Source organism: Eubalaena glacialis, chromosome 5 (assembly GCF_028564815.1).
Source record: "Eubalaena glacialis isolate mEubGla1 chromosome 5, mEubGla1.1.hap2.+ XY, whole genome shotgun sequence".
Lineage (NCBI taxonomy): Eukaryota > Metazoa > Chordata > Mammalia > Artiodactyla > Balaenidae > Eubalaena > Eubalaena glacialis.
The window spans coordinates 36,335,084-36,623,441 of NC_083720.1; the positions used below are offsets into that span (position 1 = coordinate 36,335,084).

Here is a 288,358-nt window from a genome sequence, read left to right on the forward strand (position 1 = left end):
AATCTGACTGATAGAACCTGGCCATCCCCTAAAGAAAAGTAACTTTTCAATTACCAACCTGCTTTTTTGCCCAGTATAACTTCCTGTCCCCTTGTGCCTATAGAAGTCTTTCATTTTATACTGGTCTTTGGAGCTCCTTTCTGTTAGACTGGATGCTGCCTGATTCAAATCAGCTTTTGATCAAATAAACTCTTAAAATTTTTAATATGCCCTTGTTTATCTTTAACAAATTTCTTTGCCCTCCCTAACCACTTAATTTAAATTAAAACATAGCTTCTTTAACTCTGTTATCTTATTAGATATACCCAGCATCTTCACAATTTAGCTGTGAGAAAAGTAGTCTATACTAGCTCACATTTAGTTAACCAAAGCAATATTGAATAGACTACAAAAGAGTAGACTATTTTATTTACAGTTTTTATCTACTAACTAATTTCTTAAATTTGGGAGAAAGTAATATTCACTAAGATATTAATAATTATGAAATAGTATACAATGAAAGGTAGGTTTGTTTTCTCAGTCCTCCCCTTCAAAGGAAATTAAGTGTATTCCATGTATCTTTTCAGAAATTATGTCAATATTATTGAGCAATTGAATATTTTAATTTATAGGCAATATTATTGAGTAATAAATATATCAATTTACTGAGTAATTGAATAAGCAATTTTTTTAACTGAATGTTTACTAAACTGCAAGTATCTTTCTAGGTCAGGGTATAAGGAGTAAGTAAAAACATAGTTGCTAGGCTTCCCTGGTGGTGCAGTGGTTAAGAATCCAGCTGTCAATGCCGGGGACACGGGTTCGAGCCCTGGTCCAGGAAGATCCCACATGCTGCGGAGGAACTAAGCCCGTGCACCACAACTACTGAGCCTGTGCTCTAGAGCCCGTGAGCCACAACTACTGAGCCCACGCTCTAGAGCCCGAAGCCACCGCAATGAGAAGCCCGCGCACCGCAACGAAGAGTAGCCTCCCGGCTCACCGCAACTAGAGAAAGCCCACGCACAGCAACGAAGACCCAACGCCGCCAAAAATAAATAAATAAAATAAATTTATTAAAAAAAAAGAACAAAAAACTAAGTTGCTGACCTCACAGAGTTGACACTCTGGTGGGAGAAGACAGATAACATAGACATAAATTAATACATATATATTATATCAGAAAGACATAAGTAATATTTTAAAAGAAGAGTAAAGAAACAGAAGTAGTAGACAAGAGAGTTGTTATTTTATACAGACAGAGTTCTGAGAAGGTGACATCTGAGCAGATGCCAGAATTAAATGGAAGAAGAAAACATGGAAATCTGCGGTAAGAGCCCACCAGGCAGAGTAGCCAGTGCAAAGGCCTTAAGAGGGAGCCAGTCCAGTATTCAAAAAACTACCAAGAGGCTGCTGTGGCTAGAGGGGAGAGAGCAAAAGGGAGAGTGGTAGCAGGGAAGGCCAGAGGGGCCACAAGGGGCAAGATCACGTAAGGCTTGGGACACAGCTGAGACTATAGGTTTTATTCTGAAAAAAATCAGGGTGAGAGTGGCACTGGGGGTCTTGAGAGAGGATTAACACGACCTAACTTACATTTTTAAAAGATCACTCAATTTGCTAGGTTGAGAATAGACCAGGGTTGGAGGGTGGCAGGGGGCAACACAAACATAGAACATGAAGACCAGGAAGAGATGGTATTTTGGACCAGGCAGATAGCAGAAGTTGGGATAAATGCTCATATTCTGGAATATTCTCTAGGTAGCCCCAACAGACATTCAGACACATTGAATGTAAACTCTGAGAGAAAAGAAGTCAAGCATGATGATTCCATAGTTTATGACCTGGGTAACTGAAAGGGTGGATTTGCTGCAAACTAACCTGCAGAAAACGGTGGATCAAGCAGGTTATGAGGGGAAAATTTGATATTAGAAAGTTTTGATATTAGCAGGTTTTGATATTAGAAAGTTTGTAGTATTTATTAAATATCCAAGATGGGAGAAATAAAGGCATATGTTTGCTGATGAGACCGGTTTATTAAAGCGGGGGAAATGACTATGCGAGACAGACAAGAGTAAGAGAAAAGGGGTAGGATCTAGGGCCCACGTGGAGAGATTTTCAGAGTGGAGGACAGACAGTTCTTCATCTATCTAAAATCTGGAAGATGAGGTAAATGGGCACAGACGTTACATGGGTAGACAGGTTGGCAGGAATCAGTGCAAGGTTTCTTCTGGCTGCTTCTATTTTCATAATGAAATAGAAAAGAAAATCTTGTTTGAAGGAATTAGTGAATCCCTTTTCACTCCCTTGCATAAAACCTTCTATAGGTTTCACCTCACCATTAGAATAACATTTTAACATGACAAGATCCCACAGGACCTTTCTCCATTGCCTCAAATGCTCAAGCCATGGGGGCCTTCCTTCTGTGCCTCAGTCACATGACAAACTTATACAAGCCTTGGGTCCTTTGACTTACTTGTCACTCCATCTGGTAAGCCCTCTCTCCCACCCTCCCAAGTCTGGCTAATTCTTATCATACAAGGCCTCAACCATCCCCCCTAGGCCTTTCTTGAGTACCCTATCTACAGTGGCCCATGCTCTCCTCATAAGTTACTTACACATTTATTATGCATTGTCTGCTTCTTCCCACAAGAACGTTTCATAAGAAACTGGCACCCCCTATCCCCCACCTTATTACTCCCTCTCTCCCCAGATCTGGCTTTACTTTTCTTCTCAGCCTTCATCACTACTTGATAGATATATAGGTATAGATATAGATATAGATATGACATGGATATGGGTATATATATGGATACAGATATATAGACATAGATTTGTGAATTATCCATCTCCCCTGAGAGAATAATAGCTCTACAAAAGCAGGTACTTTTCTAGTCTATTCACTCTGTGCCTCATAAGCCTAGAACCATGTCTGGTACATAGTAGGTGCTCAATGAAAATTTCTTAATGACATATTTGAAAAAGTAAATGAAAAAAATGCATGTAGGGCATATAAGAGAGCCCCTGGCAATAGTAAATCTTCAATAAACATCAGCTGTTATGATGATAACAAAAACAGTCATGGCATCAGTCATGAGTACAAATATGAAAGGCTAATCCTCCTCTGTGCTCTTGAATCAATTCCCCTTTTGTTGTTACAGACTTTCTTTCATTAATTATATGTCCCTTCCTCCTCTTCGCAGGCTCCTTCCCCTTAGCTAAAAATGTGTAATATTTGCCCACCGTTTTTTAAAAATCAGTTAAAACACACTTTTCTTAACTCTGTATTATCTTATTAGACACAGCCAAGTATTTTCACAATTCAGCCGCAAAAAAAGGGTAGTATTTTGGTTAGGCTACTCTTGGTTAACCAAAACAAATCTTGAATGAACAAACTCATTTTGTTTACTTTTTTTTCTACCAGCTAGTTTCTTTAAGTTGAATGAAACTACTTAATATTTGCATGCTTAAAATATTAATAATCACAGAATAGTATACAATGAAAAATAGGTATTTTATCTAACTTAGTCCTCCCTCTCTAAGGAAACTAGGTATATTCTGTGTATCTTTCCAGAAATTATGTATGCATATGCAGACATATAAATATCCTTTGAAAATATCAAATAGCACCATACTGTGCACACAATTCTGCATCTTGGGTTTCTTCCAGCTAATGAAACATCTTGGATGCCTTTCTAAAGTACACATAAAGAGCTGTATCATTCTTTTTACTCGCCACATAATGTTTCATTGTAGTGATAAAATGTCATCCATTTCCTATTAATTGACACAACGTGTTTCCTGTCATTTGCTACTATACGTGATGCTGCAACTACAGTAATAGCTATATGGCTATATAGCAAGATTCTTCATATATCTATAAATAAATCCTTAAAAGCAGAATTGCTGGTATAAAGGACAGCAATTCATTTTTTTTATTGATATTGCCAGATTACCTTCCAACATAGTTTTACTAAATCAGTAGTTTTCTAATCCTCTAAATAATGAACAATTATTAGTAACTGCAGGTCATATTTTTGGTGAGGGAAAAGGGGATGATTCTTGATCCTTCTTAAATCAACTAAAACTGAAATTACTCCTAAAGAAAATGTTAATACTTTACTATGACACATATTTAAAACAAAGGAAACCAAGCACTATTTCTGGGAAAGAATTACTTAGAATCACTTTCCCATTTCTGCTAAAAAAAAGTTTCACCTCACTATTAAACGAGTTTTTCCAGTCTTTAATAATTCTCTTCCTAAGTCAACCTCTTAGGAACTCACAGAAAATGGAAAAAAGGAGTTTAAAGGAAAAACTTAAACTCAAGAGTTTCCAAGGAGCACAAGATTCTTCTGTTTCTGGGCTGGGCAGTAACTTTCAACTCTTGGCATTTGAGGTATCTTTTTGTTTTGTTTTGTTTTAAATTTTAAAAAAATAACAAAAAACAGTGTAATTCTTTAAAGGTCCTAATTCTCTTTTGTTAGTGAAGAAAAAATTCTCGGCTTTGTTTTTCCACAGATTGCAAACTCTTTAAGGGTGGGATGGAGGATTGCGTTTGTAAACGGCTGCCAGCACTTCAACGGCGTTTAGCAAACAATAGTTACCTCTGCTATTACCTTGAGAGCCTCTTGCCACGAGCTTCCCGGACCCTCTCTCTGCGACCCCCAAGCTTCCTTTTCCTCCAGACCCTTAAAACTGCTCCCCCAACCCTTATCCGTGGACCCGCCGCCGGCCTGGCGTCCCCCGCGCCGCGACGCAGATGGAACGGCCTATGACGTCACGAGGCCGCGGCTCAATCAGACGCGGCGTTTGGGAAATTTTAAATTTAAAGGCGGGGTGGTTCTTACGCTCAGAAGCGCCGGGCGCGGAGGTTTTTGTACAGTTTCCTGGGATCCAGCCCGGCAGGATGGCCGATGAAGGAGCCGTCGCCGTCTGCGTGCGGGTTCGGCCGCTCAACAGCAGGTACGTGGGCCAGACCTTGCTCAGGTTCCCGTTGCGGCCTCCGGCCCGGGCCTGAGCCGGAGGAGTGAGTCCTCGCTGCTCCTTCCTGCTCCGCTGCCTAGAAACTCGGCCATTGACCCGCTTTGTGCCTTGGTTTCTTATGTGTAAAGTGACGGGCCAGGATCGGAGGATCTAGAGGATACTTTCCGGCTGCGGGATTCTGTTAAGTCTATAACTCAGGCTCGCCGACATTAAAGACCCTACTCCCTGCGCTGCACTGCCGTCCCCCCATCTGCGCTCCCCATCCCTCCCCCAGGAAAGTCGAATTGGAAGAATCCTTACTGGCACTCTTCACAGCTAGTCATTTTACATTTAACTGACTCTCTCTCCCCCTTTACTGTACACTCCTTGAGCGCAAGATCTAGTCAGTCTTGTTGCATTGTATTCGGTAGACACTCAACACTTCAATCAGTGACTGAACTCCACGTTCAGAATGTTGAATGACCGATATTCATCAAAATTGATTGTTTTTTTTAGTACAGTGTACTGTACTAAACACACACTACCATCGTTGCCCAGTGGATCTTACGTTCTAAAGGGGTAGACAGAAAATAAAGTGAAAAATATAGACTATTAAGTGATGATACTGGAGTAATAAATGCTATAGAGAAAAAGCAGGAAGGGGAAGAAATGAAAATGACGTCTGTTTGCTTTGCCTGTCTCGGGCCCTTGCCCCAGAATGCTGACACATTTTGTTTGAGAAACATTTGTTAACCATTACTGGGTGTTTAATAAATAAGAATAGCAAAATGAGGAATTTCCTATTTTTAAGAAGCTCATTAATGCATTAGAAGAAAGCTACATAAAGAAAGCATTATAATACATCATGACAGGTGTTATGATAGACAGGTGGAGAATGTTTGCTAGAGGAGTCTTCAGTCCTTAAGTGAGATGACAGTTTAGGGGAGGGACAGGGCTGTGTAGGAAACTCCTGATACTTTTCATGAATGAAGGAACAGTTAAGTTAGTTAATGGAAACATAAGTCAGGGTATTCCAGGCAGAGAGGGTTCGAATCTTATTTTGGAGTGACCTTCAGGCAGTTGATTTGTATGGAGTTAGGGTGTATATAGGAATTTAGAGGAAGATGTGGGTCGAAGAGAGAAATTACAATGATCCAGGTGTCATGTGCCAAATTAAGGATTTCAGATGGTTTTTAAAGGCTTTAAGCAAGAGAGACATAATCAGAGTTGCATTTTCAACATATCTTTTCAGCCGCCAGTACTGGGTTGGAAGGTGGAAGTGAAGAGCTTCACAAAGAAACTCCCATGAAAGTTCAGGAGTTCACGAAGCCCCATTTAAAATCCACCTTTGACCCCTCAAAGGTGGATTTTCTACATTTATCCTATTTATGGTATACGTCATTACCATCTTTTAAAATATTCATCAGAAGATGAGGTCTTTTCAGTTATCTTTCATGTAACACAACTTCTGTGAACAGTTATTCTAAAATGCAGTTTTTTTATTCTTTTAGAGAAGAGGCGCTTGGAAAAGATACTCAAGTTTACTGGAAAACTGACAATAATACAATTTATCAAGTTGATGGGAGTAAATCCTTCAATTTTGGTAAGTTTATAACAGCATCAAAAGTTAACCTGGTATCATTTTTCTATTATGAGTACAAAAGCCTTATGAATAACACTGGATTTGTCACTAAAGATCAAACTAAGCCTTCAGTAAACTGCTTCAGTGGAAACTTTGAAAAATTGTTCCTACATTCATGTATGCTAAGTAAGATAATAAACTGACACTTAAAACATAACAATAATTAAAAAAATAAGTAAATAAACAAACAGTTATAGTCATAGTGCCTTTTAACTGAAATTAACATTTTTCCTCTTATTCGTCAACGTACTTGTGGCGTAAAACTCTGTAAGCCCAAAATATGTTATTTAATGTCAAGTCATCTTTAAGATCTTCCAGTTTGGTTTCTTTGTTGTTGTTGTTTCTTTTTTTGTTGTTGTTTGTTTCTTTTCTTTTCTTTTTTTTCAGTTGTTTTTCAAAACTTTTTAAAGAATAAATAGTGAAGATATTCCTTCTTTGTCTGGTAGAATACAGCAGGGACCTACCTCTGCTTTTGTGGATCTTATTTGGTGGAAAGAAAGGCTTTAAACAAGTATTTACACTTATGATGACATAAGCTTTGTGGGAGTTTATAGCAGGGATCTAACTAATCTAGGTGTCTGAAATGGTACCACTTACACTGGGACCTGCAGGATGAGTGAGAGCTAGCTAGGACAAAGGGACTTGGAGAACCTAACGGTTGACTAGGTTGATTTGTGTATTGATTTAGCATGTATATAGTGCTGACAATGTGCCAGGCACTGTTCTAAGCACTTCATATATATTAACTCATTTAATCCTCCTAACAAGCCTATATATTTGGTACCTTCCCATTTTAATGAGGAAGCAGAGAGGCCTGGAGTCACACAGCCAGCAAATGAAAGAGTCAGGCTCCAGATCTGTGTTCCAGCCACACTACCATGCTGCCACTTAGGCACCATAGAGCAGCAGTGACGTCCTGTCAGCAACCTCAGGAGTAAGTGATTAAGTTGTCAAATTAGTGTTTAACTAGAAAGCCACAAAGATACGTAGAAGAGAAAATGATTGCTGGTAAAGGAATGTTTGGTGGTATTAACATAATTTTTAAAAGGTAATATGTGCCAGAGATTATAAAACCTAAGTACCACAGATTCTCAGTAGCCATATACGCCCATGAAGGTTTTGGACTCATCCAGCTGTCTGAAACAGATAACATTAAAGTTTGAATCATCCTGCCATGTCTCCTTGCTCTAAAATCATGACCCTTAAGCAGCCTTCAGATGGCACTTTGGTTTTCCATATTGTCCTGCCGATAGGGCAGATGTGTGGTCATGGTGCAAGCAGTGTGATCACTGAATTTCTCATTGTAGGTCAGTACATTTCTCTCCTGATTTACAAATCCATTTCTTGTGAGCTTTTTAATGTGAGGGCACCGCTAAAAGAGTGGTCTATTTTTAATGTGCTAACAAAAGCAGAGAACCACATCCTGGACTTGTGAATTCATCAGTGCAAATGCTACTCTAAACCCAGCCTTTAGCAGCACTTCAGCTTTGGTCAGTACTTTTCTTCCAAATATCTGCATTTTTTGGTTTCGTTTGAGCTAGACCTTCTTGCTAGGTATGTTAAAAACATTAACATTTCTCAAAGAATAGTAATAGTCTATATTTCCTAAGTATTAACATATGTTCACAATAATTCTATGAGGAAGATAATATATATCCATTTTACACATTAGGGAACTGAGGCACGGAGACATCAACCACTTTGGCCAAAATCACACTGTAAATGGCAGAACCAAGATTTGCAGGCAGTCTGATTCTGGACCCCCATATTCAGCCACCATGCCCTACTGCCTCTTGAAAGCACATAGGGTAACAGACTTGTATTTTTTCTGTGTGAGGACCAACACATTTTACCTAAAGAGAAGAGTATTTTCAGAGGACCAATAAGTTGAAGGAAATATTGTGTCTTAAATCTTTTATCATACCGTATCCTGACAATTTTATTTCTGTGGGCAACTACTAATTCAGAATGAAAACAGTTAATTTGTTTGATTTAACTTTTATGTTTTGTTTTTTAGATCGTGTCTTTCATAGTAATGAAACTACTAAAAATGTGTATGAAGAAATAGCAGTACCAATCATAGATTCTGCCATACAAGGCTACAATGGTGTGTATTCACTGCAAAAACATTTCAGTCTTGGGTGTCTGTTTAGCAAATATTGATCGTTTTATACACTATAGATTCATTTTTAATCTTTGCATGTGTGTGTTTTGTTTTTGCAGGTACTATATTTGCCTACGGGCAGACTGCATCAGGAAAAACATATACTATGTTAGGGTCACAAGATTATTTGGGAGTAATACCCAGGGCAATTCATGACATTTTCCAAAAAATTAAGAAGGTAAATAATTTAGCTAAATTTCTAGTACATGCAGGTAAAAGTGGTGATAATAGGATAGCAACCTTAGTGTTCTCTTGTAATGATGAAGTATGCTTATAGTTATCTCTTGATTATCCATGAGGAAAGAAGGAAGGCATAGCATAAATTCATTTTTTTCCCACAAACTTACTAACTTACAAAGCTTAAAGTTCTTTCATTCTTTCCTTTGAATCATGAAACAGTACTCCCACCAAAAAGTGGGCATTAAGGAACAGGAAAATCTTATCACAATGATTAGGTCCTCATTGCCTTTGTTTAGCTACCAGTGGTTATTAAGGAGCAGTAAAAAGTAGGCTAGATAAAAGACAAGGGAATCAGAAGGTCAGAATAGGCAAGCTAATTAGTTGAGTTGGCTTTAAATTAGTTTTTTCATCATTATTTTAATTATTTTTAATTTCTTGAATATATGTAGGTTTTATTTTGAGGTTAGAGAATTGGACTGGGTACTTTCCTGTTATAATTCTATGATACTATACTTTTCATTATTTCTGAAACAATGCTTTGCTGTTGTTGTTGCTTGTTATTATCAATATAGAAGCACAGGGGAAGTTTTGTTTTTTGTTTGTTTTACAAAAATAATTTCCTGAAAGGCAAATACCACATGACTTCACTTATATGTGGAATCTAAAAAACAAAACAAATGAAAAAACAAAACAGAAACAGACTCATAGTTACAGAGAACAAACAGGTGGTTGTCAGAGGGGAGGGAAATGGGAGGAATGAGAGAAATAGGTGAGGGAGATTAAAGGGTACAAATGTCCAGTTAGAAAATAAATGAGTCACAGGGATGAAATGTGCAGCATGGGGAATATTGTCACTAATATTGTAACATCTTTGTATGGTGAGAGATGGTAACTAGACTTATCATGTGATCATTTTGATATGTATGGAAATAATTGAATCACTATGTTGTGTGCCAGGAACTAACATAGTGGAATAGGTCAACTACACATCAACTAAAAAATAAATAAAAATTTTTAAAAGATAGTTTCTCAAAGAATATTTTAATATTTAATATTAGCACATAAGCATTCATTATTAGGTTTTCATAATTGGATGATCTCTGATGTTTTCTGATATGTTTTCACATATCTTTTTCTTCTAGTTTCCTGATAGGGAATTTCTTTTACGTGTGTCTTACATGGAGATATACAATGAAACCATTACAGACTTACTCTGTGGCACTGAAAAAATGAAGCCTTTAATAATTCGGGAAGACTTCAATGTGAGTAACAGAGTTAACAGAGTGGCTCAAAAAATAGAGTTACTCATTGGGATTATTTTTCTTGAACATTTGCCTTTAATTTCTATATATTTTAAAGTGTCTCCTGTTACTATGGTTTGTTTTTTATTTTCTTTCTTAAACATTTATAGAGATTATCTCTTAAGTAACATGTATAGTTTTTAAATATTGACAGCTATAATATTGTGGCATAAGTGCCTAAAAAGAGCAAGCTGGAAGTATCAGGTTAGAATTCGGTGTATTTTGGTACAGGAAATAAATTGTAAATAGCATAGATTTAGTTGTTATTTTTGTACAGAATAAAAGTACCCATTTTCTACTCAACTTCCACAAATGAATTCTATAATAGTTTGCACTTTCTTTTTGAAATGCAAAATTTTAAGTGACTTATATTTCTCTACTTTTCCCATAATTAAACTTGTTTCAGAGGAATGTGTATGTGGCTGATCTCACAGAAGAAGTTGTTTATACATCAGAAATGGCTTTGAAGTGGATCACAAAGGGAGAAAGTAAGACTTTATACTGTATTTCTTCAAAACACGTGTAAAAACTATTTAATTGAATGTATTTAGGCTTTAAATCACACTTTTCACTTCTAAACTTAAATACAAGTTAGTGTTTTTCTTTGGATTTTAATATACGCAGCTGAAATATGACTCTTTTACAGAGAACAGGCATTATGGAATTACAAAAATGAATCAAAGAAGTAGTCGTTCTCATACCATTTTTAGGATGGTAGGTAATTCTCTCTATATTTGGTCTTTCTAATTAAAAATACACTAATTTTTCTACAAGTTGCCTTTTCTTTCTAGATTTTGGAAAGTAGAGAGAAAGGTGAACCTTCTAATTTTGAAGGCTCTGTCAAGGTATCCCATTTGGTGAGTATTGATGAACCGTGATAATGTACTAAATGAGCCGAACCAAAATTTAATTTAGCTGCTGGATGTTTGGTTTCATGAGAACTGTTAACTAATTGGCAAAAGCATCTATAAATTGGTAGTTTAGTCTCATCACTAACATGAGGTTACTAGCGGATATGTAGGAAGAGTTCAGAGAATCTTACTTCCTGTGATCTTATAGCTGCCATTTCCTGAACTTTAGATGTAAGAACTGTAGGAGTTGAGGCTTTCCCTAACTAGTAATTGAGGAAGGGTTGATTCCATGCACATTTAAGAGTTAAAATAATCTTGGAATTTGGTGATTTTTTTGTGTGTTTGTGGTTTTGGGGTTTTGAGGGTTTTTTTGGTCTCTGCCAATGGTATTGAGACTTATGAGATGAACAAAAACCTGGGTGAGATAGTTAAAAAATAAATCAGATTATTCAAGTTCATAGTTAAGTACAATAAGAAAATAAGCTTTGTATTATAAACAGTGTTTTAGACTATAAATCCCTTGAAGGGAACAGTGATATCTCCTTCATCTTTGTAACTCCAACACATTGTACATAGTTTATATTCAATACCTGTTTGTTGATAAGTGAATATAAGCATTATGCAAACATTCCTCCTTGCTGCACTGTATCATTTCTCTTTTTTTGTGCTTCCTTTCTATTCCTTACCATTATTGCTTTATTCTCTGTCTTCAAGGCCTAAATTCTTTAGTTTGATGTGGGATATGATGTAAGATTTCTCGATTTGATTTGAAAACTTCGGGGGAAAAAGTAATAAATCTATGATATGTTTGTTTTTCAGATTTTGAAAAATCAGAGTCTTAATTAAGTATCTAATTCTAGTTCACCTCAGTTATTTTACTATACAAGTATATCATTTATTTTAGTAGACTAGTCTTTAACAACAACGAAAAACATAAAACCTAACTTCTGTTTTGTTTTCCAAACCTGGCCTGTGATATATCACTACAATTTTAACTTTTCTCTTATAGTTTAGCTTTAATTGTAAATTAAGTTTAATTATAATTAAATTTAATTATAATTTAGCTGGACATATTCAGTGATCTGTTTGGTGTCTTTTCTTATTATTATTTGATGCTCCATCATCTAGGGACCATAGATACCATCTGGTCCAACACTCCAGACTTCCCGCTTACTCTAAGTATCTTCTTCGAAGAAGTCTTCCCCAAAGAGTCTTTTTCTGGCTCTTTGGAGGTGGTCTTTTTATGAGTGTCTCCTGGCCTTTCTGGAATAATAACATCCAGGTGCTCTTAGCTCTGCTCCTTTATTCCCTTTTGTGGCTTCTTTCCTCCTATGCTCCTAATCAAAGCACAGGAGTGTTCTGTGGCTTTTCTTCCCTTGTTTGCCCTTGTTACCATTTCTGTGTTGACGATGGTCAAATATTTATTGTTTCTAAAGTCTCTGAGTTCTATTTTATTTATTTTTTTATACAGCAAGTTCTTATTAGTTATCCATTTTATACATATTAGTGTATACATGTCAATCCCAATCTCCCAATTCATCCCACCACCACCACCCCACCACCACTTTCCTCCCTTTGTGTCCATACGTTTGTTCTCTACATCTGTGTCTCAGTTTCTGCCCTGCAAACCGGTTCATCTGTACCATTTTTCTAGGTTCCACAAATATGCGTTAATATACGATATTTATTTTTCTCTTTCTGACTTACTTCACTCTGTATGACAGTCTCTAGATCCATCCATGTCTCTACAAATGACCCAATTTCATTCTTTTTTATGGCTGAGTAATATTCCGTTGTATATATGTACCACATCTTCTTTATCCATTCGTCTGTCGATGGGCATTTAGGTTGCTTCCATGTCCTGGCTATTGTAAATAGTGCTGCAATGAACATCAGGGTGCATGTGTCTTTTTGAATTATGGTTTTCTCTGGGTATATGCCCAGTAGTGGAATTGCTGGGTCATATGGTAATTCTATTTTTATTTTTTTAAGGAACCTCCATCCTGTTCTCCATAGTGGCTGTATCAATTTACATTCCCACCAACAGTGCAAGAGGGTTCCCTTTTCTCCACACCCTCTCCAGCATTTGTTGTATGTAGATTTTCTGATGGTGCCTATTCTAACTGGTGTGAGGTGATACCTCATTGTAGTTTTGATTTGCATTTCTCTAATAATTAGTGATGTTGAGCAGCTTTTCATATGCTTCTTGGCCATCTGTATGTCTTCTTTGGAGAAATGTCTATTTAGGTCTTCTGCCCATTTTTGGATTGTGTTCTTTGTTTTTTTAATATTGAGCTGCATGAGCTGTTTACATATTTTGGAGATTAATCCTTTGTTCGTTGATTCGTTTGCAAATATTTTCTCGCATTCTGAGGGTTGTCTTTTCGTCTTGTTTGTAGTTTCCTTTGCTGTGCAAAAACTTTTAAGTTTCATTAAGTCCCATTTGTTTATTTTTGTTTTTATTTCCATTACTCTAGGAGGTGGATCAAAAAAGATCTTGCTGTGATTTATGTCAGAGTGTTCTTCCTATGTTTTCCTCTAAGAGTTTTATAGTGTCCGGTCTTACATTTAGGTCTCTAATCCATTTTGAGTTTATTTTTGAGTATGGTGTTAGGGAGTGTTCTAATTTCATTCTTTTACATGTAGCTGTCCAGTTTTCCCAGCACCACTTATTGAAGAGACTGTCTTTTCTCCATTGTATATCCTTGCCTCCTTTGTCATAGATTAGTTGACCATAGGTGCATGGGTTTATCTCTGGGCTTTCTATCCTGTTCCATTGATCTATATTTCTGTTTTTGTGCCAGTACCATATTGTCTTGATTACTGTAGCTTTGTAGTATAGTCTGAAGTCAGGGAGTCTGATTCCTCCAGCTCCATTTTTTTCCCTCCAGACTGCTTTGGCTATTCGGGGTCTTCTGTGTCTCCATACAGATTTTAAGATTTTTTGTTCTAGTTCTGTAAAAAAATGTCATTGGTAATTTGATAGGGATTGCATTGAATCTGCAGATTGCTTTGGGTAGTAGAGTCATTTTCACAATATTGATTCTTCCAATCCAAGAACATGGTATATCTCTCCATCTGTTTGTATCATCTTTAATTTCTTTCATCAGTGTCTTATAGTTTTCTGCATACAGGTCTTTTGTCTCCCTAGGTAGGTTTATTCCTAGGTATTTTATTCTTTTTGTTGCAGTGGTAACTGGGAGTGTTTCCTTAATTTCTCCTTCAGATTTTTCATCATAAGTGTATAGGAATGCAAGAGATTTCTGTGCATTAATTTTGTATCCTGCAACTTTACCAGATTCATTGATTAGCTCTAGTAGTTTTCTGGTGGCATCTTTAGGATTCTCTATGTATAGTATCATGTCATCTGCAAACAGTGACCGTTTTACTTCTTTTCCAATTTGTATTCATTTTATTTCTTTTTCTTCTCTGATTGCCGTGTCTAGGAATTCCAAAACTATGTTGAATAATAGTGGTGAGAGTGGACATCCTTGTCTTGTTCCTGATCTTAGAGGAAATGCTTTCAGTTTTTCACCATTGAGTCTCTGAGATCTAATTCATGTCTTTCTAAACATTGTCCCACTGTTATCTCAAACTTCAGTGGGTCTAAAACCAAATTAATTTCCTATTATAATGAATATTCCTTTTTCCAGTAATACTAGCATTATCCTGGTCACCTAGGCTGGAAACCCAAGTCAATTTTGGCTCATTTTTTCCTGCTTTCCCTTTTCTCCAGTCATCACCATTTCTTCCTGATTCTACCTGTCATCATTCCATTGGGTGTCATACTCATTTAGGTTCTCATCTGTCTTGAATTACTCTATCATTCTCCTGAACCTGGCCTCTAGGACTCTGGTCTTCCTTTCTTTGGTCTGTTATGTGGATTTCTAATGTCACTAAGCACTACTTTTGTTGTGGCATTTCCTTGGACAAGATCTGGCTTAACCAGTCTTGCTTTGCTTCCTTCTGGTCCACATAAGCTCCTCTCTTATAGGTAGACTGAGCTTCTTAGTGCCTTTGAACACTAATGCTTGTTCTCATCTTTTTGCCTTAATTCATGCTTTCATCACCACTTTTCCCCTTTATTATGTATCTAGATCACTTGTAGTAGATACTATATAACAACGATTAGACTTCTTTGAGTATTTTAGATAAAGCAGTATCTGAGACAGGACTGTAAAGCAGGAGTACATAATTACCTGCCTACTCCTCAAAGAGAGAGGTAACTTAAATCTCTGACTTTCTTTTAATGCATTAAGAATATTTACTGGGCTCTCAGATTAAAAAATGAAGAGGACATCCCTCCACTACTTACTGTCTCCACTATGACATCCCTAGCCCAAGCCACCATCATCTCTCACTTAGATTCCTGCACTAACCTCCTAACTGGGCTAACTGCTGCCGCTTCTGCCCCTCTCCAGTTCATTCTCCATCTAGGGTGCCACGGTTGATCTTTCAGAAAGTTAAATCAAGATACGTCACTCTTTTGCTTAAAGCCCTCTCTTGGCTTCCCATTGTGCTTGGAAAATCCAACGTTCTTACCCCTACTTACAAAGCTCTGCATAATCTGACTCCTACCTCCTTCTCTTATGCTATGTTGGCCCATCACCACTTCACCAACTCTGCCATGTTGCCCTTTTTATTTTTTGAGCATACCAAGTTCACTTCTGTTTTGTGACTGTGGCTGCTCTTTTAATCTGCACTGTGCTTCCCTTGGTGTTGCATGGCTGCCTCCCTCTGTCATTCCAGATCTTAGCTTAATGGGAAGCCTACCCCTACCACTCAGTCCAGAGAATCTACTCTGTCCCTTTTTTCCTCTTCCAGGTCTCTCTTTAAATTATCTGTATTACATTTACCAGATTATGTTTCCTATCTGTTTTCTTCTGTCTTCTCACCAACTTCCTCCTCTCCTCTTACCACTCCATATACAATATAAGCTCTATAAGGACAGGGACCTTACTTGTCGAATTCACTGCCGTATCCCTAGTACCTAACATACTGCCTGAAGCATGACAGTCACTTTTTTTTTTTTAATTTTTATTTATTTATTTATTTATTTATTTATTTATGGCTGTGTTAGGTCTTCGTTTCTGTGCGAGGGCTTTTTCTAGTTGCGGCAAGTGGGGGCCACTCTTCATCGTGGTGCGCGGGCCTCTCACTATTGCGGCCTCTCTTGTTGCGGAGCACAGGCTCAAGATGCGCAGGCTCAGCAATTGTGGCTCACGGGCCTAGTCGCTCCGTGGCATGTGGGATCTTCCCAGACCAGGGCTCGAACCCATGTCCCCTGCATTGGCAGGCAGATTCTCAACCACTGTGCCACCAAGGAAGCCCGACAGTCACTTTTTTCCAACAATATTTGTGAAATGAAAGAGGTCCGTGCTTTTAAAGATGCTACAGTATAGTCAGAGACAAATGACTAGCTCCACACAATAAGTGCTGTAAGAATGAGTCATATCTATAATGACCTCTGGGTACAGTTAAAAGAGCAACTCATTCAAGGTACGGGAGGAGGAAGGATAAAATCAGCAAAGCTACATTGAGCAGGTAACATTTGCCTTTGGTCCTGAATAAAGACTAGGGGCGGTCTAGAACTTTAGAAGTAACAAAGAGAATGGCAAAAGGTAGCACTTGGGAGTGTAGAAGTACATGAGGCGTTTAGGGTGTAGTGAGTAGTTCAGCTAGAGTTAGGAGTAAGTAATGAATAGATATAATGCTAGGGCCACACAAGTGCCAGATTGCAAAGAATCACATTCATATGATAAGGTTTTGAACTTTGTGTAGGAAATAGAAAACCTATTCTGGCGGCATTATGGAGGATGTATTACAAAGAAGGAACAAGGGTTACAGATCAGTTTGACAAGGGAAGGCCTGAACAGTGGGGTGAAAGATGAGGCTACAGATGGGGTGTCCACGTAAACTATGTGTTTTAAATGTTCTTTCAGTAGTTTGGGTTTTATCTCATTATGCTTCCTAAAGGTTTATTGTCATCTATCTTACAGAATTTGGTTGATCTTGCCGGCAGTGAAAGAGCTGCTCAAACAGGTGCTGAAGGTAATGAAAACTTATGAAATATGTTGGTCTGAGTGTCTTCCTGTTCTTTCACAGAATAAAAGTGCTACCATGCATTTTAGAAACTAATAATGACAGTAATAATTTTGCGATAAAAGTCCTTCATGTAAAAAGCAACTTATGTATCTAGCTAATTATCTAATTTGGGCTACTATAGCATCAATTAAAAAACTAGAACTGTACAGTTGATAGGATTGTATAGCTGAAAAGCTCATGAGAGTACCATGAAAACCATCTAAATTTCCGTATCAGTAAGAAAATTCAGAAGGGAAGTGGGGCACAAAATTAATATACAGACATTAATAATTCTATAATACAAATAACCAGTTAGAATATTTAGTGTACAAAAAGACTCAATTTACAGGGATGGCTTAAAAGATGTAATACCTAGGAAGAAACTCAACAAAAATTGCACAGGGCCAAAATAAAGAAAACTTCAAAACAGACCTGAAGGACATAACCAAATACTTAAAAAAATGGAAAAGCATACGTAGATGGGAAGGTGCAAAATCATAAAGATGTCAAGCCTCTCTCTGTGTTCATTTCCTGCAGCCTGACATAAAGACACCCAGCTGAGCGTGGCCTATATCCACCAAACCAGACCCATGAACAGGAAATAAATGCTTGTTGTTTTAAGGTGGCTTGTTAAGCAGCAATTTTATAGCAATAGCTGAATAATGCACCTGTGAAATAACAGCTATTCTGAGTTATTTGTTGCAGTATTTTTTGTATACATGGTAGATTGAAAACCTACATATCCCTCAACAGGGTTCTAGGTAAATAATTCTGATACATCCATACAATGGAATTCTATGCTATGAAAAAGAATGAAAAAGACCAGTGTTTACTGATATGATGCACAATATACTGCCAAGTGAAAAAAGCAAAGTGCAAAATAGTGTGTATAGTATGCTACTATTTGTCTGAAAAAGAAAGGGGAGAAATGAATATATATGAACTTGTATTTCTAAAAATCTAGAAGAATAAATAATAAACATGGTTAACTGGTTGGGGCATAAAACTCTAATAGAGATTTTTCTGGGTACTTTTTTTTAATGTTAGAGTCATGTGAGCATATTCACAATATTAAAATGAGAACTTTTTTTGGTTTTGAGCCTATAGTTGCCTATATTTGAAGGTTTGGAAAAAATAGATTTGAATGGAGGAATTAGAGGAGCTCTTTTAGGCAATGGGCTTTCCCTCCCTCTTATTCTTTTCTTAGTCATCTTTTTCATTTTGCCATTTCTCTCAGGTGATAACCTTTCTGATTCACCTAATAGGGGGGAGGATTAGGGAGAGAGCTCCTCCATCAGTGGTATTAAAGGTGGGCTCAGATCTAGTCCAAAGCATAGACTTCAACATCTGTCCCTTTAATTTCTACTTTCTCTCATAATTTACTGATAAGTTCATCATCCAGTACAGGGCTCAATTTTAGTTTTTATATTTGTTTAATAAATGCAGGTTTGCGACTCAAAGAAGGCTGTAATATAAATCGAAGCTTATTTATTTTGGGACAAGTGATCAAGAAACTTAGTGATGGACAAGTTGGGTATGTTTATCTCACTGTACTCTACCTGTTAATGCTTATGTTTTCATTAGGTCGAAAATTGTGATATTTTAGTGACAGTCAAATAAATGTTCTTAATTCATATATTCAAAAGCTTTCATGACTCTGTGATCATGCGTGGCTTCTTATACATATGATTGTGTCCTACTAAATTTACTTTCTATATTTTAAATATTTTTTAGTTAGTAGTTTTGATCTGCCTCTTGTAACCTGTAAATAATTTTTTTTTTTTAACTGTAGCTATTTTAAGGTTCTACATTAAGAACCAACCACTTTTGTTATATAAAAATTCTTACTCTTTTTCTTCCCAAACTCATTTCTCACTAAGTGGTTTCATAAATTATCGAGATAGCAAATTAACACGAATTCTCCAGAATTCCTTGGGAGGAAATGCAAAAACACGTATTATCTGCACAATTACTCCGGTGTCTTTTGATGAAACTCTTACTACTCTCCAGGTGAGTGTGATTTTTATCTCAACTTAATAGGAGGGGATATCATCTTTAAGAAGGAAAAATTACCTACTAAAAGTAGGTAGTTTTTTTAATTCACATAACATACCTGTTAAAATAAAATTGATGTGTTGTCTACTAAATAGCATTTTTTAATTTCCCCAAAATTCAATCATTCATATCCCACCTCCACAATTTTTGCCACATCCAACACTATTTTACTGAAATTGACTTGATATTTTTCTTTTACAAACTCACTTTTTTACTTAATTGATTATGAAAGGAAACATTATGTCAGTTCCATAAATGAAAAACTAGTATCACTTTCAACAAATAGAAGGTGACCCAAAAAACATGTGTATGTGTTTATAATAAAATAATTCCTAAATTCCTGCTAGCTAATTGTTGCCTGCCTTTGCACTGAGCCTAAGGCCTGCATTTTATGTTTAAAAAAAAAAAAAAAAGGAGAGGGGCGAGTAGGGGGAAATTGAATTGTCAGTAGAATAGCTGTCTCAATGAAGGATTCAATGTTATATATAATGGATACCTTCATGTACCCACTTAAAGTTACTTCTGATACTCATACTCTAAGAAACATTGCTTTAAATAGCTACAGAGCACTGGGTCGAGGTACTGTCAAAGAAAAAAGATAGAAAATAGAGTCCCTGGCTTCACAGAATGTATAGTCTTATAGGGAAGATAAGACCTGTCTTCCAACACGATTGCCTTGGATTAATACTTAAGTAGCTAGTAAGTAGGATAGTGTTCAAAGGAAGGAGAGAGGCTTTTGACTGGAGCATTACAGGCATTGTTACAGGGACATAAAATGCACTCTGTACTCAAAAGTATTAAACTACCTGGGAAGAGTACTGATTTTTTTTTACAAAACTTAATTACAAGAAGACCAAATATTATTAATTTAATTAATTTTTGTGTGTGGAGCACATAAGACTCTTGTATTTTTTCCCAGTTTGCCAGCACTGCTAAATATATGAAGAATACTCCTTATGTTAACGAGGTATCAAGTGATGAAGCTCTCCTGAAAAGATACAGAAAAGAAATAATGGATCTTAAAAAGCAATTAGAGGAGGTATGTGTGAACCACGTATTTCAGTAAAGAGTAGGGACAGATTTAGAATTCAGATCTACCTAATTGTCCAGAGATTCTTAAGTCATCAATATCTGAGTTTTGCAACCTAAATTTAAAACAGTTTTCAACCAAGAAGAAAGCAACTCATAAAAATTTTAGTTTAATTTACTATAAACTGAAAGATTTGGTTTCTTGAAGTTATTTTAGATTTTGTTTTTCATTTTCAAAGGGGAAAATTTGATATTTTCAAATGGGCCAAGTGGAGATAATTTTTTTTTTTAATTGTCACAAATTATACATAGGGAATTAGGTTAAAAAAGAGAGACCATGTATAGTTACCTAAAACTACTTTCTCTAGTTTCACGTTAACTTGAATTTTTCTTCCAACTCTGAGATAGCAATCTAATAAGATAACAATCACTTGTCATTGTTTGTTTTAACTATTATGGTCCTCTATTTTATATAAATCTTGTATTTTAGTGATCTTTTTAGGAATAAGCTAAAATATCAAATGGTAGTCTTATGAAAACATCTCTTCCTTTGCTGTAGGTATTCAAGTCTCTGCTTTTATGACTGCCTACTATTTATATACTTTTAGGCAACTAATAGAATTGCTTTAACAGCATTATAATGGCATATAGAATAGTGACATAGAAGAAATGTATATTTTACTTTATTTGTAGTTTGAGAAATTACTGATTATGGTAACTGTATTGGTGTTCTGCAGGTAGGGTATATTTTATTTCAATAAAATTAAAATTCTCTTAGTTCACATACAAATGTCTATTCTGTTCTTTTAAGCTACTTTCGAGGTTTTAAAATCTAGCTACATTTGTTATTAACATAACCCAATATTACATTCTGTAGGTTTCTTTAGAGACTCGGGCCCAGGCAATGGAAAAAGACCAAATGGCACAACTTTTGGAAGAAAAAGATCTACTTCAAAAAGTGCAGATTGAGAAAATTCAAAACTTAACACGGATGCTGGTGACCTCTTCTTCCCTCACATCACAACAGGAATTAAAGGTAAAATTTAGAAGATGACAACTTGAACTTGGTATACAGAGAATAGAACGGGTATTCCTATGTGTTTATTACATAGTTATGCATTTCTTATCTTTTGATACAGTGTATTCAAGAAACCCAGAACTTTTGTGTTGCTATTTACCTATATAGCAACAAAACACCTAAGAGAAGAGGTTCATTAAAAAATACTGATCCCTAATGTAGAGGTCCTAATTCAAGGATTCAAGCTTACCACCTATGTTTCCTTCTAGGAGTTTTATGGTTTCAGGTGTTAACATTCAAGTCTTTAATCAGTTTGAGTTGATTTTTTTGTATAGTGTAAGATAGTGGCCCAGTTTCGTTCTTTTGCATATGGCTGTCCAGTTTTTCCAACATCATTTACTGAACAGACTGTCCTTTCCCTATTGTATCTTCCTGGTTCCTTTGTTGTAAATTAATTGATCATATATGTGTAGGGTTTATTTCTGGGCTCTCTATTCTGTTCCATTTATCTATGTGTCTGTTTTTATGGCACTATCATACATATTGTTTTGATTGCTATAGCTTTGTAATACAGTTTGAAATCAGGAAGCATGATGCCTCCAGCTTTGCTCTTCTTTCTCAAGATTGTTTTGGCTATTTGGAGTCTTTCATGGTTCAGAGTCTAGAGTATATTCAAAGAATCTATTTGCAATATGCTTCTTAAGAAATTCAAATAAAATTAATTAGGGATTGGAAACCACAGATGTCTAGAGTATGTGGGAATATTTTTTGTTTAAAGAAACAGAAATATTAATATCAGGAAATTGATCTAGAATATAGATCAACATACTGATCAAAATTCTGGCTTCCAGTTTTTGTGGTTTTTGTTTTTACTAGAGTAGGGGTTTATTTATCCAACAGGTATTTTTTTAAGAGGATAGCCTCTGGATTTGAACTACCTGGGTTTGAATCCCCATTCTATCAATTCCTAACACTTGACCTTGGGCAATTTCTCTCAACATACTGATCAAAATCTGGCTTCCAGTTTTTGTGGTTTTTGTTTGTACTAGAGTAGGGATTTATTTATCCAACAGATATTTTTTTAAGAGGATAGCCTCTGGATTTGAACTACCTGGGTTTGAATCCCCGTTCTATCAATTCCTAACACTTGACCTTGGGCAATTTCTCAAATAGACTTTGCTGCAGTTTCCTTATCTGTGATATATAGCTTGATCCCCACCTCATAGGATTGTTGTGAGAATTAAGTGAAGTAACATACAGTACATGCTTAACACTATACTTTCTGCTCAGCAAATCCTCAATAAATATATACTATTAAGATAATTATTAATAGACATTATGTTCAGGTCACCATTCTAAGTATATAGAAGATGCTCTAGATCAATTTGTTGACTGAGTGATGAATAGGAAATAGCCCAGTGGAAGGTGTAAGGAATAGTGTTTCAGAAGACACTTACATGTACAGAAGCTTAAAATTGTGGAAAAACAGTATATTTCTTGGACTTTCTGGTGGCAGGGGCATTTTAAAACCTCAGTGAAGGATTTGAATGTTGCATTATGCTAAGGACAAGGAAAAACCTTATATGGAACATAATCGGAATTGCATTTTGGAAAGGTGCGGCTGCTATGTGCATCAGATTGATTGGGCCTCTGCAATGATTGTGGCTCTGGAGATGGAAGAAATTAGATAAATTGGAGAGCTATTTGGGAGGTAGACTCAACAGGATTTTGTGATTATGTAGACACAGCGGCAGGGAAAGGGAGAAGGAGGGATCCAAGATGACTTGCTGGCATTACTAGGCTCTCTGGGTAGCTGGTAGCGTATTCACTGAGTTGAGGAGCACTGAATGAAGAGCAGTGGAGCTGCTCAGTGTTCGATTCAGGGCATCTCCATTTTAAGATGTCAGGCAGTCGAAAATGTGAAAGGTCTGAGATGGAGGTATCAATTTGGCATTAACTACTGCAGATCCAATTTAGAGTCCTGGGAATGGATGAGCTTGCTCTGGAAGCATGTTGAAAATGGAAAAAACAGAGGGTCAACCACAAAACCCCAAGAAACAACAACTTTTTAGGTAAAGGCAGTAAAGAAGAATCCCTGAAGGAACCCATGTTTAGCTCAGAATTTAGAAGGAAACCAGCTGAATGTGGTAACCAAGGGAACAGAGTATTTCAGAGAGGTAGTGGTCAGCAGTGTCACATTCTGCTGAGAAGTTAAATAAGATACACATAGACAAAAATGCTTTGGATTTAGAAATAAGAAGCTCATTTGCAAAAGCAATTTTGAGTTATGTGTTGGTAGTGAAAGCCACCTTGCAGTGGGTTGAGATGACCCAAAGGGATGGGATCTTGAATACAGTAGAAGGGTCTGGCCTTAGATAGAAGGAGAAACATCTATTCATTATAACAAGGACAGAGGAAAGGATAGGCATCAGTGCAAGTAATGCTTTTGTAAGTTTAGGCTTATATTGTCTTTCTGAAGTAGTAAGTTTAATTTTTCTGCTGTGATAGCAGGAGATGGTGGAGACACAAGTTCATAGACAATGCTAAGAGTTTGAAATAGTATAGCCTTTATAGGGAATAGAAAAGAAAGCCAACAAGGAGGAAAGGAGTCTTACCAGGAAGCATTAAGGACCCAGGTGATGGTGGCAGCCGGTCTTCTGACTGTATGCCCTGGCAGTGTTCAGGAGGCTGATAAAGTCTTAAAAGACAGTGTAATTCATCTGAGTGTACACTGTGTTGGGATAGGTTTGGGGAACAGAGACTGGGTCAAATAATTCGAGGCAGTTGACCCAAAAACATGGTTGAAGTGATGATCTATGGAATCTAAGATGATAGGAAGAGAAAAACAGGAATAAAGCAAGGTGCCTCATAAGCTAAATAACTATGATGGGATTAACTGGATCAAGAAAGTGGAGGATAGCCACTGTACTAAGAGCAGGTCTGGGTTTATGAGTTTGAGATAATGACAAGGTCCAGGAGTGGCTTTGGGAGCATGTGGAGTTGAGGTGAAGGTCATTGGAGTCAAACATGTATATACAACTAGGTTTTTGCAGAGCAGGCTGTGGAAAGGGCTGGCTATTTCAAGCAGAAGGGTAGTATGTGGTAGAGGCATGAAAGCATGCAGAATATTCTGGGGACAGCAGATAATCTTGACAGGCAATGCGGTAGAATGGTTGGTGGATAGGCTCTGAAGTTAACAGGCATGGGCTGAGCTTCCAGTTGGCTGTATGACTCTACTCAGCTTCTCCAAACTTTCTGGACACCCAGCTCATCTATAAAATGGATGTAGTAATAGAGGATTGTTGAGAGGATCAAATAAGATGAGATAATGCTTGTACTAGTAGAGACACAAGAGAAGAATGCTAGCTGTGAAATATGGAAAGACACAAACACTTAGGAAGTGGGCAGGGGAAGAGAAACCAGCAAAGCAGAGTGAGAGATGAAGACAGCTAGCTGTGTGGGATAAGAATCAGGAGACAGAAATGCCCCTGAAGGGATGAGGAAGATGTAGATAGCTGATGAGGAAGAAGACAATGTAGAAACTAAAAGAAAATGGTAGCTAGAGAGAAGTGAGGAGGCAAGGGATTGTTTTTTTTAAAAATCAAAAGCAGATAAATAGGCTTGAGCATTCGTAAAGCTGAGAGGAAGGAGCTAGGGAAGATGACAGATGAACAGATAACTGAGGGGAGCAGAACTGGGTACCCAAAAGTGCTTTTGGTAGCTATAAGAGGGCAGCAACAGCTGTCCCTTCCATGTAACACCAGATTACTTGAAGAGTTGAGAGTCAACCGATTCCTTTCAGTTACATTCCAGAAAAGCGTATAAGTAAACCTTCTAATAAAATACGTAGTTTAAATAGTAGTTTCATCAAATTTATTATGGGATTAAATACTGATTTGAAAAGTTTGAATATGTTTTCTTATCTCAGGTTATCCTTAAACTGGTAAGATATTAAAGTAGACTTAGTAAAAATTCTGCCTAGTCAATGGGTTCCTTTTGTTTGTTTTGGGGTTTTTTTGTTTTTATTTATTTATTTTGGCTGCATCGGGTCTTAGTTGCGGCACACAGGATCTTCACGGAGGCATGCAGGGTCTTTTGTTGCCGCACGTGGGCTCTTCGTTGCGGTGCGCAGGCTTCTCTCTAGTGGCACACAGGTTTTCTCTCTCTAGTTGTGGCGTGTGGGCTCCAGAGCACATGGGATCTGTAGTTTGCAGTGTGGGAGCTCTCTAGTTGAGGCGCAGGAGCTCAGTAGTTGTGGCGCAGGCGTAGTTGCCCTGCGGCATGTGGGATCTTAGTTTCCCGACCAGCGATCGAACCTGCGTCCCCTGCATTGGAAGGTGGATTCTTTACCACTGGACCACCAGGGAAGTCCCAATGGTTTTTTAAAATGGAAACTAGTTCCCTTGTTTTACAATGTTTGAGCCCAGATCTATGTGAGGTAATTTTGATTTCTTTCTCTTCAGGCTAAAAAAAAACGAAGAGTCACTTGGTGCCTTGGCAAAATTAACAAAATGAAGGACTCAAACTATGTAAATGAATTTAATATGCCAGTGAATGTAACAACAAAAACACATAAGGCTGCTGTAACTTTAGGAGAAATTGATGAATGTGAGTACTTTTTCAATTACTTTTAATTATAAAAGCATCCCTATAAAGAGAGACTTTATTTATAACTCAGTTAATGTGATAAACACATTTAAATAAAATGTATGTATTTTAGGTGTAATTACAATGGAGATAATGATAAAAATAAGTAATTTTAAGAAAGTGAATGTTCATGAAGTTCTCTATTTCTAGATTTCTTAAGAATAATGCATTATAGTTGAAACACACGTTTTTATTCTAATCATTATCCAGTTAAATTAGTATCCATATAACAAACATCAGCCTTAAACTCTGCTAACCTTGAAAGGATGGTGTTTACACAGGAATCCGTTTCAAAATTATGTCTCCAACATAGTTATAAATATTTTTAGGGACATTTTTAAATCTACTTAAAATAATCAAATCTCAAATTTAGAATTTGTCCTTTTTATCTATATTGTATTAAGGACCCCTGTATGTTATCACTCATTCTAACCAGTGATCTTAATTGACACAATAATATAAATGATCACATCTGTTGTTAATGTATTCTGGCTATGATCATACTGTGAGCACATATTAGCTAATTTGAGTTTATTACCTCTGATCAGATTTTTTTTTTTATCTTTGAGTTTTAAGAAAATAACAAGTTTATGGATAAATTTCTTTTCTCTCTAATTATAGCTCTCTGTTCAGAGTCTGATATTTTCAGTAACACTCTTGATACATTAACTGAGATTGAGTGGAATCCAGCAACAAAGCTACTAAGTCAGGTAACTTAAATGTATTTTACAGAGCATTATCCTTTTACTCTTTTTTAAATTCATTTGTTATCAGGGTTTATTGTTGTTGTTGTAACACATTTCTAGCTCGGACTTAATTTCAGTAACAGTTTTGGTTCTAATTAAGGCCACTAGAGTTTTAAAGGTCAATAAATAATCCCTCAGTTTCACTTCCTAAATTGAGAGCTACCTGAGAAATAAGATAGCAGTCAGACAGGTGGAGAGTTAAATTATCAGCATTATTACTAAGGAGCTTAAGGATCTGTATCCCATTATGAACCCTACCTCCTACTTCTGATTCGACTTTTCCAGTCAGGCACAGACAGAATTTGTTTATATGATTTTTTTTTTTTTTTTTAATTTTAACCCTTTCAAAATAGTCGTCTTCTATTCTAAGTTAGCCAGTTTACCAAAATGCAGATCCTTTATCTTACTCTGGATCAAGCTAGACCATTAAAAAGTTATTGAAGAAGAAAATGGTCTAAACCACCAAATGATTCAAGGTTAAATTAATTATTTGGTTAATCCAAATTTTGTTAAGGAAACAAACAATATATGATTGGAATTCTCTCTGACTTGAAAATTTGGTTTTGTTTGCAATAGGAAAACTTAGAAAGTGAATTGAGTTCACTTCGTGCTAACTATGATAATCTGGTGTTAGACTATGAACAACTAAGAAGAGAAAATGAAGAAATGGAATTGAAATTAAAAGAAAAAAATGATTTGGATGAATTTGAGGCTCTAGAAAGAAAAACAAAGAAAGATCAAGAGGTAAAGGATGTGGAAATACGAAACTAAACTAAAACCACACGTTTAAATGAAGTGTCATTCTCTTAAAGGTATTTCTAAGGTTGAGATATTGGGGATCCAACCATTTTCCATATGTATACACAATTTAGAGAATTTGAGAAATAATTAATTCATTTCTATTTTTAAAAGCGTTGAATCATATTTGTTTCACTTGTGCTTATGCCCAAGAAGAAGAAATTAAGAATATCTTTAGGAAGGTTTGGTGAATGTGCCTATTGATGGATTTGTCTTGAAGAAGTTATTTCCTTATAATTTGTATATTAAAATATTTAATTTATTAGCATATCAGAAGTCCTGCCTAGAACGTAGCCATTTCCTACTGAGACCGACATGAATTTTAATATCTTGATGAATGTTTTATATATGGATACTACCTATTAATGGATTTTGTTTTCTTTAGAAAATATTTTCCTAAATAACTAGAACATTAGAATAGCTAGGGAAGCTAATTTTGCACATTTCTTTTTCCATATAAGAAAGTTACTGTGAAAATTAGTATAATTAATACTAAATAGTTTTAATGGAATTTTTAGAAATGAAATGGATCACTTAAATTTTTCAAGTGTGTAGTATTAGGCTACATGTTAAGAGAACGTAATCCATAAACCATCAGACTATGGGGACTTGGTAACTGTCCAGAAGATTCAAGCAATTTCTTAGTGTAGAGAGTCTTTAACCTAAAGTTCATAGACCCTATGAAATTATTCTATAGAATTTTGGAGTGCATATTCAGTTTTGTGGAGTAAGAATCCATAGCTGTTATCAGACTTGTGACGTGGTCCACGAATCCCCTCAAAAATAAGAGCTGGTGTTTTGATGTAGGTAAAACATGAGTTAATTTGCAGCTACTTATTTCTGTATGGAGAGCCCAAAGGGACACAGTTCCTTTTCCTCAGTATCATAGTTTGTCACCTGCTTTTCTTTTTTAAAAAGAAAAAAAAATTCTCTGCCAAAACTATTATTTCTGTTCTACCTACAAATTACATTTACTCCTACATTTCATAGGTATTATATCCTGAGAGGCAAAAGTCTGTAACTTCTCTACAGAGTTTCATTTAATTTGTTTTAAAATTTGTGAATTCACAGAATGTAAAACTTCATGAAAAGAACAGTGGACTTCATAAACGGTTTTATTGAGAGGGGGTGCTCTAGTGTTGTGGTTAAGAGCACGGTCTCTGGAGCAAACTACCTGGAATGAAGCCCTAGTTCTGCTGTTAATTAGCTCACCACCGATTTGAGCCTGTCACGAATTATTGGCAAGGCTTTGAGCAAGTCATCACATCTCTCAGGGCTTACTTTTTTGTGTATCTTCCTCCTTGAAGTTAGATCGGGAGCTTGCCAAGTCCCCTTCTAACTCCAAAATCTCACCTAATTTTTTGTATGTATCTTATAAATAATACGGTATAAAATTACCTTTGGGCATATGTGTAGCAGTAATTTCTCTAATTTTTCTTACATCACTTATACATTCAATTAATTATTAAAAGCAAAGCTCACTGAATTGACTCACACACGAAAAGATTACAAAATAACACAGAATATATGCCTTGAATCTCACATCTCGAGGTTTTTTTTCCTTTTTACAGTTAAGGGGGGAAATAATCCTATTCTCTTTACTTTTACTTGGACACACATTGAAATTCTAGGTTCTGTGAGGTAATCTAAAAGTTTAAGTAATTTAAACTTACTCTGTTCAAAGACAGTTTTACAATATCCATTTCATGTTAAACTACAAATACAAGTGTAGATGTATGCAACAAAATATGTTCTGAAACCTACATTTTGGGGAAAAGTTTAACCAAAACGGAGTAAAGGTCAAATTGCAGCCTTAGGACATGTGGCCATTGCCCTGGTTTCCTAAGGGTTTTGTCAAAAATCACTAAAGCTGTGGATAATTTTCAAGTGGTGATATAGTAATATAAGATGTTTAAATAGTAATTTTAAAGAAAGGAATAAACAAGGTCAAGTATTATCACGATCAGGGAACAAGAGAAATTTCATCTCTCTACCTATTTTAACTTGATTTAATTTTATAATTTTCACAACTTGGAGATGTTTAAGAAGTGAATTAATTATTTCATTTCACCTGCTGAAAATTACAGTTGAAATATGCAATATTTTCTTTGTAACAGTGGATTAACTTGATCATATCGTGTACTTTCTCTATGCTCTGCATCTTAAACAATACATCATTGGGAGAGTATACTCAGCTCTTTTCAAAAGTGACTTAATCTTTTTCTGTTTATGTGAACCAGTACTTAAAATGAAGAGTGATTTCAAATGAGAAGTGGGGGAACTTTCCTTTCTAGATGTTTTCAAAGATTAAGGTTGATTATTTAGTTCTTCATTTCTGACAAATGTGGTTTCCTTGCACAAAAGTTAGAAACAGAAGAAAAGGTAAAAGGTAGAGCCAATTTAAATTATAATCAATACAGATGTCTAAAACTTTGCTGAACAATGGTAACCACTCATCACATATGGCAATTGAGCACTTGAAATGGGGCCAGTCTCAAGTGACTTAAGTATGAAAAAAAGAATATGCAATATTACATTAATTTTTTAATACTGATTACATGAAGAAATAATATTTTGCATATATTAGGTTAGATAAATTATATTAAAATTAATTCTGCCTGCTTCTTTTTACTTTTTTTAAAGATGGCTACTAGAAAAATTTTAATTATAAATTTGGCTCACATTATATTTCTGTTGACTCATGCTGACCTAAAATACGAATGTCAAACCAGCACTAGTCTAAAATCTAAAACTAGTCAGGACTGAATTAGACATCCAGAAAATATTATTTAAACAAGGTGCTATTTTTGTAAGTCCCTTACATTTGACTAGAATTTGCTTTTACTTTTTAAGGACTCATCTGATTATGATTAAATAATTCTCAGGGAAATTATGTTTACCTTTGTTAAACTGTAGTTTACTTCGTTTGAACACAGAAGTTTCTGGTACTCAAATATTTAATGCTACAGATATTTCGATAAAAAGGAAACTTTAATAGAAATACTTGTATCTTTAAGTATTCTTTATACTTTTAGACAGTTGAACAATATAAAGCAATAGCATCATCTTTCCAATATTTCCTGTAGAATAAACCGCAAGGTAATAGTTGATAATGCCATACATATGTCTTTAGCTTTGGTGAACAGTAATAATATTATAAAGGTACCACATGAAACTGTCATAATCCAAACCTAAATTCCAAGTCACAACTCATTAAATAGTATGCCAGTATAAAGCTAGGTGGATAATTTATGGGAAGAGAAAAAAATCTTATAGAATAAATACATTTCTGCACTTCACTTACCCAAAACAAAAATCTATTTAAAGTATGTTTTTTTTAAAAGTTTGATTACCACTCTGTCTTATACAGTGGTGGGTACTAATTTGCTTTTGACATTATTGTAGCTTTATTAACATGACGTAACTGTTTTGGGGGTCATGCTTAGGCTTTTTTCTTATTTGCTTGTTTTGTGGGGTTTGGGGATTTTTTTCGTTTGGTTGGTTGAGTTTGGGTTTTATTTATTTATTTATTTTTAAATAACGAGGTGCTTCATTGCAGTAGCTTGAACAGTTGATCTCTGGTAGTTGAACTAGACTGATCTCCCAGTCTTTCTTATTGTGTTGGGTGATTCTAAAGCGGTGAATGAATGCTATCTTTTTTTTTTTTTTTTTTTTTGCTTTATTAACTATTGGTTTGCTCTGTTGCCTGTTCACATGCTCTTACAGATGCAACTAATTCATGAAATTTCCAACTTAAAGAATTTAGTTAAGCATGCAGAAGTGTATAATCAAGATCTTGAGGTGAGCATTTATGTTGGTATTTCTATTGATAAGGAACAAAAACTATAAAACGTACATCATATGTAATTGAACATGATTTCAGAAAATAGAAGGAATTATATTCTTTAAATATCAACTTTTTGAATTTTACTATCTACCAATTTAAACTATTAAATGTAATTTCTTTTTAATTTCTTAGAATTCAAACCCAATTAAATTGTTTCATTCTCCTTTAATTGTTTTAGGATGAACTAAGTTCAAAAGTAGAGCTGCTTAGAGAAAAGGAAGACCAGATTAAGAAGCTACAGAAATACATAGACTCTCAGAAGTCAGGAAGTATGGAAATGGACTTGTCATACTCATCGGTAAAAATCAGGTTTATTTTATTGTGTCGTCATTTTGGCATTTGTAGTATACTATCATCATCATCATCGCAAATGTTTATATTGAGCCTACTGTGTGCCAGGCATTGTTCTAATTGTTCTAAATATAGTATTTTATTTAATCCTGTCAGTAACCCTATGAGAGAGGCACTATTAGTATCATTGCCATTTTATGGATAAAGAATCATAGAGAGTTAAGGATATTATCCTTTGATTGAATGTAAGTAAGTTAGAGATGAGCTTCCATTAAAAATCAGTAATTCAAAAAATTTTAATGTTTTTCAATTGTTTTATACAAATGCAGAAGTGTATAGTCAATATATTCAGGTAAGCACTTAACATTGATTAGTACCTAGAACTGTAAAACATGTAATTGAGCATGATTTCATAAATTTCATTAATTTCATTAATAGATATTAATGCATTCTCGTTATAATTATGTAACTATTTTAACAGTTTGATATTTTTCAGAACTATAGCTGTAGGTGATTTTAGTTGGTATAAGATCATGGCATTAAATAGTATTGAATGTCATGGTGAAATTAACTTTTTTTTTCTATTTGCTTTCAATCCACCTGATTACTTCAAGAAACTATCAGTTGGATTCTAGTTTTTAACACTTTTTTAAAAAGGCAACAGTTACTAGCTGGAAAGTTTAGAATATTAGTTTCTATTGTTCTTCTTTTGTTTTCATTTGAGTTTTTCAGAGTACTTTTTGTTACCTTCTATTAGTACTCTATTAATGACAAGTGATTCTTTTTAAAAGTGTTCTCATTGTTCTGAGGCCCTGGGAAGAAAGGCACTTTCATATCATCCTGGAGTATCTGTTGATAGAATGGCAAATAGAATTGCCCGTTTTTTTAAATTGTTGTTTATTTCTTTCTCTTTATTCATCCAATTTATTTATTCATTCATGCATGCATGTTTGCATTAATATTTTGCCAAGGACATATGGTTGAATTCATGTAAGTGCAAGTCATGTTGAAATGCCACTTCTTTCTAAAAATGAGACTGTGGATTTTTTTTCATGTATTTATCAGTCATTTGCATTTTCTCCTCTGTGAGTTGCCTGTTCATATCTTTTCTCTATTTTACTATTGGATTATTTATCTTTTTCTTTTTAATTTGTGATTTAACATCCTTAATTTTAACTATTAGCGAGTCACCTGTCATGTTTTGCAGAGAGTAACTTAAAATAAAAATACATAGGAAACTTTAACAGGCTAGCTGAGCAACAATTGTGTTAACCTTTTTAAACAATAACAGAATTATTATAGTACTTCTATACAATGCTTTTATCCTTTTGAAAAATATAGCCAGAATTTTTAAAATATTTTTTTTTTGGCCACGCTGTGCAGGATCTTAGTTCCCCGACCAGGGATCGAACGCAGGCCCCAGCAGTGAAAGCACCGAGTCCTAACCACTAGAATGCAGGGAATTCCCTGAAATATTTTTATTATTGGAAATGTTAATTTTTTTAATCTATTCTAAAAATACATTTGGCAATTCGCATATTTTAACCATTTTTGATTTGTTAGGAATAACATACATGTACGTGTTAAGTCTTTTCCAACTCTAACAAAGTTAGATTTCACTAAATCCTTTTTGTCATGTGTATAGGAAAACACTGAAGACTTAAAACAAATGAAACAGACTCTGCTTGATGCTGAAACTGTAGCTCTTGATGCCAAGAGAGAATCAGCCTTTCTTAGAAGTGAAAATCTAAAGCTGAAAGAAAAAATGGTAAGTTATTTTTGTAATATTTGTAAAAACAATTGCAATGATCAGTACATTTCTGTGAATCTGCAGTGTTTCTCTCAATAGAAAGAACTTGCAAGTACATGCAAGCAAATGGAAAATGATATTGAGTTATATCAAAGCCAGTTGGAGGCGAAAAAGAAAATGCAAGCTGATCTGGAGAAAGAATTACAATCTTCTTTTAATGAAATAACAAAACTCAGCTCCCTTATAGATGGCAAAGTTCCAAAAGGTATTTTATCATTTCATACTTACCTCTTTGCAAATCTGACTTTATACAGAAATGTACCTAAAAGATTTTGCAACTATATTGCAATAAATAATTAAAAATCCATTATTCTCTGGTGTTTTTTAATAGCTTAATGTGAAGTTTTAATGTCATTTGGTATCAGTATTTATAAATGTTTCCTTGGACCTCAAACCATAAGGGTTTAAAAGTTATTTTTCAAATAAATTGAACCCAATCTTGGACAAGGTGATTAACAATTGGATGAGTTGTTTACCAACACTGGCTCTTTCTTTAATAAATTTTATATAATCTGGTTAAATAATCTAACTATGTATGTAATTTAGATTTACCCAACAACTGCAAGCTGTTTTATTTAACTTACTAAAAATTTCCTAGATTTGCTCTCTAATATGGAATTGGAAAGGAAAATTACCCATCTCCAGAAAGAACTGAATAAGGAAGTCGAAGAAAATGAAGCTTTGCGCAAAGAAGTTAATTTGCTCTCAGAATTGAAATCTTTACCTTCAGAAGTAGAAATGCTAAGGAAGGAGGTAAACACTTTTTTAAGCAAACAACTCTTACCTTGAAATAAAAACCTTTGCAATAGTGCCTTAAATATTTTGCCATGTTTTATTTTAAAGTACCAGCCAAGAGACTGTAAATGCCTGACTCAGTTTGTTAGCAATAGAAATATGTCAAATTCTAAGAAAAACCATGAAATGCCTGCTACACCAGAAAGTTAGAAAACACTTTAAAATGATAGATGAGGAATTAAAGGCACATGCTGACTGTGTTTCTACTGAGTGTCCTCCATGCAATCCTTACTAGAACCAGAGATTAGACATCAAAACTTTGAAGGTAAAGTTAAACAGGATAATATATTGTTAAAGAGATGTCACAATAAAAATATTGCCTTTCTTCAGTCAAACCTTTGCTTAATTTCAATGTCTTGAAATTGAGGTGAGGCAGAGAAAGCTTTTTTCCTGAAAATTGCTTAAGTAGATCATATATTGCTAACATAGCTAAGTTTGCTTTCTTTTCCATAGATACATGATAAATCCGAAGAGCTCTGTATAATAACCTCAGAAAAAGATAAATTGTTTTCTGAAGTAGCTCATAAGGAAAGTAGAATTCAAGATTTACTTGAAGAAATTGGGGAAACTAAGAATGACCTAGCAACTTCCCAGTTTAATTATGAAAGCACTGATCAAGAATTCCGAGATGTTAAAAATCATCATATTGAATTTGAGCAAAAGTATAAGATGGTCCTTGAAGAGAATGCAAAATTGAAACAGGAAATAGGAAATCTCTCTAAAGAAGCTCAAGAACTTGGTTTAAATTTGGATGCTTTGAAGACAGAGGTTGGTACAAGACGCCCTCTAGGGAAATGATCTTTAGTCTTAATGGGGTTTGGCTTCCATGTGTACCTCGCAGAATGCTCTGCTTTTCACATTTACTTTTTCTTATCTTAAAGCTCTCTCACAAAACCCAAGAACTTCAGCAGAAAACAACTGAGAATCAAAAAAGGTTAAAAGAAGTGGAAGAGCTGAAGGAACAATTAGAAAGTAGAGATTCTAGGCTGCACACTGTAGAAAAGGAGAAAACACTGCTTACCGAGAAACTTCAACAAACCTTAGTAGAAGTAAAAACCTTAACCCAAGAAAAGGATGATCAAAAACAACTCCAAGAGAGCCTGCAAATTGAGAGGGACCAACTCAAAAATGACATTCAGGATACTATAAACATGGTAAGGTTTTGCCTGATTAAACTTTGAAATCTCAGAGCCTCTTTAAAAACATTACAGGAGCCATCATTTATTATGATCAAGCAATAGCTATAAAATTATTTTCATTGTTTCACATTCTAATGGAAATTATTTTCTATTTCTCTGACAAAGAATATAGACACCCAGGAACAACTACGAAATGCTCTTGAGTCTTTGAAACAACACCAAGAAACGATTAACACACTAAAAATGAAAATTTCTGAGGAAACTTCCAAGAATTTGCATATAGAGGAAAACTTAGGAGAAACTAAGGATGAATTTCAGGAGAAGGTAAGGGGTGTTTCTGTTCAAAGTTTTTATATGCTTGTATATGAGCTTTCTCCTTAACCTCAAACACTTAAGTGCAGAATAGTAATCTCAATCTTATTTATTATTCACAGTGGTAATAACTCAGAATAATTTACACGCTTAAGTCTAATGTCTTTGAAATAACTTCAAATATAACTGCTTACAATCAATTTGAAAAGGAAAAGACAAAAAAATACTAGTTCGGACTTTGAGCTGATATTTTTCTGAGGCCTATTGTAATTTACACATCTTTAAAAGCCCCTCTGAATTCTAAGAATGTAAGAAAGATTCAGTGCTTATTATTAATTATGGCTAAAATATTTGTTTTATGTTGGATTTTGTATACTATATTTGTTTAGAGTTTGCTATAGAATCAATGTATGTATCGTATTTGTGTCTATCTTTAGGGTTTGGACCATAATTTTACTATTAGGTGCTTAAATCTTGCCTTAATAATTCATTCTAGGTAAAATGGTTCATTTTGTCCTGAGACCTTAGGAGAATAACTGCTTAACTAGTTATTCAATTATATATAAGAAAAACTAGGATGCTAATGGTGACTTTTAAAGTGAGGTATATTAGTCTGCTAGGGCTGCCATAACAAAATATCACAGACTGCTTGTAAGCTATATGTTTATCTTCTTTGCAGAAATGTCTGTTCAAGTTTTTCCCATTTTTAAATTGTTTTTTTGTTGTTGTTGAGTTGTAAGAGTTCTTTGTATTTTTCTGGTTATTAACCCTTTATCAGTTATACGATTTGCCAGTATTTTCTCCCATTTCATAGGTTGCCTTTTCACTCTGTTGATTTTGTCCTTTTTTGCACAGAAGCTTTAAATTTTGATATAGTCTAATTAACTTCTTTTTTCCCCCTTTACCCTGGCACACAATATTCCTGCCTTGGAAAATGAGCTTTCTCTTCTCTCTCCCTATTCTTGAGTCCTTCTCTCTTAGAAAAGCATTTTCACTTCCACTATTATCTTGTGTTCTCAGCTTATCTATAATTTGGATCAACCATGGGCCAAAGGTTCTTGACCTTGATTTGAAATTTATAACTTCTACTTTCACAAGGGGAAGGTTTTTTGAATAGTTTTTTTAGAATAAGATACAACGATGTATAACTGCTTTTAAACAAATGAAAAATGCAATCATAGGGCCCCATGAGAAGGAGGCAGTAGAGGAGAAGTGAGGGAAAGGAAGAGTTATACTCACTGGGACCAACTGGCTCCTGTAGTATTATGTTCAGGCTAGAAGCGTCCATGTTGATAAAAGAGTCTGATGGGATTCTCTGGGGCCATTCTGTTCATTAGAGATCTTGAAACCTGGGCTGGAAGTCTGAGATCACCTTGTCCTTGTGATAACCTTGTTCATGCTGGAATCACCCATGTAGATAAAAGAGTGGGTCTGGGAATTTCCAGGGGCCCCTCTGTTCATCTGGGTACCACAGAACTCCATTAAGTAGGTCTATCAGGAATCCCTTGGAGTACCCGTTTTCAGTCCTGCTTGATGTGTCTCTTTGGAAATGCAATTTCTCTAGTGTGTCTCAACAGAAATTAGATTTTACTCATAACCACGGTAGCTGAAATACTTCCTAGGCTGAGTTCAGTTTTGAAATGTACCTTGGGTATCATTATAGAATACTTCCTCTCCATCTGCTTTGTCTTTGTGTATATTCCTTTGTTTAGGAGTAAAGATGCAGGCTTCTGAATTATAATATCTGACAAACTGCTCCCAAAGACTATATGTTCCCCACCTCGTGTATTGGGTTGGCCAAAAAGTTCGTTTGATTTTAAGTAAAAATAAAAGACACATTTTTCATTTTCACCAAGAAATGTATTGAACAACGTCTTCATTGACCAAACGAACTTTTTGGCCAACCCAGTAGTTAGCTCTGTGTGCACCATTGTCAGAAGCTCATGAATATTGCCAACACTAAGAGGTTAACTAAACAAAGTATGGTTTGTCTCTATCCACTTTAGAGAATAGAGCAACTACTAAAAATACTAATTTGAAGATTACGTAGCAGTATGGGAAAATGCATAGGATCTAAGTGAAAAAGAAAAGCTAAAATGAATCCTATATATGTAAATTAATTATGATGGCTATGTTTTAAAAAAAGGTAATGGAAAAAACTGGAATGAAATATTTTAGAACTCTAATAGCGGTTGTGTTGGTGACACTGGATGACATTTTTTTCTCTTTATTTTTCAAATTTTTTTCTAATGTTAATTATAGATTACTATAAAAACTTTTTAAAACATATGTGGCCAGTATGGAACTGAATGTATTTATTGGGCTAGTATAAGGTTATATAGTGACACTCTAATTTCATGCCAACAATTGTAATGTCAGTCTTTATCTCCTTTTACCAAGGAGTTCACGTTTTAAGTTACCTTTGGTTAAGACTTATTTATGGATAACTGAATTTATATAACATGCTTTTCTTAAGCAGTAAATGAAAATTGTATATTAAGAAAAGATGAATTATGCTATTATAATGTGAGATATATTTCTACCAAAATTATTTTGCCCTCTACATGTAATAAAACTCCAGCTTTGGTGAGTATGACTACCTCTGAAAATAAAGATTAATTGGGAATAGGGGGTAGGGAATGATTTCCAGCTTTTAAGGAAAAAAATAAAGTGATAGAGTTCAAGGCGGCTTACTTTTTCATAAAGTCAGGTTAACCCATCATACATGAAGATAATTGTTAATTATCTATAGCTGTCCAGGTAGTTCATGTCAGTGAACAAGCACAAGAGCACACACTCTGGAGCCAGACCACTGGATTCAAAACCTGGTTATTCTTCCCTGGGTGACCTTGGGCAAGTGACCTATGCTCCCTGGTATTGTTTCCTCATCTGTCAAATGGAGATAATACTAGTACCTACCTCATAAGGTTATAGTGATGATTAAAGGTGTCAATATATGAAAATAGTGCCTAGTACATAATAAGTAATATATGTTGGCTATTATTATTATTAACTAAGAAATTCTTCTTTAATGTATTTATATTTTAGATGGTTGGCATAGATAAAAAACAAAATTTGGAAGCCAAAAAAACCCAAGCACTGATTGCAGATGTTGAGGATAATGAGCTAATTGAGCAACAGAGAAAGATATTTTCTTTAATACAGGAGAAAAATGAACTGCAACAAATGTTAGAGAGTATTACAGCAGAAAAGGAACAACTGAAGACTGACCTAAAGGAAAGCATTGAAATGGTAGGATTTGGCACCGTATACTTAGCAATACAGTTTTGTCTTTGTACATTTTAGATTTTTCCAACTTTATTGAGGTATAATTTACATGCAATAAATGTATCTGATGTAAGAGTACAGTCTGATGACTTTTGACAAATGTCTCTACTTGTGTACCCTCCACCTCAGTCAAGATGTGGAATATTCCCATCACCCCAAAAAGTCCCCTTGAGTTCTGATCTATTTGATCCTAATCTTACCCTCTGCCCCATATAGTCACTGTCCTTATTTTTTTTTTACCTTAATCACTTAATCACATTGTTTTCACTTGCCTTTCCCTTCTAGAACGTCATACAAATAGAATCACACAGCATACACCCTTTTGTGTCTTCTTTCTACTCTCCTGCTTATTGCTGGGTAGTGTTCCATCGTATGAACAGGCCACAATTTGTTTAGACTTTATCCTATTGGTAGAAATTTAAGTTATCTCCACTATTTGGCTATTTTGAATAAAGATGCCGTAAACATTCATATACAGATCTTTTTATGAACATTTTTTTTTTAATTTCTCTAGGGTAACTATCTAAATGGAATAGCTGGCTCATAGGTAGATGTATATTTAACTTGATGAAAATTTCCTAGACTGATTTCCAAAGTAGTTGGTACCATTTTACATTCCCATCAGCAAACTAAGAGAATACTGAGGGCTCCACATCCTCACCAACACTTCATAGTATCGGTGTTTTTAATTTTGGCCATTCTATTGGGTGTGTACCTCATTGTTTTCACTTGCCTTTCCCTAATGACTAAAGATATTGAGCATCTTTTCATGCTTATTAGCATGAAATGGCTTATTGGCCATTGTGTATCTTTCTATAAATTATCTGTTGTCTCAGTGATGTGTTATAGATTTCAGTGTATAGGTCTTTTCCATATTTTGTTAAAGTTCTTCCTAAATGTTTCTCTTCTATTTACGCTGTTGTAATTTTTTTATTTCACTTTTAATTATTTGTTGTTAATGTTTGCCAATATTTTCAAACCTACTTTATTTTTTGTTTCTAAATTTAGGGACAATGTAATATGTCTAGATTGAAATTAATATTTTGAGAAGTTTGCTATGGATCATAGTAGAACCTGACCTTTTGTGTAGTTTTCCATGTTTCTTGGGATTGTCTGTTTGGTTAAAATTGCTGAATGTAAATAAGAATACAGACAAAAGTCATATTTGTTTCTCAGTCTCTGGCTTGTGATGTTTTTGTGATCTTGATACTTGAGAAAGTCACTGTTTAAGCTTAATAACTAGGATTAACCCACTTTATGCTAGCAAAGGATGCTGCCATTTTGAGCTTGCTATTAAGCAATGTATAAAACCAAAGTCATTCCAGCATATGAAAAGCCCATAACCATATATATATATGTCTCATATATCATCTGTTGTCAACAAAAGCTTAGAAAGTCTCTTTTGGCTTAGGAGTAGAAAATGAGCAAACCTCTCATGATAGAATACAAAATCCAGTCCTAATTCTCATGATAAGAATGTAAGATGAGCAATAAAGAAACAGTATTAAAAAAGCAGATTCTTGACCTTTATATGATTAAGACTCTCTTTTTTTAATTAGTCTTTTCCAATGTAGTTTGCCATGATTTCTTCATTTTCAGGCTAAGGTAAATGCTGATTTTTACCTGATTTCATAAATGTAAGCTAGTATTTTAGTCTCAGCGTTTTTTTTAATTCTAGACCATTGAAAACCAGGAAGAATTAAGAATTCTTGGAAATGAACTTAAAAAGCAACAAGAGATAGTTGCACAAGAAAAGAGCCATACCATAAAGAAAGAAGAAGAGCTTTCTAGGACCTGTGAAAAACTGGCAGAAGTTGAAGAAAAGCTGAAGGAAAAGGTGACTTTTTAAAGTTATCTTCCTGGTCATTTTTTGTGACTAAACTTTTTCTTTTTTTTTTTTCTTTTTGTAATAAATTTGATTCCAGCAGACCTAAATTCCAGAAATAATACATACCTCGCCAATGAACAGATCTTAATGCTAATATTTTGGATAATTTCAACTCCTACTGAGATGTTAACTAACATCCTTTGTGAGGATTATATTTTTTTAGTCTTTAAATGAGAGAGGGGGCCTTCATTCATCTAAACGAATCATTTGATATATTCATTCATCAAGTACTGTACATTCATAGAGTACCACCATGGGCCAGGCACTGTTCTGGGCTCTTGAGATACATTAGTGAACAAAACAAAGATTCTGCCCTTATAGAGATGTATTAGTTATTCTCTAAAATGTAAGATTTATCACTACAGTCGGCCCTCCATATCTGCACATTCTGCCTCCATGGATTCAACCAACCACTGATCAAAAATATTCAGGGGAAGAAAATTCCAGAAAATTCCAAAAAGTGAAACTTGAATTTTGCCATACACAGGCAACTATTTACATAGTATTTACAACTATTTATGTAGCATTTATATTGTATTCAGTATTATAAGTAATCTAGAGATGAGTTAAAGTATACTGGAGGGTGTGCTTAGGTTATATGCAAATACTATGTCATTTTATATAAGGGATTTGAACATCCACCGATTTTGGTATCCACAGGGATCCATGGATACCAAGGGATGACTGTATTACCATCTCTTAGATATTTACAATAAGGTGCTACTGTAAAATTTATAGAAGAGCTAAGACCCTTGTAACAATTGTACTCCCCAAGTAATTCTAAAATGCACCCACCGAGATCTTTCTGTATATTCTAGGAGTAGTGCCACATGCATTATAGATAATATATTGTGATTTCCATTGTGCTTCTGTATTTTTTTTCCTAATATGGGTTCTCTTAATTCTCATCCTTTTTACTGTAACTTAACTGAATATATTAAAACCTTACATCTATTTCATATTCCTCCTAAATAAGTGAAATCAGTAAGTTTATGTAAAAGTTAATGCCTCATTGTTTGTTTGGGCCACCCCATATGAACCTTATTGGGAATGAAAGTAAATTATCCAAGTTTTTAAGAGAAGTGGAATTATAGTTATTTGGCAGTTATATCTGCATATTTAGTCTCTTTTTTAATTTTTCTCATTTTCACTTTACTTCTTTGATTAACCTAGTGGCACTATATTAGTTTCCTAGGGCTTCTGTATCAAATTACCATAAACTTGATGGCTTTAAACAACAGAAATTTATTTTTTCACAATTCTGGCTCTTAGAAGTTCAAAATCAGGATGCTGGCGACCAAGCTCCCTCTGAAGGCTCTAAGGAAGAATCCTTTCTTGCCTCTTCCTGTCCTTGACTCCCAGCTGTCCTTGGTACCCTTGGCTTGTAGCTGCATCTCTCCAATCTCTGCCTCCGTCTACATATGACCTTCTCTGTGTCTCTGTGTGTCCTTTTCTGTCTCTTAGAAGGACCCTCTCATTGGATTTAGGGCCCACCTTAACCCAGGAATATTTCTTCTCAGTCCTTAAGTAATTACATCTGCAAAAACCCTATTTTCAAAGAAGATCACATTCTCAGAGTATGGGCAGACTTGAATTTGGGGTGGGACACTATTTGACCCACTGTAGGCACTATCTAAAAGGTTACTTTACTTTTAGTGTTACTTGTCTGTTTATACTGGAGTAGTAGGCAGGGCTATGATAATGATTATTTCAGTTTGGCAAAGTACATTTTACATAAGAATTTTAAGAGGATATAGACAAAATGGTAATTATAAAAACTATATTTCTTAAGAGCCAACAACTCCAAGAAAAACAGCAACAACTTCTTAGAGTACAAGAAGAGATGACCGAGATTCAGAAAAAGACGAATGAAATGGAAAATTTAAAGAATGAACTAAAGAACCAAGAATTAACATTGGAACGTATAAAAATTGAGAGGCTAGAGTTGGTTCAGAAACTTCATGAAAATTATGAGGAAATGAAATTCATAACCAAAGAAAGAAATGATCTAAAGGAATTACAGGAGTCATTTGAAATAGAGAGAAATAAGCTTAAAGGACACATAAGAGAAATTGAAGCTACAGTAAGTCATACCCTTTTCTTTCATCTATTAAATGTTTCTTTAAAAACTGAGTCAGTTGGAAAGGGGGAGGCAATGTTGGGATGATGTTGTTACAATTATTCTTTCAATTTAACTTGCCAATAAAGGGTCTAGAAACAAAAGAAGAACTAAAAGTGGCCCACTTGCTTCTAAAAGAGCACCAAGAAACTGTTGAAGAACTAAGAAGAAACATTTGTGAGAAGACAGCTCAAATAATAAATATTCAGAAGAACTTAGAAAAATCCAATACTGAATTGCAAGAAAAGGTTTGTCTTTTCTTCCTTTGCTCCTTGTCCCCTCTTCCTTTCTTTCTCTGAAAGAAAAATAAGCAGTAGGTAGTGACTGAGTTATGGTTCATTCATTTATTGGGTAGTATTTGTTGAGTGTCTAATGTAGCAGGTACAGTCCTGGATTATAGAAATAAAATGGGAACAAGGTGGACAAAACCTCTGTGATCATAGAACTTACTTTGTAGTGGAAAGAGGTTCTCAATAAATAAGCAATCAAATGAACAGGATAATTTTAGATAATAGCAAATGCTATGGAGAAAATGAAACATTGGGGTAACTGGACCAACCTATGTTAAAAGCCTACTATGTGCCAAGCATTGAGACTGTGGCTATGAATAAGACATTGTTCTTTTTCCCCAATATAGGCATATACAAAAATCTCTCAATTCCAGTATGATACATGCAGAAATATGCTGTGCAAAGCTACATGGTACCACTAGTGATCATGGAAAGGGGGAATCAATCTGTACACATAACAAATTTGTGAAGTAGCATTAGAATTCATCTGAGAATGGGGGCCATTCATTTATTGAGATATAATTGCTCAATTCTGATTTTTCTCCTGTTGCATTTGGGAACTGGTATAGAAATGAAGCATGCAACTGACTGGATTGATAATTTGTTGGTAAAGTGTACTTTGGATGTAAGCTGGAGAAAAAAACAATTATGACAGACTATTACTAGCAGAAAAGTCATGAATAATAGCTTGAGTAGGAATCAAGAGAAAATGAATAAATAGGAGTTTGTGCTCCATGGTAGGCCATGAAGGTTCAAAATCACTTTCATTGCTATGGAAAGTAGCCTCATCTTTTCCCTTTAAAAAATTATGATAACACTCTCTAGATAGTAACCTTGGTATTTTATGAATATCACAAGATCCCAGTGCTTCATGAGGAACAGGAGCTACTTCCTAATGTGAAAGAAGTCAGTGATATTCAGGAAACAGTGGATGAACCAGAACTATTGAAAGAACAATCCAAAACCAAGGATTCAAAAACACTGGCAAGTGTAGAAATGGAAAGTCTCAGGTTGACTGAAAAACTTCAAGAAAGTCACGAAGAAATAAAATCTCTGACTAAGGAAAGAGACGATCTTAAAATGACAAAAGAAGCATTTCAGGTTGAATGTGACCAACTGAAAGAAGAAATTAGAGAAACTTTGACTAAAGTAAGTTTCATCCTTTCCTCCCATTTCAATAAGTGTTTTATAAATAAGTCTTTGGGAAAAGGGTCATTTATAATGTTCCTACCAATTTTCTTTAAATGTCTCTTAATTATGAAGTGATTGGAAACAGAACAACTAAAAATTGCTCATAAATACTAAGAAACTATGGAAAATGAGTTGTTTTCTTAAATATTCAAAATGATTTAGAAAAAGCAGTGTTAAATTACAGGAAAGGATAAAGTCCAAAACACTGTTTTCTTCCCTTGTTTAAACCTATTTCCCCAGCATCCCATAACGCGTTACCATCTTCCTCACTGATCCAGTCAGAAATCTGGGAATCGTTCCTACTACTATCCCTTCCTCCCCACTCACTCTATAATCCAAGAACCAAACCTTGTGGATTTTAAGGTGTGTGCCTGTGTGTGAAATCCTCCCACTCTTCTCTCCACATTGCTGATACCCTAATCCAAGTCACGATTATTTCTCTCTGGCTTTGTGCAATAGCGTCCTACCTGGTCTCCCCATTCATATCATACTTCTCTAATTCATTCCCCTTTCTGAGCCCAAGTGATCTTTTCTTCTTAAAACCTTTCAATAACTTCTCATTGCTCTTGAAATACATACCAGCGTGCTGCTTCACATGAGCTTTGAGACCCTAGATCGCAGACCTTGCTGGTTTCTAGCCCTGTTTCATCTCACTCTTCCTCCTGCTCACTGTGCTCCAGCAACTCTAGTCTGTTGCTCTTCTGCATCTCATGGCTTTCAGATGTTCTGGTCTCCTTTCCTGTAGTATTTCCATAGTCCTCTTTGCCTCACAAGTGCTCTCATCTTTTAGATCTCCACTGAAGCTTTCCATCCCCTAGGAAGCCCTTCCTAAGCACTCACAATAGGTTAGGTTTGCCACTGGTAGCCTGAAAGAACCCAGCACCTCTGTTTGGTAAGATCTGGTATAATATGTATCTTTCCTTCTAAAGTGTGTAAGTCTCAAAAAGGCAGATCATGTAAAGTGTCATTTCCTGTTTCATCTCCAACCTCTAATAGGATACTGACAACACAATGAGTACTCAATAAATGTGTTAAATATCTGAATAATGGAAGAGTGGGTGAGTGGAAATATTGTTCTGTAAATGAGCTGTTGAATCCCTGACTTAATTGTTTTAGAAAGTATCCTTGTTTCTTTTCCCCTAAAATAAAGTATCTCTGGATACCAACTGTATTGTTTTATGATCCTCTTAAGATTCAAGCATCTCAAGACAAACAGGAACAGTCCTTCAATATGAAAGAAAAAGACAATGAGACTAAGAAAATAATGAGTGAGATGGAGCAATTGAAGGAGCAATTCAAAGTCAAAGATTCAGCACTACTAAGACTAGAAATGGAAAAGCTTGAGTGGTCTGAGAGACTTCAAGAAAGTCATGATGAAGTGAAATCTATAGCTAAGGAGAGAGATGACCTACAGAGGCTACAAGAAGTTCTTCAATCTGAAAGGAGCCAACTCCAAGAAAACATAAGAGAAATGGTAGCTAAAGTAGGTTTCATCCTTTTTCTTGTGTGTGTGTGCTTAGTATTCTGTAAGCAAATATCTTGGTAAAAACTAAACCTTTGGGGAAAGAAATTAGTTACAGTGTAATGGTTATAACGTTTTCATAAATTTCTTGCAATTTCCTTTAATAATGAAGCACCTAGAAACCAAAGAGGAACTTGAAGTTGCTCATTGTCACCTAAAAGAACAGGAGGAAACTATTGGTAAATTGAGAGTGGATCTTTCAGAGAGGGAAACTGAAATATCAAGCATTCAACAGGAATTAGAAACAACAAATGATGAATTACAGAAAAAGGTAAATTGGGAGTAAAGGAACAGTGGGAGAAAACTTAAGGGAGGTAGCTAACTGGATTACAAAGACTACTATTTACCTCCTAAATTGTTTTAGAAAGCATACTGGATTTTTTTCCTTAAAAAATATACATACACATATATATACATATATAAACACACATTTTTATGTGTGTGCACACATAAGTATATTTTTGGCTATTATCTTATTTTATTATTATTTTTAAGACCCAAGAGCTTCATGAGAAACAGAAACAATTTATTACCATTAAAGAAATCAGTGAAACTCAGGAAAAAGTGAGTTGGAATGAACTGGAACAGTTAAAGGAACATCTCAAAGCCAAAGATTCATCACTACAAAGAATAGAAAGCGAGAGGCTCAAGTTGACTGAGAAACTTCAGGCAAGTCAAGAAGAAATAAAAACCATAATTAAGGAAAGAGATGATCTGGAAAGGGTGCAGGAAGTCCTTCAAAAGGAAAGAGACCAACTCAAAGAAAACATTAAAGAAATTGTAGCTGAAGTAAGTTTCCCTCTTATAATGTTTTTGGATATAAAAATAGTGTTAAAGTGATAATGATGATGTTCACTACTAAGTTTGATTAATTTTCCTCCAATCATAAAGGGACAGAAAATCAAAGAGGAACTAAAAGCTACTTACATTCTTCTGAAGGAGTACCCAGAAACCATTAATACAAGGAATAGTTCAGAGAAGACAGATCAAGGAGCAAATATTCAGAGAGACTTAGAAATTTCAGATGCTGAATTACAGGCAAAGGTAGGTCTTGTTTTGTTAAGTTGGAAAATGACATCTGATTATTGTGTTCATCATATCCCTTACGGAAGAAAATAATACATACGTTAGACTAAAATGTAAAGATGATTACCTTAATTTTAGAGACAGTTCTTTTTCCTAAAATTTTCTGTCTATGTCATAACTTGTTTTATGATTTTCTCAGATTCAAGAACTTCAAGAAGAACATCAACTTCTTAAGATGAAAGATGTCAGTGAGACTCAGGAAAAAATATGTGAAATGGGAAACTTGAAGAAGCAACTTGAGGCCCAAAAGTCAACCCTGGAAAATACAGAATTGGAGAACATAAGGTTAACTCAGAGACTCCATGAAAATCTTGAAGAAATAAGATCTGTTACAAAAGAAAGAGATGACCTTAGGAGTGTGGAGGAGACTCTCAAAGTAGAGATAGACCAGCTCAAGGAAAACCTAAGAGAAACCACAATTAGAGTGAGTTACCATCTTTCCCCCAACTAGTAAATATGACATCGTGTCCTAAAAGAGCCATGGTTGATAGAGTTGGTGAGGTTGTAAAATTGGTCCAATCTTGGGGAAGGCTGGAGGGATGGATATATGATAATATCTTCCAAAGTTTTCAATAAGTGTATGCATTGACCCAAAAAGTCCAGTTATTGCTGTTTATCCTGCACACATTAGCACAACTGTGCAAAGATATTTGTACAAGTTGCAATAACAAAATAAAGCAAACCCCAAAACAGGAAAAATTCTAACTGTCCATTAGTAGAGACTGGTTGAATCAATACAGCACATTCAGACCATGGAATACCAACCCACAGGTAAAGAACGAGATAGAGCTGATTTGGAAGTATCCTGATAGAGAAAAGGGTTACATTACAGAGTAGTGTATCTAGAATATATTGACATCTAAAAGTCATTTAGAGGATGAGAACTGGGAGGCCTAAGGAGAGAGGGGAATTTTTACTTCTTACCCTGTACCTTTCTACACACGGTTGAATTGTATTATTCTGAACATATTATTTTTCTTTCTCTAATAATAAAGGACTTGGAAAAACAGGAGGAACTAAGAATTGCCCAAATGAATCTGAAAGAGCACCAAGAAACTATCGATAAACTCAGAGGAATTGTTTCAGAGAAGACAGATGAAATATCAAATATTCAAAAGGCTTTAGAAAACACAAATACTGCCTTAAATGCACAGGTATTTCTACTAATATCTAAGTAACTGAGAGTTTGAATCAAGTCTTTTGTATTATGAAATAGGACATCAGTTAGCCTAATATACATAGAGACTTACCTATTCAATTTAGAAACTATTAGCTTTTTCTCTACATCTATCTATATCCTAACTTATTGTATGATTATCTCAAGATCCAAGAACTTCAGGAGAAGGAACGTCAACTTCTTAAGGTAAAAAATGATCTCAGGGAAAATACATATCAAACAGAGCAGTTGAAGAAGCAATTAGAGGCCCAGAATTCAACCCTGGAAAGCATAGAAACAGAGAAGTTAAGGTTGACTCAGAAACTTCAAGAAAACCTTGAAGAAATAAAATCTGTTACTAAGGAAAGAGATGACTTAAGAAGAATAGAGGGAACCCTCAAAATGGAGCAAGACCAGCTCAGTGAAATCCTCAGAGAAACAAAAGCTAAAGTAAGTTACACTCGTTCCTCTTCCCAGCGAGTTAATGTGATGTTTTCCTTACATCAATGAACCCTTCTTTGAGATGAGTGGTACTTTTGGTGAGAAGTAACAGGATACAACCTTTTAGGCAGGTAATTTGGTATTATTTTTGAAAATTTGAAATTCTGTAACCAGCATTTTCGTCATGGACTTTACCCTACATGTACACTTACTCAATTTTTAAGGTAAAGAAAAATATATATGTGTGTGTATATTCATAACACGCACACACACATATACCATAAGGTTGTTCATTATAGCAATTTGTGATAAAAAATAGGAAATAACCTAAATGTCTATCACAAGGAAACTGGGTAGATACAAGCAATATGTTAGGATACGTGCAACCCTTAAAAAAATGAAATAGATTTGAATGTTCTAATTTGGAAGCTCAAAATAATGCTTAGGGGGAAAAGCAAGTTGTAGAATAGTATGTGTATAGCATGTTTACCTCTGAAAAATATGAGTACATTGTGGGGAGGTGAGGACAGGGGAAGGGAAAGCCACTAACTTTCTAACAACATCAAAGATGTGGAGTAAGAAATAAGAAATGTATTATTTTTACTAAGAAAATGTATCACTTTCATTAAAAAGAAAATACTAGTTAACATTAAGCTGTGTCATTGTTTTTTAATTTTTTCTAATAATAAAGGACCTTGGAAAACAAGAGGAACTAAGAATTGCTCACGTGCATCTGAAAGAGCACCAGGAAATTGTTGATAAACTCAGAAGGATCGTTTGTGAGAAGACAGAAGAAATATCAAATATGCAAATGGATTTAGAAAATTCAAATGCTAAATTACAAGAAAAGGTATTGAGGGGGTCATGGCGCTTATATGTTTGGATACCTGATTTAGTCCTAGAATAAAAAGTAATGCCTAAAATCCCTGAGGGATGTAAAATGCTTTAGCCACATTAGAAAACAGCTTGGTAGCTTTTACTAGCACCGAACCATATACCTGCCTGTGGCCCAGCATTTCCACTCCTTGGCTATGTACCTAAGAGAAGAAAGTGCACACTTCCACGTAAAGACATACAAGAGTGTTCACAGCAACTTCAGTCATAATTGCAAAAAACTGAAAACAACCCAAATACCTATCAACAGGAGAATGGATAAATACATTGTGATTTATAAGTTTAAAAGCAAGCAAACTGATCTGGGATGAAAAAGGTCAGAATAGTGGTTTGTTCTAGGAAGGGGCACATAGGAACCTTATGGTGAGGTATGTAAATGTTCTGTATTAATTCTAAGTTGTATTTTAATCTGAGTTGTAGTTACATAGCTGTATACATATGTCAAGAATAGTTGAGCCATATACACATAAGATTAGTGTGTAGTTATATAAATTATACCACAAAAAAAAGTAAATCCTGTATGGAATTACACAGAATATTAATGAGTGACATGGGAAAACTGTCTTAATCAGCTTAGAAACTATTCTTTATCCCTCCCTAAGAAACTATCTAATCCTAACGTTACGATTATCTTAAGGTCCAAGAACTTAAAGCAAATGAACATCAACTTTTTAAGTTAAAAGAAGAGGTTAGTGAGACACAGAAAAAAATGTGTGACATAGAGCGACTGAAGAAAGAATTCAAGGCCCAAAGTTTAACTCTGGATAAAATAGAAATGGAGAACTTAAATTTGGCTCAGAAACTTCATGAAAACCTTGAAGAAATGAAATCTGTAATGACAGAAAGAGATAACCTAAGGAGAGTAGAAGAGACTCTGAAACTGGAGAGAGACCTACTCAAGGCAGACCTGCAAGAAGCCATAGCTAGAGTGAGTTGTGCTCTTTCTTCCTGTCAAGTAAACATGTTTTTACTGCAAGAAGTTTGAAAATAAGTGATACTGTTGGTGAAAATTTGAATGTTATAACCTTTTAGGGAAGCAGTTTGACAATAGCATTTTAAAAATTATCAACATATACATTTGCTACAGCAGTTTTGTAGAAATTCATCCTACCAATATATTCACATATCTGGACAGAAATACAGCAGCATTCACTACAACATTGTTTGTGATGAACAAAATCAGAAACAATCCAAGTGTCTACCAGTAAGGCACTGGCTAAGTGGTGTTTGTCTGTATAGTGGAAAACTAAGCATAAGAATGGGACACTCTTTATGTGATACTGATTTAGAAAGATGTCCAAGTGGTATGAAATTTGAAAAATAAGTGGCAGAGTTCAGCATGTGACAGGACTGCGATGGGTGAGGCTAGGGACAGGGACTTGGACTTTATGTCCTTCTGTACTGTTCTAATTTGGGGGTGGCATGGAGGTTGTTTTTAACTATGAACATGGGTTTTTTAAGCTTTTGTTTAACTAGTTCATTGTTAAGAAAATGTAATGTGCCTTTATATCATATTTCTCAATTTCTTCTAATAACAAAGGATCTGGAAGCACAAGAGCAACTAAAAATTGCCCATATGCATTTGAAAGAACACCAAGAAACTATTGATAAATTCAGAGAGAGAGTTTCAGAAAAAACATCTCAGATTTCAAATATTCAGAAGGATTTAAATACATCAAAAGACGAATTACTGAGAAAGGTATGTGTTGTTCTGTTCTTTGGGGGAATAACTGTGCCCAGAATTACTTATGGAATGAGAAAGGGCATAGATACAGATATGTCAATATAGATATATATGTACATGTACTATACTATATGTACATATACATAGACACTATTTTCCTTTCTTTAAGGAATTCTGTTTGCATTCTAACTTGTTTTATAATTATGTCAAGATACCAGAACTTCAGAGAAAAGAGCTTCAACTTCTTAGAATGGAAGAAGACGTCAATAAAACTCATAAAAAAGTGAATGAAATGGAACAATTGAAGAAGCAATTTGAGACCCAAAATTTATCTGTGCAAAATGTGGCAATGGATAACTTACACTTGACCAAGAAACTGTATGAAAGCCTTGAAGAAATAAGAATTGTAGCTAAGGAAAGAGATGAGCTAAAGAGAATAAAAGAGTCTCTCACAATGGAAAGAGACCAATTCAGAGAAACATTGAGAGAAATGATAGCTAGAGTGAGTTCAGAATCTTCCCCTATCTAGTAACTATTTACAAGAATCAAGCTTTCTTGGAAAGGGTAACAGTGTTTTTTGTATTTCCTGGAAACGTCTACAAACAGTGAAGGATAATGAGGGAAACTATTAATTATAATTTTTCACACAAATAGAAAATACAGTTTTAAAAGAAGCCAAAATGATGTTATTCAGATATTACCACTTTTTTTTTTTTTTTGGTAAGAACATTTTTTTCAACTGAAGTATAGTTGATGTACAATATTATATGTTACAGGTATGCAATATAGTGATCCACGATTTTTAAAGGTTATACTCCATTTATAGTTATTATAAAATATTGTCTATTCCCCATGTTGTACAGTATATCCGGGTAGCTTATTTCATACATAATAGTTTGTACCTCTTAATCCCCTACCCCTATATTGTCCCTTCCCCCTTCCCTCTCCCCACTGGTAACCACTGGCTTGTTCTCTATATCTGTGAGTCTGCTTCTTGTTTGTTATATTCATTAGTTTGTTATATTTTTTAGATTCCACATGTAAGTGGTATCATACAGTATTTGTCTTTCTCTGTCTGACTTATTTCACTTAGCATATTCCCCTAGAAGTCCATCCATGTTGTTGCAAATGGGAAATTTTCGTTCTTTTCTATGGCTGAGTAGTATTCCATTGTGTATGTGTATGTGTATATATATATACCACATCTTCTTTATCCGTTCATCTGTTGATGGACACTTAGGTTGCTTCCATATCTGGGCAATTGTAAATAATGCTGCTATAAACATTAGGGTGCATGTATCTTTTCGAATTAATGTTTTTGTTTTTTAGAAAATACCTTTTTTTTTTTTTAACTTTTTATTTTCTATTGGAGTATAGCTGATTAACAATGTTATACTTTCAGGTGCACAGCAAAGGGACTCAGCCATACATATGCATGTATCCATTCTCCCCCAAACTCCCCTGCCAATTTTTTAGTTTTAAGGAAAAAATTGTTAAATAAAGCAGACTATTTTCTTCAGTGTAATTTTTAAAAGGGTTTTTAAACCAGGAAATAACATTATTCTCAGTGGAGAAATATTTGTAAAAGATTAAATATCTCATTTCTCTACCTCTACACGATAGAGTTTTAAACATAGGCTCTTGTTAGTGAAGTTAGAAGGAAGAAAAGCAAGATGAGTATAAAAAAGGAAGTTCTACTAATATGTCTATAGATATTCAGAATCACATATCTTAAAGAACTGAACTGAATCCCTCTATAAAATTCAGACAAATAAGAAATTGTATGAAATCTATAAAAATCTTATTTTCATATTTCATTCTCATGTTCATCATTATCTCATAGTAAAGAAATAATAAAATGGAAAGCAATACCATTTGTAATCTCAGTAGAAATTTCAGACAGTTGGAAATCATCTTTATGTGGGCTCTAACTAAATTTATAGACTTAATTCATTCAACAAATATTTATTGAACAATGTTTTATTTTGCACTTTTAATCAGAAATACAAAATATAAACAGGATATGAATTTTCTGTTCCAAGGTGCTGGAAAGAATATATGAACAGGGCTTGGAACACCATAGGTAGTATACTTGGTTTTGCTAGCATATATGAGTTGGCAGCAGTGATTCTAAGACAGAGATTTGGAAGAGTGGGAACCAGAGATATATCTAAAATCCAATTTGCAACTATAGATAGTAAAGCAACAAATCCTATCTTCAAAAAATATGTGGTTTTCCCACTTTTTCCAATGAGTTGAGGTCACTCAGCATAAGACTTAGTGTTACTGTTATTCATTTTCTGAGCATTTTTAACATTGCTTTTGAGTTGCATGTGTGATATTTAATTCCATTATTGAAAAGATATAAAAATGTAATCAAAGTATATGATTAGACATTATATGTTAATATAGTTACAGCTGAAGCCTTGCTTATTTCTTTGTATCAAAGCAGAAGCAACAGAACCACGAAGAGGTAGTAAAATATGAAAAAAAATTACTGTGTGTTGGAAACCAACACCTTATAGAAAGCCTGAGAGAAAAGTGCTTCAGGATAAAAGTAAGTGCTCTCCTGTTAATATTACAAATGATTATTTGTAGTACCCTTCCAAAGGCCTAATGTGGAATGAACAGATAATGCTCAATATTTTTCTAAACTTTATAATCTAGTACAAGTATGTATATGTGTACATATATACGTGCATACACCACACACAGAAAACAGAGGAGTTTGTGATTTTAAGGCCTCACTGGAAAGGTGATGTTTGAGCAAATACCTGAAAAAGGTAAAGAATCAAGCCACACAGGTATACAGGGAAAGGGCAGTATAAGCAGAGGGAACAGCAAGTAGAAAGCTTGTGAGACAGAAGCCTGCCTGGCGGGTTCCAGGAACGTCAAGAAGGAGGATAGCAAGTTAGAAATGAGGTCAGGAGTTAACGGGGAAGAGGCAGGCTGTGGGGCCTTCAGCGGACTTTGGGTTTTACTGTGAGTAAGATGGAGAATCCCTTGGACAATTTTGAGTTGACAAAATTCATGAGAGAGACATGATCTGAGTTACATTTTAAAGGAATGTTATTGAAAATGAGTGGAAGCAGGAGGACCATGTGAAAGACTAATTTCAGTCATCCAGGCAAAGGTGATGGTGGCTCAGCCCAAAGAGGTAGCAGCGGAACTGGTGAGAAGTGTTCGGACTCTGAATACATATTGAGGGTAACGCCAACAGGGTTTATTTACTCTCACCCCTGTTAGAATGCAAAGTCCCTAAAAACTTTTTTGTGTTGGTTATGGCTGTATCACTTAGAAAAATTCTGGACAGAAATCAGCATTCAGTATGTATTTCTTAAAAGTACAAATGAATGACTCTACAGTGCTGCTCCATACCATAATGTGATTCATTCTGAGACTAAAGGAAGAATCCCCCCCCTCCAACATCCCACATTAATGAACATCTATCTAGCTTTTCCTTAAATTATAAAAAAGAGAGCTCGTTGTTGTCAGAAGCCCCTTCTATAATTTAACACCCTGAACTAAACATGTTATTTATTACATGACTGTAGCAACTTGAACTTAATGTGTTCTTCCACCTATACTCTGACCAAGGGGTCACTTGCCTAGCCTCTCGTCATTTGTGTTGATGGGCCTAGGCTCATTGAGTGTCTTCCACGTGCAGGCACTGTACTGGGTACTTTACCTCATGAGATGGGTTTTATTGTTCCATTTATAAACAAACAAACTGAGGCTCAGAGAGGAAGTTTAGTGGTTACCCAAGGTCACATAGGTAGTAAATTAGTAGAATCAGGGTTTGAAACCAGGTCTGACAAAGTAAAACTTGGGCATAGAAGCACTTTTACAAATATAATTTTATTTCCTTTAAACTATAATGTCTATATATTTTATAGATTGCATAGATATAGATATTATTTAATATTTGATCCCCTAGAAAACTTTGTGGCAATTATTGTGGTCTTCATTTTGTAGTGGTGAAAATGACTCAATGTTTCCCCAGTCAGCAAGTGGCAGAGCTAGAACCTGAACTCAAACTCTGATAAAAGGTCAGAAAACTTGGATTCTAGGCAGATAATAAAAATGTGTGAAGAGGCTCCACCAAGTTGACAAATAACTAGTTTGATTCTTAGTCACCTATCTACTCACTTACACTGCCTTCTGTAAATAGAAGCCAGCATTCAGCCTTGAGCTACAATACATACTAGATTGAATTCACTCACATTTCTCTTCAGACTTTGTAAATAAATGCTCCTTCAAATCATGGATATTCAAAAGACCAAAAGAAAATGCAGCAAAATGATAACAATGTTTGCTTCTGGTTTTCTTTGTTATATTTGTTTAAATTCTTTTAAATTTCCACAATAATTTCTATAATCCAAAATCAACAATAAGAGTTCGCTTTTGTTTATAAACAGAAAGGTCGTAATTTATTTTTCTCCTACAAAAAGTATTAAAGAATTAAGTTTTGTTGCAATTCTAGGGCTGAGACTATTTCTTGTTAAATTAGAATGAATTGGTAAATTGAATAAATTCTAATTTTCTTTAGGAGCTTCTTAAGAGATACTCAGAGATGGATAATCATTATGAGTGCTTAAATAGATTGTCTCTTGACTTGAAGAAGGAAATCGAAACACAAAAAGAGCTTTCAATTAGAGTAAAAGCAAACCTCTCACTTCCATGTCCACAAAGCAAGCAAATTCAAAAACTTCTCACTGCAAACCAAAGATGTTCCATGGAATTTCATAGAGTCATGAAGAAACTTCAGGTACCATCTTTTTTAGTAATATCTTTGTAAATATCACTATAAATTTCCATTACAAACTTTAGTGTTTAAGTCCTGCTTTGAGAATTGACATATTTGTTATTTAGTGTATTTACTACTGAATTAAAGATTATGTGGGTCTAAGAACAGTGTGTGCAAGATCCTCAATGCACCTAGGACCTGTTTATTCAACAAAACCTGAGCTTTGCCTATGGGCCTAGACACTGTCCAGGTGTTCAGGAGACAAGTATGAATAACATCTCAAGGATCTCATAGTGAGTTAGGCAGACATATAAACAGGTAATAAGTGTAGCAATAGAAGTACGTTTAGATTATATGACATACCAGATAAAAAGTTAAAGAAGATAAGACTGTAGTAGAAGACAGACTCAAACGATAAAGCTTGGAGTTCATTTTGTAAATGAGACAGAGCCATTGGACAGTTATTTTAAGGGGGTGGCAGTAGCATGATCAGATTATCATTTTAGATAACTTCACTGCAGACAAAGAAGAAATGAGTTTGTGGAGGATAAGCCTAGTGGCAGAGAGAAGAAATAAGAGACAGTTACAGTGGTCCAGATGAGCTATTATGAGCGACTGTACTGCTAGGGAAGGATTCATAGGAATGGAGAGGACAGACGAGATTAAAGAAACATTTGGCAGCTTAAGATAGTAGTTCGTGTGATTGGTGGTGGAGGTACGGGAGAGAAGTTTAGATTGAGTCCCAGGATTTGGGCTTAGCCAGGTTTGTGGAGAGTGGTACCATTAACTGAGATAGAGAGGGAAAAGAGATTAGGTGTTTAGTTTGAGAAGTTTTGAGGTAGAGAGAGATACCTAAGACAGAGCATCTAAGAAGGGAGACCAAGCAGGCATTTAGTCGAGAGTCTGAGGCTTGTCAGGAGAAAAGTCAGGACTAGAGATAAAGATTTGGGATTCATATAGGTGATAAATTGCACAACATGTGTAAGGTCGCCCAGAAAACATAATAGAGGAATAAGAGTTTGGGGATAAGTTTGGATAAGATCCGAACTCCAGAAAAGATAGTTCTCCAAGAGACAGTAGCAGAAAAGAGCAACTCATGGGTTCAAGGTTAGAAAAGTCAAAGTGACAGAAAAGAACCAAGCAACAGTGCTATTACTTAAGTCAGTGGAGGAGAGTATGTCAAAGATGAAGTAGTCAAGAGTGGCAGATGCTTCAGTCAGCTAGAATGTGGACCGAAGAGATCTCCTCAGTTTGTTGATAATAGAGCTCACTGGTGACATCTGTCAGAGCAGTTTTAGTTGAGTAGTTAAGGAAAAGGCCAAATTATAAGACTTAAGGAATGGTGGATGTTAAGGAAGTAGGGAGCTGGTATCTGCCCTTCCTAGGTGAATTGCCCCTCATGCCCTGATATTCTTCCACAAACCCTGGCAATAAGATATCCAGAACTTATTGAGGAGATCCGTGAAGCATATGGCATTCAAATTATTGTCACCTTAAAGCCAAACGTCTAAATATGCTTGACAAGTAAATCTTGGGATATGTCATACCCATTTTGGTTACCCAATCAAGGTAGACAGAAGATGTTGAAAATGAATCTCAGGTATCTAGCTGGGAACTGGGTGATTGATGACATAATTAACCAAAAGGGGGGTAATAGGCAAAGGTGGGTTTCTAGGGAAAGGAATCATGTGCATTTTATTTATTTTTTATTATTTTTTTTTCATTTTAAATCTATTGAATTTGAGGTAACTGTAGGACATCCATGAGGTATATCCAGGGGCAAGTCAGAAATATGGAACTAGATGGAGGCCTGGAAGTTATTCTCCCAAGTTGCTGAGAAGAGAAAATTGGGAATAGAGAGAGGCTCTTTCCTTCTCCCTCAGCAGGAATCCCTACTTTCTTTTCTTTTCCTTTTTATTGAAGTAGGTTTATCTTACCAGAGGATATAGATAATAAGAGATGCCATCCTGCCTCATAGTCTCAGGGGTTTAAAACTTCATCTCAATGTGGTACAAGTTTCATTTCCCAATTTGTTTAATGTTTTTCTGCAAGTATGTGTTAAGCCATGTTACAAAGATAAAGGAAGAACAACATGAATCCATCAATAAACTTGAAGTGGCTTTTATTGATGAAGTGGAAAAGCAAAATGAACTGCTAATTAAAATACAGCACCTTCAACAAGATTATGATGTACCGCCCAAAGAATTAAGGGACCTCAAATTGAGCCAGAGTATGGATCTGCATATTGAGGTACAATTTGTTTAAAATGGGTTTAATTAGATTTCAAGCCTTTTTATCAAGTAGAAAAGTACCTTTTCATATGTTCAGAGTCATTTTTATTTACCAAAAATTAAAAATCAGTTGCAGAATGACAGCTGGCCAGATGTAAAGAGTGCCAAGTAATAGTCTAGCCTCCTTTCAGAACCCCAAAGATACAGAAAATACATGTAATATCATCAAGTGGGAATTCATGGAACCCCAGAATAAGTTTCCGAATGCCTTCTAAAACTTCCTAGATCTGTGACTGGGAGTCAGAAACATTTTTATTACAACAACTCTGCATGAAGTGTCCTGCTCCCTCTCAGCAGTATGAGGCTGGCATTCAATTCCCAAAACCATGTACAGCCTGTTTTATGCACAGAAAACTACATCCAGGAACAATTCATATTTTGTGAATATTAGTCACAGTTTTATAGTTTTGAGGGATTTTAATTCTAACATGCAGATTTGTAGACGTGCCTCCGTTATAGGCTATACACCAAAATTTTATTATCAAATAACTAAAGTTTTAAATTAGAATTATATTTACAGTACTTCAAAATATTAAGAATAAGAGTTCCATAAGGTGTTTTCCCCTTTTTATGATATTTAGATTAAAACTTTTCTAATGTTCATGTGATTCAATGCTCATTTTTCTCAGGAAATTCTCAAGGATTTTTCAGAAAGTGATTGCCATAGCATAGAGACTGAATTTCAGCAAGTACTAAGCAATAGAAAAGAAATGACCCGGTTTTTGGAAGAATGGTTGAATGCTCATTTTGATATAGAAAAGCTTAAAAATGGCATCCAGAAAGAAACTGATAGTATTTTTCAAGTGAATAACTTCTATAATAACAAAATAATTGTAAGTAGTAATTTTCTTGTGCTACCTCATTCTTTTTGTTGTTGTCTGCTTTAATTTTTATACCTCATTTGTAAAAAGACTTAGAGCAACTTAATTTTAAGTATTTTCTTAAAATTTATTTGTATATGCTTTGTGAAAAAAAACTGTGTAAAACATCTTCTGCCTCTAATGTATTATGCTTCCTTAGGATAATTAAATATATATTTATACTTGTAAAGAAGATAACAAAATCTTGGTGTGTAGTAATCAATTTGTTACACACAGATTTGGAATCTGTGGAATCCGGAATCCTCTTGCAATTCTCCTCTTTCTTTTCTCACTTCTCACTGCTTCTGTAGGAATTGAACCTTTTCCCCAAGTAGGCTCAGACAAGGTGAGACATGAGCCTGTTTCAGGGTTACAGGCAGCAGCTGTAGGAAAGCCCTGGACAAGCCTAGCCAGCTGCTTTATTAATAAGGCCTCACATGCTTTTTGTCTCAGCGGTGTCACTGTCACATGCCCTGATCCTTCAACTTTGATGTTCAAAAATGTGGTTTGTCATCATTGTTCCCAAGGTGATCAGCCCTAGTGGACAGATTCATAAGAAGCAACATTGCTTACGACCAGTTTATTAATTTGTTTTACTTCCCACTGCTCAGAATATTCATTCTACTTTCTGAAGTAATCCCTATCTCATATACTTAGTAAAATATGCAGTAATCAGAAAGTTGCTTGTTATTATATGTAATTGGAACAAAGGGACCTGGATTAATATTACAGCTTTTAATATTGGTTTTATATTCCTATGTTTGGGTAGTTATTTCCAGACAAAGACTTTAACTTCATCTAGAAACTAAAATCACATTGAAATATAGATAATGTTTAAAAAAAAATGTTTTCCTGTGGCTGGATTGTTCATCCATTTGTTGAATACCCCAAGCAAAATAGTAAATGAGCTGTTTTAAAAAAAAAAAAAAAAAAAGTCCACAGTCAATGGAGAAAAGCATAACTGATGTTTGGATAAGATAATTTCCATATGATTCCGTGTTGTTCTGTAATGTTGAGGGCCCAGTTGTGATTAGAAAGTAGGGATTCCTTCAACAAGGTCCTACTGTTTAGCACAGGGAACTATACTCAATATTTTGTAATAACCTATAAGGGAAAAGAATATGAAAAAAAAGATACGTATGTATGTGTAACTGAATCACTTTGTTGTACACCTGAAACTAACACAACATTGTAAATCAATTATACTTCAATAAAAAGGAAAAGAAAAGAAAGTAGGGATTCCTGCTGTGGGGATCAGCATGGATATGTGGCTTCTTCCAGCACCCTGAAAGAAGGAACTGGTAATTCTGTATGGTGGGAGGTCCATAGTCTAGAGCCATGGAGGGTCCAGGATGCCAGCAAGAACACAGCTAATTTAGGATCCAAGTCTAACAGAATTGCCGTAAAACCACAAAGAAATTTATAGGTAAGACCAATAAGGCATCCATGATGAGAGCAAAAAAGTACATCCCTTAGGAATTAGGAAGTAAAAAGATGATATGAGTAATTTCAGAGTTAGTTAGGCTTTGATGTAAAAGAAGACATTGGTTGATCATTATTCCCTGCACAAGGTTTTCAGATTAATTACCAAAAGTCAGTGAATGATTTTCCCTGGAACTACTGAGGTTTGGAATGAAAATAGCTTGTTGTTAAGTTTATTGGTTATGCTCTGCTATTAGATGTCAGTTAATGTTTATATATGACATGATATGTGTCATAACATACATAATAACTTTAACCTGCACAATTCTTCAGATTCTTCTTCATACATTAGTACTGATCTAATAAGGTAAGATTATCATCTTGCAAATCAATACGAATGCTCTCCAGCCTTTATTCTTTTATTCTCATCACCAACATCCAACATCGTTTGAAATTTCAGGAACTGACACAAACCACAAAGAGTGTTCACATTCTTTTAAAGTGCTGTTCTGGAATATTCTGAATAATTTCGGCATATGCCTTGTCCTAGAAATCTATTATTTTCATAGTGGGTTTTTTTTTAATGTAATTCATCTTAGAGCTATAATGGTGTTTTTACTATCCAATAGGCTATAATGAATGAATCAACAGAATTCGAAGAAAGAAATGCCACCATAGCCAAAGAATGGGAACATGATCTGAAATCAATGAAAGAGAACAATGAAAAACTGTTTAAAAACTACCGAACTTTGAAGATCTCCCTGACCTCTGGTGCCCTTGTTAATCCTACTACACAAGACAATAAGAATCTTCATGTTACATCAAGAGCTACACAACAAGCCATAGAGGTATGTACTTTCTTATGTTTTTCAATTTGCAGCTTCATCAAAGACTTAAAAATGCATTTAATATCTTATATAACATTTCAGAGCAAAATTATAGTATTGAATGTGTTAAGGAACATGGACCATCTTTGTGTCCATGTGATGGGCTTGTTTTTTAAATATAGTTCTATCGTGGCTATCACTCAACTAAATATGAAGCTAGACATTATAAAAGAACTTCCCTTTGGATTATAAAACAGAAGTAACTCATAGTTTAATTTGATTACTAGATACAGACACTTAAAGTATTATTACCATACAGTGTAAGTTTCCTAAATCATGTGACTTTCTATTAAAATATAATCTGTGTCTGTATACAGAACTAGTTTAGGGGGAAAGAGCAATTTAGTTTTTCTCTAATTATCATCAGTGTCTTTCATACTGGTTAATGTTATAATCAAGATCAAAATGGAAGAGGCCAAAAATATAACAGATTTCTTAAGCGGATTAACCTGTATCCAAGAATCAGTATGTTATTTGAATAGTTCAATTACTTCGTTAACTACCCTTACGTGGGACTCTGTAAAGAGAACATGCTATTTTATTTTGTTAGCACACAAAATGACTTAGTAGGGCACCCAAGGGTGTATATAATTTATACACTTATATACTTATATAACTTATAACTTATCATTTTTACCAAAATAAATACTTATAATAAAACATCAACCACTAGTTTAATCATTACCAGTGGAAACTAGAAGGTCACTAGTATACTATTGATTGATCTGCTGCACTACACTACCTCAGTCAGCTGGCAGAGATAAAATAGCATAAATTTGAAACCCATCTACCAAAGCAATAAGATAAAGAAGCAGAGGGAGATTACATCCTTAGTGACCCAGGAAGTGCCCTATCAGATAAGAAATAATATGCTATTAGTTTGGTAATTATGCCAAATTAGAGTAGTTTGGTGATGATACAGGAACAGATAACTAGAGTAGTTTGGTAACGACGCAGAAATAGGTAAACAGAGCATTGGAGCAGAACAGAGTTCAGCATCATACTCAGATAAGTATGAGAATTTAGTATATGATGATGGTAACAGCCAGCTCAGTGGGGAAAAGACGATTTACTTAATGTTTGATTCAGAGCAACCATCTAGCTATCTGGAAAAAAAGTCTGGATTTCTACCCCACTCATGAAACAAAAATAAATTCTGAGTAGGTCAAAAAATACATTTTCCAGGAAAACCTGCATATATATATGTATGTGAATAATCTTATAAATATGAACAAATTCAGGTATTTAAATTCCAGTATTTTTGTACTTGGAAAAAACTGGAAATAACCTAAGTGTTCATTAGTGGATGATCTCCGTGAAACAGGATGTATGTATCCATGAAAACAAATATGAGAGATCTATGTGTATCGATGATGGAAAGATCTGGAAAATATATTATTAGATTTTTTTTTAAATGCAGAACTATATATTTAGTATACTATATATTTAGTAACTATATATTTATTTCCTACTGTGTGTATGACCGTTTTTATGAACTGAATATTCACTTACGCTTAGATACACATAGAAAACTTCTGGAAGGATACACCTGAAAGAGTTTAGTCATTGCTTCATTCAGGGTCAGCTAGGGTTCTGAGGTGGGGAAACTTACTCTTCATCAAATGCCTCTGAATTTTTCCATATGCTTGTATTTTTCAAGTTAAAAAGTAGGTAATAAAAATAAAGGAAAAGACATGTATTACTTTAAAGAGCTAATTATCAAATGTACTTTCTCTAAGTGGTATTAATTTAAAATGTGAGTACCTATTTAATATGCTTGGCACCATGCTAACTAGTAAATAAATGCTAAACCTTATAATGTAAAATGTGGGCATTTTTTAATCCAAAAGACATCAGCTTATAAATAAAAAAAAATACGTGTGTAAATTGAGTGACATTGGCTTCTCTTCTTTTCTATCCTTTGTTAGTGAAATCTGTGAAAATTAATTCCTATATATGATTATTTTTGTCTTAAACTTATATACTATGACTCTGTCTATATGGCAGACCTTAAACATGTGTACTTTTTCTAATAGAAAACTCAAGAGCTGGAAATGTCACTCCATGAAGCTAAAGAAAGCGCTATGCATAAGGAAGGCAAGATTATAAAGATGCAGAAAGAACTTGAGATGACTAATGACATAATAGCAAAACTTCAAGGGCAAGTTAATGAATCAAATGATTGCCTTGAAAAAACAAAAGAAATGATCCAAGTACTTCAGGTAATTTAACAAACTCATTTTATAAATAAAAGGGTTTGGTTTTTTAATTTTCTTTTACTGTTGAATTTGACAGATAATCTAGGACTCAACTTTTACTTCAACTTCCTGTTATCTATGAATATCTGAAGTTCAGTACTCAAACTTTTAAAAAGCAAGTGACAACTTAGAAATGAAATGCAAGAGTATATTTTCATTCAAGATAATGATTTTCATCTTCCTAGAAAAATTATTTTTAAGAGATATAAGTATTATTCTTTATAGTTTAAAATGTATATTTTTTTATTTTTCAAAAAAAGGCTTCCTATCTAAATATTTAACATTCTTTATTAGATAAGTGCATTTTAAAATTCTCTTTTCTTCTGCTTAATCCCTTGTTATTGAGTCCCAGCCTTTCGGCTGACTCTGACCTATTTTCTTTATAAAGAGCAGTAGTATAAATCTTTTTGACCATGAATGCCATTACACAGTTTGCACCCTCATTCATCATATCCTTACCACTCCCTTTTGTTTTAGCCCAGACACTTCTCACACTTCTGCTACTTGAGTCCAGCCCTAATAAGTATTTGTGCTATTCCTGCTCCAGTGTCTCTTCATTGCAGTTAAAATTAGGAATAAGTCAAGGATGTCTGTTCTTTCCGTTATTTAACATTCTGGTTCATTCAGTGAGACATGAAACCGAGAGGCAAGAGAAAATAATCTCAGTTTTGTTTTTCAACAATTGTTGGTATAGCTAAAAACCAAGAAAATCAACTGTGAGGCTTTAGAATTTTTGATAGTAATTTTTTAATATTTCAAATAATTAAATGACCACATTTTTATTCTTTCAACAAATATTTTTGGGTACCTGCTGTGTGTTGGTCATTGTTCTAGATGCCATGTATACAGCAATGGGGAAAAAAAAATAGAAGTTTCTCCCTTCCTTCAAGGAGTTTATGTTCTTGTTCAGGAAGACAGAAAATAATGAAGTATATATGTGTGTCAAATGGTGAAAAGTGCAATGGAAAAAAATTAAGCCAGACAAGGGTACATGGATACTGAGTGAGAGTTGGGGTATAAGGGAAAGAGATGTGACTTTATAAAGGGCATTGAGGAGAGCCACACCTTTAAGGTGGCATGAAGTGATGGGGTGAGTGATGTAGTAGGGAAAGGGCCTTCTAGGCAAAGGAAATAGCAAACACAAAGGCTTCAACACAGAAACAGTCTAGACATGTTTAAGAAACCACAAGAAAGCCATTGTCTCCTGAGCAGAGTGAGCAAGAGAATAGAGGTGGGAAATGAGGTGAGAAGTAGCAGAGAATCAACTCATAAAGGGTCTTGCAGACTACTTTGGTTTTTATTCTGGGTGAGATGGGAAATCATCAGAGGATTTTGGCTAAAGGATATTATGGTCTTACTTAATTTTTTTTAAATCGCCCTTTGAAGATAGAATACAGAAGGGTGTGTTCGTGTGACATGCTAGCTGCTACAGCAAAGGGAACCAAAAATGCAATGGCTCAAATAAGATGGAAGGTTATTTCTCTAACTCATATAGAAGCCTGAGTTCCAGGTTGGGGGGTGGCTTCATTCCACATGATCAATCAGAGGCCCACATTTCTCCCATCTTGTTTCTCTACCACGCCCTTGGATGCTGTTTTCATCTTAGTGGTTAAAGCCAGGTTGTAAGCTGTCCATGCTTGGGCTCACAGGAAAGGGACAAGATGGAGAAGCTAAAATATCTTAAAATCTCTACTCTCAAAGGCTCTGGCCCAGAAGTGGCACACATCTCTTCCTCTCATATTTCTTGGAGTCAGAGATGATTTCCCTAGTTTTTGGCCTGAGCAACTGGAAGAAGGACTTGCCATTTATGGAGATAGAAAAGACTGCCAGAAGAGCAAGTTTGAAAACATGGGAGCAGACTTAGAGTTCAGTTTTGAGCACGTTGAATTTGAAATGCCTATTGGGGACACCCAAGCTGAGATATGTCTTAGGCAGTTGGATATGTGACTCTGAGAGAGAGAGAGAGAGAGAGATCTAAACTTGAGGTGTAAGTTTGGGGAATTGTCAGCATATAAAAGTCATGAGACTAGATGGGAGCATGAACATACGGAGAAGAGATGTGGAGTAACTAAAAGATACTGCGATGGAGCAGGCGTGAGTAAAAAAGAAAGGGGCAGGTGGGGGGCAAGAGAGAGTGGTTCTAATTTTCTCATATAAGTGAAGAAAGGGTATAAAGAAAGAGGGAGTGAGCAGCAAACTTCACATTCAGTATAGATTGATACCTATATTATGGAGAGACAAGTATCTTTCCTGCATACCAGAAGTAACCATTTAGATAATATAGCGGGGTCTGGAGGGTCTTGTACAGCACCCTTGGGGAAAGAAAGCAAAATACAGGGTATCCATAAAAATCTTTGTACAGTTTAAATTTTTGAAAAATGTGTTTCTGTGTATTATATAAATATTCTATAAAATGCAGTCTTTTGCATGTAACTCAAGAGTTGGCAAAATAAAAAAATAAAAAAACTATTTACCACTATTTGAAAATACCTACCCAATATAATGTAGGGTTTATTAATGGAATATGGAAGAAAGTAGTTTGAACAAATGAATCATTAACAATTTCATTTAAATCTTTATATTTTTCCTCTGTTGTATCTTTACAAATTGTTTATGTCAAATAGCAGTGAATTTGTTAAAAATTTAAACTGCACTAGAACTTTATGGACATCCTACACAATAGGAAAAAAATCTTATAATGGCCACAGAATCTAAAATAAAGTGTTTGAAGACTAAACAAAAGATGAGGAAAACATATATGAAAGGCACAACAAAACTTCAAAGAGTAATATAGGAGAACGTGTGGTTTAAGATTTGAAACTTGCCATTTCCTGTTTTGGAACCTAAATACTGTACATCCATCAGTTTTTCCCAAATTAATTTCTAAATTTGATGTAATTTAATTCATACTCTCAAAGGAATTCTTTTTCTGGTAGAACAAGGAAAGTTTCTTAAGAGAATCCATCTAAAATATAGATGATCGGGCTTCCCTGGTGGCGCAGTGGTTGAGAGTCTGCCTGCCAATGCAGGGGACACGGGTTCGAGCCCTGGTCTGGGAAGATCCCACATGCCGCGGAGCAACTGGGCCCGTGAGCCACAATTACTGAGCCTGCGCGTCTGGAGCCTGTGCTCCGCAACAAGAGAGGCCGCGATAGTGAGAGGCCCGCGCACCGCGATGAAGAGTGGTCCCCGCTTGCCACAACTAGAGAAAGCCCTCGCACAGAAACAAAGACCCAACGCAGCCATAAATTAATTAATTAATTAATTAAAAAAAAAAAAAAACAGGCCACAAATCTGAATAGACACCCCACCAGAGAAGACAGACACATGGCAAATAAACATCAGAAAAGATGCTCAACATCATGTCATTACAGAATTGAAAATCAAAATGACAAGAATAACACTACACACCTATGGTATCTCTAAATACCGTAACAGCCAAAATTCAAAACACTGACAACACTTGATGCTGATGAGGATGTGGAGCAACAGGAACACTCAGTCATTATGGCAGAATGCAAATAGTACAGCTACTTTGCAGGAAAGTTTGGCAGTTTCTTAGGAAACTGACACCACTTCAGCCAGACACATGCCCAGGGAGTCCCTGATATCAGTGTCTGGTCCAGAAGGCCTGGGTATTGAACTGGTGCTCTGACGGAGCAAACAGTGGGTTCCTCTGACCCAGTCATCAGCCTCCTTAAGCTAAGCATCTGTCATTTTTAGAAGCTTTGCATCTTTTTAGTCTTTGCTAGTCATTGTGTGTGTACAGATGTTTTTATGGGGGTTGGAGTGGGAAAGCCTAGAGGAATAGAGAGCTCTCTGTGTTCCTATTTAGATGGGTTTATTTTTGTATTCAATATCTAATAGTATTCCACTGTGTGGCTGTGGTACAGCAATAAAAAGAGCAATTTATTCAGCAGTAATAAGAAGTGAGCTCTCAAGCCACAGAAAGACGTGGAGGAATCTTAAATGCGTATTGTTAATTAAAATAAACCAATCCGAAAAGGCTACATACTGGATGATTCCAGCCATATGACATTCTGGAAAAGGCAAAACTAGGGAAACAGTAAAAAGATCAGTAATTGCCAACAGTTTAAGGGGAGGGAGGGAAGAAGGATGGATAGGTGGAGTGCAGGGGGTTTTTAGGGCAGTGAAACTATTCTGTGTGATAGAGTAACGATGAACACACATCATTATACAAGTGTTAAAACCCATAGAATATACAATACAAAAAATAAACCCTAATGTAAACTATGAACTTTAGTTAATAGTAATGTATCAGTATTGGCTCATCATTTGTAACAAATATACCACATTAACATGTTATGTTATAACAGGAAAGTTGGGGCAGGGGGAGGGCACAGTATATGAGAACTCTGTGTACTCTCTGCTCAATTTTTCCGTAAGCCTAAAATTACTTTGAAAATGAAATCTATTCATTAAAAAAAAAAAGATTTATATATGGATTTTTATTTCTCTGAGTAGAAAGTAGATATATCACTGGATTGAACCATCTTTGACTACAAAATATCCTCAGCAATGCTACATAATACTTTGTGCCTTAAATTCAGTTCTAGTGTGATATTTATATTGCTGTTCTGACATCTTTTTCTTTCATTTTCCTGATTAACCTTCGTCTGCCCATTTCATTGTTTTCAACCTTTGTTTCATTTGTTTAGGTAGATTGTTTTTAAATTGGGAAAAAAATTGTTCTAAGAAACAAAAGTCATATGTTCTTTAAGTACGTATTAGCTTCCAAGAGCTTCAAATTATACTTCACATCATACATCTATTTGTTATTCATTTCAGTGTTAAAATGTGTGCCTTCCCTGCTTTTCATATATTTGAAGATTGCTGTTTTAAAATGTTTCTACCAGATCAAGGCAGTTAACAACTCTTCAGAACTGCTCTAAAATTATTTTATTTTTCTTTTCACTAAAAAATTTAGGACAAAGTTGCTTTAGGAGCTAAGCCCTATAAAGAAGAAATTGAAGAGCTCAAAACGAAGCTGGTGAAAATAGACCTAGAAAAGATGAAAAATGCCAAGGATTTTGAAAAGGAGTATGTCTTTGCCTTAATTGAACATGACTTTAAAAGCTTAAATTTCCTTTCAAAACTATATAAATTTCTTTGCATTAGTTAACTTCTTAAAATATATGAAAATATTGTTATTGCTTTTTAAAAAAATAAATACAAACATTCACAGATTTTAAATCTATTAAATTCTCATTACATATGCAAAGTTTTTAAAATAAGCACAATTCTGATTACTAACACACTATGTCTTTGGATGCTTCTTTCTCAATCATATATATATAGCTTTAAAATATCCTTTTTATGCTTGAAAGTAAATGTTAAGAACCTGTGGTGTATTTAGCAGTTTGACTAAGGTCTCTGTTGGTTCTCTTAACTTTATTTGTTCTTCCCATTGTGTTTTTATGAAAAAGTTGTATTTCCTTTTAAATTATAATACCTAATGCCCAACAGCATATCCTCTTTTTATTGATTTATTTATATATAGTACTATATACCTAATAGCATGCCTCAAGTTCTTTGTGGTATAGCATAATGAAAAGAACATTAGCCAGTGTCAGGGAAACTAAATTAGAAATATGTTGCCTCTAATGAATATATCACCTTACACAAGCTGTTAAATCTCTCTGGGCCTCACATTCATAATCAATAAAAGGATAGGTTTATATTAAAGGATTTTTTAAGATACCTTCTGGCTCCTAACACTTTTAATTCTTCCTATAAATCTTTAATAAATATTTAATGATGATATCTAATTTTGCCTAAAATGTAGCACTCTGAATCTTCATTCGTTCTAACCAGGCTTCCGGTGATAAGAAGTGAAACTTAGGTCTATTAAGATCTTCATTATAAAAAGCAATTTTACTTATAGAATCGAATTGGCAGATACTGTCAGCCTCTAAGAAAAGCAGAGTATCATTGCTGATTTATCATTGCTGATTAATGCTTAAGCAAACAGTTCACAAAATGTCTCTACCAGGGAACAATGAGTAGAATTTGACCTTTGACTGTATCACCTTAGACTAGAGCTGCAGCCAGGGTTTGCTTTCCTGACAATGTAGAAAGGAAGCTGCTTTTTGCTTTCATGCTCTGGTCATTGTTGTACCTTCAAGGTATTTCTAGGACCTCATGGTAACAGACCAATTATTTATTTTATGGTGCCCCCAGATATAATTTTACACAATATCCGGTTCATAGCTATTGGGCTTCCAGAAATTTAAAAAGAATTGATTTCTCAATGTTAAAAAAAATTGCTGCTGCAACCAAACAGAATACTTCCAATTTGGTGGTGTTATAGCTGTGAGGTGCATGATACCAGGAGGGTATCATGAGGGCTCATCTACTGCTACCAGGACATTGTGTTTATGTGATGTGTCTTATTAGAAAATTGTTGACAGCAGTTGTGTTTATTCCTTCATTAAAAATTCATTTCTGGGCTTTTACATATTTCTATTGTTCTTAATAGAATCGCTTCGACAAAAACCACTGTGGAGTATCAAAAAGAAGTTATAAGGCTATTGAGAGAAAATCTTAGAAGAAATCAACAGGCCCAAGATACCTCAAGTAAGTAGAAAATGCTGATATTTCCCGATCTTTCCATTTTACTTCAATACACTTACATATCTTGAAGACTGCTATTACAGGTATGATTGTCAAAAATAAAGCTAAGTTAATCACTGATTTAGAAAGAACTATTTTTATTTTTTTATTTTTTTGGCTGCGTTGGGTCTTTGTTGCTGCATGCAGGTTTTTCTCTGGTTGCAGCGCGCGGGCTTCTCATTGCGGTGGTTTCTCTTGTTGTGGAGCACGGGCTGTAGGCGCGGGCTTCAGTAGTTGTGGCACGTGGGCTCAGTAGCTGAGGCTCACAGGCTCTAGAGCGCAGGCTCAGTAGTTGTGGTGCACAGGCTTAGTTGCTCCGCGGCATGTGGGATCTTCCCAGACCAGGTCTCGAACCCGTGTCCCGTGCATTGGCAGGCGGATTCTTAACCAGTGTGCCGCCAGGGAAGCCCCAAGAAAAAACTATTTTTAAAATGAATTCATTGGGGTCATATTTATCCTGTGGCATCTCCTTAGTTTACTGTAATCTTAACTGTCTATCCATTATAGATTTTTAGAAAATACAAATTTTACTTTTGCATAATCAGATCTTTACCTATTAGTGAAGATATCTTCAGCACTGTAAAAGAATGACTTAACTATCAGGGTAGAAGTACACTTCCCAATAAAAATACAAGCACATGTCTTAATAGATTGTAACCATGTGCACAGTAAAAATATTATCAGTTCACAGTAAAATTAACTAAATATTATCCTACTTGTTCTTAATACTGAAAATATAAAGTTGATGCATACTTGCAAACTTTTTGAAATTTATCTTAGGAACAGTCTTCAAGTTTAATGATCAAATTTCTGCATATATATCTCTCAAACTATACCTTTTTCTGTATTTCTATCTCTTATATTTCATTTGAAAAGAGAAAATGCTGAACAGTACTTGGGGCAGCTTTGTATAGTAAGACAAGCATTGAACTAGCAGTCAGGGACAGGTCTCTGAACTGATTGCCCTCACTTAACGGCTGTGTGAAATCCTGGAGACAATGTATATAATAAGGATCAAACTAAAAGTTGTGTGTGCAAGCACACTGAAAGTTCTAAAGGTCAAGCAAATGTAAGATGATATTTGTGTGTATTATTGTCCACTCATCTAAAAAAAAGAATTAGAGATAGTGTTAAAGATGATCACAGCTCCTATCTGGAAAACTTCAAGGGATAAAAATAGAACTGAGGATTCCTTGTTGTTACAGAAGGGTCAGGATAATTACTCTTGATTTGTAAGTGACTTTCAGGTACATATTGTCCCTGAATTCAGAATAATTCAAAAGGAAATGGACATTGAGTATCTTCCCCACACACACCTTACCCCCCTTTTATAAATCGTCAGTGATCCAGTGGATTATTCTATTTCATAAGCACCTCACATTTGTATGCAGTTTTATCTAAAATTTACAGAACAGTTCCTTACATTACTTTTACACACACAGTGTAGAATACTGAATAATATATGCTCTAATATCATTCTAAGGTTTATCTAGTGAACAGGTATGTGTTGAATACTTGTGATGCACTGAATGACGGGGGTAGACCCCACACACACTGTAGGAAGAAGCCCGCTAGGTGATTCTACTGCTATAGAAGATAGATCAATGGAGGACAGCTCTGGGGAGGATTGTTACTACTACAGTGATGGTGAACGATCTCCGCAGGATTATGAGAGTGGAATTGGTGGGTGGAGAGAAGCAGGAGGATTCGAGAGCTGTTTAGAATTGATGACCAAATAGCCGTGTGAGGTTAAGGGAGAAGGAGGTGGGCAAGGATGACTTCCAGGGAGATGGTGGTGTGTTGGTTTTTATAGTGACTTACTACCTTTCATAATGTTTTCTTTATTTCTTTATTTGGAACTACTAAAATTATCACCTGTCTGTATTTTTGCCTCCCACAGTGGTATCAGAACACGCTGATCCTCAGCCTTCAAATAAACCCTTCACCTGTGGAGGTGGCAGTGGCATTGTACAAAGCACGAAAGCTCTTATCCTGAAGAGTGAGTATATACGGCTGGAAAAGGAAGTTTCCAAGTTAAAGCAGCAAAATGAACAGCTAATAAAGCAAAAGAATGAGCTGTTAAGGTAAGATCTGCTCACATGATATAGAAATTATACTTACGTCTTACATGTGGGGGAGGATGATATAGACACATACATAAATAGCTTTTGCAGTTGGCAATCCTTCACACATACGGAGAAAGTAATTTTTAAGTTTCATAAAATATGTCTTTTTTAAAAGGCATAAGAATATGGTAGCACCATTCCAGATGTTGGCTATCTATCAATTGACCTATTTTTAACTAAGCCGAGAACTAGGAAGTAAATAAAGATCTTTGAGGGAACAGCTTAAATATACCACAAGTCCATATACCCAAGTCAATGAGGCTCTTACTCAAGGAGGAACCCCTTAGGTCCATTATCGTAGCCTACTTAGTTTTACTTTATAAACAGTTCTGACAAATTTAATTATTTGGCTTCTACCAAAGACTAGAATCTTGTGCTAACCTCTACCAATGAGACAATAGGAGAAAAATAGGCATTAAATAAATAATTCCACAAATAACTAATCCTTTGTAATGAGTGCTATCAAGCAAACAGCAACAACAAAAAATAGGACATTATGAAAGGGTATATCACAGAGGGATCCAACCTTATCTAGGTATGGGGAGAGGTGGTGATCAAGAGACTAATCTTTAAGACTGGATGTGAAAAATGAGTAGAAATTAGGCCAGGTGAAAGGAGAGGTGGGTAAGCCTTCTAGGCTGAGGGAACAGCATGTGCACAGGCTTTGAGTCAGGAAGAGTGACCAGCTGGTGGAACTGAAAGACATCCACTGTGGCCAGGGCATAGAGACTGAGACAGTGAGGTGCAAGACAAGATGCCAGAGGTAACTGGTCCAGGTTACACAGGCCCCAGAGGTCATTGGGAGGACGTTTGGGTGGTATCCTAAATGTAATGGAAGGATTAACTCCACTGGAGGATTTTAAGCCAAGGCCTGCTGAGATCAGATAGCATCACAGTATAGGAGGCCCCAATTTAGGAATCTGTTTATTGTTGTCCAAGCAAAAGATAATTTTGGCATGGGCTGGAATGGTGCCAATGCAGATAAAAATAAGGAAACGAATTTGAGAAATAAGTATGAGGTTGTATCAACAGACTTGGCTCACGTAAAGGAGAGAAGGGCCCCTAGGATGGTTGCCCAGGTTTCTCTCTGGAGAAACTGGATAAATGCTGGTGGCATTTCCTGTGAGAAGCAAGACTGTAACTAATCCAGAAAAGCACCATGAATTATTTATTTTAAAATAACAAAGGTACATTAGAATCATCTACCCAGACTGATTTATCAAATTATGGCCACAAATTATCAACAGATAAACCTCTGGACGATATCACTGATTTGTTTAAAAACCTGATGTCATGCTCTGAGCTTTCTTTTCAAAACTCCATGATTATGGAGGTTTATTACAATTACTTAAATTATACTGACCTCATTTCATTTTCTGAACTGTGGAAACAGTCCAAACAGGAAGCATTATGTTGAAACTTAACTGTAAATATGATAAAATGGTAAATTATAGGTTATGTATATTTTACCACAATTTAAAGCAATTTTTTTTAACTTAAACGTGAGTACGTTGCAGGAATTGCAGTCTTATGGTCTCCTTTTTTCTCCACCTCCACCCCGCTGCCCCACCCTGACCCCTCACATTTAAGCAATAATCATCATCTTTCCAATGAGGTCAACACGTGGAAGGAGAGAACCCTTAAAAGAGAGGCTCACAAAGAAGTAACTTGTGAGAATTCTCCAAAGTCTCCTAAAGTGACTGGAACAGCCTCTAAAAAGAGACAATATATGTCATCTCAGTGCAAGGAACGGAATTTACAAGATCCTGTGCCAAAGGAATCGCCAAAATCTTGGTTTTTTGATAGCCGATCAAAGTCTTTGCCAGTACCTCCTCCAGTTCACTATTTTGATAACTCAAGTTTAGGCCTTTGCCCAGGTAGGTAAATATACTGGTTGCTTGGAAATGGGGCAGGGATGGGGGGCAGATAACTGTTGGAACCTCTCTTTAATATGTGGTCCCCACAGGGCAGGTGTAGACAGAGGATGGCGTTGATCAGGCTCACAGTGCCCAGACTTCATTGCTATTTCTGTGGGAGAGAGTTTCTCCAAAGCACAGCTCTGAAGTGCAGTAGTCACTTTTTACCCCAAGTGAAGCCTTTTTTTTTTTTCTTTCCTTTGGTATGTAAAAATTCTATTTGTGAGTCATTGCTTAGCGAATCAAATGTGAAAATAAGATATTATTTCTTTAGAGATACAAGAAAACAACCCCAAGTGAAGTTTGCCTCTTAAACCCTCAGCTTTTCCCTGGAATGGACAAGCAACTGTCCCAAGGACATAAAGATACTACCTTATAAACAAAACCAGTTTTACTGAAAAAGACTTTCTTATCAATTCAATAGGCCAGTATTTCCTATAGGATTATATTCATTTTACACAAGCCAGATCATAGACTCGTATCATTTACTTATTCATTTAATCAACAGAATTTTTTTATTTCAACTCGGTGTCACATATTAGACCCTAATGGTACATTAATAAGCAAAACCAGATATGGTCCCTGCCCTCTTAGAGCTTACAGTCTAACAGGTATAGACAGCAATCAAGTGACCAAAAAAGGTAAAATTCTAGAGTGCAAAAGGCTATGAGACTTATAATAGGTTGTTGTTTTTTAAATATTACAGAAGTCTTCCTTGAAAAAGGGAACTGAGATCTAGGAGGTTAATGTGAGTTAGCTTAACAAAAAGGGGAGGGAAAAGCGTTTCAGGCAGATGGAACAGTGACAGCCGCAGTCAGGGTAGGAGGGACCACAGTCAGGGGAAGGATTGAAAGAAATATGCAGTGGCCAGAGCACAAGGAACACAGGCTTCTGTGGACGTAGTCAGTGAAGCCAAAGAGAGAGCTCAGAGCCAGACATGCAGGACTTTGTAGATCGTGTAAAGGAATTTAAACTTGATCCTGTAGGCATATAGAGGAAGCCGTTGGAAGACTTTAAACAATAGCAGGGGAACGTGATGACTTGTAAACTTTGAAAACATTACCTCAGCTGTTAGATAACCAACAAATCATAGGAGCAAGAGTTTGACAGTTGCCTGGGCAAGGGTGACAGCATGAACCTGGGCAGGTGCAATGGAGATGGAGAGACGTGGACAGATGGGAGAGATTTGGGGGCAAAATGAGCAGTGCTAGGTGCCTGATCGGATGGCCTGGGGTGGAGTCAGGGATCGCCCCCAGCTCTGCGGAGGTGCTATACACAGAGGTGGGGAACATGTCAGGAGAAGCTCTGTAATATGGCGTTTCTCAGTCTTTCTCACCACATAGCATTTATCATGTGCCCACGTGTGTATGGCCACAGCCCTTTGTGACAGTGTATCTGCCTCTCAGAAACACGCTTTTATGCACTTGTAGAAACCTAAAGCAACAAAACTGTACATTAAGAGAGGCAGCTGCCAGAGATCATTTAAAGCTCTGAGCAAAGGTTACCGGGGTTTATGAGAACTCTACTTTGTGACAAAGAAGGAATCAGTCCGTTCTCATCAACTACACGTCAGAATTGGATCACGTCAGCACTCTGACAGTGCTGTTAGAGATATAGGAAGGAACAACGCAATTTGGAAAAAATCTTGAACTATTCACTTCATTGAACAGTATGTAACAAACATTTGAGGACCTTCCATTAGCTAACACTTCCGCAGAACTTTTGCTGTATACACACACACACACTATTTTAGAAGGGTCTATTCAAAAACTGATAAAGTTTTATAATCACCTTTTGATTTTTATCTGACAATGCCAAAGGCACATGCATAATATGAAGTAATCCAACCTCAAATAAAAATGCTTAAGTCTTTTTATCAATACGTGGATCTCTCTGGTACAATTTTTAAGTAAAATAAAAGAGTAGTCCGGAGGGATATATAAATCAAAAACTGACCAATTCTGAATTAAAGGACATAGTCTCAGCTTGAATTAGTAAAATATCAGTCTAAAAAAATTTTAATTATAAAAGGAAATTTATATTATCTCAACACCTAAGATAATTTCCAAGACCAGTTATTCTAGATTTACTTTCATGAGTATAATAATTTGACAATAAATATTGTTTATAAACAAATAGATGCAGTTGAAGTGCTTTTTAAAGGCTCAAAGAAAACTTTTTAAAGATGGCTAAATATTCTCTAAAATACATAGTATTTGTACAGCTCACCATTTTTTTTCCCTAAAAATAGGACAAAAGAAAATCTAACTGAGTTAATCTGTGTTTGGTTCACTTTGAATCTCAAATTGATGAATTCCAAATAAGACTTTATTACTTCTTGGTTTTATGTACAATATGGTTTTTCTAACAATTCATCTTATGAGAAAATGGGAAATAAACTTCTTCAACTTCTGAAACTAACACACTATTGTGAAGCAATCATACTCCAATAAAGATCTATTAAAAAAAAAAAAACTTCAACTCTGCTGAAGTGAAATATAGTTTTTTAACAAGGAAAATAATGAACCATGTTTAAGTGCTTTATTTCATTCGTCTTAAATCTCTTCTTATATCTACTCCAAACATCCTTTTCACTTTAGCTGTATTTGGGATTTGTGTATGTTTTTACTAAGATTACTTTTGTTGTTGATTTTTTTTTCTTTTTTTTTTTTCCTCTCAGAAGAACAAATTGCTGGAGCAGAGACTGTGGATCCCCAGCCAGGTCCTTGGCATGCCTCCTCTGGAAAAGATGTGCCCGAGTGCAAGACTCAGTAGATTCCTCTCTGTCACTTTTCTGGGGGCCCAGCGTTCCATGTTTGGAAATGCCTGTGTTTATCACTGGCGATGATGTCACAGTCCAACTTAATTTCAGTTCAGTTTTCACTTTGCCGGTAGAATTGGAAGGTGAAGGAACGGGATTCATTCCCGTAATTTAGAATGGTGATAGCAATACCTTCTTCTTGAATGTGGTAATCCTTTAGAAGTTGAATAGTTTTATTTATTTATATGTTTTGTAAAGAATAAAGTTATTGAAGGAAATTTCCAATCTTTCCATGTATACATAAAATGTATACTTTTTTATTAATGTAAAGTTATCCACATATGACTTAGAGAATTCCAAAGCATGATTCATAAATTAATATGAAACATCATTTAATTAACAAAATTACAGACTCCTTTTTTTAGTACCTTAAACATTCAATAAACGTTTGCTTAGTTCTGAATGACAGCACCATGTAATATTAACTGATGGTTTCTCGGTGGGGTACTCAGGGTATATTTGGCTCTCTTCTCTTCTGGTTTGTTGACTTTCAGAAGTTTGCTCTAAAAATACACACATGCATTCCACACTTAGGTTGTTAAGGAATAGCAAGTGATACGACCTCTTCATTCTCTAGTTTTAATCTTCCTTTTGCTGTAATAAGCTACAAAAGTCGTTTCTCACTTTTCAGTGTTTTACCAACCACCCCACTCCCTATACAAGCACCCTAAATTGGTTGGTTTGTTATTAGACTTTGTACTCGATTGCACATTTATTCCCAACTGGAAGAACCACATAGATTTATTCTACCCTTTCACTTTAGACATGGGGAAACAGCAACCAGAGTTTCCATCAAAGTTTTCTAAACCTGGGGTCCCCACAGATAACGTAAGGCATTCTAAGGTGGACCTCATGTAGGCTGTAAAACCTCTGAAATTTAATGTTAACTTTTGTGTGCGGATTCATTTTTCTAGAGTACTAAGGTCCATACTTGCTTTTATCATACTCCCAGAGGGGTCTCTGACCCTACAAGAGGTTATGAACTACGTTTTAGAGAGTATTTGATATTTTATAGCATATAACTTTGAAAAACCACATAGAACAGCAAGATGCTTAAGGTTCAGAACAGAGTTAGTGATTTCAAGGCATTCTTGGCTCTTTGGTAAGAATATTTATTCAAAGGAAGAGATTATGAATTGCATCATAGCCATCATTCTAAAGTCTGGATTGGATATTTTCCCTTATCTTAACATACTGTCACAGGAATTCACTAGGGCTGAGGGGAAAGTGTCCCCTCCTATAATCTTCTGCCCGGGACCTGTTTCTCCTTTTCACCCTTACCCAAACAGAACACTATAACAGCACTGCAGGTTTGATTCTTTACGACGTCTAGTAGGTACATTCACCTGAATAATAAAACTAGTTTAAAGGCCATTAAAAATATAATCAGTCATCAGGTTTCCAGTCTAGCAGAATGTCGCTTAACTCTCTGAATTTGGATGTCCATTTCCTTCCTTGGATTTGGGAAATTTGGGGCCATTATTGATTTCTTCAGATCAGCTCTTTGTCCCCGTCTCTCTTCTTCTGGTCTACTTGCTAGTGTCCCATAAGTACCTTAGGCTCTCCTCACCTTTTTCTTTCTTTTTGCTTCTCTGACTGGATAATTTCAAATGACCTGTCTTCCACTTTGTTGATTCTTCTGCTTGATCAAGTCTGCTACTGAACCCCTCTAATGAATTTTTCAATTTGGTTATTATATTCTTCAGTGCCAGATTTTGTTTGGTTCTTTTTAATAGTTTCTATTTATTTGTTAATATTTTCATTTTGCTCGTGCATCATTTTCCTGATTTCATTTAGTTGTCTGCATTCTCTTGTAGATCATTGAGCTTGTTTAAAACTATTATTTTTAATTCTTTGATAGGTAATTCTTAGATTGCCATTTCTTTGGAGCTGGTTTCTGGAGATTTATTTTGTTCCTTTGAATGGGCCATGTTTCTTTGTGTGCCTCCTGACTTTTTGCTGGGTTTTATGCATTTGAAAAAACAGCCACCTCTTCTAGCTTCGTACAGGGGAGCGCCATCAATGAGCTCATGTATAGATGCTGGGGTCGTCTGAAACCTTTTGGTGGGATTGCAACTTCTCTGGGCTTGTGTGTGTGACTTGCCTACTCGAGAGGGTTGCCAGTGCCTTTTTCAGGAGCTCATAACCTCTCCCTCCTTCTGGTGTCTGTCTGCAGTACTGCAGGTTCTTTGTTGCTACAGCAGGAAGCCACCCCACTGTCCATTTTTCTCATTGGCCCTCAGGCAACCAAAGTACATCAGCACCCCAAGTCAGGCGAAACACAAACCAGTCACTTGTGCAGCCATCCAAAAAGCTGGAACGCCAGACACACACTCTACTCTTCTTCCTCCCTCTCAAGGATGAAGCTTCGAGCTGGGCACCTTGTCCTGATTGGGCAGAGCCACACCAGCCTCTGATGGCACGGCAGGCTCTCTGGTGCCAAACCGTGCCGGTTGCATCAGCACTCCAAGTAGGGGAGCGTGGCCAGTCACTCAAGCAACCCTCAAAAAGCTGGAACTTTGGATGAATCTTCCACTCTCTTCTTTCACCCTAGTCCCCATGATGGGGAAACTGAGCCAGGGGCTAAGCTGTGCTAGCCTGGGAGAGGCGTAGTAGCAGGTCAAAAACAGCTCTTCTCACCCGCTTCAGTGTGGCTGTCCTCAGCTTTGCCCTCACCTAGGGTACTGCAATTTCTTAATGGGCTTCTGAAGTTCTCACAAAAGTATTTCGGTCCATATATTGTTGTTAAGTCGGTGTCTGTCGGGGAAAGAGAGCTGGCACTTCTGTTCCTCCATCAATGTTGGAATGTTGCTAACCTCTAATGATCTGAGTTTCAATATTGTGATGAGTGTTTGTGAAGGAATGGTAATGAAAATCAGCAATGGAAACTTGCAAGAAGGTTAAAAAGCAGTAATATGGTCAGACAATACTAAAATGATCTGAAAAGCAAAATTAGGACCAGAGAAGACAAAATATATTTATTGTTCATAAGAAACATGTTCTTGAGCCTGGCAGAATTATTACTGAGAGCCTACCATTCATATTCAGCGAATATTAAAAGACCATCTACTATGAACTTATCATTGGTCTAGGCACCAAAAGGTACTGCCTTTGTGGAACTCATATTGTATTTGGAAAACAAATAACTCATATACTTTTAATATGAGCTGATCACAGGGTGAAAAAGATACAGTCCCTAGCCTTGAAGAAATTTAGTCCACTGACAATACAGATGGTTAAGCAAATATTTGCATTACCATGTGACAGGCTGTTGGAAAGTAACCATTACTGTTGAACATCAGTGGTTGAAGAAGGGAGGCTGAAGAAAGTTGCATCAAGGAAGATGCAGCTCTGGAGCTTCCCTGGTGTCGCAGTGGTTGAGAATCTGCCTGCCAATGCAGGGCACACGGGTTCGAGCCCTGGTCTGGGAGGATCCCACATGCTGCGGAGCGACTGGGCCCGTGAGCCACAATTACTGAGCCTGCGCGTCTGGAGCCTGTACTCCGCAATGGGAGAGGCCGCAATAGTGAGAGGCCCGCGCACCGCGATGAAGAGTGGCCCCCGCTTGCCACAACTAGAGAAAGCCCTCGCACAGAAACGAAGACCCAACACAGCCATAAATAAATAAAAATAAATAAATTTAAAAAACAAACAAAAAAAAACAAAACAAAACACAGAGGCCCCCCATCACTGCTCATGAAACCATTGTTAAGAAAAAAAAAAGAAAGATGCAGCTCTGAAAGTATCAGAGTTGGCCTTGATTAGAGAACTTTCATGTTCATAAAATGTGTATTCCAAAATCCTCAAAAGTCAAAGGAAAGGGATTGTTACTAAAGCAAGGAGCACAGCTGGATGTGGTTACAGATCATTAGACCCAACATTAGAAGCTAGAGTAGGGCAATGAGGTTCAGTTACCAAAGACATGCAGAAACTAGGTCAGGGTTTTGGGGGGTTTTTTGTTTTTAATTTTTAAAGGGCAGTATTTGCTATCCATTATAATTGAATTTGTAATAATCATTAAGTACAAATGTAACATATTGTACTGATGGTTTTACATGCCGAGTCCTTCCTCACAACATCCCTGAGGTAACTGCTATGACTATTTTAAAGATGAGAAAACTGAGATTTATAGTTAAGTAACTTAGCTAGTGAGGGAAAGATGTGGGACTTACCTTTATCCTTCTGACTTCACAGTCTTTGTTCTGAGCCACTGTGACTACTATAAATACACTTAGCTCCAAGAGCAAAAAAGTGACCTAAAGAAGTTTATTTTTCTAACATAAGGAATCCAGAGGAGTTAGTCTAGGGCTGTTGTCTTGAGGCTGTCTTCAAGGAACCAGATCCCTTCTCTCACCCTGCTGTCTTTATGCGTCTGACCTCACCCCAAGTCACAACATGGCTGCCATGTCCCTAGGCATCATAGATGCATTCCAGGAGAAAAGAAGGGAAGGAGCAAAAGTCAAAAGCCTTTCAGAGAGGCGTCATCGTTTTATCCAAGAAGGAAGCCCTCAGAGATTTCAGCCTATGTTTCATTGGCCAGCTCTAGTAGCAAAGAAGGCTAGGAATTTGATAGCTGTTTTCCAGCCTTTATAAAGTAAAAGGAAGGGGAAGTCGGGTGGGTGTTGAGTGAGCCCTATTTGAATAGCACATGCACAAAATAGCCTAAACAGTCTCAGCTCAGTTACACACCTGATAAAGTGATGAGTTACTAAGCCTCTAGAGAGGGCTCACAGGATCTAGTCCATCCTTTTTGATCTGATATTTCTGTTCTCTTCAGCCAAACCTGATTTTTTGCTCTTACCCAACAATGCACCTTGAAGTTCCCCAGACTCAACCCTGTCAGTGTACTCAGGGTGCCTGCATTCTGCCACTAAGTATATATTAGTGTTAGAATAGACTGCGTGTGCCAAAATAACTGTACCTATACCTTAAAAAGCACAAGAGAATTTTTATTTCCCTCCCTCTAAACTATCTTGGTCAGGGTCCGGGAAGGAAGGCTCCAGTATCTTCAATGACCTGGGTTCCTTCTATTTTGTTGCTAACTTCCACATGCAATTCCTGGCTCATTCAATCTTTGAGTGCTCCCAGAGCAGCACATAGTAGGTGCTAATAAAAGAGAAGGACTTAGGTTAAATTAGTGAAGGAAATGATTTCAACATTCTAAGTAAGATGCTTTTCTGCTTTTCACCTTCTACGTAACTGGAGTTAACAGTTCTACCTGAGTTCCACTAGATGGCAGCACATTACATATAAAGTATGTGAATGTGCGAATCATTTTCTAAAAACGAGGAAACTGAACTACAAATCCCGACATGCATTAGGCACCTGACCTGTTTTTGCACAAAGGTCTTAAGTTTGTTGCCCGCGCAGTGATCTGGAGGACGCCATCAACTTGCTGCTCTAAAGTAAGATTTCCCAATATATTTTATTTATTTAATTTTTTAATAGATTTATTTATTTATTTTTGGCTGCGTTGGGTCTTCGTTGCTGCCCGCGGGCTTTCTCTAGTTGCGGCGAGCTGGGGCTGCTCTTCGTTGCGGTGCGCGGGCTTCTCATTGCGGTGGCCTCTCTTGTTGCGGAGCACGGGCTCTAGGCGCGCGGGCTTCAATAGTTGTGGTGCGTGGGCTCAGTAGTTGTGGCTCGTGGGCTCTAGAGCGCAGGCTCAGTAGTTGTGGCGCACGGGCTTAGTTGCTCCGCGGCATGTGGGATCTTCCCCGACCAGGGCTCGAACCTGTGTCCCCTACATTGGCAGGCGGATTCTTAACCCCTGCGCCACCAGGGAAGCCCTCCCAATATATTTTAAATGAAACTTTGGCCGGGGAAAAGGAGAGGTTTTCTTTTCAGATGTTAGTTTTGCACATTACCTTTTTTCAGGATTAAACTTAGCAGTTAGTTCAGGATAAGGATGGGTTTTTAACAAGTTTGAAACTCCCGTAGGTTTTTCAAAATAACCAAAGGAGAGGATTTTACAGTGGCAAAGTGGACATTGTTTTCCTGGCTCATGAAGAAAGAGTTCCTGAAAATGCTCTGTGTCTCTGCTAATCAAAAATTAACACTTTGAGGGAACTCCCTGGTGGTCCAGTGGTTAGGACTTGGTGCTTTCACTGCTGGGGCCCGGGTTCAATCCTTGGTGGGGGAAATAAGAGCACATAAGGCCTACGGCGCGGCAAAAAAGAAATTAACACTTTGATTCCAATATTTAGAGTAAGAAATCCATCATGTCTGGTTTTCACGTTGGATTTATTGAAAGTTGCCTCATTTCACCATTTCAGCCTATGTTTGCACTCATTTTTCCAAACAAATCCGTTTTAATATAATAGTGCAATTGTATCTAGTAGTAAGGCTTTGGTTCGAAAATCTGGTCCCAGAAAATAGGGAGGACAGCTCAGGGGAGGTTTTCATAGTGAGCAAAACGGCTGCCCTGTGCTTCAGCAGTTGTTTAGTAAGTGCTTCTCTGGGTGTCAGAGCCTCCTAGGGAAACATTTGCAATGTGCCTTCACAGTGCCGTGGGCCAAAAGTCACTAATGGCAATAGTGTAAAATAGCAGCCTTTTAATACATCATGCTCAAGATTGGGGGAGGGTAAAGATTATTGGAGTTTCGACTCTTAACCATGTTTTAAGTAAAAACGTATCACTCATGTAAGAAGAAAACTAAAGCTGAAAATTCATTGCATCAGAGTAGGTCAGGCATTGTAAAAGCCCAGCTCTCCGTCAATCAGAGACCATCAGTGAAGTCGTAAGCTAGTCCCTGGAGTAAGCTCTCATAAAAACGCGCTGCTAGTCTGGCCCTCCGAGAAGCTGACTCCGAGAGTTAACCACGCACGGGATTTATTAAGGAAAATGCTGGTGCGAGAGAAAATGAGTAGGGAACTAGGTAAGGCTGGGAGAGCCAGCAGACCACGACGGCAGTCTGCCCGCAAGGGAGGGAGCGAGGGACGCTGGGATGGGCGGTGTGGGCGCATCCTTCACGGCGCGGGAGGGGCCGCAAGGCCGGCGGGAGGAGCTCGATGCGTCCCAGAAATGGGCCTGCCTTAGCGTTCGTGCCGCACCCAGGCACCGGCTGGGAAAGGCCAGGGGGAGGTGGTCTCTGCACAAACTCACCGATGGGTTTCAGAGCGCAGCGCCGGCCTCGTGGTAAGTTACCGGGCACCTGTTCCGCAGGCCCCTGGCGCCGCGTCGGGATTTAGAACCACAAGGTCTTCTCTTGGACCCTCAATCAGGAGGCCTGGGTTTGAATTCATAGCCGTGAAACACTGGGCAAGCCACGTAATCTCTTTGAAGTCTGTGCACTGGTGACCAGGCCCTATGTCAACTCTTAAACACTTCCCTCATCCACCCCTGCTCTCCATTCCTGCTGTTTCTCCACCGTCTCTGCACCACTGCCGCCACCTCCGAAGGAAACCCCCTGCTCTCGCCTGCTCACTGCCTCCCCAGGTCTGTTCTCCACTGTGAGCTTTCTAGAATACACATCTGATCATGTCATGCTCTTAAAAACCTCATTGCCCATTGCCCACAGGAGTAACTAGCCCTCAGAAAGGAGAGCTTGCACAAAGGGTGGAGGCTTGAAATCGAATGAGTGCATACTGGGTACAGCAGAAAGCCAAGTTTGGCTGAAGAGAACAGAGATAAGTTCAAAAAGAAATGACTGGATCATGTGAGCCCTCCAGGCAAGACTAGCTAGCTACCTGTACTCTTTATCAGGCAGGTAATTGAGCAGACTGATTGTGGACGTTATTTTGTGCATGTGCTGTTTCAGTTAGTTCACTCAACATCCACCCAACTCACGCGCTCACCCCCACCCTTTTACTTTGTAAAGCCTGGAAAACAAACTCAGATTCTTAGCCTCCACTGCTAGAGCTGGCCAATAAAACACAGGCTGGAATTTCTGAGGAAGGCTTACTCCTTGAGTAGAAAGGTGAGGCCTCTGAAAGACTTTTGGCTTTTGCTCCTTTCCTTCTTTCTGCCTGGAATGCAGATACGATGTCTTGGGAGAAAGCAGCCATTTTGTGGTTGGTGTGTGGTCAGAGGCACACGCTAAGAACAGCAGGGTAAGAGAAGGGGCTTGGTTCCTTGCAGACAGCCTCATTTAATCATCATTTGACTCTTCACTACCCCCAGCCTCATCACTAGCCACTCCTCTCACCCTGAGATCTACAATCCAAGCACTGACCAAATATCTTCTGCACATCATATTTCCCCTATATCAGAATTTCTCAGTCCTCCCTTTTAAAAATTACTGATTGCATCTGTTAAAGTGTTACTGCTGAATGCTTAAACTTTAAAACAGGATCAGCAGCGTTGTGGGGTAGAATGTTCACATAGCAAAAGAGTCAGGAGACGCTGAGTTTGGTTCTGGCTCTGCCGTTGACCAGTTCTATGACCTTGAGCAGGTCAAATCAGTTCCCTCATCTGTAAAATGGGGGTAATGGACATGATCTGATTTTCCAACTCTTTTTTTGCAATGACTCTCTGAGGCCAACTGTGAAATCTTCCCAAGGGACATGGAAAAAACACAGATGGTTAATAGTGCAGACCCCAAGAAAAGTCTACAAGAGAGGAAGCAAGAAGCAGCCCCAAGTAGTAAGGACCCATCCAGTGCCATAGCAGTGTGTGCAGGGAGGGCCAGCGGGGAAGGTGGGTGGTAGTGAGGGGATGCTGCTGTATCAGCATTAGAGGCTGACTTCTCCGGGTACTGAAAAAACCTGAACATGGGTCAAAGTCCGATGTCTGTCTGTCACCAGTTATCACTTAAGTGGTTTTTGCTAAATGTTTTTCATATGCAAAGCTAGGTATTTAGAGTAATCATTCTTGGAGAATGATGGGAATATTCTCAAGTGGTAGGAGTATTTGTACAGAGGTGCTGTCGTCAGGTTCTTAAAGGAGTACATTGAACCGTTCCTTCCAGACATTACTGCACAAGGCCATGTGCTACAGTGTAAGCCATTAAGTACACATGTCTTTAGATTAAACCACAGGTTCCATTATGGGTCGACTTGATGGGAAGGTCATCGTCCTGACAGCAGCTGCTCAGGGGATTGGCCGGGCAGCTACCTTAGTAAGTTATTGTCTTTTGTTGTTTGCTTACTAACTTTTGAGGTATTGAATTATGTGGGCGGGTTCCATGGGTATTTAATTCTGCTCTTTTTTTTTTTTCTTTAGTGCTTCTGTTGTCTTAAGTTACAAAAAGAAAAGTGGCTACTCCTAACTCCAGGCAGATAAAGGAATGAATACCTCTCATGTTTATTATGTGACATCACTGATAACCTTTGACCTGAGAAACTTCTCTCTCTGCCTCAGTTCCTCTGCACCGTAATAAATTTACTACAGGGACCCTACAGAAGTGCATGGCTTTCTGAAATTATGTCAGTCCAGATATAGGACTCCAGAGTTATGAGACTATCAAGTTACCTTTGCCTTCTAATTTATATCAACTTCTCACACATGAAACCCCCCACCAGAGCTAATAATGCACTATTAGGAGGAAAAGTGTTGATATAACCCATTTTTCTCTTACTATTTGGAGTTTACTCACCTGCTCAGAAATAGAATGCATGCTATCAAATCAAAAACTAATAGTATTTTGAGAGGTGTTTAATAACAGAATCCTAGTTTTTTTTTAAAAAAACGTTTTATTTGGTATTAAAGGGACAAAGTCGGCTGACAAGCACCACGTATGTCACGTTGTTCTAATTAATGATAAAAATAGTAACAATGGGAGGGATGAGGTGAGACTAGATAGTTTGAAATTCCACCCATTTTATAAGGAAAACAACAGTGAAAATAAGATAAAAGAGAAAGGCTAAATGACTTTCAGTTCATGAGAGCAGTTTAACCATGTAAACAAAGGATGTATTTGTGCATTGTGTCTACCAGGCTTTTGCAAGAGAAGGTGCCAAAGTCATAGCCACAGATATCAATGAATCCAAAGTTCAGGAACTGGAAAAGTACCCAGGTAAGCAACTCCGCAGCTTGAATCTGGGATTCAGAGTCTACAAGGGATTATAAAGCATTAGTACTTACATGTTGAAAGAAAATTCCTTAGCTGTTCAGCTCCACTGGCCTTCTTTTTAGAGCCTGATTCTCTGATATCAAATTTGTATTCTGTGAACCTAGAGACAAAAATCTGTACACTTAAATGTAAACAAAGTATTTAAGCTGTATACTTAAAATTTTTAATTTATCCAACATGTCCAAGGATTCAGTAGCTAATTACAAAATCATATGTGAACATTTAACTGTCGTTATGTTAACTTTTGATGACAACTGTGCCCCCCTCCTCTGAGGGCAGCGCTATCCAAGAGAAACATGATGTGAGCCATGTGCATAATTTTAAATTATCTAGTAAAATTTACATTTAAACTTGACATTTAAAATGTTAAAAGAAACAGGCAAAAATTAAGTTTAAGAATATTGGTTTCAGTATCATGACCAGAAACCCTAAGATTACCCAGATTATTTAGGTGTATATTACCCCTTACAGCACCACGCTGAACCTAACTCCAACACCAGAGGACTTCAGTTTGAGTTACTCTGAAAGAAAGCAGAACAGAGAACTCACCTGGAAGTCGACTATTCCAGCAAAATAGAACAGGTTCCATGATCAAACACAAATCATTTCACTGACCTAGTTAACTGCATTAGACTTACACTGAATTATAATTCCTATAAGTCAAAGTCAAACTGTTGGAATAGAAAAGCATAGAAGAAAAGAAGTCTTTCTGAAACTCAATTTCAGTCTTGTCTTTCTTTGTTTATAACCTTTTCTTTCTATATCCAAAAGAGAATAATAAACTATATATTATTTTTTTTAAAGTATAAAAATAATAACTGCTGCTTTCATTAGAGAATGTTCAGGGGTTTTCTGTAGGTAGTGCAGTATGTATCTCTCAGACCCCATGCCAGATCTCTTATGTCTGGCTTTCAAGTATTTCATCCCCTCTTCTGGCCTCTCATTTCTTCTACTTGTAATTTTGTCCAGAAGTAAGTGATGGTACCCTTGGCCAACAGAGTCATTTCTAAAAAATAATAGAATTAACATAAAGGTAAAGTGTGCAAGTAGAAACAATCCCTTATCCACCGCCCCTGCCCTTCCCCTTCACACAGACAGAATTCAGCACTACTGTAGCACTGACTCAACCTCTGGGGGAAAGAATGGGCTAAAATGAGCCAACTCTCAGCTTTTACTCCTGGCTTACTAAGAAGCATCTGCTGTAGATCGTTCGTACTTCACTGTGAAGTCTTTACTCAGAAAAGGCCTGTATCATTCGTTTCAGAGAATAGAGAGAGAGAGAGGGAGAAAGAGATGTGTTATTGGGTGGTCAAAGTGGGGAAGACTTCAAGATTTTTACTGAGAGTCTTCAGATTGTGAAGACCCTACGAATGGTCAGCAATCCTACAAAGCCCAACTGGACAGATATTGCCGTCTTCACACGTCGAAACAGCTAAATCTTCAAGGCTAACCATTCTTTATGAGTATAGGCTAATAGTGTCCTTTGTTTTTTTTTTTCAGGTATTCAGACTCGGGTCCTTGATGTCACAAAGAAGAAACAAATTGATCAGTTCGCCAATGACATTGAGAGACTTGATGTTCTCTTTAATGTTGCTGGGTAATTCATAACTTTTTAATTTCACTCTCCTTACAGAAAGCTTTCTGCAACTTTCACTAAAAGAATTTTGATAATATGGCAAAATTATTCACTGTGAACCATAATATATTCCTTGGGGAATATGGCTAGATTTTGGACAGAATTTTTATTACAAGTAAGACAGCCATAGGCATTGACATGGGCTTGGGGCCTAAAGGCAGTTAAGGTCACGCAAGGCAACTAGTACTAACGCTATTGCTCTACCAGGGCTGGTAACAGGTTCATGCCAATGGACTTGTTGCTCTACCAATGGACTTGTTGCTCTACCAGGACTTATAAAATAAGAAGAAAAACTGTTTTCCAGTAGAGTGCCTTTAAAATGAAGTATATATACCAGAAGCCAAGTACTCAGTTTATTGAAATGACGATGTTGCCAATTTTTTGGCATATTCTAGTAAGTCCTTTATACCTCCCAAGCTCGGTGTTTCTTACTGGGACAATCAATCCCAGCAAAAGAAGGTTCACGTTGTACCTTTATACACGGCACAAAGAGAATGGCTTAATTAAACTTATTAGGGTGGTACCAAGCTTGCTGAACCGTGCATGAATGATGAAAAGCTGGACCTGGAGCTGCTACATGTAGATGCAGCGAGTGTTGGTACCCACTGTCCCTTCTCAGGCATGACAGTAGATGTGAGGAACCAGGAACTCAGTAGATAACTCCGATATCCCACTTTTCTTGTGTAGTGTTACATTTGTACTGCTGCATTGGTAGAAAAATTCTAGAGCCTTCTAATATATTTCTGTGGTTCTTCCCAATCATGACTCAGAGTAAAAAAAAAAAAAAATCTCAGTTTATCCATAGTTTATCATATGTTACAATGTTTGGAAATTAAAGTAACGATTGTGATGATCTAGTTTATAAATAACCTGCTCATTCCTCATATGAGAATATACCCAGAGCCATGGAAAAATACAACTAGCAAAATTAGTTTTTGAGCATCTGTTAAATTTTCAGCAAGGTAAGGGATACAGAAATAGAGCATGTGGTTCTTTCTGTCATTCAGTTGAACTAGAAATATAGTGGTGCATAGGGATCACAACTGACATTATTTTATAATTAATTACATAATTTTGGTCTAGGGGACAGTGAAATCAGGACTCCAGTGTTTAGAAAGCTTCCTTGAGGAAGTGTGACTTCAAAAAGAAGGAAGGTTATTTTAAAGGTTTTGTCCTGTTCTACGTTGTTTACTCCGTATGTTAGAACTGTACAGTAGGGGTATTACTTTGCTACCCTGAGATGTTGAGACACTTGTTTTCCTTGCAGTTTTGATTTCCCTTGAGAATGTTAAATCTGTGCCACCTGAGGGCACTCTTGCTCTTGAAATAGGAGTTAAGACAAGCGCCCTGTTCTCATTTGTTTGTTTTTAATGGCAGTGATGTTTCTTGCGCAGTAGGTATAGAGTTTCTTATGTTTGGTGGCTTCTAACTCCTGCCTTCTTTTAAAAGAAGGATGTTGTCTTCAAATAAATTTTTTTAGCTTATGTTGCTGGGATACTTCCTCACCTAATGTACTCAGTGATACTATGTTTGAACTGTTAATCTTGCTAAGGGAAAGGACAATGGTCTAAGCCAATAAATGACAAGAAAAAGGATAAGGAAATTGAAGTAGAAATTTTTTTAAATGATCATCTTTTTCCCCACTGTTTAATCACACTTCCAGTTTCGTCCATCATGGAACCATCCTGGACTGTGAGGAAAAAGACTGGGACTTCTCAGTGAATCTCAACATCCGCAGCATGTACCTGATGATCAAGGCGTTTCTTCCCAAAGTAAGGTGACCACCACCGCTAGGATAAGTACCACTGGATAAGTAGGTCTCCATACTGGACATCCAGAGAGGATCCCTCCTCTGAAGAGTGATAATAGCTAACATAATGACTAACCTGTATTGAACATTTATATCAAAGCATTTACTAGAAATTAACTCACTTAACTTTCCACTTCATTCATTCAAGGAATATTAAGCACCATGTGCCAGGCTGCTTTCCAGGTGCAGAAGGCACATCAGAGAACTACACAAAGTCCTTTCTATAAGGGAGATCCTATTTTGAGGGGCGAGATACGATAATGTGTAATCAAATAAACTCTAACGTGTGTGGTGGTTATAAGTACAGTGAATTTAAAAGAAGCTAGGTTAGGGAATTCCCTGGCAGTCCAGTGGTTAGGACTTAGCACTTTCACTGCGGTGGCCCAGGTTCAATCCCTGGTTGGGAAACTTAAGATCTAAGATCCCTGGTTGGGAAACTAAGCCGCGCAGCATGGCCCCAAAAAAAAAAAAAAAGAAGAAGCTAGGCTATCAGTGAGGTCTAGCAAGAGGGCCTCATTAATAAGGTGAAATTTTCATAGAGGTCCCGATGAAGTGAGCAAGCTGACCATTCAGGTATCTGGGAAGAGGGTTCCAGGGATTGGAACAGCAAGGGGGCATGTGGGACCAAAGCAGTCCGATGAGGTAGGTACTATCACAGCCACTGTGCAGAAGGATGAAACTGGGAGGTTAGATAACTCGCCCAAGGTCATATAACTAGCAAGTGGTTAGAGCCAGGATTTGAACCCTTGAAGTTGGGCCCCTTCTTGAATGTCAGCATCTAGGCCCCCCCATCTCAAGGTGGATGTACCCTATTGCTTTTCTGTACCCCGAGTATTCTCCTTGCACTCCTGCTTTTAGCTGAGCCACAGAGGTACCAGAGAGGTGAGAGACAGCGTGTGCTAAGGAGACAGTATTCCTCCTGAGTCTGCTACCCTTGAATTTGCCAACCTTCACACAGCTCCTGACTGTTTTTCATTTTATTTTACAAACAAGCATTAAGTGCCTTTTGATGGAAAGCACCACACTAGGTTCTCTGGGGGAGGGGGGGTATAAGTATGAAGAACATTGACTTCAAATGAGCTTATAAGCCAGTAGTAGCAGACAACACAGGCTCAGACAATGAATGAGGTTGACTTTGTACAGAACCAGCTCAGTTCAAGGTTGTAAGTTGAACCCTAGTGAAATGCAGAAGAGCCATGCTTCTCTTCCATTCCAGCTGGATTAGATAGCTGACATACTGAATGCTGCCCAACCCAGGGCAGGAGAAGAGTTTTTTGATGGCAAGGCAGGGCAGATACTTTGCTCTGGACATTCAGCCTAATGTCAAGAAGGATACAGATGAATGCTAAAAGGAAAATTAGAGAAATTGACCTAGTAACTAAAAAAAACTAAATTTTTTTTAATCTACTTGTTTAGCCCCTAGAAGGAATCTTTGGGTTGGCTCATGGAATGTTGAACTAGCAAATTTTTAAAAAATATAAATTGCCTTTTTTTTGCTTATTTGGAGTTCATGAGAATCTGTTATTTGGAACTTGAATGTATTTTTTGAGGACTAATCCTTAGCATAGGATATGAGGAAAAGCAGAGGCTGTGGTAAAAGAGGAAAGCTCAGGTCAAATGAGTAAGACTGTTACACATATATGAGACTCATTTGTAGTACTGAATGCTTGACAAATATCAGGGAAGGACATAGGTGTGAGATACAGTGGAGCTGAAATTTAAACTTGTTAAGTGTTAACTTTTAAAATATCAAACATTAACTTGCAAATTAGTGAGTTTGTCTATGATTTAAAGCATCTTAACAATAATCCATATGAGCCAATGAAACTCATTTGTAAGAAATCCTAAGAGTTATTAATGACGGGGATGAGGAGTCAGAATGCGTTGGTGCCACTTGTTAAAATGACCCTAACCGACCTCACCTGGGATTTTGGAATCTGGCATTGGAAGACCTTAGGAACAGCCTGAGCTCTGCCCCTAGGTTCGCCACAGGACCTGGGAGATGGCACCTGTGCTCTCTCAGTGTCTATTTCTTCTATTTAAAATGAGGGTGATAGATTACACAATCCTTTCCAGCCCTAATTATGTTCATTAACCATGACGCACATATACCAGATAGAACTTTCCAGGGGAAGCCAGGATGTAGAGTCTAGGCAGATTTGAAAGGTCAGATGGTCAAAACATAGGAACACTTGTAGGAAATTTTTGTTCATGGATAAGCATACAGAAAACCATTCCAAGACTGGAAGAGCAGTCAGAAGGCAGAGAACAAATTAAAAATACTGTGAAAAGAGGTCAGTGTAGAATCCAAGGTCCACCAGAAGAGAGGATCCATTACAAGAAGGGTTCGGGGAGGTCTTGGATATTTGGGTGTTCTCCCCCTTTGCTATATCTTAGAAGAGTCTCTCGCACGTAGAGCTGCTTAGCAAACATTTGCTGGATGAAGAAATGAATCTAGGTTGTCAGTCCAGGTGGAGGTCAGGCATGGAATCACTGAAGACCCAAGAAGCCAAGGTCTGCCAGGTTTAGGAGCTGGGCTCTGGTCAGTGGGGGCAGAAGAGCTGCGTCACAGTAGGACTAACTAGATGCAGCTAGAGGGAATCTTCAGAGCTCTTTGTAGCATCCGCCTGAGCTTCTGGGAGATCAATCCTAGACAGCATTACTACATCCAGGCACTTCACTTTATTGTTGTACCTGCCAGAGAGGGCTGTTGCATGCAGAGCCAAGAAGAACATTCACACTATGACAGCAGGTGCTGAGCTGGTGTTGAGAAGGCAGCACAGAAGGATGCAAGGACTGTGGGCTCTAGAATCAGCGGCTAAACCTGGGCTGAATGGACAGTCCAAGTGTTAGGGGGCAGCACTAGCACCTCCCAGGTGACTGTTTTCTAAAGTTCTGCCTGAGGATTTTATTGCATTTCAGAAGATCGGAGACTGAACTTATTTAATAGCCCATCTTTATATATTAAATTGGGCTACATGTATTCCATATGTATTAAAAATGGGTTGTATATATTATCAATTATACCTCAGTGAAACTGGGAAAATAAATTAATTAAAATGGGTTATGTTATTTGCTAAACTGGATAAGAAAGAATAATTTTAAGGCTTAGTTTTCAACACTGTTATGTTTTACTAATTTTCCTGGTCTTTTTTTATGAGGACCCCATTTCATTATGATCCTCTTTATTATATAGACAAACAGGTTGGGTTCAATATCTTCTTTCCCTGCCATCTTCTGGATTTCACTGGGTCACCTCAGCCTCTCCTTTTATCCTTTTAATCCATTCAACATAATACCTTAGGGTTGTTTTAGACTTTCTGCTCTTAGGTACGATTAGTAGCTAAGTATCAAAACAGAAAGTAAGAATACTATAAGGAAAAATAGAATCTTGGCAAACTCATCCCTGGATCATCCAGTTATTCACCTTCTCCATTCCTACACCTCCTTGAAAGCTGCTGGATAAACTCACCCCAGCAGAAGTGATTTTTTTCTTGGACCCTTTACACTGCCTACTGAAACTCCTCCCTCTTAGAAGCTCTTTCTTTACTTGATTTTCATGACAGAGCATATCCTGGTTCTCCTTCCTCTGTTCTCCATCTCCCCCGGCACTTATTTCAACTCTTCACCACCTCCTCCTTGTTCTTTATGGTCGTCCCCGCAGCCTCTGATTTTAGTAAGTTAGTGCCCACGAGGCAGGAATTCTCTCCAACTCTTGCTTCTTCCCCCGAAACATTGATGGGTGGATACCCATGCCCTTGCATATACCTATATCATCTTGAAAACATACATACATCTTTTAATTAAATATAAGTTCATCCGAAAACATTTTTTAATTCCTAGCAGCTTTTTTCAGTGATACATTTGTTTAGGTCTGGGGCAGAGCTCAGCAATCTGCACTTTAACCTAGCACCTCAAGAGGTTTTGATTCCCTGAAATGTATTGACTGGCTGCTGTGTACCCTGTCTAGGAGGGCAGAACAGCCACAGACCCTCCTCTTAAGACTTTCACACTTTCCGTGCGGGATTCTGAAGGACGTATTCTTAGGAAACGCTGCCCTAGACGGGGAGCAGCCCTCACTGCGTGTAACCATGTACCAAGTCCTGCTCATGTACCTCAGCTGTCTCCGCCCCTGTTACCCACAGACATTTCTGCTCTCTGCTTTCATTACTCCTTTCCTGAATCCCTGCATCAGCTTCCAGTGCTCTCCTCTACAAGATGCCAGAGTGATCTGTAATCTTCAAATCTGAACATGCCACTCCCCCTCTGCATTAAACCCCTCATTGTCTCCACCGCATTGCCTTCAGGGTAAAGCCAAAATTCCTGAATTTAGCCCCGCTGGCCTCTGCAGCTTTATTCCTCCCACATTCTGTCTTCCAGCCAGACCCATCCCTTCTTCCCACTTCTGTGGGAAGAAAATACCCTTCTCTTTTATTTTTCTGATTAACGCTCTAGCTTTCAAAACATCAGCCCTCCTCTGAGTGCCCTGCAGCCTGGTCCCTTCTTTCCACGTCCGCCCCCTCCCCAGTGACTGTCTTTCCTGTTGCTGGATGCAGGTTATATCAGCCACTTCAATCAGACTGGCAGCTCTATAGGCAGGCAGGGACTGAGTCATTTCTCTTTGAATCTCCTGGACCTACCACTGTACCTGACCACAGTAGGTATTCAACTATATGTTGAATATGTGATGAATGGAGACAGAGTTTTCCATCAGGAACATACAGTAACATTAACGTTCTTTAGCCTTTCATTCAGCTCAGAGTTCCTTCTTGGTCTTGCTGATGCTTTTGTGCCACAGGAAGGCAGTAAACCCCTGGGAAATGTTCCTGCCAATGTGTACACAAGCCACCAATTCCCAGCAATGATTGGGTGAGACCATTAAGACTGCTTAACAGGGAATTCCCTGGTGGTCCAGTGGTTGGGACTCTGTGATTTTACTGCCAAAGGCCCGGGTTCAATCCCTGGTCAAGGAACTAAGATCTCACAAGCTGCGTAGCATGACCAAAAAAAGAAAAAATAAAATAAAATCCGTTAAAAAAAAAAAAAAAAGACTGCTTAACATGCTTAACAGTGCTTAATGTTAATAGCTAATAAGATGGTCCTGCAAACCATAAGTAAATGCACATCTTTTAAAGAGGTAGTATTTTTAGCCTGCAGAATAGCATCTTTTTTTGGTCTTGGTTTTGTTTTGGCAGATGCTTGCTCAGAAATCTGGCAACATTATCAACATGTCCTCTGTGGCATCGAGCATCAAAGGTAGGTGTGTCTTCCTCTGGGCATGATGACACACGTACTCACACACCTTCAAGAGCTAAGGGTTTGGGGAACAAGCATAGCAGAGATCATAAAACCCACACATAACTTCAAAACTGCTTTTTTTAAAATTGCTCTAAAGTTTCTTAAGTACCAGTCCTTTTGCCTTAGATGTGAACCAGTCATAAAGTTAAATACAAGTTGGTTTGCTTTGCTCTCCCTTTTATTCCTTCTAATGGATATGGAAATGAAGATCAAACTGGGAGAAGGAAACATTTATACATTTAATTAATCAAAAAAGATGTATTAAACACCCACTAGATGTCCCTGACCCCAAAGAATTCACAGTCTAAAAGGGGGAGAGAGTCAGGCAAATGCACGTCTTCTACAGTGTGATAGGATTATAACAGAGCTTTGTACAAAGTGCTGTTACAATAGCAGGGACATAACTCTGCCTGTGGATTGGGGGAGTGCTTCACAAAGACATTTGATCCAGCCCTAAATGAGAAGTCAAGCTGAAGGGCCAGATTGCAGTGCAAAAGTGGAGATGATGGACAATGGCACAGTCTGGCACAGATGGATTCCGAGTTGAAAATGAAGTAGTTACTGCTGAGATAACATTCCTTCTCTTAGCAAGGATGTACACAGTAAGCCTGCACAGGAGAGGAATGCAAAGAAATGCCTAAGCCTCTGGGTTTGTTTGGCTTGTGTTTTGTTTTGCTTTGCTTTACGCTAAATTTCTTTTTTCTACCAACTGATGATGAAAAACTAAAGCCACTGCTGTCACTTACGTGCAGCATCTCAACACCGAAGTCTCAACTGAATTGTGCCAATAATGATATTATTTTCCCAGATTCAGAAACTAGCTCTATTAAAGGAGAAAATCTGATATCGATTTTTAGAAAGGGTGCAGGGACTTCCCTGGTGGTCCAATGGTTAAGACTTCGCCGTCCAATGCAGGGGGTGCGGGTTCGATCCCTGGTTGGGGAGCTCAGATCCCACATGCCTCGAGGCCAAACTACCAAAACACAAAACAGAAGCAATATTGTAACAAATTCAATAAAGACTCTTTAAAATGGTCCACATCAAAAAAAAAAATCTTAAAAATGGTGGAGTGTGAGGAAGCATGACAATGGTCTCCTGCTTCCTAAAGTTGACTGTGTTTTTTTATTCCTTCAACGGTTGAACTTCCCTTCATTCTCAGGAGTTGTGAACAGGTGTGTGTACAGCACAACCAAGGCGGCTGTGATTGGTCTCACAAAGTCTGTTGCTGCAGACTTCATCCAGCAGGGTATCCGGTGCAACTGTGTGTGTCCAGGTGAGTTGGGCACTGTGGGACTATGAACTTGTCCTTTCTGACCTCCCGGCTGCCACTGTGAAAAGTATCTATGTAAGCTTGTTTACCACATGTTGTATTGTCATTGGGAAAAGCTCCAAAGAAAAAAGAGTCCAGGCTTATTAAGATAACAGTCCAACGGTAAGTTGGGAAAAAGATCCTAAGTCATTAGGAATAACCCACAGATGTGTTAAAAGACAAAATTCAACCAAGTAAATTTGAAGATCTAATTGGCTTTATTCAACGATTCATGAATCAAGTGGCATCCCATCTAGCAACTAGAAGGATGCTCCAGGGAGTCATATACAAAAATGGAAGGTTTTTGGGCTTCCCTGGTGGCGCAGTGGTTGAGAATCTGCCTGCCAATGCAGGGGACACAGGTTCGAGCCCTGGTCTGGGAAGATCCCACATGCCGCGGGGCAACTAGGCCCGTGAGCCACAACTACTGAGCTTGTGCGTCTGGAGCCTGTGCACCACAAGAGAGGCAGCAATAGTGAGAGGCCCGCGCACCGCGATGAAGAGTGGCCCCCGCTTGCCGCAACTAGAGAAAGCCCTCGCACAGAAACGAAGACCCAACACAGCCAAAAATAAATAAATTAAAAAAAAAAAAATGGAAGGTTTTCATAGAAAGAAGGGTGGGGCAAGGAGGTCATTGGCAAAAGAAAAGAAAAGGTTATTCTGGGCTGGGACTCCTTTTTTAAGGGGGAGGGGATGGCACAGGTTTTATACTACAGGTTGCCTCTTCTTCCTCTAGGGGGATAGAGAGGGCCCACGGGGGCCCAATTACCTCATTGGTGCTGACCAGAAAATTCCAGACTGGTTGATTAAGATTACATTTCTGGTAAAGGTTGAAACTGCAATTAGGTTAGGCATTAAATGTAGGTTTTGTATCATGGGCTTTAGCACAAGTGATGCCATTTTGATTTAACAGATGCAAAAGGTTTAAATGCTACTTGTGTGGATGGGGACAATTCCAAACCCTGTCGTTGAGAGACATAACTGGCCAGGGCTTGGTGTTTTGGAAGCAAGCCCAGGATGGCCTCGTCAGGGGAAAGTTGAAACGTAGACCATGCTCACAGGACGGCAGGAAGAAAGAGGAGCCTCCCAGACACAGGGAGCCACTGAGTCATGTCCATCACCTGGGGTGGCCCATAAACAAAAAGGAGGGATTAATACCTTCCTTTATGCTGTAAACAGGGGGTCAGCAAACTATGACCTGCAGGCCAGATCCGGCCTCCCACCTGTTTTGTAAACACAGTTTTATTGGAGTACATCCATACCCAGTTTGCTTTTATATTGGTTAAGTTTGCTTTCATGCTAGTCAGAGTTGAGTAGTTATAACAGACCAAATGGTTCTCAAAGCTAAAAATATTTCCTGTCTGGCTTTTGACCAAAAAGTATGCTGACCCCTCATATAAAGGAAAGGAGAAAAGCAGAACTTATTATGAGTAGAAAGGACATTTATGTTTACACTATACTGTAGTCTATTAAGTGTGCAATAGCATTGTGTCTAAAAAAACAATGTACATACCTTAATTCAAAAATATTTTATTGCTAAAAAATGCTAACCATCATCTGAGCCTTCAGGGAGTCATAGTCCTTTTGCAGTAGTACCATCAAAGATCACTGATCACAGATCCCCATAACAAATATAATAATAATGAAAAAGTTTGAAATATTGCGAGAATTACCAAATGTGACACAGAGACATGAAGTGAGCAAATAAATGCTGTTGGAAAAATGGTGCCGATAGACTTGCTCGAAGAAGCATTGCACAGCCCTGAAATTTGTAAAACAAATGTAGTATCTGTGAAGCTCAGCAAGGCAAAGTAGAGTAAAATGAGGTCTGCCTAAGAAGAATTATCAACTTCCTCTCTGAAAAGAAATTCAATACTTCATGTCCAGCATCAAGGTTTCTCTTAGTAGTTCACAACTGGTATTGTGGGTTTGGGGAGGAGAAGCAATTCACAGTTACCTGTGGGACCTTTCAAAACCTGTGGGTTTGGGGAGGAGAAGCAATTCACAGTTACCTGTGGGACCTTTCAAAACCTGAGGGGCATGCCAGCATTTGGAGAAGGAGTTGATGGGGAACACTGTGTGTAGTTTGGAAAGTGCCACTGGAAATTCTGATGTAATTCATCATGGTCTCCCCTCAGGTTGAAAACCACTGACTTATTAAAGGGGGACACTACTAAATAACCTTCAAGGGACAGAATTTCCATGATTGAGGTGTTCTGTTTAATTTTTCTTGGACTAGAAAGGTAAACATAGGTAACACCAAGAAAGAGGAGGTTACAGGAGAGAGAGTTTCACTGGGTTTTAACATACACATTGGTGATACTTGAGTCTAGCTATTCTTGGTGCCATTTTCCCAGTGGAATAAATGGCAAAATGATTTGGAAAATGTGGTTGTTTTGAAGCTGGACTTTTCAGAAGATTGGAAAATATATTCTCCCACTCTCTGGAACAAGGAACTATCTGTGACTCACTGAGCCAGTCACAGAAGAAAATGTGACAAGGAATGAGTGTGTCTGGGATGGTGCTGATAGTATAGTCACAACACTTCAACACCAGACTGGTGTGGACAGTGGCATGGTGTGTCAGTCTGTGCCAGGGACACAGCAGAGTCAGGTGACAGTGGAATTAAGTGCGAGGCATAGGCTTGCTACACAGTTTTCATGTAATAGTCATTAATACCAGCCATATGTAAGATTCGGTGAGCATTTGCCTCAGCGGGAGGAAGCTGTTAAAGATTTAAGGATTTTGAGGAGGGCATTAAGTGAATGCTTAAGGTGCCTTGAACACACTGTTGGTAGAATTGTGGACTTTAAGGAGGCTATTGATGAGGCAAGGGAGGAAAATATCACCAGAAATTGGATACAAAGAGATTTTTGCTTTGTGGTTTAAGAAATCTCATCAACACTATTGCCTGCGGTAACTGTGGAGGGTAGAAAACGTTCCTGATGAACCAGGTGATGTAGCCAAGGCAACTCCCACCCGGCCTGTTGAAAGTGCCGCCTACTTACAGTGAAATGTGAGAGCACAGAGACAAGCTAAGGAAAGGGCTGTTAAACAAAAAGGAGCCAGGATTTGCAGATTTCGAAGATTCCCAGTCTCTCCAGAGAAATGGCAAATGATGATAAAATTAAGAAATGGTTTCCAAGGCGGGGAGGATAATAAATTGGAAGATTGGGACTGACATATACACACTGCTATATATAAAATAGATAACTAATAAGGACCTACTGTATAGCACAGGGAACTCTACTCAATACTCTGTAATGGCCTATATGGGAAAAGAATCTAAAAAAGAGTAGGTATATGTATATGTGTAAAGACTTACTTTGCTGTACACCTGAAACTAACACAGCATTGTAAATCAACTCTACCCCAATAAAAAATTTTTTAAAAAAAGAAAGAAATGATTTCCAAGCAAACATCAAATCTATGGCACACCCAGGAGCATGGTCTAAGGATGGAGCTGAGAGTATGACTGTGAAATCACTTGCTATGACCTTAGGTCTCCGGGAGTACGGTCAGCAGAAGAAAGCCCTCTGAAGAGAATTTGCAGATCACAGAAGTTAACAGAAATGTATGGGAAATTGCTCTGTAAGGAATGTGAACTAAGTGGGATTTAAAAATTTTTAGTGTCATTATTATTTTTCTTGTTTTTAAGTAAAATAAAGTTATATTTTTTTGATGAGAAATATGAAACAATGGTTAAAACAGGAATTTAAAACCAATGAAAAGAGGCAAGATAATGAGGAAAATTAAGAGCCACCTAAGTTATCGAGGACTATGATGGGCGTGGAGTTGTCCCTGAGAATCCCCCCGGAGTGAACCTGACGGCAGAGAATGTTTTTGAGATCATTAGGTAGTCTGGGTCCTTATACTGATATAGTGCTTGTATGATGTTATCTATAATACATCTCAGGGTTGTTGCAAGGATTAACTGAGATAATACCTATAACAGTGCTTAAGATCCATAAAGTATCATGTCAATGTGATGTGACTAAAGTATGTCCTGGGAATGCTGGGTGTCATTTTTTGCCTAATATACTTCACAAAGAAGTATAGTCTGTGTTTTTGAAAATCATAGAAATTTATTAAAGAATTTATGAGCCTATTAAATAAAAAGCAGGCAGGTAGAGGTGAAATTGTCACTCCAAGTCATGGAAAAGGCTTTCACTGATCGTTGTATCATATGCAAAGGAAGTTTAAAATTTAATCATCAATTTCTTTTTCAGTCTAAGTAAGTAACCAAGCTGAATGCCCTCCTTTGATTTAGGAACGGTTGATACCCCATCTCTGCAGGAAAGAATACAAGCCAGACCAAATCCTGAAGAGGTATATCTGCTATTTTAAATGTGTTTAAATCCTCTGGTTAAAAAAAAAAAAAAATGCCCCTTCCTTACCTAGAGTAGACAAATCCATAGAGACAGAAAGTAGAAGGGTGGTTGCCAGGGGCTGGGGGAGAGGGAGTGGGGAGTTATTGTTTAATGGGTATAGAGTTTCAGTTTTTCGAGATGAAAAGAATTGTGGAGATTTGTTGCACAATAATATGAATGGACTTAACACTGCTGAACTGTACACTTCAAATTGGTTAAGATGGTAAATTTTATATTATGTGCATTTTACCACATTTTCAAAACATATGAAAATGCCCTCTTCTTTAATATTATCTTTCTGGTCTGTCACAGTCTCTGTAGGTTTTAGTATAAAACAAATAGTTTGACTAGATTGGGAGTCACCATAGTCCTGTTTGGTCCACAGTTAATGATATTAATGATATTCTCCTGTATCTTGTATCATGTATAATTAATCAAGGCAACAAGCCAGTGGTACCTTTGTAGATTCCTCTTGCCTTTGACCTTCTGAAGGTGTTGCAGGTGAGTTACTTCAGCTCACATCACTGATGTCCGGTATGGTTTCCGGTTACAGGCACTGAGCGATTTCCTAAAGAGACAGAAAACAGGAAGATTTGCAACTGCAGAAGAAATAGCCCTGCTCTGCGTATACCTGGCCTCTGATGAAGTAAGCACTGTTCTTCCCAGGGGGTTCATTATCCTCAATCACATTTGGCCACAATTTGCTCATCAAAATAGTATGATTTAGGGAGTGATGGCATGTAGGTGCTAAGATGCTGCTTTTACAAGATAGGAATAAGTTCTGATTTAATTTGCTCATAGAAAGGCCACTTTGATCTGAGCCACCAACTCTTCCTCATTCAGCTTTACATGTCACTGAATCTGATAGCAAATGAAGTGGTGGAGGATTGAAAAAAATTAAATTGCTCAATTTTATAATTACTTTCAAAAATTACAATTTGGGAAACCATTTGTAAATTTGATTTGTAAATCAAACCAGTGAACCTCCAAAATTATGAGCGCTTCAGGTGAAATGGGGAAAGGGTTAACCAGATTTGCGTCCAGGAGACACAGAATTAGCATCTGGTGTTTTCAGTTTTACTGGTGACTTGTTTAGAACAATACCAGTACCTCTTTTTTTTCCCTATGAATTTTTACCTATTTATCATCATGTATGGAAATTCCTAATTCTGTCTCTTTCCACTTTGCACCTATTTAGTAATCAGTTTTTTCCTTAATGGCTACTGTATACTTTTTAATGGCAAACAGCTGTGAAAGCAGAAACTCTTTCATAAGAAATATTTCTTATAAGGTATAAAGCACGAGGACATCCCCTCTGTTTTATGTCTGTGAATAGTACACGACCAGGGAACTAACTGTAAGAGAGAAGAGAGAAGGAAAGGGGAGTTGGGGGGAGTGAGGAGGTGTGTTACTGATCAGTTAGCTCCTCTTCAGTATAACTTGGTGCACACCAGGTGGTGGTGAATGTGACAGATACAGAGGTTGAAATGTTTTAGTGACAGAGCAGTTACTACTTCTCAGAACTATTAACAACAGTTGTTCATAGCTGAGGAAATGACTAGGCAGATTATGAATGACTGAGTACATTAACCTTTCTGATTTCTTTGAATCTTTATCTTCACAAGAGCTCATTTGATTTGTGGGTACTGCTGATAAGCTAAATGGCCCTGGTTTAGCCAGAGCTTAGGTTACCAAATACTTGGGAATGTTCTGGCTTGAAATGTGCAACAAAAGGACCTTTGTCCTTTTAGAAAGATCCAGAAGAGTCCATATGTAAAACAGAAAGCTTGCCTTCTTAAAAAAACTTGGAGAAATTGGTGGTGTTTCTTGGTAGAGTGTCTAGTAACCCCCTAGTTTATCTACTTTATATGATCAGTCTTCATATATTGAATTTTATTTTTTTTAATTTTTATTGGAGTATAGTTGATTTACAATGTTGTGTTAGTTTCAGGTGTACAGCAAAGTGAATCAGTTATACGTATACATATATCCACTCTTTTTTAGATTCTTTTCCCATATAGGCCATTACAGAGTATTGAGTAGAGTTCCCTGTGCTATACAATATATATTGAACTTTAAAACACTCTGTACTCCTGTTATGATGTCTTTCCTTCCAGCCTCTTCCATTGTCGCAGGCTTTAGGTGAATTTAAAACTAGGAACACGAATTTGAGTCTATTATCCATGTTTAAGTTAAAACATTTTTAAACCTCTACCACAAGAATCACTTCAGCTTTCTTTGGAAAATGAAAAATTCTATGGGGAAAAAAATCAGTAATTTTTAAACTCCTTTAGTTTTGTACAGATTTGTATGTCTGAAACTAGTATAGAATTTTTTTTTGGTTAATAGATTATAATAATTATTACTCATATAAATTTTAAAAAGACATTTAGTGTGCTTCAGTTCCTGGAATTACCCATGTATATTGATTAACTAAATATACATCTTTTTAAAAAAATACTGTTTGGTAATTGACATTACCACTTTGTTACTGACACACTTGATTATGTTCAAAGGTTTATTAGTGGCATAAAACTCAGCTAGTTAGAATACTTCTGAGTTTCAAAATGAAAATGTACTGTTTTAGCCTATACTTTATCCTAATTCGGGGAATGGCTCTATATCACAAAATTTCTTAATTTTCTGATTCTGAGTCCAGACACTCTTAGAATGATGTGACATGTGCTCAAAACCAGCCAGAGGCCAGTCAGATCCAGATCACAAGAACACTCAGCAGTTTTAAATCATCTGAAATTTAATTCAGATTTTCCTAATTTCTATTTGTTAAAAGTGTGGTTTGCTGGTACTATGAGGATAAACTGTTTAGCTATCTCAGTCAGGAAAATTGAAGAAACACAACCTGGTTAATTGTTCTATCTCCTTGTGTTTATCACTGCAGTCTGCCTATGTAACAGGCAATCCTATTATCATTGATGGAGGCTGGAGCTTGTGATTTCAGGATCTCCTTGCTGGGAAGGCAGGCCGTTCCTGTCTGCAGTGAACCTGCTTATGAAGAAAACTCACCCATCCTCTCTTTCCTATTAATGGCATATTAATGAAAACAAGACCTTTTTGATGATGTCATTGTTCACAAGAGTCTGATTCTTTAAATATATTCATCTCTTTCTAATCTCTTCTGAAATCATTGTAGATAGGTGAGATAATGACTCACTGCAAAAAGAACATTTTAAGAATAAATCTCAATTTCTAAGTATATAAAATTAAAATGTGAATATGAAGAAAAAAGGAAGTTGTTTTTTTTTTAAAAAAAGCTATTCATTTCTATTTTACTTCTGTTTTGCAGTATTCAAATATTTTTGTACGATTCTGCATTGGTCTGTATGTGGGTACTAATTTTAAAATTTTACACGGTTATAAGTGAACACCAAAGGTATAAAGGAGTTTGGCTTCAGTAACTTACACTTAAAGGAGTTTAGGTTCAGGACTATATATTGGTGATCTGTTATGTAAAAGAAAAATAATCATCAGATGTTTATACTTAATGGATGTCATCACTTATAAGTAAATACTTTTTTTTAGTCTAACTAAAAAGTCTTTATTAAAATAAGCAATATTTGACATGGACATAAGAAACATATAGTTAACTACCTTACAGTATTGTCAGTTTGAAGAATATTTTTTAGATTAAGTATAGATTTCCTCACCAAATTCTGAGATAACAGACAAGAGAACATGAAACTTAGAAATAGTCTCTGGATGAAAAATCAGAAATAAATCATGTAACAGGAAACAAATAAAATTAAAGAAAATAAAAGTTTCAATAAGAAATTTAAATTCATGGAAAATAATTCCATAACAGATTACTAGGGAGAAGTTTTTTCTTGTTCTTTTAGTTTCAGGGTTTTATGTTTGTGTTTTATTTGTTGTTACCTCAAAAGACCAAATGGTATGATGCACATGTAGATACTCAGTAAATGAGCAGTTAATCTTTCATCTTAGAACTGTAATATTAAAAAGGAAAATTTTGAAATGGACAATGAAAGTTTAAAATTTTATGTATGAGGAAGAACATGCAGTTGATGAAGGTAAGTTAAAACCGACAGCAAAAAATAAAATAAAATAAAATCTGACAGCAAAGGATATTTTGACTAACATTCCTGAAGAGTCCATTGATTTTAAGATTTGCTTTAGGGTTCTGGACCAGGTATTCCACTACTGGACCACATGTAGCTTGGTTGGTTACCTAGAACCTAAGTCATCCAATTTCTCTTCCATTTTAGCTTCTTGCTTTGTAAAATTAGGGAGTTGGGCCAAATGACTTGGGTTTCTTTTGATGTATCATTATCAAAATGCTGTAACTTCTTATCAAGTGAAGTAATGAACACTGAAGCTTTTAAGCTTTTATGAAGTACTTCATGCTCTGAGCCATTATACATGTATATGTAAGCTATGAAAAAATGAATTCTAAATAAACACATGATGGGACTTCCCTGGTGGTCCAGTGGCTGAGACTCGGCGCTCACAATGCAGTGGGCCTGGGTTTGATTCCTGGTCAGGGAACTAGATCCTGCGTGCCGCAGCTAAAGATCCCACATGTCCCAAGGAAGATGGAAGATCTCTCATGCAGCAACCAAGACCTGGCGCAGCCAAATACATAAATAAACACATGATGAATACTGCAAAATGGATTCTAAATATTAACAAATGCTCCCTCAGAGTTAGTTCTCTCAGAGATAACTATAAACTATAAAACATTATAAACAATAAAAAAGTAAAAGCTGGCCAAAAAGTTCAGTGTTCTCCAAAGTCGTGTTGATCAAATCATGTGATGTATCAATGATCATATGACTGAAAGAAATGGAAAAATATATTTGATTCCTGTTATAAGAGGAAGCTGGATGTCACTAGAAACTTTTGCGAGCTTTACGAGAGGAAGAGTTCCGTTTAGGAAAATAATCATTTTAGATGCTCTGAAGAAGCTTAATAGACGGAGCCTAGGTTCATCCATTCTCTCCATAAGGGACGACCTAAGAGGGAAGAATGAGTGGTTTCTGCCTGGTGGAGACATTTACGTGACATTGTACCTCTTGCCTGCAAAACGGCGATTAAAATTGGCACTTGCTTAAAGGAGTGAAAAACAGGTAAGAAAATTTTTATTTCTGTAGGAAATGAAAATTACCCCGAAAGGGGCACACGCGCATATACACACACTTAGGTGAAAGGGGAGGGGGAGGGAAATATAGAGGAAAGGAAGACACGGAAATGGAAGGCAGAATTAAATGAATGCTGATGGAAAAGTTAAAATCTGAAACGCAAGAAGGGCAAGTGTTAAGCGATAAAAGGGAGAAGAATAAGTCTTTTAACCCACTTAATTGGTCACCTGAAGAGAGGTCTTCCCGCCCCACCTGAGAAGACACTTCTAAAAAGCACAACTAAAAAGGTGGAGTGAAAATCCAGAATGTAGAAGGGAGCGATAAAGCCAGCAATTGGCTGCCCGGGCCACACTCGTGGCTCCGCAAGAGGCAGTGCTGCGCGTCCTCGCCCAGGAGCTCGTCATCGCCGGCCGAGACGTCGCCAGGGTCGGCGCGCGCTGGGCAACCATCCCTGTAGCTTCCCGGGGAGACACGCTCGTCCGGTCCCCAGGGGCCGGCGAGGCCTCCCACCGCGCGGCGCCGCCCCGAGGTCCCGGGAAGTGGACCCGCGGTTCTCCGGGCCCCCAGTCAAGCCGCGCGCCCGCCCCCTGAGGCCCCAAACCCGCGGAGAGCGCGTGGGGTGGCCGCTACGGGGTCCCAACCCGCCCGGGCTCCCTGAGCCGTCCACACAGCCCGCGCGCGGCCGCCTTGCCGGAACCGCCCACGCCGCGGGGAAGGCGGGGCCGCGGACACCCGGCGGCGCGCCCAGCCCCCCGCTATCTGCAATAATTGCAGCATCCGCCGCCGCCTGGGGCGATGCGCCACCCGGAAACCGGCTCCGCCAGGCTACACCGCAGGCCTTTGAGCCCCTTTTCGCATCCGTGGGGCTGAGCTGGCTGCCTGAGCCGGAGAGCGTTAGGTGAGTAGCCTCCGGAGAGCACTGAGCGTAAATTAAACCGGCGGCCGTGGCGGCAATCCTCTAGTGCCGGGCCAGTGGTGTGTGTGTGTGTGTGTGTGTGTGTGTGTGTGTGTGTGTGTGTGTGTGTGTGTCTCCTGTCGTTAGTTGTTATTGCTACCGTGGCCTGGGTAATCCTCTAGTGCCGGGCCAGTGGTGTGTGTGTGTGTGTGTGTGTGTGTGTGTGTGTGTGTGTGTGTCTCCTGTCGTTAGTTGTTATTGCTACCGTGGCCTGGGTAATCCTCTAGTGCCGGGCCAGTGGTGTGTGTGTGTGTGTGTGTGTGTGTGTGTGTGTCTCCTGTCGTTAGTTGTTATTGCTACCGTGGCCTGGGTAATCCTCTAGTGCCGGGCCAGTGGGGTGTGTGTGTGTGTGTGTGTGTGTGTGTGTGTGTGTGTGTGTGTGTGTGTGTGTCTCCTGTCGTTAGTTGTTATTGCTACCGTGGCCTGGGTTAGCACCCCTGATGTGCTAAGACTAATCAGTTCCTCCTGATTGGGGAATATAAATAAGCCCCTGCTCAAAGCGCACGCTGAGTCTGTGGCTTTATTTTACTTACCAGGCATCAGCTTATGTCAGCCTTGTTATCTCACCCTGGATTCTGGTGTGTTTTGTTGCCCAAAAGATCAATAGCAGGAAGACACCACTAACTTTAGCCTTCCATCAAGAAATCCAGGACACCAGTGGCTAGAGACAGAGCAGGTGCTTTACTTTGCCAGATCTACCTCTGTTTTCTCTGAAAGGCTAAAACCCCCTTTCCCCATTCGTCTATAATGAGCCCTCCACCTGATATTATTGCTGCTATACAGTATCTCATGAAATTCTGGTTTACTGTTTCTCTCTAAGTCAAGAGTGAAACGTTTCAATTCAGCAAATACCTGTGCATCGTCTGTGGGCCAAGCAGGCCTGGGGACAGGAGATACAAATAAGAATGGAATACAATTCAGGAGCTCAAAATCCAATGGATCGGAATATACCTAACGATTAATTAGGTAGTGTGATTTACCCTATACTAATGATGTGAGCAAAATGACCGGTTCACATATTTTCTAGCATATTAAGGGCTTTAGAATTACAGTCCTATTGACTAGATTTTTGCTTTTTTAGGGTTTCCATAGAAGGCATGATAGAATAAGTAGGGAAAATCAGTGATGTAGGTCTGAATCGTGGGGCCTACACAGAAAGCTGCTGTGCTGGATATGGAAGTTTGGCACTCACACTCATTCCTACCTGTGGCTAGTGTGCCTTCTTGTACAGGAGAAACAGGAAAGCTAAAAACATTTCCCAGACTCCCTTCCAGTCAGAGTTCTGGGTGTAAATTAGAGTTCTGGATGACTTGCCTGAGATTTCAAAGGCAGAGATAAGGCAGAAGCCTCCCTGCTCCTCCCTGATATTTTTGACTCTTTTCTGTTAGCACGGAAGGTGCACAAGGTGCCAGTGTCCAGGCTCCGGAACTGTGGGTGTTGGGAGGGACTTACAGCAACCAGACTCAGCATGCCGTGTTGAATCACCAGCTCTCTGGCTGGCAAGAGGCAGCTGAGGGAGGTAGTGAACATACTCTGAGTTCCCTGTCCAAACAACTTCCGGATCCCAGCTTCTCAGGGTCACAGGTACAGTATGTTCTTGAACTCTTTGGTTCCTGTAGGCCTCCTGATTGTGGCAAAAATAGTATATTCCCTGGTGGCTCATCTAGTAGTGTTCTAGAAGTCATTCCTAGAGGCCCAGCCAAGACCCTGCACTTGTAGCCCTTGCAACAATCTCTAGCCTTTCAACAATTCACTTAATTCTCTGTATAAAATCTCTTTCTGCTTAAAATATTTGGCATCGTGTCTGTTTTCTGCATTGACTCTGAGTAATATGTTTGCTGTATAGCCTCTAAAAGCCACCTAAACCTAATCTCTTCAGTTTATTTAGATGGGAAATGAAACCGTGAGATTAGATCCAGGGCCTGGCAGTGATTTGAATGCCTTCATTTGGGCTCTGCCCTCTCTAGTTGCTATAGACTCCTACATTTGAGTTGGCCCCTGAAGGTATTTGAGTTTGTTACCCATACACTAGATTATCTCTGAAGTCTCTTGCTCTACAAGTATAATGTAAAACATTTCTTCATTTAAAACGTTCTCAGAGTATATCACAAGAGATTGTTGACTATCTGGTTCATGACTTAACTGTTCACGAGTCCTGTTGATAATTGGGAGGCCACTGACTCTTGGTTGGCACACAAACCCTAATGATAGAACAGATTTTTCCTCTGGGGAAAAGGAATTTACATCTTTTTCACACAAAGCCTAGGAAATTAGTATGTGGGGAGATGGAGCTCCCTGTATATGCACTTGTGTAATGAGGGAGCATTGTTTGTAGTCTTGGGTTATACATGTTAAGGAAAGTGCAATGATGATAAGTTCAAAAGAGTTTTGAACAGCCTTATAAAGTTATTAAGTATACCTTGCCAATACAGTAAAAGCTCTTTATGTGTTTTTTTTTAGGAATCTATTATTTATGTTTCTGTGGTTCATAAGGAGGAATGAAAGGTTTGAGTTTACCAGTGTCCCTTATCTGTGCTCTTCAGTACAGTACATGTATGCTTCTTTCTCAAGGAAAATCTCGTGAAAGGAAGATAAAGCACTGGGGGGACTTTTTTGGGACTCCATGATGTACTTAGTACTAGTTTAAGGTTTTCTGTGACATAGGCATTATCACCATTTTGCTGTTGAAGAAAATTGTCCAGACTGGCTAAGTAACTTGCCCCAAATGGCCCAATTAGGAGGCAATGACACAAGAAGGATTTACACTCAGGGTTTCCATGTCCTTTTTCCTCTGATCGCTCCACATAGCTTGCATATGATGCTCATTATGATCTCATTGACATGGATGTGCACAAAATTCCCTACCTGCACTTTCCTTTTCACCCCTTACCCTTTAATCATGTGGTTCCTCTGCCTGTAATGGTCTTTATTTTCTTTTCGAGACTAAGTCATCTTTCAAGGCTTGATTCAAGTATCAGCCACGTAGGCATTATCTGCTCTCCCCTGTTTAACTCTATGCCTGCACTTCTCACATTATAATTAAGTTACCTTAAGGTGGCACTAGCTGCTGTAACAGATAATCTCCAAAACCTCAGTAACTTAACACAATAGAAGCTTATTTCTCATTCATATAAAGTCCAACCAGGTGTTCAGCTGGTGGCCTTCTCCTCAGTGATTCAGGAACGCTAACTCTTTTTATATTATGGCTTTGCCATCCCCTAAGACCTTGGAGTCCTTAGTTTCCAGGCAATGGACAGGAAAAGAGAGAACATAATGTAAAACATGGGAGCTTTCTTACAGCAATGGAAGTACAACACATCATTTATGCCGACATCCCTTTGCCAGACTCAGGGACTTGCCATACTGACCTGCAAGGGAGGCTGGGAAATGTCAACTATCTGTGTGTCTAGGCAGCAGAGGAAACTGGTTTGGTGAACACATAGCAATCTCTGTCCCTTTCTTAAAGAGCAGAGACTGCATCTCAGTCATCTTTCTGTCTCTTGTGTTTACACACCATAGAAACCCAGTAAAAGGCTGATGAACTTCAATGATGGTGCAAAGATGGGGTTGCTTATCTCATGTGCCTTAAATTAAAACTTAACCACACTTCATTATGGTTACCTAGGGAATGATCTGTCATTCTCTGACTAGGTTGCAACCTTTGAGTATAGGAACTGTGTCAGACTGTTCACATTCAAATCCCTAACACAAGGGCTAGAACATGGTAAGAGCTTAATAGAGGTTTGTTGAATGAATGAGTCCTTAGAGAGAAAAAAGAGGGACAGAGTTAGTCTACATGGAGTTAGGAAATACTAACTGAGATGGTGACATTTGGATTAGATCTTGAATGACTCGTAGAACTTTACCAAGTAGAGAAGTAAAACATGAAACCCCAGGCAGTGATGGTAGTTGTGTTTTGTTGTTCTTGTTGTTTTGTTTCATGAGTAGAAAGTAACAATCATATGTTTATAAGCCCAACTTTTAAAAATTCAATATTCAAATATTACAACTAAACTTCAGGGATAGGGCAGAAAAAATACATAACCTTACAAGCTATACAATCTCTAGAGACTAAAAGAATGGTGCTAAAAACCTTGGCACTGATTTTTAGCTACTGAAATGTTATTTTCTGGACATTTTTGAGAAATTTTGATACGAAGGCAGTGTTCTACCAATATTTGTTCATCCTCTGTGAAGGTTTTGCACCATGTCAAGAAGCTAGGGAGACATGTAAGCCAAAGGTTCCTCATCACTGCTCCTTATCAGAGCTTCTCAGAGACAGCTCTGCATCAGAGTCACCTGTTGTATTGGTTAGGATGCTTTTGGCTATAAGTAACAGGATATTCAGCCAAAACTGCCTTCAAAAATATAAGCTTCTTTTCTCATACGACGAAATATCTAAGGTAAGTAGATCCAGGGTTTGTTCAGTAGCACGTTGATATCAAGGTCCAGGTTGCTTTCCATTAGCTAATCTTGACTTCTTCTTCATGGATAAATGATGGCTGCTAGAATTCCAAGAAACACAATCCCCATCCACAGCTTCATCCTCCCCTGCTAACACACGCGCGCACACACACACACACACACACAAACACACACACAGACAAAAAGAGAAGAGGGTTCTCCTCTTGCCTCTCTGTCTTTATATTAGGAAGGAAAATCTTACCCAGTGGTCTGCAGTAACCTTGCCCGCAAATTTCATTGGCAAGAAATGAATCATGCTCATCCTTAAACCAACAGCTGGCAAAGAGGAATGATGTTACAGAGATTGACTTAGACCAGTCATGATTTATTCCTAGGGGTGGCGAAGGGACCCACTGGCATACCTGAGCAATGGCTCTTAGGTAGGTAATAAGTCACATTGCCACACTTGGGGAGATTCAGTCTCCGGAGATTCTGAGTTTAGTAAGCCTAAAAGTAATATTTTAAACTTTCAATTAAACATATTTGCCTTTGGGTGGGGGGAGAGATTTTTTATAAAGAGAAGCAAGTATTGGGTCCCTTCTTACCTAGGGATAATTTCCTTTTATTCCTATCTCATTGCATAGTGTTTTACTTCATGATGATTCAATCAAATCACTATATTAATTAACCAAATAGAATAGTGGTTGTTTTCTTTTGGTAACTTGATTGCATGCAGTTGGAACACTTAATACTTTCCGATAAGGTAGTTCTCATTCAAGGAGACATTCTTAGTCATTTCAGTAATTAATTGTCAAGGAAATTTTAAGCCCTACTCTTCACTTAATCTGAATTCCTCACTGACGGAATAGGGCTTCTTCTGGGAAATGAGCATTAGATCAGAGTTGATTAGCAGAATCCAGAAATTGGAAAGTTTCAATATGTTCTACATAGAAATACCGTATGATATGGAGACCCTACACTTTTAACACATAAATGGATGAACACCAAAGATAGGAGATTTTTATTATAATTGTTATAGAGTGCTTAATGAACAGTCATGGAGATGCTTTTTCAAATGCATGACTACAGTGCATAGAGTACTCCAGCAGTATATGTAAATTCTCAGTACAGTCACCCCATTAAATGTCAGCCTGTCCTACCAAAGACAGAAAATAACACAGACAACCAGTCTTTATCCATGTAATGATCTTTCAGCAGTAATTCAGTTGATAGCAGTAAGTGTATTTTACTTGCCCAAGAGCCTGTGGACATTTGCAAGTTGATAATTCTTTCATTTCCTCTGGAATATTACAGAAAGCACTTTTAAACACTTAGATTAATAAGATAACCTGAAAAAGAGAAGGCTGATTTAACAAACCCCTTTCTGTATATGAAAGCATATTTACGGAAGTGGTTTTCAAAGTGTGCTTCACTTGCCAGGAGGAACGGGGGTGAGTGGACAGGGCTTCTGCAGCCCCACCTTTATCTGTCCCATTTGTTGGATTTCAGGATAAGGTTTCATTTAACAAGAGATCTCTGGCTTAAAAAAATATTTGAAAATTGCTGTAGAAGATTCTAGGCAGTTCCCCCATCTTCTTTGAAAACCGCAAAAACAAAAAAATGACTTAAATTGTGGCAGGTGGAATTAAGTTACCTAAAATCAAATTACCAGAGTCTATCTATGAAAAATATTATTACCAAGGAAAGCTGTATCATTATCTTTTCTCTAAAGCTCTAAGAATTGCATAAATTCTTTTTAAATGTATTTTAAATTGCATTTAAAATTTTTTTTTTAATTTATTTATTTTTGGCTGCGTTGGGTCTTCTTTGTTGCACACAGGCTTTCTCTAGTTGCGGTGAGTTACTCTTTGTTGCGGTGTGAGGGCTTCTTATTGCAGTGGCTTCTCTTGTTGCAGAGCACGGGCTCTAGGCGCGCGGGCTTCAGTAGTTGTGGTGCACGGGCTTAGATGCTCCATGGCATGTGGGATCTTCCCAGACCAGAGCTCGAACCCGTGTCCCCTGCATTGGCAGATGGATTCTTAACCACTGCGCCACCAGGGAAGCCCTTGAAAATCTTCTTATTGTAAAAATACTAACAATAAAGAAACATAGAGAATAAAAATGAAATTCCAAAAAAAAAAAAAAAAAAAAAAAATGAAATTCCAACAACTCCATTTCCCTCCCTAAAGGCAACTACTGTTAACAGACTTTTTCCTATTTATTTACGTATGTATACATACCAGAACTGCTCATATTCTTGATCTGTTATTCTTGATCTGCAGTTTTCTCTCAAGTTTTGAGGAAAGACAAAGGAGACTGTTCCTTTGAAGTCCACAGCTCCATGATTTTGGTGGCATATGTGCCTAATACTGGAAAATAAAGCTCAAATTAAGTCAAGATAGTTTCTAAGTATGTGTATCAGTCCTGTAGGAAATTCCGTATACTGGGAATGCTAAAGAGAGGCATGATTGGCCAATAGCCTTTGCATTTGTTTTTAGAATATACTTGACCTACTAACTTATAAGCAACTGGGCAGTCACAACAGTCATAACAGCCATGTCCCTGGGCTTACGTCAAGCCTCATTCTTCTATTGAAATCTGTATTTGAGTCAGAGAACTTTGATTAAACTCACATTATTTACTGAATTTATGAAGTCTATAAAATTTCACCATTTGAAAAAAATACATTTTTTTCTAATATGGTTTACAGGTCGTGTATCAGTCTGAATAAAGCAATATCCTGATTGAGAGGCAGGAAAAAAAACTTGAAAAAACTTGGTTCCGTGTATAGGCCCTTTTACTGTTTATTTAAAATGTACCTTGCCTTCCTAGTTCTCAGTATAATTTTCTGATATACAAAAATCTCTCAAACCATCTAAGTTTAACTGGATTTTTTTTTAATGAAAAGCTTCTTAATTCTTAGAATCTTAAGTCATATTTAAGTGGCAAGCTGTCACCTAGCCTGTTAACTGATAATTCAGAATATGTAAACAATATTTGTCAAGAGAATAGAATAAAAGTTCTTATTTCATTCATTTTGTTACCAATGTTGTGCAACTTAAATGGATTAGTAAAAATTTTTTGTTTGTAATAAACTCTATAACATTGATAACAATGGAAAAAAGTAGAGCTGAACAAAAGATAGAAAATTTTAATATTTATATTTGCTTGTGGAATGTGTTTTCAAACTTATAATTAACTATGGGTATATACAAGTAGAATTTTAAGCAAAATATAACAAAAATGTAAAATTATAATGCAGTGACTTGATAGAAAGGACATGAAGTCAAAGATATAGATTAAAGAACTATCTCATTTCACAAGTTTTTATAGTTTTACTATGGGGCTTGGCTGATATTGGCTGTGTTCACTGAGAAAAGTTATTTAGCTTCTCTAAGTTTTAGTTTTCTTATTTAAATATGAAAGAGATTGGACAAGGTAATTTCTGAAGGCCTTTCCAACTTTTATTATTCCATTAAACTATGAGTGATTTTTAGCTGCTTAGAAGCCATCTAGTTTCTCCATATTTCCTCACTTCTTAACTTTTCCATCTCAGACACCTAGCGTCTCACATCGATTCTTAACTCTGTTGAACCTTCACTGGACCCAAAGACTTTTAAAGACTTCCATGAACACAATAAAAAAATTAATTAGGGTCCGTTAACTATAGTATATCATTTAACTAGCATTGTTGAAAAACAAAGCATTTCACTTAAATTAATTTTATTGGTAACTGACACCTATTTTACTGAATACAACATTTTTGTTTAACATTCGCTTTAAAGAAAAGCTCTACAAATTTGCCAACACAGAATGCTAGGTTTGAATATTTATGAACCGTCCAGGCAACTTGAAAAGAATTAAAGTGATCTTGTTAAGGAGTATAGTTTTTGAGTTCACATTTTGATGCATATATAAATAAACAAATTCTAGAGAGAAAAAAAAAAAGAAAAGCTCTAAACTGTACTGTATATTTTAATGCCTTTTAAAACAAAATATTTCCACCTAATTTTTTCCTTTTCATTTTCTTAAAGATGTAGAATCACCTTTCTAAACATCTGTTATTATACAGGGGCTCCTTCAGGGCCAATTCAGGTATGAAAATTCTTACTAAGGATTTATTTGGTGGCAAGTGACAGAAACCCAGCTCAAACTGGTAAGAAATTTATTGGCTCACCTAACTGAAAAGGAGCTGCTTTCAGGGGTACCAGCAATGTGATTATTAATTTAGAGCTTTCTCTTTCTGTCTTTCCATATTAAGACTCTGCTTTGTTCTGTGGTTAGTTACCTCATTCTTTAGAAGGCTTTTCTTGTATGTTACAACGATTGTCAACAGCAAGTCTGGGCTTAGCAACCCCGACAGAAAGAAAACTCTGTCTTAATGGTTCCAGTAAACACCCTAAACCTGACTCTCATTGGCCAGCTGTGGGTCACATGCTCATGCCTGAACTGGTCAAGGTGACCAGGGGAGGAGTTCCCTCGCTGGCCAAGCGTGTCCTCATCTCTGGAGCATTGGTGGAACATGGGGATTAGAGAGGGAAGGATAAGAGTCTCACCTGAACCATGTGTATGGGGAATAGAGGAGGCATGGATTCCACAAAAGAAAATTAGTGTGCTATCACCAAAAAAAAAGGGGGAGAAAGATGCTTGGCCAGCCAAAACTATAAATATCCCCTATGAAAAAGACACTTATTCCCACATTTTGTAGCATTAGATTGCAGTCTTTTCCATCTCTTTCATTGTCAGCTGTCACTCACACTGCTCTCAATTTGTCTCTATCACAATCTCTTCCTACATTTTAATGTATAACATCATAAGAGGGTTTGGAAGTCAGATGAGCAAAATCATTAGAATTGTTTTCAAAATAAGAGTTAATGCGCTCTGAGAACTTGAGAGCCTCTCTATGAGTAAGGAGTATAAACTTTCTACTTTTTAATGGACTTCATGATATTTCTTACGGTCCTTAAAAAGCTCATTTTTCCATATTTTCTGATTTCTTTACCTTCTTCTGCCTTCTTAATGGGGGATATACTATTGTAAATTTGTAAATATTGTAAGTTTCAAGACCCAGTGACTGTGAACAATAAATGCCATGAACATGGTTGCTTTAAGTTACATTTTTGTGATTTTTCTAAATTTAAGTTGGGTTTTGAAATGAGACTGGTGGTTTAAGTATTCTTTTGGAAATGGAAACATAGCAGAGTATAAACAAACAGAGCTGACCAGTTGTAAGTTGTTTTACTGGACTTATTAAAATACTGGTATTTTATTTTACCTTTTCTCTCTTCAATACCTCTCTGATCTCAAACAGTACTTTGGTATCCATGGTGGAGACTATGGGAGAATAGGGACATTTTTTTAAACACAAAACTATGTGAATTCTAGAAAATAGCATATATTGTGCAACATGCCCAATTTTGATTTTTTATGTTAAAAAGGACCAGAATAACATTAATAAAATGAATTCTCAAATTCATTTTAGCCAGTAGTGTTACGTCCCCTAATCAAGAAGTTTGCCTTGAAAGGAAGAGCTTAAAAGCATGATCAAAGAAAATGAATGGAATTATGTAGTAAATTCTTCAAGACTGGGGAGACCTCGTCCTGCTTTAAGAGGAAAAGCAAAAAGAATCTCAGAGATTTATGATAATTAGGGAGGAGGAGTATGAATGGCTAATAACCAACACTAGTGAATGCCTACCATATCCATGGTTGGACCTACTCTTGTCTCCATTGTACAGATGGAGAATTACTTACAAACAGCCTAAGAAATTTGGTATATGATGGAGCTGAACTTTAGACCCAGGTTTGTCCAAATCCAGAGCCAATAGACTTTGTCACCTACTATATTAGGGGGTCAGTCTCTACAGAGGGTGAAGGCCAAGTGCCATGGTTTGGGATACAATGTCCTAACTCTCCAGCCTCGTCTCTCATTATCCATAGCCTCCCACCACAGGCTCTAACAGAGTTTTCCCTTGCACCGCACTGGCTTTCATGCCTCGATGACTTTAAGGCAAGGGTTCTCTGAACCCAGCATTTTCCTGTCAAAATGCCATTCTTTCTCATGAGTCTAAAGTTTGAAGTATTTACATTTTAAGAACTATATATAGACATATACATAAACACATACACATATGTAATGTATCATTCTATATACTTGTATTTATTTTATATAATATATAATAAAAATCAAACTGAAGGCTTTTTGAGATGCCACTCTGGCCAACATTGTATTCTGCAAGGAAGAAAAATGATGATGGGGGTGGTGGAAAGGATATCATTTTCGTTGAAATTTTAAATGCAAACATCTTGGCATTTTGTTAAACAGAAAATGATGCCTTGAGGCAGAGGTCCTAGCTAATTTATCCCGGTCTTTATGGTCTAGCATAGTGTCTGGCACATATTAGGCACTCAAATGTGTATTGAATTAGATTTTCCCTTCTCTCACATAATTTCTCTTTGGTTCTGCCAATGCTTATAGTTTGTACCTCTATTACAATACTCATCGTACTTGTTGCATTAGGAATAAGTTTGGTTACTAATAAAAAGCAAACTTGGCTAATAGTGGTTTATACAATTACTCCAAACCTTGGCAGTCCAAGACTGACGCAGCAACTCATGATGTCGTCAAGGAACCAGTCCTCCTTCTTACTTGTCTACTGTCCTTGCATAGGGATTTTTATTTTCATGGTTAAAAGATGACTGTTGGCCCTCCAGGAGGTATATGTACATTCTAGGAAGGAGAAAGAAATGTGAGAGGGCAAAGAGTAAACAGTATGATCCTTGAAAGGTCTTGCCTTATTGTTTGGGAATGAAAGCCCTCCCCAGGGACTCCCACTTATATCTCATTGCATAGAACTATGACACATGGCCACCTCTAGCTGCAGAAGTAGCTAGGAATTAGAATATTTGGCTTTTCAGCCCATATAGCATGGGAAGCCAAGGGAGAAGAGATTGAAGTGGGTGTTTATGAAGGCAACCTACAGGTCTGCCCTACAGGTTTTTAAGTTACTTCATACAAATTTATTTTTCTTGGTGTACCGTAAGTCTGTAGAGGACAAAGGATGTGCTTTGGTAATCTTTGAATTACCCACAGTGACTACCAAGAGTCTGTCACAGCACTTATCATAGTGTCTAAGACATTGTGGCTGCTCCATCATTGTTGTTGTATTTTTTTTAACTTCAATTTTGAAATAAGAACTAGGCAGGAATTAGTGACTCTGGTTTCTCTGAATATGATGGAATCCATAGATTTCTCTTTGGTGACTCATTTCCTCATATCAACATTGGAAAATTACCTGGGGCTTTCCTGCTTCAAGTTGGCCCATTAGGGAGGACAATTGAACTGTAATATTGCTGGGATTATTTGCAGTATAACTCAGAAAACAGGGTGGGAAAGAAATCATATAAAAATATGGTAAACAAGGGCTTTTTCAAGAAAGGTAAAAAGGTAGGTAAGAATTAGGATTATATATTGTAATCAAAGAAAAGATTAGCAATTGAAAGTTAAGAACAGTCTAATTTAAAATATTTTAGCCACTAAGGGGAAAAATAAGTACAGTTCATTCATTTAAATCTCAAATTGCTGTTCTATATCTATACTCTTTCTCCTTCAAAACAGATCCTGTTCTTCTTCCCTCTATCATATTCTTAATTATAAATCATGGAGAATCAAGATAAAACAATTAACCATGAAGATTCAGAACCATCCACAGAGGTGAATCACACAGCCTCCAGGTGTCAAGAAAAACAGGTATGATCAAATGTAGAACATCCCAACCATTTCCTTAAGGAGGGGACTACGTTTCCAAATCTATGACAGAATTGTGTTCTCTTCATTCTCTATCACTCAATTAACAATTCTCCCCATTCTTAAATCCCCAAACTAGTGTAGTAGGTGTGACTGCCAGTTTTCCTAGATAGTCATTAGCAGCTGGCCCTACATGGAGAGCCTGTGAAGTGCTTTGTGTTCCCAGCCTAACCCCTAGAATGATTCTGGTTTCCTCCCTGTTTATTGCTTAAGTTAAAGTAAATGAATGAATGTGAATTTGTTTTTGCCACAGATGATTATCGCTTTCTGAATCACTCTGACGTATTTACCAACTATTGCCTTGAATCATATTTTAAATAGGCTAATTTTTAAACCCAGTATTGAAAATCATAATGAAATTTTATGTGACTCAAGCATTTATAATGCTACAAATAGTGACTCAGTGGTAAATACTCCTCCCATAGTTTGTTCTTATTCTGAGCATTCTCCAATTAGCTAGTAATAAAGCTGTGCTTTTCCTCTGTAAAGTGTTAGCCTTGATTCTAGCAACAGAAATTTGATTTGTGATGTGATGGCTCAGTAACTATAAAAATGTACAGCAAATATATAGTTTTAAGGATTTTTTAATTGCTTTAAACACAGGAGGAAACAGTTATGAACCCCAGAGGTAAAGATGGAAATGAACCAACAGAAGGAAGTAACCTACTGAATAGCAATGAAAAAATGCAAGAAACACCAGCTGAACCAAATCATTTGCAAAGACTAAGACAAACATTTGCTTGCCCTCCACGTGGTTTACTGGATAGAGTAATAACAAATGGTATGTAAATGATAAGGATGAATTCAGAACAAGAGGGTAAAAGATGAAGTTGTTATAATGAGAGATTCCAAAGTAATATGGTTTAAAGGACAAAAAAACGTTCACTTCTCTCTCACATAAAAACTGCAAGGTGAACAATTCATAACGGTATGTAGCTCTGCTCCATAGTCATTCAGGGTCCCAGGCTGACAGGGCTCCACCATTTTCAACACAGGGCTACCAAGAGCAGTGTTGTTACCACCATTCCCGCTAGCAGGAAGAGGGGGAGAGCAGAGGTCAAGGGCATTTTCCTTTTCTGTATCTGAGTAATTTCACAGGATAACGTTAGGCCTCCAATGAGAAAAATGACTGAGAAATTACTTATAAACAGAAAAGCACCAAATAAATGTTGGTTGTTATTACTGTTAAGTCATGCCACTAATGTTTGAGCAAACACAGCTCAATTTATACTTCCAAACAAATCCATCATTTTGTAAGTAAAGATCCTGGTTTCCAATTCAACTTATTGCTGCTATTACTTAAAATTGGGGGGTTATGGAGGGGGAATTTATCTCTGCACTATTTTGATGTGTTAGGGTTGGGATATATTTGTCTTTTAGGAATGGATTTGGTCTTTGGAGGCATCCCAACATTATTCTGATATCAATTTGATGAATAAATGGACATTCAATTTCAGTAATGTTGTTTTTGTTCAAAAAGGAAGTGTGTGTGTGCATGTATACTGCATGTATATTGGAGGATGTGTAATATAGTAAGAAAAAGGAGAATGGCGTTGAAACTTCTCTATAAAGGCACATTTAAAGACAGTTTCAAAAATTGTGTTGAGGAATGACAGCATCATTAAATATATGGCCTCCCCCAGTAAATATGTTGTAGAATGTAACATGTTTGATCTAGAAGTTATATTTACTGAAAAATCAGGCTCACTTCTTTATACGTATACTTCATTTGTGAGCTCTGAAAAACATTTTTATCATTTGCCACTGGGACAATGGAAGCCAAGTATGATACGTTATATTATACTTCAGGCTCTAGATATGTTTTTAATGAAAATAGGTAAGTTTCTAAACTAGCATGAGAAAAAAATCTCAAACTTTATTTAAAACATGTAGAGAAAACCAGGTTCCAGAATATACACTAGTTGAGAAGGCAACAGATAATTTAATACCTTTTCTGTTCTTTTTATTTTTTTAAACTTTCACCGTTCAAGTTATGGCACATTTCTAGTTAAAACATATACACTACAACGGATATGGATTGCATTAAGGAAAGGGGTATAAAAGAATGATGTGATTTGGAGACTAGTTTTATAAAATTCTATAATCATTGTCCTTAAAGCTGCCTGAGAAATGGGGACTCACGATACATAAACACCTCTCACTTGTTTTCTTATACTTCTGTTTCCGAGACTTACAAGACTGCTTTTTTTCCCTGTACTCCTTCCTGTGACCATTCATCATGCAAAGTATTCTTCTTAAGAAGTAAATCTTACATGTGAAAATATTATTTTTCAAAATTGTAGATAAGAAATAAATTATTAACTGAATTAAACATGATTTAGAGAAACCTTATACATGTACACTCACTATGTATTTAGAATTACACTCACTATGTATTTAGAATTTCATTTTGAATATGAGGAAGGAAAAGGAAAGTTAGAGGTTTTTTTTTAAAAAGTAGTGTAAACGTATGGGCACCAAGGGGGGAAAGTGGCAGGGGTGGCGTGGTGGTGGGAGGAATTGGGAGATTGGGATTGACATATATACACTAATATGTATAAAATAGATAACTAATAAGAACCTGCCGTATAAAAAAATAAATAAAATTCAAAAAAAAAAAGTAATGTTGAAGTAGAAAACCCTTAATTCTACCTTTCTGAATTAGTATAAAACTAGGTTTATGCTGTGATAAGATACAAGTTAGTAGCTGGCAATTCCTGATTTCCCATTATATTTCAGCCCCTGTTAGAAATTTCAGCCCCTATAGCCAATTGGGAAATACTGAAGGCCCCTTTGTTATTTTGTTGTAATAGCATCATAAGCCTAGAAAACCTGGAACAATTCTGTAAGGGTTTAAAAAACGGGACATTGGACATGATCTCTAGCAATATGTAGAGGAGACTCAATGAATAATCCTTTCACTTATGCCAGTGAAAACATGTGAAAATAGTTTAAGTCTTTTTAAATATACCTTTTATCTGTCAAGAAAACAGGAAGTCATTGGACACCAAAAACAAATTATAAGTAGGAGAGATAAACACTCAAGCTGGCCTTCTCTCCAGAGGCTTCTGCAAAACACCAATGAACTTGAGATTTATTTTGAGAACCAAGAGAGTATAGGAGGCTTTGCTAGAGCCGCCCAGGTTGGGAGAAGTATCATAGGAGAAATTATTCTCCCTCACCCACACAAAGTCGGAACCCAATGTGATGGTGGATTTGAGGTAAACCTGCCCTGCAGAGGGGCCCAGTAACTAAACCTGTCTGTCTGAACTGTGGTGCTGGCTGGAGGAGGGGAGAGTCTCCACTAAAAATGGGTAACTTCATTCTGATTTGTGCTCCAAATTCACAGAAAAATAACTCAAACTGAAAGTATATCTAAAAGTGGTCCCAGTTTGTAAGCATCTAAACACATGGTAGAAGCAAATCCTATCTGGAAAAACTCAGACTCAACCTAAGGCTCCAGCAATTCCCAGAGATACAGTTGCAAGGAAGAGCTCCCTGTCGCAAGAAAACAAACAAAAAATCACAAATTAATGCACAAGGAAACATTGCAACATTTTCCATTATCAGAAAATAGAATATAAAATATTTTTGATATCTGTAAAGAAGCTAAAGAGGAAATAGCAAGTATGAGTACAAAACAACTCTTTATAAAAATGAACAGATTTTAATAAGAACCAAACTGAAGTTCTAGAGATGAAAAATAAAGTACAGTAATTGAAATTTAAAACAGTGGATAGACAGCAGAGTAAGTGGAAAGAAACTTGGTAAACTAGCAAATAGATCTGAAGAGATTATGTACAATGCAATACACAAAGACAAAGATGGGAAATATGAAACTAGGGTTAGCAACGCGGAGAGGCGAGTGTGACTGTTTAATCATAGTTCCAGAAAAAAAAGAATAGGAAGAATGGGGGAGATAAAATATTTGAAGAAATACAGAATTTATAAAAAACATAAATCCTAAGCAAACCAAAAGGAAGCCATTCCTAAACATATACTGAATTTGCAGAAAGCTGAAGGAAAAGAAAGATCTTAAAACCAACCAAAGAAAAAGAATTCCCTAAAAGAGCTGAAATTAGACTTACAAAACAGTAACGAAAGACAGAAAACCAAGGAATAATATTTTCAAGGAACTGAAAGTAACTCTCAACTTAGAATTGTATACATAGATAAGCTATCTTTTAAGAATGAGAATAAAGATGATTCCAGATAAATAAAACTAAAAATTTGCTACCAGCAGATCTTCATGAGAAATATAGCATGCTCTGCTACAGAGTGTTTCTGTACCATGAATTAGTTTATATGCGATGGTAAATAGGGAACTGTGTCAGTGTAATATGGAGTTTGCATTTTTGTACATAATTTTTCCTGGCATATTAATATTTAACATCATCGAACAATAGCAGATAAGTACAAAGTGAATTGAACCCTCCCCCCAAAAAAGATCAGGTATATACTTTATTACAACTAAAGATAAAGACTTACTAACTTTAAAGATAAAGCCTTTTAAAAAGCTGAGCACCCTGTGTAAGTACCTTCTTTTCAGGCGGTTAGTTGTTCTCTTAGGGACGTCAAAGACAAACTTTCCACGACATGAAGCTAATGAAGCCACATGTGATGAAGAAGCTGCCAACACTGACCTCAGATAAAAAACAAACAAAACAAAACAAAACATTAACAACAACAAACCATTTGATTGATGGAGAAGGCTACAGTCTAGATAGGATTTGCTGGAACTACTCTCTGTTTAGAGCAAATGCTCTCAAGTTTCTGCATCTTGAAATAGTAAGTGCGGTCCCAGTGTTTTAAGTCTGCAAAGAAGAGGTTGACTATGGGAGATACAAATATTAGTGGAGATTTAACTGTGCTGGTACTTTTATTAGGATCGTTGTTGTTCCTGTTAGTGCTTTGGTCACAAGTTTTGAGTTGTGAGTAGTCTGCCCAACTCTCTTTTTGCCATGTGCCTTTCTATTGTCAGTGTACAATTTTGTAGAACACAAGGTTTTCAAACAGGGAAACATATTTCACATTCTAACAGACATGCCTCTCCTAAAGGAAATACTTCAGGCAACAAAATAATTGTCCAGATGAAAGGTTTGAGATGCCATAATGAATGATGATCAAAAAAAAAGGTAAGTATGTGGGTAATTCTAAACAAACATCAACAATAGAAAAGAAGCAATAGTTAAACAATAAATTAAACAATAATGCTTAATTCAAGGCAGAACTAAAATACTGGAGTGTGATTGTTAAAGTGTTCTCATGTTTCTGCGAAGAGGATATAGATAGTGACTGTTTCTCTTTTTATTAACTAAGGAATATTTATGGTAAAATTATAAGGAAAAATAAGGGAATAGTTAAAAAAAAATCCAAGATACTAGTTTCTTCTGGCAGTGTGAAAGGAGATGGGCGATGGGATTAGGAGGGGCACACAGGTAGATTCAAAGGCACTGGTAATATCCTACTTTTTAAGGTGGTTGGAAATTACCCAGTTTTTTATATTACTGCTGTTCTTTAAAACTTACACATGATTATAAATATTTGTATGTGTATTCATTTTTTTTAATGTTTAGATTATATTAAAACCTGCAGATGACCACTTGTTGGTAGAAACTAGTTTTCCTCGTTTATTTCAGTTACCATGGTGGTTCTTCTGTGGGCTATAGTTTGGTCAATTACCGGCCCTGAATGTCTTCCTGGAGGAAACCTGTTTGGAATTATAATCCTATTCTATTGTGCTGTCATTGGAGGTAAACTTTTGGGGCTCATTAAGTTACCTACATTACCTCCACTGCCTCCCCTTCTGGGTAAGTGCTAAACACACCCTGTTTTCTTCAGAGTAAGTCATATTTAAGTCATATTATGGAAATAATATATAATGGTGTGCCTCTCATGCTCTCTTCCTAAATCCACATTCTTTGACACCATGTTGGTAGCTTAACATCAGCCATGGTGGAAGTATCTTTAAGACAGAAATCAGCAAGTGCTACAAATCAGAGCTTACTATATCGTTAGTCATTCACATCACTGACAAGTGAAGTTCCAACATGCATTTTCATTGGTTCATTTTCATGTTACTCATTAACATAAACAAAATTATCAACCAATATTCATGGTGACACTATACTCGCTCGTCATAATGTGAATGACTTCTTTGCTAAGCCAGATAGTAGTCAAGCATTTATTTGTAATCTGATTTTGTCAATTCATTGTTGAACTGCAACCATAGTTGGTTATGGATATGGAGTTCAACAGTGAAACACAATGAAAGCATTGTATGAGAATCAATTGGCTATATAGAATTTACAGCGATGATTGTTGCATATTTATAAACTGTATTCTGCAGATCCTTTATATCAGTAAAATTTATAATAAATATGTAAATATATAAATATAAATACACACACTTTTTTGGACAGCTACTTATTAAGCATTTACCAGCACACCATTGGGTGTATTGTATTATCATGCTTATTAAAATAATTTAGCCAAAAATATTCTTCCAGAGGCCATGAGAACTGCCCAAACATGAAACACATGAAAATTAGTCTTAACACTGGACATTATATCTTTAATGTTTCTTCAAAGAATTCCATATTACAAAATTTTAATTTACCACTTTCATTATACCACAAAAGGCATCTTGTGTCCATTTCTAACAGATTTATAAATCACTAAGTTTTATTTAAAAATCACATATCTTTTACACATATATATTTGCACACATTTCCTGAGTAAAAATTTTTCCTGTTATTTTATGTTAGTGAAGACAATCAATATTGGCTAACAAAGACCAAAATTACTTGCTTTTAAATTTGTGGTCAGCAGTTGAAGCTAAATATAAAAAGAAGTAGCGTTATTTACATTTGACCATGCACTATTTCTCAATATACTTTTCAATTTTAGGTGAAAATAAAGTTATTTTGCTTAATTCATATTATTTATCATGAGTGCTTTTTGTTTTCTAAAATTATTAATTGAATTATTGTTAAAATGAGTTTCTAAATATGCCTGTATGTTGTGATAAAGGGTTGGCAATCCACCTCTTCTGTAAATAAGATATTATTGGAACACACCCATGCTCATTCATTCACATATTGTCTGTGGCTGCTTTCACACTACAATGGCAGAGTTGAGAAGTTGTGAAAGAGACCCTGTGGCCCACAAAGCCTAAAATATCTCTTATCTGACCCTTGACAGAAAATGTTTGCCTACTCATGCATCTAAATCAGTGCTTCTCAAACTTTCTCATGCAGAAAAATGACCCTGGGACCTTGTTAAAATGCAGATTCTAATTAAACAGATCTGGGGGTGGGGCCTGAGATTCTGCATTTTTAATAAGCTAATCATAAGTTTTCAAACATGGTTGTGCATAGGAATCACCTCGTGAAGTCTTTTAAAAGCTGATGCCCAGAGATTCTGAATTAATTGATGTGGCATATGCCCTGGGCATCAGAATTTTTAAAAGTTCCCCAAGTGATTCTAATATGCAACCTAAGTTGAGACTGCTGTTCTAGACTCCATGAAAATACCCTTTATACCTCATCTTTTTTTTTTTCCATTCTATGCCTAATATTACAACAAACTAAGTATACCACATTGCCAAGTGGTACAGACTTGGGCTTTGAGATCACATGAAATCTCCTGGGGTAACTGAAATTATTCTGAAAGATCACATACGTTATGTATCTTAGCATCCCTTTTTGTAGTGTTACACTTGTGATAGAAAAAAGTTTACCACTTTTTATTGTAGTAGGACCAGTAACCAAAACTGAAACGTTATTTGAATCCATAAAGACTTGTTAAGACAGAATATGTGTGATGATTGCCTGTTCTATATTTTCATAAGCTCATTGAAATAATTGCTAGAGATAGAGGACGAAGGAGAATTTATTTATTCCCAAAATGAACGGGAAAACAATTGCCCTGGAACACTTTCCTTTGCCCATGGTCTGGGCTGATGTGGCCACCTGATTTTGATTTGGATGTTCCCTTCTTGCCTCTGAGCCCACATGGGCCTCTCCTTTCGTTGTGGGGAGAAGAACACCTTTCCTAATAGAGGGGTATTATTCTTTTTTCTCTTAATTTGTATTATGGAAATCTTCTTAAATATGCAAAAGTTATCAATACATGACCAATCTTATTTCATCTACTCCCAAGTTTTTTTTAAGCAAATTATAATAGAAAAAAATTTCCATAATACAAATTAAGAAAAAAATAAGAATAGTCGTCTATCAAAGGAGGTGTTCTTTCCTCCACAACCTATGTGAGAGGGAGAGGCCAACGTGGGCTCTGAGGCAAGAAGAAGATGCCTGCCAAGTCCATATCAGGTGGCCAGAGCAACCCAGACCACTGGCAAAGGAAACTGGGTCCCAGGGAAATTTTCACATTCATTTAGGGAACAAAAAAATGCTCCCTTCCCCCCTAAAACTCCAAAAAAAAGCCCTCTTAACATATTTTTGAATTCTTGTTAGATTATTATTCTTTTTGATTCCAGGTAGTTATATGCTATAATTAATTTAGGACTGGTTTAGATCCACATTTTAAGTTTCAGTAAGGAACTATTGACGTATTAATGAAATACAAGGTTAGTGCAGCATTTTGGGCTTGGTAATTCATCAATATCTATGAGAATGAAATATGCCTGTACCCTAGGGCTTAACATTTCCACTGCTAGGGATTATCCTGTGGATATACTTACACAAACCTACAAACATGTAAGCTCCATATGGACAAGGACCATGTTGGTCTAGCTGATATCTGTATTAGCAGGGTATCATAAGGGTCTGGCATGTAGTGGGCACTTAATAAATACTTGATGTATGAACTGTGCTCATTTCAGCACTGTTTGTAATGAAAAATCTTAAAGTCCATTAATTGGTTCCAAAATTATGGTACTTCCAAACAATGAGATACTATTCCAACTATTATAAAATAAGGCAAATATATATATCAATGGGAATATATCCAGGATATATTGTTAAATGGGGAAATATTATACAATGGTATATAAACATGCTTTCATTTGTGTCTAGCACACACACACAAATACACACACACACACAAAAGCACACACACACACAGGCATGCTTAAATAGGTATAGAAACTTTCTGGAAGGGCACAAATAATCCTTAACAATGAAAACCTTTGGGGAATGAAGATCAAAAGTTGCCCTTGGGGTTGGGCATACACTTGTCACTTTACACTTGTCAGTAATTTTTAATTTTACCATAAGCATATATTATTCTTCTCATTATTCTTTTAAAAATAGTTATTGTAGGCTAGTTTATATTTTCACAAATTCTAGAAAGACCATGAATGCAGAATTCAGAGCTTAGAGACCTTCTTCCAGATTAAATGGCAGTGATGAAAGATGCCTGGGAGTGACGCTCCTTTACCTGACGGTGTCTGGAGCAAGTCACAAAAAAGCCACACCGGTAATTCTTTTCTATTCTCAAAGCTTACATTCAGAACATCCCAACACTAGTAAATTTGTCCAGTCATATAACGGGTGGTGCTTATAAGGACACGGTGAGAAGAGGGTAGTGCTGGAGAACGGAGGGTAGAAGCCTCACAGTATCTGCTGGAGAAGTCTTTCCCTTTGCATGGGCATGTGGTATTATCACTGAGGGCAGGATTCCCTCACAAACTACTCAGTTTCCTCAGTCACACTCAGCTACTTGCAGCTCCTAGAAGGTCACACTTCTTTTTCATACCTTGGAAGAAGCTGCTTTCTCTTTCAGAAACTTTTCAACTCCCCGGCCTCTTTACCCCTTTTCTCCTTCTTTGCACCCCTCTGACTCACCCCTCCCGTCGCAGCTCATACAATACCTCCTCGTGCTTCCATAAAATTCAGATTGTCAATTTGTCTCGCTCCCCTAGAGGCTGAAAGCTTATTGGGGTGTAGTACCCAATTTTTGTCCATTATTATATCTCTAGTGCCTATTATAGTATCTAAAATACTGAAGGCATTTGGTGAATGTTGAATGGCTGAATGAAAAAAGAGTCACCAGCTGACATGACAGAGCAATGTCCATTTCATCATAACTCACCTTAAGCCTTTGCAGAGCAGGTTATGTGGGGGTTTTTTTTCTTAAATTATCCTGTTTGAAGGTAAAAATGGAATCCATATAGGTATTTATTGACGTTTCAGGTAATCTGACATAGCCAATAATGTCAGGAGCTCTTTGCTAGTTGCACACAAAGGGATGACTAAATTGGACATTGTATTTTTTTTAATATTTATTGTATTTATTTTTGGCTGCATTGGGTCTTAGCTGTGGCACGCGGGATCTTCATTGTGGTGCGCGGGCTGCAGAGCGCGTGAGCTCAGTAGTTGCGGCACGTGGACTTAGTTGCCCTGCGGCATGTGGGATCTTAGTTCCCCGACCAGGGATCGAACCCACGTCCCCTGCGTTGCAAGGCGGATTCTTAACCACTGCACCACCAGGGAAGTCCCTGGACATTGTATTACAACATTTTATATTTAGAATTTGATCACACTTTCTATCCAAATACTGCATCCTGTTTCTCCCTTTCAGGTTCAGTTATTTAGGAATAATTAATTATTCTAATCTGTTGTTTTTATCTTCATATTAAAGCCTTGTCTTAGTTCCTCTAATTTATTATATTATTTTAATTAAAAGCTTAACCTAATTTCACCTAACGAATAAGCAAAAATGAAGTATTTCCTAGGATTATAGGGTAGTCTCTTTCACAGCTAAAGTGCCAAAACCTATTGCCTGTATTTGAAAACTAACTAAAGAGTTGTTTGACTTTTCCATTCTAGGCATGCTGCTTGCTGGGTTTCTCATCAGAAATATCCCTGTCATCAGTGATAACGTACAGATCAAGCACAAGTGGTCTTCTGCTTTGAGAAGCATAGCCCTGGCTGTCATATTGGTTCGCGCTGGCCTTGGGCTTGATTCAAATGTATGAAGTACAAATTTCTAATTATTCACTAGGAATTTTGTTCCTTCACCATTGCCAGTGTTTAGAATCACTGAGCTTTGGGAAATGGAAGTGGGCATTGTGCATGACATTCTCAAGAAGAGAAGAGAATCTGTTTCATGCAGAACTCTCCCCAGAAGATGTTCCCATACTCTTTCTTGGAGAAAGGTGGAGTTACTGTGCGGGGACAGCACCAAGAATAAAGGCCCCCCCCTTTTCTCTGACAGAGATATGGGCCACAGTTATAAATTATGGTCATGAGAGAGAAGACATCATATTTTTGGCATGCGAAGCCCTATGTAAGAGTTTAGGGCTAACTGTACTGTCTCAGGAAACTGCCTCCTATATAGAATGAGTCTCAAGTATGAGTTTTTTTAAATGCTTTTTTTCATTAGGAATGAATTTTTGGAATGTTTTGATTTAGAAATGCATGTTTTGGGGGACGGAGGTTTTCACCCAAGCCTCATTTGAGGACCATAAATTATAAATAAAGCTAACACTGAGAGGGTTAAATCAGCTAGCGTGGGGATTATGAGCACAGACTCTGGAAGCAGCCTGCCTGGGTGCAAACCTAGCTCCACAACTCACCAATGTCATGATCATAGGCAAATCACTTTAACTTGAGCCTTTTTAGATGAGGACATCTACAAAATGGGCATAATATTACCTATATCATAGGGCTGCTATGAGGAATAAATAAGCTATCTCTAAACACTTAGAACACTAGATGTTCTAAGTGGAACATTCCTGGAAGATTTGTGATGATCCAGATATGGGCTGAATATTGAAGCAAAAGCATTTAATGTCATAATCTCTGCATGTCTTTAGAGAATTATTTTAGTATGTCTATGTTTCTATTTCAGGCCCTGAAGAAGTTGAAGAGTGTTTGTGTAAGATTATCCTTGGGTCCTTGTCTTGTGGAGGCATGTGCATCTGCTCTTCTTGCCCACTTCCTCATGGGTTTACCGTGGCAATGGGGATTTATGCTGGGGTAATGGTTTTTCTTTATTGTATGAAAATATGCACAGACATTTAGGGCTTTCACTGATTCCTTACAAGAGAACACGTTATAGCATTTTCTTAAGGACATCAAAAAATACATCGGTATCAGCATAAACTAAATATTATAACTTCAAATTATAGTATATGTGTATAGTGTATGTCTAGCTTTTGCAGTGATTATAATAATTTAAACTATTGAAGAAGTAATGATCTTTTACCTATACGTGATTCCAGACTGGTGAGAGAGATGCCAGATCTCACCTCAGAGTCTGTATAAAGGATAATAAATATATCAACAGTCATCAACACCCAGAAGTGTTTTCCTCCTTCTTTTGTCACCAGACTGTTTGATTAGATAGCTCTGCTATCTCTTCCATCCACTGTCAGTTCTTATTTCTAATGGTTAAAAGCCATGAGAATTAAATAGATATGAAAGTACTTAGAATTTAGTACTAGTGAGTATGCAACAAGTAAGAAGTTCTTATTTCTCAGGGTTAGGACCCTGGAGCTATACTGCTTGGATTCAAATCCCAGCTCTATGACTTTGCGTTATGCAATCTTTGGCCAGTTATTTAATCTCTCTGTGCCTCAGTTTACTCATTTGCAAAACAAAGATAATGATTGTAGCTTTTTCATGGCATTATTGTGAGGATTAAATTAATATATGTAAAGTGCTTAAAATGGTGTTTGGCACGTAGTCAGCACTATAAAATGCTTTCTGGTGTTACTACTGCTGCCATTATGAATGTCACTGTCAATGTCATTATGGCCTTTTCCTTCTAATCTGTTGTCTTATTTTACATACTCAATCCTGGTAAAAGGCCTAATGTCACTGGGTTCCAATCCAAAAAGTCTATGGCCATGTTTTTCAAACCTCATACCATGAATGTTTCGTTTTTAAAAAAAGGCAGATTCCTGGGGCCTAACCCCATTAGGTCTTCTATACCACCCATAAATATAACTTTTTAGGCAGCCTAAGTAGTTCTAATACAGGTTATCCATGGCCATACTTTGAAAAAAGTGTTCTATAGAACTTGCATATATGTATATGTTTCTGGGTTGGTGCTTTGCTCCCATCTGAAAGACTTTAGTTGTCCAAAGTGTAACCTCTAAAAGAGTAGAGGTTATTATACTTTCAACAACAATAATAATAATAATGAGTAAGATACTGTCATAAATGCCTAAAGCGCTGCCTGCTTAGTTTTGTTTTAGGTGCTGTATCTCCAGCTGTCGTGGTGCCTTCAATGCTCCTTCTGCAGGAAGGAGGCTATGGTGTTGAAAAAGGCGTCCCGACCTTACTTATGGCTGCTGGCAGCTTCGATGATATTCTGGCCATCACTGGCTTCAACACCTGCCTGGGCATGGCCTTTTCCACAGGTACAGGGATCCGTTCACAACGTGCTGTTCTCTTGCACTCTAGAAACATAGATTATGGTGTTACAAGCATGGCATAGTTGCTTGATAATTAATTAAGGCGAATTAAAATAGAAAAAGTCACCTCCCAAGATTTAGTTCCATACTAGGAAGCGACCAGTAGCTTCACCCTCTGGACATAGCCTGCTCAAGCAGTTTGGTAAGTGCAGTAAGGGGCCTAGATTCAAAGAAGGACTTAAAGAAGATTTAGAGAAGGACTAAAACAGCTTCTACATGGAACCTCTGGGAAAGTTTAATCTTGGAGACTTCACACAAGGGATGAGTAGATTTTCAATGAGCACAATGACAGCAGGCCAAGTGGGAACAGCACTCTTCTAAAATGGGAACAGTTTTAACATTTGGTGGGTAGTAGCAGCAATGATTTTAATGGGCATCTTCTTCATACTTACCAGGTGTTTGAAATGGATGCGTTATGTTTTAAGTAGTAATGAAAAAGAACTTAAGGCATTTTTTTCTCTCCCGCTATTATTCAGTACCTTTACTCTCCTTTGACACAGCATAAATTTAAGTTCATTTTTTAATCCATGTCCAAGAGTGGGAAATAAGATTTGCAATTTCATATTATTGACAAAATGTAATTGTAGCTTAAATTTAGCTTCAGGTTATTTAGTGGGAACACACCTTCATAGAAAGTCATGTATTTTTAGTCTCTCCACCCCGCTGTAGTTATTGGCCCATTTGGGGGGGTTATATATGATTTGTGCTGAGTACCTAGAACTTCGCCTCTTCCTGTTGCCCCAAAGTTGCCTTACATCCAGTCCCTGCCATATGTCACTGGTTAAATTAATCTTATCAAAAACATGGCTTTCGTAAGGTTACCTTCTTGTTCAAGAACCAGTAAGGATTCCCTCTTATCTATTAAGTCAGATCTACACTTTTTCTTCTTTTAACTCTGCTCTACCTATCCAGAAGTATGTTTGCACTGTTTTCCTAGTATACACCTTTTAAACAATAGCTCTCAGCCTCAGCTGCATACTAGAATTACCTGGGGAGTTTTTTAAAATACTCTTGTAGGCACTGCCTTAGGCCAATTAAATGAGAACTTCTGGGAATGGAAACCAAGGCTTTAGAGCAACAGTTTGCATTAGAATCACAAGGGATGGGGAAGAGCAGGGAAGGGAGGGCAATGAGGAGGGTCTGCAGGGCTGCCGGCTGTAGACTGTCTGAAGAACCTTCCCAGTCCGCAATGCTGTATTCCCTCTGCCCTGCCCCACTAAACGTGGTCCTGAGGCCTTTTGGATGGGAACTACTTGGAGCTTCTTTAAAATGTGGATCCCAAGCCCTGCCAGATTTACTGAATCAGAATTTTCAAAGGTAGGGCCCAAGAAGTCTTTTTTTTTTTTAAACAACCTTACTATATCAGAGACTGAAACTAATTGGCTCCTTTCTACACATTTATAGTAAATTATTTACCATATTCGCTCAAGACATAGGATACTATCACAGCTAGATGCTTTTGACAGTCACACCATTACCTAACAGAGAGCTATCCTAGCTAAGTAAAATTACTACAGAGGTAATTATTTTTTTAAATAAGAGAGATGATGGAAACCGTAGGGGAGGAAAAGCTATTTCCCCTCTACCCACCTTAGGTTCATTGACTGGGACCCTGTAAATCAGACTGACCAAAGACAGACTAACAAGAGAAAAAGTTTATTAGCATGTACGTGCGTCGTGCTTACACACTGGAGTACGCAGTGGTGAGTAACTCAAGGGGTGGTTAGAATTGGGGCTTATAAAGCATCTTAGCAAAGAACAATAATTTTGTAGAGAAGTGCAAGACAAAGGAAAAGGACTTTGAGCTTTTAGAGGCAACAAATTGTGGAAAGGCAAATATATGAGCAAACTATTGTTAGATAAGGGCTGGTTTCAGCACTTTGTTATGTAGATTCCTCTGGTGCTGTCCCTGGGCTGATTAGGGTTCCACGTTGCCTCAGTGGTTAACTTCTGTCATTCCTGATGGAGAGGGGAGAGGGACAGCTTTACAAATTTATGTCCTTCTTTTAAAAGCAAATAGGGAGCCGGCAGAGAGCTTATCTTGTATATGTTTCTTCTCAATTGCCTTCAGCTCAAAATAATCCTTATGCCAAAGTGGCATACCTTGGGGGTGGCATATGCTGTACCCGAAATTATAATAACAAGAAACCACATAACTGGTTAGTACATATTTTCTTAGAACAGTTTGTGAGGAAGGCTTTATATATTGAGCAATTTTAATATAATTTTCTGCACAATGTGCTAGCAAAGATTTTTTTAAATTAAAGTTTCCTAAATCCTGTTTGCTATGGGGGAAAATATAGTTTACTTACCTCTATATTGTGATATTTCAAAGAAGCTAAGCAACAAATAAAGACTCTTCCAAGAGCAATTTCAAAAATAATTTATTTTCAGATTTAATCTTAGAAATAACATTTGAGAAGGAGTAAGTCCCCTACATTCATTGTAGTAAGAAAAGATTTTACTTTTATTGCCAAATTCTTAAGTTACTGTATTCTGTATATATTAGAGCTATTAAAATCAATATGCATTTATTATTAAAAGATCAGGCTCTTAAATGGCAGTTTGAATACTAGATCTGTCTGCTTACCCAGCCTATGCATATAATACAGTAGAACAAATTAGACCTGATTTATGAATTTTATCTTTCATATTTTCTTAGTAAATAATAAATTATGTAAATTTATACTGAAGTAAACATAGAAAAAAGTACACAAATCATAGCTTATGCCTATTTTTAAATTTATCTCCAATAATACGCATACCTTTCTTAACGTAGGCCCATTTTATTAGACATTTTAAGAATGTGGAAAGCAGGAAAGATCTGTACATTTTCCCTTCTATATAATTAGACTCTTTATGTTAATGATTAACATCTGTGCATTTATGGATTTAGAATTCTGTCTCAAGTTTTTCTTTTTATGTTTTTTTTAAGGCTCCACAGTTTTCAATGTCCTCAAAGGAGTTTTGGAGGTGGTAATTGGTATGGCAACTGGATTGCTTCTTGGATTTTTTATTCAGTACTTTCCAAGCAGTGACCAGGTAAAAGAAATAATCTGTGGGTAAGTCATGCTCTAACATGTCATTGGAGGAGCATTCTAGAACACTCCCCTGAAAGCTGATGTGAATTATGTGATTTAGAAAACGGCCCCCATTTTAAAACTGCTCATTGCAATATTACTGCTGTCCATGAGATTTATGAAGAGGGCTGGATGTATAAGATTTTTAATGTCCTGGAATTTTTTTCTCTAATTTATATTCTGTATACTTCAAATTTCACTGTAAAACAAATAACATCAATTCTAAAATAATATAATATGTCTTTATTTATCTTAATTTTAATATTTTTATTTATTTTAATTTTATTATTACTCATAATACTCAACTAAATCAAGATATAAAATGGCTTTGGGGGCCTCTTTTTTTAGTATCAAAATACCTTAGATTCTTTTTTTCTTTTTTTTAAAGATTTTTTTTGATGTAGACCATTTTTTTTAAGTCTTCATTGAATTTGTTACAATATTGCTTCTGTTTTATGTTTTTTGGCCACGAGGCATGTGGGATCTTAGCTGCCCGACCAGGGATTGAACCCACATCCCCTGCATTGGAAGGCGAAGTCTTAACCACTGGACCTCCAGGGAAGTCCCAAAATACCTTAGATTCTAATACTATCAAATAGACAGACCTTATCATCTCATATCATATAGTTCAACATTTCTCACCAAAGATATCAAAGTCCTTTACTGTACACAGTGATTTCTTAATAAACAAAGGTTTTGTTTGTTTTCCGTTACCCCCCTCGTCTCTTAGATAAACATATAAAAGTCTTTTTTTTTCCTAGAAGAACTGGCATTATTTTGAGATTTCAGAGCATTTTGAATGGAATTAGAAACTTAACTAAAGTAGAACTGTACGTAAGAACATTAATATTAACATTACTTGAATGTATGTTGGTTTGAATTTTTACTGTGCGCAAAAAGCTTCAATTGTAGATTGTAGATTTTATGAATGCATAATAGAAAGTTATAGGATTTTCTAATTAAACAACAAAATAAAGAGAAAAATGATAGCTTACATTTTGTTGTTTACCGTGTATAAAATGATGTGGTATGTACAATAAAGTACCACTAGTTCAATATAGCAGCCACTAGCTACATGTGGCCATAGCAGATATAGAACACTACCGTAGACAATGCAGATACAGAAATTTCTGTCATCACTGAATGTTCTGTTGGAAAGTGCTGATCTAGTGCACTCTAGACAATAACTCATGAAAAGAGTACTGTTAATATGAGCATTTTACTGATGAGGAAATTGAGGCTTAGAGAGAAATGATTTAAACAAAGTCACATAGCTAGAAAGCAGTGGAGCTGGGAATGAACTCAGGTAACCCACCGCCAGAGCCTGCACGCCTCCAAGCCAAGCACTTCTAAAAGCCTGCCTGCCTTCTAAAGCAATCAAGAAGTTTAAAAGGCCAAACAGGGAAAAGTGAAAGGAGAGAGGTACACATTTCTGAGACTTTAAAAATCAACAACAAGGACCTACTGTGTAGCACAGGGAACTCTGCTCAGTGTTATGTGGCAGCCTGGATGGGAAGGGAGTCTGGGGGAGAATGGATACATGTATGTGTGTGGCTGAGTCGCTTTGCTGTGCACCTGAAACTATCACAACATTGTTAATCAGCTATACTCCAATATAAAATAAAAAGTTGAAAAAAAATCAACAACGAAAAACTACTCTGTCTACAGCCTCTTAAAGCTTCTTGGTATTCAAGGATTTAGAAAGAAAAACCAGGAGAGTATCAAATTAAAGAGTGAACAGAGAACCTAAAAATAATAGAGATATCATATCTTCAGCCTTCACAGAATCCCTGTGATGTAACTGCTTTCGGGAATGAGGAAAGAAAACTTGAAGAGTTTAAGTAATATGGCCAACTACATATGTCAGTGGTGTAAAAGCTGAAATCTTATCCCTGGTCTCTCTGTCCCCAAAGCCTATGTGCTTTGTTCTGCTGTTGCATTTAGCCCTGTGAAATTCTGCTTTGATAACTGCAGAGAAGGATAACTGGTATTCCTGGGAGAGGAACCTAACATTTGTACATGTGCTAACTCTACTTTTACTAAGGAAAAGAAAGTAAATGTTATGTCATGCATTTATATGCTCAGACACAGACGTTTTTATTTTCTACTAAGTCCTGAATATGGAAAAACCAATAGCTAGAAATCAGTTATATGAAATAATTGAGCTAACCAACCTCTCTCCTCCTCTAGGACAAGCTCGTGTGGAAGAGAGCATTCCTGGTCTTGGGGCTGTCTGTGCTGGCTGTGTTCAGCAGCCTGTATTTTGGTTTCCCTGGGTCAGGAGGACTGTGCACGCTGGTCCTGGCTTTCCTTGCAGGCAAGGGATGGGCCAGTGCAAAGGTGAATTCATTTTAAGTTCTGCTCATGATCACTTTCTGATCAGATTAATTTTTTCTTTCCAGATACTTTCTTAACATCAAATTAATGAAATTATTTAATCATAAAAGCTATTTTCTATACATTTGTAAATGTATATCCAAGTTCACACACGCACATCCTTTTCCCCTTACATACGAATCTAGAACTTAAGGTCTTTACTTAAAACATATTTACTTACTTAAAACATACCATGGTTCTATTTCCATGCTGCCTTCCTTATCCTTTGTAAGGGCTGCAGATTACTGCATTGTATAGCTGTGCTATACTCTATTTAATCAGTCTCCTACTGACAGACATTAGATTGTTTCTAGTTTGCTAAGACAAAAAGCGCTTCAATAAAATGCCCTTACATATACTATATTCAGTAAACTCTAAGGCACTATCCAGTCTTATTATTACTTTGCATGCTATCAAGAAAGAAAAAGAATGCTGCCAATTAAACTGATATCCTAATTTCAGAAATATTAAAATGAGAAAAAATTTAATAAATTATAGCATATTATTGAGTGTATATTATAGGATACATTTCTAGAAATAGGATTGCTCTTTGAAAGACTGTGCACACTGATACTTTTGATAATATCAATTTGCCCTTTTAAAAGACTGTACCAATGTACATTCTCACCAACAGTATGTGAGAGAATCTGCTTCTCTGATCTATTTTCAGTCTTCAGATATTGTGCTAATCTGATGGGTGAAAAATGTATCTCATTGCTGATCTGTTGGCATTTCTTTATGAGTAAAACTAATCATCTTTTCATATGTTTACTTGCCAGTGTGTTCAAAAGCTTGTGCCTATTTTTTATAAGATTATTTTGGTTTTTCTTACCAAGTTTCAAGATCAGTAAGGTTATCTGTTTTCTTAATATGTATTATGGAAATTAGCTGATTGCCATTTATTTATTTTAATTTTAAAATACATTTTTGTAGATTTGAACTTGACAGGATCATGTGCTATTCTGTTTAATAAAGAAATTAGATGTATGTGACCTAAACTAAATGCAGATATATCTTTTTGGAAAACCTAAAGACAGCTGCTCAAAATAATTAAGCTTAATATAATGCCATATGGAAACATGTGAAGGTTATAAATCTTGAGATTAGATAAATAATCATATTCAATTATGGGAATCTCTGCAGAGATATACTAGAGAGAGAATTTCCTTGTGGGTAAATAGCATTCAGATAGGAGGCTTCCATTCTCTAACAGTGTGATTATAAAGTTAGGACAAGTGTAAGTGTGAATCATCTTGCTTTAGAGGAGGGAAGGATTGGAAGGGGCTCCTGGAGCCTTGTGTGAACAAGGGTACTGAGGCCACAGGAAAGTGTGCTGAGATGGATTGGACTTCGAGGGAAAGGAGAGAGTCCCTTTGAAACCCTGCTCTAGACACTAGATGAGCACCTAGGTTTGTTGCCCTGTCAGAGGCTTGGCTGTAAGGCTTTCAGGTGGTCTACTTTTTTTCTTTTCAGCAGCACCTGTATTATTCAGTTCTACTTTCTGATTTCATATAACATCGAACAAGAACAAAGCTAAAAAGTAAACAAACTTCCTCGTATAAATCGGGTACTCCTGTCATCCCTCATCTCTCCTAAGCATTTGCTCTTATCAAACATTTGTTTTTCCATGGCTTCCCTTTTCTTGAGGGCTGAGGCAAGGTTGTCCCGTATCGTGGGCAGTCTTCTGTCCAATCTCAGCTCGGGACAAAGGGATGTGCTGCCTCCCTAGCTTCTCTCTGAGGACTCACCACTGTCTGTCTTCCACCCCAGTCTGGGCTGCGGACTAATAACACCTGCTCCTTGAAGCACTCTGATCTACTCCTTTGCCCCAGGACCAAGAACACAGTTTTCACTCAGTAAAGGGATGCAGCTAAAGTTGCATTGTGACCCCTTATCCAACACCTGGGAAGTTTGCCAGCCATTAGCATTCTACAAACTGTCCCTTAACTTCTTTTTTTTGTATATTGTTTGGTTTCTTTTTTGCTGTTGTAAATATTTTTTATTTCAGTTGTCAGTTGCTGGGTTACAAATTACCTCAACACTTAATGACTTAAAACAACAATTTTGTTTTGTTTTAATTTGTCTTGCATTTCTGTGGATAGACTTGGCTCAGGTGGGTGATTCTTACGTGGAGTTGCTCTTGAGGTTGCAGCCAAATAGTGACTGAGACTGGAGTCTGTCCCTTAACTTCTTAATTGTAAACTTTTGTCAGTATTAAAAGAAATAAATTACTAAAGAGAATAATTTTTAAATAAAATTAGTTTTGTTTCTGAGTATGAAAGTACTATACGCTCATTTTAAAATATTGGGAAATAAAAAAAGTCAGAAAGCAAAGGAAAGAAAAAATCATTTACAATTCCTCTACCTAAAGCCAACAGCTCTGTAAACTATTTAAATATTTTGGCTTATTTCTGTTCATTTATTCAACAGGAAAAATTTCAAATACACTTATAGTAAGTTTCTTCAAATTGAATTTTACTGGAAAATGCTATCTGTTGTCACCTCTTAAAAATTTTCAAAAATTAACAACCAACTCATATTATCCTGTCATGGGTAAAAGGAGGGAAAGGAACTAATAAATGTTATTGCCACTCTGTAAGGCCTTATACTAGGCACTGAGTGAGTATTCTCACTTATTTTCACAAAAGAAACTTTGAAAAAGTATTACCATTTCCAGTTTATAGAGACTGTAAATCAGAAGAACTTAAAAAACATGTCCAAGGTCACAAAATTAAAAAGTGGCCCTGGGATTTAAGCTCAGGTTTGACTCCAAAGCGACTGGTACTACCCTTATAATACAACTGTAGCATTATTGCACAGGGCACATTTCTATATTTTGATATCTATTTGAATAACACATATCACATATATTAAAAACGTTATACTTCTACACTTTGCAATTTAAAATTAACTTCATAAATGATAGGATTTTAAAAAACAACAAAAAAGAGTCATGTCATTTGGAATAGGGCAATAGTTTTAGCAACAGGGAAATCAAAGGGGAGACTGATCCCTACTACAAGTGGTCACTAGCTGTGGGCATAGAAAGACAAAGAGGGAAAGGGAAACTTTGATGAGTTTCATTTACGCTATTCTCCAGAATATAGTGTGGGTTATATAGAAAATATTGTTAAAGCCGAAACAAAGCATCTGTTTGAATGCATTTGTCATAACTTTGCCTGAATTACCTGCAGCCTGGTTGATTACATAGAAGGTCAATGTAATCCACAACCCAGAGAAAGAACTAGGTACCTTGTTTTCATATTTACCTCTGGTTACTCTCCTGTGTATATCTCTTTATCTACACACACACACACACACACACACACACACACACAACACAACACAACACACATATTCACACATACACACACACATAGGGATGCCCCATAATTTTTTTAAACCATTTCCTTATAGTTAAATATTTAGGTGATTTCTAGTCTCTGCTATTTTTAATTATGCTGAAATTCAATTTCTGATCAGTTCCTTAGGCCAGATTTCTAACAGTGAAATTTTGGGGTCAAATAATATGAACATTTTGAGGTTTTTGACATGCATTACCAAACGGCTTTCTAGAGTTGTATCCATTTACTTTTCCACTGTAATATATGAAGTACCTATCTCATTACACCCTCATCAGCTTAGAATAGTGTTTCTCAGACTTGAGAATGCATCAGAACCACCTGGTGGTGTATACACACATCTATACATATGAAGTTAGATTTTTGTGCCTTTTTATATTGTTCATTTTTTACACTCAAATATCATATACTTTCATGTGATCAGATCTGTGAATCTCTTATTAGGACCTTTCCTCAATAGTTTTTTTTTTTCCTTGAAGTTGTCTTTCTTGTAAAGTTTTACATACGTCATCTCATGTATTCTCTACAATAACCTTGAAAGGTAGATATCAGACCATTTTACAAATGAGGACACCAAGGCTTAGAGATACTAGATAGACTGCCTAAAGTCGCAAAGCCAGTAAGTGGCAGAGTCAGGATGAGAACACACAATTTGAATATATCAAACTGGTTCCCTAAAGAAAGGAAAGCAAAAGAATCTTCATTGAATCAATTATGTGGCAGGCACTCTCCAGAGCAGCACAACATTATAAAAAGAACGTAAAATTTAAGTTATGGGGACTGGGATTCCAATCCTGCTTCAAGCTGTATAATCCCGAAAAAGTCACCTACCTTCTCTAATACTCAGTGTTCTCAACTGTAATATGAAGAGACTAATAATAACATCTAAAGAATTGTGGCTGTTGTTTGGGGAAATGGAAATGAAGCACTTGTAAACTCAATAGTGCTATAGTAATACTGTTGAGTTATACTTTGAAAAGCTAAAATATTTTATAAAATTCATTTGTGCCTGTAGTTTCTGATGTTATTTCTTACTTTTCTGCTTGGTTTTCCATATAATCATTAATCTTGCCATTTGTTTTATTCAAATGCACTCACCGTTTTTAAGCCTGTCATCTATTTTTTCATCTATTTTCAAATTCAGTGCTTCTAGATGACCTTTATAGTTATGGGATTTTGTTTTCTGTTATATTTTGGATCTTCTGAATCTTGAATTGTTCTTCTGTCTAAGAAGAGAAGTGTCCACTTACATAGATATTTAACCCATGATGAAACCTTCATTTCTCTTAACTTTCTCCTTTTGTCCATCCTTGAAAGTGATTTATGTTTTGGAATATTCTTACCATTGATGCATAGAGATGTATAAAGTGGCCTTAACTTTCAATGGACAACACAGTCTTCATTCCCCTTGGCTCATCTTCTTTTATACTTCACTTATTCTATGGCTCCATTTTCTTTATAAACAAATTCATTTTGTTTTTGAAGTTATGAAAAAGCCACAAGATACACTGTGACTGTTCTCCCTTTCTTAAATTATATAATATGTAAGCCTATATCTGATGTTCAATTAGTCTAAAATGTTACAATGAAAATACAAATCATGGCTTTAGTCTACAGTTTAGAAGTAAAAATAATTTGATAGAGAAAACTCTTTAGGACTTCTGCTCTCATTGGAGTTCTGAATACATGAAATATTTTTGAGGACCTTCCTTAAACAGTTAGTCCTGGCAACAAAAGGCTAAGTAACCTAAAGTTAATATAGTTCAATTTTGTTCTTTACAACTGTGGGTATCAATGAAAGTCCTAGTTTTAGCTATGATATGCTCTAAAAATTAAATTCAAAAGTAAAATTTAAAGATACGTGGAAGGGTGGAAACTGGACCTGTTGGGGCAGAACTAGTCATTGTCATTAAATGATAAAGGATCTTGGATGTTTTCTAATATAAACCTCTCATTTTACAGATGAGAAAAATGGGGTGCTAAGGGCAAGTGGCTTGCAGTTAGTGGGTGGCAGAATTTGAACCTCATTCATCATCTGATTCCTTATGATGTAGAAACATAACTGTTTTTTCATGATAGAGGAATAGAATTATATAAATAAATCAACGAATCCCCTCACAGATGCTGTCTTTATAAGCTAAGAGGAAATAGAATCTTCACCCTAATAAGCATATCAGAAATAATAACGGAAGAAAATAGAGAAACAATGTAATCCTCCTTTGTCAGAGTTCCATACATATATGGAAGTGCATATCCTTAAGAACATGTAATTGTAAGGGTAAAAATGTGGTCCAAAAATAAGGATTTTTTAAAATAATTTATTTATTTATTTATTGGCTGCGTTGGGTCTTTGTCGCTATGCGTGGGCTATTCTCTAGTTGCAGCGAGCTGGGGCTATTCTTCGTTGCGGTGTGCAGGCTTCTCACTGCGGTGGCTTCTCTTTGTCATGGAGCATGGGCTCTAGCCACGCGGGCTTCAGTAGTTGTGGCACACGGGCTCAGTAGTTGTGGCTCGCGGGCTCAGTAGTGGCACACGGGCTTAGTTGCTCTGCGGCATGTGGGATCTTCCCGGACCAGAGCTCGAACCCATGTCCCCTGCATTGGCAGGCGGATTCTTAACCACTGCGCCACCAGGGAAGTCCCCCAAAATAAAGATTCTTAATGTTGATTGAAAAAATCTGTTAAATGTAAATTCTTAGGTACTGTAATGGGTACTGCTAAATTGCCCTCCAAAAAAGCATTGTCAGTTTGCTCTCCTACCAATTATTCAGTTTGCTTACAATCTTAGAAATACTTTACATTGTTAAAACTTTTTTAGTGTTTTTTTCAGTGTGATTACCCCCTCCCCCAAAAATATGGTATATCATTTTAATTTGTGTTTCTCTGATTACTGAGTTTTAGTGTCTCAGGGTTTTTGGCCATTTGTGTTTCTTCTTGTACAATTACTTGTGCATATGCATTGCCCATTTTTCTACTAGGGTCTCTATCTTTTTCTTATTGATTGGACATCGTTCCTTATTCTGTTACACATAGTACAGTTATTTTCTCCTGGTTTGTCACTGTCTTTTTTATGGTTTATTTTGCCACAGACATTTTAGTTTTGCATGGTCAACTGTGTCAGTCTTTTCCTAGGATGTTTGCATTATGTGTTATAAAGTTATGCTTATATCAAATAGGGTCTTCTAAGAAAAGAGAAATCACATAGTAACGTGGAATAGGGAAGCTTATTATTAACCATCCTGGGGATCAGTTAACAAGGGATTGGCTTGTAAGATGTAAAGAGACCGCTAAATAATATAGGAATAGCAGCTATAAACTCCTAGGGCTGAGATAAGCACACCCTTCCACCTCTCCTCCTCACCTCACTACTCCCTCCCCCAGGGCTGAGAATCCAGACCTTGTTAGAGCCTTGGTTCACTGGGTGACACAGAAATCACCATGGTGCCCTACCTACAAAATTTACTAGAAATCTACTCTCCAAACTTATAGGAAATCCACCCTCTAGGGTGCATGGGCAGGTATATGGCCCAAGGGAGGTGGCTACAAAACCACCCCAGGTGTAGGCTGGGGAAAGCTGCTGGCCACCATGCACGGTAAAAACCTGGCACTGGAGAAGCCACCTGGACCGCAGGAGCCTTGTGCTGGAAGATCTTGCTGGGAAGAGCCACAGAAACCAGGAAGAGTTCCTTCTCCTGCAATGTATTTCAGCACCTTCTACTGACAATATTTAATATGGTACCAGCTGGCAAAGGTGAACTATTTAAAGGGCCCAGCTCCATTTTCTGCAGAGAAACAAGGAAGGGCAGATTTGGAGCCAAAGAGCAATAAATTAATAACTGGCACAGCACTTTGTTATACCTGTATTTTATCATTGTACATGATTTGAGATATCCACAAACAGTATTTTTTTATAAAGAAAAAATTGGAAACAACTTAAAGGCCTATCGATAAAGAAATGATTGAATAAACTATGGTACTTCCATACCACAGATTACTATGCAGCAATTATGAGGTGAATATCTAGATATATGCACTGATATAAGGTCTTTAAATCATATTGTTGAATGAAAATTAACAAAATTTTAAACTATGCAATAATGTAATAATAATATAATTAATATAATATTATTCATTATAATACACACACACAGAGATTGTGTATTCAGAAGCAGAAGTCCTAAGATTACTTTGTAAGACTCTTTATAATTAACATTTATTTGTAAACCAACACTAAAGTACCTCATATATCTTAATTGTGTTAGAAATATCTTTGTGCAATTTTTTGCTCTCTTCTAACTAACTTCTTATTTATAGATGCTACAGAGGTAAAGGCTATCTCAGGTCAAATTGACTCAAATTTCAAATTAGTAAAATTCTTAGAACTTCTAAATTCATATAATGAAAGTCTGTTTGGGTGTGTTTGTGTTCCTTTTAGGCAGACGTTGAAAAGGTTATAGCAGTTGCCTGGTTCATCTTTCAGCCCCTTCTCTTTGGACTGATTGGAGCAGAGGTATCCATTACATCTCTCAGACCAGAAACTGTAGGTAAGAATTTTGCTAAAATCAACTCTTTTTATATTCAGTTGAAATATCTTTAGTAGGTATGTGTTCAGTGGTTCCCATTGTCACAATTATATAAAAAAGTAACGAGCTAAGTCTTTTAGAGCAGTTCGTTAGAAAATAATGTTTGTCAATCTAAGACAGTAAATATTATACCTTTAAATATTGTTCCTTGTAGAGAAAAGTGACACTGCTGACTGCCATCAATAAAATGCAGGCCTTAAAGTGTTTTTCCAAGGATAAAAATGTTCATCTAGCCTTACCCTGATCAAGGGCCAGAATTTTAAAGATAACTAGTGAGTTCTATAATATGTACCCATAGAATAAAAATGTTTGTTCATTCATTCTTTTATTCATTCACACATTTGAAAGCCATTATGTTAAAACTCTCTTAATTCATAGCACTTCACTTAAAAATTAATTTACACACATATACTCATCATTTCCTCCTTTCCTTGCATCACAATATTCTTCCGTCCATACTAGGGATCCCATCCCCTGCCACCTCTTTCTGGATCTCACACATAGATTCTTCCCTTTTTCTTATACATCCTCAAATATCCTTGTCACAGTGTTCTTCTCTTCAGAAGTTAAACAGACTTTAATCTCTATCTTAAAATAATATCCTTCCATTCTGATATATGCTATAACATGAATGAACCTGGAGGACATTACACTAACTAAAATAAGCCAATCATAGAAAGATAACTACTATGTGGAATCTAAAATATGGCACAAATGAACCTATCTACAAATCAAAATAGACTCATATACATAGAGAACAGACTTGTGGTTGCCAAGGGGGAGGGAGGGACTGGGACTTTGGGATTGGCAGATGCAAACTATTGCAAATAGAATAGATAAACAGCAAGGTCCTACTGTATAGCACAGGGAACTATATTCATTATCCTGTGATAAACCATAATGGAAAAGAATATAAAAAAAGGAATGTCTGTATGTGTATAACTGAGTTACTTTGCTGTATAGCCAAGACTGGCACAGCATTGTAAATCAACTCTACTTCAATAAAAAAAAAAAAAAGAAATCAACAAAGTAGAAAACAATAGAGAAAATTAACAAGGTCCAAAAAAAAAAAGACAGCTACTGTATGATTCTACTTATATGAGTCAAATTCATAGAAATAGAGAGTAGAATGATGGTTGCCAGTGGTTTTGGGAAGGGGGAGATAGGGATTTGTTGTCTAATAGGTACAGAGTTTCAGTTTTACAAGATGAAAACTTTCTGGATATTTTTTGCACAAAAATGTAAATGTTTAACTTAATGCCTACTGAACTGCACATTTTAAAATGATTAAGATGGTAATTTTTGTTATGTGTATTTTATCACAATCAAAATTTAAATAAATACACACACATATATTTATGAAAGATATACATATATCCTTCCTCCATTTCACTTCCCCCCTCACCTACCACTCTATCTCTCTATTGCTCTTTTCAAACTTTTCCAAAAGGGTGTCTATATTCCCCTTTTCCATTTCAGTTCTCATTCCGTTCCTCAGTACATTTCAGTTTAGCTTCTGCCCCATCACACAACCAACCCTGCTCTTACCAAGGTTATATTATTAAATCCACTGAATACTTACCAGTCTTTATTGTACTTGATCTCTCAGCAGCATTTGATACTACTGACCTCTTTAAAACACTTTCACATTGAAGTCTGAAATTTCATATTTTCCAGTGCCTTTTGAGTCTTTACAGTATGTATGGCTTAAGTGCTGCTCCTCTTCAAAGTTCTTTCCAAAACCTTCTATGCTTCTCGCTCTTTTATCACTTCCTTGAGCTCATCTACACTCAGTGACTTTGATTATAAACTATGTAATTCCAAAATCTTTATCTCTAAATCTATAAATCCAGTGGCTGATTGGACATCACCACTTGTAAATCCCACAAAACTTAAAACTCAGTTGTGTCTAAAACTTCCTCTTCATCTTCTCCCCAAACCTTCAACGTTCCCTCCTGGGAATGGGATCATCTCTTTTGTATCTTGTACTTCAGCAACAAATATTTTTGAAAATCTACCAACCTGGGAGAAATATCCTCCAACAAAAAGCCACAAAACTTTTCGGTAAAAAAAAATATTGCAGATTTACAGTAGAGCCTCCTGCAGTGTTCTATCCCTTTTACCCAGCCTTTTGAACTTGACAAAGTTGTTCATCCTTTTTGAACTTCACTTTTTTCAACTGTAAAATGAGAGGAATTACCCCACAGGTTGTAAGGATTAAGTAAAGTAATTCACTTAAAGCTTAGTTCAGAACCTGGCACAGAGTAAATGCTCAACAAATGTTACTTTAAAAAAAATCACCCTATAACTTAGCAGTCACTTTAGCTGTGCCTTTCTCAGATTCCAGTAGCCTGCAGCGGCCAAGTCACAATCCTTTATTTTGCACTTCAGGATGAACTTACCTTTACCAGCAAAGGATTCTAAATGCTGACTGAATGCAGTAGCTGTATATGAAAACCAGGGCTAATGGGCTGTCAGTGTACACACCAGTATGATGAAACAGCTGTAGACTGCCACTGTCTGTTCTGATTGGTCACTGCCCAGCGAGCTCTGTTCTGATTGGCTGATTGCCTCCATAATGGCTCATAAATATTTTGGATATCGCTTCTGGTCTTATACTCTCTGTAAAGAATTCTCAACCAGTTTGATGAAAATAATAATTTTTTCTTCTTCTATGCCCTCTTACCAGTATGTTTATACTGTACTTACCTTATAGTATATTAATTAGTTTTTTATGTGTCTGTCTTCCTCTTTGAAGTTCATAGAAGCAGAGTCTGTACATTATACATTTTTGGATACTAGTACCTAGTCCAGATCCTGCCATGCATAGTTATTGAATAAATTCTTGTTAAATAAATGCACGTTAGAAAGTGTGTTTCTTGCTATAAAGCTTAAAAAAACATTCAAATCTCCTTTGTAGAAATTAAAATATGTTTAATTTCTGTTTTCAGTTTAAGGGAATATTCTGGTTTCTCTTCAGAGCAAATAAATCTTTTGCATTTTACTATAAAAAAAAATCAAGGGGAAATAACTTCTTTTAAACAAGTGATCTGATTGATCCTTAATATTGATGTTTTGATAAATTATGCCTAGCCATTTTTGTCTTTTTAATTTTGTGAATGTTTTTAGACTTCTGTTGAAAGAGTCCTGAATCAGTAACCATGTGATTCAGTTTTTCCCCCAGTATTTCATTATGTCTAAAAACTGAGTATTTCTTACAGGTCTTTGTGTTGCCACCCTGGGCATTGCAGTATTGATACGAATTTTGGCTACATATCTGCTGGTGTGTTTTGCTGGTTTTAACTTTAAGGAAAAGATATTTATTTCTTTTGCATGGCTTCCAAAGGCCACAGTCCAGGTAATGATGGATTTTAATTCCTATTTCTATATGATACCTTGAAATTTTTAATAAGAGTGCTTGTTCAAATTTGGTGAAAATAAGTAATTGAAGTTTGATTATGGTAAGATTTTATACTAATTTACGCTTTAAAAGTTTTATTTTTGGTATATTGATTCATTAAATATGACAGCTCATTAAATTTTCTTAGATCACCAGGGTGCAACTCAAAATCCAATAAATCCCTACACTACTAGAAAGCAGTAGTAAGTAGCAGGAGGGAAGAGTTGGAATTTTTGTCAGTCAGAGCTCTCTAAAATAACCCGAAGAGATAGTTATTAACTCTATTCATTTCAATATCTTCTAAGAAGAGAGTGAAACAGAAATAGCATAGCCCATCTTAGTATTTGGAAATACTTCAATGTCTATATGATTGATGATCAGTTATGCTTGACCACAGTCTTTAATAGAGAAAGATTTATTGAGAAATAACTCAGAAAATGCTTTATTTCCTAGATTATTAGTTGATATTAAATTTTCAAACCACCTGAACCTCCTGACAAATGTCTCAATCACTTGACCCAAAATTTGTGCACTCTAATAAACAAAGCAGTAACCAATAGGTACTCGAAAGGGTTGACCAGGTATTTGGTAGCATACCTATAATTGCTCATTAAATTAGAACTGTATAGATCATCATTTGTTGCATATGTAATATATCCCTGATTGTATTGTGTATTCTCCAACTAATTACAACAAATGAGATGGAACTGTTTCATCCTTGATTATTTTGCAATTACTTAAATGTGTAAATTTCTGTTTCATGAAATGAAAATTAGGTGTTCTTAATTTAGGAAGCTTTGAGGGGTGCAGTGTGCTGCTCTGTAACTATATGCCAGATTTAGTGTGGCTATGGGATTGGGGCATTATTCCAGAGAAGTTTTTCTTTCCATCAGACTTTCAAAGGTGTCTGAGACATAGTGGCTAAGAATGCTGTGAGGTTAATAGAGCACAGTAAGTAGAACAGTTTCTCCCTCACAGTATCTCCAGCCTCCACACTACTTTCAGTAACTTTAGTAGGTAAATATCAAAATAATCGCTCTAGTAGCTTTAGTATGAAAGATTTGTTTCTAACATCAAAATTTGAAAGATGGCACTTTCCTGCTATGAAAACAAATTTTAAAACAAGGAGAAATTATCTAGGATGTCTTGAATAGTGCATGTTCTCAAAGCAAGTATTGTATACAATTTTCTTTTTTTGCCACTGTACAAGAAACAAGACTTTCTTATACATTTTTTCCATATTAGTGTTCTTTAAACTTTTTTGTCTATGACCTACTATAAGAAATATATATATATTTTAAAATATTTATTTATTTATTTTTTGGCTGTGTCAGGTCTTAGTTGCAGCACATGGGATCTTTCATTGCGGCACACGGGCTCCTCGTTGCCGTGCGCGGGCTTCTCTCTAGTTGTGGTGCGCGGGCTTAGTTGCCCCATGGCATGTGGGATCTTAGTTCCCCGACCAGAGATCAAAGTGGCGTCCCCTGAGTTGCAAGACAGATTCTTAACCACTAGGCCACCAGGGAAGTCCCAGAAATATATTTCAAATGACAACTTAGGAAACATACAAAACCCCAAACACACACACATACACATATACACAATGACAGAGAGCTGAAAGAGAAATATACATCATAATGTGTACAGTTCTTGCTGAGAATTCATGAAATGTTGAATTAGTTATGGCACAAGGTGATCTGAAATAGCAAAGAGCCCTCAAACACGAGGACTAAATGAGAGATTTTTATTCCTCTCTAACCAGCAGTGCAGCATGGGAATTCCAGAGCTGGCAGGGTAACTGCTGTCCTCAGCGTATGCCTTTCATCCATGAGTCCAACTTTCACTGTTGGTCATCCAATGGGAAGGGGGAAAGAATAAGGTCCAAGTGTCCATTTCTTTTCAGGGAACAGTTACAAGAAGCATTTATCACTTCTGCTCACCTCTTAATGGCCAGAACTTAGATACATAGCTTCAACTAGTTGCAAAGAAGACTGGAAAAAAAGTCTGTATTTGGACAGCAATGTGACCAGCTAAACTCAGGAGTTCTATTATAGAAGGGAAAAGAGACATTCAGATATTTGTGGGCAATTAGTAGTCTCTGCCATTGTGTCTCATCCACACTGATATTTTCTCTTCTGTTTCATTGCTATGTTCTGTGCCAATAAGAGGATAATCAGATTGATTAATGTATTTTCCTCATGTGCACTGATAATATTGCATTTTGTCTCTAAGAGTTTTCATAATACTTCCCAGTAGATAAATTTTAAACAAAACATTTCACCAACTCCTAAGGCAAAGAGTTAATCAAATTCCTAATAAGGTTAACTTCAAGTTTCAAAGGTACCTACCACTTTCAAGTTTCTTGATGTTTAACAATTAGTTTAGGCTCTAAAGCAGTATTCTTATTTTTTTTCATGTAAAATTTTACTATCTTCCAGTAAGTATCACTGCATTTTTTCATCTTGTCCTTTCTTAATTCCAAATTCCTAAAGAAAAAAGAATGAAATGACCATTCAGTAACTTTCAACTTTACTCAGGAGGAATTTAGTATGTAGAATCTTGTTCTAGTTAATTAATATCCTAAGTCTGTATTTGCCTTGTGTTCTGAAATACATTTGCCTGATATTTTTGTAAGTTTACCTTACGCAAATAGGTACATATGAATCATCATTCTTTCCCTATGCAAGGGCAGGGAGAGCTTTTATTTTTAGATCATTAAAATCAACTGTAGTACACTTTGAAAGAAGACTAATAGAACTTTGTCAGTTGAGCAAAAGAACAAGAAATTTGTTTTTGCAAATGATAAAATAATTAACCTTTTTTTCTATGTGCTTGTCTTATCATGCTTCCAACTTTACCTTTAAACTTTTATAGGCTGCAATAGGATCTGTGGCTTTGGACACAGCAAGATCACATGGAGAGAAACAGTTAGAAGGATATGGAATGGATGTGTTGACAGTGGCATTTTTGGCCATCCTCATCACAGCCCCAATTGGAAGTCTACTTATTGGTTTGCTAGGCCCCAGACTTCTCCAGAAAGCTGAACATCAAAATAACGATGAAGAAGATCAAGGAGAGACTTCTATACAGGTTTAGAGGTGAAAAGAGAGAATGCTGAATATAGTCATCAGAAAGCTGCTCTCGGAGGCTACTTTTATCAACTAGCAGAAGCTACTTTTATCCATATGGATATTGACATATGTAATGTTTAAGCTTAAAATGTACTAGACCCAAAGTGTGGCTATTTCTTTAAACAGCATGTTTAGTCATTACCCTTTGCATATGGGGGGACGGGAGTAATGTTCTACATCTCCAACCTGATCTCTACCTTCTTTTTGTTTTTTCACACACTTATTCATCATTATATCTTAATTTTTATAGGGACATATACACTTGAATGTACTACCACAATTTAATTTCAGTGTCCTGTTCTGCTAGCCAACAGCATGCTCTGACTTAACTGTTACCGTCACAGTTTCACGATTCATGGTCACCTAGCCTCTCATGCCTTGAATTGTTTTGGGCTCCTCTTTTCTTTTTTTAAAATACCATAATACAATCCCTCATCAATTTCTACACCGGCCTCATGAATATCATATTAATCAGGGTAAGGTAAGCTGCTATAATGAAGAAACGAAACATGAAATACTTAAATAGAGAAATGTATTTCCCTCTTATGAAACCAGCTGACAGGGTTACTCTGCTCATGCGGTCTACTCAGAGACCCATGTCCTTCTGTCTTGAGGCTCTGCCATGCCCTAGCTTAGGACAAAGGTTATAGATGTCTGTCCCTTTTCTAATCCTCGGGAAGAAGGAAAAAAGAAAGTCCAAGGCAAGCAATTTATTTTTAAGGAAGTGATGTGGAGTTGGACACATCTCTCCTCTTACATAATGTTAGTGAAGACCACACCCCGCTGTGAAGAGGCTGAGAAAGTGTCTCTCACTAAGCATTCACATTCCTGGGAGATGGAAAGATCAGATTTGAGAGCCAGAAGTACCATTGTGTTGGGTGTTGCCATCACCTAATAGCATATTCTTGCAGGTTAACAAGGACTATCTAAAGATAGTAACTTTAACCAAAAGAGGGACTTCTGTGGCAGGAATTTCAGGGATTGCAACATGCTAGTAGAGAAGATAACAAGAAAGGCTTATCTGCAAAAGTCACATTTTATCCCACTTAATCAACAGAACATCTCTGCTTTTGTGTGTCACCCGTTAAGTTCCTCTACTCTAGGTCAACTCCTGCCTAGTTGTTAGAATAATCATGTTTAAATAAACATGAACAAACTGTAAAAAGGGATATAAGTGCTCTGACAGAAGTGCGAATAGGGTACATACACCCTTCATTTAGTTATTAGACTAACATCTCATATTGAAATAATCTTATCATTAGACTACTGTTCCAGCCCCTTCCACCATGACATTCACCTCTGTTCAAAACTAGCTTAATTTTTATTAAGCTAACATACTACGAAGCCATAGAATCTTCATTTTTATGTCAGCCTGACTCTGGTTACTTTCTGGGACTGTATTCCCTTAGTGTTTATGTTCTCAATTTGGACTGGATTAATGTATACCAAAGTTCAGATGGATGAACTTCCTTGGCCAGGTGCACCTTGGTGGTAGCACCATAAACTTAATGCTCACCTGGTCCTCTACTTTCACAAGCTCTGAAACTAGATTCATCCAACAAATACTTAACTGAAAGCCTTTGGTGACCCAGGCACATCATGAAGACTAATATTGTTCCCATCTTTAAGGATCTGACAGTCTGATAGAGGAGAGCAACCATTAAACAAGAGATTGCAAAACAGTATGATACATGCCATGATGCAGGAAGTAGAGGGACGCCAGGGAGCTCATAGCAGGAGCACCTTATCAATCCAGGGGGAGGTGCAGTTTAGACACAGCCTCCAGAGAAAGTAGGACTAGGGTTAGGACATGGGGCATGATTAGGACTTAGCAAAAGGCATGTGAGGCCCAAGGGTGCTGCAGTTAGTGCTGGTTCCCATGTTCACCAGTAGCTCTTCTCCATGTAACAGGCTTTGAATACTTTTTAACTAATACAAAATACAGTTAGTATAAGTCAATGAGAATGTTGTTATAAATATTCAAGGCGCCAAAGAAGAATTAGACATGGAAATTTACAGAATGTAGAAATAGTTGAAGAGCACAGTAAGCCACTGCCATAGCCTATGCCATTTTCAGAGCATGCAGCTACTTCCTACCTCTACTCGGTCAGCAGCCACCACCCAAATCTCTATGGCTCTCTGTCCAGTATTGGTCTCTGCAGGGCTCACCACGAAGTCTCAGGTTTGTCACCACATCGTAAGGCACAGCTCTTGACTTGGCTGGTGAACTCAGAGTTAATTTGATACAGAGTGTTGACTCAAGACAACCAAACTTACTCCACCCACCCAACCACAGATAGAAACCATTACTCTAACCTCTGGGTGCCTGAAAGAACAGTGTATGTACCCTATACATACTTCTGTCATAGTACTTACAGTCCTTTTTTCAGTTTGTTTATATGTTTGTCTCCTATTAAATTAACCCCTGAGGGGTGGGAACCTTATCTTGGTCATCTTTGAATCCTCAGCAGTTTGCACAGGGCATGGAGCACAGTGGGCATTTAGTAAATTTTTATTAACTGAGTCAGTGAGGAGATTCTCTTCCAGTATCAGAAAACTACCTGCCACATAACAGTTTAGATGTCAGTCTGCTTAGTCTATCTTAGTCTGCTTGGGCTACTACAACAAAATACCATAGACTGAGTGGCTTAAACAACAGATATTTATTTTCTCACAGTTCTGGAGGCTGGAAGTCAAACGTGAAAGTTGCCAGCATGATCAGGCTCTAATGAGGGCTCTCTTCGTAGCATGCTAATAACCTCCTTCTCGCTGGGTCCTCACATGGTGGGGGGAAAAAATGGGGATGGAAGAGAGTGTGCAAGCTCTCTGGTGTCTCTTCTTATAAAGTCACTAATCCCACCATGAGGGCTCTACCCTCATGATCTTATCCAATCTAATTACCTCTCAAAGTCCCCATCTCCAAATGCCATCACATTGGGGGGTTATGGCTTCAACTTACGAATTTGGCGGGGGGACACAATTCAGTGTACAGCAAGGATGTCATACTTCCAAGGACAGTGCTAAACAAACACTATAAATTCATGTTCTTCAACACCCCTATTTTTCCTAGGGTTGGTGCCATCAATCTCCCCTTTGAGAAGTGTTTGTTTATTGTCTGTTTGTCTTTAGGCAGACTGATTAGGCTTCAGCTCTTCAAGTTATTTTCACAGTCCAGTGTTTTTCTCTCTGGTATTAACTCCATATAACGTTGATTGGACTTTAATGTTCTCAAAATGTCCTCAGTCTTATGTTTGCAAGTGATCTCATCCATTACATTCTTTAAAAATGGTACTGATTATTTTTGTCTGATTACAAAATAATACATTTTCATTGCAGAAAATTTAGAACACAGAAAATCACAATAAAGAAAACTGAAACTAATGTAAACACCCATTTTATTTTGATTCTTTTAAATTTTACTCTTGCAGTTCTGGGGGATGTCTTATTTTCAGAACGATATATCATCCACCGAAGTAGTTGGGTGAAAGGCAACATAAATACATTTGACTTCTGTGAAGGCATATAGATTGAAGAATTTTTGTTGTATATAATGAATGCTAAGCCTTCCAAAAAATAATTTGTTCACCTGGTAATACTCAAATATTCATTTTGCAATGAATAAAACAGATAAATCCCTGCCTTTATGGAGTTATGTTCTAAAATCCATTCATTCACTCACTCAGAATACACTTGTAACTTGGCTACTATGTGCCAGTTTTGCTAGGTGCTGGGGAATACAGTGATGAAGAAGATATTCAAGGGTTCTGTTTAATGGAACTTGAATTCTAGTGGGAGATTGACTCTGAGGGGAATACAAATATGAATAAGATACTTGCCTTCAAGAACCTTACAAGGAAGTAAGATGTGTACAAATAGCTGTAATCCAAATGAATGATTCAAAACTGTTCTCAGTGAGGAAAACTTCTTAAAGGAGGTGATACTTGAACCGGACCTTGAAGAAACGATATGATTTGGATTGATGAGTTGATATTAGGGAGTAAAGCGAAGAAGGGAACAGCTAGGTACAGGGCTGGCATATTAGCCAAGTGTGAAAACAGTAAAGCCTGGGGTAAATGGCTGACACTTAAGGTTGATAAAGGGAATTAGTGAGAGGTAAGACTGGAAAAGAAAATTGGCACTTAAATCCTACCAAATAGATCATTGGCCAAATTTCTATTTTTATTGAAGTGCTTTCAGAAGTACAGAACCATTTATACAGAAGATATTTTTGAAACTACTTTCATATCAAATTTAGTGAAAACTGCTGTAGTGAATAAGGTTCTCTTTGTTCCTCAAAAGTTTTTTTTTTTTTGCCTTTAATGGCATTGTTGCAAATATAACCAATTTAATTACTATTAACTTACTATTGATTTTTTTTACCAAAAAAGCTTCAGATGTTTCTTCAGCTGCTTTTTAAGTGATTATTATTAAATTTGTATTATACTGTCTTTAAATACATGAAGGACATTATTTTTGAAATGTTTCAGAACATTATATTTCTATATGAATGATTTAGTTCTCTGTAACAGATGGGAATTGCTTCGTGCCATTTTGGGAGCAAGTGATATCACATGCTTTAGTTGACTAACTCAAATTAAATATGGCCTGAGCCCTCTGACCTGGTGAGAATTCCGAAACTCTGTTTGTTGATGTGCCCTCCATCTTCCTTAAATAGACCCTAAAGCATTTGACCTCCAGCAGTCCATTGCATCTGGGGCACAGAGCAGTGTCCTGGAGGCCAGCAGATTCCTCTCAAAGGTCCTTCTTCCCAGCTCTACCATTTGTTCTTCATCCCAGTATCCTTGGGGATCTCCTTGCTTTTTCCTTCCCTACCATGAGAACAAAGCATTTCCTTAACCCTATAATCACAAAAGACCTTGTCTACTCTCCTAAAACAAGGAAGAAAATGACTTTAAATCCTTGCTGAGCTGTCTACACCATGCTGAAAGTGGGAAGGGGTTACAATAAAAAGAGAATTTTTACTCAGTTGCCCCAGAAAGAGTTGTAATTTGAATGAGATCTTAAATGATAAATAAGAAAAGGAGAGAGGGAACACTCCGCATAGACGGAATGACTTTAGAAAAAACATGGGGTCAAAAAGGAATACAGTGTGTGCAGGAGAAAAAGTTGTTTGGAGTATCAGGAGAAAAAAAATAGGAAAGGTCAGTTTGTCTTTCTAAGAAGTTTAGACTTTCTCCAATAACAGTTGTTTTCGTCTATATTGTAGGAAGCTTGGGGATTCCATAGAGGAAACTTGAAGTCCACCTTTGGCATTGAGAACCCAAAGCTTCTGGGCCCACCTTAAACCAGAGCAGTTCTGCTTTCATTTGTTTCATATGAAGATTTCCACATAAGATTTCATGGTGCCGGGGACAAAACAAAACAAAGGTTTTACACTGATAACAGAATATCGTGTGTTTACTTTGTATCAAGCCCTGTTGCAGACACTTACCATGCATCAATTCATTTAGTCTCACAACACCACCACATCCTTTACAGATAAGAAAACCCAAAACTCAGGGAGATTATGTATTTGCCTGTGGTCCCAAAGCTACAAAGTGGCAGCGCTGAAATTTGAGCGCAGTCCTGACCCCAGAGACTATGTTCTTTTAAGACTGCACTATATTTAAGTTGACGTAAGAGGAAATATGATCCGAGTTTTGACAAGTTACTTCTGGCACGCGCAGCCCCTGGCGCTGCTTTTTGGCTAATGCCCCTCCGAAGTCAACTCCGTCCCTTGACTTTTACAACACAATAGGTCAGTGTTCTGAGACATGGAAAGGAAAAGATTGAACAGACTGAAAACACACCGGGAGGTCGCGGAGAACACCAGAACCCTCCAGCTCCGGGGCCTGGGGAGACCATGACGCCACTTAAACGCGTCAGCCCCGCCCCGCCGCCGCCAGCCCCGACTCGTTGCTATTAGCCCCGCCTCGTTGCCATTAGCCCCGCCCCTCCGTCTTCAGATGCTGCCGGCCTGCAGCCCACTGCGCTCTCCGAGGTTCCGCCACCTGTACCGCAGAGCTGCGCGTGGGCTTTGCGGCGGTTGCTGGGCGCCAGGGCCGCTCCCGGGGCAGCGGAGGATGCTAAAGGAATTGTATGTACGGCCCATTTGTCTTTACTCTCCCCTTTGGCACTAGTCCCCTGCCTCCCGCGGTCTTTCCTCTCTGGTAGCCCCCAGGAACGCCTTTCCGTCCCCTTCAGTTCTAGGGAGCTCCTTTGCCCGGCGCTGGGGAAAACAGTCACAGACCTCTTTCTCTCCTCTCCCTGACTCATTTCTTTACTCCCTGACCCCACAACTCTCTTCTTTATTCTCTCCCTTCCTCCTGCGTTTCTTTCATTTTACAGGTACTCGCAAGTAGGAAAATGTCTGTCAGTCAGGACTGACTGAAAAATTAATTTTCTTAAGCTCAGACTACTGTACAAATGGTGCATATCTGCAAATGAACGTTCGTAAGCTCCTGTGATTGGAGATGTGTTCCAGGATTGGTTGCTGATCCTGGGAAGGCTCACCTCCCTCCTCCCACGCCCCTCACCCCGCCTGTTCTATCACAGTGGACAATCCCTTTAGATCAGTGCTTTTGAAGGATTAAGGACAGTTGTTGCACAGGTACCATGTGTCAAGCATATCATGTAGGAGTCCTTATAAGAGCTCTGCAGCCCCATAACTGGTCATTGATGCCCCTCTGTGTGTGTCCTGTAGTCTATGAAAGATCAGATGGGGTGATGGAGAGGGAAGACTGGCTTGGGTGGTACCGAGAGAGGTCACACCTCACTCTGTAATTTTTCATAGGGGTAAATAGTATTGTTATTTGTTATTGTTATTCTGTTACTGCAACAGAAGTGTGGGACATTGACACTTATTACTATCACATTTAAGAATTCACGCACCAGACATTTTAGGCACTATCTGCCTATGAAATGGATATTCATATTTATTACCTTCTGTGAGTACTAGAATTTATACTACTGGTTTTGTCAGTTGACTCTCTGTTGTCATAAACTCCTGGCCAGTACCAGACAAAAGGAAAGAGGCAGGTGTTACATAGCAATATATAAAGTAATATTTTTATAGCACTTCTCATTTTGTATATTATTTTCATACTCATCCTGTTTATATAGCCTATGAGATAGAGTTGGTTAACAAAACTCCATTTTACTGAAGAAGGAACTAAACACCGAGATTGAGCAGTACGTGGAACATAGTACAATATACATTCAGTAAATATTAAAAAAGGGATAAATGGATGAGATTTTCAAGAAGCCATGTCTTATTCACTTTTGTATTCTCCAGACCCAGAGGTAAGTCTAGCAACAGTAAGCCCACAAATGTGAGTTAGAGAGGTCGAGTGACTCGCTCAGGGACAGGAATTCATCACAGATTTTTAGGGAATCTACTATTTTGCCAGACATTGTGAATACGATGGTTAAAAAGACTGGCAAGATTCCTGTTCTCATGGAGCTTAAATTGTAATGAAGATAGAAAATAAACAGGTAAACAATATGTGAACAAAGAAATTTTGGATAATGGTGAGTGCAGTGAAGAAGTAAAACAGTGTGAGGTGAGAGGACCTCAGGGAGGGGTTACTTGAGATTGATTGGTTAGGGAAGGCCTCCCTGAAGAGCTGACATTTGTGATGAGACCTCAGTGATATAAAATAGCCAGCCATGGAAATATTTGGGACCAGAGCAATGCAGGTAAAGGAAACTTCAACTACAGAAGCCCAAGGTAGGAAAGAACTTGACTCTTTCAAAGAACATCATAAAGAATGCTGTAGCTGGGATGTAGAGAAAGTGGGACAAGATGAGCTTGGAGAGATAGGTAGGAGCCAAAGCATAGGTAGGGGCCAAAGGGCTTTGACTCGGCCATGGGGCTCTACCCATGGGACAAGTTAGGAATTTATTTAAAGTATGATAAGAAACCAGTAGGGGGTTTTTTGGAAGGGAGTAATATAATCTGATTTACTGTATAAAGGTTTGTTCCACCTGTTACATGGTGAATGGGTCATAGGGGATGGGAAGCAATTTTAAGAGCAGAAGACCCTTGTGGTAATCCAGGAAGGAATGAACATAGTTTTGGCTAAAGTGGTATAAACATGGATGGGTGTGAGATATATTTGGTGGCAGAGCCTACAGACTTGGTGATGTTTTAAATATAGGGGTGAGAAAAAGAGAGAAGCTCCTAGTGGATGGTTTTGCCATTTACCAAATGGAAAAGACTAGAGATGAAAATGTGTAGAGGGAGGACTGTTTTTGTTTTGCTCACCTTATGTTTGGTCTGCTTATTAAAAATCTAAAGTAAGTTCTGAGTCTTGAGTTCTGTGTATGGAACCAAAGATATAAAGTTGAGAGACATCAGGATGTAGATAAAACTACCTAGGGATAGTGTGTTCATAGAGAGCATACCAATGATTTGAGGTAAAGCAGAGGAAAAGAAGCAAGCAGAGGAGATGGAGAAAGAGTAGCCAGTGAAGTAGGAAGAAAGTCCGAAGTGTGTGGTGACTTAAAAAGCCAAGACTACAAAGCATGGCCAACGGTACTGAAATGTGATGAGAGGTGAGGTAAAATAAAGAAATCTGACTTGAAATTTGACAAGCATAATGAAGAGTAAATGTGATGTGAAGAAATGGACATAACACTGTAGACATCTCAAGATATTTCACTGTGAAGAAGAACTGAGAAATGGAGGTTATAGAAGAATATATGGGGTCGAAGTAGGATTCTTAAAGATGGGGATACTTAGTATGTTTTTACCCTAATGGGAATGACCCAGTATAGAGGGGGAAAATATAGTATAAGAGAGAAAATGTATATCTTAGGAGTGGAGTCTTCGAGAAAGTGAGAGGGGGTGGGATCCAGGGAATATGTAGAAATGTTGGCTTAGGAAAATGAACATAAAATTTATAGTAATGGGAAGAAAGAGAGTATAGGTAGAGATGCAGATACATGAGTAGATTCAGTGATCAGAAGATGAGAGAGTTTCTGCCTGAAGTTAATTCTCTTTTTCTCAGTGAGCATAAAGAAAGTATGAGGCAGGATCAGTAGAAGAGAGGTGGAATGTTTGGATAAGAGGTTTAAGGGGTGAAGAAAAGACATAAAATAGTCATTTCGAAGATAGAAGGCAGTCATACTTGTCTTAGTCCGTTCAGGCTGCTATAACCAATAAAAAAAAACATAGTCTGGGTGTCTTATAAACAGATTTTTTTTCTCACAGTTCTAGAAGCTGGGAAGTCCAATATCAAGGTGCCAGCAGATTCAGTTTCTGGTGAGGGCCCAGTTCTTGGTTTATAGATGGCCAAAAGAGGCAAGAGAGCTCTCCGGGTCTCATATAAGGGCACTAATCCCATTCGTGAGTGCTCTGTCCTCATGAACTAATCACCTACCAAAGGCCCACCTTCTAATACCATCACATTGGGGGTTAAGATTTCCACATATGGAATTTGAGGAGATACAAATATTCAGTCTGTAGCAACACTAGAGAAACATAGTAGCATAGCTGGGCGGAATTGAGTGGCCATTTCATATTTGTGGCCTTGTGAGTGAGTGGCTGAGATAGGGTGGAAAAAAGATCATAGGAGCCAAGGAGATCAAGGAACTGAAAGACCAGAGTGGTGGGTGGGTAGACTACCTGGGTATTAGTGGTTAAGTTAGTAGCTAAACTAGTCCTTGAACCCAGATACCCTGACTTTCCAGCTCAACAGGTTACTATTTTACTGAGAAATGGTTCAGATCATTACTCTTTTGTGCCACCTACCCTTCCAGTTAACATTTTAAAAAAAATTGTGGCCTGATGGTTTTTGGCCAATACATCTAAATTCTAGACTTTCATAGGCTGGTGTTTCTGACTCTCTTATCCCTTTAATATTTAGTTGTTAAATATCTTGGCTGTTTATCTGTGTGTGTTTGTGTGTGTTTTGTTTTTGTTTTAACTCAGATTTTTTGAGATATAATTCACATACCATACCATACATACCAAATTCACCTATTTAAAGGATACAGTTCAGTGTTTTCGGTGTATTCACAGATATATATAACCATCACTACAGTTTTAGAATATTTTCATCACCTCAAAAAGAAACCGCATACCTTGGAGCTAACACCCTTATGTCCTCCCCACCCCTTACCCTAAGCAACCACTAATCTACTTTCTGTCTCTATAGATTTCCCTATACTGTACTTTCACATAAATGGAAGCATATAGTATGTGATCTTTTGTGATTGACTTTTTTCACTTAGCATTATGTTTTCAAGGTTTATAATAGCATGTATCAGTACTTCATTCTTTTTATGGCTGAATAATATTCCATTGTATGGATATACCACATTTTGCTTATCCATTCATCCGTTGATGAATATTTGGGTTGTTTCTACCTTTTGGCTATTATGAATAATGCTACTATAAATATTTGTTTACAAATTTCTGTGTGGACATATGTTTTCTTGAGAATATACCTAAAAGTAGAATTGCTGGGTCATATGGTAACTATGTTAAATCATTTGAGAAACTGCCAGCCTGTTTTCCAAAGTGGCTGTACCATGTTACATTATCACCAGCAGTATATGAGGGTCCCATTTCTCCAAATCCTTGTCAACACTTGTTATCTGACTATTTTTTTAAGTGAGGTATAGTTGATATACAATATTATATAAGCTTCAGGTGTACAACATAGTGATTCACAATTTTTAAAGGTTATACTCTATTTATAGCTATTGTAAAATATTGGCTATATTTCCTGTGCAGTACAATATATTTTTGTAGCTTATTTATTTTATACATAGTAGTTTGTACCTCTTAATCTCTCACCCCTATATTGGCCCCCCTTCCCTCTCGCCACTGGTAACCACTAGTTTGTTCTCTATATCTGTGAGTCTGTTTCTTTTTTGTTATATTCACTAGCTTGTTTTATTTTTTAGATTCCACATATAAGTGAAATCATACAGTATTTGTCTTTTGTTTTTGTTTTTGTTTTTTTAAACATTTTCATGAGTATGTGTTTATTAAAGTACAAAAGCCTACCTTTTAAATAGTAAAGGGAAGGTGAAGGATGAGATTTGGAACTCCTGTTGCCTATAGAGCTGGGATGACAAGTAACAGGGAGACCTGATCTGTAGTCACCCTAATAACAATAATAATAATTGCATTTGGATACCCCTTTATATTTTATGTTATGCTTTTATTTTCTCTTATCTCATTTGATTTTGTAGCTACCTTTTTCAGATGAAAAAACTGAGGCTTAGAGAGGTTTAGTGTCTTGACTAAGGACACATACCTAGAAAGTGGCAGAATTACTAACCATGGTGTTCTGACAATAAGTCCCATATTTTTCACTATAGTAGTTTGCCTCTTCACTTTTTACACTCCATTATATCCAAAGTGATAACAAAGAAAAGCTCTGCTAAGTAGAAAGTAATGGCTGGCTGGAGTCCACTTACAATGTGAAAATGTTTTGTATGTGTTTAAAATCCAACAGTTAATGGGATTAGATATTTATCTACCAACTATTGTGTTAGGTAATTCAAAGAACCCAGAAAAGATTATGAAATCAGCACTGATTCAATCTACCAGGAAAATAAACAGAAATGCGAGTCACTGAGAAGCATTTCTTGGACCCCATGTACCATATGTGCTTCCACAATACCCTATACTGACTAAATTCTATATAAAGAATACAGTACCAGTTACATAGTGCACTCTCAATTAATATTTGTCAAGTAAAAGAATGATGGTAGTTAAACAAGCACTTACCATACTGGGGTGGATGCTGCAATAAGAATGCATACTGAAGGGAGCTTCTACAAGAATGACTTCTTAAACTATGTAGAATTAGCTGGGAAAAAAGCAGGGGTGTCGGGTGAGGAGGCAACATACAGAATGTATAAAGTCTTGGGGATGTGAGGCATGACAAGTTTGAAGAACTACAGTTTAGTACGGTTGAAGTTTAGAATGCCAAGTGAAGAATGAGGAGATACACAAGGACAAGGTTAGTCCTTACAACAGAGGGCTCTATAAGCTGAGTTTGAGGAGTTTGGACGTTTCTCTTCTATGGGATGCCATTGAAGAATATTAAGCAGGAACTTGCTGTAATCACTGTACATTTTAGAAGATTACTCTGCTTTATGGAAATTACAGGGGGGAGGACCAAGGCTGGAAGTGGGGAAAACAGTTGGAAAGACCATTATAGTGTTTAGAGGGAAAGGTGCTTATGGCCTGGACTGGGATAGTGGCAATTTATGTGGAGAAAAGTGGGCAACATTTTTTAATATTTAGGAGCTTGTGTTATCATGATTTAGTAACTCACCAGATGTCAGCAGGAAAGGAAAAGGGGGGAGAAGGAATGACTCCTCAGTTTCTAATTTGAGCAACTAGGTATATGGTAGCTTCATTCTCTGAGATAGGAAATTCTCTGAAGAAGGAATAGATTTGGTGGGGAAAGGTCTTGGGTTCAGTTGTACATACATTGAGCTTAGCTTAAGATGCTTATAAAGGTGATCAAGTAGAGATATTCAATATTTAGGTAAATATACTAGTTAGAATCTCAAGAGGTCTTCTCTAGGCCAGGCTCATCAGCTTATTGATCATTGGGAGTAAAATAAATATCTTAAAAAATATATAGAGAGAGTGACAAGAAAAAAGGGCAGAAGGCAGAATCCCGAGGAACCTCAACATTTAAGGGACAGATAAAGGAAAGGAAGCTTGTAAAGAAGGCCAAGGATAGACAACTAGAGAGGGAGAAGGAAGGTAGAGCAAGTGACAAAATGATGTGAGAATTCAAAAGGGAAGATGACTTCCAGTTTTGGGTATACCTTGCAGGAAGCTTTTCCTGGAATACCCTTAAGCAACAGATATAATTTGCAAAGAAGAGATGCAGTGGGAAGGTATTCCAAGCAAATAAGAGAAAACAAATAATGCATAGGAGAGCAGTTAACAGTTTAATTTGACTGAAATACAGGGTCAAGAGAGCTACAGAGGAAGCTGACAAGATGGTTTGATGCCATGTTGTGGAAAACCTTGGATTCTGGACAAGTTGTTAGTAACTTTATTCTATGGGTGAGAAAAGCCATTGTGTTTGGTACTAAGAAAAAGACAAGAATATAAAACATGCTCTGAATCGTGCAATACCTTACCATTTTATTGTGGAAACAAAATCTAGGCACCTGAAAAGAATAAAAATTCAAGATAATATCTGATTAATGAGAACAGACACTAAATACTATAGTAATTTTAATAGTGGCAGAGTCCATTTGAATTGGAGTAGTAGTGTCCAGATTTGTATTGTCCTAATTAAATAGTAATGTCAGCTACTCATTGTCTTAAAAAAGAAAATGATCTAGATTCAATGCTCTTCATAAAGAGTATTCTCAGTGGATGTAACTCTCAAATTCATTTGTTCAGAAAGAATTATACTGTTGTTGTTACTTGATGATCTTTGATGTAAACTCAAAAAGACTTCTGTCTGAAAGGCAGCAATAGTTCCAAAGATTCTAAAGGAATACATACTCACAAACCCAGACATTGACATACATGCTTTACCTAACTCTCATTTAACAAATATATGTTAAATGGCTATTATGTGTCAGTGATGTATAGTGGCTAAGGGCATGGACTACATATTGAAACACACCTGAGCTCAACTCCCAGTTCTGCCACTCTCAATGGAAGGAAAAAAGTTTCAATCTCCCTTAGAATAGTTAATATTTAAATCTTGTATGCATTATGATTTTTTGAAGACATTTTCAGCTATTATATATCTAATTGTTAATGCAACTGTCAAATTTAATTGATATTTCTTAAATCTATAGGGAGGAGAGATGAGGAATGATTTCAGGTATTAGCTAAGTCACAAAGTGAATCGTCCACATTTAGAAGACTAAGAATTGGTCATAAACTTTTGCTGAATGATATGTAGCATGTAGTCACTAGATGTCACTATTGTTGAACATTGCTGCAAAAGAGTAAATCCAAAGTACAGTATACACTACAAGAACACACACCTGGGGAAAGACAAGAAGTTGTTTCTATTAAGTGATATATACATACATGATATTTATGTAAAATGTGAAATTCCCAAGCAGTGTGTATCGGTATTCTGTCACCCTGTTTGTTTTACAGTGGGTCTGTAAAGGAATAGAATCAGAGCCTTAAAGCTGATAAAGGCATTAGATCATCTAACATCCTTCCTCCCTACCCCATTTTATAGGTTTGGAACTGAGGTACTGGGAGGTGAAGTGACAAGAAATTTACTCAATATTTTATGTAGCAGATTAAAAGCATAGAGCTTAGATTGCCCAGCTCTTCTATAATACAGACTGTGTCCATTATTTATATGTACAATCAAAGAGACATTCTAAAAAAAACAGGGGAAAACAGAACCTCTAAATCAATCAAAATTTTCCACGACTTTAAAAGCAAAACTTAGCAATATGGTGATAGTACATACTTGTAATAAAAATTATCAATTTAATACCATAGCTTTTGCTATGAACTGTACAAACATCTCACTTGATCCCCTAATAGCAAGATATGTAGTATGTATGTATTTATACTCTGCCTCATTCCAAAAAGGATTTTAAGAAGCTTATTTCAATAAATAGAGCATAAAATTTTATTTAAATACTGAGGTGATCATAAATGTAAGATACTGGAATAAAAATCACAATGAAGTCTTCTTCTTGTTAGTATACAAAAAGCATGATGTCCAGTAAACTCAAATTTGGATAACTATTCTACTTTCTCCAGCTGTGAGCACAAAGTAAGAAAAGTAGATAGTACTATACCCATTAAAGGTGACAGGAGATTGTAATTTACCCAAGATACAAGTGGTATATTTCTGATTTCAAAGCCCTCATTCCTTCCATTATGCCAGCTATCTAGACATATAATGAGAGGACTCCTGTTATCAAACCAAACTTGGGTCTGCTCACCTGACGTGTAGTAAAGCCAATCTATTGACACAGTGTTGTGGTGAAAGAAAGTACAAAGTTTACTGCAAGACACCAAGCAAGGAGAACAGGCAGCTAATGCTCAAGAGACTCAAATTCCTTGATGGCTTTCAGGGAAGGGTTTTTAAAGGCAAGGTGAGGGAAGGGTCAACGGGTGCATAGTCAGCTCATGTACATCCTTCTGATTGGTTGGTGGTGAGGTAACAGGGTGGTATTTTGGGAGTCAGCATCATCAACCTTCTGGTTCCAACCAGTCTGGGGTCTACGAGCTTGTGGGCAGCATGCCATTAACTTCTTCCACCTGGTGGGGCCTTTAGTATCTGTAAAACAACTCAAGGATATGGCTCAGAATATTATCTATAGCCTTTGATGAGGAACTAAGGGTCCTTGACTTTGTTTTATGGCTAAACTATGATTATTTTGTCTTGCTTGGCTGTTTTCCTCTGTTTCTGCCCTTTCTCACTTCTCTGATTAAATATGCTCTTTGGAACTCGGGGAAGGCCTAGGAGGCTAAAGCTTTTCTACAAACAGGAAGTAGGGGGTGGTCTGCCCCTGGGAAGGCCCCGCAGGGTCCTGCTTGGTTTCACTCCTAACAGAATACATTCACTGTAACCATTAGACACTTGGATTACCACAGTTACTCCTGAATTACACAGGAAGGCTTTTGCTTATATCAAGTATATTTCAAGTAACTGTATAGAGCTGTTAACAAGATGTTTTTCTATCAAGAAATTGAATCCCCAAAAAACCAATTCTTAAGAGAAAGATAAAATTTGTTAGTTTAATTTAATCTACATTTTAAATTACAAAATTTATATTATGTTAAGGAAATAGGCATTTAAAAAATTAGTCAGATAGGAGAGAAAGAGGTGTCCAGGGAGAGCGAGAAGTCCAAAGGAAAATAAAGATAAGGAGATATCTAGAGCAAAGAAGAAAGCAGACAGGCACAATATTAAAAAGGGGGGAAAGGGGCAGTGAGGAGAGAGCTAAGGCCCATGTATTCTGCCTAGTCTGCTTCTAATCCCTACGTTACTCAAGTATTTGGTTTTTCCTCTTCAACTTCCCCCATTAAAGTTATGCCCCAAATCTATCCTAGTCAGAGTCCTAATTCTTCAAAACTTCCACTCTTTAAGTTTTTGTTCTATAGGAGCAGAACTGTTTTCTAAGAAGTTATCCTGTTAATTTCTTTTCTGTCTTTACAGCATAATCATTAAGGATCTTACTCATTTTATAATTTGTTTTCTTTTTCTTAACGTATTTGAAACGCTTATGCTAGATGTTAGAATCTCTTATTTTTCTATCAAAGATGCCCTTCTTGTTAACCATGCAGAATGTTTTTGTTTTTGTTGTCATTTTGAGTATCTGGCGTTTTTTTATTCTCAGTTTATTCCCCAAATATTTATTGAGTGCCTGCCATTTACGAGGTACTGTGTAGATCAAGGGTAAAAAAAAAAAAAAAAAACACATATAGTCCCCGCTATCCTGAAGTGCACAGGGTTCCAGTTCCATCCAAGTTAGAATAAACCCACTACAACATCTTTTTCACTGCTCACAACCCAAAACTCTGGATAAGATGCAAACAGCAACTACCTGAGGACTCAGAAAAGTAAACAAAAGCAGGTAGATTGTGAAGGAGAGTCAAAACTATGAGGGTGAGTTTCTCTTGCTCTTGTGGCTTTAACCTGAAGGTAGGCCCCAGTCATTCAGCCATGCAAGGCCCACACAGGAGGCCAAAAACTACAATAGAAATCCTATTTTTCTGGCCTGAAGATCTGGGGAAATGGACCCTATAGTCCAAAGCGAGTGTGAGGAATCATTGTTATTGCTGTTGTTTTCCTTTTGCGGCTTTTCCCCAAGGGCTGGCGCTGTTTATGGAATTATGGACAGCTAAAACTCAGAGAAAAGCCCCATCTTCTGACTAGAGAAACCACAGAAAGAGACCTTGAGAGAAATAGAGTTGGGAGGAGGTGTGGATTCAGGAAAGGAGAAAGCTGAAGAATGGGGTTCCTGAATTCTGTGCATGAACCCAACCAAGGGTCTTGGGTCACCTCCAGCTATGCATGCATGAGACAGGCCCAAAGCAGCATCACAATGGCTTTAAAAACTGAAGTAATATTAAGAAACAAAACAAAACAAAACACTGCCCAAGTCACTAACCCCTGAGTGGCTTCATGGGACAAACCAAAGGCAGCATAGCAAAGGCTTTGGAAACAACTGAGATTGGAACCAATGGCCACAGAAACTAAGAGAGAGCTTATGATCTACACCAACTCAAGTTGATTGCCTGCTAAAACAAACAAAAAATAAATATTCCTCAGAGGATTTTAGTAGGACCCAGAGTCTATGCAACAAAATATCCATGATATACTCCGGAAGTACTTGACATATAAAGAACCAGGAAATGATTGTCTTAAGGGAAAATAAAATCAACAGATGCCAGCCAAAAATGACACAGGTGCTGGAATTATCGGACAAAGATGTTGAAGCAGCTATGTTCCATGTGGTAAAGATAAGCATAGTCATAATAAATGGAAAGATACTCATTCACAGCAGAAAAATAGAAACAGTAAAAAAGAAGTAAGTAAAAATTTTTGAACTAAAAAATACAGTATCTGAAATAAAACATTCACTGGATGGACTCAATAACAGAATGGAAATGAACTAGGAAAGAATCAATGAACTTGATGATAGATAAATAGAAATCATTCTCACTGAAAAACAGAGTGAAAAAAAGACTGAAAACTAAAATGCACAGAGCCTCAAGGACCTGTGGGACACTATTATGGAGTCTACAGCCTAATGAGACAAACACAGTAAACAGTCACTCTAATCAATAGATGACTACAAACTGAGGTAACTGCTCTGAAAAAAATGATCAACATTCTATAAGAACATAAAAAACTGGACCTTACTTAGTCTATGGGCAGCAGTGGTGTCACAAATATTTCTCTGAGATCCTTGAGCTGAGGGATTAAAAAGGAGTTAACCAAATGAAGGGGAGGTTGGTGGAGAGTATTTCAGTTGGAGGGAAAAGCAAGTATTAAGCCTCTGCAGAAGGAATCTAGCAATTTCAAGGAACTGTAAGAACATCAGAGTGGCTAGGAATGAAAAAAATGAATGGGGAATGGTATGAAATTAGGCTTGAGAGGGACCCATGGACTACATTGTGCAGAATCCTGTAGGGTTATCATTGCAATTAACTGGATGTTTATTCATATGTTGATATCTTAATCCCCAAAATGATGGTATTAGGAGGTGGGACCTTTGGAAGATAATTAGGTCTTGATGGTAGAGTCCTTATAAAAGGGATTAGTACCCTTATAAAAGGGACTCCAGAGAGCTCTCTAGCTGTCTCTTTGTCATATGAGGATACAACGAGAAGTCAGCAGTCTGCAACCCAAAAGAGGGCCTTCACCAACCATGCTGGGATGCTGATCTTGGACATCCAGTTTCCAGAACTGTGAGGAATAAATTTCTGTTGTTTATAAGCCACCCAGTATTTGGTACTTTGTTGTAGTAGTTTGAACACAGCCATGTTGAATATTTTTGTCTTTATCCTAAAGTCAGTAAGGAGTATTGAGGCACTCAACCAGTGAACTGAAGTGAGGATTGAGGGCAGAACCTTCATGACCCCCAACTTTTAGCAGTTGATGAGAGAAAATGGGTCTGCAAAGAAGACAGGAAAGGAATAAGAAGAAAGATGGGGGGTGGGGTAAGAGAGTGGTTTAATAAGAGTGAAAAGAAGAATGTTTCGTCATGTCACATGTTCACTTGTAGATTATTTATGACCTTAAGGAGAATTATTTTGTGGAGTGAAAGGAGTAGAACCTCAAGTGGCAAATATTGATGAGTGAGTGGTTTGTGAGGAAAAGAAGACTGTGGTGAGAACCACCAACTCTGCAAAAAGTTTATTAGTAAAGGGAAGGAGCAGCTGAATGGGGATGTGGGTTTCTAGGAAACTTTTATGAAGATGAGCTCATTTAAACGTCACTGGGAAGGATCTCGTTGAAAGGAAGTGGGAGAGGAGGAACAGTTGATACAGGCAGAGAAGGATCATTGATGATATAAAATTCTTGAGAATACAAGAAGGAATATAATCCAAAATACAAGTGCTCTGATTGCCTTAGGAGGAAGGACACTTCCTTTAATGTAAGAGGGAGAGAAAGATTTGTAATGGAAGTTGGAGGTAAGGTTATCTACTGAGAATGAGGGGTTATATGTGGAGCCACGGTAGTAAATGAATTACCCAGGTGTATGTTTAAAACTCAGAAGGATTACAAATTTGGGAGTCAGCTGTTCATGTCTTTGGTGAATAATGGAAAGGGACCAAGATAAGGTCAGTAAATAACAGTGACTGGAAGAGGGAGAAAGCGGTATTGTCAAACTATACAAGCTTCAAAGAGGCAAGGTTTTTTAAAAGTAAAGTATATAAATAGCAGTTGTCAGAAGGAAGTAAGCAAATAAACAGCTATTATGAAAGAGGACTATAGGGGAAGTAGTATGCTTAAGGGAAGGGCTTGGTTTCAGATAGGACACAGAATTTGAGAGAATGCTCTGAAGAGGTTGAGAATATAAGAGGTTGAGAGTTTGATAATTCTAGCAGAAGTTCCAGAGTGCTCAGTGAAAGGGGTTGGAGGGTAAGAGGCACATAGAGGGATCTTAACACCTTTATAATTGATTTCCAGTGAGCTATTTCTAAATAATCTTAGACTTCTCTGACTTATTATTTACACCCTATTTTCAAGTTTTTCCTAAGCCCTCCTTTTTTTTTTTTAAAAATTAATTAATTTATTTATTTTTGGCTCTGTTGGGTCTTCGTTTCTGTGCGAGGGCTTTCTCCAGTTGCAGCGAGCGGGGGCCACTCTTCATCGCGGTGCGCGGGCCTCTCACTATCGCGGCCTCTCTTGTTGTGGAGCACAGGCTCCAGACGCGCAGGCTCAGTAGTTGTGGCTCACGGGCTTAGTTGCTCCGTGGCATGTGGGATCCTCCCAGACCAGGGCTCGAACCTGTGTCCCCTGCATTGGCAGGCAGATTCTCAATCACTGCGCCACCTGGGAAGACCCAGGCCCTTATTTTTAATACTTTCTTTTCTAAAATAGACAAACCAAAAAGTTAGATAGATACTTGATAGATTTTCTTTTCTTTTTTTAAAACAGATTTAAGTTATAATGGCCATTTTCTAAATGTTAGCATCTAAACCCTGTGAGAGCTTTGTCTATGTCTGACACAGTGTCTGATATATTATAAGCACTTTAGTTTTAAGAGTGTGGGCTCTGGAGCCAAACTGCCTGATTCTGGCCCCAGCTCCTTTATTTATACCTTTGTGACCTTGGAAAAGTTACCCAGTTATTACAGGACAGGAAAGCATAGACAATAGGAGTGAACCAAGGGGAAATAATGTATCTCTGATCTGGGAAAAACAAGTGAGGTTATTGTAATTTGTTGGGGGCATCATCTAAGGCAAAATTCCTAGAGAACTATTCCCTAGGAACCAGAACAAACTCAGGTAAAACTGAGTGTTACAAATCTATCTCAACTGAGCTCAGTCTCTGATTTGCTTAAAGTGATTAGCACTCCCCCCACCACACATTTCTTTCTGGAAGAAGATAACATTTGGAGACTGTATCATTTCTTATACACATCATGTTTTCAATAAAAATTATTAGCCATGCTGGCTTTTAGACAATACTTTATGACCACAAACCAAGACAGAAAATTGAAAATAGAAACATGTTCAAAGAGGACCCAGGTTTTTGAGTTAGGAGACAAAGATGTTAAGATGACTATGATTGTAAGAACTAAAACTATAAAAGTCTTTGAAGAAAAAATAGAGGGAAAGCTTCATGACTTTGGATTTGGCAGTGATTTCTTGAATGTTACACCCAAAGTACAGGCAAAAAGAAAAAATAGATGAATTGGACAACATCAAAATTAAAAACTTTTGCACATTGAAGGACACTATCAACAGAGTGGAAAGGCAACCCACAGAATGAAAGAAAGTATTTGCAAGCCAGATATCAGATAAGTGATTAATATCCATAGTATTTAAAGAACCCCTACAACTCAACAACAAAAAACAATCTAGTTTTAAAATGGGCAAAGGACTTGAATAGGCATTTCTCCAAAGGAGATATACACGAATGGCCAATAAACGCATGAAAAGATTCTCAACATCACTAATCATTAGGGAAATGCAAATCAAAACCACATTGAGATACCATTTCATACCCATTACGATGGCTATTAACAAAAAAACAAAATAACAGGTGTCAACAAGTGTGTGGCGAAATTGGAACCCTTGCGCATCGCTGGTGTGAATATAAAATGGTACAGTCACTGTGGAAAACAGTATGTCAGTTCCTCAAAAAATTAAACGTAGAATTACCATATGATCTAGCAGTTCTCCTTTGTACATATGCAAGAGAATTGAAAGCAGACTTTGAACAGTTATTTGTACATCCATGTTTATAGCAGCATTATTCACAATAGCCCCAAAGGTGAAAACAACCCAAATGTCCATCAACAAATGAAGAGATTAAATTCATAGCTTTTGCCCAGTCCTAAGGTAGAATTCCATGTTTCCATTGCATTCTGGTACTTGGATGTGACCACTGGCTTCAAACTCATCATCTTCCCCTGCCACTGAGCAGTCCTGGCTTCATCCCTCTCTAGTTGTATGACCCTGGGAAAGCTACTGACCCTCCAATCCTCAGAGTCCTCATCTGTTCAATGGGGGGAGGGGGTGGTGATATGAGGAAAGCAGACACATATCATGTATGTAGTACCTATCTCGGGGTCTGGTACATTGTAAGCACTAAATATATGATTGTACTTATTCATTCAGCATCTATTCATTCATCAGCACTGGTTTTAATTAATTCCACAATAGGAAGCATGGATGTAGTCCTAACCCACTACTTGCAGGCTAATTTTCCAGGAAAACGATCATCTCCCACTAAATCGAGTAAATAAGATGCTACAGTATGGCTGTTTCCTTTGCATTTTATGTTGGTGTATTGCCATCTAGTGGACAACGCACAGGTTACAGGCAAAAGAGGAAAAGGGCGCGCAGAGAAAGGCGATAATTCTAAAAGAAATGTTTACCGTGCAGATTGCTCCATAGCATTGTTGGATTTCAACAACTATCTGAAAAACATAAATAACAAGATGTGTTCTGAATATAAAATAAATTATAAATGAACACTATAGTATGTTACCAGCTTATAATCTTACAATCTCTAACTTGTTCTAAGCAAAATAAAAAATAAAAGAATCAGCATTCTTTCCTGCAACTGACCTCTTTTCTCCATTTGAATTCTCCATGCCACATATTGGATGGGAATCTAAATCATAAGGAAGCCACTCAACCAGGGGTTAGACCTCCTGACTTCTCTACCTTTAACTAGCTAAGCAACTCTGTTTCCTTTCTGAGTATGTTACCATTATGGCGTGCTTACCATATGCGTGGGATTATGCTGAATATTTTATTTGGATTATCTCACTTAATCATTAAATTATTAATAGTGAACCACTAAAAAAAAAGACAAATGAAGGGGTAAACAAAATATGGTATATATATATACATACAATGGAAAATTATTCAGCCTTAAAAAGGAAGGAAATTCTGATACATGTTACAACATGGATGAATTTTGGAGACATTATACTAAGTGAAATAAGCCAGATGCAAAAGGACAAATATTGTATGATTCCATTTATATGAGGTACCTGGGGTAGTCAAATCATAGAGACAGAGGTAGAATGGTGGTTACCAGGGGGTTTCAGGAGGGGAGAATAGGGAGTTATTGTTTAATGGATACAGAGTTTCAGTTTGGGATGATGAAAAAGTTCTGGAGATGGACAGTGGTGATGGTAGCTTAACAATGTGAATGCACTTAATACCACTGAAATGCACACTTTAATGTGGTGAATTTTATGTCATGCATATTTTATCAAAATAAAAATTTTTTTAGTAACTATAATTAATATCAGTCAAAGAGAGGGAAAATATATTATCTTCAAAGGAGTCATGGTAAGAATGATAATTAAATTCTTAACAGAAATTATGGGAGCCAGAATGCAATGGAACATTTTTTAAATGCTTACAGAAAATAACTTCTAGCCTAGAATTCTGTATCCAGTGAGAATACCCTTCAAAAGTGAAGGTGAAATTAACACATTTCAGACAAATAAATAATGAAAGGGTTTATTGTCAACAGATCTATAGTAAAAGAAATACTGAAAACAGACAATACCAAGGTCATCAAGGATATTGAGCAACTATAAAGACAGGTTACAACCAGTGCAGTAAAGAAAGAAAAGGAGATTAAATGCATAAATAAAACTTGTATACTTACTTGTATGCTTAGAAAATCCAAAAGAATCTACAGACTATTAGAATAAAGTGAACTTATTAAGGCCTACATACAAAATAAATAAACAAAAATTACTTGTATTTCTGTATATCAGAAAAAACAAATAATGAATTTTTTAAATGATACTATTTTGGTAACATCCAAAAAAGCATCAATGCTTAGAAATAAGCCTACCTAGAAATAAGCCTAATGAAAGATGTGCAAGACCTCTAAATTCAGTTTAGAGGTCTACAAAACGTTATTAAAATAAAGAAAATCTAAATAAGTGGAAGGATATACAATGTTCAAGGATTGACATACTATTAAGATATCAAGTTCTCCCCAAATTGATCTGTAGATTCAGTACAATTTCAGACAAAATTCCAGCAGGTTTTTTTTTTGTGTGTGTGTGTGTGTGTGTGTGTATTTGTGAATTGACAACTTGATTCTAAAATTCATATGGAAATACAAAAAGCCAAAGAGTCAGTCCAACTCTATCAACACCTATTATACAAGCACTAATGTAGTGTTGGCATAAGGATAGAAAAATAGGCCAGTGGACCAGAACAGAATCCAAAAATAAATTCACATATATGTGGTCACCTTATTTACAACAAAGGTGACCCTGAAGTGCAATGGGTAAAGGATGGTCTTTTTAAATTAATGGTGCTGAGTCAATTAGATATCGTATGGGAAAAAAATTAATTTTTATCTTTTTCTCACACTATACATAAAAATCAATTCCAGATGGATCATAGACTTAAATGTAAAAGGCAAAACACTAATGCTTCCAGAAGAATATGTAAAGAGATATCTTTATGATCTCAGGGTTGGCAAAGATTTCTAAAACAATAAAAACTTCAGCCATAAAGGAAGAAAAGAACAAATTGGACTAAATTAAAATAAAAACTTCTGTTCATTCAAAGACATCATCAGAGTGAAAATGCAAGCCACAGAGTAGGAGATGATATTGGCTATTTATATATTCAAGAAAAGATCCAGTCTAGGATAGATAAAGAACTCCCAACAAATCAATTAGAAAAATTCAGCCAATACATTTTTTTAAATGGGCAAGAGAGTTAAACAGATACTTTACTAAGAAAGGTATTTAAATGGCCAATAAATATATGAAATACATTAGTCATCAAGAAAATGCAACTTAAATCCATAATGCAGTATCACCAGAATAACTAAAAGCAAAAAGACAGATGATACCAAGGTTAATAAGGATTTGAATAATACTAAAGAGTATTTGGTTCAAATTCCAACTATGCTACTTGCCAGCTGTGTGACTTTGGGAAAATTACTTAAAATTCCTGGGTCTCAGTTTCAACATCTGTAAAATAAGGATAATAATAGTAAATAATTCATAGAGTTGTGAGAATCGAATGAGATAATTCATGTTAAGTGCTTAACAGTCCAAATTGTGTCAGCTGTTATTATATCATTTAATTCTCACAATAACCAATAAATTAAGCAATATTATATCATTATTTTACAGATAAGGAAATTGAGGCCTAGGGAAATAAATCACTTCTATCTCAGCTTCAAAGTTCTTGCTTTTAGTTACTATGCATACCACCTACCAATTCCACTTTTGGCAAATATATAAAGAGAGTTTTGAGTAATTGCCAGGCACAAATATTGCTTGACACAGTATCAAGCTTCTCTTATAGCTCCTAACCTATTAAATTTATTTTTCAGACCCCTTATCTAGGTTTTCAAGCTCTAAAGCGCTGTTTGCTCCCCTGGATCCCAAGTCCTGCCATCCTAATCATGACATAGTTGCAGATCTTAAAATGTGCTGCCTGGTTTCTTGATATCTCTCCTTGTATGATTCTTTTTTTTTTTTTAATTAATTAATTAATTAATTTATGGCTGTGTTGGGTCTTCGTTTCTGTGCGAGGGCTTTCTCTAGTTGTGGCAAGCGGGGGCCACTCTTCATGGCGGTGCGCGGGCCTCTCACTATCGCGGCCTCTCTTGTTGCGGAGCACAGGCTCCAGACGTGCAGGCTCAGTAGTTGTGGCTCACGGGCCTAGTTGCTCCGCGGCATGTGGGATCTTCCCAGACCAGGGCTCGAACCCGTGTCCCCTGCATTGGCAGGCAGACTCTCAACCGCTGCGCCACCAGGGAAGCCCTCTCCTTGTATGATTCTTGATGTTATGTTTGCATGCTCCTAGTCCATCTGCCTAGTTATGGCTCACAATTTGTCCTCATTCAAGTCGCAGTTGAAATGTCCCCTTGACCACTGTGACATCATGCTGGTTTATTTTCTTCAGTATTTAATTGCAGTCTGAAAATATTGTTTATTGTCTTTCCCTTCCCCCCTACAAGAATATAAGCTCCATGAGAGTAGAAACCTATATTCCTGTTTTGTTTTGCTGCTTTTATCTTCAGAGTCCAGAAGAGTAGGCTTTCAGAACTTACTGAGTGGGTGAACTTTGTGCCCTGACTCTTGTGTACTGGAGTTCAGATTTTTTAATGGTGCTAACCCAAAGCCTGTCCCTTCAGAACCTGACACAGCTTACGTGATTCACCCACATTCCTTGTTCATAGGGCTTACTAACAGTTAGCTTCTGGTCTAACAGCTAACAGGTAGTCATTCTAATAATTCTGATATTCCCTTTAGCTAAAACGGAGTTTTACTTTAAAAGGACTTAGAGATCTAATTTTTTCATCAAATTTTAAAAAATAAATGTTATTTTCTGTTTTAATATCATAAATTCAGTTATGATTCCTTATAGAATTTTACACACTAATATTTTACTTTGTAAAGTGAGACAATATATGTAAGCACCCAGCATATGGTAGGCACTCAGATATTGTTACTTTTCATTAAAAACTTTCATTATTAAAATTGCTTGCCTTTTTAAAAAATATAGATACTTGAAACACATTATTATCATGTACTTAAAAATTAAAACTTGAAATCTTTAATTTTGTCCTCAACAGTAACTCAAGAATTGAAAGATATTTTTAAGGCAAAGATACTCTCCCTCTACTCAAAGGCAGCAAAGATCACAGAGAAGGTAGAAACAACAGATATTTTAAAATAAATGTTTCCAGAACTAATTCTCCTCTTGATATGGTTCTAGTTCACTGTTTTTTCCTAGTTCATTCTTCTTCAAAATAAAACCTATTTTATTTTACTTAAGTGTTGGACCCACAGACCTTTCTAATGGACCATTTATAAAGACAGCATGCTTATAGGTGTAGATTTTAATGTAGTTGATCACATTTCATTTAAAATTTTTTTGGAGTCTCTTATGCAGGAGTTGACTGAGTAGAATAAATCAATGATAGAAATTAGCTCAAACATATTATTTCAGTGCATGAAATAAAGAACTAAGTTTTCTGATACATGCTTTTAAGATACGGCCCAGGATTATGAACTACTGAGAAGTATTAAATTGTTTTGTGATAATGATTTTTTAAATTTATGCACATGACTTTGGTTAATAACTTTAAAATGAATATTTGGACTGTTTTTACTATAAAGATATCTGACTTGACTGTGGTGAAACTTTATGCTAAAAAATTATTTAAAAATTAATCCCACTTAACCGTGTTTGTTTTCAGATGGACTTATAGTCCTTTTTTTTTCCTTTCTTTCAAATTACTTTTAAACATTAGCATGTACATCACAGATCCAAAAAATGAACATTTGGAGGATAAAAACATCCAGTCATCTACAACTCCTCAGGTAAAAAATTAAAACTATATTGTAACATATGACGTGAAAACAATCTGATGCTAAAATTTATTTTTAAAGTTTACTTAATAGGTTTTTTAATATGTTTGGTTTAAAAGTGAGAAGTGGTCATTTTATACTATGAAACCATAGAAAATGAATTCATAGCCCTATACTTATTGAATGTGAAAGATATCCATGACATATTGTTAAGTAAAAAAGCAGGTTATGGAACACTAGTATATTTACATTTTTATTAATAAATAACACACATACTCTCTCTCCCTTTCTCAGTCTCCCTCTCTCTTTTACATACACACACACATTTCTAGATAAATATATATCAATATGTTAGCAATGGTTAACTCTGAGTAGTGGGATTTGGAATGACTTTATTTTTTTCTGCTTATCTATATTTTTTGTTTTTCTAAAATGATCATGTGTTATCTGGGTATTTAAAAAATAAATGATTCACGCTAAAAAAAAAAAGAAGTGGTCATTTTAAAATAGCTAGTTTTAATATGTCCCAAGAAATGGGCAAAAGGAATGAAAACATGGAAGGGGTGACCATAGATTATTTTGGAACCGAAGAGGCAGATTTTAGGAATAATGAAAATTTGGCTTACTATTTCTTGCCATGTCCAGAATAAAGTTAGTAGATTAGAGTACAAGAGGTAAAGAAAAATCTAAATTAATTAAAATGTTGTGCTGTACATTCGAAGGAGACCCAGGTTTTTATTTTTGCAAGTATGTAGAGTAAGTCATTAGACCTTTTGTTGACCTAGTTTTACTAAATATTAATTGCTCATAATTAGAATTATAAATTGTTTATTTTTTAAATAGAGGTTTCTACAGTTCTTAAGGGCCAAAAAAGTCCTTTTTAAAAAATGTTTAAAATATTCACCATTGATTCTAATTACTTTATCTGTAAAGACTTCATCTTACTCTATGTAAATTTATTATAAATTCTGAAATAATAAAACTTAAAATAATATGGTTTTATTGTATATGACCTTTCACCCACCCTAAACAAAACTCACCTTTGTGTCTTTACCCAGAACCTTTTGTATAGTGACAGACTTTCCAGGAAAAGGTCTCTATATCAGAACTCCAACAGATTAATCATGATCCGGTTTAAAGAACTTTGATTTTAAAGAGCTACATAATTCGTTAACACCAGCTGCTGTGGTGCCTCTGTCTCCCTAGTCATTAAATGCTTCCTCTTCCTTTCCTTAATCTGTCCAAGCTCTCTAGCCTTTGTTACCATTTCTTGTGACAATGTGATGTTCTCTCTCCACTGCACTCAAAAATATTATCAATACACTCAAAGGGTTGGCCTGCATGTCCACACACGTACATGCATATGCACACACACATGCATCATGGTAACAGCAAGGATGTTTGAATATCGCTATTCCATGGTTAACTATTCTGTTCTGTTTCTTTTTAATCTTTTGTTTTGGTTTGGTTTTTACCTTGGGAGAAGCCTTTCAATATTCTCACAAACTAAAGGTGTCTTTTTTCCCCCTAAATCAGCAGTTTCATTATTAGACTAACTACCATTAAATACTGGAAGATTGAGGTATACCCATAAAGCATCTAAATATGTTATCTATAAATAGTAGTGGAAAAAGCACGAACCTTGAATTTCTGAAAGCTTGATCTGTTTTTTTCTCATTTTTCTTTGTTATATAATTTTTCAAATGAAATGAATCCAAGTTAAATTATATTTCACCTCCTTTCCAATTTAGTTGCATTTTAATTCTACAAAAGTTTTGTTGAATGATCTTTGGGAGTTAGACTAAGTAGGGACAGTTTTAATTATTCTGCCTGCACTATAGGCGCACTTATTCAGTATACATAAATCACAAATGAATATGGCAGGGAGGCAGGTCTACAAAAGGCTAAATCAAGGTGCCCTACAAAATACACTGTTGTTACCTCCCCAAATACCTATTGATATAGAGCATGAATATTCTTTTGTAAGTATAATTCTCCATGTTCACAGTAATAATATGAATTTAATTACGAGATTTGGTTGTCTCTTACATTCATAAAATTGTACAAGTCTATTTCTTAAAAGACTTTCTTGTTTTTACTTCAGATCCTCAAAGCTAGTGATACTAATGAACATGAAGAAACTAAGGAAACTGTCTTGTCAAAAACAGAGGAAACAAAACCACAGATGGAAAAGAAGGGTTCTTGTCCTCCACAAGGAACACTGAATAAAACTATTACAAATGGTATGTGAAATAAGATATGTAAATGGATAGAAAATGAGAAATATATTTGATAAATATTAAAATACAAGCCAACAAAGACACTGCTTAATCTATACACTCCAGATCAGATGAGCAGCCCTATTTACAAGCAATATGTGGACAAAGAGGAAATAGTTCCTTAAATCTGTCAAAAATAATAATTGCTTAACAGATCTATATTTTAATGTTTTTTCATGACTTTTTATGTTAAATTTTGGAAATTAGAAACAGTGATAGAAAGATTTTTATTTAAAACCTACTTTTGACATTTAGTTTTAAGTAGCTAGAAGGAACATTATACTTTTGCCAATATTAAGGTTCTTATTTAAATTAAGCCCCAAATTTTATGCTGTCTTAAAGAGTTGTGTAGAACTTGCTTTCCCACTAAAATTTTAAAGCATCTCATTGTCACCAAATATTTATAGAAGGTTTTTTTCCCCCTAGATTTCTATATGATTAAACTTGAGAGAGAGAGAGTGTTTGACCTCTAGAAGTACAGATCTCACAGAGAATAAAAATTAGATTAAAATATGATGAAGGATTAGTATTTGAAGTTTACATTGTTTTTCTTTGCTGCTTGCTAACTTTAAACTTTGAAAATTTTATTAATTGATGTAGTAAATTCATTTAGCAAAGGTTGCTTTTTAATTAAAATCAGTATTTTTAAGGCTCTGAATCTAAAGTAAACTTGAACATCTGCCAATGTAAGTGACTGGACTCCTTTGTAAATATAACTTCTGCACATAGGTCTCACATACACATCCCCATGACCTTATTTAGGGGGCAGTTTCTATACAGCAGTTGTTAGAAGTAGGGCCGGTGCATGTGGAAGAGAGAGAAATGTATTGGTCACCAAAGATTATCCATTGGGGTTGAGGACTGTGGTTTGCTCAGGAACTAGTTGAGGAGTTTTATAACAACAAACTTTAATACTTCTAACTGGTTTCCCCCTTTGTTTTCCTTCATTTTTGATTTTGCAAATTTAGAGAAATTAAGGAGCTTCATGTTTCTATCTTGGGGGTCTATATTCTTGTACTCTCTTTTTCAATCTGTCTCTCTGTCTCTCTCCCTCTCACATACACACCCTATTTTCAAACTAAACAAACTCTTAAAAGAGTGTATACTCTGGATGATAGAAAGAAATAGAGCTGCGGTTTGTCAACGAGTCATGTTTAATTCAGCAATCCTGCAGTGTACACAGGTCAAATTAAATAAGAAATCTAAACTTTCAACCACATGTAGAAATCAGTCTCATCACTTTTTTTTTTTTTGGCAGGGGATGGAGCTTTTATTTATTTATTTATTTATTAAACATCTTTATTGGAGTATAATTGCTTTACAATGGTGTGTTAGTTTCTGCTTTATAACAAAGTGAGTCAGTTATACATATACATATGTTCCCATATCTCTTCCCTCTTGCATCTCCTTCCCTCCCACCCTCCCTATCCCACCCCTCTAGGTGGTCACAAAGCACCGAGCTGATCTCCCTGTGCTATGCGGCTGCTTCCCACTAGCTATCTATTTTACATTTGGTAGTGTATATATGTCTATGCCACTCTCTCACCCTGTCACATCTTACCCCTCCCCCTCCCCATATCCTCAAGTCCATTCTCTAGTAGGTCTGTGTCTTTATTCCCGTCTTGCCACTAGGTTCTTCATGACCTTTATTTTCCCTTAGATTCCATATATATGTGTTAGCATACTGTATTTGTTTTTCTCTTTCTGACTTACTTCACTCTGCATGACAGACTCTAACTCCATCCACCTCACTACAAATACCTCCATTTCATTTCTTTTTATGGCTGAGTAATATTCCATTGTATATATGTGCCACATCTTCTTTATCCATTCATCCAATGATGGACACTTAGGTTGCTTCCATGTCCTGGCTATTGTAAATAGAGCTGCAATGAACATTTTGGTACATGACTCTTTTTTTTTTTTTTTTCTAAAACATCTTTATTGAAGTATAATTGCTTTACAATGGTGTGTTAGTTTCTGCTTTATAACAAAGTGAATCAGTTATACATATACATATGTTCCCATATATCTTCCCTCTTGCATCTCCCTCCCTCCCACCCTCCCCATCCCACCCCTCTAGGTGGTCACAAAGCACCAAGCTGATCTCCCTGTGCTATGTGGCTGGTTCCCACTAGCTATCTATTGTACATCTGGTAGTGTATATATGTCCATGACACTCTCTCACCCTGTCACATCTCACCCTTCCCCCTCCCCATATCCTCAAGTCCATTCTCTAGTAGGTCTGTGTCTTTATTCCCGTCTTGCCACTAGGTTCTTCATGGCCTTTTTTTTTTTTTTCCCTTAGATTCCATATATATGTGTTAGCATACTGTATTTGTTTTTCTCTTTCTGACTTACTTCACTCTGTATGACAGACTCTAACTCCATCCACCTCATTACAAATACCTCCATTTCATTTCTTTTTATGGCTGAGTAATATTCCATTGTATATATGTGCCACATCTTCTTTATCCATTCATCTGATGATGGACACTTAGGTTGCTTCCATGTCCTGGCTATTGTAAATAGAGCTGCAATAAACATTTTGGTACATGACTCTTTTTGAACTATGGTTTTCTCAGGGTATATGCCCAGTAGTGGGATTGCTGGGTCGTATGGTAGTTCTATTTGTAGTTTTTTAAGGAACCTCCATACTGTTCTCCATAGTGGCTGTATCAATTTACATTCCCACCAACAGTGCAAGAGTGTTCCCTTTCCTCCACACCCTCTCCAGCATTTATTGTTTCTAGATTTTTTGATGATGACCATTCTGACTGGTGTGAGATGATATCTCATTGTAGTTTTGATTTGCATTTCTCTAATGATTAATGATGTTGAGCATTCTTTCATGTGTCTGTTGGCAATCTGTATATCTTCTTTGGAGAAATGTCTATTTAGGTCTTCTGCCCATTTTTGGATTGGGTTGTTTGTTTTTTTGTTATTGAGCTGCATGAGCTGCTTGTAAATCTTGGAGATTAATCCTTTGTCAGTTGCTTCATTTGCAAATATTTTCTCCCATTCTGAGGGTTGTCTTTTGGTCTTGTTTATGGTTTCCTTTGCTGTGCAAAAGCTTTTAAGTTTCATTAGGTCCCATTTGTTTATTTGTGTTTTAATTTCCATTTCTCTAGGAGCTGGGTCAAAAAGGATCTTGCTGTGATTTATGTCATAGAGTGTTCTGCCTATGTTTTCCTCTAAGAGTTTGATAGTGTCTGGCCTTACACTTAGGTCTTTAATCCATTTTGAGTTTATTTTTGTGTATGGTGTCAGGGAGTGTTCTAATTTCATACTTTTACATGTACCTGTCCAGTTTTCCCAGCACCATTTATTGAAGAGGCTGTCTTTTCTCCACTGTATATGCTTGCCTCCTTTATCAAAGATAAGGTGACCATATGTGTGTGGGCTTATCTCTGGGCTTTCTATCCTGTTCCATTGATCTATATTTCTGTTTTTGTGCCAGTACCAAACTGTCTTGATTACTGTAGCTTTGTAATATAGTCTGAAGTCAGGGAGCCTGATTCCTCCAGCTCCATTTTTCGTTCTAAAGATTGCTTTGGCTATTCGGGGTCTTTTGTGTTTCCATACAAATTGTGAAATTTTTTGTTCTAGTTCTGTGAAAAATGCCAGTGGTAGTTTGATAGGGATTGCATTGAATCTGTAGATTGCTTTGGGTAGTAGAGTCATTTTCACAATGTTGATTCTTCCAATCCAAGAACATGGTATATCTCTCCATCTATTTGTATCATCTTTAATTTCTTTCATCAGTGTCTTATAATTTTCTGCATACAGGTCTTTTGTCTCCTTAGGTAGGTTTATTCCTAGATATTTTATTCTTTTTGTTGCAATGGTAAACGGGAGTGTTTTCTTAATTTCACTTTCAGATTTTTCATCATTAGTGTATAGAAATGCAAGAGATTTCTGTGCATTAATTTTGTATCCTGCTACTTTACCAAATTCATTGATTAGCTCTAGTAGTTTTCTGGTAGCATCTTTAGGATTCTCTATGTATAGTATCATGTCATCTGCAAACAGTGACAGCTTTACTTCTTCTTTTCCGATTTGGATTCCTTTTATTTCTTTTTCTTCTTTGATTGCTGTGGCTAACACTTCCAAAACTATGTTGAATAATAGTGGTGAGAGTGGGCAACCTTGTCTTGTTCCTGATCTTAGTGGAAATGGTTTCAGTTTTTCACCATTGAGGACAATGTTGGCTGTGGGTAGTCTCATCACTTTTAATCACACTGTTTATATCTTACTTGGAGGTTGGCTTCCCTAATCGCAAAGAAATGGATACTCTAGGGCAATAAGTTTAGGTTTTAGGCTATTGCTCCTTTTTTGTTTCTTTTTAGTTTAATTTGAATAAAGGTACTAACTTATTTCCATTAAGTTATTTTTCCTTTAAATAAATGAAAGGGAAGCTTTATTATACATCCAACTATGAGTTTCAAATAATCTTGGAACCAAATTTCTCCATTAAAATCTTACCACTAGTTTCATAAAGTAAGCAGTCTTGGAAGTTTAGAGCTCAAATATAATATCCCAGACAATTCCAGTTTCTGGTCCAGCATCATCACTCCATCCTTACAACAAATAAAGAGCTGAACAAACTGAAAAATCACCAACTCTTCGTAGTTCCATCAAAGAAGTGAGGTCACAGGGCAAATTACTGCCCCCCAAATTAGAGACAGGTTGATACAGAGAATCATAAGTTAGAGCAGAAACCTCTGCGGGAACCAGTAGCGAGGGTAGGAAATTTGTCAATTAGCTGGAAGCTCAGGGTGGGCAAGTCTGAGAGTTAAAAACTACAGGAGGAGCCCAGTCATGGTGTTGGGGGACATCCTTTTGTGAGTTGTACCTCCAAGAGCCATCTGTCAGGGAGAGAGAAACAGTGACCACTGTGAAATACACCAGAGCATCCTGTTCTTAATAAAACCTGCCCTCAAGAGAAACTGTTTTATCAGAGTATAACCTTTGGGAACTTTATTAGCCTAACCAACTAAGGAGAAGAGAAATACCCAACTCCAGCCCTCTCTAGCCATCCCATACAACCTAAGGGGGTGAAAAAAGAAAAAAGAAAAAAAACCCTGAAAAGAACTTGTGAAATTTACAGCCCAGGGCACACAGGCTCACTAAAAGACTGAGGCCTAATCATAGGACTATAGAACTCTTCTTCTCCCCCTACAACTTACTGTCACATTACCATAGGTCCTTTTACCAGAACATCATGTTCCCTTTTAAACAAAAATATATAAAATGTATTAAAAGGCATAAAACACATTTTGAAGAGACAGAGAAAGCATCAGAACCAGACCCAGATATGGCAAGGGAGTTGTAATTATCAGACCATGAATTTAAAACAGCTCTGACTAATATACTAAAGACTCCAATGGAAAGGTAGACAACATGTAAGAACAGATGGGTAATGTAAACAGAGAGATGGAAATGCTAGAAATCAAAAACACTAACAGAAATGAATGCCTTCAGTGGGTTCATTAGGAGACTATGCACAGCTGAGGAAAGAATCTGAGCTTGGGGATTTGTCAACATAAACTTTCAGACCACAATGGACTTAAAAGTATAATTTATTAAAAGAAAGGCAGCTAGAAAATCCCAAAATACTTGGAGATTAAACAATATACTTGTAAATAACACATGGGTCAAAAAAGAAACCTCAAGAGACATTTTTAAACATTTTGAATCAAATGAAAATGAAAATACAAGCTATCAAAGTTTGTGAGATGCACTGAAAGCAGTACTTAGAGGGAAAATTATAACATTGAATGCATATATTAGAAAAGAAGAAAGGTATAAAATCAGTTATCTAAGCTTCCACCTTAGGAAACTAGAAAAAGAAGCAAAATAAATTCAAAGTAAGCAAAGGAAAATAAATAATAAAAATTAGAGCAGATATCAATAAAATTGAAAACAAGAAATAGAGAAAATCAATGAAACCAAAAGCTTGTTCTTTGAAAAGATCAGTAAAATTGATTGCCTCCAGCTAGGCTAACTAAGAAAAAAGAAAACATAAATCACTAATATCAGAAATGAGAGAGGGAACATCACTACAGATTCCATGGGCATTAAAACGATAATAAAGGAACATCATAAACAACTCTATGTCCACAAATCTGATAATTTAGAGGAAGTGGACCAATTCCTTGAAAGACCCCATCTACCAAAATGCACACAAGAAGAAATAGATAACCTGAATAAGACTATACCAGTAAAAGAAATTGAATCAACCATTAATAACCTCCCAAAACAGAAAGTATCAGACTCAGAGGATTTCACTTGTGAATTCTACTAACTATTTAAGAAAGAAATTATACCAATTTTCTACAATCTCTTCCAGAAGATAGAAGCAGAGGGAAGCTTGCCAACTCATTTTATGAGTCTAGAATTACTTTCATACCAAAACTAAAGACATTAGAAGGGGAAAAAAACCCAATATCTCTGATGAACATAGATGCAGAAATTCTCAATTTGTTGTAATTCTCTATATTAGCAAATAGAACTCAACAACATATAAAAAGAAGTATACTTTACAACCTTGTGGGATTTATCCTTAGTATGCAAGGTTGGTTCACATTTGAAAATGAATTAATGTAATCCATCACATCAACAAGCTAAAGAAGAAAAATCACATGATTATATCAATAGATGCAGGAAAAGCATTTGACAAAATCCAATACTCATTCATGATAAAAACTTCAGCAAATTACAAGTTCTTTGTCAACTTGACAAAGAACATCAATTAAACATCTATAGCTGCCATCATACTTAATTGTGAGGAAATAGCTTTCCCAGTAAGATCAGGAACAAGAAAATGATGCCCTCTCTCACCACTCCTTTTCAATATTGTACTGGAAGTCCTAGCTAATATAGTAAGACAAGAAAAGGGTATAAAAGGCCTACAGACTGGGAAAGAAGAAATAAAACTGCCTTTGTTCACAGATGACATGATTGTCTGTGTAGAAAATCCAAAGAATCTAGGGGAAAAAATCTCCTGCAACAACTGAAAAGTGAGTATAATAACATTGCAGGATACAAGGTTAGTATACAAAGGTCAGGTTTTTTTCCTATTTACCAACAATGAACAAATGGAATTTGAAATGAAAAACATATCACCATTTACACTAGTACTCCCAAAATGAAATACCTTCATATAAATCTAACAAAATATGTACAATATCTACATGAGGAAAACTGCAAAATTCTGAAGAAAGAAATTTAAAAACTAAATAAATGTATAGATTTTACACGTTCATGGAAGACTCAATATTGTCAAGAAATTAGTTCATCTCAACTCGATCTATAGATTCAATGCAACTCCAATTAAAATCCCCACATGTTGTTTCATGGTGTCGACAAATTCTTTCTAAAGTTTATATAGGTATTGCAAAAGACCAAAAATAACTAACACAATATTGAAGGAGAAAAATTAAAAATTGAAGAACTGACACTACTCCCCTACAAGACTTACTATAAACCTACAATAATCAAGAGTATAATTTGGTGAACAGGATGTAAATATATTAATGGAACAGAATAGAGAGCTCAGAAATAGATACACATAAACATAGTCAGCTGACCTTTGACAAAGGAGCAAAGGCAACCCAATGGAAGAAAGGTAGTCTGGTGCTAGATCTACTGGACATACACATGCAAAACAAATTAATCTAGATCAGACCTTATGCCCTTCATAAAAATTAACTCAAAGTGGGACATAGACCTAAGTGTAAAATGCAAAACTGTGAAACTCATAGAAGTTAACATAGGAGAAAATCTAGATGACCTTAGTTATGGTGATTACTTAAAAAACAAAACAGAACAGGAAAGGCACAATCCATGAAAGAAATAATTGATTAGCTGAACTTATTTAACATTAAAAACTTCCACTCTGTGAAAGACAATGTCAAGAGAATGAGTACACAAGCCACCAACTGGGAGAAACTATTTACAAAACACACAACTGATAAAGAACTATCCAAAATATACCAAGAACTTTTAAAACTCAACAATAAGAAAACAGACAACCTGATTAAAAATGGGCAAAAGACCTTAAAAGGCACCTCACTGAAGAAAATATACAGATGGCAAATAAGCATATAAAAATGTTCTCAACATCATATGTCATTAGGGAATTGCAAATTAAAACAACAAAGTACCACTGCATATCCATTAGAATGACCAGAAGTCCCAAACACTGACACCAGATGCTGGTGAGGATATGGAGCAACAGGAACTCTCATTCATTGCTGCTAAGAATACAAAATAGTACAGCCAATTTGGAAGACAGTTTGGCAGTTTCTTACAAAACTAAATATACTCTAACCATATGATTCAGTAGTCACTCTCCTTGGTATTCTTTACACAAATGGGCTAAAAATTTATGCCCACAAAAACCTGCACACAAATGTTTATAGCAGCTTTGTCCATAACTGCCAAAATTTGGGGGCGGGGGGTGCTTACACTGTTTGTTGTATCATACTCCTGTTTTTTTTCCAAACTCTCCATCATCTCATAAAATTTTTGTTGTTAATAGTGCTTTATTGAATTATAGTCAACACACCACAGAGTGTACAGATCTTAAGTGTACACAGCTCAATGAATGTAGACAAATGTATACATTTGTCAAAAACCATCGCTCACATCAAGATAACATAGAAAAGTCTTGCAACAGTATGACTTTATTTATCCCTCTTCTGCCCTTGTGCTAGATTTATCATATATTTTACTTCTACATTCTTATTATTTTTGCTTTAAAAAACCAAAAGTCTTTGTTTTAAGTTTTAAAAAAATTCCCTTATATTTGTTCACATGTTTACATTCTCTGGTTCTCTACATTTCTTTCTGGCAATCTGGGCTTCCATGTGGGATTCTTTCCCTTCAGCCTAAAAAACTTCCTTTAATGTTTCTTGTTGTGTAATTGTGCTAGTAATTAATTCTCTCAGCTTTTATTTGTCTGAAAATGTCTAATTTGGCCTTTTTAAAAATTGAAGTACATTTGACATATAACAGTTTCAGGTGCATAACATAATGATTTGATATTTGTAAATATTGCAAAATGATCACCACAGTAAGTCTAACATTCATGGTTAAAAATTTTTTTCTTGTGATGAGAGCTTTTAAGATCTACTCTTAGCAACTTTCAAACATGCGATACAGTGTTCCTAACTATAGTCACCATGCTGTACATTACCTCCTCATGACTTATTTTGTAACTGGAAGTTTGAACCTTTTGACCCCCTTCACCCATTTACCCACCCTCCTACCCTCTGCCTCTGGCAACTGTCAATCTGTTCTCTACATCCATGAACTTGATTGTTTTTTTTTTTTAATTCCACATATAAGAGAGATTATATGATATTTGTCTTTCTCTGTCTGACTTATTTCTCTTAGCATAGTGCCCTCAAGGTCGGTCCATCTATGTTGTAGCAAATGTCAAGATTTTCCTCCTTTCTTATGGCTGAATAATATTTCATTATATATACATATATATACTATATATAGTACTATATATATGTATATGTATCTACCATTTTTAATCCATTTATTCATTGATGAACACTTAAGGTGTTTCCATATCTTGGCTGTTGTAAATAATGTTGCTATGAACATGGGGATGCTTACATCTTTTTGAATTAGTGTTTTCTTTGGAAAAATACCCAGAAGTAGAATTACTGGATCATATGGTAGTTCTAGTTTTAATTTTTTAAGGAACCTCCATTCTGTTTTACATAGTGGCTACATCAATGGCTATACATTCCCACTGACAGTGCATGAGGGTTCCTTTTTCTCCACATCCTTGCCAAAATTTATTACCTGTGGTCTTTTTGACTGTAGCCTTTCTAACAGGTGTGAGGTGTTATCTAATTGGGGTTTTGATTTGCATTTCCCTGACGATTAGTGATGCTGAGCATCTTTTCGTGTACCTGTTTGCCATCTGTATGCCTTCTTTGGAAAAATGCCTGTTCGGATCCTCTGCCCAATTTTTAATCGAATTGTTTGGGTTTTTTTGCTACTGAGTTGTATGAGTTCATTGTATATTATGAACACTAACCACTTATCATATATAAGGTATGCAAATATTTTCCATTTGGTAGGTCGCCTTTTCACTTTGTTGATGGTTTCCTTTGGTGTGCAGAAGCTTTTTAGTTTGATGTAGTCCACTCCCCCCCGCCCCTTTTTTTTTTTTTTACTTTCGCTGCCTTTGCTTTTGGTGTCAAATCCAAAAATTCATCACCAATACCAACACTTAATACCTATGTTTTCTTCTAAAAGTTTTATGATTTCAGGTCTTATGTTAAAGTCTTTAATCCATTTTGAGTTAATTTTTGTGTATAGTGTAGATAGAGGTCCAGCTTCCTTCTTTTGCATGTGACTGTTCAATTTTCCAAATACCGTTTATTGAAAAGATTGTCCTTTCCCCATTGTATATTCTTGGCTCTTTTGTCATAAATTAATTGACCATATATCAGTTTATTTCTGGGCTCCAGAATAACAAATGACCCAGTGATCTATGTGTCTGTTTTTATGCTAATATCATACTATTTGATTACAATAAGTTTGTAATATAGTTTGAAATCAGCGAGCGTGATACCTCCTTTGTTCTTCTTTCTGACCTTTATTTTTGAAGTATATTTTTGTTGGGTATAAACTTCAAGTTCACAGACCCTGTTTCCTTTAAGCCCTTTAAAGCTGTTCTTTCATTGTCTTTTGGCTTCCTTTATTTCTAATGACAAGCCAGCGTAATTCTTATTGTTATCCCTCTGAATGTAATTTGACTATGTTTTCTGGATGATTTAAACTTTTTCTTTTCATCTTTGATTTCTACAGTTTAATTATAATGTGACTAGTCATACTATTCCTTGTATTTATCCTGCTTGGGCTTCACTAGACTTTTTGGACCTGTGTATTGTTTTTCATCAATTTTGAAAAGTCATCTTCTCTTCAAATATTTATTCTGCTCCATTCTCTCTCTCCTCTTCTTCTGGGACTTCAATTATACATATGTCACACCATTTCATATGTTTTGTTTCATAGGTTTTTTCTTTTAAAATTAATAGCATTTTAAAGCAATTTTTTTAGATTTACCTAAAATATGAGTGGTAGGTACAGAGAGTTTCCATTTAACCCTTTACCCCCTCATACACACACACAGTCTCCCCTATAATTAACACCTTACATTAGTGTGGTATATTTGTTACAATTGATAAACCAATATTATACATTATTATTGAAGTCCATAAATTACATTAGGGTTCACTCTTTGTGTTCTGTGGGTTTTGACATATTTATAATGATAGGCATCCACCATTACAGTATCATACAGAATAGTTTCAGTGCCCTAAAAACTTCCTGTGCTCTAGCTATTCATTCCTCCCTCCTCCTGGAAGCCCCTGGCAATCACTGATTTTTTTTTTACTGTCTTCATAGTTTTATAAACTTTAAGAAGTCCTCTTTATTCCTGGAGACTTTCCTCCCAGAGACCTCCTTTTCTGCTTCCACCTATGTGGTTGTTTTCTAGGTCTGTGGAAGATTGTCATCCTAGAGCTTCCTTTCAATGCCCTCTTGGTTTGGATCCACTGTTTCCAAGATTAAAATCCTTCATCTTTCCTGGTTTCCTCCTGGTTTTGCTAGCATACATCCTCAAGTAAGTGCCAAAAAAAAAGGATACATGACAGCTAAACTTTCAGAGACCTCACATATATGAAAACGTTTTTATTCTGCTCTCACATCTGATTAGTTGGGTATATAATTCTAGATTAGAAATAATTTTTCATAGAATTTTGGAAGGGTTTATCTGCTGTCTTCTAGTATCTAGAGTTGCTGCTAAGAAATAGTATATAAATCTGTTTATGATTCATTTGGAAATGGCTTTTTTCAAGGTATCTAGAAGACTTTAGCATCTCTATATCTTTGCTTTTGCAACATTTTACAGTGATAAGTGTAGGTATGGATCTTTTTTCATGCTTCGTATTGAGCATTTAGTTGACCTTTTCAACCTGAACACTAAGAAAGTTTCATATTATTTACTTGATAATTTCCCCCCTCCCCTCCTTTTTTTTTTCTTTATTCTCTTTTCTGGTCAGATATTGGACAACCTGGATTGGTTTTTATCTCATATTTACCACCACTTTATGTTGCTTTCTGTTCTAGGAGATTTCCTTTACTTCATTTTCAGTCTTTCATTTTTCCAGTTTTTCATTTCAGCAATCATATTTATTTTATCTCCAAGAACCCTTTTTGTTCTCTAATTGTTCCTTTCATATGGTATTCTATTCTTATTTCATGTACATTCTCAAATCTCTGAGAATATAATTTAAAATTTTTGTTTTATTTCATTCTGGTCCCTGAATTATCAGTTTCTTCTGAGGACAGCTTTTCAGTTTGTTTTGCTTGACTTTTCCTTTTCTTGCTGCTGAGTTTTGTTTTATGTTAATGATCCTCGGTTGTCTGATACTTAAGAAGGAAGGTCTCAATAGCTTATGCAGATATACTATGCTGTTGTGAAGGTAGGACTGTTTTCTTGTCAGGTCCCCCCTCTGAGACCATCTTCTGCCTGGGACAGGGCAGGACAAAGCTTTATTGACTGATGGGCTTTAGTTTGTGGTCAATGGACATAGAGCTGACTATGAAGTTGTGGGCTTTCCACATACCAGAATGAGTTGTTTTCACTCTGGAACTGCAACAATCACTCTTAAAGCTTTAGCTCTCCCTTAGGTAATCCATTCAATGACTAAAAGTATGATAAATGTTAGCAGTTTCTAAGCACAGGAATGGAGAGAGGAGTAGAGCTGCTGACTGATGCTGTTGTACCATGTACAAACCCTTGATTAATTTCCCCTTTTTAGGCCCCTTTTCTCACTCCTTCCTTTAGCTGTATACTATTTCTAAGCTCAGATTTTCCTCCAGTTTCTATTGTCAAATGGATTTCTTTTGTAGGTACTTCACATATTTAAGGCTGCAGCTTTCTCTACCTGTTTCCATCCTTCAACCTGGTCCTATCTGCTTTCACCTCCCAGAAGTGTGTGACAACCACTATCTCTTCTCCCCCAATTCTCTTCATGGTGATATGTTTTTTCCTTTTTATATTTCTATACTTTTATTTCAGTTAAGCATTATGTGCCCTGTCTGCCATCTTGAACTAGCTTGGTGTTGTTCTTATGTCCTTTTCGTCCTTCACTTAATCAAAACTCTCATTCATTTAGTTTATCAGCTCTCAGGTTGGTGTTGGGCAAGACAGCAAAAAGATTAATTTCAAACAATGTGCTTATTTATGCTAATAAATATCTGGTTAGTAAAATTTCATGAAATATTACTAACTTTAGGAAGAAACATATAAGGCAGAGAAAAATTTTGTAGCCTTGCTGGAAGAAAGATGTTGGGAAGAATAGAACCCAAGAAATCATCATAGGTCCCTTACAGTAATTTTCTGCCTGAAGCAGTCTCCTCTTCACTTACATCCAGGTATAATTTTTTATTTCAGTTGTTAAAATGGAAGCTGGGAAACTACAGCCCATAGACCAAATCCAGTCCCCTACTTGTTTTATAAAGTTCTATTGTGCTAAAATGGCAAAGTTGGGTATTTGTAACAGAGGCCATATGACAAACAATGCCGAAAATATTTACTGTCTGGTCCTTTACTGAAAAAAAATTTTGATCCATCTCCTAGAAGATCCTTCCTGTACTATACCCCCTTCATTTCCTCTTTCAGGAATTGAGCTGCAATTTCATGAGTAACCTTAGAGCCCAAATTTCTCTATCACCTCAGATATAGTCTGCGTGGACACCATAAAATCAAAGAATCTTTGGATCTTAAATCAACTGAATTCCATCTTATTTTACTCCCTCTTCCCAGTAACATAGTAACTAAACTTGTTTTGTATACAGTACTCTTATTTTTTAAATAGCAAACATTTGATATTGGTCTATTTGGATTTTTCCTTTCTCCTTGAATCAGTTTTGGTAATTTATGTCTTTCTGGGAATTTGTTTATTTCATTTAAGTTGTCTAATTTTTTAGCTTGAAGTTGTTTATAATATTTCCTTAACATTCTTTTAATTTCTGTAGGGTCTATAGCGATGTTTCCTCTTTCATTTCTGATTTTGGTGGTTTGTGTCTTCTCTTATTTTTCTTGGTCACTCTAACTAAAACTTTATCCATTTTGCTGACCTTCTCAAATAATCAATTTTTTGTTTCATTGATTTTCTTTAGTGTTTTACCATTTTCTATTTTATTATTTTCTACTCCTATCTTTTTAATTTCATATATCCTACTTACTTTTGATTTGGCTTACTTATCTTTTTCTAACTTTTTAAGATAGATGTGATTGTCAATTTTAGATTATTTATTTCTTTCTAATATATTTTTAAACCTATAAATTTCCCTCTACACACATCGCATTCCTTTAATATTGATATATTCTGTTTTCATTTTTATTCACTTTAAGACATGTTGTAATCCCCTTGTGTTTACCTCTTTGATTCATGATTACCATTTGCATGATATATATTTTATATCCTTTTATTTTTAGCCTGTTCATTTCACCTGAAGTGTGTTTCTTATAGACACCATATAGTTGGATATTTTTTTAATCCACTATGACAATCTTCGCCTTTTGATTTTAGTCCATTCACATTTAACATAATTACTGATATGGTTAGACTTATGTCTACCATTGCATTATTTCTTATTTGTCATATCTTTTTATTTTTCTGTTCTTACTCTGCTGCTTCTTTTGTTTTAACCAAGTATTTTTAGTGTATTATTTCAATTTCTCTGTTAATATTTTAGCTGTGTTTTAGAGGCTTTAGTGTGAATGGTTTCTCTAGGAATTACCATAATCACCTTCAACTTTTTACAGTCTACTTCAGTTTAATATTGACATAATTTGGTATTATATAGCAGCTTTGAGCCAATATACCTCTATATACTGTAAACTCAACAATATTTTGTTATTCTTATTGCTTTTAAAAATCTTAAGCTTTTTTTAAAAAAATTTAGATGAAATGAGAAAAACATATATACACAATCTTTTATACTTAGACATTTATTTAGCATTTTCAGTGCCCTTTATTCTTTCTTATTGGTTCAAATTACCTTGTGTCATTTCCTTTCAACTTAAAGATTTTCTTTAGTATTTCTTCAGCAAAGATGAATTCTATTTATTTATTTATTTGTCTGAGAATGTCTTTATTTAAGCTTCATTTTGAAGGATGGTTTTACTGCGTATAGGATTCTTGATTGACAGTTTTGTGTTTTTTTCTGTACATCTGAAATGTCACTTCACTGCCTTCTGGCCTCCATTTTTTCTGATGAAAATGTTGCTATGAATTGTATTATTGTCCCCATATGTAATGAGTCATTTCTCTTGCCACTCCCGAGATTTTTGCTTTGTCTTTGGCTGTCTTTGGTTTCATTAAATTTGGAAATTTGGACATTATATTTTCAAATATTTTCTCCCCCTTTATCTCTCTCTCTTCTCCTCCTGGGACTCCCCTTATGCATATGTTAATACTCTTGATGGTATTCCATTGCTGTCTGAGGCTCTGTTTGTGTTTTTCTTCATTCCTTTTTTCTTGTTGTTCTTCAGATTGATTAATCTCTATTGATCTATTTTCAAGTTTGTTGATATTTTCTTTCACAAGCTCAAATATGCTGTTGAACCTCTCCAGTGAATTTTTCATTTCAGTTGTTGTATGTTTCAATTCTAGATTTTCTTTTATTAAAAAAATGGAAGTTGGCCTGCCTAAAGTTATGGATCTGCATTAGATAATCTCTTATAATTTTTTAAATTCAATTTATTTAAACTAAAAACAAAAACAGTTCACCCATTTCTCCCATGCCCATTTTCATTTGAAAGTAAATTTTATCTCTTTATTGATATTCTCTATTAAATGGCACATTTTTATCATATTTTAATTATTTATACATGTTTATAATAGCTGTTTTGAACACTTTGTAAATCTAACACCTGGACTCACTCTATGTCTATTGATTGCTTTTTTCCTGAGTAGGTATCATACTTTCATGTTTCTTTGTACATCTAGAAAATTTGGTTGAAAACTAAACATTTTAATTACACATTATTGCAACTTTGAATTCAGTTTTATTTTTTAGGTTTTTTGTTATTTTTATTGTTGTTTTGGTAATTCACATGTACTTAAACTGTGGATTTTTACCTGCCCCATGGTTTGCAGCAGCCAATGGTTCTTATCAGTTTTTTGTTTGTTTATTTTTTTGTTGTTAGACTATCTTCCTAGTGGTTTCCCTTTTGTCTGCATAGCTTAGTAGTCACCTAATGATTTGGGAGAGACATTGTGTTCAGGCCAATAAGTCTTCCACCCTCTGCCAGGTGATCTGTAGGTGGGTTGAAGAATGCATTTAAAGTTGCTGCTAGTACTCAGGTCTCACATCGTTTTTCACTTTTTGCCATACTCCTTGAGTCTTCCCTGCATTTGCATACTTGCCCAATTAGCCATGGATATGTAGAGAACTTATTTCAACCATTCGATAACTCTTTCATATCCAATATCTCCCAGTCACATTTTTGGCTGGTCTGCCACTTGCCTCAACTTGGACTGCAACCTCAAACTAGCAAAACTACATGTTTTCTCTGTCCATTCCCAAACCAGTCTGCCACTTTTAGCCAGCAAGGTCATGGGTTTTCCCCATATCAATATGATTTGATATGCCTCCACTCCATATCAAATCCACTCCACCTCCTCTGGTAAGAAAGCTGCTGGTTTTTACTTCCAACTCCATGCTGGTATAACTAGTTTTTCCAAACTGAGCTGAAGTAGGGGAGAGGATGAGAGGAATGGTAGCAATCCCAGGCAGGAAGGCCTCAGACTCTCAGTGATCCTACCCAAAACTCTAGCATTTTTTCCAAGAATAAATGCTTCTCAATTTGATAACTGCCTTTGGTCAGTTTTCAAGGTCCTGAAATGGTTGCTTTTATTATTTTATACAGTTTTATATGTAAACTTTTTTATTGAAATAAACTGTCAACTTCTTAATGTTATCATTGTTGGAAATCCCATATCTAACTTATTTTTATATCCCCTGATTTAGCAATTTTGATTAGGTATTTGTTATACAATCAAACACGTGTTTAGACCAACCTACATGTTTACAATTTTTTTTGTTCATTTTTCCTTCCTTTATAGTCCTATGTCCTTATTCCTAAAGCATATCTTCTAATAGTTTTTCCCCCAGTAAAAATGGAATATATTCTTAGATATATTTGCTTGACAATATCTTTCATTTGTCCTTTTCTTGAATGATAGTTTAACTTGCTGCAGAATTCAACATTGGATATTTTATCTCTGTACTTTGAAGACCTTATTTCATTATCTTCCAGCTTCTGTTGTTGCTGTTGAGAATTGAGGATCTGCTCTAATGTTTATTTCTTTATGACTAATCTATGTTTTTCCCTCTAGATTCTTTAAGACATTATTTTTGTTTTTGGTGATCTGTAGTTTCTCAACATTGTGTCTAAGTATCTATTTATTTTTATTTAATCCTGGTGAGAATTTATTTTACTTCCTGTGTCCAAATCAATACAGAATTGATTATGGTTTTCATCAATTCTATAAATTTGTTAAGCCAATTTTCTTCTCAAATATTGTCTCTTTTTCACTCTTTCTATTCTGTTTCTGAAATTACTATTAGATATATTTTACATCTTTTCCAAAATCTAAATATCTCATATTTTCCATCTCATTTTTCTTGTTATGCTGCACTCTAGGTAATTTCCTCATATCTACCAGTTTACCATATTTCTCTTTTCAGCTGTATCTAGCCTGCTGTTTAAGGTATCTAGTGATTTTTAAAATTTCAGTAATTATTTATGGTTTCTTTCTAAATGTTGTATTTGAGTCTTTTACAATGCTTCCAGGTATTTCTTTTCTTATGTCTTAAGTATTTTTTTAATTGTCTTGAGTTTCTTTGAAAATACATATTTTATATTGTCTATCTACTGGTTCTGTTAGCTGAAGTTCTTGGATATCTAAGCCCATTCTTTGTTGTATCTATCAACTTTTGTTCATGGGGATTACTTCTTATTTTGTAAGTTTTTATTATAAATTCAGATTCAGTGGGGTTTTGTCTTTGAGACTTTATGCAGTCTGGAATCAGGAGTGTCTATTAGGGATATTTTGAACTAGAATCTACCAAGTGCCCTAGGGATAGTTCCATGGGAAGATACATTTTATGCCAAATTCAGGGTTTGGGGGTTCCTAAACCGTACAAATCATGTAAATTTGAGTCCAAAACATAAGTTAGTTGAGGCCTGTATGAATTCTCAGAAGTGATTTTGCCACCCAGAGACCAGCTAAGACAAAAAATCTGCCTTGTCTTCTCCCTTTGTCAGTAGAATGATAATATCTGGTTCATTCTTTTAGTAAGAGTTCAGTTCTTTAAGTATTCCAATTTTGTGGAGTGGTTATAGGCAGAGAGGAGGGGACAAGAATCTTATTTCTAACTTCCTGCCTTGAGTTTGTCAAAATTCTCCTCTTTCACCCTTGGCAGATTGGTGCCACCAAAAAGGAGTCACAGCTAAAGAATACACTTAAGCTGTTTTAAGGACCTGAAAAAAAACATTAGAAATTATGATTCATAGCAAATGAAGGTAGCTATTTAATTTGCAGATGGCAGTTTGCAGTATAACCTTCTGTCCTTTACAGAAATCTATGAATTCCCTCTGTGAGTAGGGACTTTCCTTAGTACCTAGTTGACAGAAATAATATGTCTACTACCTTATCATTACTCAGCCTGTCCACCTCTACTTCCTATACATAATCTGATACTTTACATTCTCCCAAAGACCAGGTTTACTTTTTTCTCAGCCTTTGTCCCCTTTAATAATTTATACCCAAACATCAACTGAGTTATCCTTTCAATACAAATATTTAGTCTGCTGCCATTAAAAAATGTGGCACACTGTTTGTGACCACCTAGAGGGGTGGGATAGGGAGGGTGGGAGGGAGGGAGACGCAAGAGGGAAGAGATATGGGGACATATGTATATGTATAACTGATTCACTTTGTTATAAAGCAGAAACTAACACACCATTGTAAAGCAATTATACTCCAATAAAGATGTTAAAAAAAAAAAAGTGGCACACTGCCACTATGATCTTCAATAAATTTGAGAACTGTTATCACAACAAATCATCTTATTCCTGGTGAAAAAGCTACTTTAAAATACAAAATGAAGTAAATCTCTTCATACTGCCATGACATTTTAAAAATGTCATATATTATGAGAAAGCTTAGCACTTTAAAGGATTCACATATAGTTTAAAAATATTTTTTAATAAAAATACTTTTCTTAGATTGACAAGGACTTTGGAATATATGTTAAACAGACATTTCTTTAACTACACTAGCAAGCAACATTAGTGTACATTATGTATCATTACATAGGATTGGCTATTAATATATTCGATGAAATCAAATTCCTCTCTTATATGTATATATCTACGTCTAGATAGATATATAGACATGCACTTTTTTATATTTCAGGAGCTATACTTTTTATGATATGGTGTGTAACCTGGTCATTCTCAGGCCCTGAAGTTCTTCCTGATGGAAGTTTATTTGGACTGTTAATTATCTTTTATGGTGCTGTTATTGGCGCGAAACTTTTGGAAATCATTAGAATACCTTCAGTGCCTCAACTTCCCCCTCTTCTTGGTAAGTGAATAATTAGCTCTCATTTTTTTGTCATTGACTACATGTAAATTATGACTATATTCTAGTCAGAGTAGATATAATTTAGAACTATTTCAATGTAATATGATCTATATAGCTTTTTTATATGTGTACTTATTATGTATGTGTACATATAGCTTGTTTATAGAAGTATTTATTCTCTATACACACACAGATTTTTCCTGAAATGTATTTTTAAATACTCTAAATATACTCAGCATATGATTCTTGTTGCTTTATCATTTAATAGGACATTTTTTACTTAACTTTACATATATTGTAGAAAAGGAAAAATTTGAAAAAAACTGAATTTTTCTGTAGATAACCTAATTCAAATACAATTACAAGATTCAAATGTTATAGTAACTAGGGCACCAAAAGGTTTTATAGTTTTTGGGTGAGCTGTTTGAGCATCTCCACTATGTATGTTCATCAATGCATCATCTGCCTAAACAATGGTACCCCCTATTTCTTCATCACCATTATTATAATTCTCCAGGAAGAGGAAAATTAGTGGAAGAACTTCTATCAGAGGTGTATTATATCTTCTAAGTATTCAATACATTCAAGTATTTAGTTACTGTCAATAGAGGTAATCACTCTCGCTTATCTCTAACACCCTTTCTGTGATCATAACACCCATTCAGCACCTCCCAAATATTTACTGAATCTTTTTTCCTCCTCTCCAAAACTTCCACTTTTGTCCTAGCTCAGCCTCTTTGTTTCTAACCATTCCACGGACTACGGCAGAGCCTTCTGTCTGGTCTCTCCTTCAGTTTTACGTCTATCTAATTTGCCAAGACCATCACATAGAAAATACAAGACTCATTATCTCACTTCCTGCCTAAAACTTTCCCATGGTGCCTTACTCTGCCAAAACGGGAGGGTAGAGGGTAGGGGTAGCTTTCCATGGTCTGGCCCCTGCAGCCCATTTCCCACTCCCATCCTAGTCCTTTATGTTCCAGCAATACTGAATTGCTTGTTGCATCCCATTGACATATATCATTTCTTATATCCATTCCTTCATTTATGCTGTTTCCTCTACTTGCATGTAACCTGCCCTTCACCAAAGTAGCGAGAGACATAGTGTGTTTGAACAAGGGAAATTAAGCATTTCTGTTTTCTCTCTTGGGAAAATGAACTGAATCAGACATGGTTTATTTTCTTTCTTCTAAGGGATGTTACTGGCTGGTTTTACCGTTAGGAATGTTCCATTCCTCAGTGATCACGTCTATATTAGTAACACAATGTCTTCAACTTTAAGAAACACTGCCCTTACCATTATTCTAGTGCAAGCTGGGCTTGGACTCGATCCACAGGTAGATTTCCAATTATACCTTGAGTATAGTTATTTTCAATATTAGAGGCTGGTGGAAAAGAAAAAGAGGCAGAATTTTTCTTACAGCTGTTCCAGGTAGAGCAAAACTAAGGCAAAGAACAAAGATTTTGCAGAAATATTGACACCTTAATTTCTACTTCTGGTTATATTACTGATATGAAAAGAAATCTCTGTGATATAAGATCTCTATTGGAGATAATCTTTAATTATTTACATAGAGATAAATGTCCCTTATGCATGCAACATTTGTATCATTTGAGAGTTGTGGCTCTTCTGTGGAGAACTATTTACTTTTCAGTTAACAAAGGATAAGGTCCTCCTGTGAAAGGTTATTGCTTTTGTTTTGTTTTCTCAGAATGGTTAAGAATTTCAATAATATTATTGTTTCATGAATTTTCCCACAGAACTATGTTCCTGATTATCTTTACATTTTTGTAAAAGCTAATCTTTTCAAATATTTCTTAAAATATTACTGTCTAGGGATCATAAATCTATTTGGGTTTTTAAAGATGGATATTCATGAATATACCAGCTATTCAGGATATAACAAATGTGGCAAATATATAAGACTGGTGGAAGTATCTTAAGAGCATAAATAATTATAGACAGTGATAATTTATTGTATTATCCAGTAGAAAATTTGAACCAATAAGAACATTTAAAAGTTTTCCCTGTCAGTTAATTTTGCAGTTTTTAAATGATTTTCTCTTTTGGCATAATTATTACCGCTAATCAAACAGTTCATCTCTACAAGTTAACTGATGGAAATAAACCTATAGGATACTTTCATTATACTATTTACTAGGAAGATAAGGGAGGCAGAAATAGTTATTTAATCACAGAGAAATGGGTCTTTTTTAATAATTAAAATACAAGTGTTTTATAAACTATGAAATAGTTTATAATCCAATATATGATGACATATAAAATGAGCTGCATTAGCATTTAAAGCCCAGTGGGACATCTGGAATGTATTTCAATATTTGCTTAAAATAACTTTCTTATTGGCCAGTATAGGTTTGTCTAAATGTGACTATGTTTATATTTCAGGCTTTGAAGCATTTGAAAGGAGTTTGTTTAAGATTGTCTATGGGTCCTTGCCTCATAGAGGCGTGTTCAACTGCTGTTGTTTCCCACTTGCTTATGAATTTTCCCTGGCAATGGGGACTTCTATTAGGGTAACTTTTTCTCATTTTTCTCTATGAAAATATTCAGTTAAAATTCTTGGTTTTAAATTATTGAAATATTCAGAATATTGTATAGACAAGCTTATCATTAAAATTATTTTCACAGTGGTAGAAAACCTTGGAAATCAGTTGGTCAGAAACAGAGCCATGTCCTAAATCCACTATATCCTTAACAAATATTCATAGTCTCTAAATGCGTAATGCCAAGATAATTCACGTCATCAATTTATTTTTTCCTCCTATACTGTAATCTATCTCTATTTTTAACGTAATGACTTCTTCCTTATACACCATATGTACATAGATATAAAATCTGTATCTATTATATGTAATATATGTATTATATATGAAAGATATTTTGTATAGATATAGATATTATAACAAAAAACAGCAAACACTATTTTCCTCGATCCAATGTCCCATCTATTATTATCCGCCATCCATTTCCCTTCATGTCCAAATTCCTCAGAATAATAGTCTATAATCATTATCTCTATATCCTGAGCTTCTTTTCATTTTTCAATCCATTTAACTTTTGCCTCCACTTATCCATTCCAGTGGATGCCATGTGCATTTCTAAAAGATAAGTGCATTTTCTAACTAAATTAACAACAATTTCTTATTATCCTTAGGTGATTTTTAAAAAAATTTTGATCTACTCAGTATTTGGTAGAATCTTTGAATCAATCAAAGGATTGTGTATCCAGTTTTTGTCCAGGTCTTGAATATATCTTTTATCTCTCCTCAGTTCTCTTTTATTATGTCCTTTTGTAACTCCCTCCTCCATATCTATTAAGTTTTTCTTTATACTTCTCATCTGCTTGCCTTTGCAGTACACACTGGAAAATTTTCTCTGCTCAGTTCTCTAGCTTATTAACTCACTCTACAGTTATGTCCATATCACCTATTTATTTATTTAACTTTGGCAATTAATTGTTAATTTCTAAGAACAATAGTTAAATGTTATGAACAGATACAGTATACTTTCATGATTCTGAGGATATTTAGTTATTCTGAAGTCATGTTCTTGTTGTTCTCTTTTTAGTATATCTCTTTCCTTGGGTATAAATTATTCCATTTAATGAACATAGTGCCTCAATTCAAAGTGTTGGCTTTCCCCAAATATTTGGTGATACTTTAATGGGTACTCATTTTTTTAATTGAAACTTCCTATTAACCTGTGTTTTGTTTTATCTGTTTGCTATTGCCTTCTTGCAGGACATAAGCCAATCATGCTACCAAGCAAGTTTTCTTAGAAGCTCAGGCTGAGATTAAGATTTTTCTTTGGCCACACCTTGTGGCTTGTGGGATCTTAGTTCCCCACCCAGAGATTGAACCTGGGCCACAGCAGTGAAAATGCCAAGTCCTAACCACTGGACTCCCAGGGAATTCCCTAAGATTCTTATGCAAATGATTTATTAAGGGAGCTCTCAGTAGAAACCTCTGAGTGAAGAAAGCCAGATAGGAGTGTGGGAAAAGTCAGTGGTTCCAAAACTTTGCTACCCATTAAAATCACCTGGGGAGTTTTTGAAAATCCCAGAAATTAGAGGAGTGATGTCAGCAAGATGGCAGAATAGGAAACTCCAGGCTCACTTTCCCACATGGAGACACTCTCATAACAATATGAGGACCAGATTACCTTTATGGTAACTCCAGAAACCACTTGAGAGGTTATAGCATTCCATGCAAGCACAATGCCAGGAAGAGGCACAATGAAGCAATTAGAACATTCCATTGCACTTACCCACCATACCCCACGTCCCTCCTACAGAGCAAGGGCAATCAGGAGGAAACTCCCAACTTTTGAGTTCTCCCTCAGGAGGAAAAGAAAAAGCTGGAACATGTGTCTTATATTCTGGCTTTTTGAGAGGCTGCCCAAGGCACTGGTTTCTGTCTCATCTTACTTGGAACATTGACGGAAAAGAGAGTGGCACATTTTAAGAGAGTGGCACATTTTAGATGCCTGAGGTCCACTGAGAACAAAGGTGAGTCGTGTGCATTGGTATACTCCAGAGATATTGATTGCAGTACTGCTGATAGATACCTGGGGTTACTCTGGAGTAGGAAAAAGCCAAAGTCCAGCTGGAGATAATGCACCAAAGCCTGGAGAAGGCACATTCCAGAAAGGTTTGAGAGACTCCCAGAATCTTTAGCTGGGATGATTGGTGAAGGTCTTTCCCTAGTGAAGAATTTCATAAAGACCGGGAGAGGTGGCTGTTTTTTCAAATATACAATTTCCAACAAAAGATAACAAGGCATACAAAGAAACAGGGACTCAGGGCTCAATCAAAGGAACAAAATAAAATTCCAGAAACCAACCCTAAACAAATGGAAATGTATTACTCAACAAAGAATTCAAAATAACCATCATAAAAATGCTCAGTGAGCTCAAAGATGTTGCAGACATCTAAAAGAAACCAGGAAAATGATGCATGAACAAAGTGAGAATACCAACAAGGATATAGAAACTATGAAAAAAAGAACCAAAAATAAATTCTGGAGCTGTAGAATATGATAAATTGAAAAATTGACTAGAGGGGATCAATAGCAGACTGGATCGGATGAAAAAAGAGAATCAGTGAACTTGAAGACAGGTTATTTGAAATTATAGAATCAGTGGAGCAAAAAGAAAAACAAGGAAAGTGAAGAGATCCTAAGGGACTTGTGGGATGCCATTTAACGGGCTAACCTATGCATTATGGGAGTTTCAGAAAGAGAAGAGAGAAATAAATGGTCAGAAAGCCTATTTGAAGAAATAATGGGCCAAAACCTCCAAATTTGAGGAAGGAAATGGACATACAAATTCAAGATGATCGAAAAGCTCCCATTAAGATAAAACCAAAGAAACCTACACTGAAACACATTGTACTCAAGCTGTCAAAAGTCACAGAAAGTGAGAATCTTAAAAACAATAAGAGAAAAGCAAGAGCTGCCATAAGATAATAGTTGGATTTCTCAGTGGAAACCTTGCAGGCCAGAAGGGAATGGGATGATACATCCAAAATGCTGAAAGGAAAAAAAATGGCCAACCAAGAATACTATATCTAGCAAACCACATGTAAAAACTTCATGACGTTGAATTTGACAATGATTTCTTGGATATGACACTAAAAGCACAGGCAACAAAAGCAAAAATAGGTGGGACTGCATAAAACTTGAAAACTTCTGCACAGCAAAAGAAACAATTAACAAAGTGAAAAGGCAACACACAGAATGGGAGAAAATAATTGCAAACCATATATCTGAAAAGAGATCAATATTCAGAGTATGTAAAGAACTCCTACAACTCAACAAATTTTAAAAAATAACTAAATAATGGCCAAAGGACTTGAATAGACATTTCTACAAAGGACATATACAAATGGCCAACAAGCATCTGGAAGTACTCAACATTTATAATCATTAGAAAAATGCAAATCAAAACCACAGTGAGATAACACCTCATACCCATTAGGATGGTTACTATTTTTTAAAAAGCTAGAAAATAACAAGTGTTGACACAGACGTGGAGAAATTGGAACATTCGTACACTGCTTTTGGGAATATAAAATGGGCAGCTGCTATGGAAAATAGTTTGGAGTTTCCTCGAAAAACTAAAAGTAAAATTACCATTTAATCCAATAATGCCACTTCTGTGTATATATCCAAAACAACTGAAAGTAAGATCTCAAAGAGATATTTGCACGCCCATGTTCATTGCAAAATAATTCACAATAGCCAAGAGGTAGAGGCAGCCCAAATATCCATGGACAGGTGAATGGATAAAGAAAACGTGGGATACACACACACACACACACACACACACACACACACACACACACACACACACAGAGGAATATTATTCAGCTGTAAAAAAGAAGGAAATCCTGTCTCATTCTATAGCATGGATAGACCTTGAGGACACTATGTTGAGTGAAATAAGCGAGGACAAATACTGTATGATTCCACTGATATATCTAGAGTAGTCAAAATCATGTTAACAGAAAGTAGAATGGTGGTTGTCAGGGGCTTGGGTGAGGGGGAAAAGGGTGTTGTTCAATGAGTATAGAGTTTCGGTTTTGCAAGATGAAAAGGTTTAAGTATATGTTACACAACAATGTGAGTATCGTTAGCACTACTGAACAGTACACTTAAAAATAAAGAAGGTTAATTTTATATCATGTATTTTTTACAACAATTAAAAAACTTTACAGTATCCCAGTATTCAGGTCAAACTTCCTCCTAGATCAGATCAGAATGTCTTGGAATGTGAATCCAAGCATTAGTATTTTTTAAGAATCCCAAGTACATGGTAAAATCACTGTCAGTGATCCCTGCTTTCTGATATTTAAACTTTTGTTTAAATGTGGGCTGGACTTACTGACTTGCTTCTAATGGACAGAGTACCGCAGAAGTGATAGGATATTTCTTCTAAGAAGATTAGGTCATAAGAAGACAATGGCTTCTGTCTTCCTTGTTCTCTCTTGCACTCTCTTTAATTGCTTGTCTTGGGGGAAGACAGCTGCCATGTTGCGAGCAGCCTTGCGGAGAAGCCCCCAAGGCAAGAGACTGAACCTATCAACGGCCATGTGAGTAAACCTGAAAGCAGATCTTCTCCCATCCACCTCATGAGAGACCTTGAGTAGGAAGAGGCATACAGCTAAGCCATACCCAGACTCCTGACCCACAGAAGTTGTGAGATAATAAATTGTGTGTTGTTTTAAGCTTCTAAGTTTGGGCATGATTTGTTAAGCAGCAACAGATAAATAGGTGGTTCCAATGTGCAGTAAAGTTCAGGAACCACTGAACTGGGCAAATATGTGTTTTCAGAGAATTCTAGGTTCTTCTTGAGTCCCTAGGGAAATCTTGATTATAAACTGCACCAGAGAGGTTGTACAGCCAGAGGCAAAGGAGCTAAACTGTTAGACCCTCACATCAGTCAGTCATTGGCAGGAGCTGTCTGGAAGGGGGAAGTGGTGAACCTCCTTAGCATCCACAGGTAAGCTCTTGTTATCAGGGCAAGGCTCCCAGAAAGCTGCAGTTGTCAGTGGTTAGCAGGCGACAAGCAGCATCTGGGGCACATGTACACTGGCCCGGCAAATGGGTTCTGGTGGGGACCACGCGCATCACTACTGCAGCATTTAGAAGGTGAATGTGGAAGAGACAAGGCAAGGTTCTGGATGGGATATACCAACAGAAGGTATTCTGAGCAGGAATTTCCCCATTCCTCAAGGGTGTCATCAACCACCCCAGAAATTTTCTCATTTGCCTTTGTGACTTAGGTGCCCACACTCCTTGTTCCTTCTTTTGGGCAGATGTCTTCCTTACTGACTTGTTCAAGAGGTAGGAATGGTGTGGAGACTACATCTGACTGGCCATTCTTATGGCGGTACTCTAAGTAATTACCATTTGATTTCCTCAGAGGTGCCTCCTACTCCCAGCATCTGCCATTTCTGGGCTTGGGACATTTTTAAAAGTACATCATATCCTTTGTAGCAATCTTATATGCTTTTTGGCTCATGGTTTCCTTTTTCAATCCTAAACTGTCTGTCTCTAATCTTCCTGTATACACTTAGTTTCTTGTCCATTGAGGATTCCCCTTTTGTGTTCTAGCTAGGTTATGGATTTTCCTATTATTTTCTTTTCTTCTTTTTTTAATAATAAATATTTAATAAAATTAGGGTTATATCATACATGCTGGGTTTCTTTGTTTGAATTTCAAAATTGTATTAAATATCACAATTCTAATAATTAAAGATTAAAAATGACAAAATTAAATAGGAAAGAATTTTGAATCTTAAATAGTAGTCCACGTTCACTTAGAGGAGGATGAGGAGGTAGTTTGAATTTTTTTTCCCACCCCCCTGAGGCTTTCCCCACTTGGTGTCCATACGTTTGTTCTCTACATCTGTGTCTCAACTTCTGCCCTGCAAACCGGTTCATCTGTACCATTTTTCTAGGTTCCACATACATGCGTTAATATACGATATTTGTTTTTCTCTTTCTGACTTACTTCACTCTGTATGACACTCTCTAGACCCATACACGTCTCAACAAATGACCCAATTTCGTTCCTTTTTAAGGCTGAGTAATATTCCATTGTATATATGTACCACATCTTCTTTATCCGTTCATCTGTCGATGGGTATTTAGGTTGCTTCCATGACCTGGCTATTGTAAATAGTGCTGCAATGAACATTGGGGTGCATGTGTCTTTTTGAATTATGGTTTTCTCTGGGTATATGCCCAGTAGTGGGATTGCTGGATCATATGGTAATTCTATTTTTAGTTTTTTAAGGAACCTCCATATTGTTCTCCATAGTGGCTGTATCAATTTACATTCCCACCAACAGTGCAAGAGGGTTCCCTTTTCTCCACACCCTCTCCAGCATTTGTTGTTTGTAGATTTTCTGATGATGCCTATTCTAACTGGTGTGAGGTGATACCTCATTGTAGTTTTGATTTGCATTTCTCTAATAATTAGTGATGTTGAGCAGCTTTTCATGTGCTTCTTGGCCATTTGTATGTCTTCTTTGGAGAACTGTCTGTTTAGGTCTTCTGACCATTTTTGGATTGGGTTGTTTGTTTCTTTAATATTGAGGTGCATGAGCTGTTTATATATTTTGGAGATTAATCCTTTGTCCGTTGATTCGTTTGCAAATATTTTCTCGCATTCTGAGGGTTGTCTTTTCATCTTGTTTGCAGTTTGCTTTGCTGTGCAAAAGCTTTTAAGTTTCATTAGGTCCCATTTGTTTATTTTTGTTTTTATTTCCATTACTCTAAGAGGTGGATCAAAAAAGATCTTGCTGTGATTTACGTCAAAGAGTTTTCTTCCTATGTTTTCCTCTAAGAGTTTTATAGTGTCCGGTCTTACATTTAGGTCTCTAATCCATTTTGAGTTTATTTTTGTGTATGGTGTTAGGGAGTGTTCTAATTTCATTCTTTTACATATAGCTGTCCAGTTTTCCCAGCACCACTTATTGAAGAGACTGTCTTTTCTCCATTGTATATCCTTGCCTCCTTTGTCATAGATTAGTTGACCATAAGTGCATGGGTTTATCTCTGGGCTTTCTATCTTGTTCCATTGATCTATGTTTCTGTTTTTGTGCCAGTACCATATTGTCTTGATTACTGTAGCTTTGTAGTATAGTCTGAAGTCAGGGAGTCTGATTTCTCCAGCTCCGTTTTTTTCCCTCAAGACTGCTTTGGCTATTCGGGGTCTTTTGTGTCTCCGTACAAATTTTAAGATGATTTGTTCTAGTTCCGTAAAAAATGCCATTGGTAATTTGATAAGGATTGCATTGAATCTGTAGATTGCTTTGGGTAGTATAGTCATTTTCACAATATTGATTCTTCCAATCCAAGAACATGGTATATCTCTCCATCTGTTGGTATCATCTTTAATTTCTTTCATCAGTGTCTTATAGTTTTCTGCATACAGGTCTTTTGTCTCCTTAGGTAGGTTTATTCCTAGGTATTTTATTCTTTTTGTTGCAATGGTAAATGGGAGTGTTTCCTTAATTTCTCTTTCAGATTTTTCATCATTAGTGTATAGGAATGCAAGAGATTTCTGTGCATTAATTTTGTATCCTGCAACTTTACCAAATTCATTGATTAGCTCTAGTAGTATTCTGGTGGCATCTTTAGGATTCTCTATGTATAGTATCATGTCATCTGCAAACACTGACAGTTTTACTTCTTCTTTTCCAATTTGTATTCTTTTTATTTCTTTTTCTTCTCTGATTGCCATGGCTAGGACTTCCAAAACTATGTTTAATAATAGTGGTGAGAGTGGACATCCTTGTCTTGTTCTTGATCTTAGAGGAAATGCTTTCAGTTTTTCACCATTGAGAATGATGTTTGCTGTGGGTTTGTAGTATATGGCCTTTATTATGTTGAGGTAGGTTCCCTCTATGCCCACTTTCTGGAGGGTTTTTTTTTTTTATCATAAATGGGTGTTGAATTTTGTCAAAAGCTTTTTCTGCATCTATTGAGATGATCATATGGTTTTTATTCTTCAATTTGTTAATATGGTGTATCACATTGATTGATTTGTGTATATTGAAGAATCCTTGCATCCCTGGGATAAATCCCACTTGATCATGGTGTATGATCCTTTTAATGTGTTGTTGGATTCTGTTTGCTAGTATTCCGTTGAGGATTTTTGCATCTATATTCATCAGTGATATTGGTCTGTAATTTTCTTTTTTTGTAGTATCTTTGTCTGGTTTTGGTATCAGGCTGATGGTGGCCTCATAGAATGAGTTTGGGAGTGTTCCTTCCTCTGCAATTTTTTGGAAGAGTTTGAGAAGGATGGGTGTTAGCTCTTCTCTAAATGTATGATAGAATTCACCTGTGAAGCCATCTGGTCCTGGACTTTTGTTTGTTGGAAGATTTTTAATCACAGTTTCAATTTCATTACTTGTGATTGGTCTGTTCACATTTTGTATTTCTTCCTGGTTCAGTCTTGGAAGGTTATACCTTTCTAAGAATTTGCCCATTTCTTCCAGGTTGTCCATTTTATTGGCATAGAGTTGCTTGTAGTAGTCTCTTAGGATGCTTTGTATTTCTGCAGTGTCTGTTGTAACTTCTCCTTTTTCATTTCTAATTTTATTGATTTGAGTCCTCTCCCTCTTTTTCTTGATGAGTCTGGCTAATGATTTATCAATTTTGTTTATCTTCTCAAAGAACCAGCTTTTAGTTTTATTGATCTTTGCTATTGTTTTCTTTGTTTCTATTTCATTTATTTCTGCTCTGATCTTTATGATTTCTTTCCTTCTGCTAACTTTGGGTTTTGTTTGTTCTTCTTTCTCTAGTTCCTTTAGGTGTAAGGTTAGATTGTTCATTTGAGATTTTTCTTGTTTCTTGAAGTAGGCTTGTATAGGTATAAACTTCCCACTTAGAACTGCTTTTGCTGCATCCCATAGGTTTTGGATCATCGTGTTTTCATTGTCATTTGTCTCTAGGTATTTTTTGATTTCCTCTTTGATTTCTTCAGTTATCTCTTGGTTATTTAGTAACGTATTGTTTAGCCTCCATGTGTTTGTGTTTTTTTACATTTTTTTCCCTGTAATTCATTTCTAATCTTATAGCGTTGTGGTCAGAAAAGATGCTTGATATGATTTCAATTTTCTTAAATTTACTGAGGCTTGATTGTGACCCAAGATGTGATCTATCCTGGAGAATGTTCCGTGCGCACTTGAGAAGAACGTGTAATCTGCTGTTTTTGGATGGAATGTCCTATAAATATCAATTAAATCTATCTGGTCTATTGTGTCATTTAAAGCTTCTGTTTCCTTATTTATTTTCATTTTAGATGATCTGTCCATTGATGTAAGTGAGGTGTTAAAGTCCCCCACTATTATTCTGTTACTGTGGATTTCCTCTTTTATAGCTGTTAGCAGTTGCCTTATGTATTGAGGTGCTCGTATGTTGGGTGCATATATCTTTATAATTGTTATATCTTCTTCTTGGATTTATCCCTTGATCATTATGTAGTGTCCTTCCTTGTCTCTTGTAACATTCTTTATTTTAAAGTCTATTTTATCTGTTATGAGTATTGCTACTCCAGCTTTCTTTTGATTTCCATTTACATGGAATATCTTTTTCCATCCCCTCATTTTCAGTCTGTATGTGTCCCTAGGTCTGAAGTGGGTCTCTTGTAGACAGTATATAGATGGGTCTTGTTTTTGTATCCATTCAGCAAGCCTGTGTCTTTTGGTTGGAGCATTTAATCCATTCACGTTTAAGGTAATTATCAATATGTATGTTCCTATGACCATTTTCTTAATTGTTTTGGGTTTGTTTTTGTAGGTCCTTTTCTTTTCTTGTGTTTCCCATTTAGAGAAGTTCCTTATCATTTGTTGTAGAGCTGGTTTGGCGGTGCTGACTTCTCTTAGCTTTTGCTTGTCTGTAAAGCTTTTGATTTCTCCATTGAATCTGAATGAGATCCTTGCCAGGTAGAGTAATCTTGGTTGTAGGTTCTTCCCTTTCATCACTTTAAGTATATCATGCCAGTCCCTTCTGGCTTGTAGAGTTTCTGCTGAGAAATTAGCTGTTAACCTTATGGGAGTTCCCTTGTATGTTATTTTTCGTTTTTCCCTTGCTGCTTTCAATAATTTTTCTTTGTCTTTAATTTTTGCCAATTTGATTACTATGTGTCTCGGCATGTTTCTCCTTGGGTTTATCCTATATGGGACTCACTGCGCTTCCTGGACAACTATTGGGTGGCTATTTCCTTTCCCATGTTAGGGAAGTTTTCGACTATAATCTCTTCAAATATTTTCTCTGGTCCTTTCTCTCTCTCTTCTCCTTCTGGGACCCCTATAATGCGAATGTTGTTGTGCTTAATGTTGTCCCAGAGGTCTCTTAGGCTGTCTTCATTTCTTTTCATTCTTTTTTCTTTATTATGTTCTGCAGCAGTGAATTCCACCATTCTGTCTTCCAGGTCACTTATCCGTTCTTCTTCCTCAGTTATTCTGCTATTGATTCCTTCTAGTGTAGTTTTCATTTCAGTTATTGTGTTGTTCATCTCTGTTTGTTTGTTCTTTAATTCTTCTAGGTCTTTGTTAAACATTTCTTGCATCTTCTCGATCTTTGCCTCCATTCTTTTTCCGAGGTCCTGGATCATCTTCACTATCATTATTCTGAATTCTTTTTCTGGAAGGTTGCCTATCTCCACTTCATTTAGTTGTTTCTCTGGGGTTTTATCTTGTTCCTTCATCTGGTACATAGCCCTCTGCCTTTTCATCTTGTCTATCTTTCTGTGAATGTGGTTTTTGTTCCACAGGCTGCAGGATTGTAGTTTTTCTTGCTTCTGCTGTCTGCCCTCTGGTGGATGAGGCTATCTAAGAGGCTTGTGTAAGTTTCCTGATGGGAGGGACTGGTGGTGCGTAGAGCTGACTGTTGCTCTGGTGGGCAGAGCTCAGGAAAACTTTAATCTGCTTGACTGCTGATGGGTGGGGCTGGGTTCCCTCCCTGTTGGTTGTTTGGCCTGAGGCAACCCAACACTGGAGCCTACCTGGGCTCTTTGGTGGGGCTAATGACAGACTCTGGGAGGGCTCACACCAAGGAGTACTTCCCAGAACTTCTGCTGCCAGTGTCCTTGTCCCCACAGTGAGCCACAGCCACCCCCCGCCTCTGCAGGAGACCCTCCAATACTAGCAGGTAGGTCTGGTTCAGTCTCCCCTGGGGTCACTGCTCCTTCCCCTGAGTCCCGATGCACACACTACTTTGTGTGTGCCCTCCAAGAGTGGAGTCTCTGTTTCCCCCAGTCCTGTCGAAGTCCTACAATCAAATCCCACTAGGCTTCAAAGTCTGATTCTCTAGGAATTCCTCCTCTCGTTGCCAGACCCCCAGGTTGGGAAGCCTGACGTGGGGCTCAGAACCTTCACTCCAGTGGGTGGACTTCTGTGGTCTAAGTGTTCTCCAGTCTGTGAGTCACCCACCCAGCAGTTATGGGATTTGATTTTACTGTGATTGCGCCCCTCCTACCGTCTCATTGTGGCTTCTCCTTTGTCTTTGGATGTGGGGTACCTTTTTTGGTTAGTTCCGGTGTCTTCCTGTCGATGATTGTCCAGCAGCTAGTTGTGATTCTGGTGTTCTCACAAGAGGGAGTGAGAGCATGTCCTTCTACTCCGCCATCTTAGTTCCTCCCTCTCCTATTATTTTCATGTCTTCATTTCAAATGGTTTTGAGATGGAGGTAAAGGCTGCAATTTGTGCTTGATCCAACATCTTGAATGAAATTTCTATAGAGTTTTAACCAGCACTAAAGAATATGTGAACATTTTTACCACCATTAAATGACATTCACTCAAAAGCAGAATTTTTACATTCAAAGTCATTGTAAAGAGAAGATGTGGTACATATATATAATGGAATATTACTCAGCCATAAAAAGGAATGAAACTGGGTCATTTGTAGAGATGTGGATGAACCTAGAGTCTGTCATACAGAGTGAAGTAAGTCAGAAAGAGAAAAACAAATATCGTATATTAACACATATATGTAGGATCTAGAAAAATGGTACAGATGAACCTATTTCCAAGGTAGGAATAGAGACACAGATGTAGAGAACAGACATGTGGACACAGAGGGGGAAAGGGAGGGTGGGACGAATTGGGAGATTAGGATTGACATATATACACTACCATGTGTAAAATAGGTAGCTAGTGGGAACCTGCTGTGTAGCACAGGGAGCTCAGCTCAGTGCTCTGTGATGACCTAGATGGGTGGGAAGGGGAGTGAAGGAGGTCCAAGAGGGAGGGAATATATGTATACATATAGCTGATTCACTTTGCTGTGTAGCAGAAACTAACACAACATTGTAAAGCAATTATACTCCAATAAAAAAGTCATTGTAAAGGTTAATATATTTGTTGTACAATTTACTATAAAACAGTTTTGTTAAAAGGATGTTTTTAAGTTGGTTTTCAAAGATTTTTCTCTCAGTTTTGTAGTCGGTGCTGTCTCTCCTGCTGTTGTTGTCCCTTCCATGCTACGTTTGCAAGAAAAGGGATATGGTGTTGAGAAAGGCATTCCAACCTTATTAATAGCTGCCAGCAGTTTGGATGACATTGTAGCTATCACTGGATTCAATACATGCTTGAGCATAGTCTTCTCCTCAGGTAAACAAAAAAATACAACAGCTACCGTATAATTCATTGCTTTTTTTGTTCTTTAAACAAGGTTTGTGGCTTTGCCTCTGCATTTATTAATGAAGACTTTTCTATGTAACATCTTTTTATTCTTCATAGACAGCTCATTCTAGACCAGAGAAGGAATTTCAATGGGTTAAGATACCACTACTTAACACAAATGATTTCCTTTTAATAACCAAATATTCCAATTAATTTGATAACCCGTATTATTACCATTTATCTGTTCTTGTTGCTTTGGAATTTTATAACAGTTTTCAATAGAAAATTTAGGCAGCAATATTATTAGTACTACTAATATATCGAATAGATATTTTGGAGATGTACCTTTCTGGCCATCATTATAAATAACTGGTTGTTCTGTTACTAAGCCAACTTAAATATATAGAGTGTGGACAAGTGTGTGTCTTTTTGGTAGTGATGGGACAAGATCCTGCACCAATTCTAAATCCCAAGGTGATATTTGGTCTTGAATGTCACTTGGCAGAAATTGTGAAAGTAAACATTCCACATTTAATAATGCATTAATTATCTGCCAGTGTTCAAAGTTCAATATTCTGTATTATTAAAGCACCAAAACATTTTAAAGTTGAAAAGTTATATATATAGTTTCTCTTAAAATCATAAGATATAAATGAATAAGAAGGAAAAATGGGAAAAGGTAAAAAAAAAATCTGTAATAGCTATACCCCCAGGAATAATAATTGTGAATCTTTTGATGTAAATTCACCCAGACTTCTCCTTTTCTCCCCCATCCCCATCTATCTCTAGCTCTTTCTCTCCCTCCCAATATTCTTATAAAATTATTGAATATTAACCATACTTTCTTATAACCTGAGTTGTTTTGCATTTACCTGTGTATTGCAAACATGGTCCTTTTCAGTAAATATTTTTATGACATTTGTAATGGTTGCATAGTATTTGATTGGCTGCATCATGATTACTTAACATGTTGAAAATTGAAGTTGACACCAATATTTACTGTTAAAATAACGCTTGGTTGAACATCTTACAGCTAAATAGCTGTACCTAATCTAAATATTTTCTTAATCTTTTTGAATACTTTAAAAAATTTTTTTATTTTTTGCTGCATCGGGTCATTTTTGCATGCAAGCTTTTCTCTAGTTGTGGCGAGCGAGGGCTACTCTTCATTGCGGTGCGTGGGCTTCTCATTGAGGTGGCTTCTCTTGTTGCAAAGCATGGGCTCTAGGCACGCAGGCTTCAGTAGTTGTGGCTCGCAGGCTCAGTAGTTGTGGCACACGTGCTTAGTTGCTCCGCGGCATGTGGGATCTTCCCGGACCAGGGACTGAACGCGTGTCCCCTGCATTGGCAGGCAGATTCTTAACCACTGCGCCACCAGGGAAGTCCCAATATTTTCTTAATCTTAAAAGAGAAATTATTGAGTTAAAAAGTATATAACATTCTAAGATTTTTGAAATATATTGCCACAATATCTTGTCCTACCAGGGTGCACAAGCGTGCCACTTTCTCTTCACCTTCTTCAAAATTAGGTATTTACTAGTCCTTTTTAGCTTAGCTAATTTGACAGGTGAAGAGTGAGGTCTCTTTAAATGAAGTACTTTGAATACTAGTGATGTTAAACAAATGTTCGTGTTTATTGGCCATTAGCATTTTGGAATGTTTAATAGGTTTCTTTTCTTGAAATATTTTGCCTATATCCTATAGGTGTGTTCATCATTTGTTCTTTTGATTTGTTAAGATTCTGCACAAAATTAAGAATGATAACCATTTGTTTTATATCCTATGGTTTTTGTAATTTGACTTTTAACTTTATCTCTTTTCTGCCATTCAGAAGTCCTAAATTTTTTATTGTCAGATCTGGCCATCTTTTCCTTCATGACTGGTATCAGTCATTCTTTCAAAAAATATTTTTTGTGCTCCTCTTCCATTGTACCAGCCACTGTATCAAACACTGAGGATCAACAGTGAACAATAATATTAGTTTTTATTGAGTAATTGCTTTGTACTTGCTGCAAGTTCTGTAGATGTTTTGACTCAATAGTCACAATAGTGCTATGCTCATTTTGCAGATAAGGAAACTAAGGAACAGAGGTTAAGTAATGTGCTCAAAGTCACAGATCTAATAAGTAGGGGAACCAAGATGCAAACCTAGCAGTCTGACCCCAGACCCACACTTTTAACTACTATTCTATCCTGCCTCCCGACACAGCAGACAGAGAAGACCATGTGGCCCATGGCCTCAAGGGGTTTATATTAAACAAATAATTACAGATGTAATAAATATTACATAGCGTAAGATGCTAGGGGAACATGCTACAGGAGACCAAACCTAATTTGAGGAGGACCGAAAAAGTGGAAACCAAGCAGGTACATGCTTAAAAATCCTCTTCCACCACATAACTATGTAAACTGTCTCTTAAAATTTTAAGGACTTTTAAAGTTTTCTTTTACACATTAGATCTTCAAAGCGTCTATATTTTGGAATATAGTAGATATTGAGATCTAGCCTTACCTTCCAGGTCAATTGGCCCTTTTACCATTATGTAATGTCCTTCTTTACCTCTTGTGACAGTATTTGACCTAAAATCTATTTGTCTGATATAAGTATGACCACCCCTGCTCTCTTTGGGGTACCATTTGCATGGAATATCTTTTTCCGTCCTTAAAGTTACAGCAATCTGTTTTAAAATGAAAACAACTTCAATTGCATACAAAAGCTCTACTCCTCTACTCCTTTACCTCTCAGCCTCCTCACTTTGTTATCAGTGTCACAAATTACATTTTTTATATTATGTATCCATTAACATAGTTTTATAGTTATCTTTTGTGCTTTTATCTTAAATTCCAAAACAGAATTAAAAGTGATTTCCTTAGCACCATTAAGGTATTACAGGATTCTGAATTCATCTATTTACCTTTACTGGAGGTTTATATTTAATGCTTTTGTGTTGCTGTCTAACATCCTTTTATTTCCGCTTGAAGGATTCCCTTTAACATTTCTTTTTAGTCACGTCTAGTGGTGATGAACTCCATCAGCCTTGTTTATCTCAGGAAGTCTTAATTTTGCCTTCACTTTGAAGGACAATTTTGTGGGATAGTATTCTTGGGTGGCATTTTTTTTCTTTCAACATTTTGAATATATCATCCTACTTTCTTATAAGGTTCCTGCTATGTAAGCCTCTGATAATTTTATGGACGCTCTCTTATATATGATGTGTTGCTTTTCTCTTGCTGTAATTTTTTAAATGAGCAGAAAGCCTTTTGGACTGTATATTGTTGTTAAGTGGGTGTCTCTGTAGGGGATCAAGGTTCTGGGGTTCCCATTCTACCTTCTACTGTTGTCACCCTCCACTTCTATTATTTTTAATGGAAAAATAGTTCTAAAATATGTATATTTACATACCTTATTGAGTTGAATACACAGAGCATAGCTGAACCTTTTTGTGTGACTCTGGATATTTTTTAAAACGTATTACAATAAACTACATGTATCCATGAGACATTATATTGAAAAATCAGTTGATCCTTGAATATTCCTAGGATTGACCCTGGGTTAAATCTTTTTTTTATGTTGTTGTTGTTGTTATTAAATTGTCCTTTTTATGTTTAAATCATTTGTTTATCATAATAGAATATCAGAGGAAAACATTAACAACCATGTGCTAGGTACCAGAGGTTCCCCTTTGCCAATCTCTGTGCATTCTTCTACCTCACCTGGTCTTTTAGGTTGGGTGTGTAAGGGGAAAACATTGTGGCTTATTACTGCTTTGTTTTCTGGCGTATTTATTCAATGAACATTTCTGAGTTGTGTATATGTATTAAATCATTGGAGAGTACATATTCAATTTATCAAATAGATGTGTATATGTTTTCACATGTTTGAACATTAAAGGTCCATTTTTGTATATTTATTCTATGATACATACCTTTCTTTATGAATCACCTACATTTGATTTTCCGATGTGTTGGGTATGTGAAAATACTTCTCTATGAAATGTTTTTCTTATTGTGTGCCCTTACAGGTGGTGTACTTAGCAACCTCATGTCCTCTTTTCGGAATGTACTTGTTGGTGTACTGGTAGGAATTGTTTTGGGAATGTTTACTCGATATTTTCCAAGTAGAGATCAGGTAAATAAAAAATAATCTATTGTTTGGAAGTACAGTATTTCTTTCAAAAGACATTTCTTTCAAAAATTTGAACTTTTAGAAGATCCATGAAATAATAAATTTAGTATTTAGTTCTCTTTCTCCAAAAGAGGCCTCCAATGCCTACTCTGCTTAAAACTGAGCACAGTTGTGATTGATCCAGGTCAGTGGCCCTAACTGAAGTCCCTGCTTCCTGATTAGGCAAATAAGGAATATCAGAAAAATGTACTTAATTCAGAGTAGCTTCTCCATTCCATCCCACTCCTTTCTTCATTAAATTCCCTGTTGACTCCTGACATTTTTTAAAAAATCTTTTTCCCTCAAACTTTACGTTGAACATTTTTGGAGAAATATATTCCCATTTATCTCTGCATATTTTCTGACTTAAATTCACTCCCTCTCCCTTTGACCAAGGAAACACTATCAAACTCAACCCTTTCCTGCCCTAAAGGATATGCCATTACTCTTAGATTTCTGTAACTTCCGTCTTAATTTCCCTGCAATTATTGTCTTAGCTAAAAAGATATTCAGACATTTATTTTTAAGAATTCTTTGGATATGTTATATGGAACTACAGGTTATATGGGTCTCTTTTCTTTCCTTCTTCTCTTACAGTTAAAGTATTATAACCATTTTACTGACGTTAGTATCAGAGATATGGCAGAAGATGAAACTCAGTAATTGCAAATTTTGTCACTTGATACCTAGTTTGCTAAAATATGTGGTGAGAAAGTCAAAATTTTAGACATTATTTGATACAACATATGAAGACATGGTATCAAAGGGTCAATAATAAATGATAGATAATATGATAATTGTATTATATATTTAACATAAATTAATTTCCAAATATCTATCAAATTCTAGGGAAAACTTGCAGTGAAGAGAGCATTTCTTATTTTGAGTATGTGTGTTTCTGCTGTCTTAGGCAGCCATCGCATTGGTTTGCATGCAGCTGGAGGATTATGCACACTAGTATTGAGTTTTGTCGCAGGGACAAGTTGGTCCAAAGAAAAGGTGAATATTTTTAATACACCATTTATTAAAAGATAAAATAACTGCATTTTTTTACATCTATAATGGACATTTTAGGAAATCGCACTCTAGTTGGAAGATATTCCATAAGTTTGTATCTTCAAGGAAGTGAATGAATCAGTCAAGGAAATAAAATATTTAGAAGGACTAAAATGCAGTCAGAAGTTGAGTTATCACATCAGGCCTCTCTCTTTTTCCCAAGTTTAATGCAATATGATTATATAACTTTTATTGATTTAATTATTTTATTTATTAAAATTTTAGTTATACAATTAATACATGCAAATATGCTCTTAAATATTAAAACAGTAAGAAGGAGACTTCCCTGGTGGCGCAGTGGTTAAGAATCCGTCTGTTAATGCAGGGGACATGGATTCGAGCCCTGCTCTGGGAAGATCCCACATGCCGCGGAGCAACAAAGCCCGTGCACCACAACTACTGAGCCTGCGCTCTAGAGCCCACGAGCCACAACTACGGAGCATGCATGCCACAACTACTGAAGCCCGCGCACCTAGAGCCTGTGCTCCGCAACAGGAGAAGCCACCGCAATGAGAAGCCCGCGCACCGCAACGAAGAGTAGCCCCCGCTCACCTCAACTAAAAGAAAGCCCGCGCGCAGCAAGGAAGACCCAATGCAGCCAAATATAAATAAATAAATAAATAAATAAATAAAACAGTAAGAAGGCCCACATATGGAATACAATGTAAAAGACTCCCTTTCCCCCACCATTGCCAAATATCAAATCCCCTTCCCAGATCATTTCCTCTAATCACTCCTCTATCTGTAGACATTTAGATCACTTCCATGTTTTGTTATTACAAACAGTACTTCCATGAACAATCCTATTCATGTGTGGTTTTGCAAATGTATGAGTACTTCTGAAGGAATAGATTTCTAGAAGTGGAATGGCTGAATTGAGAAATTGTACATTTCTATTTTGATGTGTACTGCCGAATTATCCCGTAAAAGGATTTTATTTACACTGTTTACTACCAACGGTGTAGGAGAGTCCCTAACACCTAAACCCATCAACAGTCTTGGGTATTATCAATTGTTCTTTTTTTTTTTAACAATCTGATGGGTAAGAAACTATATTACATTGTTACTCTTTATTTATATTTCTCTGATTAGTAGTGGAGTAAGCTTCTATTCATATATTCTTTTATAACTACTTATTCATATTCTTTGCCCATTTTTTAATTGGTTTATTAGCCTTTTTGTTCCTAATTTATAGAGTTTCTTTATATGTTAGGGCTACTAATTCTTTGTTATCTACATGTTGCATGTAATTTTTGCTTATCTTCAACTTTGTTTATGATGTCTTTTGTATGGCAGTAAAATTTCCTATAGTCAAATCTGTCAGTTTTTCCTTTTTGGTTTTGGGTTCTGCATCTTGTTTGAGAAAGATTTTTTCATCCAAGATTATGAGATTATAAACATTATAACATCTTATATATTATCATCTAATACTTTGGTAGTTTGTTTTGTTTTGCATTTAGTTCTTTAATCCATCTGGAATCTATTTTTGTGAATGATGTGAGGTAAGGATGTACATGTGTGTGTTTATATATATGTATTCATAGACATACGTATATATACATACATATATATATATGCATATGAATTGTATAGTCTATTTTTGCCAAAGTATTTATTGATTAATCCATTAATTATTCAGTGACTTTTTAAGTGTCTCTTTTAACATGTGCTAAACTCCTATATATATATATATATATATGTATATAAATTTACTTCTGGAATCTATTTAAACTTATCTATTTCTATGCCAATACCACTCTATTTTAAATCACTGTAGTTTTATGTCTCAAAATCTATATAGAAGATTCCCTCTTATTATACCTATTTTTAAATTATTTCTTGGCTGTTCCTGCCCATATTCTTTCTTAGATACATTTTAGAATCGGCTTGAGAACTTCCCTATCCAAAAATCATATGGGCATTTTGTTTAGTATTCTGATAAATTCATAATTATAAGAGAAATTAAATCACTAATAATAAATTACAAATAAATGAAAACTACTAGTTTTTTTACATGATAAAGGAAATCAAAAAGTAAAGAATAAATAGATTTTAAAGATTAAAAGTAACAAATAGGACAATGTGCTACAAAGAAGAAAGAGTAATATTGGTTTTCCTTTGTTACTTCCTTTTTTAAACTTACTTTTATAAATGGCAACCAGAAAACCTAGTCGTAAGGGGAGTAGTTATGAAGATAGTTTATGCCTCAAACAAAGGATATTAAAGTTTTATGTATCTCCACCTGTAAAAAAAGATAAACCCAGACTGAGACTAAAATCTCTTCATCCAAATTCCTGGAAAAGAGCCAGAGTACTGTGATGTCACTAGGGGCATTTCCCATAACCATGTAATTGTGGAAGCAGCACTGGGGGATTCATTCCCAGAAAGGGAAGCCAGGCAGGCAACCAAGTTAGAATCTATTAAATGTTTTGGTTTGGTTTTAAGGAGAAAATAACTTTGATGTTTTCAATATGGGTCCTTTGGAAGCAGGCCTAACAGATTACCAGAATTTTTTTCCTAGTTGTTTAGGACCTATCAGGATTCACTTTCATGGGATTTGGTCCCAGGATAATTTTTAGTGGAGGTCTTCCCAACTCTTTTTTTTTTTTTTTTTTAATAAATGTATTTATTTATTTATTTATTTTTGGCTGTGTTGGGTCTTCGTTGCTACACGCGGGCTTTCTCTAGTTGCGGTGAGCGGGGACTACTCTTCTTTGCGGTGTGCAGGCTTCTCATTGTGGTGGCTTCTCTTGTTGTGGAGCACGGGCTCTAGGTGCATGGACTTCAGTAGTTGTGGCACACGGGCTTCAGGAGCCGTGACTCGCAGGCTCTAGAGCGCAGGCTCAGCAGCCGTGGCACACGGGCTTAGTTGCTCCGCGGTATGTGGGATCTTCCCGGACCAGGGCTCGAACCCACGTCCCCTGCATTGGCAGGCATATTCCTAACCACTGCGCCACCAGGGAAGTCCCCCTAACTCATTTTTGAGACCTGAAATGTCTGAATGATCTTGAGTATGTTCTCATCAGGCATGATGTAGTTCTATCTCTGTTCAGTTGCCTTACAAACAAAAGGTAGAACTCTTACTGTACCATCAGAACATGTGTGGAACTTCAAAGACCTTACTTGTTCCATGACAGAATTACCAAATAATATTTTTATTTTATTGCTTTGTAGATTTCTTTTAATCAAATTCTACCTAAGTGTTTGTATAAAAGAATTAACCTGCTCATTTAATTTTTATTGTTTTAACATTTCTTCTACAAATAAAATATCTTAAGTTTATTAAATGTTAAGAGAGACTTTAAACTTCTGAAATGCAAATACTTATATGTGTCACAATAACTGAAAATTTATTACCCTTTTCTACAGATTAGAGTCCAAAAAATTATTGGAACTGCATGGAATATTTTTCAACCTCTTCTTTTCGGTTTGGTTGGAGCGGAAGTATCTGTCACATCTCTTAAATCAAATGCTATTGGTAAGAATGATTAGAGGCACAAAAATATAAGATTTGAAAATATTTAAGAAAACTTTGAATTATTTTTATTTACAACATGTGTTTGAATGCTACAAGGACCTTCTTCAGAAGCACATGTTGTAACATACATTTGTTCTTCCTTTATCCTGTACGCTCTTTGTAACCAAAGACAACCCTGAATATCTTCCCTGAGTGATCTGAGGAAATGGAGATTAGAAATTTTTCTGAGGGGAAATATTGGATACCATTAGCACCTTTTGAATACTTTCATTTATAGTAAAAGTTCAACGTCTGTTAGCTCAGAATTAAATAAATGTAATTTATCTTATTTTTCATCATACCTCCACCATCATATTATCTCTTGCACTTTACATAGAAGCCTCAATCATATTTGTATTTTTATGATTATTGTTTTTACTTAAAAAAATAAAGATATACAGAGACACTAGCCCTAAAATGCTTTCAACCCATTTACAAATCATATCTCTAGGCATAAAGAACCACTACTTACCAAATATTGTGTTATTTATGTTTGTTTTTATCTGTTGTAGGCATTTGTGTTGCTACCCTGAGTTTGGCATTATTGGTTCGAATTTCCTTTACATTTGTATTGATGTCTTCTGCTGGTTTTAATTTTAAGGAGAAAATATTTATTGCTTTATCGTGGATGCCCAAAGCTACAGTCCAAGTAAGAACATATTAAGTCATTCTAATTATTTTAATGTTGATTTTTTTTAAAAATTCTAAATGAAAAAAACATCCAGTCACAAAATATGGGCCATTAATCTTACTTTTAAAATGTTTGATTGATCATAACTACTCATTAAAATTAATGTAATCTTTAAGAAACTCAGTTTTAAAAGCAATTTTTCTGAAATTGAAAACTGTGCTTTTAATGACAAATACTTCCTAAACTTACAAAAACATTTTTCTGTTTTCCCAAGATATAAAATAAGAGTATATCTGAATGCACTGAAAAGGGCAAATCATTACTTCTGTGTGTTCCTGCCAAATACACATAACGTCAATCTTATCATGAGAAAACATTAGACAAAAGCAAAGTGAGCGACAGTGTGCAAAATAATTGACCAGTACTCTTCAAAAGTGTCAAGGTCATGTAAGACAAAGACAGACTAAGGATCTGTCTCCCATAAAAGGAGACCAAGGGAACACTTACTAAATGCAGTGGATTTAGTTCAGGCATTGGCTCCTGGTCCCAAAAAAGGACATTAGTTGGACAGTTGTTGAAATTTGAATGAGGTCTCTAGATTAGTGTATGTGTGTGTATATATATATATAATATATATTATATCAGTGTTAATTTTCTGATTTTTGGTTATTGTACTGTGGTCATACAAGAGTTAACATTTGGGAAAGCTGGATGAAGGGCATATAGAAAGCCTTTGTATTACTTTTACAATTTATTTGTGAGTCCAAAATCACATGAGAAGCCCCTGAAAGTGAATGAACTTTGGGGTGGGGGGGAGGGAGCAGCAACTTTGTGCATGGGGAGGGGCTGGTTGTGGGGCTGCAGGATGCTCTGAGGTGTGCTTTTCCTTTAGGTATCAGAGTGTGAGGTGGCAGATTTGCATTATATTTAAAACATTGTTTAAATCTTAAAAAAAAAAAAACACTTTTTTTGATTATAAAAAAAAGTATATCTGAAAATTGGAATTTTTACATTTTGCTGAATATTGTAGAGCTAAGTGTTATGATTTTAAACTAGAGACATGTTGATTCTTTTTAAAATATATCTTTCCTATGCCTGCCACCCGCTCTACCATACATGAATGCACATATATTATTTTTAATTATATATTTAATTTGTATGACTATTTGATTGATGACTGAATCTCCCCACTAGATTATATAGGAAGGATAGGAACAGTGCTTGTTTTTTCTGTTATTCTTTTTCCCTAGCACTTAACACAGTGCCTAACATGCAGGAGGTACACAATAAATAAGCATTGCATGCCTACAAGAATGAATGATGAATGAATGAAAGAGAGAGAGAAAAGCTAGACCTTGTAGTTTTGCTCTCTGATTCAGTGATAAGGTATTGCTACTTATTGTCAGACTGTTTAACCTGGCAACATAATGTCTTGATATCCTGAGATTTTCTCCATTGTTATTCCAAAACAGAAGCTTGTGAGTTTCCATGCAACAAAACTCTCTATATGTCATGGTTAGAAAAGCAGGTCCTTGGGACCAGGCTGCCTATTTTGAATACCATATTACTTGCCTATAACCTTAGGCAAGTTACTTTGTAACCTCTCAGTGCCCAGTGTATAGATTCCAAACCTCTTGTCAGTTTTACTGTATCACACTGCCTCCCAGTAGTAAGAACAAGAAGACAGACAACAAAATCCTAAAGAACCATAAGAAACCTTAGCATTTTGTGTTGTCTCGTTGTAGCCAGGAACCTAGTGGTACATGGTAAAGGCAAATATGCAAAGCTCTGGTTTCAGGTGAACTCCTAAGGTTCTGAAAATAATGTGAGCACCCAAAAAATATATTTAAACAGGGGAAAGCTGAGATGACAAGAAAACAAAAACAGCCCCCAAATGTCTGCACACTGGTTTGTCACTTTTTCACTCTCCTTCCAGATATATTTGCTAGAAAGAACATAGGATTGATGAGTAATTTATGAAAATTCCTCAACACTTTGTCTTGTCTCTTTTCTAGTAGTCTAGTGCTAGGTGTTATTTGTTTTAACAGGGCTATTTACTTTTATTATATGTTAACTCCATTTAACATTTTTCTTTATGCCTCATCTTTTTCTCCTCTAAATGTAGGCTGTATTAGGTCCTCTGGCTCTAGAAAGAGCAAGAATCAGTGCACCCCATTTGGAACCATATTCGAAGGATGTGATGACAATAGCTTTTCTAGCCATCTTGATCACAGCTCCAAATGGAGCTCTAATTATTGGCATTCTGGGACCTAAAGTACTTACTCGCCATGATCCAAACAAAATGAAAGTGGAATTAGCAGGATTAGAACTTCATTAAAAAGTTGATTTGCCATCACCTGCCTGCTTCTCTTAATGAATTCTCCTACATGAGAGAAAAATTGAAAGGTACAAATATGTGGAGACTACACAGAACCAAGGAGTTAATAAATATATGATTTCACTACAGATGTTTCCTATGACTTTTTATTCCAAAGTTAATTTAATAAAAATAATATAAAATAGAATGCCTTGTTAGTATTTATGTATTTCAAGAACAAAGTAAATTTATAAATACCCTAGGGAAGTTTAAAGAACTCCATCAGGTTGGATTTACTGTCATAATACAAACTAAGCATAATAAAAAATTAAATGAACCTAATGACAGAAAGATAAGATAGTATAAGTCTCTAAACAGGAGTAGAACTCTCCATCAGGTTAGTAATTCAGTTAAAAAGATTACCAGAAAAAAGAAAAAAAAATGACAAGAATAAAACACACCAAATTTAAGTGGGTCAACTAAATGCATTTTAAATTCTGGTTTTACTACAGTTTATACAGTGCTTTTCACCTGCATTCCCATCACTTGGCTACATAATTTGTGGGGCCCAGTGGAAAATAAAAATGTGGGGCCCCTTGTTTCAAAATCAGGGAAAAAGTGCAGTTAAAAGAATTAAATATAAAGTATTTCCCTTTAGACTATTTTATTATGCACACAATATCATAAGAACAATAGTGACACATGAGTAACAACATACACTTACAAATTGTAAAAATAAACTTTTGGTGTCATAATTTATATAATACAACAAATAATATCTTATTAACATGATAGCTTGGTGATAAGATTTTCCTGGCTTCTTCTGTGCAAATTTGTGTATTAGGTTCATCAAAATTTATACTTTTAGCAACTCATTTTCAATCGATATAATGGAAAGTGACATCAGTTGCTCTTGACAAATGCACGATCACAAAACATTTTTGATAATTTTTCATTTTGAGAAGGAAGTTTCTGCTGATAAAACCATTATTGGAGCTGTTAAGAGTATTTTACAAGCTGTGATCACATCGGGATACATTTCTGATAAATTATTTTGAAATACAAATTCTAGTACATCTAGAGCTGATGATTCTCGCAGAACGTTTTTTTCTAAAAAGATTTAACTCTTCATACAAATCAGTTTCATGTAAGCCTGAATTTAGTTTTAAATGTAAATGTATTCAGTGATACATTGTAAATGTATCACTGTATACAATGATATTTTAATGTTTACTGTCTGACATTTCCTGTAACTTGTGGAGGTTATACCAGAAACCAAAAGTGGCTTCATGACTTGTATATAGTTCAATCACCTATTTATGCATTCTTTCACTATACCTTGAATTACAAGGGAAATTTATTTTAAAATTGTCTTCCTCTTTAATCATTGGTTCATCAAAGCTTGATATGGATATAGTGTTTTTTACCATCAAATGTGACAATCTTTACATTTAATTTCTATTTATAAGCCTTTGGATATTTGTAGCGTTACAATAGCTTTCAAAACCAGAGATTCTAAGTTCACTGAAGAGTTCTAATAACTCCTGGCATGCTGTATTGCAATGTCCATGTGTGCACTTCAATTCTGTAATAATTTGCTGACAAAGTTTACTGCCTGAGCCCCTGCAGTTCCTACCCTGGCCCTCAGGCCTGAGAGTTAATATTTATGTAGGTCCCCCCCAGGACAGGCTCCAGGAATAGAGTTCCTCATCTCTCCTAGTGTCTCTCACTGCTGCCACCATCACCACCAGCAACCCAGGCCTAGGTCCCAGCCCTGGCCACCCCCTATCCAGGACCCCACAGTGCCCCAGGCCACCCCAGGCATATGTGTGTGTGCGTAGCCCAACAACCAAGCTAGCTGTTTGGAGCACTGCCCACTGCGCCTGTCTGCACTGCAAGCTGGCACATCCCATGTGCATACTCTGTTGTCCTGTCAGACGTCAATTACAGAGCACAAGTTCAAAGAAAAAATAACTAAGACTTTCAAGATGGCAACAGCAAAGCATTAAACAAAGTCCTTCTGAGAGTGGGACTCTGTGAGACTTGAGAGGTTGCACACCTGTGAAGCCAGCCATGATGACCATCCTGGCTAATATTTACTGAACTCCCCACATGCCAGACCTGGTGTAGGAACCCATGTAATCCTCACAACGATCCGATGAGGTCCTGCTATCATCCCCATTTTACAGATGGGGAAACTGAGCGTCCTGAAGGTAAAGTGACTTACCCAGGGTCACACAGCTAGCAAGTGGCAGTGTCTGCACACCCAGTCTGGCTCCAGAGCCAGTGCTCCTAACAGCTCAGCTGTACATTCTACTTCATTCTACAGCGGGAGGATTATCAACCACCTCTACTCTCAGAGTCCTCAGGGTCTCACCCACCACAGCCCATCCCTGCAGGCAGGCAGAGCTAGATGCCCAGCCCAGGTTTCTTGCCTCCCAGAGTGAACAGAGGAAAGAGTTCAGGCCAGAACTCCAACCTGCTCAGTCATAGATTTTGGTAATCATACCTAAGGGGCCTTAGGTGAGGATGCCCAAGAAAGATTTATTTAACTGTAGCCGTGACCGATTAGGAAGTCCTGAAATCAATTTGGTGGGCTGTGCCCAACCGTTTTAAAATATGAAATAGAAAAGAAGACAAAGTGTCAGAGTGTACCCCTGAAGCAGAGTGACTATTGTTTTGCATGAGTTTGGTCTTAACTCTATTTGTGTGTGCTGGGTCACACATCAATTCTATTTCTTTCTGTGCCTCCTTGAACGCAAGTCCAGCTCAGATAATTACGTTTCAGCTCTGCTGGCCAGGGCGCATACCCAGTACAGTTGTCACTCCTGCAGTCCGAGGGCACCGTGGTCTCGTTGTGAGCCCCATCACCCCCAGTGATTTGGTTTCCCTGGGGTACTTCATGCAGAGGCTGGGCCCGGAGCTGTGGAAGCACCCCTCCTGGAGGGCCTCAGTGACTGGATCTGGAGGGAGTCAGATTTCTGGGCCAAGACTTGGGTTGAGGAGGGCGGGGCACCTAGAAGGAGGCACCACTGAGCTCCTGCATCTGGACCTCTCTGCATCAGGACTACCCCAATAGCATCATCCCCCACCCCAGCCCCGCATCCCACCTAGGACAGTGGCATGGGGTCCTGCACTGCCAGCGCCCTGGAGGGGCATGAGAAACCTAAACCCAAGCCAGACCCCATGGTGCCTGGTGAATGGAGTCACTTCAGCAAAGAGGCTCAGCCGTGGGGACGAGCATGAGACAGGTGACACACTCAGCACCTGTCAGGTGGTCGATCAAGGTCTTATTGTCACCATGAGTCCCAGGACGGATCCTGGCAGAGCGGTTGTCAGGGACAACAGGCACATCCACGTCCAGAGCCCCTGCAGCTTGCAGGCCCTGTGCAGGGTGCCTTATAAGGCACAGCTCCTTGGTCCTGGCAGTGACCCCACCAGGTGTTGACATCCCCATTTTACAAAGCAGAAAACTGAGGCTCCAGGAGGAAACGCCTTGCTCGGAATCCCACAGCTGCTAAGTGGAGATAATATACGTCAGGGTGTGTTTGGGCATTCAGACTTGAAGTGTTAGACCCGGGCTAGTCCAGCTCCCTTGCAGCAAGTGGGGAAACAGAAATGAAAGGATGGGTTCCAGGCCCCGCAGGGTTTTGGAAGCAGAGCTGAGGCTAGAATCAACCTTGCCCACCATCCATGGGTAAAGTTTCCACCTGCACCCGAGGAGGCCCGCCCTGCCTCTCTTAGGACCTGCCATTGCCTGCTTCTCTTGGTTTGGTGGAAAAGTCAGGGCCTCAGATCCTGGGACCTGGATATAGTTCAGGGGCCACCACCAATGTGCTGTGCATCCTCCTGGGAGAAATCCACATGTTTTCCTGCCGATAAAATGAAGGGGCTGAGCTTGGTGAGTTACACAGCCAGCGAGGCATTCATGTTAGGGCTGTCAGATAAAATATGGAGTGTCCAGTTAAAATTTTTTGAACGATTTTTCAGTATGTCCTCAATATTGCATGGGACATACTAATACTAAAAGTCATTGTTTATCTGAATTCAAATTTAACTAGTGTCCTGTATTTTTATTTGCTGAATCTGGCAGTCTTCTTGATGGTCTAATTTGGATAATCTGGGTGTTCTTATTCAGCAAGATTCAGGGAGTGTGGCTTCGAGCTGTAGGTAAATGTGGGACAGGGTGACTGTAGGGAGGGAGCGACTGAGTTGGTCTGGAAAGAGACAGATGACCTTCTTCCTGCAAAGCAGCTACCAGTCCTGTAGGCCCATGCGGTTAAAGCAAAGCGCTGAATTTCCGTAGGATACAGTTGTGATGGAAACCAAATCTGGCCCCCTTGCCAACAGCATCTCATCTCGGGCCAATTACTGGGCTCCTGTCTTTCCATCAGTAAGTGGCTCAAGCAGAGCTGCCTTGCAAGGGCATTGGGTGCATTAAGTGAAATGTGTACAAAGCGCCAGGTACGGAGCAGGCTTTCAACAGCGCTAGAGTAGCGGCTATCACCCCAGCTGAATGCTGCCATAAACAGGCTCGGAGACACCCCATCACCATCTGCTGAGCAGAGAGACGCTGGGCTCCTCCACAGGACGCCGGCCAGACTGCACGCAGACCTCCACAGGGTCACAACAAGCTGGCTTCCTCCTCTAGAAATGGTGTCCACTGGGGCTTGCCCTCTGCCCTCCCATTTCTTCTCTAACTCCTTTTTCCTCACTAACCCAAACCAGCTTTGCTCTGGGTGGTCCTGTTTTCACCTAAAATACATTTCCCAGCCTCCCTTGCAGCTGTCTTGGCCAAATGTCGCCATCTTGGTCCCCGAGATACAAGTGGAAGTTGCTTTCTGGAAACTCTTCTAGAAAGTGGGGCTTTCTGGAAGCTCTTTGTAAAAGGAGGCTGACCGGCTGGAGCCTCCCTTTTGCTCTTCCCTTTGCCCCCACCATGCCTGGAGTGCAGAAGCAATGCTGGAGGTTGGAGAGCTACCCTGGGGGCAATGGATATACGCATAAGAGCCAATGCTGGAGGGAACTGAGTAGAAAGAGGTGCCTGGGCCCCTCTGGGTAGCTGCTGTCCCTGTCCCTGCTGCTCACTGCTGGACCTTTTGTTATGTGGTGAAGCCACTGTGGTCGGGTCTTTGCTTCAGGCAGGCAGACCTAGTCCCTGATGTCTACACCCATGTGTGTACAGGACCCACCATGACCCCTGCCCCCGTTTTGTAGCTGTATATCAATTAATAGCCTATAAAGCCCTACGACAGCCCCATAACAGACACTGCTGGTGCCCTACCCACATCCCTTGTCCTTGCCACCCCAGGGGGCACACTGGCCAGCCTTCCAACTGCAGCGTACATTTCCCTGCTCAAGGCTCTTCTGGCCTCCTGTGCCCGCCCCCTCTTGTCACCTGCACAGCAGGCTGGAAGGAAAAGGAATTGACCCTTCCTGGAAGCCATCCTCTAGCACTGATGGAAGGGAGTTGGTGGATAAATACCCCACCTTCCAGGCCATTGGGTGGGATGCTCTCAGGTATGGGTCCTACCCTGGCTCCCAGAATTTCCCCGGGGGTTCAGCCACAGTTTCTTGCTTACAGTGTACCCTCTCATGTCTGTCCTCCCCTCCCTGTTTCATTTCCCCACTCCCCTACTTGGGATCACCTCCCAAACAACCTGCTTCATGCAGGTCCTGATCTCAAGGTCAGCTTCCAGGGGACCTAAATTCATACAAGTTGACTGTGTTACTCCATCTTCATCCCATCCCTTGAGGCTGATGGGCAGCAGTACTGCCTTTATAATTCAGTAGAGGAAACCAAAGTGTCCAAGAGACCGAGCAGGAGAGGGGCTGCTCAAAGTGCGCCAGAGGCTCAGGGCTGCCGGGCCCAGTGTGCTCTGCGAGCAGGTATGCGCTGCACTCACTCTCTGTGCTTGCAGAGGCAGGCACACTCCAGCAACATTTTCCCAGATTAAAGCTGCTCAACTTTTAGTCCGTAGAAGGAATACTTACAGGGCAGACACTGCCAAGCCCCAGACAAAAGACAGATTGAGTCTGTTGTGCAAACACACATGCACAATTTATTTTTTCCTGGGTCAGTAGAGCCGTCCTGGCTGTCCCATCCGCAGGACCCCAGGATCTTCCACTCTTCCTCCACTGAGGGAAATGCATCTTTGGAAGCTGACCCCCTTGTGTCCAGAATGCGTCCTGGGGTTCCGTCGGTGCAGGGGTGGGCACTGCTTTATGCTGCAGAGTTGGAAAGGGAGAGCAGACAGTTTACTGCCAGGAAAAAGCTATGGAGCCCAAGGGCTCCTTCAGATGAAGCATGATCCATGCTTGCTCTGCTCATCTCAGACACTCCTGCAGAGACAACTGTGCACTGGTCCCGGACAGAGAACTCGGACAGGGTCCTGGAGAAGGAGGTCTGAGAGGAGGGCCCACCTGGTGCTCCACTGCACACGACTCAGGCTTAGGCAGGATGGCTGGGTCACATCATCAGCCCCAATTTATTCCCCAGTGTCACTCTCTGAGACTTGGAGCTCTGTGAGGTCATAAAATGTCTCCTGGAATTTCTGGCTTCCCAGGACCGAGCCCAGGGCTCAGAGGATGTCTCTGGATGGAGTAAACCAAGTGAGTGGGCTGAGGGGAACCACAGGAAACAGAGGGTGGTGGGAGCAGAGAAGGAGCTGAACCTGCAAAACCACTTTCTGGACATTACTTGACACCAGATGCATTGATAAATTTGGAGCCAATGATCAGTAAATGCTTTCTAAAAGCCGGGTTTCCTTTACATTATACTGTCCAGGCACCACATCCAATGCCTTCCATCATGCCTTCCCTGGGAAGGACACCCACGTGAAAACACGTGGGCATTAACCAACTCCCATAGCATCCTTCGTCTGCTCCCCAGAGCTGCCGGTGTCATGACTGCAGTAAATGGATCCAATTCACAAGAAAAGAAAGAGGCCACAGGGAGGGAGAGCGAGCTGGGGCCCACGGGCTTATCAACACTGGAGAACACACCTCCTACCTGCTTCTCACATCCAGTAGGAACCTAAGCCTGTGTAATCCTCCTTTCTTAGGAGCACTCAAGCCTGGCCACCTCTCCCTAATCTCACTTACACTATGTAAGTACAAAAATTCACATGGAATCTGGACAGGGCCAATGCTCTCAAGCGAGGATGGGGAGGAGAGGGCACGGGAGGGAAAGAGGACAGGTCTCCAAATTTCCACAGCAGCAGGACCTGCTCCATCCATCTCACTGCCGGGGCCCTTGGCCTTGAGGCTTCCCTATTTATAGAGCAGGGATGCTCCACGCTGTGCCCAGATGCGATGTGTTCTGGAGTCACTGCTTCACCGTGATGTGAAACCCCAGGTGTCCCAGCCAGCGTGAATCAGCAGGGGACTAGGGCGCTGTCCCATTCGAAGCAAACAGACAAGCTGTCAGTGAACAAATCCGTCTGATCCTCGCCTGCACAGTGCTGGTGGCCAGCCAGTAATGTACCAGTGAGGCTATACCAGGTCTGAAAGTACTGACATCTGCCAGACTGATTGGTAAACAGCCACTGCCCAAGGGCCCCTAACTGCCCAGGAGCTGCCCAATCCAGCAACCAAGGGGGTTAAGGCCTGGTCCAGCAGGGGCCCCAGGGACCCTGCTCTCAGCTCATGGCCAGCCATGTCTCAAGAAATTCCTGTTGTTAATGATTTTTGACACCACCCCATTCATAAACAGATAGAAAACGGCTGGAAGGAAGGAGATGCAGGAAGATGCGAACAGTAAAAGCTTTAGGGAGGGCAGGGAAGGGATCGGGCAGGGGAGTGGGGAGTGAAGGGGAATGTTCACATTTTATGTTTCTCCAAAAGGTCACGTTTAAACATTTTACAATGAAATGGTATTCATGACTTTTTCTTCAAAGAGAAGAGTGTTTGCGCCAGGCCTGCACAGGGCACAGCCACGTATGTGCTCTACGCCCTCCCTCACCGCCTTGGCACACGTGGGGCTCCCTGCCTGCTGTGCCTCTGGCCCCTTCTTTGCCTCAGGAGTTTGGGACTGTCCTCTTGGGTCCTTCCTCTGTCAAGTCCTTCTAGAAGCCCACCTCCCATAGATAGGGAACTGCCTCCCAACTGAGTGCCCACAGCATCTTGTCCATGGAGGGCAGCTCCCCGCTGGGACACTGCACGACAGTCTAGTGACTGAGGGTCTGTCCACCTGATTAGAGCTTGAGACCAGGGGCTTCTCCACCTCTTCATCCCCTGGCGGTGCCCAGCTCAGGGCCTGGCACCCAGTGGGTGCTGGTTTTAGGATCACAGTATCATCGTTCATCTCCGTACATCCCCCAGCACCCAGCACCAAGCCTGGACGCACTGGCCATGCGGGAAGCATGCTGAGTGAAGAAGTGAGGGACGCAGGCATGAATAAATGAATGGACAGGAACCTCTGGGCCTCGGTTTTATAGACCAGCGAGGACCTGGAGGGAGCATGCGCGTGGCCTGGGGAGAGGGGGAAAGGGACTGCCCCGGACGGCAGGCTCACTCGTGTCTATGACTCGCAGGCCGAAGTGGGACAGCATCAGGACCATGTTCAGGTTCTCAAACTCCTTCTCCAGGACGACCCCGTAGGTCTTCAGGCCGGCCAGCTCCACCTCCAGCCTCTGCTGCCGGTTCTAAAAGAACACCAAAGTGTTCAGGCAGCTAGCTCCAAGACTTTCCAATGGAATGAATGAATGAATGAATGAATGAATGAATGAACAAAAGAACAAGTGAATAAATAAGTATATAAATATGTATATAAGTAAATGAGAAAGTAAATAAGTAAATGAACAAGTAAATAAATAATTAAAAGTAAATGAGTATATAAGTAAATAGGCCCCAAGTAGATAAGTAATCAAATAAATAAACAATTAAACAAGGAGGGTCTTGCAGCTGCTCTTGTAGGGCACACACAGAATCCATGAACACAGTCAATCTCCCCTCCCCACCTCCAATAAGTAAAAGAGCCACCCCCCTGACACAGCCCCCACTTGTTAAAAACCCTATTACTTCATGCTGGACCCTTTATATCGCTCAGTATCTCACTCACCCTCCTGCTGAGGATGTGTCCCCGCCTGGGAAGCGAGGTTCCGGGGTGTCAGTGGCCTGCCCCAGCCCCCTGACCACGGAGGGGAGCCCAGACCCACAGCTGGGCCTGATTTCCGAGCCAGCCCTTCGCATGCTGCCATCTGCAGGGCCCTGGGGGCCAGGATGACATGGGGCAGCCCCAGGGCAAGGGCTGTGTGTGCAGTGGGTGGGCTCCCACCCTGGAGAAAGCTTGACTGTGTGCCCCGCCCTCAGCCCCTCCCAGCATCCCTGGGAGGCAGGCGTGGTTGTCCTCTTCTAAGATGTGGGCTGGAAGTTCAGTGAGATGCCTTGCTAAGGAGGTCCCGGACAGTAAGGGACACCCCTCCCCACCCCGGCACACACTCTCCCTGCCGCCCAGGCTGCTAAGCGAGGAGCCCTGGCAGGGCTGATTTCCAAGGACCTATGTCAGGGGGGTCATTGCACGATGGCTTCAGATAACTGGGGTATTTCCTTTTTTTTAAAAATTTTTTTAACCATTCACTGTTCTTCAAAGTTCTTTAACAAAACTACACTCAAAGGAAACAGGAATGGCGGTGGAACTTTGGGGTGCACAGAAGTGTGGGATGAAGAGTCTGCTGGAGGCATTGGAGGGGACAGCCCCAGAGGGCGATGCTGTGATGCCCATTGGTACCCTGCCAGGTGGATCAGCTCATTTAATCACTCACAACCACCCCACGGGGCAGACCTACTGTTCCCCCCAGTGGTGCATGGAGAGACTGATAACCGGGGAGGTGAAGAAATGAAGAGGGGAGCCCGAGGCACACAGCTGGGGGCAGAGCCTGGATTCCAACCCCGAGAGCCTGTGCTCGGAACCACAGCAGATGCCACCTCCTTTCTGGACCTCTTTAAGGCTTGTGCTTGTTAAGTAAGCATCAGACTTCTAGGAATCCCTCCCCAGGGAGCTCAAGGATGCGTGTAAAGACTGACAAGAGTGTTCACAGCGTTATTATAATATAATGGTTGGATGTAGCCAAAATGCCCACCAACTGGGAAACGGGAATCCATTATGGTTCATCCACATAATGACATATTTTGCAGCGATGAGAGGCAATTCATACAAGGACATCGAAGGAGATGTGAAAATGCTTACCTACCATGGAATGAAATGGCAACCGTAGGAATCAAACTGTGTGGTTTTTATTCCAATTTTTCCTTTGTCTCTGTCTCTCTTCCTACCTACCTACCTATCTCTACCTATTTAGATAAATACAGAGATACATAAATATATAGATAATATACAAATATATTTATCTATGTAAACAGATTTAGATATTTGTGGAAAACAAGACTAGAAGATGCTACACAAATGTTAATGATGCTTCTCTAATGATTGGATTTCATTTTTCTGAAAAATTTCAAAATTTCTTCTGAAATTTCAAAATTTTCTTCAAGGAATATAACAATTTTGTAATCAGAATAAAATAACAACACATTTAAAAATTGTGACTTTATGCACGGTTTCACCTCATCTTCTCTTTGCTTTCATCAAAACAGGTACCACCCATCAATGCATAAATGTGCACACACTTGCCAACTGAAAATTATTCACAATCCACACCAGGCAACCCTCCTTGTGGTATGTGGTCCAGACCACCTCTCATGGAACAGGACGCAAGCAAGGATGCTCGTCACACCCTAAGCTGGTGCAACCCGGGGCCCCCAGCGAGGGGAGTGGGCCAGGGACATGCCGTGGGTGCAGAAGTAACAGGCCAAATGCCACGGGGCAGCGTGGATGAACATGGAGCCTTGAGTGAAGCAAGCACACAGCACAAGAAGGCTCACAGCACAATTTCTCTATGTCGAAAACACAAACACTCTGTATTTTACAAGAATGTATAACAAGTATGCTCTAGCAGGAATGGTGGGGAGGCGAGTAGCACCTTGGTTTGTGATGCGTTATTTCAATTGGACCGCACGGTCTTCTTCCCCTGCTTCCCGACCCCACCAGGTGGGGCCCTGAGCTGAGCAATGGGGCTACAGAGATGGGACTGGGCGCTTCCCTCCCGAGAGCCTCACCTGGAACTCCAGCAGCTGCCTCTGCAGGGCCTCCTGCTCTACTTGAGCTCTTTCTAAAGTCTTCCTCAGCTCTCTGAGCTCAAATTCTTTGACTGGGAGGAAAGGGGAGAGAAGGCCGTCTTTATCTGTTCTTTCCATCAAAACCTCCCCTTCTCTTTGAACTGCACCTCACACAGGCAACAGCTGGGACCCTGACATGTACAGGGCGTCCGCAAAACCCTTTTTAATATTGCCTATTTCATTCTCTGATAATATAAAGGACACCTATCCATTGGGGGAAATAAGAAAGGAATAAAGAAATACAGCACCTTCCTCTTGCCTGCCAGAGGTAACCACTGTTAACATTTGCACAGATTCACATATGCATAATTTTATAAATATAGTTGAGATCGTAGGGAAGTTATGAAGAACATGGGTCTTGGAACCCATCCCATCTCAGCTCACTATCTATGCAACCATGGGCAGGTTACTTAACCTCTCCGTGCTGCACTTTTCTCATCTTTAAAAGGAGGGGATACTATAACCGACCTCACAATTAAAAGGTAATTTGTATCAACTTCTTAGACCTGTGACTGGCTTACCGGAAGCCCTCGGTTATTTCCCATCTGGTTATTATCTTTACTTATTGTTATTCTCGTAGTTGCAACCTTTTTTTTTTTTTTGTTCCACTTAATATTATAACCTATTATGTAGGTTGCTCTTACTAGGATTATAAAACCCTCGGTCACCAAAGTTACTAGGGAGTTGTAGAACTTGACTACTCACTTTTCAGAAGTTTAAAGATGAACTCTTGCAAGAAACATAAGTCAAGTGAAGCAAAACTCGTCTCTGGAATCAGGCCTCTGAGTGAAAGTGGATCAGGGCACTCAGCTTCCTCCTCTGAGTCCCCTTTGTTCAAATTCTGACCTACCACTCCCTCCAGAGGCTCCAGATGCTTCAAGCACTCAGCAGAATCTTTTTCAATTTCCCCTAAAAAGCAAAGAAATCCCGTGTCAAAGGTCAGCCCCTTGAGCATACGATGAGCGGCTCCTCTGGGTCTGGCCCTCTGTCCAGATATGGGCAAGGCCGTCCCTTCCGAACCCCAGTCCCTGCGCCAGGTCCCCAGATGTACAAGAAGAATGTACTGGGACCAGTGCCAGATGGAGGGCAGCAAGGGAGGCTTCCTGGAGGAGGGGGTCCTTGACTGAGACGGGTATCTTTTTTCCAAACCACTTCATTGAGATCTAAATCACATACCATACAATTTACCCATTAAAAGTATATAATTAAATGGTTTTTAGTATATTCAGATATGTGCAGTCACCACCACAATCATTTTTAGAACATATGCATCACCTCCCCAAGAAAACCCTGGTTCCGTTTAGCCATCACCCTCCCCTCCCCAACTCTCCCTCAGCCTTAGGCAACCACTAACCTGCTTTCTGTCTCTACAGATTTCCCTATTCTGGACATTTCATGTACAGGAAATCATACAATCTGTGGTCCTTTGTGACTGGACTTTTAACTTACCATGTTTGTTTTCAAGGTTCATCTACATTGTAATACATATCAGTACCTCACTTCTCTTCAGGCTGAATAATATTCCACTGCACGAATGGACCGTATTTTGTTTATCCATTTATCAGTTGATGGATGTTTGGGTTGTTTCCACTTTGGGGCTACTATGAATAATGTTGTCATGTACATTCATAATATTGTGTGAACATATATATTTTGTTCTCTTGGGTACATACCTAGGAGTGGAATTGCTGGGTCATATAGTAACTAAAGTTTTGAGGAACTGCCAGACTGTTTTCCAAAGTGGCTGCCCCATTTGACATTCCTACCAGCAGTGAATCAGGATGTGATTCCTCCACATCCTCCCCAGCACTTGCTATTATTCACCTTTTTGATAGGGTTTTGAAGGTTGAATAGGAGTGAGACCCAGTACACAGAGGTGGGAAGGCCGTTCCTGGAGAAGGGCAGCTTGAGGGGAGATGAAAAGAATTGCAGAGCAGGGAGCTACAGGGAACCATTAGCAGTTTGAGATTCCTGGAAAGTAAGGGGGGAGGTAGGGAGTTGCTTATCCGCTACAGCCCCCAAGCTCATAATAATAACACAGTGGACACCCAGAGTGTGCCGGGCATCACAGGATTAACTCATTTCCTTACGACAGCCCTGTGAGGTCAGTATTATTATCATTATTCCCAATTTTGCACTTGAAAAAATGAAGGCAGTGGGCAGAGAGTTCAGCCAAGGTGATAAACGCAGTAAGTGGCAGAGCAGGGATTCAAACTCAGGTCCTTAATGGTGACAGGGTGCTGCCCACCTAAGATGTCACCAAGGCGGGGATGACTGTTGTCACCACAGAAAGGAGACATCAAGTATTAAACTGCCAGAGCCTCCTATGGAGGCAGAAGGCACCCTAGTGGCTGCCCAGGAATGGGGAGTGACTGCTCACGGGGATGGGTTCTGTTGCGGTGATGAAAATGTTCTAAACTTAATTGCAGTGGTGGTTGCACACATCTGTGAATATACTGAAAACTACTTTCCGTGGGTGAGTTTTATGGTGTGTGAATTAGATCTCAATAACACTGTTAAACCAAAGAGCTCTGGGACCTTGCCGCATGCCTGCTCCCCACCCTGGTTTTGCTGAGAGGGAGTGGAGAGCCGGGGAGGGGACCGCTCAGGTTCTTCTGGGGCGGTGACAGCAGGAGCAGGCGGTCCCGGGGCTCACTCTCATCTCGAGGGGTTGGGGGGATCCCAGGCAACGAGAGCCACATGAGATCCTGCTCTGAAAGGATGAGTGGCTAATGCCCCCTCCCATCAGGACCGAGACTCAGAGACCCAGAGACTCAGATACCGCAGCTGCTCAAAGCCCTGCTTTCCAACAATATCACAGCAATTAAGGCAGACATGGAAACGCTCTTGAGAGCCTGTTAACATAAAACTGGTAGGCGGTTTAGGGAGAAGACGAAGCAAGGCGTGCCCATGTCTGTTTCCCTTTAAATAACTGCAAAGGCCCTCAGAGAGTTACATGGAATCAGAGCCACATGTATCTACAGCCTCATGGTCCCCCAGTACATGATTTTATAGATTATGAAATGAGCCGTAATCCTCTCCAGCGGGTAATTTACACAGTATAACTCTAGGCATATGGAGTGTTCACATTATACTCAGTTTCAGGTAATGAGATTCATTTTTACTTTCATTGCCATTATTCACCTTCAACAAGACATTACTGAAGACAGTTTATTTCCTTACAAACCCCAGACAAAGGTGAGCCTCCTGTACATGTGTGCATTCCCTCATCAAATGTTTATTGAGACTCTACTATGGGCAAGAGATATGTCCTAAACCACATGGCTCCTTCCTTCCAGGAGAACAGACGTGTGTGTGTGTGTGTGTGTGTGCGTGCACGCGCACGCACAGTCATGACTGTGTGTGTGTCTTGTGTCTCTGCATGTATGTGCACACACACATGTTGCAGGGTGATGGTGACAGTAGCAGGGGATGATAATTATTAAGCAAAGGGTACATGTCACACCCTCAGGAGCCCCCCACCCCATGTCTGAAACCAGGAAAGACTTCCTGGGGGAGGTGACATCTCAGCTGAACCAGGCCTGCACACGGCTCTGATATCCATCTTCAGAAGAGCCCTGTGAGGCGGGCGATTTCAACCTTACTTTACAGATGAGGTAGTGGAAGCACAGAGAGGTTAGGTAACCGGCCCCAGCCCACTCAGCAAGCATGGTGCAGAGAAGGAGCTGCACTGACCAGAGGCTGGTTACCTGTGAGGTTCTGCAGGTGCTGCTTCCCCAGCAGGTGCTCCCGCTTGTTATGCAGGGAACTGAAGAACTGCCTGCAGGTCCGACAGTACAGGTCATCATTCTCATCCCCCTGTGGACCGAGACGGTTTCTGGTGAGCAGGGAGGAGGCGGGATCCCGCCTTCTCTGAACATAAAATTAGCTTAAAACGGCAGATGGGCTTCAGGCGGGCCAGGCTGGATCTTGCTAGTCCTTTTTTCACCTGTGAGATCGTTTGCCGGGTTGAGGCTTTTCTGAGCACAGCTGAGAATTTCAACTCATCCCAAGGCCTCTGTCACCGAGTGAGAGAGAAAGTGTTAGGAATGTGGCAAAGAGGGTACGACAGGGAGGTTTTGAGAATTGGTGGTGTTGTCTGAGTCCACAACCAATTCTGAGTTTTTCATATTTTCGAAGAGTTTGCTTTGAAAACATGAACAAAATGAACTCTGTGACTAAAAAGATGTGTCCTTTTATCAAAATACATATGTACTAACCTGTAGGTGCTCATATATCCACGGACTATTCTGGAAGATGCACTAGAAACTGGTCGTAGTGGATGCCTTGGGATGCAGGGATGGGGCGGGGGAGTGAGGGCCTGGGGCTCTGGGCACAGAACCCACCTCTCATTGTAAACCTTTGTGCACTGTTTGCATTTTTTTTTTTTTACCATGCACGTATATTATTTTTAAAAGAAAAAGAGTTAATTAAAAAAAAACATAGAGCTGTATGTATTTGCTTACATTTAGTTCAGAGACGTAAAAACTCCCCAGGCTCTGACAAGAGATGGTTCCTGTCACAGACCCGAAGTGTCCCCTGCCGCCCCGAGAGCTGGCGGGGACCTGACCATCCTCAGGACACTGCCACTCACTCTGCTTCTCAGGAATCCTCTCCCACATCAGAGGGGCACTGCTTCAGCCCAGAGATGTGCCCCCAACCGGAAGAGTGTCTGTAGGGTTTCTTCCGCACCCTCTGTGAGGCTTGCCTCCGCCTCTCACTAAATGAGCAGAAAGACCTGCTAAGAGAGGCCGGGAGCGAGGGGGCCCCAGGAGCTCCACAGCGGGAAGATGAGGAGCGCTGGCTGAGGGAGGGGGCCTCGTCAGGAGGGAACTTCACGGAGGAGAGAGAGGCCACTGCCGAGAAAGGGCCCCAAATGCTCATCAAGGCTGGTGCCAAGACCTCAGAGCGAACATCCAAGCTGCACGTACACCTCAACAAAAAATTCCATCCTCTCACTTTTGCTTATAGAAATACGTCATTATTGTAAAATCAATCGCACATAGCCCAGGGTGGTGGGGCTGAGCCTTTTAGGTTTGGTGACCTTCTGAACAGTTATGGGAGGGACCCAAAACTCATTCAGGTCATCCCTAGTACAAATCCTTTCACAACCTGAAGCCAAGACTAGGAACCACTGACAAGAGAAAATGAATCACAAGGCACCCAAGAAAAAGTGTCCAAGAAAAACAATAGCCAGGAGCCATTTATCCTGACTATTTCTCTGTAAAAGTGAGGTCTTCATCTATGAGAATCAGTGCATGTTTCCCTTCAAATTCAACTAGAGCAGCTGCACTTTCATTGGGTACCAGGCACTGAGCTACTGGCCCTTGGCCTCTTGGCTTCGTGCCCCTGCATTACCAGGTATTAACAGGGCAGCCCCATAAAGAATGTAATACACGGTCCCAGCTACACTGGTGGACAGAGATATGAGACGTGAAACAATAACAGTGACTAATATTTTCAAGCCAGGCATGGACACTGCATGACTGTCGGCTCTTACATCGTTCACAGTCATGTTCTGAGCTATATTTTGTAATGAGGAAGGCCAGCCTCAGACTTAAAGGTGCTTGACTAAGGTCACAGAATGGGTGAGGAAGAAAGGCAAGGATCTAAAAAAGCATGGTGCCTGCTGGCATCCCTCCACGGTGGGTGGGGGACATGGTGGGTAGGGAGATGGACGCCAGGTCATGGAAGGCAATGGGGAGCCAGCGCAGGCTCCAGGGAGAGGATGGCTGGGTTGGTGGGAGAGTAGCTGGCTGCGCAGAGCAGACCCCTTCAGGGGGAGGGGCTGCCGGCGGGAACTCCACTCATGTGGCTCCTTTCATAGCGGCTCCAGCCTGGGCCACAGAGGGCTGACCTTTCAGGTGGACAATGGACACAGGAAGTCCTTTGCCCTCTAAGTCTCAAATCATTTTCTAATGATAAAAGGTGGTGTACTTCAAACAATGTTTAAAGCTATTATAAATGCATGTTGAAAGTAACAGAAAGGGAGCAGTGTAAAGTGAAAAGTAAAAGGTACCCAACTCCCATTTCTACTCACTGTACTACAAGAGCTTCTTGTGTAGCCTTCCAGAACGTTTCAATGTAAACACATCTGCCCCTTAAGATTCACTTTCAATTGTTCTTCATTTGTTAAATATATATATTTCATCATCAATTAAATTCAAAGGGGAAACACCTACAAATTACACCTTAGCTCAGACCACCTGACAGCCCTGGTCCCCACTGCCGTGTCCTCGTCCCCACACGCACACTGTCTGCTCCAGGCGTCCTGAACTGCTCAGGGTCCCACACACACACTGGGCTGCTTCCCATCCCCGGGCCTTTGCAATTCTTGTTTCCCCAGCCTAGAGCTCCCTCTGTGCTTCATTTCCATCCGGCCAGCATTTCCTCTAGGAATTTCCCATTTCTTTTTCACGAGCATCATCTCAGAATCACCTGCCCTGAGACTGACTCGCCCAGAGTCAGGGGCCGCTCTCACCGTGCACGTGTCTCCATCACAGCAGATCCTGGTGTGAAGTGTTGCACACTTGCCAGTTTTCCCTGAACAGGAGCCGTGAGGCTGTGCTTCACCCACCTCTGCATCCTCAGCCTGGTCTCCCACCTCCCACCGAGCTGGGCTCAGTACATACTTGTCCAAGGAACACACAAAGAAAGGCCTCCATAAGGGACTGATGTGTGAGCCACACTCCAGCAATGCATGAAATCCTGTGCCCGGATGCTGTGGTTTCCTGGGGCTGCCATAACCAACTACCACTAACTGGATGGCTTAAAACAACAGCAGTTTATTCTCTCATAGTTCCGGAGGCCAGAAGTCTGAAATCAGCCTTACTAGACCAAAATTAAGGTGTGGGCAGGGCTTAGTTCCCTCTGGAGGTGCTGGGGAGAATCTGTTCTTGCCTCTTCCATCCTCTTCTGGTGGCTGACGACTTCCTTAGCTTGTGTTGCGGCCGCATCACTCCAATCTCTGCCAGTGGTCACATGGCTTCCTCGTCTTCTGTGTTAAATGTCCCTCTCCCTCCCTCTTGTAGGGACACTTGTGACTGCATAATTCCCCTCCCTCAAGATCTTAACTTAGATCACAACTTCAAAGACCAACCCGTTTTTTGCCATATAAGGTAGCATTCACAGGCCCCAAGGATTAGGACCCAGATATCCTTTGGGAGGGACCATTTCTCAGCCGCCCATACCAAATGAGGGTGATTATTTTAAAACCACATCCCCCTGCCCCCCCAGTGAATACTTACGTCAATTGCTGAGAAGTCAAGGCCCTCGCTCTCAAATTCACATCCTAGTGTACCTGTTCCTGATGGAGAAAAAAACAGCATCATTTTACAAAGCATCTGTCTCAGAAAAGGCCTCAGCCTTATTGCAGAAGCATCGACACAAGGGTCAGAAGCGCCTTCTGAGGCTGAAAAGATTTATCCTAAGAGGTCTCCATGCTTCCTGCTGGAGGATCAGTGCTTGACTTCAGCTGCTCAATTTCAATAGAGGTCTGAAAATCCCTTATTATAAACCAAGAGGAAAAACCGGATACCTCTGACTTCAGTTTATAAACACCTGGCCAGGTACGGAATGAAGATGAGAGAGAAACAAGGAAAAACATAAACAATTCATTTTTTATTAGCATGGCAGAATCCAGTGGTATTTTTTTAAATTATTATAATTATTATATTTTTATATAGTAAACTTTTAAAATTTACTGTGTTTTAAATAAGACAGAAATACATCTTATTTAAAAACCAAGCTCTCGTGGAGAAGCCTTTCTTTGTAACACGCCAGCTTGTCATGTGATGACAATCTACAAATAATCACAAAAATAGGAAGGCAGCAGAACTCCAGCATGGCTGAAGGATTAAGCACGATGTGGTGTTCTCTGCGAAGCCTGACATAGCATTCTTAGGGAGAAAAATATGAACAGGGAACGACAGTTGCTCATGGGGAGACCCTTAGCCAGAGGTCTCAGGGCACAATCGGCTTAGCTTTGACATTCACATGAGGACCAGAGGCCTCACAGCTCCCTCAGAACCATCCGACATCCCACTCTGCTAATACTAATTATATGCTAGACCAGTGGTTTCAATGGATTATTTTTATCTGCAGGTGCTTGATTGAAAACAAATGTTAAGTGGAAACCCAAGAAATACAATGGGCCGGAGTGGAACTGCCTGTGGACCAACTCAGCCCTCTGCTTGTTTTTGTAATTAAGTTTTATTGGCATGCGGCCTCACCCATTCATTAACATATTGTCTACACTGCTTTCCTGCTACAACCATAGAGTTGAGGGGTTGCAACATAGACTACAGGGTCCACAGAGAGTAAAGTATTATCTAGTCCTTTACAGAAGTTTGCAGATACTCTCTCTGGATGAAGCTGTGGCGGAGGGGGTAGGCTCATGCCCCAGTGCAAAGGGTGTGAAGTACGAATACTTACTGAACTCGCTGTGTGCCAGGCACTGAGCACCAAGCTCCTATGGTTTAACTCGTTTGATCAGCACCAGGCCCTGTGCAGGAGGTCCTATTACAGCCCGACTTTCTATATGAGGAAACTGAGGCACTAAATGCTTTAGTGATTTGTGCAAGGTGGCAGAGCCAGGATTTGGACCCAGGCATTTGGACCGCTGAGCCCACACCTGACCACTATGGAGGCAGCGCTCAGCCAGGCCCAGGCGGGAGTGAGAAACGGCAAAGTGGAGAGCTGATGGGCTCTGCCGGGATGCCGGTCAGCCCCCAGCATGGGGAGTGCAGGAAGAACCCTCAGGACGGACAGCGACGGACCCCGCACCACTGGTGAGGACACCCCAGCTGCCCTGAGGCCATGTGCCCCTTGGAGGGGAATGTGCCACGGGTGGGGTGGCAGCCCTGAGTCTGAATGTAAACTGGGCCTCTGGTGGGCACTGCAGTTGATACAGCTTCCAATAAGGATGGCAAAGACGGTGAACGAGAAGCGACCTCCATGGTGAAGGCAGGGTCAGCAGACAATAAATGGAGTTCGCGTCTCTGCCTTAGGCCTGCACCCCCAGAGGCACACTCTGAGACAATGACTTTGGTGCAAGTGGGGGTTTTTTTGGACAGTGATCCCAGGAAATGCTGGTAGAGGAGTGGGCAAGTGGGTCGGGAAGGGGAGAAAGCCAGTATGGGGGGCCTTGCTGAGCAGAGGCCACTACAGTCAATAGGGCGCAGTCCCACCAGGAGCCTCGAGGGGGCGCATGGGGCACATCTCAGCATGGCGGGTTGCGGGAGTTGGGGTGTTTACCTGCCATTCTTGCCATTCCTGTGCGCACTGGTTTAGGGATGCTCAGTGTGTTGATTCCTGACACATCAGGCCTGACTCCAGTTGGGCAATGCCGGGGCCTGCAGTAGGATGCTGTTGGCACGTGGGGACAGTAGATGCTATGGGGACATGGACCCCCAGCGTAATCAGTGTGGTCCCTGCACCAGCGGCCTCGGCAGCCCCAGGGGCGTGTTGGAAATGCAGACCCCAGACCTGCAGGGTCAGAACCTGCATTTTAACAAGACTCCCGGTGATCCAGGGTACTTTCGAGTTTGAGAAGCAGTGAGTTCCATAACTGCGGGTTCCTTTCCTCTTTCTAAGGACTAAAATGTAATCACTGGCCCAGCACTACCTGACCGTTCTCTGACGTTCCCGAGAAGGAGGGAATGAGATGTCTCCTCTTTAATCAGGTACAAGATGTGTCTCAACCCGGCCAGAAGAGCCGCAAAGGGAGACCATGATGCCAGTGGCTTTATTCGGGGCGTGGCTCTTCCCCCTCCCCTAGCTTTGCGGAGGTATAATTGACACGTGTAAAAATGTATATACTTAAAGTGTTCAAAGAGGATCTACTCAGTGAATTCAATACACAATGGGGAAAGGATAGTCTCTTCAATAAATGATGTTGGGAAAACTGGATAACCACGTGCAAAAGAATGAAATTGAACACTTATTTTACACCATACACAAAAATGAACCTGAAATGGATTAAAGACTTAAATGTAAGACCTGAAACTGAAAAAACTAGAAGAAAATGTAAGGAAAAAGCTCCTAGACACCAGTTTTGGCAATAGTGCTTTGGATATGACACCAAAAGCACAGCAACAAAAGCAAAAATAAACAAGTGGGACTACATCAAACTAAAAAGCTTCTGCGCAGCAGTCAGCAAAATGAAAAGGCAACCTACAAAATGGGAGGAGATACCTGCAAACAGTATATCTGACAAGGGGTTAATATCCATAATACATAAGGATGTGAATGCTGACCAAGGCTGAGACTAACACAGAGCATTTTTCAAATGTCACTTCTGCCGTAAAACATCCCATAGCCTCAGGTCTGGGAGGCAGAAGCTGCAGCCCACCCCAGCCGGGCCCCACTCACCGCACAGCGCCTGCACTTTGTGCGCTGCCCGCCTCCGCAGGAAGGCTCGGTAGGCCTTGGAGCTCTGGTAGGCTTGCAGCTCTTGGATGTAGCGCTGCTTGTCCTCAAGTGCCTCATAAACGTACCTCTGGAAGAAGGAGCACAGAGATTCTGAGACTCTCCTAATCCGGGGGAGGGGGGGCGGCTGGAGGTGTCCTCTTGTCCAACTTGCCTCAGTCTTTCTAGGATGGTCCCAAGAAGCTATTGCTCATCTTCTACTTGCATACCTGCTGGGATGGGAACCTCACTACCTAACAGCAAGTTCATTCCTTACTTGAATGTTGCAGACCACAGAAAGTTTCCCTTCCAATCACTTGGAATCTGCCTCCCTGTGGCTTTTACCATTCTGCTAGGTGTGGTCTGATGACTGCAGAGGAGGGTAGCACTCAGCTCCCCTCCCCTCCTTGAGGGACCTTACACTTCTATTCAATTATCACACAAGCAAACATCAGTGCTTAACTCTGTGCAGGGTCCTGGGTGGGGCACTAGTGATAGAGACAAATCAGACCCAGCCCCAAGCTACGCCATCTGCTACTGTTTTCCCTCCATCAGTAACACCTGTCTCAACCTTCCTCCCCTGGCCAGATCTTACTAATCCTTCAAGATCTATCACAGAACATTTAGCTCCTTGAGCATCTTTCTCTGATGCCCCCAGGTTAACTCAGGGCACTCCCACACTGGTTTAGGTGCCTCCTGGAGACCCCCTGCCCCTGGTACAGACCTCTGTACCCCTCACCATGGATTGTATGCGTCCACTTCGGGGGTCCTGACAGCCTAGACTGTGAGTTCCTTGAAGGCAGGGACTTGGACTCATCTCCAGCCACAGAGGCTGGCACCAGCTGGTGTAACCCAGGGACAACTAGTGTGTGTGTGTGTGTATGTGTGTGTGTGTGTGTCTGTGTAGCCAAAGGTCACTCTAAGAATACTCATCAAGTAATTATTATTCACAGTGATTATTTACTTTATGCACTTGGTAATTTGAAATAAATTATCACGTTAAGTAAAAAACTTTTAAAGCATTGATGTGTTGAACTGGTCCTAATAAAGTATGGAGCTGACAGTCCCTTACATGGCCTCTTTCCTCAGGCTTCTGGACCCTCTTTCCACCTGGCATGTGGTGCACGGCCTCTGTCTCATTCCTGCAGGGACTTGAGTCTCACTGAGGGGACAACTGACAATGCTGTAAGGCAGGGCTTTTAAAAGATTTGAAGGAGCTCCAGGCATGGCAGCTGGGGTGCAGAGAGAGTAAAGAATTTCTGAAATTATGAAAATAGCTTAGAGACTTCCTAAAACTTTGGATCAGAGGTTCTGCCCCTCGCTGCCCCATAAGAGCTACCCTATGCTTTGCAATCACTATGCTTATTTCAAAGCCAATTGTAATTTTTGCTCAGCCCCTCAGACTGGCATGTTAGTGGCTTAAGCCGTTGTAGCAGGTGGGGACTAAACCTAACCATCCTCACCCAACTAAACCAAGGTAGTTTTGCTTTGACCTCTTTTACATTTTAGCAGGTATGTGTGGTGGGAACATTTCTTCCCCACTCCAGATGTTTCCTTCTGTAAGGCGGAAGCGTAATCCTTCTGGCCTCTCCTGCACTGCCCTCTCCTCCATGTGGGAGGAGGGGTTTATCTAAGGGTAAATTGGGAGCCAGAACCAGAGATGCTTGGTGGAGCCCCGCCTCTCTCCTCCCCCAAGACCTGCCTCCAGCAGACAGCCAGGGCCCCAGTCTGCTCTTAGCCAGAGTCGGGGGGCCTGCCCAGACTGGGACAGCCAGGGCTCTTCCAGTTGTCTCACTGGCTACTGGATCTACTTCCTGAGTGGTTGCAAACGTGAGTAGCAAGGAGAGGAATGTTATTAGTTGATACCACGCCCCCAACTTAGGATTTCACGGGGTTGGCCAAAAAGTTCGTTCGTGTTTTTCCGTAAGCTGTTATGGAAAAACCGAAATGAACTTTTTGGCCAACCCAACAGTTAATTTGAAGCAAGGGTTTTCTACAGCAAAAAAGTTGCAAGTGCAGGGGTTTAAAGAAGCTCATCTCAGAGTCTTTGCATTTAACCCAAAGAAATGACACTCCAGAGGCAGCGGGCAGTTCTGGGAAAAGTCTGGGCTCTGGGGTCAGACATACTTAGAGGGAGTTTGGGAGGGATTTTGTAGGAAGGGATGCTGAAGCAGGCATGTCTTGATCCGTGTGACTGGAATGTGGGGTGGGGTAGTGGTAGAAGTTGACATTGGACATGAATGCCATGGTAAAGGCAAGACTGTATCACCTACGTTAGTGTTTCTTCCCCTGTGACCCCAGAACGTACTTCCCTAGGAGGCTAACAGGTGCTCTGTGTATAAGGGGTTCCATAGTGGAATTAGTTTGAGAAAGCCTCACAGGAGAGATGACAGAGATTCTCACACCCCTGGAGTGCTCTCCTCCGTCTCTCCTTCCACACCTCCTTCCAGGAGAGCACGGACCTCACCTGAAATATTTTTAAGTGAATAAAATTATATTAAAACGCTCCAAAAAGAATTCCTGCAGGGGGAAAAAAGATCTGTTTCACTTGATTTACTCCAGAATTTCCTAAACTTATTGGACCATTTAGCCATGTTTCATGGATTCGCCCTTCCTCCTGACACAGTTTGGGAGATGGTGGACGCCAAAGCCACAGAGACCAGTAATTGCTTTTAAGGGGTGGGGTGAGAGGCACCTCCCACCTGCCTTCTGGCAAGTTCCCTCTGGCTCCAGTGTGAAAAGACGGACCAGGAGGGAACAGCCCCTAATCAAGGCTGCAGACAGCTAGGCCCACTCCTCTGCTCATTCCACGCAGAAAAGGACTTACTTGCTTTTTCTCTTGGGGCAGCTGAGCCCACTGAGCGGCCAGCATCTTCGTGATTTCCGTGAAGGGCAGATCTGGGTGCCTGGCCCTCAGGGGGCTCCTCTGCTCATTGAGGAATATCACGTACCTGCACCAGGAACGGAACAAACACAACAGCTCTGAGGTAGCGGGTGGAGGGGAGGCCGCAGGGCCTGCTGCAGCCACTGCCACTTTCAGGTTTTCATAAAAATCAACAGTCATGGGTTTGCCCATATTTTTCAATCTAACCAGTGAAATGGAGGTTAATGGAAAAGGGGAAAATATTTGAATGGCTGGCTTATCCAGAGACTGATGGAAGACCTAAGGGGGACCACCCCCCGATGGGAGGGGCATGAAGACTGAGTGGGCAACTCACTCAACCCACCTGAGCCTCAGTTTTCCCCTCTGTGTAATGGATATAACACTGCTCATGAGGTTGTTGTGCAGCCCAAATGCTCCAGGTACAGGCCCTCTAACCCTCCTGATCAGGGATTCGGGTCGAGGGAGAGGGAGAGAGGCTGTGGGCATTGGGGTGAGACAAACCAGTCTTTGGAACAAAAGCCACGTCCACAGGAATTACAGGAAAACTGAGAAAAGACCTTCACCCTTAGAAATGTGCAGACCCTGAGGATAAAAGAGAAAAGCGCACAAGCTTCCAGAGGAGCAAAGTGACCCTCAGAGCAGTGGGAAGTGACTGGCCTGGGGCCTCTCTTCTGCAGCCTCCGATGGCAGGGGACAAGGGACGGACGGTCTCAGTGCACTTGGTGGGGGGGGGGTGTTTTGAGCCTTGATGAAGGTTAACTAGCTCGCCTGAGGCCGTAGAGCATCCACATCTGCAAGCCTGAAAGGGAAACCAGACCTGCTGGCCTCACAGCCACCCCCTTTCCTGTCTGTGAGCCAAGCCCGGCTCTCCTTTGAGCATCAGAACCTTATTCTAGCTTAAAGAACTAAACAACCCTCCCTCACTCCCTGGGGTCAGAGGCCCCGTAACGATCAAGGGCCCTGAAAAACAGATAAAGGCTGAGATGGGATAAGAGGCCATCCAGGCCTGGCACACAGCAGAGGCCACATGGTGAGCCCAAAATGTTACCTGAACATCCGTCAGGTAATCTCCCCATCTTACCCTGTCCTAGGAGCGCGGGGAACAGGAGGCTCCCTCGGGGGTTTCCTTTTCTTGCCTTTAGGCCAGCCCCCTTTCCTTTTCTGAAAGAGTAATACACAGAGGAGAACCTCAGGATTGTCAACAATGATTTACCATATTCAAATCACAGCCTACAATACGGCAACATACTAAAGTGTCCTCGTCACACTTTACCCACGCGGCCTCTGACCTGGCAGCTCTGCGGCGTAGCAATAATCGTGCCCTGAAGATGAGAGAACCGAGGCTTGGAGGACATCATCACTGCCCTGGTGTCCCCAGAAGGCGGGGGAGCCGGGGACATTCCCTCCCATTGTGTTATGACTGCATACGGACATTGGGCGCAATCAAGAAAGCAACATGAGGTTTCAGTAACTCGGTTCACAGGGGGTGGGGCCCGGCCTTAGCACTGGGGACAGTGCGTAAACATCTGAGCTTGCCTGGTGCTCAGCCTCGGTTCCCATCTCAGCTCTGCCACTTATCTGTTATGCGGCCTCAGGTAAATTAGTAACATCCCCGTGCCTCCGTTTCCCCACTTGTAAAATAGGGATCACAAAAGTCTGAACCTTGTGGGTTGCAGTGAGGATTAAATGTGGAAATATTCATGTATTTCTTAGAACAGAGCCAGGCACCTAGTAAGTGCTCACTAAACGCAGGCTGCCACAATCGAATGCAGACCCCTCCTGTGGCAGCCAGCTCTCGGCAGGGAGACCCAAGCTGCCCCTCTCTCTTCCGTTCACTGCGTTTCTTGGTTCATCAACAGTGCCTGTGCCCTTGCTGCCACTGAGGCCCTGTGCCATGTTCGGAGGCTAGAGGGCTGAGTAAGACGCAGACCTGGCCCTCAAGCAGCCCAGTCTGATGCAGGAGGTCTGATGCATGTAAATAATGGCAACAATTCATTACAGGGATAACAGTTACAGAATGACAGCCTGGATGCCCTTCCATTCACGTCTCAGTTTCAAATTTTCCTAAACCAAACACACACACACACACCACTAATGGTGGAGAGTAATCAAAATGTGGCCTTAAAAACCTCTGTTTCAGCTTTCCAGTTTTCAAAACTCCCTCCCAGACATGCCCATTGTGGCCTTTCCAGAGCCAGGAGACACGAAGTTGGTCAGTGGCCCAGCAGGCTGGCTGGGTGAGGATCTGGCGCTGCCACAGCCAGGCCACATGTGCTGGGGACCAAAGGACAGAGGAGGTCAGGGCAGCACCTGGCATGGGCACTTGAGGAACAGGAGGGTAGAGCTCGGGCCAGGCAGAGGCAAAGAGCCAGGCTAGTAGCCACGTGTGTTAGAGAGAGAATGCTGCAGAGCACCTAGCAAGGTGCCGGGCAGGCTGTAGATGCATGACAGAAATGACACTCAGAAATGACAAGAAATGACACTCTCCCTTGTTCACTTCCTTGCTGATCCCTGGAGTCTGAAAGTGAAGGACAAGCCTTTCAGAACCCTGGAGAGCTCCCGGGTCCTGCTGTCAGCTCTGATTCCATGTAAGAAAAACTGAAACCATTTCTACAGTCCAGTTTACTGGGAGCTTTCCAACACACATGTTCCTGAATTTGAGTCTCACATTCCCCACCAAAAGCAAATATTTCAATCATCCCATGCCACAGGAAGACACTCAGAAAGATGAATGACTTGGCCACTTGGCGGCTTCTGTTAGAGCCGTGCCTTCTGAGGGAGACCCCACAGCTGCCTGGAGTCACGTGGGATGTGGACCGGCTCACCCAGCCCTGCATCACAGCAGCCACCTCCTGTCTGCCTGACCAGCTCCTCTGCCGTAGCACACGGGGGAAGTTGTTTGTTTGTTTTTAATTGGAGGAAACACTTTCATTTATTGATATTTATTGTACTTCTCTATATTCTAGTTTCATAAGTCGAAACTAAAAATAAAAATGCTTATCATTTTACTGCCATCTTTGGTCCTTTGTTTCAGGTTCTTTATTAAAAGAAAATCCTTCCTGAGTGTTTTCTTCGTCTGCCTGGAAACCATAGTTACAGAGACAAAGGCACTTGGGAAGGCTGCAGGGATACTTTTCTCTGAAGCTTTTTGTTCTCGCCGAATTTCTCACACAAGATTTATACCAAATTGACTCTGCCCTAAATAGAGCCACGTACACAGTGAGCTGATCATTAGCACAAGGTGTTACTACACGCAGAGCATTCCCCACACACTCGAGTACATTAGTTTAAAAGGAAAAGCAGAAATAGAACATGATTGAGCAAGGAAAGACTGATTACAAAAAAGTGCCATCAGCAGGAGAGCAGGAAATCAGTGGACTGGCAAAATCCAAGGGGAAAAGATCCATTTCAATCGGATTCTTGACCAGCACAGAACTTTCATGTTCAGACTGTAACAGACAGTGAATTTTGGATATTTGGTTTCATACACAGAATTTTCTTTTACAAAGAAAATGTCCATTGGGAGCCAGCGGGGTGTAGCAGAAGGTATGAGGGGCTTGAGTGACAGATATGGGCTCACTCCCTGGCTCCGACACACTGTAAGTCTGAGCCCCCCCTACCTCTGCAGCTCCTAACTGTGACACAACAAAAGGAAGCACTGGGGTGGGTTTGTAGAGGGCCAGCACAGTCCCAGCACACAGCAAGGCTCAATGCATGTATGTTCCTTCTCTTTATTGATAAGGTAAAAAAACTCAAGAACATACCAATGAACAGGATTCTACAAGGCAACTGAGCAGATCTCAAGGAGAAAAATATTTCAGTTTACGCAACTAATCACGTCAATCATTTGGGAACCAGATCAAAGCTCAGATGATGATTATAATCATGGTTGGGAAAAGGATCTTGTCCCCAGTGGTTTTACAATCAACTCCCCCAGCAAAGTCCAGGTCCTGGTTATTTTCCCACTTAGCCACACTGTGCACTCCTCTCCACGCCTCAGCAGCTGCTTTTCCTGCACGGAGGATGAACGGGGGTCATCTCCCAGGTGAGAACGGCTCACCTCACCCCAGAACCTTCACCAGAAACCCCAAGTTTCCTGGAATAGTTAGGCTCAGGAGCCAAGCTCTTTGAGATCGAATCCTGCTCTGCCATTTACTGTGTGACCCTGGGCAAGTTCCTTGACTTCTCTGTGCCTCACAGGGTTGAGAGGGTTTGAAGAGACGATGCCCAGGAGTGCCAGCCTAGAGCTCGGAGCACAGAACACACTAAGCATGCGGGTGTTATCACTCATGTTACGATGCCAACGCAGCACGTGAGGCCCTCTGTGCCTGCCCTGGACTGCACTTGCCTTTGGCTCCTCTGAGCCCTGCTCCTTCGGGTCCCCCGGTTCAGGCGGCACAATGTGCTGAGTGGGCAGAGACACCAGGTCCCGGCAGCGCGTCTGGATCACGGAGCTCCCAGGTAGTAGGCTGCCTGTCCCATTTGGAGATGGGAGAAGGAATTCTATGGGCACTAAAACAGCAAGAAACGGCCGCATAAGGTCAGAGACATTGAAATCACCACCACCCCTAGAGTCAGTCCATCCAACACAGGCACTCTGCAATATGCCATTTGCGTTTTCAAATGCCCACAAGTGACAGCAAATGCCTAAAACCTGAGTTGGTGGTCATTTCTCCGGGGCACAGATGGTAAGGACAGGGGAGGTGCTACACAGAAACAAGTCACTCCCTGTGAGCAGGACAACCGAGCTGGCCCTCAGGTCCTGCTCTGTTGGACCTGCCTCACGGACCCTCGCCCAGGGAAGCATCACGGTTAGAAGTGTGGGCTCTGGACCCAGGCCGTTGGGGTTCAGCCCCCAGGTCCCATGAGTCAGCTTCACGCCAGCAGCAACACACTTCACGTGCCGGGACCGTGGCTTCCTCTTCACGATGTTAGGGCAAACTTCAGACCAACTTCATGGAGTTGTTGAAACGCCTATTCACACCCCAGGTATTTACAGGATGCCTGCTATATGCTGGGCACGGCAGACAACAGCGCATAGAACAGACAGATATCCAGTCCCCCTGGAGTTTACATTCTGAGGGTGGGGGATTAAACTAAAACGTGTAGGGTCCTCAGAGCAGCACACAGCCCTCAGTAGGTTCTCAGTAATGTCATTGTTATTTTAGTGGCATTTTAAATTGGTGCATTTACAGAAAACTATCCTTTGAGAATGTCAAGAATGTTATCTGCGGTCAAGTTATCCCCTGATCCCCTGTGAAGTAGGCAGGATGGTAATTATGATCCTATTTTACAGATGGGAGAGAGGTGGGAATGGGACACTACATAGCTCAGATCTATTAGATGTATGCACGACCTACACACACACACACACACACACACACACACTCTCACACACCTGTTTGTAGATGGAGAAACTGAGGTGCCTGGAAGCAAAGTGATTCCAGACAGAAGCCTAGAATCACACAGGTGGGAAAAGTCAGGTGAGATCTTGAACCCAGGTCTCCTGGTTGCCAGCCCAGCGGTCTGTCCTCCTTCTCCAACCTGCACCCCCTATGGTTCCTCGTGCGGAGGGGAAGGTAATAACTTTCAAGTTACCATGCTCAAGAGTGACCCCATCAGTAACCCATTAAGTACTACTTAACAACCACAATGCAGGCCCCCCGCCAAACAGCTCCAGACGCTGACTTGTCTTAGAGTGAGGAAAGACAGGAAGGAATCCACTGACTTCCCTCTCAGCTTCCTGGGAAGGGGAAGTGTGGCAAATAGTGAGGACAAAGCCCAGCATTCTAGAATTTTCTTTGGCTTGTATCCACATGGCCAAGCCTGGTCCAGGCCTTGTAATCCATCACTAGGACTGTTCTTGTTTTTTTAAATGGTATTTCTGTTTTGTATCATAACTCATGGGTATGGCTCAGAAATGGGGGGGGGGTACCCACGGCTGATGATAAAGGGTAGACAGTGCCCCTCCCTGGTCCTCCAGCACCGAGTTCCCTCCCTGGAGGCTACCGGTTAGGGGGCTCTTCACATGCCCTTCCAGAGCTAGTCTGTTCATTTACAAACACTTCTGTCCCCCACACAATGGCAAACTAGTTGCACTGCACTAAATTTACTTCTTTCATTTACTATGTCTTTGAGTTCTTTCTGCACCAGCCCATTTACAGCCGCTGCATTTTCTGGTGAATGGGCCACAGAGCAGTTAGCGGCCCCTAGTAACAGATGCAGGTTACTCCTGGTCTTGCACACATAGCATTTCATGCATGCAGTGGGCTCTCTAGAAATCAGGTTGCTGGGTCAAAGGGCATGTGTGTTTGTAATTTAGATGGACCCTGGCTGGCACATACCCCTCCACAGGCTGGACCCACTTCACGCCCACCAGCAGCGTAGGACCTGGCTTCCTCCTGAGGATCCCTGCCTCTGGGTCCACAGGTGAAAATCTCACCACCTCCCTCTCTGCTCATATCACTCTATGGCTCCCCCTGACTTCGGCATGGAGTCCAGGCCCCCTAGTCTGGTATCTGAAGCTCCAGGAGGCTGGGCCCTAATGACTCATCCAGCTGCACGCTCATCCAACTGATACAACTGACTCCAAAAGGTGGTGATGAAAATGTATGATAATCAGACCCTTTATGCATATTATCCCGTTTAATCTTCAGCATGACTCTGATTACCATGGCAATACCCACAGATGGAGAAAGAAGTTCAGAGAGGTCAGTGACCTTCCCAAGTGTCCACAGCAGGACAGGGCAGATGGGACCCTCCACATTGGGTTGCCTACTCTTCCCATCTCCCCAGCCATCTCACCAACAAGCAGAAATCCTCTCCCATCTAGTACAGCCCGGACTTCTGATGCCCTGATCCCACTGAGCGCAGCCCCAAATCTCCCCTGCCTTGCCTTCACCCTTGTCCAAGGATCCAGGAACAGCAGGAAGGAACCCATTTGGAGGACAGCTCCCAGTCGATTCATTCATTCAGTGGACAGACATTAGGACCAGTGCCAGGCCGCAGGCAGCGTCTGCAGAAACAGCAGTGGCTGACAATGCAGACTGCAGGGAGCTCTAGGTCAATACCAAGTCCTAGTTCCTTGGTGGGCAAAAACCATGGTGATTACTTTGCCTAATGCTGAGACTGTGGAATAGTCTATGACTTGCTCAAGCTCTTCAATCCAGAGACAAGTGGTGCCTGCCCTGGGGCACTGGCCTCCCCACTTACTGGACAGTGCAGTGGTCACCCCTATGCCTCAGCCAAAACGTCTGGCCTCAGAGCCAGCTCTGCCACCTATTAGGCACATCATCTTTCGTTCCTCAGTTTTCTCAACTGTAAGACGGGACTACTAAGAGGTGGCATGGTTATTACAGTGCCTGGCTCCCAGATTGCAGGCTACAGCCAAGAACTGGTGGTATTCTAACGTCGTAAGAGTCTGCGTTGGAACGTGAGAATACAGTCTTCAGAGTTCAACTTTAGGCTCGAATGCCACCTGCCCGTAGGTGACAGAAACACATCAGCCAGGAGCAAATTACGGGATTTTCACTAAATCCTCATACAAGGTCGGGAAACGGGATTTTCTGCATAAAGGGAAGGTTCTGGACAGAGACCTGAATCTTTCCAGCGTCAGTTTCAACATTTGCACGGTAGACGCTGAAGCTCTGACACCCACCGACCTGGGCTCGAATCCTGGTTACTTCCCTAACGACCCGAGGGGCTCGTTCAAGTCACTGAAAGCCCTCTGTTTCTCACTGTGGAGCACAGTCCCCGCCCCCAGGTCGCCAGGGCGTTACACGGGACAGGTGAGTACAGGTTCTTTGAGCCGAGCGCGCGGCCCGAGCGCCGCACAACGCAACAGCTCTCCTGACCAGAGTCGCCCGCTGACGCGCACGCGTCCGGCCCCAGCAGCGACTGGTGACCGTGGCGGCGGGCCGGGACCGCAGGCCGGTTCCGGAGCCAGGGCCGCCCCTGCTTCAGCACTGGCGGCCGCGGACGGCGCCGGACCCGCTCTCGGGCGGCTGAGGGGCGGGGAGGAGGTCGCCAGAGCGGGGACGGGGGCGGCGGGGGAACAGACGGGCACCTGCGCCGAGGGACGCGCGGGGAACGGACCGGCCCGGCGCAGGCCCCAGTCACGTGCCACGGCCTGGGCACCGCCCCGGGCATTCACACCCGCGCCGCGGGGCTGGGCTGCACCGGGACGCGCCCACCCCGTCCCGGGGACGACCCCCCCCCCCCACACACACACTCCCGGGGAGCGGGGCGCGCGCGACAGAGGGGAGGGGCCGCAAGTCCAGCCACTGACCCGCAGCCTGGCCGCTGTCCCGCTGCATGTCGCCCGCCCGCCGGGGCCACCACCCCGCGCCGGCGGCTCCGGGCTCGGCCCACCCGGTGCGCCAGCCCAGCGCCTGCCGTTCCGCCCCGCGCCCTCGGCTCCGCTTCCGCCCCGCCCCGCACGCCGTGGGCGGGCTCTCTGGAGCCGTCGTTCCCCGCGCTGCTGCCCGTCCCAGGGGCGCGGGCTTTGTCCGCCTTGGACCGCGTCTGGCCGCTGAGACGTGGGCGGGCGCGTGGGTCGAGAGTCCCAACTGCGCGGGGGAGCTCCGGGCCCCAGGCTTTCGGAGTAACCGGGGTCTGGGCGGGGCCAGGGCGGGAGGGGCGGAGGACAGGGCAGCCCCGCCCCGCGGCCGAAACCCCGCTTTGGAGCTGCGGGTCCCTCCACCCGCCCCTTCAGTTACGTAAGTGCCCCTATTTAAACGTCTCAGTATTTTCAAGGCACACAAGAATGCATAATACATTAGCACTGTGGCGAAATTAGAAAATCCAGAGCAGCCAGCCCCTCTCGCGGAATCCAGCACCTCAAAGCCAACCACCTGTAAACCCATTGGAGGGCCTCCTTTACGTTAAAAAAATTTTCAAAATACACTTTCAAAGATAATTCTAAACATTTAGAGATAGCCACGAGCTCCACCCGCCTTCCAGTGGCAACACTTCTACGTTTGCATATCTCCTTCCGCTTTGTGGCAGGTGACCCGAAGGCAGTCATGGGCTCCACACACTCTCTGTGTGTAATTTAGAGGTTTCCTATAGGAAGGAACGGTCCCTGGAGCCACACGGTCTGAGTCCACCAGCCTACCTCTGCTGGGTGACCTTGGGCTGGTTACTTCACCTCTCTGGGCCTCACTCTCTTCATCTGAGAAGTGGGGATAATACTAGTGCCCATTAGATAGGACGGTTGTAGGATCAGTGACTTAATACTCCTAAAGTGCACCAGAGGCAGTCCAGAAATGTGTCAGTTATTGTTTCTGAGGTTTTCTGCATGTATCAAGGGTAATGAGCAATAATTGTGTAAATACATAATTTGGTCTTTTCATACTCCCCACAGCTCCCCACTCCATTCCCTTGTTTTTATTTTTAACCAACCAATGGCTTCAACAAATTAGCCACTAAAGGTCTCTGTTCCTCAGTTTCTTCCTCTATAGAATAAAGATAGTATTAATAGCATCACAGGGATGTTTGAGGATTAAATGAGATGCTGTGAGAGGTGAATGTATAGAATTGTTAGTACCACGTCTGGTGCCTGGTGTGTATTTCGTGGCTAATGACATAAATAGCTGCTCTTACCGCTGGTGTTGTCCATGCCCACAGGGAAGCCCCAGGGCTGAGTCAACCTGGATTGAGACTCCAGAGAAGGAAAGGAGCCCAGGAATCTTGAGTCTCAGCCCTTTTTTTTTGCCAGTGGAGGAAACTGAGTCCTGGAGAGGGAGAGTGGCTTGCCCAAATGAAGCTCCTTCTACCTCCCCATGCAGCTTCTCAATTCAGTCTTATTAAGTGCAGCAAATACAGGAGGAGATCCCCTCCTTGCAAAACTGAGTAAAAAATATTCTCTTAAAATAAATCCTTGAGATTAGCTAGGAAAATTGTGAAAGAGAAGAATATTCAAGTGAGACTTGTATTTTCATACATCAGCCTGTACATAAAGCCACTGGAATCTAATCAGTAAGGTGTTGATAGAGGAATGGATGAATACGTGATTGTAACAGAAGATGGAACCAAAATTAAATCCCAGAATATGTGTTAGTTAATTTATGACAAACATAATAGCTTAATTCAGAAAAAAAGGGAATGAATTATTAATCAATACTGCTAACTGGCTAGCCACCTGAGAAGAAAAAGGATGGACTCCAATCTAATTTCAAATACAAAAGTAAATTCTAGATGGATTACAGACCTAAACTAATAAAGGAAACAATAAAAATAATACAAGACATTGGGATCCCAATATCATACTCAGCTAGATAGCTCAACTGGAACACCCTCTCAGATCAAAGTACAGAGATGGGGGATTGTTTACAACAAACTTAAAATGCCCTGCTGAACCCACGGGGAAATATCCCACACATAAAAAGAATAATCACACCTCCCACATGAAAAAAAGAATAATCAGCCCAAAACAGAGTGGGTATTAACACAGAAATCTGAGCTCCACAGGATACAACCACCTATAACATGAACTTCAAGTTTTAGGGACTCATGCTGGTTCAGTGGACCAATGAAAAAAACCTGCTCATACCTGCTGCCTCTGGGTGGAAAAACCACAAACGATATAAATAAATAGTCTCTCCTGAGAATTTGTAGCCAGAGGACTACTCCCATGTGTGTCTGAGGTTCAAATTTGCACTGACCCCAAAGTAAACTCACCCATCAAACTGAATTAAAATAGTTGCAGGTTAGTATCGCCCCCTGGAGCCCAGAATAAGCAGATGCAAATGCTCTCTGGAGAAAAAGCATCTTCAATCCAGGCCCATCACCGTATACCATATATGAGCTCATAATAAAAATTACCACAGGCACGAAGAAATAATGCAATATAAGTGAGATTCTGAAGAGTAACATTAATTTAAATACTGAAGTATTTCTGATAGTAGACACATAATCCACAGACTAAAATTAATCATGTATAAACAAAAAATGTTAAAAGAAATAAAAATGGAATAAAAAGAGTTCAAAGAACAAAAGTCAAACAAAATAACCAGGAACATTTGAAAAAGAATCAACTAAAACATCTTGAAATAAGAAATATAATCACTGAAATAAAACCTCAATTGATGGGTCATATAGCAGATCAATTGTCTGAAGAGAAAATTAGTTAACTGAAGGACAGATTTGAGGATATTACCCAAATGCAACTCAAAGTGACAAGGAAATGACAAATAGGAGAGAGAGCTTTGGAGACACACATGATAGAATATGAAAGTCTAACATCTGTCTAGTTAGAGTTCCACAAGATGAAAATAGAGAAAGTGGAGGAGAAGCAATACTTAGATGATGACTGAGAATTTTTCACAATAGTTCGAAGTTACCAAATTTCAGATCTAGGAAAAACAATGTATAGTAAGCAGCATAAATAAAAAGAATCACACATAAACATATCAGATGAAAAAAGAAGTCATCAAAGATAAATCAGAGAAGTAAAAGACAGATATTCAACAAAGTTACCATATTTCATCAATTCTAAGTTGCATATTTTCTCACCACTTAACATGCATGACATTGGGACCAATCTTATTGATAGAGTATTACAATTCTAATTGACAGAGTATTTCTTACTGGTAATAAAATACTGGTGGATCATATACTCAATGATGTCTTAGAGTGAGTGAAATATGGTAGACTGGCCACAGACATGTCAACAGCAACAGTGGAAACCCAAAGACAGAGACATGGTAAATTCAAGGTTCTGAGAGAAAATAAAAATAAAAACAGAGCATTTAGATTGCTGTTTCTGTCCCTGGGGAAAACTGGACAAACTATATGAAAAAATTGTTTTCAGATATTGGACAACAAACATAGCAGAACTCTGATCCCTGAAGGAAAAGAAACAAATAAGGAAACTCTATAACCTGGCTTCCTATCTGGAGGCACTTCCTCAAGTGCAGTGCAAGGAAGAGGAATCAAAGCAGAGCACACATTTGCTGAGTTGAGGAGAGAGAGAGAGAAGGGAGGGAAGCCAAGGCAGCTGGAACTTCAGAGGCAGAGAACCAGACATGAGAGGACTATGGGGAGAAAGAACTAGGACTCTACAGAGGGCTTCTCTTGTGTCTATGGATGAATACTAAGCCAAGAATATATCAGATGAAACTTCTTGAGCTAAAAATCGAATAACTACTAGATCTCTCAAAGGGCTGGGAGACATTTGAAGTTTAATCAGTCAGAGTGGAAAGACTTTGTTGAATACCCCAGGGCATTCAGTAGAGACCCCAGAACGGCCATGCCTTAGGAATAGGGCCCATCTAGTGCTAATGTGAAAGCAAGCCTAGGACCCTATCTAACAGACAGTAAAACTAAACTTCAAAAGTATCAGACTGATCTGCAAGTAAATTAACTGTCTGACAGAAGAAAGCCAAACATTCTTTAAAGGAAGAAAACAAAAACTAAACACTCAGCAACATAACATTCACAATGTTCAGCATCCAGTCAAAAATTACTAGACAAATGAAGAACCATGAAGATGTGAACATAACTAGAAAAAATAAAGTCAATAGAAAAAGATCCAGATATGACAGATGATGGAACTGGCATTCAAGGGCTTACAAGAAGCTATTATTAATATGCTTAAGGATGTAGAGAAAAACATGAAACCAATTAAGAGATAAAGTAAGATAAAACAGAGAACCAAATGAAACTTCTAGAACTGAAACATGCAATGTCAGAAAGAAAAATTCATTGGATAAGTTTCAGAGAAGATTAGACCCTACAGGTAATGAATAGTGAACATGGAAATATAGTAATAGAAGCAATTCAAACTGAAGTACAGGAAAAAAAGCTGAAAAATGAATAATCCTCAGTGACTTGTGGGATATCAAATGGCTATATAATTAGAGTATTGGAAGAAGTATAGCAGGAACTAATATTTAAAGAAATAATGACCAAAAAATCTAAATTTGATGAAAATTATAAACGCAAAAATCCAAAAAGCTCAACAAATCCCAAGCAGCATACACACACACAAACACACACACACCCCAATGCACGTCTGAAATTGCTGAAATACAGTAATAAAAAAGAGAATCTTAAGAGCAGCCAGAGAAAATAGTACATCAAAAGAAGAGCAAAGGTCTAAGACCTACATTACCTGGCTTTTCAAGATTCAGTATGAAGCCTTATAACTGTGGTATTGGCATCAAAGATAGACAAATAGGTCAATGGAACAGAATAGACTCCAGAGATAGACCCACACATTATGTGGTCAATTGATTTTTGACAAAGGTGTAAAGAAAATTCTGTAGAGAAAGGACCATCTTTTCAACAAATGGTGCTAGAACAATTGGATATCTATATAAAAATGAATTTTGATCCATACCTTGAACCATATATGGCAATTATCTCAAAATGGGTCATAGACCTAAAGAAAAATAAAAATTATAAAAATTCCAGGAGAAAATTGTTGTGATTTTGGGTTGGACATAGATCTTAGGTACAGTACCAAAAGCATAAGACATTGATAAAACAGTGAAAAGGCAAACTATGGACTGGGAGAAATTATATGATTACATAAATAATGTGAATGTGTGTGTGTGTATCAACTCCCACAATAAAACAAACAAACCCATTTAAAATTGTCAAAAGATTTGAATAGACACTTTACTAAGAAGATATACAGATAGCAAATAGGTACATGAAAAGATGTCAGAGCATTAATCATGTAAATAAAAATGAAAATTAGAAGTACAGTGACCTACCACTACACACTTATGAGAATGTCTAAAATTAAAAAGACAGACCATACGAGGTTTTGGCGAGGATGTGCAGGAACTGGAGCTCTCATATGTACTGCTGGTGGGAAGGTAAAATGGTACGACCACTTTGGAAAAGTTTGTCAGTTCTTAAAAAGTTAAACATACATTTGCTACCTGACCTGAATTTTACACTCTTAGATATATACCCAAAAGAAATGAGGGTATATGTCCACACAAAGACTTATATACAACTGTTTATAGCAGCTTTATTTGTAATAGCTGAAAACTGGAAGCAATCCAAATGTCCATTAACATGTGAACGGACAAGCAAATGGTGGTATATCCATCCAACAGGATACTTCTAAGCAAGAAAAGGAGTGAACTATTGACCGGTGCAACAACCTGGATGAATCTCAAAGTAACTGTCTAGTGAAACAAGACCAGGAAAACACCAGGGATGAGAGGTGGGTGTTGGGGAAAGGGAGAGGCAAGAAGGAGGTCTCACAAAGCAGCTCCAGGAAGCCTTCGAAGGATGAGTAGGTTCATTGTCTTGATTTGTGGTGATGGCTACACAGGTGTCTACACATGTCAAGATTTATCTTCACTTTATATACGTGCAGCTTATTCTGTACTAATTTCCCTTCAATAAAGTTGTTACAAAAAGAAAAATTATAATTGACAGTTTTAAGCAAAAATATTTACACCACACTTTTCAATTTATAAGAAGTATAGAAGTAAAATAATGGACAATAGCACAAAGGAAAGGATGGGAGAAGATTGAAGTATAAGGTTAAAATTTCACACATTACATGGGAAGTGGTATGTGTTATTTGAACTAGACTGTGGTAAAGATGCATATTATAAATCCTAAAATCAGCCAGTAAAAAAATAAAATAGAGGTATGGCTAATAAGTTAATAGAGGATAGAAAATGGAATACTAAAAACACTTAATTTAAAATAAAGAAGCAAAAGGGGAAAGGGGAATAAATAACAAGTGGGAAAAATAAAAAGCAAATACCAAGATGGCAGACTTCAGCCCACCCGTATTAACAATTACATTAAAAATGGATGGATTAACAACTCCATAGAAGAGGCAGATTGTCAACTAAATAAATAAGAAGACCCAGTGATATTCTGTTTATAAGAAACCCTCTTTAAACATGAAGAAAGATGGGCTGAAAGTAAAAGGCTGGAAAACAATAGACCATTCAATATTCTTAAGGATAAGGAATTTCACAAGGCTATATAAATAACAGAAAAAAACCAGACTTTACAACAAGGAATGTTACCAGAGAAGTTTCATAATGATAGAAGGGTTAGTTCATGAAGAAGACATGACAGCCTTAATTATGGATATATGTAATAATAAAGCTTCAAAAAATAAATGAATCAAAAAGTGAGAGAACTGAAAGGAGAAATGGACAAATTCACAGTTATAGTTGTAGATTTTTTTGACCCCACTCACTCTCTTGATAATTGACAAAAATCAGTTGATACATAAGAAGATCTGAACAGCCCTATCAACCAACTTGACCTCACTGATGTTCATAGAATCCTCTACCCAATAAAAGCAGATATTGCCTCTCTCCAAGTGCAAATGGAAAATTCACCAAGATAGATCCTGTGCTAGACCATAAAATACGTCTCAATAAATTTAAAAGGGCCAAAACCATGCAGAGTATCATCTTCGACAACAGTAGTATTAAAGCAGAATTCAGTAACAAGAAGATGTATATAAAATCCCCCAAATATTAAGAAATTAAGCAACACATTTCTAATTAATACACAGGCCAAAAAAGAAATCAAGGGATTGACTGGAAACCAGGGGAAACAGAAAATATTTAAAACTGGATGATAATACATACTGTGTATATAAAATTAGTGATCTACTTAATAGGGTTAAAAAAATAGAAGCCAGAATTAAAATACTGGACAAAAACTGTGTAACCTGAGAGAGAAGTGACTGAGGTTAAAGTACTTATTGTTTGAGATGATGATTAAGATTTTGATTAATTTAGGCTTCGCAAAGTAAATATGGTAAAACTTCCAGGTTAATCACTGAAAAGATGGAAATAAATGATAACTTTCAAACAGAGGAAAATGGAATAAGAAAAAAGCTCATGTAATCTAAAGAAGAAACAATGAGAGAAAAGGGAGAAGAAAAAAAAAAAAACAAGACAAAATCAGATGGGTAGAAATAGCTCCAAAGAGACCTATACTCACGGTCTGCCTAGATGAAGAAGCTGGCTGGGTAAGGATGGAGCGTTATGTTGTAAAAATTCAAAACCCAAGTATACAAGACACGCCTAAAGTGTGAGAAGGACACAGGAAGGTTGGAAGTCAAAGGATGAAATAAAATCCATGAAGTAAAAGAAAGCTGCAGTAGCTTTTACTATTGGACAAAATAAACTTTAGATTAAATCACCATTAGGATAAAGAGGATTACTACCAAATAATGAATTTGCCAGCAAGAGATCACAATCTAGAATTGCGTGCATGGTATATGAAACAAAAATATATGAAAAAAGACAAAGAGAACTGGAAGGGGAAATTGACAATTCCACTATCTTGGTGGGGCAGTTCAACATACCACTTTTTAAAATTTAATTTATTGTGGTGAAATATACATAACATAAAGTTTACCATTTTAACAGTACAGTTCAGTGATATTAAGAACATTCACAATGACATTGTGCAGCCATCACCACCATCCACGTCCAGAACGTTTTCGTCACCCGAAACTGAAGCTTTGTCTCCATTAAACAATAGCATCCCATTTTTCATTCTCCCCCAGTCCCTGATAACCACCATCCTACTTTCCGTCTCTATGAATTTGACTACTGTAGGGACCGCATATAAGTGCAATCACACGGTATTTGTCCTTTCATGACTGGCTTACCTCACTTAGCATAATGTCATCCACGTTGTAGCATATGTCAAAATTTCCTTCTTTTATTGAGAGTCAATACTATTCTGGGGTGTGTGTGTATGTGTGTGTATCACACATTACTTAACCATTTATCTGTTGATGGATACTGGGGTTGCTTCCACTATTTGGCTTTTGTGATTAATGCTGCTATGAACATGAGTGTACAAATATCTGTTCAAGGTCCTGCTTTCACTTCTTTTGGGTATATACCCAGATGTGAAGTTACAGAATTAGGTGGTAACTCTGTGTTTAATTTTTTGAGGCATCACCATACCATTTCCCACATGGCTGCACCATTTTACATTCCCACCAACAGTGCACAAGGGTTCCAGTTTCTTCACATCTTCTCCAACACCTGTTATTTTCTGTTTTTTTGATAGTAGCCATCCAAATGAGTGTGAAGTGTCAACATACCACTTAATAATTTATAAGCCAAAGAGTTAAAAGCTGATAAGGATAGAGAAGATCTGAACAACACAACTATAGTCAGCTTTATTTAATGAACACATAGAGAATCCTCAACTTATATAAAGAACATTTATCATTTTAAGGTACCATTTACAAGGACTTACCTGGTTATCCAGTGGATAAGACTGCACACTCCCAATGCAGGGGGCCCGGCTTCGATCCCTGGGTGGGGAACTAGATCCCACATGCATGCCACAACTAAGAGTCAGCATGCTGCAACTAAGAGCACGCATGCCGCAACTAAAAAGATCCCGCATGCCACAACTAAACATGTCGCAACGAAGATCCCACGTGCCGCAACTAAGACCCAGCGCAGCCAAAATAAATAAATAAATAAATAATTTTTTAAAAAAAGATACCATTTACAATAGCAAAACAAAATGAGAAATACATTTATTGACAGATATGCAAGACTTTAACAGAGCAAATTACAATTCCATATTGAAAGATGTTTAAGAAGACCCAAATAAATAGTGGGATTCATCAATAGAATGACTTGATATAAGATGTCATATCTCTCCAAATTGTGTGATAGATTTAATGCAGTTCCAAATAAAATCCCCATAAGGTTCTTCGCAAAATTTGCAAAGCTAATTCCAAAATGTATATGGAAGAGCAAAGAGCTAAGATTAGCTTAAATGCTCCTGAAAAAAGATGAACAAGTGAGGGGGAAAGTGACAGATATTCAGACAGAACAAGTGACAGATATTAAGACTTACTATAAAGTTAAGGTAATTATGATTGTGTGATATTGACACAGAGCTAGACAGATAGACAAATGGGACAAAGTAAGCAGACCATGAATACATGGAAACTTGATATATATCACAGGTGGCATTGCAGTTCACTGTGAGGAAGGATGGAGTTTTAAATAAGTGATGATGGGACAATTGGCTCTTCCCATGAGGGAAGAAAATGAAATAGGACCTCTACCTCACAGTGCACACAAAACCCAATTCCAGGGGCATTAATTCTTAAAACTAAAAACTAAAACTTTAAAACATTTAGAAGGGAATATGGGAGAATATTTTTAGTGCTTCAAGATATGGAAGAACTTCTTAAACAAAATGGAAAAAGCAGAAATCATAAATGAAAATATTGAAAAAACAACTATATTAAAATTAATATTTTTATTCACCCAAAGGAAACCAAAGTAATAAGAAATGACAAGCCCTTAACTGAAGGAAGGTATGTGCAAAACACAGGCCCAGCAAAACATTAGTATATAGAAAATATAAACAATCCCTGAAAATAATATGAAAAAGACAACCCAATAGAAAAATAGGCAAGATACATGGAAAGGCACATTCACTGATACAAAATATGAGTAGCCAGAAATACACAAAGAGTTGCTGTCAGAGAAATTCACAATTCATTGACTCTGAGACACCACTTTACTCTCACCAGATTGGCAACAACTTAACATCCAGCCAATAGTACATGTTGGCAAAGATGAGGAGGAACTGGATTTCTTGCAGACTTTTGGTTGGAAAATTAATTAGCATGAACATTTTGGAAAACTATTTGGCAGTTATCTTGTTAAGGTGAAGATATTCATGACCTAGCAATTCCGTTCCTATGGTATATACTCTGGAATAGAGGTTCTGTCTGTGAAACCAAGTTTTTTGTACATGCAAGAAAATCTAGGAAACTGCCTGTGCAGTCTAGGTGTCTTGGAGACTTTCTAACCACAAAAAAAAAAAACTCAGAAACTATATAAAGAAAGAAAAAGAAAGTGAGAGACGTTTACATATTTGACTATATAAAAAGTTCGTTGTTGTGTGGCAAAGATGCCACACGTGAAGAACTTGAGAGATGAAGGCTGGATCTGGAAAAAGTGCCTGAACAGTCATGACAGGCAGAGAGGTAACTGCTCTACTGAGCAATCTTAAAAACTGACAAAGGAAAAAACCCCAACTAAAAATGGGCAAAGAGTATGAACAGTTATCAAAAGAGCAAATCTAAAGTTATGTATATATTCAAATTCTGCCAAATTCCCCAATAGACAGAGAAACGCAAACTAGCATAACAAGGACATATCACTTTACATCCATCAGAATGGCAACAATTACAGCACGCTGTAGCATCAGCATTGGTTGATGATGGGAAATAAACACATTGAGGTAGAAGGGTGAGGTGTCACAGAGTCTTGGGAAGGTGACCTCTCAACATCTACTAAAATAAAAGTTTAAACCTTCAAACCAGCAATTCCATGCCTGGGAATCCATTTGTAGAATGATATGTGAGGACATGCGTGCAAGAGTATTTACTGTCCAGTGTCCTAAGCTGACAAGGACAAAGAGGATGCCTACATCATGGAAGCCATCAGCCTTTCAACCTTTCAAAAGGATGAATCTAGTTCCCTCTAGATGCTAGTAGGGATTTTCGCCAGGTGTTGATGAGCATGAAAAGTAAGAAGCAGATAAATGTGATTAGGATGGATTCATTTTGTAAAACAATGACCCCCCCCAAACCCCTGTATGTGTGTGTGTATGTAGGCGTGTATGTGTGTATGTATATAGTATATACTTTCAAGCATCCATAATAGAAATGTGGTGCATAAAAGGAGTCCATTCATGTAAATCATTTGTATGTATCTGCACTGGAGGAGATGCATGAAGGCCTGGTCACCCAAGGGCCCATGGGGGTTACCCTGTGCAGCAAGATTCAAGGTGACCTTTGTTTTCCTTTTTATATCTGCCTGTACTGTTTGAATTCTTTACAATGAGCATGTATTATTCATAGAACCAGAAATAGCCCACAGAAAACCGTTTTCATTGGAAGGTGGACGGGAGATGAAAGAAGCCTGTCCTGGCACAGGGACCTTGCTGCTGAGGAGGCTGGATGCCTCCACGCTGGAGGTGGTAGAGAACTTGGGCGTTCTGCCTGCCCCACCCGCGTCAAGGCTGCTCCACCCTATTTCTGGAGGACAATCCGCCCCCCCACCCCCCCACCCCCGTGCCATCTCCCTGCCCCAGGGAAGAACGCTGTCCAGTGCAAGAGCCTTGGTCAGCTATCTTAACGGTCACCACTGTCTTTTAAAAAAACTTTTTATTTTGAGATAATTGTAAATTCACATGCAGTTGTAAGAAAAAATACACAGCGACTCATTATACTCGTCACCCAATTACCCCCACTGGTAACACTTTGCAAAACTATAGCACAACATCACAAACCAGGCAATCAATGTTGATACCAGACATCCACCTTTTTCAGATTTCCCTGGGTTTATATGGACTCGTGTGTGTGCGTGTGCGTGTTTAGTCCTATGCAACTTTATCACACGTGTAGCTCTGTGTGCCACGACCACGGTCAAGATACAGAACAGTTCCAGACGAGGACCCCTCCTGCTAACCCTTTATAGTCACAGCCACCTCCCCGACTCCTGGCAACCACTGATCAGTTCTCTATTTCTAGAGTTTTGTCATTTTGATAAAGTTATACAAATGGAATCATACAGCTGTTCTCACTCCCCATCATCCCCATCCTTTGCATTTGAAAGTGAATTGATGGAGAGCATGGCCTAGGGGCCATAGAGACCTGGCTGTAATTTCCAGATCCTTTTTGTCAGAGTGACTTGGCCTCTCTGAGTTTCCACTGTCTCATCTAGAAAATGGGAATCACAGCACCTGCCCTGCAGGGATGGAAGGAGGTAAGCTTTTCAGCTATGTTTACCAGCAGTGTTACCAGAGTACATTTAATAGCCCCGACCCTGTTTTAGGTGTGTCTTGATCGGAATCTATTTAAATAGCCAAAGCAACCTGTGAAGTAGGTTCTGTTCTTCCCATTACTCAGATGAGGGAACTGAGGTTCAAGGTAACCTAGGGACCAGATGGTGGACCCAGGATTCACATCCCAGACCATCTGGCAGGTGTGCGGTATGGCAGCCCTAGGAAACCAATAGAGATTCATATATATTAACTCATTTAATCCCCACCCAAAGCTAGGAGGTTATTACCATTATAAGCTCCACTTTACAGATGGGGAAACTGAGGAAAGTAAAAGGGCAATAACTTGCCTAAGGTCACCAGCTAGTAAGTGACAGAGTCAGGATCCAATGCAGGCAGCCAGGCTCCTGCAGTGGCGGGCACGAGCCTCAGGTTCACTCTGGCAGAATCCCCTCTCCAATGCTCTCATAAGTTCACGGCCTTCACTGGCAAGGGAGCTACAACTTCTCGGAGAAGCATCTCTGATGAGAGCCTTTGTCCTCATGATGCTGAGCTGAAACCTACCTCCCTGTGATGTCCAGGCCTGGGTCACACACCACAAGTCCCATGTGCCAGGGAGGCCGCTTTGGAGGAGAGGGATGGGCTCTTGGCCCCCACGTTACTGCTTCCTGTGTCTGGGCCCTGGGGCCCCCTCATCCCTAGTGAGGAAGTAGTGATGGTACCTGACTTGTAGGCTTGTCCTGAGGGTGTGCAGTGAGCACACAGTGGCAGTAGGCGTGGATTCCCTGCAAAGTAAGGAGGGTAAAGCTTCAGACTCCTCCAAGACTGGGGAGGGCCTGAGCTATGGGTTCAGGTGGTCACATAGTTTTGACAATTTTGCAAATGTGAGATATTTTAGCCACAGTTGGTCAAGCCCACTGCTAGGGCTGCCATAACGAAGTACCATAGACTATATGGCACAGAACTTATTTTCTCACGATTCTGGAGGCTATAAGTCCATGATCAAGGTGTGGGCAAGGTTGGTTTCCTCTGAAGCCTCTCTCCTTGGCTTGCAGATGGCCGTCTCCTCCCTGTGTCCTCACGTGGCCTTCCTGTTGTGTGTGTCTGTATCTTAATCTCCTCTTCTTACAAGGACACCAGTCATGTCGGATTAGGAAACACCCTAAAGACCTCATTTACCTTGATTAGCTCATTAAAGACCTTGTCTTTAAATACAGCCAGAGTTCGAGGTGCTGGGGGCTAGGTCTACAACATATGAATTTGGGGGACACAGTTCAGCCCATAACACCCACCGTCTCTTTCCCACTGGTTTCCCATCATCATACTCCTCATGTTGGGAGGTGCTAGGGTGGCTGAAGGCATTTTGGGGATGTAGCTGAAGGGAAGTTGAGTGGAGGATGTCTTGACGTGAGAACAGTGGGCTATGTTTATATGGTCCTCAGCCAACCTGTGTAGGTCAAGTTATTGCTCCCTGAGCAGGTACAATGGCTTCCAGGTGTGCCCTTCCCCACACTGTGCCAATCCAGGGCCACCTGATGCCTGAGTAAATGGGTGGAGGAGGAACGAGGTTTAAAAGGTAATTTTTCCAACGGGGAGACCTGGATTTGCAAACCTTCAGAGTCAGAAAGCAACCTTGGAATCACCTAATCCAGGGCCTCTCAGGCCTCAGCAGACATTGGAATCATGGGGGCACTTAGTAAAATACCAATTCCTGGGCCCTGCTATTCCAAGGCCCCACTTCAGTGAGATGCAGAGGAGCCCGGGCATCTGCATTTTTTATATGTTTCCACATGTGCCTTGAGGGGCACCAAGGTTTTGGAACTGCTGGCAGAGTCATCTTCTGGAAGATTTGTACAATTTCCAGAAGACTTATTTGAATCTGTACAATTGCCTTTTGTCCCCAAAATTAATAAAATCACAATGAGGAAACTGAAAAAAAAAGCAAGTCTTCCAAATCCTAGTGTTCATTTATGAAACAATGATAGAGGTCTTCCCAAATTTGACAACAATCCCAACAATGTACATGACTACTAATAATGAGTTATGAAGCTGAAAGAAAGTTTTCTAATTAACGTTTTATAAAAATCCATCATTAGGGACTTCCCTGGTGGTCCAGGGGTTAAGACTCCGTGCTCCCAATGCAGGGGGCCTGGGTTCAATCCCTGGTCAGGGAACTAGATCCTGCATGCTGCAACTAAAAGATCCCACATGCTGCAACGAAGATCCCATGTGCTGCAACTAAGACCCGGAGCAGCCAAATAAATAAATAAGTAAATAAATATTTTTTTAAAAAATCCATCATTAGAGGAGTACTCTGAATTACTATTTTCTCCATAGAAAAAAATATTGCGAAATTATTGTCCTATGAAGAGACAGTCCAAAAAGATGAAAAAGCCAAAAAAATGTAGAGAAGATATTATAAAGGTGGATATCAGTTAATTAAAAGTTATTATATTATTTTTCTGGATTTTTTAAATGCTTGTGATATCTGACAACTTGAAACGTTTAAACATTTGTTGTGATGTTTACAATTATTCTAAATACATATTCACTTTTGTACTTAATTTTGTATTGTAATTTTAAAATTTCTTTTTCTTAAAGAGGACCTCCCAAATTGCGGAAGCTCCAGGTCCTGTGAAACCTGGTCCACCCCTGCTAGTTGCCCGCTCAAAATCCATTCTCCCCTCTTCCTCACCAACAGAACCCTGATTTTGTTTCAGGCAACAATGAACCCTCCTTACTTTTTTGTTTTTTAAATTTCTATGAAGCCAGGGGTGGCCATGTGACACTGACCTCTTTCAAGAACAGAGGTCTCTGGGAAGACTTTCCAGGAAAGTGGTTAAAGGGAGCCAACTCAGTTGAGTTATGCCTTTTGCCCTTCCCTTTCTTTTTTTTCCTTAAAGATTATTTATTTATTTATTTATTTTTGGCTGCATCAGGTCTTCGTTGCGGCATGCAGGATCTTTTGTTGTGGCGCGCGGGCTCTTCCTTGCAGCGTGCAGACTTCTCTCTAGTTGTGGCATGAGGTTTTTCTCTTCTCTAGTTATGGCATGCAGGCTCCAGGGCGGGTGGGCTCTGTAGTTGTGGCTCACGAGTTCCAGAGTGCGTGGGCTCTGTAGTTTGTGGCACACAGGCTCTCGTGTTGAGGCGCGTGAGCTCAGTAGTTGTGGCACATGGGCTAAGTTAGATCCCCCTGGCATGTGGGATCTTAGTTCCCTGACCAGGGATCGAATCCATGTCCCCTGAATTAGAAGGTGGATTCTTTACCACTGGACCCCCAGGGAAGTCCCTTCCCTTTCTTCTTGACTGGAATAGTGATGAGATGCTAGGGTAAGGGCGACCATCTTGCCACCATGAGGATATAATGAGGAAGAAAATTGTATGCTGAGGATGAAGCAGTGAAAACAGATAAAAGGAGGGATGGCTTACCTTTGGGTTTCTCGTTGAGTGAGAAAAAAATAATTTGTTTAGGCCACTGTATAGTTGGCATTTTGATTACTCACTGCCAAATATAATCCCTAACTATTGAAATATGCATGTATCAACGTACCCCAAACTGAGTGGTTTAAACAAGAGAAATTTATTATTTTTCAGTTCTGGAAGCTAGAAGTCTGAGATCAAGGTATCAGCATGGCCATGCACCCTCTGAAGGTGCCAGGGAAAGGTCTGTTCCAGGGCTCTCTCCTAGCTTCTGGGGGTTTGCTGGCAATCTTTGGCATTCATTGGCTTACTGATGCGTCACTCTGATTTCTGCCTTCATGTTCACATAGCGTTCTCCCTGTGTGTGTCTCTGTGTCTAAATCTCCCCTTTTTATAAGGACACCAGTCATATTAGATTAAGGCCCACCTCACTCCAGTACAACCTCATCTTAACTAATTAATATGCAATGACCCTATTTCCAAAAAAGGTCACATTCTGAGATATGGGAGTTAAGACCTCAACGTTTGATTTTTTTTGGAATGCAAGTCAACCCATAACACCAGGGCCATCCCTGATGCCTCTTCTCTCTGGGTGCCTCCTGTCTGAGCCTTGAGCAAGTCTTGCCAATTTGATGCTTGACCCTCTCTGATGCTCCTCTTCCCTTGCCACCAAAGCCACGCCCACCCACCTCTTTGATCCACACTTGCCTTCTTCTTCAGTCCACAGTCCATAGGCAGCCAGTGCATCTGTTAATGAGAGTCTCAGATCTGTTCACAGATATTCCAGTTCTTCCCATCTACTGGGAACACGGGAGGTCTGCACTTCTCACCCTGATTCAAGTCAGGAATGGCCATGTGACTTGCGTTGGCCAATGAGCCATGAGGGGAAGTGATGTGTCTTTTCCAAGTGGGAACTTTAAAAGCTGGTACAATTTGCCACCTTTCATTCAAACTGCCAAAAATATTGTGGGTACAATACACAGTTTCAGATAGAGCCTCCATCAGCTTGGGCTCCTGATTCACTAGAGCAACCAGAGCCCCCTGTTGGCCCAGGTGGGATGTGTAGCATGAGCAAGATGGTGAGATTTGGGTTTGTTTGTTACTGGGGCTTCACATAGCTTATCCTGACACGTACATTTTAAAAATATGAATCTGACAGTGCTCCTACAGACCACCTTCCCTGGTGAGACAGTCTCAGGATAAATTCTAAATTCTTTCCCATAGCCTATGAGAGCTTACATGTTCTGGCCTCTGGCCACCTTCCCATCTTCAGCTTTCCCCACTCTCCCGCTTACCTCTTTGTGGCACAGAGACACCCACTTTTTTTTTTAGATTCTCAAATATGCCACATTTTCCTCCAGTCAAGGGGTTTACACGTGCTGTTCCCTTTATGTGGATGCGCTTTCCTCCCTTCTCTTTGCTAGAATGTAAGCTTCAGGAGGGCAGCTGTTTGCTTTCTGTTTTTTCACTGTGGTATCTCTAGATCTTAATGGCTATCTGGTACATAGGACACATACCGGTACATAGGATATGTACCTGGTACAATAAATATTTATGAAACGAAACTGAATGAATGAATCTTTGCCTAGCTAAATGCTACCCTTCCTTCAAGCCTCAGCTGGACATCACATCGTTCATTTTACTATTGTTTGGTGATGCTGTTTTGCCTAGTAGTGAAGCCTCTGGGCTCAGGAGTAAGACTCCTGGCTCTGCCACTTGCTGGTTGTGTTACCTTCAACATTTTCCTTTAACCTCTGACTTTCAGATTGTTATCTATACAAAGGGGGAAACATAGTACCATTGTGGTTGTGTCTTCTGGACCACGGATGGCCCAGGATGGCCACAGTCTCAGGTTATAAATATCAATACACTCTCTCCAAACTGGGTGTGAGCCCCCTGAGGGCAGGAACGAGCTTCCTGGGGCCCTTAGCTCTAGATGGAGCCGCCAGAGTCAGCTTCTACCCAGCGCTGGGCAGAGCGGCTAGGCTGGTGGAGCTCAGCAGCAGGTTCCTCAGCCCCTCCCTGGCACGAGCCGCCGGGCCCACTGCGCACGCTCAGGCCTCCCCTAAACTCCTCTCGCAGTGGCAGAACAGCTCCCGGCCTCTGCCCCCGGCGGGGGCGGGGCAAACGCTGGGCCCACCCCTCTGACTGGCAGGAGGACGGACCAACCGGAGGGGCGCCCCGGGTGAGGGGCGGGGCCGCGCTGCGAGCCGGGCGCCGGGCTGCCGCGGGAGCTGCAGCCGGGAGTGTGCGGCACGCGCCGACCGGCTGCCCTAAGCACGGTCACCCGCGTCGCTGCATCTCAACCCCCGCCCCGCCGGGCCGCGCGCGCACATCAGCCCGTCTTCCTCATTTGCTTCTTACGATTTTTTTTTTTTTTTTTGCATGCATCCTTTTTCTGTTCCGTTTTGTCCTTTTTAAGGCGGGGGCGGCGGCAGCGTAAGCTCTGGGCGGGGAGGGGGGCGGCCGGAGGATGCGGTGCGGGGCTGCGCTCGCTACGCCCGCTGCTGCTGCTGCCCGGCTCGGGCCTGAGCACCGAGCAGGTGGGTACAGGTGCGCCGGGGGGCGGGAGGCGCGCGATGGCCAAAGGGGAGCCGCGGACTCCACGACCGATGGGCTGACCCATTGGCAAGGGACGCAGTGACCAGTGCCGCCCCGCCCCATCTCCCACCTTCCCCGCCCCTCCTCCAGCCTTCGCGCCCCCATTTGATCCCACTGCCACTCTTGCATCTCACCTCCGAGGTCCCGCACCTTTCCGTTCCCATCCCCCAATCCCCTCCAAATCCCCCTGCAGTCTCCCAGCCGGAGGACTCTGCGTCGCCTTCCTACATACACCCTCTCCTTCTTCCGCCCCCAGCCCTCTCTTTCTTATGCCACCCCCATTTCCACTCCTCTCCCCATTCCGTCTCCAAGCTAAGGAGGGGGAGGGGGATCCACCGGGTGCCTCCCGGGAGTGGCGCGGGGGGCGTGGCCGGCCGGTTCTCCCTGGGTCCCACCCACTGAGCAGGTCTGGGTCCCACGGATCTCTGCCGAGGTGGTACAGAGGATGGAGCCCCGGGCCGCGCCGTGGAGGCAGGCGGCGGGGAGGGCGAGGCCGCCCCACCCCACGCACAGCACACGCTGCCGCGACCCCTGCCACGCACACCCCCACGCTGCTCCGCCCACGTGGGCACCGGGGAGGAGGCTGGAGAAATGCGAAGAAAGGCTGGTACCCACCCTCCTGCCTGGCCGGCGCGCCCTGGGCGTACTCTGCCTCCGGAGATGGCGCACAGAGATTGGCTCCCGCGGGGCCGGGCACCTTGCCGGACGTCCTGCGTTCAGGCTAGCGGCCGCTCGGGCCTGCCGCGCCTTCGCCCCCAGCCGCCTGACTCCATCGCTCCATCACTCCACCCTCCTTGCTTCGGGCTCCTGAGCCGGCCTCGTCATCCCTGATAGAGGCTGCCTCCCAGGCTGGAGCCTTTCGCCTAAAGACACCCCCCTCGCCCCCGCACACACATACACCACCACCACCACCTCCCCTCGCCACACACTCTAGTCTACCCTTCTTCTGAAGTCTTGGCCGGCCTGGGCTCTCCGCCAGCGTCTGCCCAGCTCTCTAAGCTCCAGAGATACTGTATCTAACCCTGGTCCTCCTCCGCCCCCCACACCCCTTCCATGCACACTCACAGGCACACTCTCCTTGGCCTTTGCTCTTGCCCTTCCCTCTCCGGGAACTCCCCTCCTTTAACTGGACAGCTCCTTCTAGAACAAGGCAGGGAGAGCCCCGTGCCCCGCCTGAGCTTTCCTGTATGGCAGAGCTGGACATACTGCCGCCCTATCAGATGGCCTCCGCCTCCCAGACCAGACTAAGAGGTTCTGGCGGAGGGCGGGGGAGCCTAAGCCCCTAGCAGAGGGATCCACCCAGAGTAAATATCCGGCCTAAGTGGGGGGGCCTTCCCCCAACTCAGGGTGACCTGGTATGGGGCGAGGCTGTGGAAGGAGTTGGCTTCTTCTCCAGGGCCTTGGGCAGGTGGGTGGCTCTTCCATGAGCCCGGATGTATGAAGAAGAGGGACAGGTTTGGGGATGGGGTGGGATGGTCAGGACCCCCCCACTTCCCGCCCCCCAGGATGCTTGCCCATCAGGGCATTGTCAACTCCCAGAGACCTGCTGGTCTGAGCAAACTTTTCGTTTTGTACAACTCGATGGAGGTTTATGGATGGCTGCACAGTTTTTGTTGTTGAGACGCCTGCATGTGGTCTGTAATGCTGAACATCTCTGCTCAGAGTCTGGGGGCAACTCTTGCCTTGAGTCTTATCACAGCAAGAAGCCCCTCAAAGGGTCAGAGTGTGGGTCCCACAAATGAGCTCATTGCCATTTTCATCCTTCACAAACCATCCATGGCTCCCACTGCCTCCATGACCTTACAAGTTCCTCACATCCCGGCTTCCCTGGCCCACCTCTTCCTCTCCCCACCACAACCTCAGCCACACATGCCAACTCTGTGTTCCCAGATGCATCTTCCCACTTAGGTTTTCCCCACGTGCTGTGTTTTCTCCCAGAAATGATCCCCTCCTTTGTCTGTCTGGAGAACTCCTATTCGTATGACAAGGCCCAGCTCTCATGTTACTTCTCTGCGGTGTTCCTTGACTCTGCCAAACAGATTGTGTAGTTCTCTCCCAGAACCTTATATCTGTACGTGGTATAGTATTTGTGTCATTTTTCCTTAAGCAGACCTTGCCCACTAGAGACTAGGGGCACAGTGAAGTCTGAGAGGCAGCCCCTCTTTGGTGGGGCTCCATTTTCCTGGGGAGGCCTTCACACTGGCACCGGTACTGCCAGAGCTGGAAGAGAGACATGCACAGAGGGAGAGAGCATGACAGCTCCCTTCCCCCGACCTGAAGGCTTCATGAGGAGGAGGCACGATGGAGCCCGCTGTCTTAGCGCAGAGCAAGTTGGGGCTGGAGAGGAGTGGCAGAAGGAACAGTTTCTGAGGAAGGCATAAACCAGCAGTGATTGCCGCTGTGTGCTATGGCTATTTGTTTACCTCCCCGAGGACGGACTCTCCCTCTCTCCAGGCTGTAGAGCCAGACTGCCTGGGTTCCCCTTCGGGCCCTGCCCCTTTCTCATCTGTGACTGGGCAAGTGCTTCCCACCTGGGCTTTCTAACTAAAATGGGGTGCCTACCTCAGAGAGATTGGGGGTGACTGCGGTGTATCCTGGTTCTTCTCTGTCGGCCTCCTTCCCCACTGTGGTTGGGTCAACCTGCAGGGCTTCTGAAGCTGGATTCACCTGTGCTTGTTCCTCATGGCTGTGTGATCTTGGGCAAGAGGATTAACCTCTCTGAACCTCCATATCCTGTACAAATGAGGGCAGTAGTCTGTCTTTGGCTGAGTTGGTGTGAGATCAGAAGTGTGGTTTCTGGGCACTGGAGGCACTTAAATAAGTGGTCATGACAAGGAAGGAGGGTGTCATAAGTGATTTGAAAAAAATAAATCCTTTAGCTTTGTCACAGAGCAAATGGCCTGGTTAGAGGCCCTCTTTGTCCTTCACAAGCTAACAGCGTCACGCCAATAAGCTAAATATTCAATAAGCAGGAATGAAAGATGAAAGGGGTGGGTGCCATGTTGACTAATCCCAACTGTGCAGACTTGTGTGAGAAGGTGCTGAGAGCTACATGCAGCAATCCTGAACTCAGAGTCCACTGGTCCCAGAACAGTTCCTTCGATGCCTCTTTCATCTCGACTTTCTCCCTGCTCAGTGTTGGGGTGCAGCAGTTACAATAATTTCCACCCAATTCTTAGGAAAACTCATTAAAAAATTTTTGTTTTTATTGAAAGATAGTTGACTTACAATGTTGTGTTAGTTTCAGGTGTACAGCAAAGTGATTCAGTTATATATATATTTCAGATTCTTTTCCATTATAGGTTATTACATATTATTGAGTATAGTTCCCTGTGCTATGCAGTAGGTCCTTGTTGGTTATCTATTTTAAGGAAAACTCTTAATGGAACTAATGATCGTGAGCAGTGGCCACCAGCTAGGTGAGGTGGGCTGTGAGGGAACAGGGCTGGGTTAGAGGAGCTGCATTGAGAACCACCTCACACCTCACGCCTCACACTTGGGGCAAGTCACTTAACCTCTCTGCGCCCAGTTCCTTTTCCTGTGATGTTCACATAGGGAAAATAGCTCTCTATTGTTGCTTAAACTCCCACTCCTGCCATGAATTATCTCATTTAAACTGCACAGCACCAGGCAGGGTAAGGATTATGTGAGCCCCTGACAAGCAGGGGCTGTGTCTGGAGGTGGAGATGGAGGTGGAATTAAGCAGTGTGTGTGTGTGTGTGTGTGTGTGTGTGTGTGTGTGTGTGTGTGTGGGCGGGGTGGGGGGGGGTGGTTCTCTCGCTCCGGAGCTTAGATGTTGCTCCATGAAGCATGCTGATTTCCAGTAATGGAAAGAAAACCTTCCTACAGGGCTAGTGTGAGAAATCAATCAGAGGAGCCTTCTCAGTGCTTTTAATAGAAACATGTTACCTTAAAGCCAGTAGTAGCTATTGGTGTTGCTGTAGCCTGAGGCTCAGAAAAAAACCCCAAGGCTGGCCAGCAGTGGGACCTTGGCTTGTCACTCTAGCCCTGAATGCCTTCTGAAAATGTTTTCTTTGCTTATGCCTTTCCAAAGCCAGATGGACAGCCCAGGGACCATGGGCCAGCAGGGAGGGGCAAGGACAAGGAAGGGGGTCCTGGGGACCTCATGGTGTGAAGGGCAGGGGTCAGGAGCCCCTCCAGTGGGAGGTGGGAAGGGCAAGAGTGCTTGCAGAGAGTAGCCCAGGAGGTAATTAACATGCTGGTTCTGAATCAACCTGAAAGCAGCGGAGAGAGGGCGCAGGGGTGCTCGGAGTGAGGGAGGCGCCAGCTCCCCAGTGGGGACAGCGGCTCTGTTCTCGTCTTTGGTGATAGTGTTTATTTTCAGAACCGCAACAAGGAGTACGGTGCCTCTCATTGGTCTACAGAAGTGAATTGAGATAAATGTTGTTTTTCTTAATTGTAACAATTAACATTGGCTGAGCACTTACCAAGTGCCAGGGTGTCCGCAAGCTACTGCTCATTGGCCCGCCGCTTGATTTTGTAAAGAAAGTTTTACTGGTACACAGCCATGTCCATTTGTGTACCTACTGTCTATGGCTGCTTCTGCCCTGTATTGGCAGAGTCGGACAGTTGGAGAAGACACCAGTAAAGCCAGAAACATTTACTACCTGGCCCTTTACAGAAGTTTGCCACCCTCTGGTCTGTGCTCTCTCCCTGGTTTGAGTTCATTCAATCCTGAACACAACCCCAGAGGGAGAAGCCCTGCATTTCCCATTTTACAGGTGGGCACAGAGAGGCTGTGAAGCCTACCCAGGGTCACAGAACTGGTAACTGGGGAAGCAGGGATTTTTTCCAGCAGGGGAAGAATTTATATTTTTTATTAGCTTCTAACAGAATCTTACCATGTTCAGAGAATGTGGTCTGTATGATACCTATCTTTTAAAATTTGTTGATAATTTCTTAATGACCTAGTACCTGACCAATTCTTAAAATATCTTTGTTTCAAATATATATAATATTTAATATTAACCATTTGTAAGGGTACAGTTCAGTGGCATTAAGTACATTCGCATTGTTGTGCAGCCTTCACCACCATCCATCTCCAGAACTTTTCCGTCATCCCAAACTGGAGGCCCATGTTCTTAACCATGACTCCGTCCTGCCTTGTGGGAGTTTTGTAGAAAAAAGCAAACATCAGCAGCATGATAATTTAGCACAGGAGGCATTGATGGCGGCCTTGGGTTTGAACGCCAGCTCTGCCATATGCTGACCGTGGATGATCGTCTGTACCCTTTGAGCCCTCCACAGCTCAGTGTCCTCATTTGCGAAATGGGAATAACCCCAATCCCCATCCTTGCCATCCACGTGGGTGTAAGGATGAAATAAAGAAGAGAGGTGAAGGCCCAGCCTTGTGCGGTGGACAGTCGCTGTGATGCTGTTCCCTGGAACAGCCACACCCTTAATCAGTCGTTAGGTCAGTCTGTCCTCTCTGTGTGGCTCGTGGTGTCCCCTTTATCCTTTCCAGGTCTTGGAATCATCCTCAGGACCCGTCATGTGTCCTAAAGCCCCCAACTGGACCTCAGAGGACCCATGTGCTGTGTGGAGGCAGGTTTCCTGCTGTACTTTCTCCCCTGTGGCCCAGACTTGGCTGAAGGGCCACTTTAGGGAATGAAAGAAGGTTCTGTTGTGGCCATCTCGGGGCTGCCAAGGGCTGCCCATTGTGGCAGTAATGCCCTTGTGTGTGCCAGGTCAGGGGATGCGCTGGCTCAGCCTGCTGGCCCCCAAGCCTCCATCTCGGCTGCATTTTGATTCAGGAGCCCTGGACTGGCCCCTCGTCCCTTCCTTAGGGCTGGTAGGGGTGGGACACACCACTGAGGAGAGTCCTGCTTCCTATGGAGGACAGGAAGACCGTGAAGATCACAGGCGTCGATAGTGGAGGTAAGAGTGATCTGGTAAAGTATCAATAGCTTTCTGCTTCTTTTAACTTTGGAAAGTCCGTCTTCTCTCTTTTCCCTTTCTATTCTGGTATTTCTGGAGGCTGATCACTCCTATCTGCTTTCTGAGGCATGGGGTTTTATTTTACTTAACAGGATCATGACCTGACCCTTCTGTTGAAACAATTCTTTTTTTCCTCCCCTTCCCCTTTTTTTTTTAAATTGAGCTGAAATTCACACAACGTAAGATTAACCATTTTAGAGTATACAATTCAGTGGCATTTAGTACATTCACAGTGTTGTACAGCCAACACCTCTGCCTAGCTTTAAAACACTTTCATCATCCCCAAGGAAAACTCCCTCCTCGTGGAACACTCACTCCCCCTCCCCCTCCCTCAGCCCCTGGCAACCACGCATCTGCCTTCTGTCTGTATGATTTCCCTATTCTGGAATTTCATATACACGGGCTTATATAATATGTGGCCTTTTGTTTCTGGCTTCTTTCATTCAGCGTAATATCCTCAAGGTTCATCCAGGTTGTAGCATGTATCCGTACTTCAGTTCTTTTTGAGGCTGAATAATATTCCATTGTAAGGATGGACCACATTTTGTTATCCATTCATTTGTGGATGGACTCTTGGGTGGTTTCTACCTTTTGGCTATTGTGCAGAGTGTTTGAAGCATAGCTTAAAGTGTTAAAGCTTTCTTCTTGGGGCCTTGGCTACCAGGCTTCTGTTGTGGTGCTTCCACTCTCTCCTCCCACCGCTCACTGATTCATCCGTTCAGCCACTCATCAGATAGCTATGAATGTGCCCTCCTTGCCAGGCTCTGTGCTGGGAACCTCCAGCCTTGACTTGCTCTTGACATCCGGAAAATGGTTTGTAGATTTCTCATTTTCCAAGCCAGAGTGTGGGAGCACCTCCTGAGGCAGGAGGGCCGGCCAGGGGCCAACCCAGTGGCCCAGAGAGGCAGCTGGCACAGCATAGGGAGCCTTTCTGATGGTTCCTGGAATGTACTGGACTCTCCTGCCCAGAGTGTTGTGTCTGCTGCTTGCTGCCTGGCCTGTTCATCTCCTGCCCTCGCCAGAACTGGCTGCTTCTCACCCTTCATGTCTCAGCTTAAATTTCTCCTCTTTGGAGAGGTCTTCCCTGCCCTTCTCAGGTAGATGCCCGCCTTCCCCCTCCACTGTTATTCTCCCCTTTGGCACCCCGTTTCTTCTGAAATCATCATGATCTGAAATGCGTTTTGTTTCCCCATTTGTGATCATTCCTCCTGAGCTAGAATGAAAGCACCGTGAGGGCAGGAACCTCGACTGGCATGTTTTCTATCTCTCAGCACAGGATGTTGGCATGCAGTAGGTGCCCAAGAAATAATTGTTGTTATTGCTTAGAGTCAGATGTGAGTTAATTTCCTAACTCCACCTTGGTAGCTCGGTGATCTGGAGCGTGTTACTTAATCTTTCCAAGCTTCACTTTTTTCATCCGTTCAGTATGGAGAAAGTTCAGTGTCCCTAGCTCTTGGGGTTGGTGTGAAGGTCAGAAATAACTGTGCAGATGGCCCAGAGCATGTTGGTGTACAGTAGGTATTTGTCAGCTGGCGCTGCTGACACTGGTGGTTCCAGAAGTAGTGGTCATAATGATTGTGAATGGGCCTCCTAAGTCACATGCTCACTTGCCCTGGGGAATGGAAAACACGCACTGGATTTCAAAGACTCTACGAAAAAGAGAATGAGAAAGATCTCAGTAATAACTTTAACATTGATGACTTGTTGAAACAAAACTGTTGTGGATATGTCCGGCTAAATGAAATGTATCATTGAAATTAGTTTCGCTTGTTTCTTTTTACTTTTTTTAATGTGGCTGCTAGAAAATTTAAAATTGTACCTGGGGTTCACATTGTATTTTGGAGGGCAGTTCTGCTCTAGACGCTATGCTCCTCAGGGGCAGGGACCAGGCCCAGAGGATGATGGCTCTGCCTTCTGTGAAGTGTGTGGCCCTGGGCCAGTGAGTTACGTTTTCTCCATGCTTCAGTTTCCTCCTCTGTAAACAAGGCGCTCAGTCTGATAACAAAGAGTGACAGTGCACATTTGAGGGCCTCCTGTGTGCCCCCGGAAGGAACTAGAGCCCCAGGAAGACCAGGCGCGGCAAGGTCCCTGCCCATGCCAGCTTTCATTCTGAGA

At 38.8% G+C, this 288,358-nt stretch overlaps 4 protein-coding genes across 6 annotated transcripts; all 4 read left to right on the top strand.

Annotated features, from left to right (window-relative positions):
• Positions 1-4,882: 4,882 nt before the first annotated feature.
• CENPE (centromere protein E) lies at positions 4,883-77,279 on the top strand. 2 transcript variants are annotated; one of them, XM_061191199.1, is made up of 49 exons: positions 4,883-4,938; positions 6,450-6,541; positions 8,598-8,687; positions 8,804-8,922; positions 10,067-10,186; positions 10,632-10,713; positions 10,872-10,939; positions 11,017-11,082; positions 17,076-17,127; positions 18,607-18,694; positions 19,041-19,170; positions 20,135-20,254; positions 21,122-21,280; positions 25,726-25,870; positions 26,531-26,619; positions 27,232-27,399; positions 31,180-31,254; positions 31,479-31,598; positions 33,237-33,359; positions 33,441-33,606; positions 34,000-34,154; positions 34,650-34,964; positions 35,078-35,350; positions 35,501-35,659; positions 38,696-38,899; positions 40,614-40,772; positions 42,616-42,906; positions 43,032-43,190; positions 44,091-44,381; positions 45,616-45,906; positions 46,058-46,216; positions 46,441-46,734; positions 47,171-47,455; positions 48,027-48,185; positions 49,320-49,478; positions 50,160-50,450; positions 51,063-51,221; positions 51,418-51,708; positions 53,659-53,763; positions 55,756-55,974; positions 58,006-58,203; positions 58,874-59,077; positions 61,156-61,374; positions 63,450-63,635; positions 68,620-68,732; positions 70,171-70,268; positions 72,205-72,388; positions 74,021-74,307; positions 77,027-77,279. In XM_061191199.1, the coding sequence occupies exons 1-49, from the start codon at positions 4,883-4,885 to the stop codon at positions 77,119-77,121; spliced, it is 8,130 nt and encodes a 2,709-aa protein (XP_061047182.1). In that variant the 3' UTR covers positions 77,122-77,279. The 2 variants fall into 2 exon arrangements, with proteins under 2 accessions (XP_061047182.1, XP_061047183.1); XM_061191200.1 differs by lacking the exons at positions 31,180-31,254; positions 51,418-51,708 and having other exon boundaries at positions 53,656-53,763.
• Positions 77,280-82,505: 5,226 nt separating this feature from the next.
• BDH2 (3-hydroxybutyrate dehydrogenase 2) lies at positions 82,506-104,811 on the top strand. Of its 2 annotated transcripts, XM_061191202.1 has the most exons (10): positions 82,506-82,572; positions 86,132-86,223; positions 87,015-87,120; positions 88,678-88,774; positions 90,477-90,585; positions 95,819-95,879; positions 97,081-97,194; positions 101,501-101,559; positions 102,154-102,246; positions 104,500-104,811. In XM_061191202.1, exons 2-10 carry the CDS (start codon positions 86,152-86,154, stop codon positions 104,551-104,553), a joined length of 765 nt encoding a protein of 254 aa, XP_061047185.1. In that variant the 5' UTR covers positions 82,506-82,572; positions 86,132-86,151; the 3' UTR covers positions 104,554-104,811. The 2 variants fall into 2 exon arrangements, with proteins under 2 accessions (XP_061047185.1, XP_061047184.1); XM_061191201.1 differs by lacking the exon at positions 82,506-82,572 and having other exon boundaries at positions 86,122-86,223; positions 87,042-87,120.
• Positions 104,812-107,158: 2,347 nt separating this feature from the next.
• On the top strand, positions 107,159-156,585 carry SLC9B2 (solute carrier family 9 member B2). Its single transcript, XM_061192082.1, has 12 exons — positions 107,159-107,612; positions 119,692-119,823; positions 120,484-120,661; positions 125,520-125,690; positions 130,674-130,816; positions 131,698-131,825; positions 133,038-133,213; positions 136,203-136,309; positions 138,538-138,687; positions 146,520-146,628; positions 149,889-150,025; positions 152,942-156,585. The coding sequence occupies exons 2-12, from the start codon at positions 119,734-119,736 to the stop codon at positions 153,161-153,163; spliced, it is 1,611 nt and encodes a 536-aa protein (XP_061048065.1). The 5' UTR covers positions 107,159-107,612; positions 119,692-119,733; the 3' UTR covers positions 153,164-156,585.
• A 23,532-nt stretch (positions 156,586-180,117) lies between these two features.
• On the top strand, positions 180,118-229,035 carry SLC9B1 (solute carrier family 9 member B1). The gene is made up of 11 exons (XM_061191203.1): positions 180,118-180,195; positions 182,288-182,426; positions 201,995-202,165; positions 203,360-203,502; positions 204,573-204,700; positions 217,141-217,316; positions 221,351-221,457; positions 222,343-222,492; positions 225,919-226,027; positions 226,579-226,715; positions 228,823-229,035. The coding sequence occupies exons 1-11, from the start codon at positions 180,127-180,129 to the stop codon at positions 229,033-229,035; spliced, it is 1,542 nt and encodes a 513-aa protein (XP_061047186.1). The 5' UTR covers positions 180,118-180,126.
• Positions 229,036-288,358: the final 59,323 nt, after the last annotated feature.

Bases quoted from the DNA above. Each gene is read 5' to 3' on its own strand.
- SLC9B1 (XM_061191203.1), top strand. From the start codon at position 180,127: ATGTACATCACAGATCCAAAAAATGAACATTTGGAGGATAAAAACATC. The intron at 202,166-203,359 runs GTAAGTGAATAA...CTTTCTTCTAAG, and splicing joins TCAACTTCCCCCTCTTCTTG to GGATGTTACTGGCTGGTTTT. The intron at 222,493-225,918 runs GTGAATATTTTT...CCTTTTCTACAG, and splicing joins CAAGTTGGTCCAAAGAAAAG to ATTAGAGTCCAAAAAATTAT.
- SLC9B2 (XM_061192082.1), top strand. From the start codon at position 119,734: ATGGAGAATCAAGATAAAACAATTAACCATGAAGATTCAGAACCATCC. The intron at 130,817-131,697 runs GTATGAAGTACA...TTTCTATTTCAG, and splicing joins GCCTTGGGCTTGATTCAAAT to GCCCTGAAGAAGTTGAAGAG. The intron at 136,310-138,537 runs GTAAAAGAAATA...CTCCTCCTCTAG, and splicing joins ACTTTCCAAGCAGTGACCAG to GACAAGCTCGTGTGGAAGAG.
- BDH2 (XM_061191202.1), top strand. From the start codon at position 86,152: ATGGGTCGACTTGATGGGAAGGTCATCGTCCTGACAGCAGCTGCTCAG. The intron at 97,195-101,500 runs GTGAGTTGGGCA...CCTTTGATTTAG, and splicing joins GTGCAACTGTGTGTGTCCAG to GAACGGTTGATACCCCATCT. The intron at 101,560-102,153 runs GTATATCTGCTA...TTCCGGTTACAG, and splicing joins CCAGACCAAATCCTGAAGAG to GCACTGAGCGATTTCCTAAA.
- CENPE (XM_061191199.1), top strand. From the start codon at position 4,883: ATGGCCGATGAAGGAGCCGTCGCCGTCTGCGTGCGGGTTCGGCCGCTC. The intron at 34,965-35,077 runs GTTGGTACAAGA...CTTATCTTAAAG, and splicing joins TGGATGCTTTGAAGACAGAG to CTCTCTCACAAAACCCAAGA. The intron at 44,382-45,615 runs GTAAGTTTCATC...GATCCTCTTAAG, and splicing joins TTAGAGAAACTTTGACTAAA to ATTCAAGCATCTCAAGACAA.